Source organism: Paralichthys olivaceus, chromosome 13, assembly GCF_024713975.1.
Source record: "Paralichthys olivaceus isolate ysfri-2021 chromosome 13, ASM2471397v2, whole genome shotgun sequence".
Classification (NCBI taxonomy): domain Eukaryota; kingdom Metazoa; phylum Chordata; class Actinopteri; order Pleuronectiformes; family Paralichthyidae; genus Paralichthys; species Paralichthys olivaceus.
The window spans coordinates 3,029,967-3,275,164 of NC_091105.1; the positions used below are offsets into that span (position 1 = coordinate 3,029,967).

Here is a 245,198-nt window from a genome sequence, read left to right on the forward strand (position 1 = left end):
GTCAGCCAACATTCATACCGGAGACAAAGTGAGTGGCAGGTCGGCAGACGGGGGAGCGGCCCTGAGGCAGAGGGCGTCGCATGTTTTGTTCTCTGTCATCCTCCAGCGTTCCCCTCAGATCTGTCTGTCATCGTCCCGGAGACGATCCTGGAGCCTGACACATCGTCACATGTGTCACGATGTGTTTCCTCGTGACACATTTCATTACTGAGGCATTCTGGGACAATTTTCAACCTCATTTGGTCTTCAGATTTGCCATTCTTCACCCTACACATAGAAAATTTCATATTCCAACAACACGTCATGTAATTCCTGAATTTCTATTTCCTGGTGTTTACGATGTGATAATATGGAAGCATCATAAATTAAACCTCGTTCCACTGTTTTCTTTTCTTCTTTGTTTTCCGTCTCTGTCGTCCAGATCCTGAGGATTTGCACTCGCTACACCCCCGACCAGGACACCATGACCTTCTCTGACGGTTTGACCCTGACCCGCACTCAGATCCACAACGCTGGATTCGGACCGCTCACAGATCAGGTTTTCACTTTTGCTGGACAGCTGCTGCCGCTGGAGATGGACGACACAGAGAGCGGGCTCCTCAGCGCCATCTGCCTCGTCTCTGGAGGTATGGGAGCTCCAAAGGAACGTTAAACCATAAACCACTTAATAAATGTACACGCACCAGTTCTCTGTGCATATTTACCCCCGAAGCAAAACGCTGTGTATCTCCGTCTGTTCAGACCGACAAGACCTGGAAGAGCCGTCGAAGGTGGAGGTGCTGCAGGAGCCACTGCTGGAGGCGCTGAAGATCTACTCCCGCAAGCGGCGACCCAGCATGCCCCTCATGTTCCCCAAGGCCCTCATGAAGATCACCGACCTGCGCAGCATCAGTGCTAAAGGTCAGACACCTCTGACCGTTCTTCACATGATGTAACGGGGACAAGACGCTAACGTTAACGTGTTGTCTGTGTGCGTCTCCTCAGGGGCCGAGAGGGTGGTGACGCTAAAGATGGAGATCCCGGGCTCCATGCCGCCTCTGATAGAGGAGATGCTGGAGGATCTGCAGAACCTGGAGGAACACCAGAAGAATCGCTCGGAGGAGAGCTGAGCAGAACACACACACACACTCACACACACACACACACACACACACACACACACACACACACACACACACACACACACACACACTCTCTCTGGTTTCTCATTCCGAAGCTGCTCAGAGAACAATACGTCCGTCTTCCCTCCCAGAGAAGCCGCTCACGTTATAAGGTGACGATGCAGTTGAGAGTCTTACCTCAGTCTCTGGTCAGTGAACATTAACGGACTCCTCAGCGGACTTGATGTAAAACAACAGAGAACGATGCAGTAATGTTTTAATCAGTTACATTTTTAACACCTCATAACCAGAGAGTTCTGTATTTATATTTGCATGGATTCATTTTTATTTGATAAATAAATAACAATACTTTTAGCATTAGTCTAGTAAAGAGAGTGAACATATGGAATTTGAGCTTTTTACAAACGATGTGAATTTTTGTACCTGATGTGTTAAAGTTTTTCTTCACGTTTTTAAAAACAAAAAGGGAAATATAAGTTTTCTGAATGTTCATAAATGGCATCAACACAGTTCACAAGCAGGTGAAGCTGAGCTGTGGCCGGAAACTTCAAATTCAATTAGCAAAAAAAAAAAAAGAAGGAAAATACAGAGTTGTGCATTGTATTGGAAATCTGTGTCTGCAGTATGAGGGCCAAGGATTAGAAACAATTAAAAGAGGAATTTCCGTTATTTTACATTATGAGAATAAAGTTAAATTGTCGAGAAGAAACTTGAAATTTCAAGATTAAAGTTGAACTTTTAAGAATCTATCAAACACTAACTTTAACTTAGAAAACTGCCTCGACAAAACAACACGCGTAGATGACTTAGTTGAAATCGTTCTCGTAAAAAAAAAAAGGGAAAATCTTTTTTTAGCTCATGAACACGGCCTGAAATTCAGTGTGAAGACTCTGAAGAGATTCTGTCAAAGCTGCGTCTGTTCAGGAGGAGAAACCAAACACGTTCGTACAAACTGAAACTGCTGGAAATGGACAGATGCAAAGATGTTAATGCTGAAACCAAACGCTGCTCAAACTGGATTTAAGTCAATTATTCAGAAAATGCAAAAGAAAAATCTTATTTAGTTCGACTTCCTTTTCCACCACATCTCGACATCGAAATATCCCCGACCTTCATCCTCCTCCGTACGTCCACAACACTGGTCTGTAAAGTTTGAATCCAGTTTTCAACAGGGCTGCATATCATTATAAAATAATGTTTTCAACATAAACAATATTTCATTAAAGAAAATAAGCCAATTTCTTAAATCCATCAGCGTTTGATGCCTCGTCACAGGAGGCATCAGAAGTAACTCATCGCAGGAGCAGAGCAGGTGTAAAATAATGCCTGAAATAGGTTTTATGAAAAAGAATGATATGGAATTGTAGGAATTATTCATAAAAACTACAAAGTGAGAATCTTATGTACTGTAACACCTCATCCGTGCCTACTCTAAAAAAAACATATCTATGATTTTTACATATTTTGCAAATTTATCAACCTGGAAATGTGAATGCCTTCATTTTTCCACCCATGCCCGCTGTTGTATAGCATAACTACTGTGTGTACATATTATATCTATGATCATTTTCCATGGTGCGTCCATTTGTTATAATACTTAACAGATTTCATCACATTTTTTGTCGCTCTATTCATTAAAATCTTGTGTAGCAGTTCTGATTTCTGCAGAGTCGTGTTTCCTCCGATGCTCGAGGATTGTTTCTGTGGTGACGCAGCAGCTCGTGGTCTATGTCAGGTTGTTGCAGGTCATATCAGCTGCCCTGAGAAGGGCTCATACTGCCCCCTGTGGATCTGTGCGAGGCATTGCACTGTGGTACATTCTGTCCACTGAGTTTTATTCCACTGAATCTATGTAACTGCTTTTTTATAAATATATATTCAGCTGACTAAGATCTAAAAAAAAAAAAGTGTGAATAAACGTGACTTTATATATAGGCTCATTTCCAAACTCAGATAGTAAATGTTGCAAACAGATCTATAATGAAAATAATAATAATATGGATCCACACCAAATTTGAACAGGTTCATTTCTGACCCATAATGCATCCCTTCACCGGGTTTCATCACAATCTGCTCAGTTGTTTTTGTTTAATCTAACTCACTAACAAACAAACAAACCAAAAAACAAACAGGGTTGAAAACATAATATTTAATACATCATACAAGTCTCACACACACACACACACACACACACACACACACATGCGCGCACACACACACACAGAAACATAACTTGTAGTACAAGTACAAACGAGTACATGTTTTATGAATTCTATTGGTAAACATTTTATACATTCTGAATACATTTATAAATGTTATGATTTGACATGTAGTATTACTGTGAATCCACGCCAGAGCAAACGTTGCCTTGCTGAAATAATAGTTATGAGGAAGTATATGGACGATGGTCGTTTCTTTTCTCTCCGACCCTAAGATGGAAACAAAACACATGAACGAGTGTAAATATCTCAATCTGAGGAAATGCTTCTTTTTCATGTGAAAAGTTTAAATGTTTTGTGTTTTACCAGTTAATCACACTTCATGTCACATCCTAACTGCCTGTTATTAAAAAACAATACAAACAAAATATAAAAGTTGATTTGAGTTAAAACAAACTAATCTGCGAGAACCTGCAGTGACATCCTGGATGTTGTGATGGTCTCTATAGACATTCACTGAACTCTGGAGACTTTCTCTGCCTGACCTCCAACTGTTTTTATTCTTGCTTTACTTTTTGTAGACGTTCTTGAGCCACATTTGTGACAATGCACTCAAACAAATGGACCAGGATAGGGTCAGTAGTTATTTAGAGGTAGCATGTTTTGTGACCTTAATGTAAAATGTATGTGAGAAAATTCTCCCTCACCTGCTGTTTGGTGCTTCGTAGTAGCTGCTGTCCTCCAGCAGCTCCTCTATGATCCCCTGAGAAGAAACAGTTGCACAGAAATCATGACCTTGAGGTGGAAATTAAATGATGTCTACAGAATGATGAACATGGAACTGAAACAACCAGCATATTGTCTCAATGGCTTATTTAATCATTCTTGATTACATGACAGGAATATTTTAAATATTAATACTATTTAGATGGATGAATGAATGACATGAAAGTGACCTGCATCTGCTGATAGGTAACTCCCTCTTTGAGGTTCCCGTCACCTGTCAAAAGACACAAAAACATGATGCATACAAAAGTGTGTAGGCGTCTAAAAATGAATTTGCAATATTTGAGATATGGGGCCGCTCTCCTCTACACACTGCTTCTGCACTGGCTGCAGAACAGCCAGATGATAATCTAGTAAATTGCTGAAAGGCATTTAACAGATTACATTAACCATTTCCTTTGAGTTTATGAAAGAGCAGCTCTGTGGCACCGCTGTACTGTATATGGGGTGAAGCTGTTCTAACTTGAATGTAGCTCTACCTGCGCTGTCAGCAGTGACGGGGTCTCCTGTGCAGTGGTGGACCAGGGGCCACCAGTCTGAACTGGTTGAGCCTAACTCCATCAGCTCTGTGGAGGCCTGGAGGAGCTGCAGGGAACGCACAGGATGAAAATGGTGAGGAGTTGGGTACCCAGTCAAACACTGTCACATTTCTGTGATGCGATACCTGAACTAAATACTAATTTTTTCCATTGTTTGTTCAATTTGAGTGTATCAGCAGGCTCATATTTGCATTGTAAGAACAAAATATACTCCAGGGAATGTAATTTGCTCTGCCTTTTACCAAAGTACAGGAAATGCATTTCCTGATGAAACTACAGCTACAAGGATGCCGTGTCCATACTCAGAGGAGTTGATCATTGTCTCCATGCAAGGTGCATTGCCGCCATCTACTGTACTTTTGTGTATGTGAAGGGAAATATGTGGGAACTGTTAGAGAAGAAGTTTTTATTTATTTTCAATAAGTTCAAGACAACAAAGGAACAGTCCATTCCTCTTCTTTTTTGAATGTAGAACATCCAAGCACTCTGCTACTCTCCCCAAACCAAACAGAAAGTTTTATCAAAGCTAATTCAAGCATCAGCAGGTAACGTTTTTTTAAAAAGATAAAGAAATTGACAGTGATGGGGAACGGGGATGTTTTGGAAGGGGAACTGGAGGAGCTGGACTTTCTGCGTGTCCCAAAACAGGTTGAGGAGGAGATTGAGTGCTCAACCCCCCAGGAGATAGAGGAGATAGAGAACGAGATGCAGGAGGAGATACAGGAGGAGATCCAGGAAGAGATAGAGGGGAACATTGAGGAGGAAACAGAGAAGGAGACAGAGGAGGAGAGCTACACCCCCGATTTTGAGGAGGTAAGTGTGTATGTATATAAGTACACACCCCATACACAAAATAATAATTATAATTGAAACATCTAATATTTTAACTATTATTGACTCCCTTTAAGTAATTGACTGCATTTCAATAATTAAGAAATTATTATAAATTAATAATATATTTTGTTTGGCTGCACAAGAATATGAGTGAAAAACACAATAGCTTAAAAAATGAATGAGCAACAAACCAAAAAGTGTAATATGTTTCACAGTCTGAGGAATCAAGTTCTTATGATGGTCCGCACAGCGACCGACAGAAGGAAAAAGATGCCGAGGGATTTAAAAATAAGAAGAGAAACAACTGAAATGAGCAAAAAGCGAACAGAAAACCATGCGCATGTTGAAAAACATCAAATAGCTCATCGTAAGCAATCAGAGAAAGAACACCAGCATAGACATGCAAAGCTCCAAAAGCAAATGAGCGAAATGACAGCTGATCTCAAAGAGAAGGATGTGCTGATCGAGAAATTCAAAACTGAGCTGAAGGGGAATTGTGAGGTAATCTATCAAGGACAGCAATCGATTAAGGAACTCAAACAGATACACGAGGAACTTTTTAAGATGAACCTGAAATGTCTCGAAAAAGACAACGAAATCCAATCCCTTCAATTCAGCATTGAAACTCTTCAAAACAATACCGAAGCCAAGTGCAATATTATTTCCATGCTGCAAGTGAAAGTTGACCAGGGGGCCTCAGACCTCAAAGAGGAGCGAGCAAAAAACTACAAACTCCAGAGGGATTTTGAAGCTGCCCTCCCCCGACAGCAGAGGGAAAAAGAAGAACTGATCCATCTGACTTGTGAAAATCAGCAACTGGCTTTGGAGCAAAAGAGGCAACAAGGTGAACTTGAGGATGACCCCAAGAGAAAGCTTGCTCAAGATAACCAGTGGACCTCGAAACTCAAACAGGACCAAGCAAAAAAACGATAAACTCCAGAAGGATTATGAGGCTGCCATCACATCATCCTATCGTCATGGCTGGCGGGGGAGGAGGATTGTTGATCACCTGTTATGAATCTTTTCCTAAATAAAAAGGCCAGACATTGTTTTGTACTTTTATCCTCCCTTAAGTTAAGGAACATTATATATTTTCAGAAAGTGTGTGTGAAAGATGTGGGAGCTACAAGAGAGGTTTGAGAAAAACATTTGAATCATCGAAGGCTCACATAGATGCCTTTTATAAAATCCAAAAAGTTCAGAAAAAAAGCATAAAATTACTGCTTTCTCCCTTGAAAAGTTTTTTTTCTTCCATATTATTACTAAAGGTGTGTTATGAATTTTAAGTCAACAGTACAAACCTTGCTTAGCTCCACTTTTAGGTTGTATGGATCGCTTCCATAGTGGAACAGAGACTTTTTAAATCTTTCAATGAGTCGACGTCTGATGTTATGGTGCGGAGCTGGTGGAAGCTGGAGATGAGATGAGACCAAATTTAATACCAACACTATGAGTATTTCTACTGGACCAAAGAGTGAGCTAATCGTTTGGATCACAAGGATTTCTAGGATTTTCTGTGAGCAAAACTGCAAGTTACAATACTTGAGAGATGTAGACAATTTTGTGCAGCTGCACGAGGAGCCTCTGGCTGGGATCGACAATCTGTCGAAGCTTCTTCTGGGAGATGCAGATCCCTGCTGACACTGTGTTAAGATCCAAGAACAAACACACTGGCTGACAACGGCCAAATAAACAGGACAGACGTTGTTTATAAGAGACATTTACAACTTTCAAACTTTTAAAATGTTTGCCTGAACTTCCGCTGGGTTTTTTTGTGCAGTCTCCTCGTATTGTCAAGAGATTGAAAGAGAGGGTTGGGCTGAAACGCTACCTGGTCTTGCTCTCGTCCTTGCTGCAGCATAATCCCTACTGAGAAGAAAAGGCCAGTGAGGAAGGAGAGGTCAATGAACAGTGTTGGTGTGTGTCTTGATAACTGTGCATCAACAAGTGGCCATTATTTGGAAGACACATTTTAACGTGCATGGTTAAAGTAAAAATAATTTACTACTTAATTCCTCCTCAGTGACCACAAGTGCAGAAAAAGATAATGTGAGCTTTTTCACTTACCTACGCAGAACTTGGTCGGGTGTGACACGGGGACTGGACGTCACTGAATTAAGTCAAAAAATATAAAAATAAAAAATATCAAACAGGGAACAGAGTTGAGTATCATCGATGGCGAATGGTTGAATGTTTGTCTGTTCGGACATCATAACTTATTTTTTCAATACAAGTAACTAAGTGCTTTACAACAATAAATATAAAACTCTCAAACAATAATAAAGATAGAAATTGTTCCAAAGTAAAGGGTCAAACACACGCCACCCAACATTGTGATGATTTCTCTAGAGAACTGACCGTAGGGTTTTCCCTCAGAGGAAGTGGAGGTGTTTTTCATATCAGACGGTTCAGCATCATCATCTGAGGCGTGTTCTGAACACGCATACACAGAATTATTTGTAACATGGTATGATGATGAATTTAAAATGGTCCCAGTTGGTTTTTAAAACATCAGCAGAGTGAAACAGGAAACAGATTCACCTTGACAGATTATTTGCTCACTGTGGTCTGAATTGCAGGTGGCAGAGGAGCGGGGCCTCGGATATTCACTTGTCATTGAGGGTGTTTCCTGAAATCAGTGCAGCACAGTGTTAATTCACCTTCACCAAAATATCTAATAATATCAGAAAAGGATATGAAACTTTAAGGTACCATCCATTTTTGGACCAAGCCAAGTCGTCCTCATGGATATCCTTTCATTACCTGTGACGGATTCAAGAGGCAGCAGTTCCTCCTGCTTTTGTTCCGCTCCAGAAAATACTTTTGAGCTCGTTTCCTGTCTCTCTCAGCTCTTCTTTCCAGTGCATTCTGGGAAGTGTAGAGGCCGTCCATCAGCTTCATGATGAGGTCAGAGATCCTGGAGCTGATGGCCACAATGTCCGGCCGCTGGTCTGCACGTGGACTCAGACACCTGATAGGTCGCCCCATAATAAAACAGATATCAAATTTAAACAATGGAAATATAAGTGGGATCATATTAATGACAAAGACAATTATGATTAATCCGGCTAAGTAGAATTACTCTTTGAATTTAAATGGCACTCAGTATAGAGTATACCATGTACTGTATATGTCTGATTCCTTTACATCAGGATCCATTACTGAGAAACTGATGGAAATGCTGAAAAGTCCTTGGCAGAGGAAATAAGCTTGTAAATCCTCAGCCGATCAACTTGAGCGTCAATGAAATATAACATTTAAATTTAATGAGTCATGACAATTACATAACTTTGACTGAAGTCCTTCTTTTATGGATTCTATAAAACTTGTGTAAAACACCCTCGGCAGGTGCAGTCACAAGTCAGTATGAGTAATTTCAAAATAAAAGTCCCACCATCTGATCATGTCCGTCACTCTCTCAGAAAAAGAGCCTTCTTCAACCGGCTCATAGTCGGCCTCGACAATCTACAACGAGAGGACAGGAGGAAAAGATCAACAACGACAATAGACAAAAAATTTGAAGTAAATTGTCAAGCGTGCATGTGGAGTGTGTGTGTGTGTGTGTGTGTGTGTGTGTGTGTGTGTGTGTGTGCGTGTTGCCTTGCTGGCCAGCGACAGCATGTTACTGCTGTAGAACGGAGGATGTAAAGTGGCCATCTGGTAGAGGATACAGCCTAACGCCCAGATATCAGCCTTCTCTCCGTAAGGCTCATTCTTCACCACCTCTGGACTAACACACAAAACCAAAACATCAGTGAATTTGACATAACCATACCTAATGTTGGTGACCATTGTTATTTTGACCTGCAGAATATACTGTCATTTAAAGGAGACATATAATGCTCATATTCAGGTTGAATTTCCATTTATGCTCTAATGTTCAGAATACATTTCCTCACCAGGAGTAAAGGATGGTGCCGACCACTGACGTCAGCTTGCTGTTGTCCTGCTTCTGTTTAGCCAGACCGAAGTCAGCTTCAGACGGAGGAAAGACACGGGTCGTGATAAGATGAGACAGGAAGTGACGTGAATGGAGAACTGCAAACACACACTCACTGATGGTGACTTTGTCCTTCTCCCCCAGCATGATGTTGTTTGGCGTGAGGTCGCGATGGACTATTCTCTTCTCCTCGTGCAGGTACCTCAGTGCCAGGCACATCTGGCCGAGCAAGCAGATGTTATAGCAGTTAGTAATTAATAAGTGATGAGGAGGAGTGTGTGGTGAGACGTTTCCACTCAGCCTCTGCAACCACTGGGAATCAGTTACATTTATATTTTGGGCTTTTGTTAGAATCTTTTGAAAAGACTGCTGACTCCTTCTTCTTCGTTCAGTTGCATTACCATCATTCACTGTGTCTACAAGGGCTGAACATCATGGTGTCATAAGATGGGAAAGGATTATTATCATGGAAAGTGTGTTTTCAGACTCTTATGTCTTGACCGCTGACTGATCCCTCCAGAGCTTTGTGTCCTAAAGGTTGAGTTCAGCAGCTGTTACCTGTATGAATATATTCCAGATTCTGTCTTCGGTGAACTGCTGCTGCTTCTCCTTCAGAGAGGTCAAATGTTCAGCCAGAGGCACTCCCTCTATCAGCTCCATCACAATGTACAGCCGGTCACCTAAAATAACGTGATACCCACATTTTTTTAATCTTTATTTTGTTGTATTCCTTTTAACAATTTAGTAAAAGATAAATTATCCTCACCTTCCACAAATGTCTTGTAATATTTAACAACGTTTGGGTGTGTCATCTAAGGAGGAAGAACAAAGGTAATTTTTAATTATTTGCTCGTATTTGATTTCGCTAAATTGGCTTCCGGTGATTAAAGTTGAAAATGTGTGCCTGCTCTTTGACGATCGTTAGCTCAGAGATGATTTTCTCCACGTTACTGTCTCTGGACTTCTTGTCTTTGCCGAACACCGGGTTGTGCAGATTCACCTCCTTCAGAGCCAGGAGGTTCGGTCCACTCTGCTTTCGAACCTGTCATCAAGAACATTTACTGAAATCACGTGAGCCACTTGAAGAACGACCGCTTGAGGACATAGACAATATAAACTGTCCCGAGAAAGCTGCTGATTCAGATCAGTCGGTTTAGAGGACGTTCATCGTACCTTGAAGACGCTTCCAAACGCCCCGGTGCCAAGGTGGTCCAGTACAGAGTAACCGTTGATGACCTTGAGGGGAGGTCGATTCTGGTCCACAGCCTCGATGCTCTCTCTCAGACTGTCCAATTCCTCTTCCTGAAGTAGAGAAACACGACACCATTCGCTAAGGTAATGAGTCCGCCCCGATAATATTTCTTTTTATTTTATAGCCCAAAACCAGCTGGACAAACAGATGAATCAATTTCAAAGTTGTTTTCTTACAGTGTAGAGGGAAACCTTGGTCTGCAGTCCTTCATAGGCAGTGAGGTCCCGCACATAGTGGCCAACATCAATAAACATCTCAAAGAGGTCTGTGGGAAAGAGTCTGAAAAAGAAAAGATTACGTAACAGTGAAGGAGAACATTTGATGGCGCTTCTTTCCAAAGCAGACATCCAACAGAAGCTCATTTTGAAGTTCTTACATAGGACATGATATAAAGATTATATTGTTTTTACTCTGAAAGAATTATTTTCAATCATGTAACATCACCTCTTGAACAGATGCCTGTTTCTTTCCATGCGGAAAAGAAATCGAAGGGTCCGAAATGCATAGCACTGCCAAGAAGCCCAAAGGTTTGCAAATATGTTATTTAAAATGATAAAATATCTTGATTCAAATTCTAATGTAATCTAATCCACATACTGCGTAAAGCCATTTACCTGCAATGTGATCTTTGCTTGGGACTTTTGTGGTAAAATCAACTTTGCTATGATGTAGATGCCGTTTTCCTGAGAACAGAAAATGAATGAAATCAAATATTTCATAAATGGTAATTTGATATAAAAGTGGACTGTACACATATTAGGGACTTTCCTTTACCTGCACAATGTGGTGAGCAGATGTGTCATCCAGACTGAGCTCGGTCAAAGCTGTACAGCAGGCTGGAGTAGACACGATTTAACTTTATGAATTTATAGACACAGACACACAGACACAGCTGTGAACAATAACAACTCTCCCCAAACTGCTGAACAAGACAATGACTACAAAACACTGATGCCTCTTTTTTTTCTGTATGAAGAACTGCAGTAAATATGACAAAATATAACTAGTTTTATACATAAGCGTATTATTTTGGTATCTTTTGAAATCCAGAAACAGAGAATTTACAACCACTTCCTCCAAAATCATAAACAGGTCATGTTTCAGTGGATTCTAACTTCAGGAAAAACATGTTTACGCTCTCGGCTGCTGATAAGAGTCTTCTGGGGAAAGAATTTTTCTTGAATGTGCAATGTCTCTGTGCCTTTTCTCCATTTTAGAATGAGTAAAAGCACTTTTTTTTTTTTTTATTGGCTGAATTTGAACTCTAAAGAAACCTTTAAATAATTCAACAGTTTCTGTGCCAGTTTGTAGCTTTATCCTCTGACCTGACTGCAGGGCCTCGGTAGTGTCCACTTCCTGCTGTGGGCTGAGCTCCTCTCTGACCTGCTCGCTCTGGGTGCAACCGGCTGCAGTGGCGCTGGAGAGCGTCTCAATCGAGGAGCGATCGCAGACATACTCCCTGTCACTGTGATGAGAAAATGAAAACACAGCTCACTTGTTTATCTCTGGTGGTCGCTCTGTTGTGTTTGCAACCTCCATCTTGAGTTGAAATGTTAAGTGGAAATCTTTTGTTTCTGACACTGAGAATAAGCAATAAAGCTGGTTTTAAAGGCCAGAAATCTTATGGGCAACACCTGGCAGTTTTATTATTCCAAAGGCAGTAAAGGTTTAAAACCTTTTCACTTTAAAAACACTCTTTTTAGAAAGAGTTACTCCATCAACTTAAAATGGTTCATGCTCTAAAATCTCTGCATATTTTCCTTAGACGCTCACTGCTTGATAAACAGCCATGTTTTTCAAATTCCACACCCAGGTTTGTAATCCAGGATAACTTTAGCACCTAATGATAGAGAAGCTGCATTGTGGGAAATGTAGGACACTCTGTTTTCATAATTGACCCATATTAGGGAAGAAAAGTCAGCATATCTCGATCTCTGTCGGTTTGATTATAATAATTATCTTCAAACCAGTTTCCTGTGAGACGCCAACTTTGTGGAATAATAGAACCTCATCACTGGCACGACCTTTAAAGATCACATATCACTTCAATATGAACTGCACGGTTGATATTCCTAAAAGCGAAAGATTTTGGTTTAGGCACCTCCAGGCGATTGTAAAGCTGTTGATGTAACATAAAACTCAGAGACAAAGCTCCAGCTGAGTCTCAACAACCTGTTAAGCAGCCTGAGCAGCTGCTGCACCCCTCCCCAGCTCCGGATCTCCGTTCTGGCAGTTTGATCCTCGCAGAGCTGGACCAGGACCCAGGTGAGGCTCCACAGCAGCTTCAGGTTCTGCCCGTGCAGCAGGCTCAGCAGCACGGGCAGCCCCTCCAGCTCCCTCACCTGGTCCCTCACCTGCCGCACAGGGGACAGGAGCCTCAGCAGCTCTGCACTTGTCCTGGAGGGAATATCAGGATTAACTCAAGTATTTTGTATGATAAATGGTCATAAACCTAGGTCAGAATTATTTCTTAAATTCACCAATAAAACTTACACAAAACATTGTATCTGACAGACAACACTATGAACAAATAAGTGATTTCTAACCTCTTTGACAGTAGGTCGTATTCCTGCAGGATTACAAGTAGATTCTCCACTATGGGTGGCTCCCCAATTTCTTCTTTGCATTCTGGGCTGCAGAAAACAAAATGTTTATCAAAAGATTAAATCAGTGAGTGTGTTTAACGCAATAAATGAAATCTGTGTCTTTACCTTTCAGCCAGGGCGGTGAGTGCCAGCAGGGCTCCCAGCAGCACACTGCTGTCTGTTGTGGAGAGGAGCTTCACCAGGGTCTAAAGACAATTAACGCCATTAGAGTCTCGATTACACAAAGAGAAAATGTAGAAGAACTTGTGATGATACAAACTTAAAGTGCAGAGGCTTTGTCATGTTGTTAAAGCTGCAAGAGGGGCCCTTAATTTCTCTAAAGTTTATTCTATGAACTAGATGTGGTGGACGAACAGGCTGGCAGTACAATACAATATGTCCTGTAGTTTATCTCACTTATTAAAATGCTTTGAAGATAAACAGCACATTCAGACAGATAAACCATATCCCCAACTTATCGTTTACCTTGTGAGCGCCGCTCTTGATGACCCAGGCCCTTTGAGTTTCAATGGCAGACAGCTTCTTAAATATGTCTGTGGAGCAGAGCGCTGATAAGGATGAACACAATTTGCCCGTGTTGTTGTGTGATATTCTTCAGATTACTCACAGGTCATCGTGACCAGTGTCTGCGTGGAAAATGACTGTTCGCCACAAGATATGTAAACAGCGGTGACAGACTCCATGTACTTAAAGAGAGAGGAGGATAAGGAGGATGACATGTGGATAAATCACAAAGTACACTCTGTTAAGACATGCGGGGAAACTTTACCCTGGCAAGTAAACTGATTCCCTGGAGCTGATGGAGGATTTTCTAAAGAGAGAAGCATTTAAAAGAGACAGTGACTGCTTTGACTCTTTTGTTGCAGTAGTATAATACATGTGGAAGTGTTCACACAATACATAATAATGAATATTACAACAGCAGCAGTTCTACCTGGTGGTGTGGATCTCTGATTAATAATCTGAGGCAGATGAGGACCCTCAGGACTGATTCAGGTGCTGCATGGTCAAACCATTCACTGCAGAATGAGTAACTATTGTTAGTAACTTAAGCCCTGTGTGTTTCAACGGCAGACATTTTTATTTATTTATTTTACCTGCAGAGTCGGTTCTTGACCAGAGACACGAGGATGTCAGTGAAGAGATTATGCAGTGGGTGGCTACTGAAGCATCTCTGGTCTCTGTATGTTATACTGGAGAGTGAATATATCGAAGATAAGGTACAAATGACGAACAGATTGGACGTGAATCTGAACATTCAGTTTGATATTTTACAGTTTACCCATAAACTTTCTCATTAATAACTATAAATAAAAAATAAAACACAAATACAATCAAATATATAGAACTTGAATTAAGAAAACAATGTAATTCTATACGTACAATTTAAACATAAATGCTCATCGCACTTTTTAATGTGCAAAATAAAAGTAAAAATAAACACACATCCTGATATGTCTGATTTGTCATATTGGCCAATTTATATCGGTCATCCTATAAATCGGTCAGTGCTACTCTTAACTTCCAAATGCAAAAATAAATGTATTTTTCTTATTTTCTATGCTAAAGAACAGAGCATCAAAAACTTTCGTGAACAGAAACCTGGAATTAAATTTACATGAACCAGTGTGCTCGTATTAATAAACGTTTCCTTTTGGGCAATGGTTAAGTTGCTGTGGAGGTTTTGTATTTGTGTGCTTTGACTTTCAGCTGATATACATGTGGGTCTTAAGGTCTGAGAATTATAAATATACTTGGATGAAAAACCTGAATTTTTCCAGTTCAGAGGCTTCACTGTTGATGTCGCTCTCACTCCGTTGTCTGGTGGCGTCTCTTTGATGATGCGGGCCTTGTGATCTGCTGGCTCCACTGCTGCGTGCTTTACCCTGACTCAACGCTGCCACCTGCAACATGGTGAGTCTCATACTACAATATATAAACAAACCTGAAGAAATATGAGCCGATTTGTATCGTTATCAAAAGGTCTAGACACACACTGCCTCAGAATGGCGTCACTTGTTGTTCACCTCTTGTCTTGGGCTGGTTTTGGCAAGCAGGAACTGAAGCCTCCTGAGATCATGAGATGCCCTGAGATGAAACAGGCTGATCAGGTGATTTGTTATTTGTCATGAGAGGGAAACAAGCTTTAAATTGTGCTGAGTTACAAACTGGTAACTGGGTTTGAGGGGGAAATGAAGCAGCTTACTTGCTGTGGATTCCTGTGGATTTTAGGGGCGACTTTTGTCCCTGTCTCACTTTTTTAACTAAGTTGGACATTTTCTGCATTCCCCCTTTGTTTCCATTAGAAACCTGTTGTTCAAGTTGGTCAGCAGTGGAAGATGTAGACAGATCCTTGGTTAAAATAAAAAAAAATAATACTAAAAACAATGTAAAAATACTGCAGGATAAAGACTCCATTGAAAACTGAGTAAAGCGCACAAGTATTAGCACTGAACATGGCATTGAAATATACCAAAAATATTCATTATGCAGAAAGATGATTACCTGTTTATTTGTTTGTTTCTTTGTTACATCCATATATTATATATATATAAATAAATGAATACAATTATCAGATAGATGTAATGGGGTAAAAAGTATTGTCTTCAAAAGCACACAGTGAGTTCAATCACTTTTAATTGGGTAAATTTGACAAGTTAATTCGCCTTGGACATGTATTAGCCGTTTATAAAGACGCCAGTCATCTGATTTACCCGTTTAAAAACCAGTTCATCTGAGTTTCCAAACACGAAAGGACGAATGGCGTCTCTTACCCTTCCTCCAACATGTCAAACCAGCAACACGCGGCTGCTGTGGGTCGCGAAACACGAATATTTCTCCATTAAATTTCCTTATTCGACGAGATGGTGGACAGAACCTTGTTTGTGGCGCAGCGACGTCAGCGAATCAGAAAGACCTTTGCTCGGTTCTGAACCAATTAGGGCGAGCGGTGTTGAGAGTCCTGGTTGCCATGACTACAACAGACGCTGCTTTCATTCCGTCACACACAAACACAACTGGAAACTAAATTTTATAAAAATAATTCACGACGTATTTTAACAATGTTCTTATAGTTTTTTTTTTGTTATTTTACAGTAAAGTCTTCATGATTTAAAAAATAAATAAATAAACGTCTGGTTATCGCGAGAAGACGCCGAAACGCTGAAAGAAGTTGAGGCGTCATCGCGAGAGCTCCGCGTGCTATTCGCGTACGCTTTTACGCCAGACTTCCGCCGTAGCCGCGTTGGGCGCAGCGGGCGTTGCGCTCGTCGCGGTGCGTAAAGCTTAACCCAGAGTCAGCGACGACGACGAGGAGGAGAAAGGGGGGGGGAATGTCGGCTTGTGGGTGATCGGTACTCGAGGCGGCAGGGAGCGTCAGCGTCATGGGTGAGACCGACACACTTATTCCGAACACCGGCGTCGGTAACCGGCGCCCTGGTCGCTCGTGTCGACGGCAGATTAGCCCTTTGTGCTAAGTGGCTCCGCCGCGGCTGGAGCTTCTGCAGTTGTCCGAGCAACCAACGCCCAGTCGTCCGCCTCCACTCGGATGCGGTGCTAGCTAGTTAGCCGTTAGCTTGTGCGGTGTCATTTCCTGCCTTTAGCTCGATTCTTTTTGTGCAATGTGTGTGTGCTGCGACCGAACTCCGCGTTAACGCCGCGTCCGCCCTCGGCCCGGGCCGCGCTCACCGAGGGGTTTTAACGAACCGGGCGTCAATGCTAACTTGTTTGAGTCTGAGGGGGAGAAACGAGATGTGAAGTTTCTGCTGCACGAGCTTCTTTTTTTTTTTTTTTTTTTTCCATGTGTCTCCTGATAACATCACACAGTCCCACGTTAGAACAGATCACAGGCACTTTCTCTGCGTTAAAATCTGTCTTTCATCCACCACTCCATTGCTTCTCTCTCTCTGTGTGTGTGTGTGTGTGTGTGTGTGCCAGACAGCTGCCTCCGTGTGGGGTCGATAATTTGATTAAACTGCAATTAATGGAACATGTAGGTCAGATCAAAGCCAAACCAGGAAGCTGTCTCACGCTTCGATCTAAGGAGAACGAGGCTGCCATTTAATCTGGATTATACTCTCAGAGTTTTGACTTTTTAACTTCACTAGCTTCAGGCTGTGACCTGTCAGCTCTGATAAGGATTTTAAAAAAACAAAAAAAAAAACATCTGCAGCCCATTCCCCTCACCATCCACCACTTCCTTTAGCAGACATTTCCTGAAGCTGTTTTCCTCAGAAATCCACTATGTCGTTAAAAAAAAAAGAAGGCTGATAGTTGTATTCTAGTGAAGTGATTTGCAGTTTTACAGATATCGATGCACCGGGATGCTGCTGAGGTTAAACTCTTCATCCCGTAGGCGAGGCAGCAGAAGTCTCAGTGTCGCACCGAAGACGTGTGGGCTGCTGTTGGTTGGCAGGAGATGCTGCAGCTGAAGAGGCAGAAATCCTCTCCTCGCCACCGGGCATAAAGAGGAAAAGCTGCAGCGATGAATGGGCCTTACTTTATGGTGCCACTGACATTAAAGGAGCTAGTGAAGTGGAATATGCACCACTGTGGCCAATTGTCTGTGTTGTTACAGTAGTGAAGATCGTGAATCATTACGCCTCAGGCTTTGCATCTTGGGAAACTGATTCCGGAGACAGAGTGGTGTGTTTATCAGATGAACCGAGATTGATTCTCTGTTGCCTTTTTTGTGTTTCTGCTCTCTCCCGTGGCTTTGTGACCCTGGAATCGTTTGCTCCTCCTGCACATTGGAACTGCATCTCAATGATCCTCACAAAACAGCTGTAAGTATATCAATTATTCATATACTTTGAGTTTTGTATGCACTTTTGTTCAGTGTCCAGCTTTGCATAATCAAATTTAAGTCAAGATTCTGCATTATACTAATTGTGTCATGTCTCATTTCAGCTGAAAATATGTCAAGATTAATTCATTTATTTAATATGATTGTTACATCTTCAGTTTGAATGGGTCATTAAATTAAAATCTTCATTAAAAATCTTGGAGCGGAGTATACTTCAGTTATAATAGTGTGGGGAAAAGGGGGATGAAGACTTTTCTTTTGAGTTTTGCAGCCAAAGTTGGTTACACAATTAAATTTCTTATTGGTTTTAATGTTTATTTATTTACTGTCTTACAGCAGCAGAAGAATCTGGAAGGATATGTTGGCTTTGCAAGCCTCCCCAACCAAGTGTACAGGAAGTCTGTCAAGAGGGGCTTTGAGTTCACCCTGATGGTCGTGGGTAAGAACACACACTGCTCAGCTCTCTGGTGGCCTTTGTTTTATTTGAATCATTTCATTGTGTTCATTGCGGTACTATGGCATTTTTAAGTCGTCCGTTGTGGTTTCTTGTTGTTAGAGGGAGAGTGGTTGTCTGTGTGCATGTGTGCAGCCACATTTTAAGTGTTATAGTATTTATTGCTTAGTGAGAGACAGGTTTACCAGTGCTCTTATTTGAATTAATCTTGATGTTGTTATGATCCTGACATTGTCTCCCAGAACCAAAACATTTGGGTTGGATTTATCTAGAGCTGAACTCAGCGAATCAAAAATGCAGAAATTCTTTTAAAATGCTTGGATGTGGTGGTTGACACAGGGCCAAGATCCTCCCCGGCTGATTGGTCTCTGTTTGGAGGGAAATGTTTCTGTGGGTCAAAACCATTTCCTGTCGGGCACATCTCCAGTTGCATTCACACCAGTCCGTTTCTGGTGTGAATGCGTTTCTACATTTCTTTTACTTTCATTCGAACTTGCTCATAACAAGGAACTTGTATTTTGCTTGTTCCTGTCCTCTGAAGTGTTCTTAATAAAACCAGCTGGATGAAGTGGTTCTCTGGAGCCTGTGAATGCTTCAAAGTGTTTGCTTGCAGAAAAAAAAAATGGCATAGCATCCAGCGGCAGGAGAAGTAGAGACGTCCTGTGGGCTTTTTTGTAGATAAATGGTCGCCTTTGTTTTTATGGTGTCACCCTCCTGCATACACACGCACACACGCACACACACACACACACACACACACACACACATATTCAGTTTTTCTTGGCTCTGATTAGCTGTGTCCACATGTCCCCGTCGTGCTTTGCAATGCGTCACCGGTGTGGTGTGAGAAGAGGAAAAGAGGATGAAAGATGGAGGAAGTGAAGGGGAGCAGTGGGACTAGTTATACCACCAGTGACGGGCACGTCTGTCCTTGCCTCATGATGCACATGACCCAACAACATGTTGACTTCACACAATGCAGAGCAGCTCTTTTCTCTGGCCCGCCCTCACCTTGTATTGCTGTATGCCCAAGAGATTTACATGCCATGTTTAAAATGTTCAACAAATGCTGCAGCACAAGCTCCACACTTTACCCTTTGACTGTAGCTTTGGTGTAAATGTTGGCTCGTTAAATATTGACTTGGAGCCATCAGCCAAGGCAGGCAGTGCCAGTGGTCATTTCCACTAATGATCCTTTTCTTTGGGAAGTTGGAAACAGGGGCAGGCACACAAAGGCCAATTGTCCGTGTTGTTTCTTTAGCCTTTTAACTGTTACCCAAATGGATTTATGTCCTGGTCAAATGTCAGTCTCATCCCCGACTCGGCACATGCCCTTTGATTCTCTTAAAAATGTCAGCGTTGATCTATGTATGGCTTCAATGCAACGGGTGGGGTTTTTGTTGAATACTGCAGATTTTCAGTGCGTTATTCCAATTAACAAATTCTCTGTTTTCCTGATTTGTCGTCTTGTGTTCCTCTGTTTCAGGTGAATCGGGGCTTGGAAAATCCACGTTGATCAACTCTCTGTTCTTAACAGACCTGTATTCAGCAGAATATCCTGGACCCTCACATCGAATTAAAAAGACTGTACAGGTACGTTTTTATTTTGGCAAATAAACGTCTTTAAACAGATGCTCATGCAGTGCTAAAACCAATCAAACACGCCTGCATTGCTTGCATGAGCTGGAGCAAAAACAAACACGCAAGGTCTTTTTTTTTTACACACAGTAGTATGTGTAGACCAATGTGGCCACAGAAATAACAAATACACATTCTACTCTGGGTCGTAGGACATGTGACGCATGTGACACACATACCAAAGTAATTATCTGGTTGTTTTCTATGTTTTCTCAAGTATGTTGCTCCCACGTAGATTAAATGACCTTTGAGTCAACTAAGATGAATGCAGACACATTACATTCTTGGCTTGTTAACACTTACAACAGCATTAAGAAGCATAATGTATTATGATGAATGCAGTGAATCCTCAGTTTCCCCCCATGGCCTAAATAAGTCAGACTTACTTTCAGCTTCTGTCATAAATGTTTTTAATCTTCATCCTTTCTAAGTAGACAGGGTTTTTCTGAATCTGGAGTCCCTCAGGTCCTGTACTTTATCTGTCTGGCTCCTGACTAACACCATTGCTATCTCCAGGTGCTTATGTGCTTTTCTGGTTTTCCAGCATAGTTAGCTAATGGCCTAGTGTGGGATGGCGTGTTGCGACATGCTGCTAGCTTCAAGTGTTTTCTATGTGAAATATATGATCTGTGATGCTATCAGCTGACAGCACTAATGATTTAGACCCCACCTTTCATAACAGTTTTTATTTTTAATTAAACGTTTTTCTCTCAAAGACAGAAGTAAACACAATGTACTCTTCGTTCTTCATCCTGTGTCAGGTGGAGCAGTCCAAAGTTTTAATAAAGGAAGGCGGTGTCCAGCTGCTGCTCACAATAGTTGACACCCCAGGGTTCGGAGATGCTGTCGACAACAGCAACTGGTAAGAATCACCACGACCACAGCTTGGATCATATTCCTTCATTTGTAATCTCTAAAATGTCCTTCTGGGTCTTTGTGGAAATGTGTTTCTTACTGGAAGCTGTCATTTGTATTATGTAGCTGGCAGCCAATCATCGATCACATAGACAGCAAGTTCGAAGACTACCTGAACTCAGAATCACGGGTGAATAGAAGACAGATGCCTGACAGCCGAATCCACTGCTGCCTGTATTTCATCGCACCCTCGGGACACGGGTAAGTCTGGACAACTTCACAAGACAATGTTAACACAATTCTAATGTTAAACAAACTCTTAAACGTCACAGGCCTGATCAATGCAAAGGAAGTGGATGGCAGAGAGGTCTAGATAGGACTCAAGAAAGGAAAAGGTTGGAAGGGAAAGGGTGAACAGTGGGAGGAAATGCCCCAGAGGTCAGAGACTGACTTCAAGCAAAGTTGGCTGGTTCAGATTCCTGCACTGTCTGAAAAATCCAGGAATGGTTGGTCACTAAAGCACTTCCTTCCTCTTTTGATTTGGATTTATTAGGATCCTCATTCCCACTCTTTTCCTGGGGTCCACACGAAACATGGCGTTGCTTCCTTCCATAACATTTTCAGTGAGGTGCTCAAACCTCAGCTGACTCTGGAACAGCTCAGTGAACAACGGTATAAAGTAGGTGTGGACAGTATGAACGATGTAGAAAGTACTCAGGTGTCAGTGTGAGATTGATTTGAAATGAAGAATTGGACAACAATGAGTAGGAGTTATTAAGAAAAACCACATCCCATGATATGTACTGTTACCGTCCGGCTTCCAATTATACCATGATATAACTTGGTATCAGATATTGTATGTGCAGCAGTTCAAGGGTTATCTCACTCCTTCACCTACAGCTGCTGACTCTGGCCGTTGCTGTAAATGTGCGACTGAGCTTCTCTTGCAAAATTACAGCTAAATATTGAGGCTTGTACGTCTGGGGCCAATCCAGGCGAAGTTACTGGTGAAATGCCTAGCACATCATGCTGATTGCCAAATGACTGTGTGGAATTTGAATGTCTGTTTATTATTCAGAAGGCATCAGATATTCTATTGTGTAGTTAGTGGACAGCTCAGTTCTTATCCTGTCTTCACTTCAAGTGCACAATTCAGTCAAAGAGCAGAAAAAGAGTAGTGAAATTGAAAAATGAGGCTTGAAGCAGTTATTTCCTGTCACGAATGAAGCTTTAGTTTGTTATTCAGTTGATGACTAATTCGAATAAATGCATGGCTGAGAAATTGTGTTGATGTGAAAATTTGCTCCGAGTCACAACTCGTGACCTTAAAAGATTTGAACCTTGCTGTCTGCCCCTGAAGGCCTGGAACATGTTGTTTATGTCTCTGACTTGTTGAGCTGCCCCATTTGTGTATACGCAGATATGCAGCATGTGCTCACATGCCCTCATAACTGTTGACCGTGACTTGTAATGAAGAAGCCTCTGTCCTCAAGTCTTGTTTTTTCTATTCATCTTATGTCTGTCTGTCTTCTCTGAGACATTCTGTATGTACAAGCTTGTCCTCTGTACGCACACGAGTAGAGCTTTAGCCTTGAGGATGTGCAGCATATGTTCCCACAAAGACACAGAGCATCCCCTCATGACACCAGCTGACTGCTCTCACACTGCAGCACAATGAACGCCGCTGCTGAGAGACACTCTGAATATTTAACTGTTGGCTGTTTTTTTATGTTTTGAGGATAATGACTAATAAAACAATCGCCCACGTTTGTCTCCGTTAGGCCATAAAATGTGGCGTCCCACAGACTGTGGTTAAGCTCAGCGATGAGTATGTTTAATTTGTGTGAAAACCAACACTTGGCCTCTTTACACTTAATCTAGAAAGGAAACAGCTGCAGAAAGAGAAAGTAAAAATGAAGCTATCAATCATTGTTTCCTGTATGTATGTATTATTTAAGATAAGGTTTAGAATAAAATCAGTATCACTGCAGCATTTTGAGGTCTGATTGTGGTTATTTTATAAATATATATTTTAATAATATTAATTTTGTAGAAGATTTGCCAACTAGTTTAATAATTGATTTAATCATTTTGAGTCATTTATCAAACAGGAGTGTTAACCATTGTCTGTTTTCTATGTTGAGATTTTAAACTTTTCAAATATATTTTCATTCTTCAATCTTCTGTTACCTCTGTTAATATGTTGCCGTGTTTGTGTCAGACACTTTGGTTTGATCATTTCCGAATAAAGACAGAGTCAGGGACATGTTGAGCTGCCACTGATGGTTGATGAATCACAGGTTCACATTGTGGTTCCTCTTTGCGGTGACGTCAACAGCACATTCTTCTGGTGACTTTGTCTATGGTCAGGGCTTGTTTTAGCTTGTTCATTTATACGTCATTTATAAGTTTACTGTTGATTATTTGTTGTTGATTTCTATGTCTTGTACATTTACAATATCAACACCAAGAACTGAATCTACAATAACTCTATGACCGATCTCTCTCTGCAGACTGAAGCCTCTGGACATTGAGTTCATGAAGCGGTTGCATGAGAAAGTCAATGTTATCCCACTGATCGCTAAAGCAGACACCCTCACCCCAGAGGAATGCCAACAGTTCAAAAAGCAGGTCAGTGGTTTCCACAGCTGCAGAAAAAAGAACTATCGCAAAGGGTTTCTTTTACTTTTCTACATGGGTATGATGACAGTACCGTGCATCTTGAAGCAAAGTCAAGACGCACAACCTCTGTGATGTTGTCTGCAACTTGATTAGATACATTCTTTAAATTGTGGAAAAAGACGCCTGAATAAGAATACAAACATATATATACAGCTTTTAACTAGATATAAAAGATGATAAAACACAAAAATGCATCAAGTATGGATGTGGCCACAGATTTGAGTCATTTTGAGTATTTTAGGCACGTACAAATTCATACACTGTAAAATGTTGAGTACAGAAGCTTGTGCAAAGATTCTACATCAGATAATTTGTTATTTCTTGATTAAAATGATGCTCAGGCCACACTTGTGTTGTTCATTTCCAGTCAGCTCAGACATCTTCTCTTCTCCCGTTGTGCCCTAGATCATGCGAGAAATCCAAGAGCACAAAATTAAGATCTACGAGTTCCCCGAGACAGACGACGAAGAGGAGAACAGACTTGTGAAGAAGATCAAGGTTTGTCACCTCCCATATCCACGTGTACATGCACCAGTTAGTTACAAACCCAGACTCACACACTTGTTGTTCTGTAACTAGGACAAGTTGCCGCTGGCTGTAGTAGGAAGCAACACCATCATTGAGGTGAACAGCAAGAGGGTCAGAGGGAGGCAGTACCCCTGGGGGGTTGCAGAAGGTATGAGTGTTTTCTTAGTATAATAATACCACATTAAAAATACTTGATTAAATGCTTTCTTGGTATCTGAGGTAAAAACAGGGTCTCTTGTTTTTACCTGATACTTGACTTAACTTTTTTTTTTTTCCCTTCTAGTTGAAAATAGTGACCACTGCGACTTCACCATCCTCAGGGATATGCTCATCAGGTACTGAAAAATACATAGAGACGCAAGTATCATTTACACCTAACACTGTATTCCACCAGGTAGTGATAGACGAAGCTGAATCATCAGTTTAAACGTTTCTCAGGGAGAATATTTAGAAATTCTTTCTCTGCCATTGCCAGAACACACATGCAGGACCTGAAGGACGTGACAAACAACGTCCACTATGAGAACTACCGCAGCAGGAAGCTGGCCGCTGTCACCTACAACGGAGTCGACAACAACAGGGCTAAAGGACAACTGTCCACCAAGTAAGTCCTGCACAGAATACGTTAGAGACGCTAACATCTGAATTACTGACAAGTAAACAAGTTATTGACATTAATTTCACCTGCAACTTAAGTTGTATAGAATAGAACAGAGTCTCTGAACTGTCGTAAGTGTTATGGGCTTAAAGCTGACCATGTTTTTGGTCAGTTGCATCTGTTCAACTGAGGTGAATATATTTGTGAAAGCAACATGGCCGTCGTTCTGCTTGTTTGAAGTTATGGCGGAAAACTAATTTGCCGTACAAATAATTTATTAATATTTTACTTTAAGCATTTAGGTTCCAGGTAACAGGACAGACAAAGTTGGGAGTTCATCCATCCACCATTTGTCCTCCGTTTGTGATGTTTGACAAACAGTCTTTAGTTTTAGTTCACTCATCACTTAACTACTGTACTTTGCATAAAATCATGCCACTCTACAGCTGAACAGAGGCCTCACGCTGCTGATGCTAACACACAGCTGAACATTAAACAACTCTGCTAATATATTTCACACCCAGCTCACAAAGCCCACATTGTTATTTTTCCACACTTTCAGTTTTTTCCACTTGCAGTGAAAAAGCAGTTTGAGTCACAGACACGACTAATAGACTGCAGTTTTATTTTAGCGCATGACCTCATCATCGCATGCCCTGTGTGTGTGTGTCTGTGTATGTGTGTGTTTTTGTGTGCGTGTGTGTGTGTGTGTGTGTGTGTTTGGTTGTATGTGTTTTTGTTTTTTTAGAGTTGACACGGTTGAAGGAATGTAAGTGGTCATTTTTTCACTTTTTTTTGTCGGACCCTTGTTTAAGATCTTCATTTCTCTCTCATCTTCTTCTCTTCTCCCTCGTTGACTGCATTTGGGTGTTTTCTCTCTTCCCTGTTGACTTGGTTCAGCAGCTTCCCTCATCTTCCCTCTGTCAGTAGATGTTTCCAGGAGCAGTGAGGGCGGGGAAACTGAATTGCCACACCCATATATCTTATAAATCTAGTTTGACGGTTATGAAGGGGATGCTTTAATATTTTTTTCCTTAAATTCTTTCCACTGGTGAACGTATTGCTGCCTCCGCCTGCTGCTGTTTGGACTAATAACAGAGTCCTGTGCATGAGGTGTTTAGTGTTACCTGTGTTTGTGACATGCAGGACAACAATGTTGTAATTACAAAACCTGCAGTGTTTCCACATACGACAAAAACGTGTTTGCATGGTGGCTGTGCTGCTGCTGCTGCTGCTGCAGTGCACCTTGAGTCATTGAAAGGACTCGCTGCCTGAAAATGGGAATAGAGCAGCTTGTATTTCCTCTGATGGTTTCCCTCTGTTTTACTATAACTTGGGAAACCTGTCGCTGCACAGAGGTTGGACTTCAGATCACGATCAGATGAATGATACTTTAAAAACATGGCTTTTGTTGTCACTGCTCTTAAGAATCACAGGTAACCTCTGAACATGTTTCATGACGGGTCTCTGAACACTCACACTGCAACAAACTGTCCTGTTGAGCTTCACTAACATTTACCCCACCACCCACACTAACAATCAGTGTTTCAGGATCCCTGCATTAGCTCCTCTGGTTTCCAGAAATGGTTTGGTTTCCTGCTCCTTTTACAGCCTTGTTGGATCCTAAAACTTCAAACCTCTTCCTCTGTTTTTCCTCCTGTGCTCCAACAGTTTGTATTTCTTTGGGGATTTGGGGGGTAATGTTAAATGTCTTAAAACTATTCGAGGTTTTTACAAAGCTGTAGAAATTCTACTACTGCACAGATTTCAGTTTTTTTCTGGCTGCTGTGTAAAGAGGAAAGGTTGTAAATGTTATTTTCAGCAGTTCAGTGGACCAGTCCAAACGAGTTGGGATCCAGTTGGCACATTTTCAGGTGTATGACCCCTGCTGCTGTGTTCCACTGTTAGAAGCCAGAGAGAAGCAGCTTTTCCTCCTGCTTGTTTCTTCTTATTCTGTAAAGTACGCAAACGCCTACAAGAGGAGTTGCTGTGAAATTCAATGAGAGCCCGACAAATATCCTTTTTGGGGCTGAGCTATTAAAAACATAATATAGCAATGATTCCTGAAGATGTCATTATCAAATCCTCAGGACGAAGAAATCTAACTGAAGATTTATATTTTACAATAAACATATTTCTATTTGTGTGAAATGTAAACTTAATTTGCATATATTTTCTTCATTGTTTATCCTCTAATACAAACATTTTCATATCGGTGAATATTGGGCTGTATTAAAGATCCGTCTGCAGAACGGAGTGAGGGTACGTCTGTGGTGCTGGTCTAAATCTGTGTGTGTGTTTTTGCTCACGTCTTCCCTGTGCAGGAGTCCTCTGGCCCAGATGGAGGAGGAGAGGCGAGAGCACGTAGCTAAGATGAAGAAGATGGAGATGGAGATGGAACAAGTTTTCGAGATGAAAGTCAAAGAAAAAGTGCAGAAGCTCAAGGACTCTGAAGCAGAGGTGAAGTAACGCCTCTATCTGAACATCTTCCTTCGTCATGTGCTGACGTGTTTAAGTGGTTAATTGCGTTAGTTGTTGATCTGTGTGAATGGATGTTCTGTTGGTTGCTTCCCCCTGAAAGCAGATCTTAGATAAAGGCTGTTTGCATGTAAATGTACACACACAGACTTTCTTTTCAATCAGCTTTTCATTTCTCTCCCAGGAACAGTGACACCCACCACTGTGATTGTTGCTAATCTTGGAAATACTATTGCAGGATAAAGTTTGAGGGCATTTCCTTGTTTAGAAGCTGTATACTTCACTTTTGCTTTGTGTTTTTACTGATTTCCCCGACTTCCCTGTGTCTCTTTAGCTTCAGAGGCGTCATGAACAGATGAAGAAGAACTTGGAGGCGCAGCACAAAGAGCTGGAGGAGAAGAGACGTGTGTTTGAGGAGGAGAGAGCGAACTGGGAGGCCCATCAGCGCCTGGAGCAGCAGAAACTCGAGGCCTCCAGGTACAATTCACTCACACCTTCCACAGTCAGGTGTCTGCACTCCTGTATCATGCACCATTAAACACTCTTTGTTTAGATCTTATCCTCCAGGCACCAAAACTAAAATGAGGATTCATTAAAATATATTTATGTACCAATTAGCTTCATACAAACTTTAGATAATAGTTTTCCTCAGAGCACTTGCACAGTTTTTCAAGGTACTTGGCCTCGATTTTTCCGTAGATTGTCTCTGTGTCTTCTGTCTCCTCATGTGATGCCAGATCCACGTTGAGATCAAGGCTCTGCAGGGTTCACACCATCTGTTGCTAGACTCCTTGTCCTTTTTGACTCCAGCTTATGCTTGTTGTCCTGTTGCAGAATGATTTGGGGGCTGATCAGATCCCTCCCTGAAGTTATTCTGTGATGGATAAGACAGTTCCTAAAACAGTTCTGAGCATAAAGCCGTTAGCGCTCAGGATTGTCAACATGTATTCTGTAAGAGTGGCAGATAAAGAGATACACAAAATAACAGGTTTACCGTCTTAAATAATATTTCAAAATATATATATGCGCAGAAAAAAATGAACCAGGTCTGATGGACAAGCCAAAATATAAGGAGTCGCTGCTATAGATGACATTTACTTGAGCTGAAATATGAATTTACATGTGACTGGTTATTTTTCCTCCTCTCTCAGGACTCTGGAGAAGAACAAAAAGAAAGGCAAGATCTTTTAAAGTCGGCAGGTCCACCCCAACTCGAGTTGTTTTTGTTTGCCAACGTTGCCGGTCAGGACACCAGTGTGTGGTGCTGACTTTACCCTCCTCCTCTTCCTCCTCTTCCTCCCGCTCTGTCTGCCAGCACAGCTGTGCTCCTGCTCCCACCCACTAGAGGGGGTAACTGGGAGTATTTGTGGGTATGTGTGGGGGTGGGCGGTGGAGACGGTCTGCATGTACAGTCAGAATCGCCATCACAGAAGCCCCTCCCCCCTCACTGCCTCGGGACTCATCATCATCATCATCATCGAAGAATGTGTTTACCTTAACAGCCAATTAAAATAACCCGTTAGAAAGGCCAAACCCATATTATTTTAATTATTATTATTATTATTATTATTATTGATGTTATTATTGTTGTTGTTATAACTGAATAATGTCCCCGCCCCCACTTGCTGCTCTTCTTTCCCCTCCCAAGGTTGCTTTAAAACGACTGATGTGTAGTTTTATGGAGGTAAGAAAATAAACCATGAGTTACGTCTGACTGTTGTACAATCAAGTTCTGGTGAATTCTATTTGTTTACAGGAAAAAGTGACAGTAACATTCAGTGAATATTAACCTGATCGTCGACCGTGTATTAAACTAAGAGGACAAGGCATTAATGAATCCTTTTTTTTCTCTTTGAGTGTACCTGGTAACCCGTTAACCTCCTCCCGTGAGGGGGACTGCCGATCATGACATAGTGTCAACTGAAAAACATGAATTTAAGAAAAACAAGGAAAAAATGCACCTTGGGCCTTTTTTTTTTTGATAGATTTTTTTTTTAATGGCTAAAGCTTCTTTTTTTTCTGACATGTAACGCTTTCTTTATCCTGTGTTTCGCTATCTCCACTAGCCTTGGACCACCATTTATAATGTCATAAGTGTTATACTTCACTTTAGTTTATTTTTATATATACCGAGCCAGCTGAAGTCATAACTTCTTTTGTATGTTTAGAAAATTCTCAGAGACTTGACAGCAGCGTCCGCCCCTCTGGATGAACAAAGTAACACACACATTCATACACACTTTTACAAATAACATCCTGGATGTGTTGGAATGAGAAAACCAATATTTCAGTCGCTCTGCGGAAAATGAAAAGTGGGTTTTGAAGAGTCGACACCAGATTTGCTTTGGCTATGTACTCCATCTGTATTTTTAATTTTATTTTTCATTTGTATTGTACAAAGTCACTTAATAAACCTGTGATGATAATGAGGAGTGAGGTGGTTTTATTGTAAAGTGATTCTACGTCACATTAATTATGCACCATTGAAGTATCACTGTTGTTTAATATCCAGTGTTTGTCACCACATTATTCTGCCACTAGATGTCACTGGTTGCTCACAGTGTCACACTCAACTATTCAACGAGACATTTTCATGAAACAAACTCAAAACACAAACTTCACGTTGTTGATCTGAGATGAACAAGTAGAGAAACAGATGTTTTCTCCTCAGTAATCCTCGCTCCTCTGTGCAGCTCCCATGAATCCTGCAGGGATGAAGTCAGCTGTTACCAGGCAGACTTCCACTGACATGACACCTGTTTTTTTTCTGAGGCAGTTGAATAAAATCATACCTTCATCCTCGAAGCTCCTTTTCCCCATCAGACCCACGAAAGTTTGAAATTTGTGTCCTAGGAATGAAAACAAGCGACTTCGGTCAAATGTGCATCTCACTGAAAAATCTAAAAAGATGCAGAATGTTATATTGAATTGGCTGCTTACGTTTACGTGCTGGCTGAATTTTTCCTGTTTATATGAAGGGAATACATCAATGATCTGTCTCATTATACCTGAACATAAATAGTTTATACATTTATATGGAATTAAATATTACCTGAGTCTTTCTTCCCCATGAGCCCGAGATACTGACGTGGTCCTGGTTTTCTGATCAGTCTCACAAACACATCTTGAATGACTTCAGAGTTTGGCCATTTGTTCTTCAATGACACAAACGATGCAGAACAGAAACTGATTATTACAAATATTGTTTTATTCAAAGCAAAGAGTAAAGTAAATCATCTGTCCAAGAGGCTTTAAACCAAAAAGACAATGGACAATTGTTGTGTCTCTACCAGACTTTACCATCCTGAAATCTTTGAGGAACAGCTCATAGCATGAATAACAATATTCTTATCGGTTGTGAATTCTAATAAACGCACAGATGTTGGAGTCTCACCTCTTCTCTGCCTCCTCTCCAGTTGTCCACATCTTGACAGACAACATTTGTCAGCAGCAGCAGCACGAGTATCAGAACAAGTTTCACCATCTCCATCACTGCAAAACGTGCGTAAAATCACTCTGCATGAAAAATATCAAACGCTGAATCCGTTTAGCCTGAGCAAGATAAATAGATGTGCAGGTGGTTTCCACGTTGGGACCTTTCTTCAATGTCGAGAGAGAGAACGAGGAGAACAGCGCGTCTTCTCTGAGGGTGCGCCACAGGGACGCTCATTGTGCGCTTTTACGCACAGCTGGAGTGGATGATGTGGATCGGTGATCGTCTCGGGCAATTATCCAGTGACTCACAGGACTTCATGTATGAAGATGTGTTATAATGAGTTTAAGGACCGCGGAAGATTATCCAGGAGTTTCTGAAGCAGCTGCGGGGGAACAATGTGACGTTTTACCATTTGTGCCCAGTGTCAACCCTTTGGACGAGTAATTCCAGAATCAGATCCCTCAGTAAAATATTTAATTACAAGTAAAACTACAGCTTCAAATCACCAGGATCAAACATTACACTTATACAGATATTCATTTTATTTCTGTTCTTAAATCTTTGAGTTATTTTCAGTCACTTCTTTTAGTAATTCATCTTATTTGCTCTTTTTTAATTGTTCATCATTGAGTCAAATGTGTTATTATTAACACATATCATCATTATTGTTATAATTATTCTTACATAATATCTGAGTTTATTCATTAGGATAAAGATAAATAAACTTAATAACCAGTATAATGGCAGCTGGGGGCCAGTAGGGGCCCAACAACATCATTTGCATCCGCTCTGTGGACGGTTTGCGCTTTTTTATTTGAAGCTGCATGTCCCACCGCGGCCGCCGTAGTTAGCAGTAGTAGATAGTTCCCCTTGCTCGGCTGAGCGAGACGAGGATTCAGGAAGTTGTTGAAAAGCTGCTGAAGCATTTGAGATGAAGATATTTTAAAAAGAATCAAACTTTAAAACAAATGCTGCGACTTTTCTGAGCGTGGTGAGTTCACGGCCCCGCGCTGTGCACAGGATCATGTCTGCGGTGCGTTCAGGCTCCGCTCTGCTGTGCCTGTTTGTTGTGGTGACAGCTCATGTGACTGGAGTTCATGTGGGGAGACCGAGGCAGAGGATGAGCCTGGCCGAGGATGAGCACCAGCCCCCGGACTCCACAGACCACACGGAGTCGCTGAGGTCCAGAAAACCCTCCGGTCCGCGGGTCTCCGACGGGCCCGAGCCGGGGGACCTCGCTGCCGCGTTCAGGGTCCCGACTCTGGCCGGAGAGTTTTCCTACGAGCCCGGAGCAGTGGGGGGGAGCGTGGTGATCCACGCCTTCACCAACAGGTCCGGGTTTCTGGAGAGTCTCTGGGCCTCCGAATCGTCCCTGCTCAGCCTGGTGGGGGAGCTGCCGGCCCGGGCTCAGGTCCTGTTCCTGTCCCTGGATGACTCCGCCGTGTCCGATGCTCTGTGGATGAGGGAGCAGCTGCAGCGGGCCGCCGGCCACAGGTGACCCGGGGGAGGAGACCCAGGGCTGGGGGCCAAACAAGCTGCTGCTTCTCCTCTCTGTGGACCACATGAAGTATTTAAGATAGTATTATAAAGTATACTCTATCAGGATACATCTCTGTGGACCACATGAAGTATTTAAGATAGTATTATAAAGTATACTCTATCAGGATACATCTCTGTGGACCACATGAAGTATTTAAGACAGTATTATAAAGTATACTCTATCAGGATACATCTCTGTGGACCACATGAAGTATTTAAGATAGTATTATAAAGTATACTCTATCAGGATACATCTCTGTGGACCACATGAAGTATTTAAGATAGTATTATAAAGTATACTCTATCAGGATACATCTCTGTGGACCACATGAAGTATTTAAGATAGTATTATAAAGTATACTCTATCAGGATACATCTCTGTGGACCACATGAAGTATTTAAGATAGTTTTATAAAGTATACTGTATCAGGATACATCTCTGTGGACCACATGAAGTATTTAAGATAGTTTTATAAAGTATATTTTAAACTACAATCTTTAAATACTATATTAGGCTACAGCTGATTCCAAAATAATCATCAATAACATCATCTCTATTGACCGGCGGAAGTATCTGAAGTATTTAAGATAAAATTCTACAGTACTTTTTTATTTCTTTCTAACTATTGTGGACATAAAACATGAGCAGAATCCTGTCCTCTGGCGTCTCACCCCTCGTGTCTCTCCTGCTCGTGTCCGCAGTAAGAAGGAGGTTCTGTCCAGACTTCACTTTTCTCCGGTGCCGGTCTTCGCTCTGGGAAACTGGATCCCTAAAGTGCTCTACTACTGGAGCTGCACGGGACGCAACTGTGGCCTCTCACAGGCCGTCTTCACCTCCGAGGGTAAGAACTCAACATGGACAGAAGCGAGTCTGTGGCTTCCTGTTGTCTGACTCTCTTGTTGAGACAAAGACGGTCGGGCAGATATATATATATATAACTGCTTTGTGCACAAATGTGAAATCATTCTTTTTCCGTCCTCACAGGATGGAACATGCCAATAATCATCAAGCGCCTGGATGCCAGGTACGACTGGCTCATGGGACATTGGGATCAGAGGTCGTATCGACTGACTGATGCAGGAAACGGATGTGATCCCTCCTCGTCTGTGGCCGGCGCTGTGGCCTGGGTGTCTGAGGGCGGCTGCTCCTTCTTCACTAAGGTCTGTGATGTGAAGGTTCAGCCAAATAATATCGAGCAACCACCGTTCACCATGGTTCTTTATTTTTCCTCATTTATTGAAAACTTCTATATTTTTATATTATTTTATCATCAATTTCATGTACAAAGAGTTTTTATAAAAGATTTTATTTTGCAAATTACACATTCAGGTTTTTTTTTAGGCAGCAACAAATAATCTTTTTTCCATTATTGATGAATCTACATTTTTTTTAATCAATTGTTTTGTCAATAAAATGTTAAAATATCAAGTTAACGATGACGTAAAAATGATCAGAAGCTGAAACCAACGAACATTTGACATTTTTGCTTAAATAAATGACTTAAACTGTGAAATGATGTCACCCCCCCCCGATGACTCTCATGTTTTTAAAACACTGAAACATGAATTCTTCACCATCAGACCCGTGTTGCTGTTTCTCCTTCCAGGTGCAGTCCATGGCCAAATCCAACGCCTCTGGTGTGCTCGTCTACGCCCTCCCTGGAAACCCGATCCAGGACATGAACTGTGTTGAGGATGAATGTTATTCGCCTCTGAACATCCCAGCTGCCATGGTGCACCTGGAGCTTTCGGTGGCTCAGGCGCTCCGGTAAGAGCGGCTCACTGTCGGGATTAAACCCCCCCAGATGTTGATGCTTAACTCCCCTCTTCATAGATTAACTGTTCTTTTTAAAAGGTTAAAGTAGAGATTCTCTCAAGCCTGAGTGAAAGCTATCATCTCTACAGACTGAAAGTCTCTCGAGACATTTTATTGGTTATTTGATTTTAACTTAATTGTACTTTTCAAGTTGAATCATGTGCTTTTGTTTTGTTTATAACGCTTCATTTGTTTTGTAGGTTTGGACAGAAGGTCGTTGTGTCCTTCCAGAACACTCCATCTCCAAACTTCTTCATCGGTATCAACCAACAGGGGGCGCTGGCTGAGATGGGCTGGTTTCTTTACCCCACGTTCAGCTTCATCAACTGGCAGGCGCAGTGGTGAGAGTCTGACGGAAGATTTATCTGTCGAAGAGGGAAATAACCTGAGCTGTGATGCAGGGCTGTTCACTGTGTCACTAATATTTAAATAAAATGAACTGCAGATGAACAAAATCCTATTTCTTTATTCGGAAAATATTTCTCATTTATTAAAAAAATAGAATAATTTATATCAAAACTAAATATTTTGTTGTGCAGTATAGTAGCTTTTAATCATTTGGGTCATGGTAGATTGTGAAAGACCAAATGATAAAGACGAATACAAAAGATATTTGCAGGATTGTCCAAATGTATTAAATGCAGTTTTTTTACACATAAAAACGGACAAAAATAGTAAAAATAATCCTTAATAATGATTCAGATTATTTGAATTATGCACATTACCGTCATAAAAACTTCTCCTCCGACTGAATTAGTTTTAAAAGTTTACCTACATGTATGTGAAATGTATTTTTTACATGTCTTCCCTCCGCAGGTTTGATTTCTATGCAGATCTTCAGAACAAACTTCAAACTCCTGCCAAGGTTGTTTCTGTCTTCGACAAAGTCCAGATGCAGGGAGACAAAGGAGCGGTGGCGGCAGTCGACTTGCCGTTAGGTGATTTAAAAGTAAAATGTAAAAAACAACTTGGTGACACGTGGACGGATTTTGAACGTTGTGTTTTGCTGCAGGCTCGTTGGACTTTAACAAACTGGAGCTGGATGCGTCTCTGTCGTGTCCCGGCAGGAGAGACTCGTCCTGCGCTCAGTGGGATCACACGGTGCAGCTGTTCGTCTGCTGCGATCACCTCAGTCCGTACTGCAACATGGAGCTGAGCCGATGGATCACTGCCTTCCGCAGGTTCGATGCCGACATAGATGTTGCACTTTGCGATTCAGTAAAGTTTGACTTCACCCCGCTCTTATTCCACACAGGATTAAAAATTACTGTGAATGTGTCTTTCTGGGTAACTGAGCCGGATCCGGTGGTTTTATCTGATACACGTGATATGGTTGTGTTGTTTCGACAGAGGTATCGGTCGCTGGCTCACAGATGTGTCTCCCCTCATCCCACTGCTGGACAGCAACAGATGCACCTTCACCATGAAGACGGTGCCGTGGGCGATGCCTTGGATCGTTTCCCTCAATCTGAGATTCAGCATCAGCAATCAGACAGGTTGGAATCCTGAGAGTTTGTCATGACAAAGTTAAATTAATTCAAATTCTTTAATCACAGAACATTTAAAACATATTCAACACTGAGTTCAGGCTCTTGTACTGAACAATATGATGTAACAGAGTTAGAAGATGAGCATGTTAAGCTAAAACTGTGCATCTCTGTAATGCTTGTAACTCACTGTGGACACCAACAGTGGATGAAGTCTCCCTCTGTGAGGACAGAGACATTTTACTGAAATAACGACACCTCACAACATTTTCTGTTACTGGGGGATTTTCCGTAAAAGCAGGAATTTCCCTGAAAGAGGGAACAGAGTGTAAATATTTCCTGGAACTCGTCTGGAACAAGGACACTCAGAAACAAATACATAAAAAAAATCAAACACATATTCTATGACTTCAAATGAGTCCGTTTTTGTGAGTTTGATGCTTAAACTGGACTATTAAAGTCAAAATGTAAGAAATAATTATTTGTGTTTGTGTAAAACTATTTTATAACTAATGATTATTTTCATTATTGATTAAAAGGGAGATTATTCCTATTATTAATCAATCAATTAATTTACCTCATGTTGCAATATTTTGTCAAAATAAAATGATTTGAATTAGAAATTAAATTAAAATTAAATCTCAGTATTGTTGTTTCTGGTTAATTAACAAACTCATTTCTTCACCTTTGTCTCTTTGGCGACACAGGTAACCACACAGAGAAGCTCCGCCCCTTCAGAGTGATGTCACTGTACAGCGGCGGGACCTTCGACAAAGACTACAACAAGAGATTCCAGCCAATCAAATTCCCCGTCCCTCCCTCGGCCATGAAGGTAACAGATCCGTCAGTGACTGTCGAGCGGTGCCTCTCCTCTGCGCAGCGTCTCAGCAGCCGTGTGTCTGTTCTCAGGTGGAGCTCTACGCCGTCATCACGGGTCATGGCAGCGACGAGAACGGCTGCGGAGAATTCTGCGTCACCTCCCACCACTTCTTAATAAACGCCGTGTTCAACAACACTCGCATATTTGACTCTGCAGGTGAGGACACGTCTGATCTCAGCCGCTGTTGTGTAGCTGTCCGTCTCGTCATCTTCGTCCGAGACGTAACTGTCATTAATCTCTCGTTTACTTTTTCATTTCATCTTTGAGTCTCTTGAAGTCAGAAAATAGAGACTTAGAGTTCTTAGAGTTGATGTTTTAAAATTCTTTGTTTTTTAAAGCCAACGGTCTAAAAACATTTATTTTCTATTTACAAAACTGTAAAAGAGACATTTCATCGTTTGGCATCTTTTTTTTTTATTTCTGTCGTGGATCCACCAGGAACAGCTCTGGGCTGCGCCATGCGAGTGAGAGAGGGGGCGGTACCAAACGAACATGGGACGTGGCTGTACGGGCGAGCAGGCTGGTGTGACGGACTCCAGGTCAACCCCTGGAGGACAGATATCACCAAACAGGTCGGTCGTCCCAACACGAGTCCGACTCACCAGGAAGTCATAACTCAAAGTCCGACTGAAGTCTGTGAAGGAAGCTCGTTAGAATAATTCGGACCAGAGAGATTCTTGATGTTATCACAACGTGTTTCTCTTCTGGTCTCAGCTGACATGTGCAGCTCAGGTTGACTGTCTTGAGAGACATTCTCTGGAGTTTGTCTTTCACATGTAAAGAGGCAGCAGGAGATCGTCCAGGTTGGACATTTGCGTTCCCACATGCAGCCCCTCTGGAACCTTTCAGGAAAATGTCCAGACTTCGGTGCATGTTTTAAATAATTATCAGGAGCATTTCTTTACTACACTGTAGTAAATCCTGTCTCTGTCTCTGTCCTCTTTCAGTTGGACTTGAGCGGATCTGAATCCAACACAGTCGTCTACTTCGGTTTGTTCGACGGGCAGGATCCTCATCCCTCTCAGCAACCAGGATACATCATCATGTCGTCTTTTCTCGTCTTCTACAAATGACGCCGCTTCTTACACGTTGTTCTGCTCTAATGATTCTGATCATCATACTGAATGTACAATCGAGTCGAAGATTAAATTTCTATTTTCCTACCGCTTCACCGTTGTCTGGTTCATGAACTTACACAGGAGGCAGCGCTGGTGCAAAGTATCTCCCGCCACGCTCGCCCAGCACCACCGGCCATTTGCATTTTGCTCAAGATGTCGCGAGCCGAGGTCAACAAGAAGACGCCTCGCGGCCGAACAGACGCTCTGTGCTGAAGATGCTTTGTTCTGAGAGCAGCCTCTCGTCACTAATTACACGTAATCAAGTCCAACTTGAAACTTTGAGGTGAAGGAAGCGTTTCTCGGTGACTCATCAGTCTGTTGTGCTAAATTCGACAGCATGAGCTCTGCCTCTTTCAGGCCTTTTCTTCTTTTCTTATATACGACCCTGTTTTTGTGAGATCGGGGGAACTGCGGAAATAGAAAATGATCAGGAAGTTCAAACTGCTGCAAAACAAAACTACAAAACCTATATTTGCTTTATTTAATTTTCCTTTAATGACATTACACATTATCAAAAAATTAAGACATTAAGTAAAAAAAAAATACATTATTGAATTATACAAAATGGTTACTCTTCTGAATAGAAATGTTAGTGGTTAAAAAGTTTAGTTTTATTTTACACAACTGCTCAACACATTAACTTTTTCACACTATTAATACAAAAAAACCTAAAGATTTATCTTTGGCTAATTTTATTGAAAGGAGACGTTCTGCCCATAATTAGGTTCATGATCGTAATCAGTGTTATCACTTGAAAAGGTTTAAATTCTCTAATGTTCAGAAAACATCACTTTCCTTATACTCATCGCTGCAGCTCCTCTCATCAGCCTCTGTCTCGAACACTTGGTTCGAGCTCCTGTCTCTTTAAAGCCAAACTACTCACGAGGTTTTTGTCCCTTTACCATTTAACACTTGGGCCTTTTTAACTTTACAGATATTTTACATACACAGAAAAAAAGCTTTACAACACACTAGTGGAGAGAAAACTGAAATGCATTTGTACCGTTCACTATCACTGATCACTATCTTTGTCGGAGGAGCTGCGGTGAACTTGGTTAAAGTTCGTTAGTGAACGTGTCGTCGTGTTAGACCTTGACGCAGGTTTCTTTGCAGCTCTTCTCGCTCTCAAACTTGTTGTTGTTTCCCCGACAACCTCCGAACCAGAACTGAGCGCAGGAATTGGCGTTGGCGTCGTAGTACCACCTCACCACGTAGTCTCGGCACGGGCCCGGGTCCAGGACCTGGCTGCACCGCTCCGCTGGAGACGAAGGGAAAAGCGTCAAACTTCAATATAAGAGTGAGCGGCTGATTTATTTTTTCCACATTTCATTCAAATACTTTGACCTTTTGTCTGAACATGCTCACGTCGGAAAATCTTTTTGAGAATGTTCATATCTAGATTATTGATGTTTATATATATATATATATATATATATATATATATCAACTATTATTTACCTGATACGCCTGTGTCGGAGGTCACCAGCGGGGGAGTCTGTGGTGACGGCAGTGGTATCTTCTCCTCGGGCTTCAGAGTGGGACCGGCGGGCCCGACGGCTCCGTTCGTCTCCACTCGGATTGAGGGGTCCTTCACCTCAAACCGAGGGAGGAGCTCTGTCACTGGTCTGAAAGGCTCCCAGTCGAAGAACGGAAACCTCTGGGCTTCTGTGGGGGTCCTGGCGTCCGGCTTGGGTCTCTGCGGAGAGACGGACTCTCTGTCGAGCTGAGAGCCTGGAGGGCCGGGCTGTAACAGAGGAGAGGGGCTTTTCATCTACTGAACATGAGACAGGAGTTTATCTCCACATGTGGCTGTAGAGGGCGCTGTTCTCCAGTAGAAGTTACGCAGTGTTACTTTAAGGTTTAAAAAGTTGCACAGTGTTTTTTCTCCTCACCGCTATCTGAACTCTCCTGGGGTCTCCTGTGAAGGTGGGCGTGTCCGTGTCCGTCCTGTGCGGGGGCTGGCGGACGTTCCCAGATGTCTCAGGGACTCCTGGAGGATGTCCCGAGCTCGGGATGGAGCTGAACAAATGGCTCTCTCTGTCTTCACAGATACGACTCAGCAGTTTCTTTTCAAGAGCTGAAACACCAAGAGAACGTGATGGTAAATGTACAGATGATGGTAAAATATAAGAGTGAACCAACCCCTGAATCTGTAGAATCATACTGTGTGATCACTGGACTTGTCACCTGTCAGAGTCTTGAATTCATCGATCAGGTACACGTGTTCGCTGTCGGGGTCGGAGGCCATGAGGCTGAGCTCCTTCTTGAACTCCTGGTACAGGGGGTCGCTCTGGTTCACCACCCCGACCACAAACGTCTCGATGTTACTCCCCTGAGCTTCTGCCACGGCCCTCTCCAGCGGGACCGAGTCCCTCTTATCAGCCTGACCGTCTGTGATGACGATGGCCACCTTCCTCACGCCTGCCCGCGCCCCCCTGAACACCTGGTTGGCCTGCTGGATGGCGCTGCCGGTGAAAGTGCCCTCGCCCATGTAGGTCATTGAGCGCACCGCAGACTTGATCTGGTCAGGGGTGGCCACCTGCTCCAGGCTGACCACCACCGTGTTGATGTGGCTGTAGAGGACCACGCCGACTCGCGTGGTGTCTCGGCCGACCGAGGCCCGGTCGATCAGGGCGTTCACAAAGTCTTTGATCACGTTGAAGTTGTCGGGGCCGACGCTCTCTGAGCTGTCAATCACAAAGACCAGCTCCAAGGGGGTTTGACGGCAGGTCACTCCACAACCTGCGGACACAGACAGACGCAGTTTATTATCACTTTAAATAACTGAGAATCATTTGAATGTGAGGAAATTCAATGATTGATGACTTACTGCATATGGATCTCACGATTCTGATGATTTCTTCCCTCTGTGAAAGACATTTTTAGAGCTGGTTCATTACTGATCCATGACTTTTATTATAAGGCTGCAACATATATGAACATTCTCCCAACGGATGAATGAATCCACAATCCCAGAGACTAATGTAAGAGCTTCAAATCTTTTTTCTCCAAAGAAGAGTCCAAATTCAACTAATATAAAACCGTCTAAATAAGTACATTCTAATATTTCACTTTAGTGAGCGATGTCTGTCACTCACTGTAAGTCCAGGCTCTCCCTTCTGTCCCGCTCTGCCCTGTGATGTGAAAGAACCAGTTATTTATGACATATTTTCTGTATATTTCCCAAAATAATAGCAATTTTTTAAAAGTCCAGTACCAAAGGTCCGACGGATCCTGGTTTTCCAGCTTCCCCTCTGTCTCCCCCTTTGCCCTTCTCACCTCGGAGGCCTCGGTCCCCCTGAGGGAGGAAGAGAACAGAAATCATGTCGGCCTAACTTTTAAAAGTCCTCTCAATCAGAATCCCTGTGGATACACACATACTTGTAAAATTTTATTTTTCAAATGCTGAAAATCACTTTTCAATTTTGTTTCAAGCAACTAGTGAACTTATGGTTAGAGTCTAAAATAATAATAATATTTATCACTTATTAATATTTTCGTAAAAACTGTTGTTACCTTGCTCCCCTGCAGACCCTGTCCAGGAGGACCCTTGGGGCCGGGGACCCCCTGAAATCCAGGCTCCCCCTGGAAACATCGAGCAGAGAGAACTTATAAAACAAGATGAAACTAATAGAAGGTACATGTCACCTCATCCGTCTCGTAGCACACATGTCTGGGTTTTTCAGCCCATACGCTGAAAGCAGAGGACAGGTGACCGCGGTACCTTTTGTCCTTGGATTCCCTCTCCAGTTAACCCCTGTGGACCTGCTTGTCCCATCTGACCAGCTGAACCCTGCAGGACAGAAAACAACTGTTTCTGAAGAAACGTACGATTTCTTTACAGTGTTACATGCATGTCGTTGTTTTAGAGGACTTGTTACCTTAGGACCAATCAGACCGATTCCTGGAGGCCCTGCAGGCCCAGAGGGTCCCGGCAATCCTCTGTCCCCCTGTGCATAAGTTGTTATATGTTTATGATGTTTGTTAATATCTGAAGAATGATCATATCAGAACAGATCGGACAGACGGAACAATCCTGCATACAAGTGTCGAGTTGTTATTATCGAAATATAAAAGAAAAAAGGAAGTGGTCTGACATAGTTTAACTTCCCTATAGACTGTCAAATAAACACTTCCATGATCATCTCATTACAAAGATGACACATTTAATTATTCTGGTTTTCTTACCTTTGGTCCTGGTAAACCGACGCCCTCTGCTCCGGTCTCTCCCATCAACCCAGGAGGCCCCGGAAGTCCCTGAGACACAGTTTTAAAAAAATGACACGGTGTTGATAATAAGATAGAAAGTGATGACGGAGGCTGTACTGTGGGTTGAGACTCACTGGAAGACCGGGGAAGCCGTCACTGTTTAGTCCAGGGGAACCAGCCGGTCCTGGTGTTCCTCTGTCACCCTGCAGATCAAAACACAGCTCTTATTTATTCACTGTCAGGGAATCTGAGGCCCTGTTCACTGAACGAGGTCGGAGACTCACCTTGGGTCCAGTTAAACCGATCCCTGGTTCTCCCACGGCTCCAGCTGGACCCTGTGGACCCGGTTCTCCCTGACAAATCAAATAAAGTCAATGAATTAACCAAACCTTGTTGCTGTCTGTCAGTTGAAGCTGTTTTTGTTTCTGCTCCCCTCACCTTGGCTCCAGGTATCCCTCTCCCTGGAGGTCCAGTTGAACCCGCTCTCCCAGTAAAACCTGGTTCCCCCTGGAAAAGAAGAAGATGAGTGTTTGATTGTCAATTTATTTGTTACATGCATTCAAATATTCCAATGAAAACATTTTCTGTGATGGATAGTGATAATCATCTTTAGTTTTGGGACTGAACTTCTGCAAATCCATTTAAATATTTTTCATCAGCGTCAAGAACAGATTCTCTCCATCTTCTTGATGATTTGCAGTTTTGGTAAATGAAAGAACATGTGGAGCAAATTCATATTGTACGTCTTAAATACTGTATGAAAATTTGCAAACCTTTGGCCCCATCGGTCCCACAGGACCAACTGCACCTGACAGACCTCTGCTCCCCCGCTCCCCTCTGTCTCCCTGCGAAACAAAATCCAAATCATCCTCTGAAATAATAATAATGACTTTCAGATGATTATTATGTGAAAAGTCAGGTATTACAAAAATTGGTTTAAAATGTCGGTCACCTTGTCTCCAGGAGCACCTTTACCTGGAGCCCCGTCAGGTCCCCTGGGGCCCGGTAACCCGAGGTCCCCCTGCCATCATTGGAGAATAAGTCAGTGGAGCATCGGACTTGTAAGAATTTTATACATATGCATTTATTTTTGTATTTAAGAGAGAGAAACAGGTTTAATACGGTGACGTTACCTTTTGTCCCGAGGTTCCATCCTCTCCTGGTTGACCTGGTATACCTGCTAACCCCTCAGCCCCCGGGTCGCCCTGAGATGATGAAGAGCGAAATAATGCTCTGGATGAAAGTTCTCAAAAAGTCGCTCTTATTGAGGGTTGTAGGGGACTTTGAGTGTTTGGGTATTTCCCATAATGACCAACTATTCATTTAAAGTGATGTCCTCTGCAGATAAGTGAACATTGGTGTTCTGATCGCTTACCTTCGGTCCTGGTTGTCCCACTCCTCTCTCGCCCGGCATACCAGGTTCACCCGTGAGTCCCTGAATCCCCTGAAGACAACGTTCACACAGACATGTTCATCCAGTCTTTCTTTTTTTCACTGTGACTGAGACTCTGATTTAAACTCCCTGGTGTTTGATTGACAGACCAGCTGCGTTTCACCCGCGTGTTTATGCGATAAAATATTCAGAGCAATTTGGAGGCAATCAGACATCGAATCATCTGAACGTCAATCACAGTATCTGCTCTCAGATAATAAAATCACCAGTTAATAGACACCACCCTCCTCGCGCATTACCTTAGGTCCTGTTATTCCGATACCTAGAGCTCCTCTGGGTCCTGTGGGTCCAACTGGGCCTTGATCCCCCTGAGAGAAGAAAGATGAAGGTGAAGTTGGATCATTTTGTTCTTTTCTAACTGAGGAGTCTGACGTGTGTTCATCCTCTTGTCACCTTTTCTCCTTGAGGTCCTGAACCAGGAGCACCGAGTGCACCCGGAATCCCAGGAGGTCCCAGGCTGCCCTGAAAACAGATTTTTATTATTTCATAAAAGTATAAAAACAAATACAAATAAACATGAACATGTTGCAGCATCAGAAGATAAAGGCTCCCAAGAGTAAAGCCAAGTCATCTTGATTGCCTCCTGGTGGCTGACTGCAGAACAGGTAAAAAAAAAACCCTGCCTCCTCCATGTTAGTGGATAGGACATTGAACAAACTAAACAGCAAAGTGCACATAAGTTTTTTTTTCACACTGATGCATGTTCATGTTTGCAGTAAGTTTGGTTTCAATGAGTTATTTTAAAAATAAAAATGAGGTGAAACGTCATGACAGCGGAGACTGACTCGTGATTGGTCGATCACTTTATTAGAAACACCACAATAATACTGGTAGAACCTCCGTTTGCGCTCTAAACAGCCAGAATCCCGTTGTTTTCTGATATTTGAAGATCATCTGAAGCTGCTGAGCTGTGGCTGCAGGATTGTATGCATCACATTACTACCACATGATTGGCTCACTGGATGATTACATGAGTTAGCAGGTGTACAAATACTTAATACTTGAGAATATTTACCTTGTCACCTTTGACCCCAACTCCAGGAAGCCCACGAACGCCTCTGGGACCCTGATGTCCTCGATCCCCCTGAAACAAAGACAGTGAACACACGTCTCTGTTCTCAGATCAGTTTCAAGCAGATTTCAAATGTCTCATTTAGACCAGTTATTTGAATTTCTCACTGTTTTGCAGTGAAAACATTATGTGGTTTGATTTTATTTGAATCAGTCAGCTCTGATTTTCACCTGAAATAAACAAATCCAAATTTACAAAATCCTTTCACCAGCACTTAGGATAAAGGCGTTAAAGGTTGTTGTGTCGTATATTACATCATATCGTATGTCACATAAATGCTTATTTGAGACGTGACATCACAACGTCCGACTCACCTTTGGTCCTGCGAACCCCTCTCCAGGTGGTCCAGGGTTTCCTTGTGCTCCAGATTGTCCTAGAGGACCCTGGGACAAACAGACAACTGTTTTATATCTGCATTTACAGGGTTTTATTTCAAAACACTTCAAGTTGAGTTGAGCTGAGTGAACTTGTTCATGTCTGACAGCCTGACGCCGCCTTTAAATAACCGGTCACACTCACTGGTAGTCCTGGTTCTCCGATCCCGACAGGACCTGTAGGACCCGGTCTTCCATCGTTACCTTTTTCACCCTGTGAGCATCAAATATAATTTATCCACATTAACACTTGAAAGTAATTTGGTAATAATCAATTGTATTTATTCAAAGCACCTTGTAGCATTTTTTATCATCTTACTTTCAGAGAAATTACATCAACGTCAAAACATATTCTGTAAAGCTTCAAACGAGCCAATGAGGAAAGATCATGAGTCGTTTTGATTGAAAATATTAGACAGCTGACAAATAATTTGATTTGAGGAAGATAATTTGACTCCAGTGATAATAAAAAATAACAATTGTAATAGTCAAATAAAAGCATCACCTTGGCTCCTGGGAATCCAATACCACGTTCCCCTTGGGCTCCGGGAACTCCCATGAATCCTCTGTCTCCCTGTGACAGATAAACATGTCAAGTATAAAACAGAAAACAAATATGATATTCTTCAGTCATATCTAATCCTCAAAGGGGATAAGAGTCATCAGCAAACTAGAGTTGACAGGAACATAAATATTTTGAACCACACGCCACGCTCCTGTTCGTCAGATCTGAGCCACGAGTGAGTCATAGCAATGCCACAAGTCAACCAATGGTGGCTGAGTTTGTATCGTGTTATTTGGACCATATTCACCATCACATGGGCGAGTTTAGGTTCTCATCCAGTTTACACCCATGTTTGCCAAAAAAAGGCCAAACATTTGTTTTGGGACATTTGGGCCACATTAGATATTTCACATGTGAGCCTCCTCCTACATCCACTTTGTGTGGAGGTGTCACATCTGCATCTGCTGATGACTCTGCCCTCAGAGTGTCTCGATGCAGGCGCATGATATAGAAAATTACACTTTACAGCCACAGTCCCATCCAGCCACATGGTAACACCAGAATCTACAATAAATGTTGACGGCAACATCCAGATTTTAAAATGATAAACTGCCGTCAAACCAACCTTTTAATGTGCAGACAAAGTAAATTTGAAAACTCAGACTTAATGAAACATTCTGTCGATTTAATCAATGAAGCCAAATGGCAGTTTAGCCTTGTGTCAACCTTTTATGCCATTTGAGAGACAAAGATTGGTGCTTTGTTCTTTATTTAAACTCGCACTTGATTAATGCGCGAACTTTTCCTGACTGTGATATAAATCACATTACATTTCCTCAGCATAAAGGCATCTTTGTTAAGAAGCAGCAGGGCCGCTCTGTGGTGGCAGACACATCTTATTAACCATCTGCACATTTTAAAGGTCGTTTTTATGTTTTGTTAAATTCACAGATGGTTGTGTGGAAAAGGGTTTTAGAATTGGGGGCAACACTGTCTACCCCAGAAACTCCTCCATCGGCACAGTGGTGAGTCGATGATGGGTGAATCTTCATTTGTGGGTGTCATGGTCATAACTGTCCAAAGTGTTAAATGTATGTTGACTTCATCTCAGTGTGATGAGGTTTTGGGCGAGCTACAATTTATGCAGCCAATCCAACTCAATGACATAAAACAGACGTGAAGATCATTAGCATCTGATATTTAAATGCTTGTGGGGCTTTTGAGGAAACTTACTTTAGGTCCCTCTGGTCCCTCAGGACCCGAGTCTCCTGCTGGTCCCACCGAACCCTGCAAAACAAATTTAAACACACGACCAGAGCAGTTCTGAATCTGTTTGATATCTAGGGCCAAAATTTGGTGTTGTATGACTTTGATCAAAACCAACCCACCACAACTGAATGAAAACTACAACATCAACATTCACGTCTTTCATGTTCTTTGATTCTCAGGCTGCGCTCGCACAATATTGAGGTTAAACTGACACTGTGCCAGTGACACAGAGGAGGAAGAGTTGGGCGGCCCAGGTCGCTGCGCTAATCCCACCACACAAAGTCTGTTCCTGCAAAAGAATAATATCCTGCAAGCCTGGATTCACTGCTTCCAATAGCCACATTAGTATCAGGATTACCCATAATCCAATATTCACATTCCATTAGTGCACAGCTGAATAAGAGACAAATTCCACTTCCATTTTTCATATTGGTCCATGAACGGACTTCTCTGATGTGCACATATGTCGTATCGTTGTGAACAGCAGCAGGCTACACGTTCATGAATGTGAGGGAAGAGGGCTGGAAGTGACCGAAAATAATAACATGAATCAAGTATCTATGGCAGTTAAGCCATAAAATGATCATAACAGACGATAACAATCTTAATTTCTTCTGTTCAATATAAGAAAACGACACACAGCCACTCTACCTGTTCTCCCTGTGAGCCTTGTGGGCCTGGAAGTCCCTCGGGTCCCTGGAAGATGAAGCTTATTTTATCAAGAGGTTAAACTCTGTGAACTTTATATATAAATATTTTAGTTATCATACAGTTTCCCCCTTCTCCCCCGGAGTGCCACAGTCTCCTCTCTCGCCCTGAAAGACAACGATAAAACACGATGAAAGACGCAGCAGGTTATTTTCTACGCTTTTTTAATCAAATTGCTTTATTCGAACGTGTTGTCGGAGCGATTCTCACCTTATTGCCCTTGTAACCTGGAAGACCCTGCGGAGGAGGAAAGAGTTTTGAAAAGATCTGCTGTAACGTGGAGGCTGCGTCATCATATTCGTGTGAAAGAGAAAAAAAAAGAGTTTCACCTCTGGACCGTCACTTCCAGGTCGGCCGTTCGTTCCAGACTCCCCCTTATTAAAAGACACCAGTTTACAATGAGCTGCAAAAGAATCCAACTCAAAGCATTTTTCTCTTTTTCTGTTTGTTTGCACGATGACTCACCCTCGCTCCTTTTACACCCGGTGGCCCTCTGAGGCCTGGGTCTCCTTTTCTACCCTGGAATTAGAAACTCAAGTTCATGTCCATTCTCGGCTGGAAGCTTTAAGACACGATAGTCTCTGTGTGTGTTCGTTATAAATAAAAACAGCCCAGACGGAATAAGTATCTTCTAATTTGGGAAATGATTATAGTTTTTACCCTTTGTTTTGTGGATTTCTTAAAAACTCACCAGACTTCCAGGAGGACCCCTCTCTCCTCTCTCACACAAACACACATGGGGTTGTGGACACTGACGCAGAGAAATACAAAGTCAGCTCAACAATTCACACTCATGAATCAGCGTTAAAGTAAATGTTGAATTGAATGGACAGACTTACTTCTTCTGATGCGACTGCAGCCTGGAAAAACAAAGAAAAGTCATTAACAGACAGGAGAGATCAATGTCCTTTTTTCAAAAATTGGTATTTGTGTTGTCTTTTGACGCAGACACTTCTTCTTTTTTTTTCAAGTGTGAAAGTGCAACGTCACACATTTCTGGAAAGCAGAATTCTGGAAAGGAATTCCAGTCGCACTGACCCTCTGCAGACATTTGACATTTCAGAGATTGTGGAAAATGCAAAGGAGGCAGGAAATCCCCCCAAACCCCGAATCTTGGGCCAGATTGTTTGTGAGTTTTTCAACATTTTCATTGATTCCTCATTTAATAATTAATGGGTCTTGATGAAAAAAAGGCTTATTTAAGAGACTGATAAGTAATTGAGTGCAGGTCCAAATAAAAAACTGGATCTAGTGAATTTAAATGTGGTTTAAAGGGGACTGCACAGTGGCTTGTGTTCTACTGAGTGACATTCTAGCAGGGTTATGAGCTTTCCATCAGATTGGATGAAAGTCGGGACATCGACCAAGAAAGAAACCATTGAATCAGTGGGTGGAGGAAAATAATTTGTTGCTGACTTTAGAGAAAAGTAAAAAAGAAGAAATAATGATAATACAGTAAAACAAAAACATCCTGTCCCTCAAATCAAAGAACAGCCATCTTCACTCGAGGCCTTTGCTCACCATCTCCTTCAGCAGCGTCTCCTCCAGCTGAGCATCAAGAAGACTCTGGACAAACTGCTGAGCCGGTGAGCTGGCAACGGCCCGGAGCTTGGCGTTGTTCTGACTCTGCTGGCCGATGTCCGATAACCCCACAGCGAAGATCTTTAGGTCGTGACCTTTGGCCTCTGCCGCAGCTGCGATCACGTCAGGGTTGCGGGGATGGTCGACCCCGTCCGTCATCAGCACGGCGACCCTGACGCTGTGTGCCGGCGTCTCCTGCACCAGCAGCTGCGAGGCGTTGGTGATGGCGTAGGTGGTGTAGGTGCCGTGGCCGATGTAGTTCATGGCGCTGACCTGACCGTGGAAAGAATCCAGGTCTTTCCAGGCGGAGAACGGCTGCTCGATGGACACGGAGCTGCTGTACTGGAGCACGGCCATTCGCACCTTCAGCGTCCAGCCTGCCACCTGCAGCATGGAGAGCCGGGTGCTGAAGCCCAGGACGAAGGCCTTCTGCTTCTCGAACAGGAGGGTTTTTGCGCTCTCAGAACTGTCCAGGATGAAGGCCACCTCCAGGGAACATGGACCTGAGGGAGGAGGACACCGGCAGATCTCCAGTCAGACTCTCAGAGTCACAATTCTGTGAAGAAAGACACGAGTATCTGGAGAAACGTCTTCTACTGAGTTTCTACCAACGTTTTTTGTCTTTCATTTCCTGATTTACAGAAAGTCGAACGACCATGACTATTGAATATATTTGAGTTTTGTTGTTACCTTGAACTCTAGAGAGAGTGTTGGACATTTTGTACTAATATGTGTTCGTTGACGTGAATAATCATCATTTCATATTGTGATAATAACACTGGAGGTGGCCAACAGTTTTCCAAATCCCAAATGCAAACAAACTTTAATTGAACTCATTCTTTTCACTCTGATGGCCACAAAATAACTTTAATTATTCCAGAAAACAGTTGTTTCCCGCTTTAATTTCACTGTGAACTTTCATCTGAACCATTCCAGGCAACAGATCCGTACCTGAGCTTTTCACTGTGAGGTTTCTTCTCCCTCTAAAGTTCTGAGAAGAAGCCAGAACGTATAAGAAACACAAACAAGTCCAACTTGTACAACTTCTGGTTGTATGGTGAGCGTCTGATCCTCCCACCTGGAGTCAGTTACACCCACAGGATCCAATGACTAACCCCCCCCCCACCAACACATTTATAAAGAATCACCGTCTCCTCCGCCATCATCGTGCAGCCTGTAGTTGCTCCTGCGTCCTGACTTTTGTCTCTGGCTCGTGGCCTCGTGTACGAGAGACAGCAGCAGGAGGCAAAGCCCCGCTCCTCTCCTCAGGTTTCCCCTCAGCAACATTTCCAGTTCTAGCAAACGAAGATTTAACAGTTTTACTTCATGTGCTGCTCTCACATCCTATGAACCACACCCAGACTGCACTTTCATAATGACAGCACTTTAATTTACTCAAATAATGGTAATGCTCCTGAGTTATAATGTATTTGATTAAAAAAAACAAACTGTAATATTTGGCTGGCAGGATAAAATAACCCACTGAAATACTAATGAGCAAGTTTTTAAAAACCTGCAAACTTTGTGTACAAGCATCTGTAGATGTAAAGAACATTCGTAATGACTTGTCTAAGCTGTTGTGCACAGATCACAGTTGTTATTCGAGCACCACAGATGAATAAATGAAGAGTACACACTGTACAGAGAATGCAAAAGTCTTTCACCTCATTTAGCTGAAGTCAGTGTCTGTGGTCCGGTCGGCTGCTGCTCTGTTGGAGACATTTCCCCCAGAATCAGGTCCCTTTGCTCCGGACTCAGATGAAGTGAGGACCCTCAGACGAGCTGATGTGCTGTGTGTGTGCAGCCGGAGGCTCTGGGGCCGCTCCAAAATTTCTGCGCTGCTCCAGCTCAGAGCTTGATGAATGGCCGAAAGGATTTTATTGTCTCTCTGCTGTTCACAGACAGTGCACAGATCCTGAGGGGAGATCACTGGCCTGGTGTCAGTAAATCACAGCAGCTAAAAGCTGAAATATAAAAAAAATCATAAAATAAAGGAATATGAAAGGAGCATCAAAGTCTCATGAGCAGATGACCTGTCTCCCTTTGTGCACAGGTTTAAGGGTTAACACAGTTTTCACTCCACCTCCCTGTTGGTGTGTTTTGTGCTGCGGCTCATGGAAACAGTTCTGGATCTTGAGCGTAAAAGTCCCAAATGAGACTATTTTAATGTTCCACTCTCGCCCACTAATGTGAAAACCAGATGAGCTGTAGAGGGATTCCCACGTAAAGTACACACATGTACTGCACACACACACACACACACGCACACACTGACCTTATTTCAAGTTGTAGTAACAGCAGCGTGAGTAGTGAATAGAAGCTCAGATTCACAGAGTCAGTGACGTCTTCTAAAACAAGTCCTTCTTATAAACCTCTCATATTAAACCCAGCACGCCGTTTTTACTATCTATACACAAACTGTTTTATTATTTTTACTTTTATTTTTTAAATGATGTATTTTAACATTTTATTTCTTTATTCCCGGGTCTTATTTTTTCCATAGTCCTGAAATGTTTTGATCCTATTTTGGTGTAACATTTTTTATGCAACATGGTTTAAGTGAAGTGTAAAGACATGTCAATTCAATATATATATATATATATATATATATATATATATATATATATATATATATATATACATAAACACTTGAGATATTAAATACCATATAGAATAAAAACCTACATATATATATATATTCTATACTATTCTATTTTACTGATATAATGTAAAGTAATATAATACAATATAATATAATATAATATAATATAATATAATATAATATAATATAATATAATATAATATAATATAATATAATATAATACAATATAATATAATATAATATAATATTATATCGTCTGTGGTTAGTGGCGCCATCTGGTGGTAAACTGCCTGCAAAGCACCACCGGAACTTTGAGCAGCGGACTCCTGCGACCGCCCGGACGTGTTTTGGTGTAACACACAACAGCAGCCTGTCTGTAAGTTGTCGGACATGTGTGAGTCAGGTGGAAACTCGTCTGTGTCTCAGTGTGTGTGTGTGTGTGAGTAACAAACCGCCTCCATGTTGTGAAGAACCGTGGACCCTCGCAGCTGCTAGCTTAGCCACAGTTAGCTAAACTCTCCCGTTCTGTCCCGTCCTCTGATGTTTAGCATTAGCTTCGGTGAGCTAGCATGTCAACAAACTTTCACCTGCACTTTGACTTTGCGGATTAACGGAAACGACTCGTCTCTGGATCGACGCGATTGTTTATTTAATCCCGTTCCTGCTCCTTCATCCACAGAAACGTCCAGATTTGATCTCGACAGTTTGAGAAGCTTCTTCACTTTGACCTGTTTATATCATTTCTGAGGCTGTGTCATGTCCACCCTGCTGCTGTTGCTGTAAAGTGACCACACAGGTAAACGCTCTTCTCCTTCAAGAGTTAATACAGATGTTATATGTACACATGGAGCTCGTTCACAGCCTGAGTGGGTAAGAAGATAAAACAGACAGAAGACTCCAACTGTTTAATGTGTTTTAAAATACTTTGACATCAGGGTGTAAAACCTAAATGGAGATAAATCATTCACGTGCTTTTAGAATAACTGGAAATGTGTGAGTCTCCTACTGGGAAAGATAATATCAATAATTATTTCAATATGATTGTCATCGATAATACATCGTGTGTTAGCACAGTGAGTAGGTAAAATACTTAGATTTAACACTTTAGATTTCTAAAAGTGTTTAAAGAAGAGTTTAAGACCACGACCTTCACTCAGGAGTAAATAAAAAAAATCATTTTTAAATTTAAGTGAAATGATAATGTGAGATTTATCATGAAATTTATCGATACCGCCCAGCGACGTGTCGTGAACGTCATCTCAACTCAGAAAACAATCGGGTCAAAATATCAGCTTCTGATGTTAAACTTTTGTCATTTGCAAACTTTAAATTATCTCTCACTTTTTAGCAAATACAGGTGAATTTGTATGTTTAAAATTATTTTAAAAATGTGTCAAGGTATTTTTTCTAAACACATAAATACAACACACATTTTGTTTTCAGTGTCTTTGTTCATTTCACATTCTGACTTCAAGGCACGTGAAAACACTCAAATCAGAACAACAACTTCACAACTCTGGAGATCGGACCTTCTGAGGAGCACGTGAATGCACAGAGAATCCAAAAATCTAATTCAGAAGTAGTTTAAGCCATTTATATACTTAAATATAGACGTTATGAATGAAAACTAGTCAAAAAACAGCAGTTTACATATCTATATATCACATTTCTTTGGTGTTAATCAGTGTGTTTAAGTGTCAATCTGCTCTAATTCCAGGTTGCAGAAGTCAGATTCCTGTGAGATCCTTCTAGCTGCTTCTGAACCATGAGCGGCTCAAAGCCCGACATCCTGTGGTCTCCTCACCACCCTGACCGCTATGTCATCTGTGACTCCGAGCTGGGACTCTATCGTATTGGACCTGTGGGCAGCGCAGAAACCAAGGCGGGCACGCTCCCTCTTTCCCAGGAAACTGCTGCTACTTTACTTGCCATTAACTCTGACACCCCGTACATGAAATGTGTGGCCTGGTACCCGAAACATGAGCCAGAGTGTTTACTCGCTGTCGGCCAAGCCAACGGCAGAGTGGTGCTCACCAGCTTGGGCCAGAGCCACAACTCCACATGTAAAGAGCTTGTGGGGAAAGAGTTTGTTCCCAAGCACGCCCGCCAGTGTAACACGTTAGCCTGGAACCCTGTGGACAGCAACTTGCTGGCTGCTGGTCTGGACAAGCACAGAGCAGACTTCTCTGTTCTCATATGGGACATCAGCAGTAAGTTTTCCCCGGAGGCCAGTGTAGCAGCTGAGAAGATCCGTCTCTCGTCTGTGGATTTGGACTCAAGCTCAGTCGTGACCAAACCCCTCTATGAGCTGGGCCAGAACGATGCTTGCCTCTCCCTCTGCTGGCTGCTCCGTGACCCCAAGCTGCTGTTGGCTGGCATGCATCGAAACCTTGCAATATTTGACCTGAGGAACACCAGCCAGAAAACTTTTGTCAATACCAAGGCCATCCAGGGGGTGACGGTGGATCCTCACTTCCATGATCGCGTGGCCTCCTTCTTTGAGGGCCAGGTGGCGATCTGGGATCTGAGGAAGTTTGAGAAGCCCGTGCTCACGCTCACTGAGCAGCCGAAACCGCTCACTAAGGTAAAATATATTTGTGTTTTGAATCTATTTTGGATAATATACTGGTAAATTACATTTTGTTGACAGAAAGCTGGTCGTTAATTCCATTCTGACATTTTCAGGTGGCTTGGTGTCCAACTCGAACCGGCCTCCTGGCCACGCTCACACGTGACAGCAACATCATCCGCCTGTACGACATGCAACACACTCCCACCCCCATCGGCGATGAGACGGAGCCCACCATCATCGAGCGAAGCGTGCAGCCTTGTGAAAGCCAGATCGGCAGCTTCGCTTGGCACCCGTCCTCCCAGAACCGCATGGTGGTGGTGTCGGCAGCCAACCGGGTCATGACCGACTTCACCGTGTTTGAGCGCATCTCACTGGCTTGGAGCTCCACCACCTCGCTCATGTGGGCGTGCGGCAGACACCTGTACGACTGTGTCGAGGATGGAGTTGACGGAGTGGAGAGCGTGATTGAGAAAGACATTGCCACCAAGATGAGGCAGAGGGCTCAGTCCAGGTACGGACACGATACGGTGCAGGTGTGGAGGAATCACCTGATGGCCGGAGGGAACGACCCCCAGCTGAAGTCTTTGTGGTACGACCTGTTCTATATCCTTCACGACCATGAAGTGGTGGAAAAGACTGCTTAGCAAAGCAGTAACTCAATGAATGATACAAACTTATACTAATTACCAGACACTCGTTTTTTTTTAATACAAGATGATAAATTATTCTAAATCACTCTCATAAATCTTTATTTATCCTGGAAAAGAAATGTTGAAATCTTCTATAAACAGCACCAGATATTATTTAAAAACTCTCATACTCAAACTCTCGTGCTTGATCCGCCGCCATTATTCCTTAATTCATAAGCATCACATATGAAGCAGTGTGCAGAGGACATGGAGCTGAAACTGCAGGGGAACAAACAGTCGGTTGTTTACTCTGGTATCAAGAACATCGTCAAGACCAGCTCAGGTAAGAAAGTGACGCACTGAGAGTTGGAGAAAACTGTATTTGTGAAGAAGAACCAGATCTTGTTTGAATAACATTTGAAAACTTTATGTGTTGTCCTGCATTAACGTTCAAGGCAAAGTTTCATGTGCTGTTTGTGTTTCCAGGCACAACAGAGAGCCGCAAGTGCTGGAGCGGCTCGGACCGTCAGACGGACGTGCCGCGCTACCACAGCGAGGAGCGCTGCCTGGCCCTGCGGCTCTGCGGGTGGATCAGCCGCGGCCCCGAAATCGACGTGGAGACCTTCCTGAGAACGCTGGAGCAGGAACGTGAGTGGGAGCGAGCAGCAGCCGTCGCTCTGTTCAACCTGGACATCCGCCGCGCCATCCAGATCCTCAACAAGGGAGCCACCGCTGAGAGGGGTGAGTGAGCAGGCAGACAGGAAGCAGGTGTGTCTTTGAAGCCAAGTGTTGACAGGAAAGAGGATTCATGAATAACATGAATTTCAATATTTCTGACCAACTGTCCAAAACTTCAAAATATGCAATGTAAAATAAATATATATATATAAATATCTGCTTCGTCTCACATGTTCTGCTTTATTTTCCTAAATCAAATTGCTTTGTGGTGGAAAATTAAACAGAAGCAGAAAAAATTCCAACCGATTAAATAATCACAAACTTTGAAATCGTCTATTTTCCTCTGTGGCTGACTCCCCCATTGTTCTACAACGTCACAGTGATCTGCCTCCCTGTTGGTGTGGTTTATGATTTCACGCTGCTTCAAGGGGAAATTAAATAGGAAATATTTATAGCTCATGTCAATTCACGGTTCCTGCAGACGTCTGTGGAAATGTATGAAAGACCATTCTCATCATTTTAGGTCATCAAGTTCATTAGACGCTCAGAAATATGTAAAATAATTTCATTTTCTTGATTTCTTACTAATATTTTAACATTTGTTGCTGTGAATAAAAACATTTGTCGAGGGATTCTGTGTGTAACAAGATTAGTCGGCGTAAATTGAGTTTATTATCAAACTAAATCAAATGAAATTAGGGAATTTAAAAAATGTTTTTCACAAAAGAGTTTTCCAGTCTGAGCTTTATTGAAGACGGAGAGTGAAGGCTCCTGTTTACACACGTCTGGTCTCAGAAAAATTCGACCAATGTAGGTCAAACATTTTTCAGCTGTGTGTGCTAGTGACGGCTTCCTGAGCATGACTGATGGGCGGATTCATTAGATGTGCTGTGTCAATAAACCTGTCTCAGCAATCACTGTTTCCCCTTTAACAATAGTCTCAGAAGCTCAATCCTCTTGCTCCATACTTTCGTTAAAAGTCCCTGCAGATAGTAAATAAACCCGTCTTCTGATTCCCAGGTGACCTGAACCTGAACGTGGTTGCCATGGCTCTGTCAGGCTACACCGACGAGAAGTCGTCCCTGTGGAGGGAGATGTGCAGCTCGCTGAGGCTGCAGCTGAAGAACCCCTACCTCTGCGTCATGTTTGCCTTTCTCACCAGCGAGCCTGGGGCCTACGACGGCGTGCTGGTACTGCAACTCTAAATGTCATGAACCTGTAAAGCCAATCATTGAAACTCTTTCCTCACTGTGGCCGATTTGGTTTCACTTCAAACAACAACCTCCACGTGTTCTCAACACAGTGATGAATAGGTAGGTGATGCTCCATTGGTCTTAAATCCTCAGGTGCTCAGGAAGAGATGTGTTTTACATTTCCGCCATCAGCACTGTAAGTCATAAAACACTTCACCGAACATGAGCCGCTGCCCAGAGCAGAGCGAGCGTTTCTGCTTCTTCCTCCCTCGGTTGCATCAGATTCTGGCCACCAGCTGCTGTCACAGATGTTTATCTCGAAAGACCTTTTCCTGGCCAAAGCGATGACTCCACAATGAGAACATTTAGTCGCTTTGCTTTCATGTCTCGCCTGCTTGGCGTTTATAGACCTTAAGAGGTGATTGGTTTCCTGTTGAAGTGTGTCACAGAGCAGATAAACCTTAAATTAGGAGCTTCACATTCTTTGTACTGAATATTAGAAGCACATTGTAAATTTAAGTGTTTTTAATTTAAGTTTAATAAAAAATAATAATTCTCTGTCTCTGTTTCAGCATGAGAGCAGTGTCGCTGTCCGGGACCGAGTCGCCTTCGCCTGCATGTTTCTCAGCGACACGCAGGTAACAAACTCCACCTCTAACTTCAGCAGCTCGACTCCCGACGTCAGATTATATCCTGTTACTTTAACGTTGAAATTCTACATGTGCCACACCCTGTCAAACCATTTCCTGAAACTGAAGATTCTTGGAATCATCTGACGAGTTTGAATCTCTCTGGGGAATTTGATTGCAGCTGCCTCGATACATCGACAAACTAACCAATGAGATGAAGGAAGCGGGCAACCTGGAGGGCATCCTGCTGACGGGGCTGAGTAAAGATGGCGTGGATCTTATGGAGAGCTACGTGGACCACACAGGAGATGTCCAGACCGCCAGCTTCTGCATGTTGAAGGTTCAAAAACACAAAAGACTTATTACTTTCTTCACACCGTGAATTCTGGGTGTCACAAAAGCGGACGTTTCACCAATAAATCATTAATCAGTGTCCCCACATGAAAAGACGAATGCAAACAGAGGCTGCTGTTAGTCATTCTAGTCATCCAGCACGTGACGGGGGACAGGAGCTAAAACCGTGTGTTTAAGACAGAGGCTGATAAGAGGAGCTGCAGCAATGGACAGTCTGAGGAAAGTTATGTGTTTTCTCTATTTCTCTTTTAAAATGAAGTAGTTCCGTGAATTCAAACAGTTTTTATTCAGTAGCTGTAGCCGATTTGGAAATATCAGGTTTGGGCCTCATAAGCACAGAAAGGAAATGGATGTTATTTATATTATTTATGTTTAAGAAACTACTACTTATTGTGTGTGGGGATAATCTATCAATTAAACCTGAGCTAATTTAAGTGAAATTATTAATTAGCGAACGCAAATGAATGGGACAGGTGATAATTCACCTCAGATGCCGTTCTAAATCTGTTTTCTAATTATTTATTATCTCAAGATAATTAAAATAATTTCCCTCACCCCTCTGCTGACAATACAAGAAACAAAGTGCCCCATGAGAGCGGTGCAGAGTGAGAACTTAGAATTCACGAGTCACCAGTCTGACTGAGCTGCAGGAAGTGACTCAGAACACAAGGTGGATTGAGTAACGTAAAGGAACTTACTCGAAACCCTCTCGGTTCGCAACCCGTGAGAAATCAGTGCTCAGGCTAAAACATGTCTCTTCATTTCTAAAAGGTCACAGCTGCTCATACTTTCCGTCTCTTTTTACAAATCAAAGCAAACCTCATTGGAGTTTGCTCTCATGCACGCGTTCCTCTAAAGAAATAAAGAATTAAAAAATCGTGGAACAGGTCTGCACGTTTTCAACATGATTTTAACAATCTTGGTTCGCTTGTTTTTTTTTTTCTTCTCTAACCTGCTCCTGAACATAGTACTGCTGTACACAAGGCATCCAAGCAGTTATGTTGTAAAGACATATACTTTACATTCATATACGCATTCCACCAGAGGGTGCAGGAAGAGGCTGGAAGGATGAGTTTTATGGGAGCAGGTTACAGTTCAGTGTTTTCAGGCTTGGCCACAGGTCCCTGAACATGTCTTAAAATGTCTTCAGCTCCGTTTTACAAATAAAAATGGCATTTAGATTCGATAGATTCGATTCTAACTTTTACGCACCGAAGGTCAAATACTGAAACTGTCTCTACTGTGCCAGACTGGAGACAAGTGATCATTATTTGTGGTATGCGCTGCATCTTTGGTCTGTGTCTGGTTTAGTTTGTGCGCTAAACTAGACTGTGAACATTCCAGGAAATTCCAGTTTGAGGATAAGTGGCTTGAAAAGAATGAATATTTAAGCTTTAAGTTTCTATAAAGCAACCGGCACTGTGTGAAACGTCTTTCAAACTTTGGACAATGGGTGTAACAAGAATATTTTAACTTTTGATGTGTGTATCTTCATTGCAAGTTTGTTCTTAAATTTAAATTTAAGTGGTATTCAGGTATTAATATATATATATATACTGTATATATATAGTGTCTGGGCTTTTACTATCTGTAATTACTTGAAGGGCCTCAGTAGGTACCTTCAAAGTATTAAAACAGTCATTCCGTGGATTTTTTCACCCAGTGCATTCCAAGAATATGTCTTTGTAACGGCTCGTTTCAAACTCCTGCACTCTTCTCTCAGCCCAACCCAGCCGCTACCAGTCCAGCCTCCGAACCCGCCCATCTTTACAGCTGTAGAAATTTGTTGAAGTATAAGTTGACCGATTTGTTTCTGTGACTTGATAGATTGAAAACATTTAATCGTCCTGCACATAAAAACCAATCTTTTTCCTGACAGGGTTCCACAGGTGAAGTGTTGAAGGACCCTCGAGTCCAATGCTGGATAGAAAACTACCGCAACCTGCTGGATGCCTGGAGATTCTGGCACAAACGGGCGGAGTTCGACATCCACAGAGGCAAACTGGACCCCAGCTCCAAACCGTTAGCCCAGGTACAGAATGTCAGAGGAAGGTTTTTAATGTCTGGAGTGTTAAAACAATTAATTAACAATCACTTTCTTTGACATTGTGAAATAGAGCATGTTTTGACATTTGACCAGTTTCCCAGGGAATCATTCATGGATCTTGATGAGGAACAAATCGGCTAAATTTCGAGGACTGACGTTTATGACTGTGTGTAATTTGGCGCGGATCCAAATAAAAATCTGGATCTTGTTGATTTAAATGTGGTTTCATAAGGAGACTGTTGGGCCTTGGCGGAGGTGTGCCCCATTCTAGTTTGTTATATTTTGAAAATAAGTTGCAGCCATAAATACTTTGATAAACTCAGTCATCATAAATTACTGGTTAGGTTTTGTAAAACCGTTTTCCAAATATTCCTCTGATGCGATACAGCGTTGACTGTTGTCTGACATTACTGCCCTTTGAGCAAAGTAGGGAATTTGTGCTGTTTATTATAGCCAATGTTTATCTCTATCAATCTGAAGAGCAAGCAACCAGCCAAACACATAACACCCATAAGCCCTGATTTGTAATTCTTATCATAAAGCAAGCACTTCATCTTCTTATTTTCTGCTTCAGAATCACAAACTTATCCTCAATATACTTTTATTATAAAGCCGAATGTTACAAATGTACTTCGTGGGTGATTATGAGTACCCTGGCACTGCAAACAAATCTTGGCACTGCCTCACATTCCAATAACTACAGCTTAGTACGCTGGGATTATTGCTGTATTATCTTATACTTATCTCTCGCTCCCTTAAAAAATGAAATCCTGACAGCTGGTGGGTATGTGCTTGTTGGTTTTACCTTCATATCCGCCGGCTCTTATCAACCGACCTTTGTGTTTGACCAGGTGTTCGTGAGCTGCAACTTCTGTGGGAAGTCCATCTCCTACAGCTGCTCGGCGATGCCTCACCAGGGCCGCGGGTTCAGCCAATACGGCGTCAGCGGCTCGCCCACGAAATCAAAAGTGACAAGCTGCCCTGGCTGCCGGAAGCCGCTGCCACGCTGTGCCCTCTGCCTCATGAACATGGGAACACCTGTGTCCAATTGCCCAGGTAAAGTGCCCAGTGTGTCAACAGATGCTCAGCTGACGTTTCCACCAACAGGGAACATCTTTGAGCAGCTTAAGTGGTCATTATACCTAACTAAACATATGCAGGGGAGAATATATGGACTTTGATCAACGTTTACCTGAGAGTGTCAGTGCAGCAGCCAATCCAGTTTCCTCGTCGCTCTGATGTCACTGATGACTTGTGGATGAATATTTATTTTGCTGGCAGGAACAGGGAAGTCGGACGAGAAGGTGGACTTGACGAGGGAGAACAAACTTGCTCAGTTCAACAACTGGTTCACCTGGTGTCACAACTGTCGACACGGCGGCCACGCGGGTCACATGCTCAGCTGGTTCAGGTGGGACTCTCACTGGAGGCCGCACATGTGTGGACGTGTGGTCTGATTCTGAAACCAAAAAAAAAAAACAAAACTGAAACCTGTAGAATCTAAAAGTAGATACATTTATTCTCTATCAGTAAAAATGTAAGATCTGAATATTAAGGGATTTCTGAAAATGATCGTCAACAGATATTCCTGTATTACTGAGAGATCTGTTTATAAACTCAAAAGTAAACAAAACTGTGAAGGGCAAAGTGATTCTGTTGATCTGTAAAACATCTACTGCTCTAGATTGTCTGTCTTTATAAGACTTAAATAACTCTTCATCAATGAAATGTCTAAAAACAATTAGACCCATGTTATATATATTTTGTTGACTTACATTTTCCACAATGTGTCCAACAATGTTCAAACCCAGAGAAATCAGTTTTATTCAAGGTAACGACGTTTGCGTCCTGTAGAATTTCCTCGGGAAAGGTGAAGACTCAACTCCCAGGATCCATCTTTAGTTATTGTTTTGATTGAGTGTTTAAATGTTAAAGTAAAATGACTTTTGTCTATGACAGACAGAGGCAGTGTCAGGTGGGGGAAATATCCCAGCAGCAAAACCCTCTTAGGTTTATTTTGTGGTTTGTTTAACTTTGTGGGCTATTAAATAGAAAAATACAGAAATGTGAGCCATGTTCCTACAAACCAACAAAGGCAGCTTTTAACAACAGGTTTCTTAATTAGTTCTTTGGATTCACACCAACGTGCTGTGACCTCCTATAATCTTGTGGCCAAAGCCCTGTTTCATCGGTAGTTTACAAGTTGCTTCTTGTCTACGTGTGCTTCCCCTCTAAACTGACCTCCGTGTGTCTTTCAACAGAGACCACACAGAGTGCCCAGTGTCAGCTTGTACATGTAAATGCATGCAGCTGGACACCACGGGGAACCTGGTGCCTTCAGACAGCAGCTAAAACAGGAGGAGCCTGTCGGACTCTGAAGCCAAACACCAGCCCAAGGCCAACCAGCGCGGGTTCACTGCTGCACCCGCCACACCGACAACTGGGCAAGGGACAAAGGGTGACGGCAGCGTCCCTCTTCCAATGCGGCTGCTGCAATAGAATTAAATACCGTTAAGTATAGTCTAGTGAATGTAACGTGGTAACATAGGCCTGCGTGAAGAAGGGAGGCGGTGTGTGTTACCGATCCGACTAACTGACACAATCACATAAAGGGAGCAAATGAAAACTCACTGCTTTGCTAATCAAAGTCCCACTCAGGAGAAATACACTTTAACCTGAATCAGGCTTGTGATTTTATTATGATCCATTTGAAAAATATGATGAAAAATCCACTCACACATCAGGTTGTAAAGATGTGAACACAGGTGCCAATATGTTTGAGCTACATTTTTGTTTTAATGCGCTATTTAACGTCTGCGTTTGTCGTATGAAAGGATCTTCACATACCTCATGAAAGCATTGTTCGGGGTGAAGGATGGTACCCCGGGTGACCAGGCGGAGGGTAGCGCACAATAACAAAACTCTCTTGCTCTCTTCATGTTCCCCTGTGCCACTGTTCATCTGGCATTGTGCGGGAGGGCTTCCAGTGCGAGGGGTAGTTTTTCAGGGAAGGGGGGAGAGGATGCGGAATCGGAGAAGGTCGGGGTGGCGGGTGAGGAGGAGGCTGTGAGGGAGGAGGAGGCGGGAGGGTGCTTCTGTATTCAGCAGCCCACTCCAGGCCTGTGGCTCATGAAAGAAACTCCCCAGAAAACAGCAGCTGCTCGGCACTCTGACAAGACCCTCCAGATTGTTCCCCTCATAAAGAACCTCAGCTGCCGGAACACTATTGACTCAAAGAGAGGGCGAGAGAACAGACAGCCTGAGCCCCGTAAGCCCCCCCCCTCCGCCTCTTACACCCTGTGACATACACAGACTTGCCCTCTCTTTCTTTCTCCATCCCTCTGGTGCCCAAATTGCACCCAAAAACTATGCATACCACACATCAATCCAGGGATGGGCGCCGTCTGTGGGGGGGACCGCCGTGTGTAAGCCGCATTGTAAATGGGGTTTCTCTCTTTCTCTGCCACCCTCCCCGCTCTGTCACTTACCCAGGGAGGCATTGTAAGTGAGAGGCGGCCTGCACCAGAGCTGGCTAAATCACTTAGTCATGGAGTAGGGAGGAGGGTGCTGGACGGGGGGGCGCACAAGAGCTACTGTATGCTGCTTTCACCAAGATCTCTCCCCGGTGTGGGAGGTTTTATAGGCCTGCGTGCCCTTTTGTGAACTATTTTGGAGTGGAGCTGACAAATTGGCGAGCCGTGTAGCGTCCTGAAAAACAGAGTGGCTGGAATTTCATCCTTTTCAGTGTTTTCTTGTGTTTGCCTTTTAAATAAATTCCGACTGACTAATTGGAGCACTGCTGAATGGGGTGTTTTCCATACGTTTGCATGGTTTATTTTTACATTATCATGTTTCATAGACACAGATGGCGTGGGGTTTTTCTACCATGTCCGTACTCGATCTTTGCATAAACGCATTGAGTGACACGTTATTCTCCCATGGGAACTCCCATATTATCACAGACCATCAACTGTGGCTGGGAGGTGACACGAAAACAGCAACATGTCGGTTTCAGAGGTTCTAGATGACCAAAAAAAAAAACTACACATGGGCCAAATCTTAGATCTTCAATCTAAATTCCAGTTATAGCAACTGTGGAGCTTTCAGACATATCACGATTGTTCTCGGCAGATTCTGCTTTCCCAATTATCGTGTAATTGTACTTTTTCTGATTTCACATTTTTTTTAAAGAATCCTGGTTCAAGTTGGCAAAAAAAATTGACACTGAAATTCAGTTTTTATCGTGGAAAACACCAGCGTACCAAATGTTCTGAATCGAAATCAACTTAATTGGCATACAAGGAATTTGACTTCTGTGTGTTGAAGAAAAACACAAATACACAGCAGAAGTGAAACAGGACAACAAGGTTTAACAACAAAACCTGAGACTGCAAATCACCATTACATGATGAAGACTAAAATCCCAAAAATTCTGCAGTTTACAATGATATAAAACAAAAGAAGAAAACCCTTCAAACTGCTGTTTAGTTTAAAGGGTTGATAAGAGCCTGGTTATGAAGGAAAGTACTCGTAGTAGTATGAATAATATCAGATGACGTAACCCTCCCCAAACAGGTGTTGCAATTTTAATAGAGAGTGAAGCAGTCAGTAAAAAAATACTTTCAATCGATGAGTCACTGTTATTCATTATTATTTATTTGTATAGCACCTTTCAGAAAGGTTAGTGCAGCTCAAAGTCCTGACTAGATGATTGATCTGCTCAAAACACAACAGAAAAATGCTGGTAATGAAATAGGCTACTAGTAGTAGTATTTGTTAAAGCTATAATAGAATATAAAAGAAAAAGACCTTAGAAGGGGATAAAGACACTAACATTTACATTTGTCTCATTGGGCTTAACAGTGTTAACATCCTCTGTCTTATGTGTGTGTGTTTGTGCTCTGTCTTTGTTTGCAGAAGAAAATAATCCAACTCCGGTACATTTATATTAATGTACACTGCACCTTACAAATAAATAAAAGTTAAAAGGTTTTTAAAAAGTTGAAAATAGTTTTAACTGCACCACAAGCTGAGATCATATAATTTCCTTATTATCTTTAAACTGTAATATGGATTTTTTTTTTCTTCCCCCCACCACATTTTATTTTAATCAAACAGTTTGTGTGAGTGAGTGAGTAAAAACTTTTCCTCTAAAACTTTACCCGTGTTGACACACCGCGGACGTGATTGGCTGAAAGTACAAGTCCCCGGTAGACACATTCGGGCCAATCAGCGACGCTCGTGTGGGACGCCGCTGTCCAATCGGCAGCGGAGGAGCGCGCGGCGTGTCACGCCCACACGCATCAACCAGTAGTGAGGCGGCAGCAACTGTCATTCAGAGTGAGGACGTGATGGAGGAGAGGCAGCGGCGGCTGGGAAGCACCAAGTAAAACGTTTCGAAAAGTGAAGAAAACTTGTGTCAAACTTTGCCCCGCGATGCTCACAGCTGCTGCCGGGATGTGTTAGAGTCCGAACGGTGAGTGTGCGGAGGAACACCGCCCGGAGGAGCTTTTCCTCCGCCGCCGCAGGAGTTAGAGTTTGTTAAAAAAAAAAAGGAAGCTAACGTTTTTTGTTTTTTTGCTAACAAGCTAATGTTTATTTTACCCTCCTCACCTCCTCCTCCTCCTCCTCCACCTCCTCCTCCTCCAGAGAAGCAGTGACTCCGGCAGCTCGTCTCTCTTCCTGCTCCAGGGAATTACAGCCAGTTTCGGAGGATGTCAGCCCCCAGCAACTCGCTCCAGCAGGCGAGGGTGAGACGCAGCAATGCGGGCTCTCCCGGCGGCGGTGGTGGTGGTGGTGGCGGCGGCGGCGGAGGCAGCAGCTGCCGTCTGCACCCCCTCCGTGCCACCGTGCCCTACCAGCTCCTGCGTGCGGGTCAGAGCAGCCCGACGCGGGCGCAGACCCTCCACGGAGGAGCCACGAACAGCCGGGGCTCCAGCACCCCCTCCAGCCCGACACTCAGTTCAGGAAGCGCAAAGCCAAGACTGTCCCCCGAAAACAGGGACTCCTCCTGTCCCCCCGACTCTCCTGTTTCCAGAGGTAAAAACACTCCCGATTGTTGTAGGCCAAGAAATGCAGTGTCACCACGTGTATTGTTCACTCACACCACAGTTAGCCATTTACATTTGATTATTGCTGTGGTGCAGGAATAGGTCAGATATCACATTCAAGGTGGTAACCCTGTGAGTCTGGAACACTTTATTTGCAGTAGGTTGCTGCATTAACTATTAAGCCTATCATCCATTTACACAATGAGACACTCATAAAGAGAATAGAGTGCACTGTTGGCTCTGTTACTTCCTATGGACTTTTGACAGGAGAGAGGGGAGGAGATAATTGGCAGAAAAACATGCTTTCGGTTGTAAAAGGGGCCACGTCAGTCCCAGCAGAAGCTGTGCTGAGCCTGAGCGAATGGTCAGGTGTTGTCGACTCCACACATGCAGCATACTTGACACATTCAGACCATATGCTGACTCTCACAGTGTCGCTCTTCTTGTGGAGACAAGAGCTGCAGCGGTTCATGTCATGCTCAGCTGCTCCCTGGGAGTGATTAGGAGACAAACAGAAGGAGGACATGAGAGTCCAGGCAGCCTTAAGTCTGCATTTCCTGAAGCGTCACTAAATCTCATTTATGTGGCAGCGTCTCCCACCATATATCCACGCTATGGCTGAGTTTTTCTGACCTGTAGCTGAAGGCCAGAACTGCATTATTTGCTCGAAGAATACTACTTTAATTTCTGTAAACCCTGTGTTTTCTACACAGAACACAGGCACAACCACACAATGACAAGATGTTGTGATGTGCAAGTGTGTGAACACAACAAGCTTTTCCCGAAGTCTGGAGACAAAGAGTCTCATTCTAGTTCTGTAAAACCTCACAGGGAGTTTCTGAGTTTTAGTAATGATGTGCGATAATGTTCTGTATTAAAAAAGATTAGATCACAAATTGCCACAAGCTGGACATCAACCACATTCCTCCATCAGCCTTGTCTAATAGCATCTCCCCCATACTTTGTTCCCAAGTGGCAGCCCTCATGTCTCTGCAGACTGTCGGATATCGTAGAGCTGTGTGTGGAATTTTATGTTTGTGCCGTGCTTCACATTCCACGGTTCTTTGAATGAGATGACCTCCAACCTTGACCAGTGTACCATGCAAGGCAGGAAACAAAGTCTTTTCTACAACAACCGAGTATGCAGCCTTACCAGGCATGATGAATTTCACCAGTGTTTGGCTAACGGTCCGTATTGATTTCCCACCCCTGCGGCATGCCACGCATACCTCGGTCCTCTGAAAGAGAAGACCTCTTACCCAGGCCAGTGTCCCATGTCAGTGGTGATGATGGAGGCTTGACCCTCCATCATGGCTGTGACCTCACAGTCCAAACATACATCAGAGGCCTCATATGACGACACTCCTAATACCATTGAAGGGTTGGTTACTACTCGCAGTCAGACATGCAAATTATTTCTGTCAATAAGTAGTGGGCTACATTTACACCACCATGTTTTGCGACTGGTATGTTTACGCCTGCCGTCCTTACTACTCTGGAGTTTTCAATGCTGCTGGCCCTGTTTTAGTTTGAAAACTGCAGGGGACGTTTTGGCGTGGATGTGTTCAAACTGAGAGTTGGGAAACAATGACGCAGTCTCCACCATTGTTCATAGTATTTTTTATGTAACTAATCAACCAACTACGACTTGACAACCTGTTTCCTGTTTACTGCATGTTAAGATGGATGACATCAGAAGCTACCTAAAAGTGAAGGCGAAGCATCTCAATCACCACCTGGTGGCTGGCTGCAGAATAGGCTATAATTCCCGCTTCCTACATGTTGATTGACCTAACTACATAATGTTCATGTTTCTTTTAGGTATTTGATTGCGGCTTGTCTTACTCTGCCTCCAAGATGGTGGCGTACGTATCTGGGATATTTTAGTTTCATTTCTCGATTGTGGGAGGAAGTGAAGACGCGTCGTCCATCTTGATATACACTCTGGTTGACACTGGAACGTCACGTGTTATTCATTTCCATGTGTGTCAGAGGGTTTTTTCTGAAATGGATCTTAAACGCCCAAGTGGACGGAGATTGAACGTATTAGCATGGATGTAGCCTTAGTGTGAGCATAATTTAGCCTTGTTCATCTGTCATCACAGCAGCCAACCTCGACTAGACTGAAGCAGTGGGCTTTGCACTTTGTAATTTCTCATTCACTGTAGTACTTTGAACCCACTCACCGACATAATGCTTGCCATTCGGTGGGAGATCCAGTCCAAAGTGCCCTAAAGTACCATGAGTGTTAGTGCCAGACAATGTGCTTGTGGTAATGGACCAGTGTTCACTTCTTGGCCTGACGATCAAGGACAGAGTAAAGAGCATTTTATTCCACATTATGACCTTTCAGATCCACAATAATGACATCATTCTCTTACCATACCGTCCCAACAATGAAAGTCCCACACTGTGTCAAAGTGCCAGCTGTGCTGAAACAGCACTGCTTCATTGTCACCCATTCAAACTGCAGAGTAGGACCAAATCTGAAAATGAACCTGTTGTCCAAATCACTTGACTCTGGAACTGTACTGTGTCTCCTGTAGTTTTATCACAGCTTGGCATTGTGACGCGTCTGGGAGGTGAAGGGTAATGTGATGTGGAGATTGTTCCGTCACAAAAGGTGCCATTGTTAGCACTGTTAGCATACCTTTCTATCTCATCTAGATATTCCCAAACCAGTCCACGCTGGCATGCTGTGGGAGGTACCTACTGGACTCGGTGAGAGATAATTTTAATAGTAACAAGCCATTTCCTGACCAGCTGAGGGACAGATGCTGAAACTCATAACTTTAAACCTCCCTGCTTTAGATAAATACCATCTTACATATTGCATGAAAGACGATTCCACTTGAAATTACTTCCCACATTCAACACACATAACTAAAATAACTGATGTATAATATTGTTGAACTATGAACTGCAGGGTGGCTGAGTGTATGACTAATGTTTGACAGATTACTATAGGGATTGTTTCATTATTATCCACCATCTAGGTGCTGTGAGCAATTGAAAGTCCAGTTGAACTGTATTAAATACATTTAATTCAGGACTTAAGCATCAACTAAAATGTCTTGTCATCTAGCTGAGCAGTTCTGGGATAGCAAAAGTCCTGTGATTTTTCTTTTTCTTTTTTTTTCCCTGATCACAAGATGAAGCTAAATATTTAGATTTTTCCTCTCGACCGGTTTCATGCGGCCTTGAGAAAACCTAAAGGAAACCGTTCTGCTATGGTTTACTGATTTGGACCACATGTTTGCTTTCATATTTGCTTCTGCCCCTTCAGTTAATAAACCACCCATTTATCCCTGGAAATGTGGAGATTTCGCTCCTTCCCCCACAGCTTGTCAAATGACCAGTTCTTATTTAAATTCAGTCTGAAAAATACTTCTTTAATATCACAGACACCACTTACTTATCCCCGAAATCCGCAGATGGACCGCTTTGATGTCTTGGCTTCTTTCACACTCTTTTCTCATCAGGAGATTATTCTAGTCTGGCAAGTCGAGGGGGAGACGATGGAAAATATCCACAATCCCGGTTCTGAGAGCGCTGGCTTGGCCTGTATCAATATTGATGGAAATTTAGCCTGCTTCCTTTGTCTACAATGCTTCAGGGAATTTTATTGTAGTCCAGTAAGCTTACTTAGGCAATACCTTTGGCTGGGTAGGCCTGTGTATTCTATGAACAAAGAACAACAGTAAATGGCTGTGTAGTTTTGCTAGGAGAGGGGTGCCTCATGTAGATGGTTTAGTCTGTGTGTGTGATGTTGGAAAGGCCTCAGCTTTAGCCAACGTAGACGAGGAACAGAGTAAATGTCCTGATCATCATTATATTCCTTTGGTCCGACAGAAACAAAGCTTTCTTCAACTTGAGTTAATCAACCAAATGAACCTAATGAATTGAATCCACTTCTCGCTGCAGCCTCACACTGATCTCATACTAATGTCTTTGTGTTTGTGTGTTTTGTTTTTCCTGTCTCTCTTACTGCGTGTCACTGCAGGAATGTTGAGTGGATGCAGGCAGTATTGATGTGCATTGTGGTGTGGTTGTTTATGAGTTCTTATGTGGGTGGTGTGTGCTTAACTGCTCTGGCTCACCACGGCCTGCTCTCATAACATCAGATACTCCTGCTCGGCCATTTACATTTGCTTCAGGCCTCGGATCTCGGACCCACTCGGCTCTGCGCTCGTCCTTATTTTTTTACACATTGTGAGGGAATATTTTTTTGTCGGAATGAAACACTGCTGCAGTGGTTGACAGATGTGAGGGTGAAAGTGTTGATTTTGGTGTTTTTGTTTTTTGGAGATGTTGTCTTAACTTTTTTTCTGACTGGGACCTCAGTAAATATTTTCATTCTTTCAATATGTGATTATCACGCTACAATATTTATTGTGCTTTAAACAACAAACACAGTTAACAAACCTGTCTAAACTTTGTTTTACTTTGATTAGGTATTTGTTTTTTTCGTCCTGGTTTGCCAAAAATTTAAATCATGAAGAGTCGATTTGCTGCTCAGAATATGGCTCCTAGTCTTGGGCTACACATTTGCACTGAGAGATTTATTACACTGTGACATTTTAGCACTGTATGTTGAACTTATTCTTATTGACACAACCAGGAAATTTGGCACATAGAATGTCTAAGATGCCTCAGGGTGGCTGGGATTACTGCTCACTAAGCATTGGTGCCTGCATGTGTTTGTCTGTCTGTCTGTGTGTGTGTGCCTCATCCTGTTTCTTTATTTTTTCTCCAATTCACAGCAGAAAGATCCAAGTTGCAGGTTCGGACTTCCAGTAGCATCCGGCGGACGTCTTCCCTGGATGCCATCACAGGTCCTTACCTCACAGGCCAATGGCCTCGGGACTCACATGGACCGTACGCCTCCTGTATGAAAGACAAAGCCACACAGGTACAAACATTCAGAGAATCTTGGGAAGGGTTGTGCTCTCATGTTTTTCATTATCAACTGTGAAGTGGTAGAAGTGCATTCTGTATAACAACTTCAACATTGTCAACTTGAGGTGATACCAGCATTGCTAAATAATCTCAAGGATTTCTCTGATTCAGCTCAACCAGTGGCAGTGATTGATCATCACATCATATTCACGTTTTAGGTATCAATCAGAAAAGCACATTGCAAGGGTTTAATGAAAGTTTGGAAAAGTTAAGTCATTTACCCATTATATTCTACATTGAGTAGAGGTTAGTCTTAAGTTTGACATTAAATATTTCAATGCCATATGCCCGCCCTTAGGTCAGCGTGTCTGGTAAATCCCTACATTTACCACTCACTTCCACCTCTCTCTGTTCGCTAGGACTTCCAAATAACTATTGGTTTGTGTCATAGTGCCTGTGAAGGAAACACTTACAAACCCCGGCCAAAGATTTCGTTATAGTGATGCGGTGGCTGTGGACTCTGCTGCCAATTCAGGCCTATTAGACGTTAGAGTAAATAGTCTAAAACACCCTCACAGCACCACAGTTTAAAACATTATTACACTTAATAAGGCCCGTGGATGCTTTTCACATTGACCCGGACCAGACCACACTATTCCTGGAGAGCAGCCCCACTACTGGTCACCCACAAATCTCACCATGTGACCCATGGCTAAATGCTGGTTTTCTCAAAGGGCTTGATTTTCCTCCTGTTTTTTTGGAGGGGGGGGTGTTATGAAAGAATATTGAATATGTATGATCATGACGAGGGCAGCTCCCTCTCTGCTAACAGAAGCCTTTCATGTGTCTGAATGAGGACAGCCAAGCCTCATTTACATGGGCTTCATTTCTTTGTGTGTAGGCTGAGGAAGTTCTGAGAGGGCTGAGCAGGGTTTCTTGAAGTGGCTGTATGCTGAATAAACACCTCTAATTACAGGGTTCCTGTTCAGCCCTGGAAAGACTGGACAAGTATGGAAAATCAGTTTGATAATTATCTTGTCTTGAAAAATGCACAGAAACGTCAGTGCACAATTACACAGTGTTTTTACATACTTAACTTCTGTTTCTTTGGCATATTGTGACATTTGCCTGTGTGATATGGGGACATACAAAATCCAGCTAAGAGATGTGTCTGTGGAAATTTTAGATGGAAAACATTTGTCTATGTTGTTGTGATGTGGGAGAGTGAACACACTTGACAATCCCTCGGCGATTAAATGCACAAACTCTCCCAAGGATTGTCCGATTTCCTGTTAACAAGCTATGCCTGGGCCCAGCTCTTTTTAAAAGACAACAACAGCAGAAAGCAGCAGACAAAAGGTCCTCGGGTTCTTTTGTTGTGCATTGCTCAAGTTCAAGACAGCCTCTCCTTTGAGCTGTAATGTAGCCCTGCATGGAGGTGAAGTTGTTTGCACCTGTCCCCCCGGCTATGGCTTAGGCAGGGAGAAATCCCACTGCTTACCACCTGGCCCTTGTGGCTGCATGGCCCGCCTGCCTTTTGTGTGGGAGTCGAGGAGCAGAGGGCCCATACATATGCTAATCACTGTTCCGGGATAGTCCTGTGTGCCATGGGCCTTGTGGTTACAGAACGTAGAATGCCTGTATGAAAATTAGGGCCCCAACACACCAAGCAAACCTCAAAGAACTTACACCGACAAAGACAGACTGATCAAACAGCGTGCGTCACCTCACATCTTCTGTTTAAAAGTTGCACTTGAATGCAACACAAAGGCTCCGGCCGACAGCCAGCTGACCACCAACGTGTGTTCTGCTGCATGAGCTGAAATAGCTTATCAGTAGTTTGTATCTCTAATATGAAATGATGGAAAAACAGAATAAACAAACCTGATGCTTTTCAGGCCACTGAATCTGTTCAAACCATTTCCTTATTGGCTCACAAACTAGGCCTGGTAAAATGCTGCTTTGCTTTGCTGACAGCTGCTGAACCACTGGTGCCAAACACGTGGCACACAAATGCATAATGAAACTGCCATTGAGAGACATCAGACTTTTGCAGTGTAACACAATTAATCCTCCTTGAGCGCTGTATATTATGAATATTATCGCTGTTCATCCAATACCATTTACCTCAATATTTGCCTCATATGATCCTACTGTAAACGTGGGTGTGTGTTGTAGATTATTGGTTCATCTGTATGAAGATTAATGTTGGACAAACAACAAAACTGATCTTTTAATGGTATCGCTCCACTTCTCTGGAACGCTTCAACAGTTTCAGACATGCTCAAGATAACAGGTTTACTAATTCTACAATCAAAATGTACATCCTTACACTGCATCTTAACCCTCACCAAATAATAGCAAAGACACTTCGCCCACACGTCTCAACGTGCAATCTAAACAAGCCAGCTCAAATTCCTCTGAAATGCTATTGAAGCTCAGTCATTGTTTCCTGCTTTGGAACAGAGCTGGATTCTTGAGGATGTTGCCAGCATGTAACCCCTTGGGTGGGAATCATAATGAGGAGAAAGCTGCAGGCTATGCTAAAAGGTTTTTTTTATCTGTACAGCAGTACATTATCAGACAAAACACCTGGCGTACAAGTCCACAAAACACACAACTTGGGCTGGAAGTTCAAGAGCTAGCATGATAAAACGGCCTCTGAGGTAAATAAAGGTGGGTGTTCTTGTTGACAGACAATTTGTTTTGGGGGAACAGTCAATATAGCCTGCAGTATTTTTAACTGTCTTGTCGTACTATTGATAACCGGAGGAACATGCTCACCTTGATTCCAAACTGAGATGAAAAGAATAACATGACCCCTACCAGGATAGGTGTGGTCTGCTGATAAGAAATTTGCATTCTTGAGATTTAAAACAAACTGATGTGGAAAGTCCCCTTTGTATTTGAAAGATTAAATGTTTGGAAAATAAATACCCCAAAGACCACAGTTGTTTAAGTGTTAAACATAAAATGCAAACTACTAGGCTATTAGCCTTGGGCTAAATCAGCACATCAAGTGTCAACATACTGTATTTTGCTTTTGAACTATTTTTCTTCATACTGTCAGAAAGGCACAGTCATTGTCACCTCCACTCTCGCTACTTCTGGTTTGTACAGTGGGAGCTCACATATAGTCCAGAATTAATGACTGTCTGTGGAGCTGCAGCCTGGAAATGTTTTCTATGTAATATATATTTTCTATGCAGAAACAATCAATAAAGTAACATTAGAATAGATTCCCACCTTTTAGATCATAGTTCTAAATCTGTCTGTAAATACTTTTGATGTTGCACACCACGAGACTCTTCATGGCATTAACCATTTAGGTTTCACTGGAGCCGGTTTTTGTGTGAGCGTGTAATGTAGCAAATTCCTCCATGACCAGTTAGCAGCTGCTACTTTAGCCAGATTTACATTTGACTGTCATACACAGTCATCCGATTGGTCCTTCTTTAGACGGCCGTTCAACTTAATTTTCTTCTCTCCGAGTGTCATGAGGAACTGTGTCACACTCGGATGCAAATTATTAACTGACCAATTAGCGTGCGTTAGCAGAATGCTGGCATGGTATAGGCAAAATCGCCCTCCCTATAAAAAAATTATGGGGCATTTGAAGAGGAAGGTGTAAAATTTTTGCAGTGTAACTCCGTTCGCTCGTGACTGCTCTCGAGGTGAATTACAGCCAATTTTGGTACAACAGCAATAATAGGAAGTTGGAACTAGATGAGCTCTGTTAATGATCCTGAATATAATACCAACAACACCACTTTGTCCCGTATAAGAAAATGACCCCCCCCCCCCCCTTTCAATTTGCTCTTTTGGTTTTCAAGCAAGCGCAGCTCAATGGAAATTACAAGCGTTTCACAATGAGATACAAGTATTGAGAGTAGCATGCCTACTTGACGTCATAGAACATCTGTGAGAACTTAGTTTTTCCTCAACAGCTAAGTTCATGGCTCCATAAAGGCCGTCCGCCCTTTTTAACAGTACTCTGTATTCTGCATGAGCGGATCGGGCTGCAGCTTCAAGTCACTGAGTCTTTGGCTGAAGCATCAAACAGCACAAGCCATTCCATAGGCCATGCACAAAATGTTAATGCTAAAGGCTAGCAACACATCTGCCGTCCAGTGTGGCCAAGCATAGTGGTCTCTTTATGAGAGCACAAGCAGCCATTTAACTCGCTGTCCTTTTCTAGGGGGAACCAGAGCCAGCAAGCCAACGCAAACGGCTTCACGGGTGTTCCTCATTATTCGGTGTGATATTCCAAATCATAGGGCAGGGCTTGTGTGTCCGCTGCAGAGTCATAGAGGTTTTGCTGTTTGTGCGGGGTCAGACGTAAGGCAGTGCAAAGACACTGACATTTAAGCTGTTTGGTACTTCTGTGCTGACCAGAGAAACGTCAGATGTTTAAGGATTTGTTTGGGGACTAGAGGCCCTGTTGATATGCATAACCAGGGGGAAAGTGTGTGGTTTCTAACAACCCTATGAGACATCCTCAGTCTTTCTGCTTGTGCATATATTTACATAACTTAACCATTTCCTTGTTTATACAGCAGAGGGCTAAAAGACATGTTCAGTTAGACAGAACTACGTCTATGCTCAAATGTTTTGTATATTATGTTTTCATACTGGTTTTACAACATCATCAAATGTCTCTGTAGACTCACATTGTGCTGCTCGTATTCTGTAAATCACATTGGGATATACAAGCTGAAAAGTTACTAGTTATTTGTAGACTTGCGCTACGGAAGGTGAAACTAAAACCAGCTGCGAATAACATCCTTGTAAATGTCACCTCTTACTGACAATGATGCCTCCATGTGGGAGAAACCTATTTATTATTAGATACTCCTGTAATTATATTCTCCAACTATGTTGGGCTCGTTAAATGATGATGAAGGATGGTGGATTTTGAAATGTACAAAACAGTTTAGCCTAAAGACAAAAATAGTTTTATGCCCTGTCACAGATGTATTTATCTTAACCTGGCTCACTAATGGAAACAGTCAGACTTGCTGTGACTTTTCTGTTTTTCCTCTTGAACGTAGTTCTTTCCTCAGGGACGGTATCTCATGACTGTTTTTCCTCATCTTCATTGATTCCAGATTTTCAGCTTCACTTTTGAACACATTGCACTCATTTACTGCTCTCACCCACATCGTTCTCAAACTGCTTATACAAACATTTAGCATTTTGGATATTTACTTGATGCCCACATCTTGAGTGACTTCACTGAGAGATTGCGGAAGCTATTTAGCTTTTTTAATCAGAGACATCTCTTGAGTTTGTTGTAAAGATCTTAAAATATCCCAGGACCTCCCTTGCACACACTGGATATTTGAATATATGTAGGTGAACCTGTATTTATATAAAGTTTGTTTGTTTAAGTGAATTGTTTGTGTAACTATGTAGTTATTTACAACAGGGACACAAACACTGTGTCTTACAGTCACTGCATCAGGCTCTGACACAAACCAGAATGCTTGGTGGATTCGGGTTGTGCTAGGTTAGGTTTCTTGTGGGTTTGGACAGAAAAATGCGGCCTCAGTTACGCATTAGCAAGGACCATTCTTGTGACCTTTCAGTTATTTGATAGCTAACAATAAGCCACCCTACAACTCCCACAAATCTTAGAACCTGCATGTCTTTTACTTCTAGGTTTTAAAGTTGATGTAATATCTTTACACATATTTGCATCCCCAGGCAATTGAAACCTGTGAAAGGAAGTGATGTGAAGTTGTGTAACACATGGTTATGTGTCAACTTTTATGTGTCTGTGTTTCAGACTCCAGGTCTCTGGAATGATGAAGGAGCAGAACAGGGAAGTCCTCACCAGCGGTCAGCCTCCTGGGGCAGCGCAGACCACCTCAAAGAGGTACATTCACCTCTGTTAACCCCGGCTCAGCCGAGTCACAGCTGCGTCTGACAACAGACGTATCAGACAGTTGGATTACCACAGTGTAGTGGTGTCAGCAATCCGTCTACAAGCTCTAAACACTCATGCAGCCAAATCAAAGAGCATGTTTTTGCCATTTTGAGGTTCATTGCATTTACTCAAAATGTGTTTTATTTGTCAGGGCCTGAGGTCAGCGTAAATAGCATGTTCCTTAAGATTGGTTTCCACTCCTGTCTATCTGCTGGGCTTGGTGGCCAACCAGCTGACCACATGGAGCTATTAGGGCTCCAGCTTTCCAGACCACAGTCTAATTTTAACTTCCTTCTCCCCTCTGTTTTCCACTCAAGTGCACTTTCGCATCTCATTATGGCCTGTTGTTTTTGAGAGACAGTACAGGAGCTCCTCTCAAAGGGTGAAACATATTGTTCCCTCCTTAGTGGACTGACTCAGCCTAACTCGTGTTACTAAAAAAACCTCAGATGCTGCAACACAACAGCCACTCACACATTTTTCTACTATACACTTAAGAAGTAGTTCCAAAACATTAATAACACATATGTCTTGGGTTTTTGTGTTTGACCACGAAAAAGCCAACATGTCAAGAACTATAAAATTAATTTTGTAATGACTTCATAACGCACAGATATCTATGGTCGGCCAATACCCAAATGTTCCCTGGATCAAACAGACTTTGACTTTACTTTTTTCGATCACTCGATTACACTTCTCTGGACATACTGGGTACATGAAGTGACATATATGGGTTCAGAGTTATTCACATTGCTGTTTAAATGAAGACGGCATATGGAAGTGTTCAGGTTTTTATTATGGCGTCACACTGGCAACAACCATGGGTGAAGTTTATTCATCTGTCTGCCCCATTCTGGTGAATTTAATATCTCGTGAACATCTTGAAGGTATTTCTTCAAATTTGGCACAAACATTCACTTGGATCAGATCAGATTTTTGTGGCCAAGGTCACTGTGACCTCACAAACACATTATTGCTTTAACTCAAGAATTCATGTGCTAATTTTGACAAGATTTCATGTCTTATATAATAAAATGATGACATCAATGTAATTTTATGTCCAAAAGGTCAATTTATTTGTGACATCATAATGTTCTGCAATAACACCTCTCTGGCCTTTATTCAAAACCATAACTCAAGATAAGGGGGAGAGATTGTGACCATATTTCAGATACCAATCTTTAAACTGCGATTGTACAGATCTTCCACTGCTGTCGAGTTGATTGTAGTCTCCATGTCTTAGTTAAAAGTGTGTGAAGGATTTCATTAAAGCCTCAAAGAAAACCTGTACAAAGCAGATTTCACATGCCACAGCTGCACATCACTGCAGTATGAACCTGAAAGTAATTTACGACCCACCAGTAAACCGAGAGAAGAAGAGGAAGGGTGGCTCCAACAGGTTTTCTCTTTAGGTTCATACCACAGTTATGATGTGTCACATGAAATCAGCTTTACACAGTTTGCATCAAACAGTCTCTGAAGGCTTTAATGTAAAATGTTCCCACACTTTTGACGACTTGTCTCTGATATATCGTTAGCGGTGTTTGTCTTCGCCATTTTCCAAATGTTTAATCCAGAGAGGAGACGGCAGCGTCACGTGAGCTACACAAGCCCCCCCCCCCATGAGACATTGTGTGTACATGACTTTATAACAGACCCGACTAATCGATAACTAAATTAGTAGACAGCTATTTTAATAATCAATTCTAATTGATTAAATTGATTTAACTTTTGCAGCCCTCGTTATCTGATTTTCTAAAATAAACATTCATGTGTAAATGTAGTCATACACTCTAAGAAGTTTTCAGCTTTCTGAAAACAATCCCAGGACCTTGGCTGCACAATCACCAGCACAGCGCAGCCAGGAAAACCTCTTTCTCATCCTCTTGAGATTATATCGGGATTGTCTGGACTTGTCATTATCAACTGCTGCGGTCACTCGATGAATGTAGTGAACTGCATTCTTGCTCTGTAACCTCTGATTCCGTGTGTGGGAGGACATCTATGAAAAGAGCGAGTCTCTTTGTTGACTGTGTTGCCAGGATTACAAGATCAGCACTGAAGACCACACCTTTGTCTGCATAGTACAACTGCGTCTGTTAGGCTCACAAAGGGTATCCTGTTTTTAAGCTGATACTGGGCCACATGCAGAAACACCCAGTGACCTGACTTGTTTCATCATCAGACAAATTCGACACACAGTAGTTCACGTTAAATGAAAAAGCCAAACAGTGTCAAATTATATTTGTCAGTCAAATAACAGACTATTATTGTTCTCCCATCAGTTGCAAAAAGGAACAAGTTAAATCAATAAGAAAATATATTCAAATCCAATAACTCTGATAATAAAATCTATTTAAATTGTAATTTACACTTGGTATTTTCAGTTTTTCAACTAATGCCTACCACATTATTATAGTAAATAGATTTTCAACCATGTTGCCAGTCAGACAAGATATTTGAAGACATCTGCTTAGCGTCTTGGAAGTCATCTGTCATTTTTCACTGTTTAAATACACTTTTAAAACAGGTAGATTAAATGTCCTTCATGGAAGCAAATCTTGCCTACAGTCTGCTGTCTTCATGCATTTCAATGATGGTAAAATTTATAAATGCTTTGCTGACTGAAAAATGTACTTGATTGTGAGCCATTAGCTGAAGTCATGTCATGTGTCTCTTCCTCCAGCAGATTGCTAAACTACGACTGCAGCTGCAGCGCAGCAAACAGGTCAGCCGGCAGAGTAAAGACAGGGAGCAGAGCTCGCTGCAGCTGCCGCAACAGGCACTGCACAACACTGCATGCCAACCTCAGGTGAGTTACTCCAGCTCTGCCAAATGAAATCCTGGCATGCTCCCTTCAGCCACAGACACTAACGAACTCATGATTTTAATCTGGCAGTAGTGATGTGATAAGGTAGCTTAGCAGCCAAGCAAAGAAACACATACAACTGAAACAGATGGTAACCAAACCATATCACAGCTGTTAAAGATAAGAAAACTGAAAGTGAGCAAACCTGGGTTAAGCAAGGTGACTTTCTACATTACCCAGTTAATAAACGTGAATGAATGAATAAATCACGAGGTAAATTTGTTATAGTGCTTTCAGTTTATGAATCTAAAGTGTATCATTATTTTATAATTATAAAGCAAATAGATAGACCTTAGATTCATGCCTTATTTTTTTGTGTTTGTTATTATTAGTTTTAAACAGACATTTGTTGATTCTATCCATTGTCTCTTACATCAACTTGTTAGAAGTTGTTATTGCGCTGCATGTTTTCTGTTTTAATGTCTGTGATGCCCCTTGTACCCCTTTTTAATTATTGTGATGAATGACTTTATAACAAAATGAATTTAAATTATATATATTTGATATTTATACATATAGACAATCCATAAATGCATATACATACACACATGGCTATGGAGGAATCTCCGGGTAAAATAATTAACAAGTGACAGTATTTTATAGTCTTGTGTGTAGTGTTGGTCATATTTGGTCTTTGAGTTTTTGCTGTTGTATGTTGCACTGACAAGTTCTAGCTAATGAGTCCCTGCTCTAACCAGCGGTGTCACAAGGGGAGAGGGGGGATAAGTCTGGGCATGTCCAGTCGTCCTCTGCTTGTTTGGAGTTCATTCATTAACAGATGCCAAGCAACAGCACACATGAACCACTGTGGGAAAATGAACAGAGACAGTGACATGCTATACCCTCTCGATGACAGTCATTTCTTTGTTTGTGTTCTCTGTGACATCTAATCCCACTATAGTAACATGTATTTACACTGAACATCTCCACCCATTAAATATCATGAAACTGGATCAGCCACAATTCAGGACTGCCAGCAGATCTTGGTGTCGGTCTCAAACACATGCGCTATTATGTATTTTATTATGTAACTGATATGAATGGGTTGTGGTGCGTCATATTTATAGTATATGTTGTTTTTTTGTCTGTCTCTCCTTCCAGTACAAGGGACCTTCGTCAGCCTTGTCGATGATCCCTGTGCCAAAATCCTTCATATGCCGAGTTCCGAGCAGCGTGGAGGGCATCAACCACGAGCTAGAAAATGTATTTATCAGAGACGACTGGGAGCAGGGGATCCAGGTATCTGAGTGTTCATACAAGCAGCCAAGTTGTAGTTATCCTCGTAAATTATGATTATAATTGAGTTATACATTAAATTCCCAAATCTATAATATCTTCATGTTAGATGTGAAGTCACTTACATACAATCAACTACTCCACAAATGGTGGTTATGTTTTTGACCCTCTCCATTAGTTGGTCTTTCAGCAGGATTAGGTACAAAACTACCGAATGGTTTTCCACTAGATCTGGATTTTTATTTGAACCTGCACCACATTATTAACCCTCAGAAATATTACTCCCATGAACCTGCCTGATCTGTGAGTTATCCTCTGAGCAATGTTAAAGAGAGTGGGGGAAAGAAATCCTGAATCTGATCTTGATTTGCACCAAAATGTTACCCATAATGCAGTGTTCCACAAACCTTTGAGGTAATTGTCCAGCAGTGTTTGCATAATCCTGCTGACTAACAATCAAAACCCTGTTGATAGAGGTAATTAAAACCAAGATGATCGTAAAATTAACACTTGAACAAAGATCAGTGTGATTAAAAAAAACACCTAAAATGACAGAAACCATGTCTGAGAAACATTTATTAGATTTCAATTTTGACTTTTTAGTTTGTTCCATGACCCATCTGCTAACATGGAGAAGGCAGGATTTACACCTATTTGGCAGCTTTTGAGGCCGTGCTTAATATTTATTGCATGCATGCAAGCAACACTCCTGTAAAGTCACAACACAGTGCACTGTACCGTCGGTCAACAGGACACATATATTCTCACTCACACTGAATTAAATGTCTACGAGACAAGTAGACCAGTAAATCTTGTCTGATGTGGGGTAGTAAACCTTGGCAGGTCTGTAAAGCTTCCCTCTTAGAAAGCCACACACACACACACGCACAGTTTAAACACGCATACAAACATCACACAACTACAGATTTACTGCCCACTGTGCACGAAGCTTTTCCCCCTGCCCTCCTGTTGGAATCAGCCGTGCCAAAGCAGAACACTCTGCATATCACACTGATCATTGGCTGTCAAGTATTACCATCTGTGTTTGCTTCTCCAGTTGCCCTTTAAACAGACAACAAACACACCAGTGGCCTTTCACTCCCAGTCATGGATTCATATTATTTTTTTTAGTTGACGCTCTTAACCCAGACTGTCATCCAGTGGGTGAGCGGAGAGCCGTTTATATGTCCCGGACAGGAACTCTAAATCAGGTCACATGTTTTTCGAGGACAAACTGGAGGATTGAATGTGACCTTTTGAGTCATGATTCTCTTGAAACGCTCTGCATCACCTTTCTGCCCTTTTCCAAAACATGTATGTTAACACCACCTCCTATGCGCTCTGACCTAACAGTCCATGGACGCAGTGGATGGCCGTCGCCCCCCTTTCCCTCCGCACCGCTACAGCAACGGCGGGGACACACGTGACACAGACACACAGGCGCCTTCAAGCGGCGACTCCAGCCCGTCGCCCCGCCCCTGCAGCTCTGACCACCTCCACTCCCCCGATGGAAGTCCCTGTTCTGCAGAGGAAATTGACAAAGGTACGCCTGCGCTGTTTGACAGATGCAGCTTTAGTGTTCAGCAAATTAAAAAGGAAACTCCATCTAATTTTAACATCAGGGTGCATTCACAGGTCTTGGTGAGTAAAAATGCTTAAAGATATAATACATGGAGGCCTGTGTGTAAAACATGTAACAGATATTATAACAGATAAATGAACAACAGTTTGCCAGTTTATTGTTAAATAAAAGGAAAAGGGTTTGTAGCACTGTCTGTCGCATCACAACTGAAAAACAACCCAAGTAAATATGTCTTATTCTTTCCTGTGTTTTTCAGACAGTGTGTGCAGTTCTCCTCTCCCCAAGTTTGCCACCTCTCCCAAACCTAACAACAGCTACATGTTTAAACGTGAACCTCCAGAGGGCTGTGAGAAGGTCAAAGTGTTTGACGAGTTGGTGTAAGTCTTCTTTCTTTTCTTGTCGATTTGAGATCTGTGTCGTTTTTCAAATGCCTGCTCATTTCTGACACTTATGCAGTTTTCCACTGTCCGAGCGCAGATAGTTAAAAGACACACCAGAGTTTATGTAGTATTTCACAGCCTCTCAGTAGTACATTAAAGTAACATGGAAAATGGTTTTATAGGATAAACAACTCGCCTTAAATCCAAACAGTCATATTAACTGAGTTAAACCTGTGTCGTCTTTAGGTCTGGCAAATCAAAAGGCTTCCCTCTCTTCTCATGCCCGGACAAAAACAAGGTGAACTTCATTCCCAGGGGCTCGGCCTTCTGCCCCGTCAAACTCCTCTGCTCCTCCCTCTTCTCCCCGGTTTCTCCCTTATCCTGCTCCTCGGCCAACCCCGGCCTCCATGGCAGTGAGAACGCCGGACCTCTGGTGACCCCGACTCTGCCCACTGCACCACTACCTATCTTTCCGGCCTCCGCTGACCGGAGCATCGACAAAAGCACAGGCGTAAACACAGACAACAGCACAGACAGCCCGAGCCCCGACGCAGATGTGGGGAAAGACGGCTCAGCACAAGTTCTGCTCACCAGCTAGTCCTCAGGTATTCATGACCAAACCACCTACAGAGAAAACATTTCAACTAGTCGGGTGGTATGGTTTAAAAAAATAATAAAAATTTAAAAAAGAAATGAAAAAGAAGAAAACAAACAAAAAAATCCTTGCACTCCGTTAATCCTAACATTAGCCAGCAGGGAGTGCCCAAGGTCTAGAAAAGAGAAAATCTTATGGCTAACGGTACCAACATCCCGCTGCACAAGCATTTCTGCTCGGTTTCAACTTGTCCCGCCGTCTGTGACGTTTTATCGAGAACACATGACTTGGTCATCGTCTCTCAGAGTTTAGAGTGTGTTGACCTTGGGCACAGCCTCCTTTTACCCATCACTAACCTAGCCTTCTCCTCTTTACCCTGATACCACCCGTAACAAATATAGCTTCGCTTTCTTTTTCAAATTATTGTTACATAGCACTGGCAGTTTTATCGAGTTGAAATAAAAAAAAAGGAAAAAAAATCCAAAACTTTGACAAGAGACAACGATGGGATATCACAAACACAGTCTACTCATTGTTATGTAATCAGCTTACTAGCTGTCAAGTGTTCAGCGAGCTTAAGTACACATATATAAGCTTTTTGACAGGATGGGATGGTTTTTGTTTCATATACAGTATTTAACATATCGGGACGTCTTGCAGTCCGAATACTCTCTCCCACATTAACCACAGTGTTTGCACTTGTTAAGAGCTGGCTCAGAAAGAAACAGGCCACGGCCTATTTTTTCATTTGTTTATTTTGAAGTCTTCGCAGCACAGTGTCAGTGTGAGGCTCCAGACAACAAGAGCCGAGACTTTGATCCACGTTAGTCTGATCACTCGGTTCAACACGACTTCAAGTTTTTCAGAGACCAAATAACCAGTCACAAAGCACACAACTCCCCCCCGTTGCCTTGTTGTATTGCCCCACTCTACCCCGAACAATAACTCAGGTCATGTGGAATGTACTTGCTTGGACTAAGTTGCCTTTTCCAAGTGTTTATGACTTTCTCTGACAGAAATATTTTATTTTTTTCTCCCCGGAGAAAGACGTTATTACAGACTGAATCCGATTGTTGATGTCACAGTTTGTGACTCGTGGCTTTTGCATGAACCTGTTCAGGAGTTTCAGGTGCTATGACACATTCCAGAGATCGCTGTTGCATCGGTCAACAGTCAGTCCTCGTGTAAATGGAACTAGCTAAATAAGCTACACCCTTCCAAATTGAGAAGTCAACAATTCCATTGTCTGTTTTGCCCCTTTGTTAGAAATGTACCAAAGTTAATTTGAAAACAATGAAAGGCCTGTCGTGTATTTGGGACACACAAGGCACCGTTTTGTGCAAGAAACCGAATGTTAGTGTGTTTTTGTTTTGTTTTCCACACACTTCAACATATAAACACTGGTTGATGTTGTTTGAAACACAGGCGTTAATAGTTCAACAAGCCTAAGCACTTACTTTTTGAGTGAGATGATAATCACTACTTTTTATTTTGGACCAATTTGTTAAAACAATCAGAACTTGAGTGTGCAATTGATTTTGTTTTTGAAGTACTGTAAACGTACACTAACATATATTTTGTGTAACACAGTTTGGCTCAAGATACACGTCGTAGCAGATGTTCCCTGATGTTCCCTGCACATGTTGTATCACTAGAACATATTTAAGATTTACAGCAGGTTAACCTTCAACGGGAGGATTTAACAAGGAAACGTTCCATTCCAAAACGCTGGTCTGTCTACACACTCGCACACAGAATCAAATATGAACAACATATGCAAAACATTCCTCACAGATTAAGTTGAAATTCTCTGTTCTGCTCTCGGCTCCGTGAGTTTCAATCGTACTAAAACTAATTCTATCCGCAAGCTCATTGTGCAGCGCAGTTGAGAGATGGTTGCCATGTTCGGCGACGGTAATTCAGTTTTCCTGTGTATTACGCATTTTTATGTAGAACTTGTGTGTTTTTCAATAAAGAAAACAGAAAAGTCACAGATTTTGGTTTGTAATCCTTTTAAAAGAGTCAAAAGGAGTCAGGGTAAGGCAATCAATGCATTTGGTTATGATTTAAAAATGACACACGTCAATCACAATAAAATAAAGTCACTCTCGGTTATAATATACTGCAGAAGGAATCCAATAATGATTATAATGAGGTTCAATACTGTTGAGTAGTGAGTAGATTAAGGCATTTACTGAAACATCAATCTATGCAGCATTGTCGTCAAAGTCAGTATGTTTGATTGTATTTCCATGATTAACAAACCTTTAGAAAACAAAACACTGAAAACTGCAGGAGTTAAATAAATACATGTACAAAATGATCGAATGTGTATTTATACTGGTGAACAAAAACAATTCATGCAACATGCAACAGTAAATGTATATTTATGAAATGTGGAATTCTGTGGTGACACATGGAATATATTTAAAAGCTGGATCACATCTACAGCACAACTGCAGCAAGCAGATTTAAAGAGCATTAATCTCAGAGAGGAAACATTTTTTCAACAACTTCTTGCTTCATCCAGTTCACTCACATGTGACGAGAAGTATAATTTCAGTGACAGTTTAATCCATCAATGGCAGAAAAATATACTTTTGGATATTTCATTAACTTTCCTTCACCCAGCATCATGAACTATTTTGCAAACATGAACTATTGCACTGTGATCTTTGCTTTTCCACGGCCCTCCCCCCCCGACTGTTGTTTCTCATTAAGTCAAAGAAGTCTTGTCTGTTTGCGATCTGCAGTAACGAGAATCAGAAATAAAGCGTGAATGCTACGAGAGACTAAAGATCTCCAAGGCAGCGAACGTCAAAGGCTTATTGTTCCAAACTCTCTCTGAGGTATCCATGCTCAACGTTTAGTGCTTAACCAAGGTAAATAGCAAACAGGCTTCATAAGGTCGTGTTGTAAAAGTTTGTTTTCTTTCACAACGGAAAGGACACGAGAGCTGGTGGTGATTAGTGTGGACTCATACTGCAGAATGTTTCTGCCACTATGAGGAGAAAATCTGAAAATGTACCTTGTTAGAGTCATTCGTATTATTATTCTCAATATTTTAAATTAAGATATTAAAACACCTGTTTGTTTTTACTAAATGTTCTGGTTACAAGAGCGTGAGGAGGAGCCTTGTGCCCGAAACACAATTTTTGAGCCCATCGGCTGCTGTGAGACAAACGTGGCGGCAACCGACAATATTTTGGGGGTTCCGGTGTCGTGTGGTTTAGACAGCAGGGCCGAGACGATCCTCCGTTCACCGAGTTGAGAGACGAAATCTACAGAGATGCTTTTTGTAGGTGTTTGAGCTGCAGACTACAGTTCAGCTAATCTCTTGTTAACCGCCATCCGCATACAAATGCAGGTAAATTAAAAATGATAGCCGAAGCATTAGGATGGACGTGTTCTGACTCTCTTACTCTCCAAACAGACAGTTTACCTGCGGGCAAACTGAACCTGCTCAAACATCGTTCGAGAAATAGAAAACAAAAGCTTCCGGCCTGTCCCTTGCCAACAGATTCTGTTTATTCAGAAGCTGTGTAGAGATTACTCGAAACGTCGCTAAGGCAAATAAATCCTTTAGTGGAAGCTTCAAAATATGTTTTTCAAACCTTCTGAAATGTTGTTAATCCAGCATCCATGGAAAAAATTGCAGCTGGAAGTATGTGTTGTTCCCATTTGTTTTAGCAACGGGTCAAAAGCCAAACATATGATGAGAAGCATCAAATCTTCTGAAACTACTTTTCCTTAAAAACGACTGAAATCATTTACATCATAGCTGCTGATTAATAAATTGGCTTCTAACAGATATTTCTCCGAACTCAGTGGAAGCAATACGCTGCTGTTCCCACTAACGAAGGCTTCGGTTTGAGAAGAGATCACCGTCACTCGGGGGGGGCGAACTATGCCGTGTGAAGTTCATGTGCTGAGTCAGTTTTGCCGACAGCATCGGGATTGGAGAGCGGGTCCAAGTCGGCGAACAGGTTGAACCACGCCGATAGGTCTTTGGACGTCGCCACTTTCCCTGAGAAATGAGATAAGGGATAAGAATATAAAATGATGTTGCAAAAATGATGAATCGATAACAACCCACGAGTTCTTAGAAAGTTCCTTTTCTCCTCATGCCAAGTTTCACTTTTTTTCTTTCGAATCTCACACGTTTGACACGTTTCGATCCGTCCTACCTTTCACGGCTGGCTTAGGAGCGTTCTGATTGGCACCAGATGAGGGCTCCGTTGTCTGGGCGACGGGCGCCGGAGCGGTGTCGGCCCAGTCTGAAAAGGAGATGCAGATTTGGATTAATCAACAGCAGACACACAAATCGTGATCCTACATACAAATCTCAATCTCTCTCGCACCGATATTGTGTAACAGTCTCACACAAACAGATCAGAAACAATTACTGCAGCAAAATCAAATCAGCCGTTATCGCCGGGTCATTAAATACAAGCTAAGATTTGCAGTTACATTCCTGAACTCTTTTTTGAGAAAGTTTATCTTGAGTTTGTCCGTTTGTATCTCGATGATAAAACATGCAGGAACAGATATCACCCGGGAGGACGTTGGAATGTGCTTTCGATGTTGTACTTGCGGATAATTGGGTGAAACGAATAATAAAGTAAAACTCCAAATAATAAAGTAACACCAAAAGTAGCAGTTTGATGTTGTATAAAGACGAAGGTAGGAGATGTCCGAGTTCTCTGTGTTTTAATCCCCTTGTCGACATTTTCAGAACTTCCCTTGTAGAAGAAGAAATGGAATAGAGTAAACTAGAAGCACACCAGGAATCTCGTAATTTAAACTAAAGTGAAAAATGGAATCTGCTCCAAGAGCTCATGGGTTCTTCAGGCTCAATTTCCACCGTTCAACCAAGATTCAATACAATCGGTTTAGTAGTTTTTGTGTAATTCAAACTTAACGTAGGCTCTGAGGTAATAAAACACTTTTCAGATACGTGTCCCGTGATGTTGATCTGCTGATAAATCTTCTTTTTTTTATTTTAAGGCGGTGAAATCTTAGAGTTTAGATTGAGGTGTAACTGGAGCGTGTTTGTGTGTGTTTGTGTGTGTTTTTGGCTGAAATTTGGGAATTTCTTGCTTAATGATTTGTCAGCTTTGTTTCACATTCTTGATCTTTTGCCCTTTTTGCTTTTGCTTTGGTTTCTCATGCTGTGTGATCAGGATTGTTGTTTGACTCCATGGACCAGGCTCTCTCTCTCTCTCTCGTCTGTTGTGGGCTCCGATCTTTCAGTTGACAAACCGTCACGAGCTTCGGTTTCTGCCGTCGTGTGCAGTGGTGACTTCTTTGGCTCCCAGCGAAGATTGATGCTATCAAATGTTTTATAAGTCGGCATCTGCACAATTTCCTACCTGCACCAACAGGCCGAGTGCAGCCTCGTGCGCTTTGAGAAGTTTAAAATCATTCTTCTGGTTCTGACTGAATCCTGTTGAGAGTTAATTATATTAAATACTGCAGGTTTTTCTACCTTGTTGTCTTTTAATTTGGAATTCGAGTTGTTGGAAAACCTCAAGCAGCTCCAACGTGTAACAGCTTTTTTTAAAAAGGAGACTGATCAGACCCGGGTGTGCTTCACTCAGCAGCTGGACTCATCAGAACCCACAGAACAGATGTTTTCTCCTGAACCCACGTTTCTCTTTTCATAAACGTTTTATTTTATTATTACTCTCTGCCACAGAGAGTTAGTGTCTTACCACATAATGTTAATCAACTAATTTCTCTTTTTTTTTCTATTTTAATTTCATCCATGACGAAAAATCCCCAGAATATAGTTTTTACATTTCTTAATGACTTTTTAATAGTGCTGCCACTCGTAACCGTCCACGCTGGAAATAGACAAAACCGATTCAAACAAAACCAGACGAGGTGCTCGCAGCCAGCGCCCGGATGAATGGAAAGTAGTTGGCCATTACCTATAGGTCGGCAAATCTAATTGCCATGTTGTAATAGCTTCCTTCTATTACTCTGACAGACGGGGGTTTGATAAATCATTATACAGCCACTTTTCTCCCTGTGTGGAAACGGTGAGCTACTTATTTTAATCTTGTTTTTTTAATTCTTAATGGTCAATTTCATGGAAATTTCATGTACAATGCAGGTTATTTTTTCGTTTTTCGGTGCCTAATGACATTGCGGCTAGTTCTGATGTTTCAGCTGAGAGAGTAGTTCTCCCTAATGGTCGAAACCTCAGCTAATGTCTTTTTGATAGAAAACATGTAGGATACTTTTAAAATCGCTTGCTACTCACCATATAGTGATTTTTCCATTTTGTAGAGCTGAATCTCTAGTGAGGATATTTAGACCATGTATAGGGAACTCCTTCTATCCCACAATGCATTGTAAAAAGTAGTGCACAATTGATGAATGGCAATATAAATATTTTCTATTGAAAGTACGCTGAACGTGTCCTGACCTGAGAGGGAAGAGTGCAGGTTGTTCAAGCTTTGGTCGAGAAGATGAGACGGTAGAAAAAAGGAGTTTTCCTTTTGCTGTGCGTCTGCCGGTCGACCGGACGCCGCTGCGCTCGTCCCGTCCTCGGTGTCTCCAAACACTTCCGTCCACTCTCGAGAGAAGTCGCCCTCGTCCACAGACAAACTGCCCAGGATCTCGTTGAGTAAGGCCATGCTGTCCTCCTCACCCTCCAACTCTGGACAGGATGAGAGAGGTGGGGGGCGGGGACAGGAGCTCTCCGGCTCTGCGGGTCGATGATAGTGACACATCGTGTTATTCACCAGTTTTGTGCGTTTTAATTGGCTGATTGATTAATTAAGAAAATGATCAGATTAGCCCCAAATCCAAGTATTTCCACAGAAGATTAAAAATACTGGAGGAACCTCCTGCAGTTACATAAATGTTAAACTTTGTACGTGTTTACCTTCGTCCATCCTGTCGCTGGTGGTTTCACTCTCTAGTGAGATGAGTCTATGAATATAAAAAACAGAACTTTGTAAAACTTCATGTAAACATAAGACGACAGGTGTAGACAGACTGGTTCAGTGTTCGGTCTGCCTCCATGAGCAAACATCACGATGAGACTTGTTAGAACTCACTGGTTGTCTGTGGTCTCACTTTTCTTCCCGTCCTCAGTCTCTACTCTACTTTTCTTCTTCCCTTTCTTTCTCACCAGCTTGTCCACAGGGTCTTTTAAAGTCTGCAGGAAAAACAAAGTTAATTCTAATTCTCCAGGTTTAAATCTACTGATATTAACATTATCAAGAGAATAGTCTGAATAAGACGCTGTCATGAAAACAGCATTTTCTAACGACCTAAAACCTGAATAACGTCATATTTCGAATGAGGATTAAATGAAGACGAAGTACTTTAACCATATTTACACTATGATAACCCATATGTCTTAATCGCAGTGTAACGTCCTATTGGAGTGTATGGCAGTTGCCTAATGCTTGACAGTGGTCGGCTGTAAGATGCTCAGAGCAGAATCAGACGGGAAGATGAATAGAATCTCTTAGTAACTCATGTAAACATCTTAGTAGTAATATTCAGAGTAAAGTCAATAGTCGTATTTTAGTGTCCATGTAAACGTCACTGTTTGAACTCGGATCAGTTCGGGTGGAGGTGACCTCTGACCTTCAGTGTGGAGAACTCATAATGCTGACTGCCCTTGAAGCTCTCGTGAATGGCTGCCATCGTGTGGGATGTCTTCTCCCAGAAGTGCAAGAGTGTCGTCTGAAACCGCAGAACAAGAGCAACACATTCAGCTGAAAACGGTTAGAAGAAGAGCGAAGAGCACAGCGAAGCGTCGCCGCCGCCGTCTCTGCCGTGATGGTTAAACCTCTGCAGTGAATTCCTTTGTTCCCTTTGTGTTTGTCTTCCTTCCTGTCGTCGCTGGATGTGGTTGAGCCACCGACAACAGCCTGTTCAGGATCAATGGAGTGTGTGCAAACTGCCCAGATGTGTTGCGTGTACCTGGTACGTGGTTAGAACGTGAGAGAGGAGGTTGCAGCGACTGGCTCCCAGCAGGTCCACCTTCTGACAGACGTCGTTCTTCAGTTTGTCAAAGCTGGTTTTGGTTGAGCGCACCTGAGCCTGAACCTGAGAGATAATAGATATGGAAATGTCCCAACTGAACATCGGCAGCCAGTGTCACGTGTCATGCAGGTGTGAGCAGTGGAAACACTCGAGTTCATGTTTGTGCAAGTGAAGCAGAGGAGAGCATGCTGGGTCCTCGTAGCATTGTGGTCTGAACAATTTGAGGGTGTGTTGCACCATCTAGTGGCATTTCTCAACGTTTGTCCTCCGTCATGCCCTCTCTGTGGTTTTGGGGTATTTCAGCAGATTGAGGATGAAATGATGAGTCATTATATTTCATTGCTGAAGTCCGTTTGTTTGTTTGTCTGCAGGATTACACACAATTACTGGAACAGATTCCATGAAACTTGGTGAAAAGGAAGAATTCAAGGAGCTTGATAAAACAAACAAATTCAGGAGACTGAAAGAATGAGTAGTTTTGTGTGGATCCAAATTAAAATCTGGATCTAGTGGATTTAAATGTGTTTTCTGGGCCTTGGAGGAGGATATTGATATTTGATATTTGACTTTCCCGTTAAAGGGAATTGTCGAGCTTTCACAGTCGACATTCTTGACTTGGTATGGCGAAAGGTCATGGTCATCAGAACCACATGAAATACAGCCGTTACTTATTTTAACTGTCATCGTGTGTTGAGCTGTCTGCGGCAAACCTTGCGGAATTTCTCCATCTGCTTGTGCGTGTCTGGATCCAGCTCCTGAGACACGTCCTTCATCCACAGCAGCGCCCCGCGGTACTCGGTCCTCGACTGCTCCATGCGATTCACCGTCAGCCACGTGTCTGAGATGGCTCGATAGCGGAAAGTCTCCACCTCCTGGTACAACCGGCACAGAGGGTTCCTCAGAGCCACTCTGTAGGACGCGAACGTTAAAGCCACTGTTAGGGTGCTGTTACTGGTGAACAGTACTTAGATAGTATATAATACACTCTACTGAATAATCATTCCCCATTATTAACAGGACAATAACAGAGGTATTAAATTAGTGTAGAGGACCACTTTGTATTATCAGTAATTATGTGTGGTTGCTTTGTCCTGTTTTTCTTTTTAGCCAACAGAGATACAGAACCAATTATTCAGCTATCAGAGTTGAACCTACAGCTGCTGTTTAGGAAACTTGTCGTCTGTCCTGTAACTGTGATCATTTGCTTCCTTTGGGTTCAAATTTCCTGGACGTGTCCACACTCAAACAAACAAGACTGTCTTCCCCGCTTCCTTTGTGGGATTTGAGTGTCATTGAGTTTACGGTTTTTTTTCTAGTGCAGCTGCAAGTTTTATGTGAATTATCTGGAGACAACGGTTACAGACACAGTGATGATACTTTTGTGTGCTGCCTACCTCTGCTGGGAGGAGAAGCAGAGTGCTTTCCCTGTGGCCTGCATGATCTTTCCAGCCCTGGTTTTATCCTGCGAGCCCTGGGAGCGCAGGAAGCGACCCAGTTCATTCTCTTCCTGGGAAAGAACTGCGCAGGAGAGACGAAGAATGCAGCCTTCAGATTCAATCAGTACAAACCTTGAAAGAATGGATGTGCAGTTTTATCAGATGACATTATTAATTAGTTCATGTACTGAACACGGCAACACAGGCGAGATGATGAGCTCAGACATCCAAAGGGATTCTGAACCACTGATGGATGGATATATATATGTATTATTGTTTATAGTCTTAAATTAATAATGCTCTCGTAAATGAGGTCTCATATTTAAATGCTGTACAGCTTGTAGAACATTTAAAAGAGGAAGGATCATCTCTGGAATACAAACTTCCATGTGCACGTGATAGGGTTGTTAATTGGGTAGTTTTACTCAGAGGGTGTCGCACCTCGTTAAAACCCTGTGAGACCAATTGTAAATAAATGATAAATGTGAACGTACAACAGATCCTCCTCTGGTACTGCTCTATGACCTTCAGCAGCTCCATGCACGTTCTCTGGATGGAGTGAAAGACCTGCAGGGCACAAGAACAACCAGCATAAAGGCAAAGAAGCAGCTGAAGTGATTCTCTTTGAGTGAAGCTCGTGTGTAGTCAACTCGCGGAATAAACTGAGAGTTTCTGTTGTTTTCAAGAAACCTGGATCCACCCAAGATACTTGATTGGTTTCAAGAAGTGATATTAAACACTGGAGTTTTTAAAATGTCACATCTACGCTTTAAAAAAATGATCCATTATGTAGATATCAAGTTTTGAGCGGTTTATCTCCTTTTTTATCGAGGGCCTCGTCTAAATTACGGTTGGATGTCCAAGCTTTTATGAAGTATCGATTTCAGCCATTAAATTCCCCTCACCCCTGGAACAGAGGCGCCGATGATGGAGGGTGGAGAGGCGGCCTAATGTAAGATCTAGGCCTCAGGCTAATGCTGGCATCGTGTGAATCAAAAAGCCATTTTAGTCAATTGAAGAATCCACCTGAGGCGGAAGGATCTTCCGTGCTTCTTAATGACTCTGTGATGTGACTAAAGGCTCCTGGAAGCAAACATGGCAGTCAGTGAGGACGCTGTAAAACTCCCCCGACACGCACAGTCTCTTATTTCCTCCTCACCTCCAGCTTGCCGTCCAGATCGGCGTCCGATGCCACCACATGCTCGTCCTCTTTCTTCCCGGTGACCTTGATGAGCGTCTGCTTGGTTTTCCAGTACTTCTGCTGGAACTTGTTCACCACGGACGAGTCCTGGCTTTGGATGAAGCGGTCGAGATAGTCGCGGGAGTAGCCACTGCAACCAAATGTGCAGTTAGATTTAAAAAAAAAAATCTGTTAAATCTGTCCACTGCACTTTAAATAAACGAGAAGAACCTGTTCAATGTGGCAGAACTGAGCGTTAAACAGAGATGTGGTGTATACTCACAAATTTCCTCCCTCCATTTTCACGATTATCTGTGGAGAAAGTAGAAGAACTTAGAGTCAATGGAGCAGAACTTTCAGCAAATGACAGTCAGCAGATCACCTCTATTTTTACAGGACATGCATTTCCTAGATACATTGTGATACAAACTCGTATTCTAGATATTTTCTGAGCTGTAGCGTGAAATGTGGAGAGAGCGAGCGAGGATTACATGCAGCAAAGGGTGATGTCGGAATCGAACCTACGGCCGCTGCAGCAGCACACGAGCCTCTGTGTTTGCTCAGCTGCAGGTTTTAACCAGAACAAAGAAACTGGATCATGTTTCACTGATCCTGTCATCACGTTGCTTTTTAAACTCATTCTAACAAAAGTTGACAGCGTCTTCTTCCGTGTCAAACGGTTTCATCAAGTTTATAATTCTATGGTTTATGTTGGAATGTTCCATTGGTACATTTTATTATAATAATTCAATCATCACTGCTTCGGACTCAAATCTTCAAATGTGTAAAACAAAAAGCTTGAATCACAGTTTTTGTCCATTTCTTTTCTACTTGCACGGAGTCATTCGCAGTTTTGTGAGACAGTAAATAGTACTACTGGTATAATACTGTGAAGTACGTGGTCACTGTACAACATTACAGCTCCAGTAAAACAAAGAAAACTCCTCTTGACCCTGGTCTGTAAAAGCCTGACGCATGAGTCACAAGGTGCGACTGAGGCGGAGCTGGTACTGAGCAGAGAACAAATATCTACTACAGTTTTCATGTACCTGTACTTAAGTTTGTTGTATTTCCATTTCTGTTCTTCTTAGAGGCAAATACTCAAACACAGTTATTTGACAGCAGTAGATTCAGATTAAGAGTTTTCATTTTAAAAAAACTATTTAGTTGTAGGGTATAGTTATATATATATATATATATATATATATATATATAATACTAATATACTACTATATAGTACTATATTTACTGAAAGGACCTGAACACTTCATCCACTAGTAGATTCAAGTTTCAGGAGATTTAAAACTAATGAGAGCAAATTTCATAGAGATCATCTAAAACAGGCTTGATTAGCAGTTACAGTCATATTAGGAAACACAAGTTGCTTTTATTTATTTAATCTCTTCACACAAAAAAAAGTGAATGAACTGGACTGAAAAATATCTGTATTTACATTTATATTCAGGATCACTGATCTTATCCCTGATGTTAATCTGGACGAACTGAGGTTTGTTCATTCCGTGTGTTTTTGCTCATAGAGAAATAATTAGAATAGAATAATCATCCAAACACAGAAACCACCAGCAGCTGTTTTCCAGATGTGCATCAGCTGCTGTCCATCAACAAACCATCACATTGATCGTGAATCACTGGATTCTACTCGGAACTCGCGCGTCACGACGCAGTGAAATATCCTCATCGGTGATGTGGAGCGAGACACGATACACGAGGAGGACACAGCGACTCTGATTCAACGATTCAACGATTCAACGATTCAACGATTCTGAATTCAAATGTGAACGTTTGTGAACGTGAGTGAATCAAACAGCAGCAGAACAGAAACAAAGCCTGAGTCACTGAGCGGAAACAGCGTTTCCTGCATCGTCCTTCTCCTCTGACATGAAACCACAGCGATACTCACACAGTGATACTCACACAGTAATACTCACAGTAATACTCACAGTAATACGTGGATATATCAGAGTACAGGAGAAGATCCCGTGTGAATAAAAACACAAATACCTCAGAGTGATGATGTCAAAGCAGGAAACATCTCGTTATTCTGCGCTCATCGCTGCACGAGGCTGCGTCTGGATGACAGGCCACACACGCACACACGCACGCACACACACACACACACACACGCACACACAGCTGCATATTCAACTCCGCTGCATCATCCGCCCGCTGACGTCACTGTCCTCCGCAGCTAATTGGCCGGATCTGCCGCGCGCATCACGTTCAAAGCTTTGTCTCGTGCACGAGTGTGGTGCTCGTGCAATGTGCCTTGAAGGACAATAATGGAGGAGTGGCCAATAATATGATGCTATCATTATTATTATTGTTATTATTGTTATTATCGTTGTGGACTCTATAATGATCTATATAATCTATAGTCTGGACTGGATGAAGCTTTATGGACCCAGAGGCTAAAAGTTTCCCCTCAGCAAAATGTTTTAATTACCTTTCGATCAAATAACAGCAGTGAAACTCGGAATGAAGATATCAGTGATTTATTGCTCGACTCCCCTCAGCTCTCAAATGCTCCTGTGTCTTTCAGCTCATCGTTTCCGTTTTAAGGTCCTCGAATTGTTCGTAATTATTATTATTATCATCAATATTATTATTATCATTGTATCAGACAAGGAGGTTATGCTTTGGCCCCTGTCCGTTTGTTTATACACAAAAACAAATTTATGGAACTGATATCTATCGTGAAATTTGATGCGGAGGTTTGCTCTCTTATTGTCATTATAATTATAATGACTGTGATTAGCAATGTGCATTGTTATTATTATTTGTATCTGCATTAAATGCTGCCACTATCATTAGTAACATCGTTACATCTTTAACCATCACTCCTGAGTTTTAATTCTAATAATCGGTCTGATGAGGAAAGAGGAAAACACAAATACAACATCTTAGTCTAAAACAATAATTCAAGTATCCGTATGTACCCACTCATGAAACATTCACCATCAGTTCTGTGTTTGTCCAAACGAGGGCAGTGTAACATAAAGGACGGGGCCGTCTCTAATCGTCTCCTCTGCTGTTTGGGGCCCCGAGCTTTCGTCTGCTGGCTCCAGTTTATTTCATCACATGCTGCAGCTGATCTAATGGCATGTACATTTTGATGTCACCTTAAGGGAATTTCTTGTCATGCACCAAATTGATGAACCTGCTTGTTGCCCTGGACAGTATCTGGGAGAGTCTCACACAGCTCAGGCAGCTTCGCTGCACAAACCCACTGAGCTGCACTGAGATTATGGATTTATATCTGAGGAGCGGGTTTTTTTTAAACGTAGATCTCCATTTGATTAGCATCAAGAGAACGTTGAACCTTTTGATCCTTGAACACCCTGAGGTCAGTTTCGGTTTTCATCCTTGACTCGATGTGGGAGCGAGCTTGTTGTTGCTTGTTGGGTTATTTTGCATCTTTATTATCGTAATACCTTCTGATTTCCCCTGAGGTAGTTCTCCAGCGCCTCTCGGCGTCCTTCCAAACCCTGACCCCTGACATCATTCCAGGGCCTCTGATGGGAGCAGATAGACAGACGCGTCTCTCTTAAAGGAGGATATGATCTCCATAAATGCCGGTGTCCTTCACCCCCATCTGATCCTCCCCCTGCTCTTACCCTCCTTATCTTCAGCTCCGTGATGGCATCAAGTTAAATTCACTTAAATAAGAAAAGAAAACAATCAGAGCCTTAATTTAAGTGATGCTGTCGGGGATTTAATTCAATCAGGACGGACTCCTGAATTCCTCTCTGATATCGACCATAGATCCGTGTCACCATTGATTTCCTCTGACATTTCCAGCTCGTTCCATTCATGAGATTTTCTTTCTACATAGGAGCCTATGCTTCTTTAATACTCCACGATCGTCATCTCACCAGAATACCTAACGCATCGAGAACCATTTTCTGGGACGCAGTCTAAACCAGACTTGAGCGTCGCCCTCGTCGCGAGGGTTTTGCAACCCCTCCGACCTGACCCCAAAAATTGCTCAATTGACTTTTTCCATCTGCAGTTATGTTTGGTGATGGGGAACCATGACATTTACATTCGCACCACTCCAATATGATCCCTTGCTGGGTGCGAGTTTTCGACACAGACTATAGCTCAAAACAGGTCACAGGATCAGAAGTGTCTCTTGCCTGAAGGAGCCACTGAGTCGATCCTTTCCATTTTTTTTTTCTTTTGCACCAAATGGTGTTTTCTCTCTTTCTCGTTTTTGGTCTCTCTCCCTCTCTCTCTCTCTCTCTTTCTCTCTCTCTCTCTCTCTCTCTCTCACACACACCAGTAACTTGCCGGAACACATTTAGATCCTGAGTAGAACTCCTCAGTGCCCACTCATCACTCTGCGTGGTGTTTGAAGATTACTACGCTCAGAGACATCCTCGCTGGGCATCCAGGCAGCTTAGAGGCCAAAATCCATAATCCCTTACCCTTCATGGGAATTCTCCATGCACTTCAACATGCTGAAATACAGCCCCGCTGCAGCAGCCTCTCACGGCCGAGGAACTAGTGCAGCCGCGGGCCGAGATAGATGGATGACATGTCTCAAAGAATGTGGGAGAAGTGGAGGAAGTTAGATTTAAAAATAAGTTATATACCGCGGATAGTTTCTGCCCGGAAATCCAAACCAAGGAGATGTTTCTTGCACGGTATTTTTTTATTCGTAACGTACGGTTTCCTCGGCCGGTCTGCACGCACCGCTAACTGTTTTATGTACGCCGTATACCATAACAGCCCAGAAGACATTATTTACTGAAGATGTGGGTCTCAGCAGCTGTGCAGCCTCTCCACCAGTCGTCTCAATAAAGAATTTCCTCTGAGGCTTTACTGCCTTATTAAAACGCATAAATAAGTGCAGTTCCTTGATTTAGTAATCTGAATGAACAAGTTATATGTAAAGTTCAGCCGTTGTAGCTGAAGGGCCAGTGGGGCTTAATTTTTTCCTCCTCCAGGCTATACTCTAATGCTTTGTTCATCTGCTGTGCTAAAACCCATGTAATAGCTTTGGGGGTTGTACTGCACCAAACAAGGAATAATAAAAGAAATCTCATATTCACATTAATGTGTTTTCTCATTATGAAGGTGTCACATGACCCTAAACCTTTTCCTTTTTCCCCCCAACTCTTGAAATAAAATCAAAATTACGAGGACGACAGAGAGAAAAGGTCAGAGCAGGTTTCAGTCAAATGTCAGGTAACAGGATCACTTGCACTGAACTAGACTCAATAAATCAATCACATTTTATTTGTAAAGCCCATATTTACTATTCGCCTCGTAGGGTTGAGAAAGGTGCGTCATCCTCCGGCGTTACTAAAGAAAAAGTCTCGATTATATTGAACATCTAAGCAATCAAGTTGTAAGATAAGATAAAACTTTATCAATCCCAAAACAGCCTGAATGAGTTGGACAAGAGAATAAAAATAAAACAAATTAAACAGAATTAACACAGAATGTGAAATATACACCTTTCACACAGACACATATTGTAAAGTATTTCAGTGCAGTGGTACAGGACGATTGCATGAGAATACAAAACTGTATTTGTGTGATGTTAAGATAAGAATAATGTAATATGAGATGATGCTACACAGATAATGTGCAAAAATACATTTCTATTTTCAAAATAGCACAAGATCATAATCCACTATCACGATCCACCATGTGGCCGCAGCCATGATGCGGGAAAACGATAAAGTACAACAACGACTCAGGTGAGCAACAATACTGAGAGAGACAGGAGAGAGAATATCTGCCAGGGCCCAACACGCCTGCTTCACATTCCACACAATCAAACATCCTGAATGTGCCTCTCAGGTTTTTCTCATCGTGATCCGTGATTCACTTCCTGGGAAAATGGTGAAAATGTCAAAAGTCTAACTTCCTGGATCTGCACCGAAACCGAATGAAGTCTTTCCTGGCTGATAAAACATCCTTCAACCAAGTTCGCTGGAAATCCGTTCAGTAGTTTTTGTGTAATCTCACTTATAGAAACAATCCAGTTTCCTTTTCCCTGAACCATCTGTTCGCTTGTTTATTTGATTTGCACTAAATCAAAGTGGTCGGCAGGATCATTTTTTATTGTGTGTGTCAACTTTCCCAAGGACGTCTCGGCTCCTCTGCCTCCACGTGTTCTGTCCTGTTACATGTTGAGCTGTGACTTGGACAAAATGTCGGCGGGAGCGCCCTTGGTCGTGCGAGGAGCCGGAGCGTTACCCGATGCTAACCTGCACTGGGAGCGCTGCAGAGCTCCCTCCCTGCTGTTTGGCATGCTCCGTGGCACCGAGGGCAGAGCGTGTCACCGGGCTGGCACCGGCCTGAACCCGTTCAAGGTTACTCTTTGATTTAATGGTGATGCATTTTTTAAAACCGCATCATCGCTCTCTCTCTCTGCCACCGCGCCTAGTCCATCTCTGTCACAGACACTGGCCGTGCGTCTCACCTTTAGCAGCGGAAGCACCAGGAGAGGTTGTTAAAGAGATAAATCAGCGGCAGATGAAGCTCCTGTGCAGCTCCTGCGTTGGTTGATTGTTTTAGCTGCTGCCTTATTTTAAATCCAGGCTTTAAATCCAGGCCGGTGAAGGAAGTGAGTTCTGTATGTTTTGACCATGACATAGAAAACTCTACTCATCACCTCGTCAGGCACCGACAATTAACTCTGACTGCCTTGGTGTTTTGATGTATAGCCGTGTGCAACACGTCACTGACTTCCTCCGGCCTTCTGAAGTTGTAGACGATGGAGGAAAGTACGAGCTTGTTGCTTATCGCGTCCTCGTCTCACACAAACATTCACCTCGCTCTGTTCTCACTCTGACAAGGTGAAATTTGCTAATCGTCACCTCAGTTAACTGACGGTGTTTGTGTATCACAGAAACAGATCATCAACCAGTCGCTCTTCTTCTCTCCGAGCTGCAGCTGCTGATGAGCGAGCCCAGTCTCACACTCTTTTTCTCTTTTCGGTGGCACTTAAAAGCCGAACCTAATATCAGATTAGATATTAGCTCGGCTAACTAGAAATAATATGTAAATAATAAATAACGTTCTTCATCAGACGATAAACAATCACAGTTAAATCCTGATTTTTACAAAATAAAGTCCAATCTATCTTCTACTTCCTCTCTCTTTCACATTACAACATAACTGCACTTCAAAATAAAGTTGAATCCAGCCGTTATTTCACTGCTTCACTTCATTAGAATGACGTCAGTGTTTTCCTGGAATCAGAGGATAGAAATCCTCTCACACCTTGAAACACAAACACATCTTCACCTTCGGTTTGATGAAGCTGCTTCTCACACAAACTGGAAAACTGCGTACGAGAAACTTAATGAGCAGAAATGAAACGCAACTTTGTGCAGAGGGACGATTCATTCACTTCATCATCGCCCCAGTTTTTTAATTCCATCATTACAGGGCTGGGACTAATTGTTTTGTGTTTTATCAGCAATTAATCACTTAATTAGTTTTGATTATTATTTCCTTCATAATCAAAATTGCCAGAAGATATTTGAACGACGTCCATCACAGTTTTTAATAGTGTCTGGTGACATGTTTAACGTGAAGCTGAGACAAGAACAGATTTTTACATTTGAGACATTGCTGCTTTGCGTACATTTGTGAATTTATATCACACGTGTAGTACTGAAGTATTGAAATACTAAACAGTTTGTATAGATATTTGATAGAAATCAGTTAATTTAATTTAATTCACTTTCCTGACTCACAGGTATTGTTTTATTCCCCAATGTGAGAAATCTGTACTTTAATTTGTTGAATATAAATTAGATATATTTGCATTGTGAACAGTTCGTTGGACAGAAAAAGAGTCTGAAGTTATCAGATAAATAATTTATTGATTGATAAAAAAAATAAATATATTTTGGTAATGAAAGAAGCTGCAGTCTAATATCCTCCGTTATTGATATTCTTTCAATAACAGAGGATTGATTGGTGTATTTTCCTTTCCATCTACGTTCTTCATACACAAACACTCTTTCAATATATAGACTATATGTTACAGACTATACATAGACTATCTATCTACTTGTAATATAGAGTACGTCTTGCAGTATTCAGCTTCTGTAACAGCAGCAATCTCAGCATTTAACCTCAGAGTTTAAAAATTATGTTTTGAGTGAATTACAGAAACATTAAATTACATCTTGGCTCAATGTCTCTAACTCTTGAAATGTAGACTATCTATAGAGTATCTATAGACTATTTATCAAGTTGGTATTTGGTTTATGTCTTGAAATGTCCGGCTTCATGAGCATTTAACTTAAAATAAATGAATTTTAGATTAATGTCAGTCCGACTCCTCCTACATCTTCTGTCTGTAGATATCTGTGTGATGCTCACACTTAAAGAACCATTGTTGGCAGGCTGATGACACAGCTCCTGTGTTGGTGTGATGAGGTAACGGGTGGGAGACTTGGTGCTGAAAGTAGCGGAGACGTCCAACTGACAGAAATTCAAGAGCGGCCTAATTTCTTTCAGATTCATGTTGAGCTGAGTAGCATTAGATCATAGATGAGCAAACAGCAGAATGGGAGAATGAGACAGTCGCTGCTGTCAGCCATTATCCAGCCTGGTGGGAACTGACAGCGTCATGATGCTAACATCCATTAGAGCAATTAGCCGCGGCACACAGGTGCCCCGCATTTCAGACCTTTTATTAAAAGCCTCGAAAATATTCTTAATTTTCTCCACCTTCCAAAGGAAAACCTGTTTACCAAATGTAATATAAGCAGCGGGACAGAATTAAATAGAGCGTAAACTTAATTTCATGTTGCCACAATTCATTCGATTCATATGGGCTTAATAGTATTGTTCATTTTCCTGCATATTTAGGGGTGAACTGCTCGTACCTGGTTATGTCTGGGGGGCATTAAGTCTGACTAATGAAATGACTCTATCCTCTGTGGCGTTTTAATCTATTCATTGGGAAAGTAATTGACAAGCCCACAGTTTGTGCATTAGGATACCAAAGGACAGCTGTCACTAAAGCAATTAAAATGACAAAGGTTAATTAATTCTCTCCAGTTTTTACCTGATATGAGACGTTCACAATGAGTGAGTTTTCATTTCCAGAGGAGCAGTGTTTTCAGGAGAGTAATTTATTTGTGATTTTTTGGAGGGAGAGGAAAAAAAAAAAAAAAAATCCAGCAGCCATTGTCTGATAGAGCCTTTAATATGTCAATAGCTCACACCACACTGCGCCTCAGGACAACTTCAACCCACACTTGAAATGAGTTCTGCAGCAGGACATGAGCCGAGATGACAACTGGTCGTTTGTTGCTTTTTTTTTAAACGTGTCTTTAGCAGTAGCTCAAATAAAATGTGAGCGGTGTATAAACGAGGGCCGTGAGGACGTCTTACACTTTAATATGAACAAATGTGTGTGTGAGTGGAAAACCCATTTCTCCACATCTCTTCCCTGCAATTGTGTGTGTGTGTGTGGGGGGGAGAGAGGGGGTGGGGGGTGTCACGCGAGAGAAACCCAAGATGCAAATAATTACTATGCCAACCACCTCTGACACCACGAGAGCAGAACCCAAGAACTTTCTAATCCACCTAAATGTCAGAGCAGCGTTCGCAGCCCTCCCTCCGTGTGAATCTCCACAGGCTGCCAAAAGGCCAGTGGTTAGTCATCTGTTTACTCTTGCAGCTGCTGGGTGTCATTGGGACTCTGAAGGAGAAATCCCATGATTCTCTTTGCCATTTCTGACAGCTCCCGCCCAGACCACATTAATCAGGGATCGGGGGCGAGGTGGGGGATAGACGGCAGGCATGGATGGCTCCGGCCCAGGACAACTGAAGCGAGGGAGGAGATCTGATATTTTAGACGCCCAAACGCTGCTGGGTTGTAAACGCTGCCGGTTTCATTCACACACAGACGAGAACAAAAACGTCTATTTTGTCTTGTTGCTGGGTGAAACGATTCCTCGGGATCTACATCATTTCAGAGACGTTTGCTTTAGAGACGAGTTAAACGAACCCATCATCTCCCTGTTGTGCAAATGATTCTCCCAGAAAGAGATTTGCAGGATTGAGGTTATTATATATTCGAAATGAGTTTGAATGAAGTTTTTTTTTGTGGAAAGCTTCCTCTGTTTTAATTATAAAGCTCCACTTTCTGCAGCCTCTCGGTTTTAATAATTTCACAGAGTTCTGCTGGAGGTACGATCAGTGATCCAAGGGGTTGACAAAAGATTAGCTGCGGAGCTAAAAGCCAAACGTTCACGAAAATGAATGAAAATTCACTGATTTGTTTCGGCAGCAAAGTTTTGAAAGTGACGAACCTAAGATTCTGTTTCGACTTGTGTTTCTGGACACCAGGTGATTTAATGTCAACTAACATATTTGGATATTCAGCTACTAAATGATTTTGAGTCGTAGTTTCTTTCTCAACAATCATACAATGATAACACCTCGTTCAGAGCTGAGCTCAGTTCACTCTGCTTGTTTGTGGGAAACACTGTGGATACTTACAGTCTGTAGTTTGTTCTCTACTTCACCTCATCCTCAGTTCACAGGGAAGTGACTCTGATGTTCCTTCATATCTGACTTCGAGTTTGAAACCTGCGGGAAACCCTGATAAAAACAAAACAACGAGCTGAAAGACGCTAAAACACCGTCGAGCTGAATCCACTCTCACATCACAGACGTCATTTGATTCATTGATGATGTGTTTTGAGCGGCTTTAAGTCAGAAAACGTCCGTGTCATTATTGTCACGATCCGAACACGACGTGAGACTCAGCGTTTCCCCTCGGACGACACCAGTCAGGGAACAGATCCAGCTCCCAGCAGCGCTCACACCAAACACTTCAGTGCCACACTGTTTACGCTCGTGAGATGATGTGCATAATGAGGCTGCATTGTCTTCGGCAAAGTGCTGCTTTAATTCTCCGAGGCTGAACAAACTGTCCCTGGCACATTTGAGCAGGAGAGAGATTTCAAAGTCCCTTCATAGAGATGAAAGAAGTTTGCCCGAACGGCGTCTGACACATTAGTCACCTCTTCTTCTCTGTGACAGAAACATGCTCTCAATTTACGAGTCAGGTGCTTCCAGTAATTTCTGCCAGCCATGTTCCTCCACATCATAAATTCCTCTTCATGCTCCCTCATCCCACGGGCAGACCCCTGTTCTCCGGCCCGCCCTGTCAGGAATACGCCCCACGCTGGCAGGTTGGATGTGGTCCAGGCCGCTCGGTCCTCCACGCACACGATGAAAGAGCCCTGAATTTAAATAGACGGCAGTGATTGTGCCCCCAGGTGCACATTTGTACTTTTTACAGGTTTTCTATCGGCAGTTAATTCATTCTTTGGATGGTGTTGACTCTGCGGAGCTCCCACTTACACTGTGTTCATTTCCACTAAATGCTTCACACGGAGCCACTGGCTCCCAATTTATGTAATGAAGGTTTAATAGCCAATTGGAACATCCAATATCATTAAAAGCCGGTGTTTGCCTCATCCTGGATTTTCTTCCTCTGATAACCAGAGGTGCAAACGTTGGGTCGGTGGAACGTGTGATTAGCACCTGCTGTTAGAAGTATGTCCTGACTCCTCTGGAGCGAGACACCACATTTCACCACCTCCAACATTTCAGCACTTTGTTCGCTCCTTTTCAACCTTTTGTCAAATTAACATCAGGGAATCGGCATCTCAATGTTTTCTCGCTTCACCTCCTGAAACGTCTAAACACTTTTGACCTTGTTCTTTTCCTCGTCATCTCAAAAGACCAGATGAGAATCACGTCCACCGAGGACGTTGTTGTTGTGTTTTTTGTGTGTTTGTCTGATTGTTGGCAGGATTACACAAAAACTACTGGACAGATTATCTTTGCTTCAGTTTCTTTAACATTGCCAGATGTTTTTCAAGTGTGTCCTTGTTGTAAATTCACAACATTAAGAGTCTAAATGTCTAAAATAAAAAAGCAGAGCTGAGAAAACAGCAGAATTAGATCATATTCATGTTTGATTTACTTTCTCTGACATTAACTCTGCCTTCGTGTGCGTCTTCTACATCTTTTATTTTTTTTAATCTGAGTTAGTTTGCACAACAGGTGTTGACGGAACATGTGTGAACTTCGTGTTGGAATATTCGAGCACGGTATCAATGTGCAAAACCTTCAAACTCGAGTATTTCAGTATGATCATCAGTCATTTCAGCAAAAGACTAAAAACCAACATTTTTACGTTCAACTGACCAAACCTACTATTAGTTGAGTCGAGCGCAGACCTCAGGACAGTGACTGTGATCAAGCTGCGTCACATTATCTGGGACTTACTGTAATTTCACTAAACGTCTAAACAGAACTAGAGATTCTTTAAATGAGTGCAGAGAAATGATCTGTATTTCTGTCATCGTGTGTCGTCTGCATCTTTTATTTCTTTATTCACTTGCTCGTGTTTGATGCGACCCGAGCCCTCCGCTGGTGTCGCTCACTCTGCTCCACCCACGTTGACACAAAACACAGAATTAAAACAGAAATCTTTTTTTTTTTTTTTTTTGTGCTGGTTCTCCGGTGACGACTGAGACTTGATGAAGATTATTTGTGACAGATGGACGTTTTTCAGTTGTTTACCACGTTCGGTTCATGCATGGACATGGACGATTCCAACAACAACACCAGAGAGGTATATTCACTCTAACAATCACACGGCAGAAAACAACACCACTCGGAAAAATGTTTGCCTTTTTCCATTACGCCCTCTAATGCATACTGACAGTTTCTTCGTATTTGCATTGACATTTACGTGTTTGCAGTGATTACCAGAGACTGATTGGAAAAGACGGAAAGCATGATTGAGACGGGAAATACACCATCAACATAATAAACAATGAAAACAGCCGAAGAAAACATTAATAAAATTGTTCTCAGGTCTTTGTGTGGAATCCACAATATTTACATAAATACAATCAGCATATTTTTACGGTTGGCTTGAGAATTTCCTTTCGATGAAAGCAGCTTTGTATATAGTATGAGTGTTGCAAGCCTATAAAGTCTCTCACAATGACCCCGGGGCAGGTGTGTTCATTGGAGCTGTATCAGTCTCGCGGCGAGGACGTGTTAGCTGTAATAATGCCTGTCAACGTTTCAACTTTGAAGTTTCTCGTCTCCATTTTTATTCAAATAATCTGACATCGCTCAGGACCCGACAGCCTGTCTCTAGGTTTTTTTTTTTTTTTTCTTCCCCCTCCGCTCCCGCGATCACCCGGTGGGGAGGTAGGGGGTGTCACTGTGGTAGTTGTAGTCCGGACACACCTTCTGCACCAGCTTGTAGTCGGTGCTGTAGAAGGTGATGAAGATGCAGATGACCTTGAAGGGCTTGGAGCACAGCCAGGACACGTGGCTCTGGGTCTGCTCCTGCGGGCAGCTCTGCGAGGGGTCATGGGCGCACAGCGAGTTCCTGGTGCCCTTCTCCACCTTCTCGTACTCCACCCTGCAGTTGAACAGCTTGGTGTCCTTGGTCTCCAGGGCCGTCTGCTGCTGCTGCTGCTGCTGCTGCTGGTTGTGGTGGTGCTGGTACTGCTGATGCTGTTGGACCCGGAACTCCACAGCTTTGGTCGGAGGCACGAGTCCCACGGACACGTTGCCCTGGCCGGTCGAGTTGTGGCGGAAGTAGACGCTGAACGTCCCGTTACCGTGATCTACGATTTTACCCGTGATGAGGAGGTTGAGCTTCACCGTCTTGATGTTGGAATGAAAGTCGCCCCAACCGAACATCTTCTTGAACTTGCCGGTCTTGACGATGGGTCTCCTTTTCGTCCTGGATCGCGGGTCGCGGGGGTTCGAGGCGTTGTAGAGCCAGTTCCACTGCTCCTGTTTAGAGAAGGAGTCGGCCTCTCCGTAGTTCAGATCCAGGGAGGTGAAGTTCTCTTTGTCGTAGAGCGTCTGGGAGAGCAGGCGGCTGATGGAGAAGGCCTTGCTGCTGCTCTCGCTCCAGTACGTCTTCACTTTGGATTTCGAGCTCCCTCTCAAGTCGGAGCTTCCTGAACTCTGTGACCCGGCGCCGGTGACCTGCAGGAGCGAAGAAACAAAGAACCCAGTGAAAATTTGGGAAACAATCACAGACAATCACGCAGATTGGAAATCATTTCTACATTTTGGAATATTAGAGCATGAGGAGGAAATGTAGAATATCTCTTTGAATTGGACTGTTCGCTTAAAAATGACCCAAAACAACAACGTTTACATTCGAGTGACAAACCGTCTGTGGCAGGAGTGAGAGAAGAACTACGATGGCTCTCAGACCAGACCAGAATCAGGAACAACAATAATTCTACATCTCACAAAAACATCCAGTTCCAATGAGAGAGAGAGACATGTACCTGCTTTAAACCAGAATTAAAACCGGCTAAAAACAACGAGTAACTTCTTTCTAATTACCAGTGAAGGAGTTCGCACACTGTTAAATGGAGGCTGTGGTGCCAAAGTGGCGCGGTCACCTCGATGTCTCTTTCCGTCACTGTCGTTAAAAACCTGATTGTTCAATCCCACAGCAAACAAAAGACCAGATGTTAGCAGGTTTTACACCAGTGATGAAGGGACGTGTGGACAGCTGGGTTACGCTGGATGAGACTGGATCAGGTGAAACTTTCATGCCGGAGATGAGATATCGTTTTGTCCCGGTCAAACTGTCGGTATTGGCTGTTTTGGTACTTTAGTCGAGAAAATGAACAAAACTTTTCACTGAACATAAGTTGTGTTTTTACAGAATTGGACAAAGTCAGTGCAGGTGGACGTCCTCGTCTCTTGTATCCTCTGTTGTCGTCCTTCTGACTAATAAACTCCACCGTCTCCTTGGTGGCAAGGAGACAATGCCAACGGTTGCAGATGATTTATCCGTCCTCCAGCGTGTCAGCGCCTGTAAAGAACGGTGCTAATGCTGTGACTAAGTCTCACAGTGTGTGAAACGTCTTGTGCCTAATCAAGATTAAAGGTATTCCTGCCATACGTCCCGACGAATGAGGCGCCGCTCGGGCGTAGACGTGATACAACAGCAGACTATTACCTGCCGAATGCGCCCTGAATGGATGATTGATGATTCATTCAGCGTCTCTCCTCTAACAATCACACAGATGAGGGAGCGAGGACTCGCCGTGCACCCCCACAGAGGCCCGTGACAGTGATGTCCGAACCCCGGCCGCGTAACGTGACAGCAGATCTATCTGGTCGAAGCGTTTATATTTTCTACCTTCGCCCGGCGATCAATACTCTGAAAATAAGGTCTTCTCTCATTCAGAAAGTTCACTGGATGACATTGTAATACAGCTCAGAGTGAACTGTTGCAGGAGCTGTGATCTTCCTCCGAAGCGCACGTTCGAGCTGTGCACTTCACAGAGGAGGGGGGGAAAAAAAAAAAACGGCCTCCAGCTGTTTTGAAGAGGCCTCGATGATGAACGACCTGATGGGAACGAGCCGTTAGTGGCTTTGTGGAGACTTTGGCTCCGGAGCTGTTAGATCTGTCCTCCTCTCTGAACAGAGGAGAATCAGCCGAGCCTTTAAACACACACACACACATTGAAGAAGTTTTGAACACAACTGAATCTTTTACAGAAGAAAAAGGAAACTGCAGGACCTTCACAGAGAAACGTCTGTCGTGACAAGGTGAAGAGAAATGTGAATTTCCCCGTGCAGTCGTTGTGCTGTATTAATGAACACCTCCTTTTGTCTCCGCGGCTGGAAACAAAAGCCTGTCGTGTCGCCTGTGTTGGTGATGTATTGTAAAAAGATAAAGTGGGCGTGAGGATGAGGGAGGCTTCCTGTTCACGATTTATCGTCTCCATTACCGTCAAACATAAAGCTGAGGATGTAAAATCTGTGAAATGGTTTCCTATAGGCCGTCAGCCAATGAGCTACAAGGCTGATAACGACATTACGGTTCACTCTTTACTTTTGGGTTCAGGAATATTTCACGTTTGATCGTGTTTCACTTGGATTCTGTTCATTTTACAAATGATAATAGGAAAAAAAAATACTGGATCTTTGTAGAGAAATACAGGAGCTGAGCTCACACACGTCTACAAACACGTTTATATATATTTTATATGGTTGCAGATATTTTGCTCATGTGAAAACTTTTACTAAACAATGAAGAAAAACATCTGCATTCTACACAAACGAGATTTTTATTGATATTTCAAAATTATATTTGATGTATTTTATAATTATAGTATTTTGTATATATTTAGTTGTTTATCATCGAGTTTATGGTGAAATGGTAAAATATCAATTAGCCACAGTGACATTTCTTTGTCTTTAGGGATTAGCAGATATATCTGTATCACCAAATCCATATCTATATAATTATCAATAAAATCTGATAAACGCTGTGCAGTGATAAGAAGTTTATTTAGAGCCACACTATGAAGTATTTGTACTTTCATACATATACTAACGAGACTTTCTGATGAAGCATTAACATTTTTATACACTTGTTCTGTCTCAAGGTTAAAAATGTGTGAAAGAAAAAGTAGAGGATTTGATTTAATGGATCCTTTGAGTGACTTTAAATGTGAATTCAGTTTCTGATGTTTTCAGTTTTTATCAAAGAACAAATTGTCCTTAAATGACCTTTGACCGATGAAACAAACTATAAGCGCCCATTTATTTTTCATGATTTGTTTCCAGTCTCGGTCGTTAAAAGTCGTCTCCAGCGACCAAATGAAACATCATTCTGGTGCTGCAGTAATTACTGATGTTTCTCAGTAACTGAGTTTCAGTCTCAACGGAGTCCTGAAACCAGATGAAGGGGTTTTAGGAAACTGCTCTGAGCCGGTTTCAGTGTGTGTGTGTGAGAGTGTGTGTGTGTGTGTGTGAGTGTGTGTAAAGGTGAAGAATGTTGTTTCATCAAACTGAGCAGGTTCAGGACTCAGTTGGGTCCATTTTCTTTTCATTTTGTCAACCGGTAAATTAGGAAAAACGCTGAGTTTTGAAAAAAGTTTTCTGCAACTTTTAAGTGATGAATAATTTCGTGTCACTAGGATCCGATTTTTTTTTCGAGGGGATTTCTTTATTATTTCCCACCGAGATGATCGAAATTACGCGGCACATGTGACGCACGTGCCCGGTCGTCGTCAAACTAATTCCTTGTTGTGAGAACCTCTGTTGTCACCGGCGTTTGTGTTTGGTCCCCAAACTGTGACACGCAATTAGCTTTCATCCAAAGCACCTGACAGTCCCTGGATTAGAGACTCGCATTCGCAGAGACCCCACTTCACGAATTAGAACCCAACCTGTAATCCAGCCCGGAGAGATTAGGCAGATCAGAGGCAGTCCTGACTAAAGCGGCGTTCAGAACTGACTGCACCAACACTCGGAGGGCCAAGATTTACCTCGCTCGCTTCAATAACATGCGAGCGAGGCACAAACAGAGCGAGAGCGTCGGATGCACGAATGTGACTGAAGGAGATTCCGAAGAGGAGAGAGAGAGGAGAACGAGCCGCTGGGTGAAGAACAAACATGGCGGCGTAAAGGTCAACAGTCACACTCCGATAACGTTGAGCTTAGCAGATATTAGTCTCTCAGCGGAGGATCGTATTAGATGAGGGAAAACTATGTTGTCGACGGCTAAAGGTGAAATTTAATTCGCACTTAATTGGATTTATCTGATCATCATGTGAAGTTTGATTTGATTTCACGAGTTGTTGTTAAAGAAACTTTATTGGTTCGGAAAAAAAAGCGTCAACTTCTTTCGACCATTAATCACAGGATCTGGAGCGTGTATGTGAATTCACCATCTAAACTTCGTCAATTATACTTTAATTAAAATACTTTGTAAGAAAGAGAATCCTGAACTAATGTATCAGCTCGTTCACGATCAATTATCAATAATTGGTTATATTATATTAATGATAATTGATCAGTTATGTAAAATAAAGTCTTATATTTTGATCTGATGCTTTATTTAGTTAGGATGATTCGTCACGCATCTCTTCTTCTTCATCATCTTCCTTTTCTTCCTCACTTTCTTCTTCTTGTTCTTCATCATCTTCTTCATCTCCATCTTCTCTGTCACCTTCTTTTCCTTCGTCTTCTTTTTCCTCCTCTTCTGGGTCATATTCTGCTCCTTCACCTGCATAATCTCCTTCACCTTCGTCTTGTACGTCATCTTCATCATCATCACACACACACACACACAGCTAGCACAGTGAGGAGATTGTCACTGACTTTGACTGAAAGTGTGTTTGATTAGAGTCGCTGTCTAAACCTGGAACTAAATATTAGTCTTCAGCAGGTTAGTGATGGAGAGAACAACAGTTAACAACAGATAGAGATTAGCATCAGCGTGATCCCTCATGAATCTAATGTTCAGTGGAATAGTTTCACTCATCTGCCGGTAGATTTTCCTTTGCAGCAGAAATAAAAGAGATTAAAAACGTCTAAAACTTTTGAGAATTGTAGCTAAACTATCAAATTCTTATTTGAGGAGCTAAAACATGAACAAAGAAGCAGCTGATCTTTGTGTAATTTCATCAGTTTGACCTTGAAAGTTTATTTTCTAAATCTAAATCTTTCATTTTCTGTTTCAGTCACATCGCATGTTTGATTCCTCCGTCGATTCTCTCTCTGTGAAGCAGATTAGATGAGTTTTCACTCGTTTATCTACAAGGAAAGATTTTTATTTCCTGAGCTTTAGCTTTGATTGTTGCATATTTAGCGATGAATATTTAATGAAATACTTTAAATTTAAAACCACGTTTTAGTAGCTTTAAAGATACAACATTAAAGTAAAAGACATATTAGTCATCAGCAGCTTTTAATGAGGACTCCAGTGATTCAGTATCACACTTAAGTTTAGGGTCTCGTGAAGCAGCAGAAGCAGAGAGATCCTAATTTTGAATCCTTGGATTTAATGAAATTCATATATTTTCCCCAAAAACTAAACAAAAATCACGTTTTCGTTCGACCTGTTCATGTTTTTCTAGTTTGTGAAATCGGTCAAAACCTTAAGTTTGAAACTCAGTTTATTAATTTTAAGATACTTAAAGTCTTCCACCTGCAGTTTGTTATGCAGGAGTCTCCCACTCCCCTCAAACTTCATGTAACTGTGTGTTAATATTGTTCCCAGGTTCGGTTCATGAGGCACCATCCCCTCAGCGAGATAACACAAACACATCGCTCTGCACGAGTCCTTTAGGAAACGACTCTCAGATTGCCAGATGCAGCAAACACAGGCAGGCAGTCGAACAAACCTAAATGCTATCTGCTCGTTGGCGAGACTGTGATAAGGCGCAGGCGTCCGCTCTTTGAAACAGGAAGATAAACAACCCGGCTTCCCTCGGGAGCTCGGAGGATATTCTATGGGCCTGGACCTGCCAACAGCCAACAAATTCCACCTTTAATAGAACCACCGGAGGAGCCGGGTGACTCTTCGGTGGGCCACACACAAAACCCAGCGAGGAAGAATGAAAGTGTGTGTCACTTTTCATTCGGCTGGATGCTGCGGCGGCTGTGACTGCCGTGTGGGCAGGATTTGTGAATGCGACACTTGTAGTACAACTGAGCGAGGATAGAAAGGGACCGGGCTGATAGCAGGTCTGAGGCGGCCACTTTGCTGCCTTGATTGAAAGCTTCAGCTGCAGCGTCGAGGAATTAACAATGCAGACGTTTTTAAAAAGGTTCTGTGGATTTATTTAGTTTTTAAATATGAGGTATTAAACTGAAGCTCTTACCCAGAGAGGCTCACAGCCTGAGGAGCTTGGGTCCAGAGCATGTGGCCGATGTGGGATCAAACCTGTGACCTTTGGGCCACGACACAGAGGCTCCAAGCTTATTTTTTTTTAATCTAATTTGTGATTTCCGATGGGTTAATGAAATATCGTCTTCAGTGTGACAGACAGAAAGTTGAAACGTCCTCAGTGTGGACGGCGTCTCTTAGAGTCTGAGCTCTGGGGAGATGATTGTCGTCATAGTCATTTACTGTGAATTTATCTTGTCTCGCCTCGTGAGGTCCCAGTCGCTGAGCTGATGGATCAACTAAGGGCATTTGACACCCACTAAGAGTTCGGGTCTGTATTCTCGCAGTGATATCAAAGTGGCACCTGAGGGGGGTCAGAGATGATGACAAATCAAAAAGTGTGTCAAGACATCACAGGAAGCTGCGGCTGGAGCCGAGTTCTATCACCGCTGCAGCGCTTTGAGCGGCCGGGGCACGATTATTCCCGTGACTTCTGAGGAGGATAAATAGTGAGCGTGGACAGACTGCGGGATATTAGAGAGTGGGGCAGTTTGAAGACGAAGAAGAAGAAGAAGAAGAAGGAGGAGGAGGAGGAGGAGAGGGAGAAAAAAAAAAAAAACCTTGGCCACCAGTTCTTACCCAGAGGAAAAACGCATAATCATATTATTTCACACACGACTTGGTTCAAAGACGGCCAAAATAAGTTTGTGAGGTTCCCATGGGTCTGTCAATCTGTTGAAGAGCTGCAGGCGAAAGCTTAGGATGCACCGAGTACGAAACAATTATGATCATCCCATTAAAGCATAGCGAAGCAATTTGGCAGCCCGGTCTGGAAAAACACACACACACACACACACACACACACACTCCCATCAAGTGATGCTGTGAGATCCGCTCGCTCCGCCATGATGCTTTCATACAACTCACATACAGGATGTAATGATCGTCTCTGTGCTGTGACAAGAGGAGAATCCATGTTTGTTAATGTTATTGGTTGTGCAATCGAAGAATCCTTGTTTCCCTTCAGAAGAGGCTTCGTTAAGAAAAATAAATAAAGAAGGAAAAGGTGGTTGGGGGGGGGGGGTGAAATGATTAGTGTGCTTAGTCAGCTGTGAAATTGAGTTTATGGTTTTCAAGACATTGAATTCAATTCGATAATGGGTATTAAGTTGTAGAGAATAATTAATAGTAATTGACTTCTTTCCATCACTATGCAAATTAAACACAGATAACGCCACAGGAGCTTTTTAAGGGCAGTCAAGTTTGTGGGGATTAAGTTTATGGAATTTTCGTCGGGCAGAGGAGTGGCTCCTGTTCGCCTTTGATTGCTTTGTTGACAGATTTATCTGCGGGTGAGGGGTTACTGTCTCTGCCAGGATTAAAGGAATTGGGTTGTCACAAACTGTCGAGGCGTTGAGTTCGGAGCATTCTGCTGTGTTTGTCATAATGAGCTCGGGCTGCTCCGTCAAAGACGCTGTGTTTGAGACGCAGGACGCAGGGGGGAGGGGTGAGACAATGTCCGGTCTGAGTGACGGAGGGTTTGATTTGTGTTGCACAGAGAGAGAGAAAGGTCAGGTGACAGGTTTGAGATGGACGCTGTGACACAACACACTCTACTGTCACAGGTGAGTCTACCTGGAGAGTGGGGGGGGGGGCAGCAAAAAGGACATTACACTTGTGTTTTAGATTTTCACATCATCAAACTAAAACTCTGTGGACGCTCCTGCTTCTAGACGAGAGCAAACATCATTCACCCAAATCTGAAGACACGAGAACAAGAAGAAGAAGAAGAAGAAGAAGCAGAAGAAGCAGAAGAAGAAGAAGAAGAAGAAGAAGAAGAAGAAGGTCAAATCAAAATGACATTTAACTCACCAGAGAGATGATTGACAGCAGCACAGCGGCCGTCCACAGACATGTGGGGCTCATGCCTCTTTGTGGAGAATGTCCCCTCATGTCAAACTGTCCTCGATCGTCTCAGCTGCAAAATCAAACAAGAAGAAAAAAAAAAAAGAAAGAAGGGAAATCTCCTCCTGACTGAGCAGAGAGACGACAACAACTTGAGGGGAGGTGAAGAGTGAGAGAGGGAGTCCTGGGGGGAGGGAGCTCCTATCAGGGGGGTCAGGTGTTTGGAGACGCAGCGACGAGGACGGAGGAGTTTGTAGATGTGAGAGTCAGTGAGGAGAGGGGGGATGCTTTATATGAGGGAGGGAGAGAAGGGGGGGAGTTAGAGAGAGAGAGAAGGGGGAGAGTTAGAGACAGAGAAGGGGGAGGGATGGAGAGAGGGAGAGATGGAGGGATGAAGAGAGATGGAGTGAGGCAGATGTGGGAAAAGGATGGAGGGATGAAGGTAGAGAGAGACAGGGGAGAAAGAGGGAGGGATGAAGGGAGAGATGGAGTGAGGGAGAGAAGGAGGTAGGGTTGAAGAGAAGGAGTGAGGGATAAAGAGAGAGATGGAGAGAGGGAGAGAAGGAAGGAGGGATGAAGAGAGAGGGGTAAAGAGAAGGAGGGAGGGATGGAGAGAGCGAGAGAAGGAAGGAGGGATGAAGGGAGAGGGAGAGGAGTGAGGGAGGAAGAGAGAGATGGAGAGAGGGAGAGAAGGAGAGAGGGAGGGATAGATAGAGGGATGAAGAGAGAGATGGATAGAGGGATGAAGAGAGAGATGGATAGAGGGATGAAGAGAGAGCAAGAGAAGCAGCTTCACGTTATAGACTTTTTCGATGCAACTTTTCTTTAAGAGTCGTCGGAGGGTGACATCTAGTGGTCGTCAGCTGCACTGACTCTTAACACCACAGCCTGTAAAAGAACTGATCATTATTATTATAATTATAATTATTTAATGTCTCATAACAGAAGAATATATTTATTCTTTCTTGAAAATCATCTTAAAGTGTAAATTCTTACCAAACAAACTAAATGTAATAATCTCCAAGATCATATTTGTTAAAGGTCAAAGGTCACAGAGGCCTCATGAAACATCTTTCTGGACGAGTAATTAAATTAATTATTTTAGATGTGAATCCAAAATCAAACTGATTTGCTCTTTTCGTAGAATTTGATTACAAAACTAAAACTATACTCAAACACCTTGATGTTGTGTTCACTTGTCAACATATGAAAAACGTGACTTCAGACTTAATAACTTTACAACCGGGTCCTCTTTTATTTTAATTCTTCCCGAACATATAAACAACCTGTACAAAACGAGCCGTCTTTTTCATCATGGTCTCTTTTTTTTTCACAACATACAACTTGCATCATGATAACGACAATCAGCAAATATCATACACCCACTTTGCAATAGTCAAACTAAACGTTTTCTGTGTGATACAAAATAAATGTACACTTACTCAGATTTTCTCCCCCCCGACAAAAAAAAATAAAAAAACTGCTGTTATTTACAAAATCCCACAACAAAAAAAAGTAAACATTCTTCACACCAGTTTTTTTTTACTCAGCAGAAGCTGCTGTCTTATTGTTCATATATTGTATATTTTCTATTTGTACAGATATTTTTTAATTCTTTTCACCTCATGTAGTACGGCTGAAACATAATAGAGGAACTATGATACAGCTACTACATGAAAAAGTTTTAAAAATCATACTTTTCCTTAAAAAGAAAAGCACATTTTTCCTTTAATATATCTATATGCTGCAGTGTACGATGTTTGAGCCCCATTCAAGTATTAAAAACTCTATTACAGGACGGTTAGTATTCAGTTATTGTCAGTAAGGCAGAAATGACATTTGCATGAATGGTTTTAAATATTTATTTATAATTTATTGGTGTTTCTTTTTCTTTAATCACGTTAAAACTTTTCCACGACGCACTCCTGCGGGTAAAAAAAAAAAAGGAATTTGAATTGAATCTTACATGTAAAAAGAACTTTTAAAGCAGGTGGTTAAAACAAGTCGCCTGCTGACGTCGTAGTTTAAATCTTTAATTGCATCTGGGCAGAAAAACAGTGATAACACCGGACGAAACCTACAAACCACAAAAGGTACTTTACAACAACCAAAAATAATCCGTGGTGAGAAATAAAATCTATACATATATTTACTTGAGATTCACACCTGTTCTGTAGAATGTGACACGTCTAAACTTCTTCCCCTGCTGCCGCGGTTTTTTTCTCTGAATGTTCTGGTGTCGCTGTTCCTCTGTCTGTGGTTCTGTCTGAGAGAGAGGCAGTGTTTTATGGCAATAAACGGTAGAAGTCACATGTGCATATCATGCTGCACTAATATAGTGCAATGTAAGTGCCTGAAACAAAGCAAAGGGTGGAGGCAGGCAGGCAGGAGTGTCCACCAACAACTGATCGCAGTTCTTCTCCTCCATCAGCATCGAGCAGATCAGTTTATCCCACGAACACAGGCCTGTGTGCCTCGGAATCAAGCAGAAAGAAAAAGGACGAAATGCCTCCCTTTTGTTCAAGACTGCAAAAGAGATTTGAGTGAAACCCCAGTTGAGGATTGCAAAAAAGGAATCCAAACCTATTCATGGAGATTTTCCTCCTCCTCCTCCTCCTCCACCTCCTCCCTGCGGTGACTTTTGGCAACGTACGAACCGTCAGCGCATCCTAAGCCTCCAGCGACTCAGCATTTTAAGGGACAAGCAGAAAAGCACGGGGGAGGGGGGGGGAGCTGGAGGTTGTGCTGCTGCTGCCGCGTTCAGAGACGGCAGCAGAAAGCCGGGTCCGTCTCCTGCACCTGGCCAATCCGTTTTATTACCGAGACGTGGACGTGGACGCGCACGGGGGCAGAAAAAGGCATTTCGTTGAACTCGTGGAGGTCGTGAAGGCTCATGGGAAAGAAAATAAAGTCAAGAAAACACACAGAAAAAGGGGGGAGGGGGGCTGATTGCTGCTCTATTTGAAATGGTTAAACTCACTAGTGTCTCTGTTAAGAGGATTTGTGTAAGATCTCCGCTCTGTGACATGTCCATTCCAGCTGCAAACATCCATGTCCCTCACTGTGGTGGCGTGATGAAGTTCTATGACGGGGGAAGCGTCTCCTGGGGGGTGGGGGGGAGGGGGCTACATGTCCGTATCCCCGTCGTAGGCGAGAGTCAGAGGTTTTAGTCGGTTGTTTTGTTGCCTCTGTCTCTGAGGCCTCTTTGGCTTTTTGCTGCGAGAACAGATCACAACAGAGTCAGACATGAAATATTCTCATTAATAAACTGAGAATGATCACAGGCAGGATGATGTCATGAACATGAGGGTGAGATAATGAAAAAAAACAAGGTTCACGTCACAGGCGACTGAGCTGCAGCTCTGGAGAAGATACTGGCTCCTGAATCAAATGTGTGACCTCAAGTGCAACAAACTGTTTTTAAAATCCATTTCTTCTCCCTCTCTTTGTGACGAATCACAAAAATATCTGCTTCTCTATTAAATATTAGGCACTTTATATATTTGTTAAATATCATAATCTATTATTAATCTCTAAAAGTATGACACTGTGTAGAGTTTAGACCACGATCGCTACAGAGAGGGTTGAAAAGATGAAAGTGCATATTAATCTATGAATCTATGTTAATTATTGAACTACAGGTCGATGGGTTTCACACAAACAAAGACACGTCTACATCTAAAAGCATAAAAAGGTTTTCGTGAGTTCATTTCCATGCACACACACTTGGTTCTTTGTCTCCAGGAGAAACAAACTTTTCCACGTCTGTGATTCATGTCACATCATCATAAGGTGAATAACGTATATGTAGAATTTGATATCCTCTAGAAAGTAAAGCTGATATTTAGCTGTTTCAGAGTTTTTTCGGCAGCCGAGCCAACAGACTCAGTCTAATTAGTTCTTCCGAACATGAGAAACTTTCCCCCAAACTTCCTCCCAAAGCCCGAGAACAGAGACGTGTGACGCACCTCTCTCCGGAGAACTGAGGCGTCTAAACAAGAATATTCTGGAGAGTTGGTAAAGACTATCAGAGGATCCTCGGGGGAGTTTTCTCTGGATAGTTTGTGTGATGAGCTGCTGACAGAATCTCAACAGAATCACATGAAACGTGAGCAAACGCTCGAAAAAAGAAAAATCCGCTGCCACAGAAATTGTCTTTCATCTGTGGTTTGGCAAAGTTATTCATGTTCCCAAAGACTGAGGGGAATATCACTCAGGCTTCATTAGGAAGACATCTGCTGATTCATCTCTGGAGTAATCGATTCCTTGTTTAGTCTGTAAAGTTTCACAGAGCTGAGGTGACATTTTGTATTAAACTCATTGTTTTGCCCATTAAACAATAAAAAACTACAAATCAGAAGTTTAATATCGTAAAAGTCAAAACAGCAAATGTTTCCTGTTGTTTGCTTTAAAAAGCTTTTTCACTTCTAACTTGTGAAGCAGCTGGTAACTGTGGTTTTAAAGGTGCAATATAAATAAAGTTTATACTAATTAATAAAAAAGAATCAATTAAAATAGTAGCTGATTAATGTTCATCAGCTATTTGTCTAAAACCTCCAGTGCACATCTCAGTCCAATTAATTTTTTAAACAGGTACAATATTTGTTCTAATGGCTGAAAACAGATAAATAAGATGAATGTGTGAAAAGAATAATGAGCTTAATGAAAGGGGGGAGATATGGGGGGGAGGGGGAGGACTATGCATCACTTCCTCTTTTGGCCACAAGAGGACAGTGTGAGATCATGAAGCACCAGAGTCTTCACGTTTAAATTTGTGGAACAGAATCAAACCCATCAGGTTTCTATTGAACCAACACGACGTAGAGCGAATATATAAACTAACACACTTCACATTATTTACGTTCTGTGTTAGTTGTTCTACAGACTGATGCACCAAGGGATACTATGCTACGCTAATATGCTAATTCACTGTTTACACCTCCTTGTGAAAGGGACCCATCACTGACCATCACAAACAAACTGAGAAATATTAACGTTTTCTTGCATCTAATCATTATGTTCACGATTGATTCATTTCTATTCTATTACTTTGCTCTATTACTTTATTATTATTATTATTACAAGTAATGTTAAGAAAAAGTTGAGCTGAACGTCTGTGAAGATTTTCATACATTTTTGTTTATCGAAACATTTTTGCCGATCAATGAGAGAAACTTTGTCTGATTGGATTCTGATCTGAAAGATAAACTAAATATTGTAAAAATATTTAAATGAATTAAGTTGCTACCCAGCAACAAAGTTATGAATCAGTGTCAGAAAGAGAAAACATGTAAATGTGTTGAGCAGTGGTGGAAACTAACTAATTATATGAACTTAGTATAAAGATAACTTAATGATAATGTAACTTAACTTGACTATTTACATTTTATTTTACAATAAACAACATTTCTACTTTTTACTTATAGTTATTTCTTTTCATATTAAGATTTAAGTATTATCTCACTGCTTCATATTGACGTATACTTTGCCATTGTAGTTTTTTGTTTGAGGAAATAAATACTCTGCCAAGAGTTAAATTAGAAAAAAACAGTAATGGCAGTTACCTCGAAACACTCAAATCATGTGACGTGTGAAGCAGTGAACTTGTTGAGGTGTTGATTGTCACTGTCTCTCTCTGTGTGTGTCTCCTGAGCTCAGCTTCATATTTAACACATTCACACTAGAAAGATGTTTCTCTGACTCTTGGCAAAAAAAGATAAAAAGCTAATAAACATTTCTCTAAAACGCGGATTTTCTTTGAGTTGTGTGTTTGTGTGTCCTCCTTCAATGCTGGGTAGAAAGTACAGTTCAGATCGGAATGTGAACCTGAATGTAATAATTAGATATTTAGGCATGATGATGATTTGTGTGTTACTGTCTTTGTCGTTTTATTAAACTCGTATCAAACTGTTGTGTTGTGAGCGTAAGAATCAGACCTGGGTCACTTTTGAAAGACGGTATAAACAGGAAATGAAAAATCCGTACTCCCGGCTGGTTTGTCCTCACCTGCACCTTCGCTCAGCTAGTCAGGCAGGACATGTGACACTTTTCAGAGAGGTCACAGGGAAAGTTCAGGGGCTGCAGGATGTGGAGGGACTGCAGGGACCCTCCACATCCTCATTAGCTGCTGCTGCTCTGAGCCAGCTCTTGGCAATCGGGACAGGTGTAAATCATCTCATGTGCATTCTGGCCCACCCAGACCGCCGTCCCGTTGGCGTCAGACTCTTGGGCCTTAAGAGAGCGATGCACCGTGGCACAGTAGCTGCTGCTCTCACACGGGGACGGAAGCAGAAGAGAAATAAATGAAGACAAGACAAATAACTGGGGCGTGAGGCAGGGGAGGAAGGGGCCGCTCGACTCGGAGCGGGTGGGGAACATGAGGAGGGTTTCATGAATGATGCCGATGATGATGATGCTGATGATGGTGATAAATAAGGGAGATTGAACTGGTCGACTCACCAAGCTAGGTATATCATAGACACTATGAATATGAGGAGCACAAACGCTCCAGCTGCTACACCGTACACCCACATCTTCAGCTTCCCATCTGTGGAGGAGGAGGCTCGTCAGTTTCTCTCTTTACTCGTCAACATGGAACCAACAACCAGGAAAAACTCAAACAATCATTTCTGTGAGAACATCAACAAACTCCGACTGAAAACCTTCTCGAGGAAAACCTCCGCCATCGGGAGCAGAGAGCAGTAAATGGACATTTTTTTAAGAAGGTACCTAGTATTTATTTATTTACTGTAAATACTTTTACACATTAAATTGTCAAGTTTTTCCACGACGTAAGTTTTGTTTCCCAGAACAATCGGTACTTAAGATATAATTTATTTCTCCTGTCCACTTGATTCTCTCTTGTTTTCCACTTTCTTTGTTTTCTTCCAGAACCAATAACAATCAATGTTTTACACAAAATACATTTCACTGTAAATCATAAGCTGTGTTATAAACTATCACCTTATCCTCTCAAAAGGCAACAACACGATTTAAATCCTCCTATAATTTCATCTCTAGCATCAAACGTGCTGCAAAAAAACAGAAATGACAAGAGATAAACGATGCGAGTGTTTGTGGAAGTGTTTGTTCCTGACAGACGTTAACTCAATCTGTTCTGCCCTCTCGCATCCTAACTGCTCATTTTGCTGCCACGCACCATCAGTCACAACTCGCAGCTCTCACATGTTAATGCAGCAGCAGTTCAGAGGAGGCGGCGACGTTTCTTCATACATGCGTTTGTGAAAACATGCCTGATGCACAAACGCACAATTTTTATTTCGAGAGAACAGGACAGTTAAACCTGAAGTTAATTAAACTCCTGTCAACACTAATTCTGCCTGAAAGCATATAAACCACATTCTGCTGTTGACACGTAGAAACCTCAGGGGTTTATGTCTTAATGTCACTTGGAGGATTACATGCCGCTGTGCAGGTTGAGAAAATTCTACAAACTCTGGGTTTTTCTAAAACCTTTTCATTTTAGATAAACTTTAACAAGACAGACTGGACACTCAAATAATACAGAGGCTGTTTTTCTTATCCACAAGTTCAAGTGGGAATATTTGGAATAAAGTTCAAACTTTAAACTTGTACAGAAACCTGATTTAACTTTAGAAAGTGTGTGTGATGGTTTATTGACCAAAGCACTCGTTGTTGTTAAGACTATTTCCCAAAGAAGTAATTCTTACTAACTTTTAGTTTGTTTATTTCTTCTTTTTCTCTTAATTCGGACTTTACAACTGTAAAATAGCTCCTGACGAGGATATTGAAGCAGGGTTAGTTAAAATATAAGAGTTAAGAGACTTAAGTTGACTGCAACAAAACATCAACAACAACTCTTTACATTTGGAAACCAGTGTGGATTTGAACTAATGGTCTCACCTGGTCCGTAGGGCTGCAGGTACCAGGTCCGTCCCGTGCGTCCGGGCTGGGTGGCGCTGGGCAGGGTGGGGTTAATGGCACGGCTGGTCTTCACATCGCCCTTCTTGTCCCCCGCTGTGGGGATCTCCAGGACTGGGATGGGGGCGCACTGGTCCAGCTGCCCGGTGGACGACAGCACCTCTGTGAAGCCCTCCTCGCACATACAGATGCCAGCCTGCAGGGGGAAGCACAGAACCATGTGTGACTTGAAGTGCAGAAGTGCAGGGCAGGGCCTGGATGAAAGGGGGGGGGGGGCTGTTAGGAGAAGTTGTGGATGTTTGTACAGGAGGGTGGCGTCCTGTTAATGTTTGGTCACACGTTCCACCTCAGGTCCGTCCTCAGCGGCCGTGTGTTCTGTTGACACGTCTCTTATCTCATCCTGTTGGCCTCTTTCCCACAAACTACCTCAAATATTTGTTCCCAAATTCAGCGACAAAAACACAATGAACCTTTGCTTATTTGTCTTTATTACTTGGTGCTGAACAGTCACTTGAAATCTCTCCGGGAACAACTCTCATAAATCGAATCTGCAGCTCCAGCTGGGAGGATCCAATGCCTTGCTCAAGAGCATGCTAACAGTAATGAGGCAAAGGTTGCTCGTGGACTTATCTACCTCACAGTTAACAGTTTACTGGGTACAATAAACTGGCAACTGAGAGGGCTGCTGTATTACACTGCATTACTTGTAGCCAGGTGTACCTAATAAACTGCCAGCCGAGCGTGGATTCATCCTCAGATTTAACAGTGACGTCAAAGGTCTGAAAGTCGCTTCTCATCAGATCATCCCGACCGGCTTATTCTGTGTTTACCTCGTGTGTCATTGCAAAAGTCCCACGCGGCCGATAACCAGCCGCTGCTGCTGCTGCTGAATCCAAATTTACTTTGAAAAAACCAAAATGCTTTATTTACAATTGATAAACCTTGAGATGTGCCACCTGCTGCGTGTACTGGCCCAAAAAATAAGTATTTACCCGGTGTTGATGCAGGACATTTGAGTGACACTGCAGAGAAACAGGTTTCACATCTCCGAGCTGCCGTCATTTCATTCAAATTCAATTCTGGCAACTGTGTGTCACAGTGAGTCCGGAGGCTGCCACTCATCCAGGGGACCTGCGCTCTCAGGCTTATGTTTTTTTTATTGTCCTTTTCTGTTTATTGAGTTTTCATGATGTGTTTTCGTTCCCCAATTCTGATTTCTCTCTGCAGTATTTTCTTTTTTTTGTTCTTTTAAATGGGTGATATGAGAACAAAGAGACGCTTACCTCGCTGCAGAAAGACTTGGGCATGAGACAGAGAGGGTCACAGGAGCTGTTGGTCATCGGAGGGTTCATGGGAGGACAACCTCCTGCGGGGGAAAAGACAATAAAGCCAGATTGGTCTCATGTTTTTTAAAGGAGCACAATGAACATTATCATCTGTGTGTCTCTGCAGACCCACTGCTCTCACAGTGCTGCTGTTACTTTAAAATGAGACAACCAACATTTTCATATTTAATCGTCCGTCATTATTTTACATTTGCGTTTCTTTCTCTTTCTTTTGATCTATTCTGGTCCTGTTTTTTAATGTGCTATATAAATACATCTGACTGATTAACACACAGTACTGTATTCCTCTGTTCTTGCATTAACACCTGTACCTATGAGTCCATGTGGCTGAGGTTTATTTTTAAAACACGTGTTCATGTTTAATGCAGTGATTATTCACTGAACAGGCTCCTGTCGCCCACAACCTTTGCTTCTCGTTGCGACAAGTCTCTTGTTTTTCAGAGTAGTGTGTTATATTTCTATTTTATATTATGTGTAAATAATACCACCTACATAAAACTACAGAAATGGTTTAGACTTTCTGTCGAGCTGCAGAAACCTCTCACTTTCTCACTGTAAATATAAATGAAGCAACACTGTGAATTATCAAAAGATCGTAACACTGTTTATTTTATCAGCTTGTCCCCAGTTTTGCAGCTTGTCGAGAGGATTTGATTCAGTCTTGAAGGCTGGTTAGAGCTGAAATTATTAGTTCTGTAATAGATTGAACATTAATCTACAATTATAATGATAAATTATAATATATGTAACTATAATAGTCATTTAAGCCACTTCTCTTTTGTCTTCTATAGTATTAAACATAATTTGTGTCTGTGTCATTGGTCAGACAAGAATGTTAATGTGTAAACTTGGGCTTTGGAAAGATTGAACGGTCGTTTCTTAAATTTACTTCAAAGAAATAACACAATATATAATGAATATGATCGTCCTGTTGATCGTTTTAACATAATATTGTGTAGATTTCTTTTCTCCACATTGATCACCTTTCGTCCTACCAGATTTATTTCATGAACCAAACCAAAGTTTGTGAAGCTCTGACAGAAAAGCCCCGCGAGTGTAAAATGCAAACTCCATCACAAGAGTTCCTCACCGGTGACGCTGAGTCCGTCGGAGCGCTGACACCAGATAAGCGGGCGGGTGGAGTTTGGACGAATGCTGCTGAACCACTTGTACTCGTAACATTCGCCCCCTGAAAGCAAAATGATAAAACAATCAACACCTATCGAGACTGTAGAGCGGGAATCTGCAGTAATGACCATTAATCACATGAATGGTGGATTAATAAAGCAGCTGCTTATTTATGGTTTTATAATAGGCCGCTGTCACATAACATCACTATCAGTGTGTCTTCACAGACGGGTCCACTTCTATGTTTTAATCTTCGGTAAGAGCTTCGCTCAATGACTTTCTATCAATGCTATTATGACTTTATCAATATTTCCATCAGCGCAGTAAATGACCATATTTCCCTGTGGAGTCCTGTGTAACCAATCATCAGTCCAGCCCATTCTCCGAGCGTAAATTAACAATTTAACCTTGAACAAAGGACGGCTCTCTTCTCCACAGGCCTGGGTACTGTATCGCTGCTCCACTTGATGGCACAGCTCTATCTGCAGCTTTCACGGGACGATTTGTCTGCGGCTGAGACAACTTCTCCCTTTATGTTCTCATTTCTTACCCTTTCCTCTCTGAGATACAGCTGAGGTCGTTTTTCAGACGTGTTATCATTGAATCACTCACTTCGGCCTGGACTTCCCACCATCTTTTACCAGCAGATTGGAGTTTTACTGCTGTAGATACACTTCCACTACCGTGGAAAAGCAGAAATAATGTAAAAAAGAATCACAGGTTTTTATCCCCTGGCATATGATGCAGAGATGAGCGCGTCCATCCATCCTCCCCGTCTGTGATCTCATTTCCAGAGCAGAACCCATAAAACCATTTTGAGTATTTTAGTTTTGTTTATCGAAGCGGTGCTTTCTTGATATTTTGGGTTTGCCGGGGGACATGTCTCTCCTGATGACTCATGTTAAACATAACAGACGGTCTCTGTAAAAGCTAAAAGAGGAAAAGTAGATTTTTTTTCTTGCCTGTTAACTGAGAAAATGTCATTATACAGCACTTCTACAACAAAATGGTTTACACTGAGTCTGTCACGCACACTAACACAGCAGAGGTCTGCACATCATCAATGTCTGGATCAACTAGACACGGACAAGCCAGGGATCAGATGACCCCTTCTACAACTTAGGCTCGCTAGTTAGCGGAGCTTCAAACAACATGAGTCCGTCTTTTTCTCCGCTCATCCCAACCGGTCGAGGCAGACGTCGCTCTCACTGAGTCTGGTTCGAGAGGTTTCTTCTTCCAGTAATGACGTTGTTCACCTTTTATTTTTGTTCATTTGTTTTTACGATCACATTTTCTATGAAGCACGTTTTAACCTTGTTTAGATAAGAGCTCTGCAAACAAAGTTCTCATAATTATGTCAGCAAACGTTAAATGTCAATGTACTAAGTTGTTGAACATGGTAAAGTTTATAGCTACTTGTTTCATTGTCTTTGTGTCCGCCTGCTTCCACACAGAGATGGTGAACATTGTCTTCCCCGTTTTACATTTACGAATACATTTCTTATTTAATAAATCTCTTCAAGTAAAACTTAATGAAAGTTAAATACATCCCCTGGTCCAGTCCCTCGTATTATGTTAATTTAGTAATTTGTGTTTAAAGAAACTAGCAGCATTACATCTCTGTTTGAAAAATCATATTAATTAACTTGGGTCCCCATTCTATAAGATATACTAGTACTTCATATGATGTACCTCTACATGTGATCTGTGTACCACTGTTGACAATACTGCATTTTGCTGGTTAGTTATGATAAAGGAGCATATCAAGACATTAAACCTGCATTAGTTGATTTTGTTTTGTCTCATTGGCAGCAGTTTTATTTTACGTGTGACTGGGTGAACCTGCTCCTCCAGCTCAGCTGTGGTCTCATCACATTCTGATTATAGTGCAGCTTGAAAACCTCTGGCAGTTTCAAACGTCCACAGCTTTTACATTTCTTTCAGAAGTCAGTCAGTTCTGTGTGCAGAACAAATTCTAGTGATATCAGTCTGTGTGCTGCTGTTTTTAATTCTCTCATTCTGTGAGTGTACTGTAGATTCAAAGCACGGTAAGAATCATTATACAGTAAAGTGTGCAACTGGGACACAGATTTGGTTTTGTTTTTCTCAAGCGAGCCTCACATCAAACCGTTCCCTCCCTCCGTCCCCCATCTCTTTTTCTCCGTCGCCGCCCTCCCCCTTCCCCTGCCTCCGCTCTCTCGTCTTCCTCCTCCTTTGCTGGTCTTGGCCGGGCCGCTCCTCCCCCCTGTGCCTTGAGTGATGCTGTGGAACCAGGTCAGGCTGGTGGAGACGGCTCTGAGGCTGTGTACAGTACAGTAGAGCCAGGGAGGGAGGAGAGGAGGAGTGGGAGGCGAGGGAGCGAGGAGGGGATGGGAGGGGGCGGCTGCTCCACAGACTCAGCCTATGGCTACGATGTGTGTTGAGCTTTGGTGGTGGTGGTGGTGATTCACAACCCACACTGCACCTAATGGGTGATTAGCTCGCCTTGGGAGCTGCAGAGATCACAACAGTAAATGAGCGCGTGGGATTCTTCCATTTGGAGACTTCAATCGAGAAATCCCATCAGGGGAAGCACCAATTGACCCGGAGAGAAACACGGAGTGATGGCAGCACTTCACTTCCTCTCAGTCATGTTGTGGTCTGGGTACCAAGGTGGCTCAGTTGTTTGTGCTGTCACCTCGAAGCAAGAAAAATCTTTATCTGATTCCTGTCGCCAATCCCTCTCCCTCTACAATCTCAGCACGTCTTTTTCTCTGTGGGTTCCAGTTTGCTCTGACAGTCCTAATGTGCCAGCTCAGATGGATAGAAGGCTAAACAGCCTGCAGGTACAACCCTGAATGTGAGTGTCCGTCTGTGTTAGTGCTCTGACGCACTGACGAGCGGTCCGTCGTGTTTCCCCGTCCAGAACAAACCGAGACTGACCTCACTTCTCCATCATGGAGCTGATTAACAATTCTTAGGGAATAAAATTCAAATCAATCAAAGTTTAGAGCCGCCATCTCATTTGCATGTAATTTTCTCAGGAAGTTTTCATTCTGTTAACTCGTCAAACTCTCCGACTGTGAGGAAGTTGAGGTTGTCACTCACCGCTGCAGGGCTGAGACTCCCACGCCTGGTCCGGACACAGCTGCAGGTTCTCAGGCTCCTGGGCCAAAACGGCTCGAGAGCGAACCTGAACCGAGCCAAAGTCCACTCCTGCATCTTTGACGCAGATGCTCACACATGAGCTCCAGTCTGACCACTCCATCAGGTAACATTCACCTGCAGCAGAGAGGAGACAGATTGTGAATGTGGGGAGTTTTACACCGGAGAGCCCTTTACTGAATATCTGTGGCTCTGGAAACGTCTCAACAGAAAGACATTACATTCATTATACTTGTCACAGAACGGTAAGGAACGTCTTCACAAGTCAAAGGTTCAGCGTGAGACTGAAATGATTCGTCAAACCACCGCTGATCGTCAAAAGAAAAACACGCTCGAAATTAATTTCATAATTGATGAATTGTTTCCATTACTTTTTCAACCAGCTAATTAAAATTGTAATTGGAAGACTAATGAATATTTAAATAACTGTTAGTTGCAGTTCTGTTTAACAGAAATCCTATTATGGAGAAGTTATTTTATACAAATCTTAATTCAAATTAATATTTTACATCCTACAAAACAAAACAACATATTTAACAATAACACATTCTTTTCTCTGTGAAAATCAATTTTAAAAAGGTGATTACATAATTGAAAAGGTTGCAAAAGAAGAGTCCGTTGATAAAATTAAAAACTTTCACTCTGCGACTGTTACACACAGAGTTTTTACTCCCAACCACCGGATCAGTATCACCAGGCAGACGATTGATTAACAGGAGAATTTATTTAGCATCGTCTAAATAAAGAAGGTAGGGATCAAAACAGCAGAAGCATTACACAGTAAACTTCACTCTGTCATCTTTTCAGTGCTCAGTCTGGAATATCTTTAAAAAACTGGCCAATGACCTGTAAAACAAAACAGCTACATCAGTCCCCGAGTCATTTCACAAATCTTTTATTTCCTCTAAGTCGGGGTGCAGCCTCAGAGCCCCAGGCAGGGCAGCACTTCTGGCTCTGGAGTCTAAAGACTAAAAGGTGTCCAGCTTTTTGCCGCCAGGTTCCCTTCTGCTGTGCAAAGACCTGCCTGAGAAGCTCTGGCTGATGGGAATAGTTTTATCTCTGATTTCACATCTAGATCTACTAGCTTGGATGTATTTTATTTCATTTTCACTGATATTTTATTTCATCCTCCATCTCTTGTTCTTCCTACTTGTTTGTTTTTTTGCAGTTCAATGCAGATGGGGCTGAGCCGGAAGCAGAGATTTCGAGTTTTTATTTTAATTGGTTTTTATTTTATGTTTGATTTATCAGTCGATCTTCGTTCAGACCCTCATGTTCGATCAAGAGTTCTGTGTCGTGACCGAAAGAATGAGATCACAGATACAAGCAGCTGAAATTAGTTTCCTCTAAGGTGTCGGGGCTCAGTCCAAGTGAAGGGCACGGTTAGCCGGAGAGAGTTTGGAGGAGCCGATTGAGGTGGTTCAGGTGTTAGGATGCCAACTTCATTGGTAAACCCAGAATTCCCTTGATGCATTAGGCCTATATCCGACCTGCAGGGACGTCTGGAACACCCTCCTTAGCTTGATGCCACCGCAACCCAAGCTCAAGTACGTGGAAGAAAATCGATGCATGGATGGATAGATTAAACAAGCGTATATATGCTATGCAAAGAGATATCTATAGAGCAGCTGCAGTGGGGGTGTCCCTGGTGGAAATCAGATTTTTAACTCTGGCAGTTTAATCTGGGCGAGAGGCTGGGGGTAGGCAACAGAGATGCATACTGAATATGCATTTACATATCGCATCATGTGACGGCTGAGATGCTTTGAAGAGTTTCAGGAGGAGGAAGGTGTTGCAGGGTGTGTTGGTTTTGATCACAGCTGACAACTGCAGCTCATCAAACAGCAGGGGAAATAGCACACAGGTCAAGGGTGGCAGTGCATGAAAGTGTGTGTGTGTGTGTGTGTGGATGCAACCTGCCAAAACTCCCAAGCTGTCCCCTCCCTGCACAAACAGCCCTTGAATTTCCTCCCAAATCACACTACGCTACCTCCTAGCAGAGAAAACAGTCTGTGCTTTTGATTGCTGTTTGATACTTCAGTGCTCCTGCAGTTTGGCAAAAGGGGTTTGGTCTGACTTGTTATCTAGGGCAACGTTTCTCAGTGTTTTCCATCTCAGGGACCAGCAGACTTCTGATGAGATTTTTTTTCTCTCTCTCCAAAATGAGAAATCTGCCAGTGGATAGACGGGCCACACACTCGTAAAATATAAAATGAGTTCAAGCTGTGTAACTTTTTAAAAATCGAGCCGTGGGTTGAAGAATGAATAACGTTCTTCCTCTTCTACATTTTAGCGTCACTGAATGATGAACCACATGAGCGATGAACCAAAATAGATATATGGGATTTTAGAAATGAACTCCACATTTGTATTTTGTCTTTTGGCAGAAGTGAGGAACAATAATCCCCCCCTCAGGGACCGCTAACGCTGAAAATAACAGATTTAAATTTAAGTGGCACAGTGTGAAAACACACTCTCACTATCGGGCTTAATCACAGAGTAAACTGGAGCCTCAACCTCTCGTTTCTTCTTATTGAAATGTTGTAGATATTTAACCTTATTTAGTCCAACAGCTGTTGACCAGAGCTCTGCACTGAAATCTACTTAAAACAAGCAGCTGACGAGCCTCCGCCACAAACTCATCTGTGACGGGAGCTGAATGTGAAGGACTCGTCCAGGAGTCGAATCCAGGACCTCACACACTTTAAGCAAGAATAAAAATCACAGAACAACAATCCACATAGGGGTCCGTAGGCTTTGTCTTCCATCTGCATGAAAAGATGGACGACGATGTCTCCACTTCCTCCCACTGTCCAGTGGGAAATGAAGCCAAAATATCCTGGATACAAACGCTGCCATCCAAGAAGTAGAGTCTGCACGGGAGCGATGGTGGAGCGTAGCCACAGTATCGAGGTTTCGACACACGTGCTCAACCAATCTCAAGTTAGTTTCAGTTGTCAACCCTGACATCATTCAATTTTTTATAGCATCAAACAACTAAATGAAACCAAACTTGGCATATTGGGTGAAGACGGCAGGATTCGTATCTGGGATATTTTGGCTTCATTTCTGAGCAGAGGCAGGAAGTTCATGTTCTTTATTTGTGGTCTGTTAACTTTTTTCTGTTAAAGAGAGAAACTACAATATTAACACAAAAAGTGTTATCGCAGCTGTTTGGATAAATAATGAATTTAAATTGAGCTGAGCGACTGCTCTGTTCTATTAATCAATGGTACCGAGCAGAAAAACTGTGAATTCATATGAAATTGAAATGGATTGTGACTTTAAAGCCAGGACGCCGTCCACAGCAGAGCGCTCACTGGTCTCCTGGGTCTGAGGAGCGACGTGTTTGAAGGTGGATGGAGATGACGCCTGTCTGTCAACTGAAGGAAAAATCTGATATGCTCCCGATTTTAAAATTCTTTTTGTTTTATGAGGAGAGAGTAGAAGTATGACTGTTTTTCTTTTTTACTTTGTTAATCCAAAAAATCTATCTCTGTTTAGGAAAGTGAAATAAAAATTCCTTAATCAAGCTCTTCCTCAAAGTGTCAATAAATAATCGGTTTGGTGATTTTTGTGTAATCCGTCTAACAGACAGCAATTAAATCATAACCCACAGCTTCGAGAGTTTGAAATCATTCGGTCTTCAGACGAAGTCAAGCACATTGTGAGGTGCGGATAGATTTCACTTTATTGATCCCTAACCAGCAAATCCCCGGATCGTCCTGTCAATCAAAACAAGACGTCTAGCGGCTTCATCTTCACTTTGAAAATTAAGATGGATGACGTGTCTCTACTTCCTCCCACGAGAAAGGAAACCAAAATATCCAGGATGCAAGCGCTGCCGTCTCTGAGGCAGAGTCTGTGCTGACACACTGATTAACATCAATGTGAAGTGCATCATGTGCATCACAGCAGATGTCCAGCTCAGCACAGAGACAGTGTGGAGACTGAATCACTCATCCTGTGCAGGTCACTGGTGAACTAACGCTGCCAGGTTTGAGGGTTTGTTACCCACTGGGGTTGCCCGTGCTGAAAATGTGTACACACGTGATTCACTAACAAGCTTTGGGTGGCAGCAACATCGACAACATGGCACATATCACAGAGGCTTAAGAAAATAATATTTAAAAATACACACACACCTAATTATGATTTGGAATTACAATCAATTAAATGTTCTCTAAAATAGTAACTGTCCAATAACCTTTTTTACAATCAACCCCTTCAAGCTTCTGGATTTCTCACAGTGAGACGTGTACTTTGCATCTCATGAGCCTTAAGAATACAAGGAATGTAATCAAACACTCTATTAAATAATGCCAGCACAGGTTTATTTCCGCAGCCGTGGCTGTAATTTGCTGATATGATATTTTTCTGGGGTTACAGGTTCATGTTGGAAAAAGATCTGAGGGAATGGATGAGTTGAGGCAAACGTCAGCAGCTCTGTCCCGCTCTCTAAGTCAAGCGGACTAACTTTTGCAATGTCTGAAAGTAGGAACAAGAAGCTAAACAGATTAATGTTAAATGAAATAACAGTCTGATCCTATGTTAACGAACTCTTCACTCAAATATAAGAACAAAATGACTCATTCTGATTTTATTTGATTGGATTCTGCGCTGTTGAAACGCAGTTCCATTGGCTGGTGTCTGCGCTGCTGCCTGAAAAGATAAGCTTTTCTAAACTCCTACCGCATAGCGAAGAAAATGACCCACAATGCACTTTGGCAACACATAACCACATTCAAAGGGAATAAGCAGCGTTTCTGTTGTATGTGTGTGTGCTACAGATTCTACAGAATCCAGAGCTGCACGTAGTTTTACAGGAGCCGTGCTGAGTATTAATAATATATTTCCATTCGTACGAGCGGTGAGAGGCTGCATGAAACCTCCACGTTACTTTCATTTACACACATAGATTGTTATTCAGCGAGGTTGTGTCTCAGTTTACTGTCCTGTCTGTCTTAAAAACCCCTCGGTGTTTTTGTTATCTCACCCAAACATACTATTGATTGTGCCCCTTTTTCTCTGCTGGGTTGTCTCAGTCTGTGTGCGTGTGCGTGTTCACGTGCGTGTGTTTAAATCACTCTGCTCCTGTGTTTCTTCACTGTACAAGTGGAATAAATTGAATTGTAGGGGTCAGAGCTTTCATATGTTTTCACCTCTCTCAGTCTATTTCACTGAAAGAGCATGTGGTCCAAATTGTCCGCGGGTTCCACATGAAACAGGAAAATGGTTCCTGACAGTGGCGCCTCTGACTCGTTCAGGAGCTTCAACAAACACAGCTAACAGTGTTCGCCGGTGGGAGCCCTGTGAGGGATCATCTTTTAACCTCGGTGTTACTGTCTTTGTGAAAAGAAGCTGTAGACTTTTTTTTTTTTTTTTACCTGTTTTATCTCAGCTGATGTGATGTGAGACAGCCATGGAGGCACACGTGCACAGAGGACGCTCGGACAACCCCGTTTAACTCCAACGTGTGGGAGCCTCAGATCAAACTCTCTCCAACAGAAACACTGATTGCTGCAGTTTGAAATCCCACTCCACTCAGAAATGTGTTTTTTGTTCAGTTGAATGTTTGAGCTTAACTTCAGGATTATCTAACCACCAGCAGCAGTTTAACTTCTGAAATGAAATATTTACATATTAATGGATTCTGGAAAGATTTGAACAAAGGTGAAGAAGGTATAATTCAAAAGGATTTGTAACACAGCCGAACTGCTTCTGTGAAAAACTAAAGGTAAATTATATTTTTCATCTCATCTGTGTTTTGTGTATTTTCTTCATCAGAAAGAAAAGTCTGCACATGGAGGCTTGAGTCCTGCAGCGGCCGTGACCACTTTATGATATAAATCAAACTGAACTACAAGTGTTGACTGCGTTACGCTCTGCACATAATCCAGTGTGTTTCCCTGGATGAACCTGGAAGCTGCTCTGCAAAGCAAAATAAACTTATATTGGGTCTTTATGCCCAAACCTTTGTTAAATTCAGGAGGACGCAGCAGCTGAGGTAAACAACACACAGTCAGCAGCACCTCGGTGAATTAGTCTCTGTCCTTGCGGACTAGTTGAGAACATATTCGGTGTACCGCTGCCTTTATTTACAACTGTTTGTGTGACTGAAGATTTATTTGTCTGGGAATTTCTCATTGAGTGAAACTGAGAAATTAAATGTGAGTGATTCACGGCCCTGGAGACAGACACCTACTATATGAGAATGATGGACAGTTTGTGAAAACTTCTTTACTGTAACGATACTGAGATTTCACATCACTTTCCAAGGCTGCTCTAGCAGCACAAGACGCTCACAGTTTCCCCCCGTGTTGAACAGAATCAGTACCTGGGCAGGGAAGGGTGCAGGCTTCTTTCAGGATGATCTGCTTGTCTCCGTCGACGGCGAGCTCCAGGCTGCTGCACAGCTCCTCGTCCACCAGGCTGCCCTCGCCCTCGCTGTCGATGGAGCCGTCCGACACGAAGCAGGACAGGTTTCTGTAGCGTGTGCCGTGTCCGCACACCACACTCTGACAGGACGGGAACACCAGGGAGAGAGGTTATATGAATCTACAGCCACATGGAGACAGATATATTCTGGGTTACTAGAGACGTGGCTGTAAATTTAGCCTCATGATTGTGTCTCTCATGTCTTGAAAGACGGCCTGATAAGAGTTTACTGATAGAAACAGATGATATAGATGAATGAATTCAGGATGACATGTCACACTGTCTTTACATAAACTACAACCGTGCTCTCACAGTTTAGTTTCATCCCATTTATCACAGAGTCTAGAACTTCTCCACCAATCAAGTACAAGAGCAGTAAAATGTGTTGCAGAAGTAAATGTATCAGCATTAAAGGTGCATTAGATTCATTTTTAATGTCCGTCTCTGCTGAATATGGATCCAAAGAGGTTGTTCATCAATACTTAAGAGTTACTCCATTATTTTTCTGCCAGATGCTGCGTTTTCTGTCCCAAATCCACCTTTTTGGCTCAAACTCTCGTGTGCATTGATCTCAGAGCTGTCAAAGTTGCATTTCTCATATCTGACGGAGGTCGATAGAGTTATTAATATTTTATCTCCCTGGACTTCAGGATAACGTTGTGACTTATTGACCTACCTCCACCCGACACTCAGACCAGGGGCTGTACTGCCAGCGGTAGCAGGGCCGCACTGGGCAGGGCTTCCACTGCTCCATCTGAGAAGGACAGGGCCGACCGTCGCCCTGAGACGCCTGAACCACCGAGCGCTGCCGCCACATCTTACCTGCAGGAGACACACAACAGGAGACATTGTCAAGGTGCCACATTATTATTATTATTATTCATTTCCCCCTTGATACGTGAGGAATCAAGATGTTTATTATCACACCTCTTATACAAATGGTTCATGGATGGTCGATGGTTCTGTCAGACACCATCAGGGGCATTTAAGAGTTTAGTGTCTCTGCCCAAGGACAGCCGGGGATCAAACCACCGACCTTGGGGTTAGTGGACGACTGGCTCTGAGTCACGGACGCCCATTAAAGTTAAGTACATCATGTGAAAAACTCCATTAAAAGTAAGTACACTGTATATACTCATATATAATAAAGTATTTAATAAGAGATCAATATGAGATTTTCATTTCAAACATTCGATACAAAAACAAAGAGATGTGGAATAAGTATTTATTGTGTTTTGTGTAGAAGAATTTTTTTTTTATCTCTATATTCACGCGATTTGTCAAGGATTTGTGTTACCATGGTTACACAGCATAATGATTTGAAAATGCTATTGTTCTAGAAAACAAAGCTCATTTAAATGAATAAATTTAAGAACTTATCAAGCTACAAAAACAACAACAACAACAGCAACGACGACAACAGGGTCGTCTCTGATCCCTCATCTGAAACTCTGGTCCTGTGCTGCAGCAGCGTGATATAATATAAATGTTATGTGGTTTGCATTTCTGTCCGAAATAATACGATTAAACTGAGAATAAAGTGGTTGTGTTTTCCCCACAATGAACTTAATGGGAACATATCTGACACACACTGTGGCCACTGTGGTTTACCACACAGCAGTCATCCATTACCTCAGTAAACAACTCATTTTAAATGCAGGTTTTGTTTTGAATGCTCTAAATTAATTTTACTGTGCACACAAAAGCACTTAACTCGGCCGACCGGGGTTTTTTTGCAGCACGGTTTCTCTTCCGTCTTGATTGGTTCTTGGTCCTCTTGACTAAAATGGCTTTTTCATCCACATCAATCAGCAGACTCTCTTTAAATATTGTGAATCCAATACATCACAGCAGCAAACACCGCGGAGAAAGTTGGATTTAAATGCAGAATTGCTACGAATTAACCGAAAAAACGAAACACAAATGCGCTGCACACAAAGACAGATTTGAGAAGGAACCTTCCTGCCTACCTGTTGTAAATCGCCCACTCTCAAATCTCACAAGCTTTCATTTATTGCGTATCCCTTTCATGTTCACGCTGCCTCGCCAAAATTCCGCTCACCTCAGAATGCACCTTTTCCAACCTACGACATCTTCCAGCACAAACCAGCCTTCCCACTCACAGACTGTACAAACTAATATCCAGCTCCAACGAGGGAACGTCCCCCACATACACACAAAACACATCAAATGAGATCCCCATTGCTCCTTCAGCCATTTTTAAAACTTTCATCTTATTCCTTGTGATTTACCAACGATCGCTGTGGCGTCTCTTCTTCAAAGCGCTCCCCGCAGCCCCGAGGAGCAGGAAGATGTAATGGTGCGACATCAACTTTTGTGAACTGCCCCGAACAACAGCCAGGAACACAGGACAACAAATTTTCACCAGTCATTTGGCAAGACTGTAAGGCAATCACTCTCACTTAAATAACGCTTCCTCTCTTTTGCTTCTGTGAATTTTTCCTCCAGAGGGAAAAGGGAGAGTCGGATTTCTTTGTTTTGCTGAGCATGCATGTTTTTGTCACATTGTGGTACTTTGGTGCGGAGATACACACATGCACAGAAAACTGTTGATGCAATATTCTCCTCATGAACACACCTGGGGGACAAAGGGTAGGTTTAGTCCCCTCCAGGTTCTTCTTCCTGTTAAACACATGTACTGATGGATTACAGAACAACATGCTCCTGGATACGCACGTTCATGTAAAAGCCCCTCAACCAACATCGGACCAAGAACAACAGACCAGAAAAGATGGACGACGTTAATGAGACGCAACATTTTAGTAATTTTACGTTTCTCAGAGCTCTTCGGTGCTAATGTTAGCTCCACACGGATTTCCGTATTGAGTTCCCGCTGCAGATGAAGACAGGTCTGACCCGCTGACACGACAAAACATTCTGTAAAATATTAGAGGAAACATCAAAGAAAGCCTGGAATGCAGGTTTCTGCTGTTCTGCATTAAATTGTTTCACTCACTCGTCTGTACTTAATTAAAAGTTACAGCAGCCTCCGTATGCTTCTGTAATAACAATAAGCTGCATTCGATTTGGTTTGCAGATATTCAATTTTTATTTTTCTCTGATAAGAATCAGGAACAAAGGGAGTAATCAGGACATCTCTCCCTTTAACTGTGTTTGTCTGTGATTGTCCAACACAAAATACAAACTGTGACTCCGAGGCCCACTGTGCCCCTCGTCCTCTGCCCTCAAGAACCTTCAGATCCACCCACGCAAACAATAACAACTGGGAGCTGCCAAGTAAAGCTGCTCTATTCTGGTGCTGAGCATCATGAAGTCGACTGTGCTGCAGAAACACTGTCGATCAAAGTCAGAAAGCTTGATTTAGGTTGGAGGTTTGTTTCGGTTCTCGGTTGAACACTAATGCATTTTATGCTGTGAGAAGTGCTGTATGCATGAAGAGTGTTATTATTGTAAGTATACCTTATTGTAAGATTTAACACTTTATGAGTTCGGACATTTTTTATCAAGAATATGAAGTGGCCGAGGTCATATAGCTCGATTTATAGAATAGCTCTATGAATTTGGCATCATATTCAACACATATAAACTATTTTTAAGATGAAGATGTACTTTTGCTTTTCCCTGAGGTGCTAATCTTTCCATTCAGAACAATTACATTTCAAATTACTCATCATGCTCAACAACATCTTCTACATCATGGCTCTTACCCTCCAGTCCGCAGGTCTGTGAACACTCTGACCAGGTCGACCACTCTGACAGCTGACAGTTGACGGGACACTCGACCACGCAGGAGATGTTCATCTGCCACTTCTTCTCCAGATTCAACTGCAGCACATTTAGGGAATTGAAGGGGGGGTGGGGTGGGGGGTGGTAATTGACGAGTCCTTCACAACACAGACAAACGGTCACGGCAGAACTCAATCTGTTACAGCCAGGGAGCAGCTTGACCTCTCAGCACGATCGCTTATTCCCAGAAGCCTTTGTTCTGGCAAGGGGAAAGACTGGACCGAGCAGCATCAGGCCGGCAATAGGTGGGATAAGGAAGCTGCTCTGAAAGCCATCCTGACACAATGTGTTTTTGTGAATGAGCCAGATGATGAAGAGGGCCAAGGGTTAAATAGCTGTGGGGACGGCTCTGCCACAGCCCGCCGGCTACAATTACAGGGAGCTGAGACACATTATGAATGAATAAAACAGTCAGCCTGGAGCCACGGTAACAATCTCTGCCTGGAAATACTTCTGAATATTTCATGTTGCTATGGGACTAGTACCGGACGGATACAATAATAATGTAATGAGCGATGCGATTAAGTCATTAAGGAAAAACTGAATTACGAACTCACAGTCGTTCGCCTCCACCAACCAGGCAAGCTGCAGTTTATATCATATAAAACATACAGTGAAGACTTTAAAAAAAAAAAGGGTTTTCATATCTTTCGTCATAATTGTGGCCATAAATATGTTTTGTGAGGCCAAAATGACCTTTTACCCCCTAAATTTTAAGAAATTCTCTCACGTCCACGACTGTGTCGAACAGTAAAACTGTGACTGTAAAAATTAAACTACCCATGAAACAAAAGAGAAAGTACAAAGGCCTCACCTCTTCACAGAATTTTATATCCACCGATTTGCCGTCGCTCCGAACACAGTCGAGCATCCGGGTCTTGATGCCGCTTCCACACACGGCGTTCTGACTCAGCTGACACGTGCTCCAGTCTGAGAAGAAACAAAATACATCAGTTTGACTCTGAAGCAGCAAAAACACTGGTGCTGGAAAACTTCTACGTCACAGATAAATATGAAGTGAACCTCCATCACTGATGTAATCTACTTTCTGCACAAAATAAATGTTGCTGGGAATGTTCTTTAGGTTCAGAATTTATATTCTGATAAACAACGTGAAATATCAATTAATTTATAGATTTTTGATAAAGGTGTATACACTATCAATTTAATCCTAGGTGACTTTGCAGACATAACTTTCATTCCTTCGCTGCTCTTGTCTCCGAATAGATCTTTTAGGAAAGACGTGTCACGCATGCAAATGAACCACCGAGATGACGCAGCAGAAAGACGAGCGTGCCCTGTACTGTAAGTGTGACTCAGGTCGTTACCTTAGTCGAATGACTCCCACTGTAAAATGTTTGTGCTTTTTGTTTTTCTGTTTGGAGTCAGACTCTGAACAGCCTCTGGCTTGCACAGATCGCTGTCAATAAAAGATGATTACTTCGTCTGCAAAGAGGTCATTTCAGGTTTAAAAGCACTCACTTTAAATCCAATAAATCCAGCTGCCATCAGTGGCCTTTTATGCTGACATCACAAGCGAGCTGTGTGGACAGGCGTTCCTTCCTCTGAGAAGTAACCAGGATTTAAAACAAGTTTTCCTCAGTAAACACCTGAAAGGCTCAGTAACTTAGATTTCTGTTCCAGACATACAGAAGGCAACGTGTGTGGTAATTCATCTTACTAATCAGTTCACCATTAAGCAACTAACAAAGGGACAGGGGTGAAAACACAGGCTTCCACAGGAAAGTGCAGTGTGCATGTTGTCAAAACGAAACAAAAGCGAGGCTCTCTCATGAAGTGTGGCCTTGGCCGACAACGATGACGCAATGTGTTGACGTTTGCGAGCTCAATTCGGGGGGAATTTGTGGCCCCTCTGGGGAGCGGAAATATGGAGATTGTAACAAGAAAGAGCGACAGCAGAGACACAGAGAGAGGAAGCTGTAAAAGGAGAGGAACAGCGAAGGAATGGTTTCTGCATCAACAATGAAAACAACAAGAAAGAGTGTTTTACCCAATAATAATCTCAGCTTGTATATTACGTACAAATACCCTAGGAAGCCTGTATGCCACTGTGAACCCAGCAGCAGGGATTGAATGTCTCATCTCCTGACACAAAGGGAAGACAGGAGAGTGGGCTGCTGGAGAATGTAGGGCAGCAGAAACGAAGGGAACACAATACAAATTTCAAGAACTGAAAAATAGGAACACTGCCAACCTTTTCTTTCCTATTATCTTTATTGAAATCTTTTCTTTTTTTTTAACAGTTTTGGGAATGAAATGTGAAAGGCTGGCCTCTGTGGCACGTGATATTGAGTTGTGATTTGCTGCAGAGTCAAGGGGAGAGCTTGAGGAAGCCGCCAGCTCAAATCCACAAGGAGTTTCAGAGTCTTTTCTGTATCAAAGTAAATCAAAAATACATTTTCTGTTTAGAAATCACCACAGAGGTGCCACCGAGCATCAAACCCACAGCGGTCAGCAGCCAAACATTTGAGGAGATCTGTAGAAAAATGTAAATCGAGCTCATTTAACCTTTCCAAGTGGAGCTCAACTGAAAAACAAAACCTGCCTGTGATTGAGAGCAGCTGTGAGCGAGAATCAGAAGAGCCTCGTTAACGAAACATCACCATTAAACAAAGCGAGGTTTAATAGAACACTGCAAGGTTTGCGCTTGGTAAGGCTCCAAAGAACGGATGAGTCACTTATTGATTTGTCTTGCTCTGACATGGAGGCTGTGTCTGCAAACTTTTAAAGCCCAGATTTTAAAATCGTGTTTTCGTATGAGTGTTTTGGTTTGAGCGGAGAAACGATAAAAGCCCCAAAACCTGGAGTTTGGCATTTCGTCCAACAACACTGCACTCCCACCTACATCTGCCCCACCCATTGGATGATACTAGCTGTCAATCACATGGTATCCACGCCCCAATGCATACGTTCTTTATCGTCTAATGAACTCAAAATGATCATCATGCTGCACTGAAGACTTGAAACTAGAGATGAAGACCATTAACTCCTCAGGAAAATGTTTGCTGACGTAATAAATCAAGGGAGGAGTAGAATAATTTTCTCATATAGACTTCTAGAGAGAGTCGCCCTCTGCTGGTCATGAGAATACAGGTTTCAGTCACTTCTGCATCGGCTTCACTTTCCTGACCCGGAGTAAACGTCCATTTTGTACACACAGTCTAAGGTTGCACACAGAAACAAAGCTGGTGTTCTGGACCATGAGTCCTGATGTGTAACAGTGTCGACCTCTGTCCCGTCAAAGCTCTTTACGCATATGTTGACTCAGCTCCGTGACTAACGTCAACATTGTCCCTCCATGATGGCTCATACTTTTGATACAGAATGCTGAGGGGGGGGAATAAAAGCACCATATTCCCACGTTGCACAGGCTGAAGTAAGAAACTCAGCTCAGGCGCTCTTTACCACCTTACCAGTGATGTTGTAGAAGTAGTTGAAGCAGTTGAGGTTCAGTCCGCAGGGCTCCTTGTCAGTCGTGTCTGGACACTGCCTCCCCACACTGGGAGACCGGAGTGGGTACGCCGTCCGAATTCGGCTGTTGGTTCTAGTGCACGGCTGAAACAAAGACAGACCATCAAACTTGTGTGAATGAGTCAGTGGTATAACGTTCATGTTCTGCAGTAATAAGAACCTCATACAGACATATAGTACACACACAAGTCCCTGAGCGATCAGCCACACTGATGTCCGTATTTATTCAACATTAAAGCAGACATCTGTGAACGTTCCTGATTCTTGATTATTTTCATTCAAGATTTCTTGTTAGGACATTATCTAAGCCCCTTCACGGTCCTGGTCTCTAGGGATCCCCAGTCTGTGGATTTTTCCAGTAGTAAATAACGGGAAAGCTGAAACTGATATTCTACAGGAACAGTAAACCACCAGATTCTTCACAGTCATTGCTCGCACTAAGGAGAGTTGAGGGGGGGAATGACAGCTTTCTGAATAACTCCATCACTGGTGTGATGAATAAAACATGTGAGAGGCCCCACTGGTGCCACTGCAGCCTCCATATTGAAATTGGAAGTGTGGGAAGTCTGTGTCAAGCACTTTCAGAAAGAATGGGGTGTGATTAACAATGGCCAGGGTGCTGCTGTGAGAACAGCAGGTGTAACCGGAGCAGTTAAAATGGCTTTTTACCACGAATCTGAGGCGTCAGGGGCAGAGGAAGAGCTGAACAGGATGTTCTGACACCTAACACATTCACATCACACACGTGCCGCAGCCTGTGGGCGAGCGCCTTACTGCTGTGATCACATCAGGTCTCTTGACAAATTGAGATCTGTAAAGTCTTCATATTTCACACTGAGCCTGAACAGGTCTCTCACATATATCATCATCTTCTGCTCATTTTATCATCATCTCTGGGGCTGAAGTTGACATTTATGAACTAAAGTCGTGGCAGCATTGTGTCTCTTATAATAAATCAATATTACTATGAAAAGTAACTCAGTATTTTCCTGTGTTTGCCAAATGATCATCACAAACGAGGGGTGATAATTTAGCCAGCTGTATGCTTTGTGTGTGTGTCACTGAATGTAAATTAGGAAACCTGCTCAGGAGGAGTTCTGAGTCTTTATCATAAATTACCGTCCCTCCCTGCTGAATGCACAGAGAGTAAAGCATAATATAGGTGATATATAAACCTGCCTCCCAGTTTATATATCTCCTTTATTCCTTCTTGGACAAGAAAAAAAACCTGTTGACAACGATTCACACACTGCTCAGAAAAATACTGTGCCGCTACCATTTGAGTTCCTGGAGCTTCAGAGAACGTATTTATGACAAGAAAAAGATATCAAGATAAATCTCAGTTGGCTTCACAGAAATCTGACACTCCCATATCTCCTCTGTGCCAGACAGCTGAGCCGCTGCCTTCTGATCCGGGTTCAGCTCTCACCAGGCTGCAGCGGCTCCAGGGCCCCCAGTCGTTGAGAACGCAGTCCTCGGGGCAGGGCAGCCGGCTCTCCCTGGCCCCCAGGGGCATCTCCTCTGGGTCACAGAGGTAGTCCTCCACCGACTCCGATGGGCCGTCTATGGTGTTCAGCATGCACCTGTGGGATCGGTCCACGCAGACTCGTTTAGAAAAGCTGATGCTGCGCCTCAATGAGCAAGAGTCTTTGCGTTGACAGGAAAGTGACAGAACTACCGGCTGTGATTCTCACTCAGTGGAGCGAGATCGTCAGAGCAACAGAGGTCAATTTCATAAAAATAAATACATAAAAAAACATGGCTATGGAGAGTCAACGTAAACACAGCCTGCATTTTTAATTTGACTTACTTAAATGATTAATTGATGAGAGTTAATTTATTACCTGTCAATAATCTAATATATGAATACATGGAATGACTGAAAAAAAGATCTGTGAAAGATACCTGACTTTTCTGGTCTGGACGCCCTCGCCGCAGTTCTCCTTTAAGTCCACGTTGCTGACTTTCCACACGCTCCACGGCTCGGCCAGCCACACATACTGATTACAGTCGCTCTGACATGGAACCACCTCGTAAACCTGAGAGGAGACGATGACCTCAGTCATTTGCTTTCAAATCGATGAACAGACAAATGTTTTAAATGTTCTTACTGTGGGGCTAAGTGACAATAAAAAAAAAATGTGGCCTCTAAAAATGTTATTTATATAAAGATTTGTATTAAATATTGTGTCTTCGCTGTGCAACTTAGTTCATTAAGTTCTAATATGTAGTGATTCAGCTCTCAACGGTTTAACTCCGTCAACAAGATTATTTCTGCCCTCGGAGCAGCTCCTCCTCCTCCTCTGTATAAATCTGCCGTTTCCCTGTTGTTTACTTACAGCGAGGATATTGTGACTGTGTTCATCTATCAGTCAGTGACACACTGACATCGGTGACACTTAACATCTGCGGCTACGTTAGAAATAGCTGAGAGAAGCAGCTCTTACCTGGGCCTGTGGCAATGAGTCACATCCAGCGAGCGTTGATGTGGATTAAAAAGAGACAGACAGATTAATGAGCACATGCCAACTGTCCATAAAGTGAACAACCTATAATCAATGCAACGTTTGAGAGGATATAATCAGAAAAGCCTCTGGCATTAACACCTGTGTAAACAAACACACACACACACTTGTGTTTTGTTGATGTGTGTTGGCCGCGCTAGTTCCTGTGTCTTTACCTGGTTGAGGTGGTCGAGTTTGGGACAAGGCCGTCCGCCGTTGTAGGGTTTCTCTCGGAGCCACTTGGAGCGGACTTTGACTCCGCTGCCGCAGGACTTGCTGCAGCGCGACCAGTTGGACCATTCGCTGAGTTTACAGTCTGAAGGACAGGGGATGATGCACGCCTCCTCAATATAACCTGGAAGGACGACAGGAAACATTTTGAGGATGGTGAGTCTGGTTTTCAGCTGGTGACGGCGAACTGAAAGAAGATGGTGGTTTGTTCCCGCACTCACCAGAGGAAACACAAAATGATGACACTTTTCAGGCAATATGAAATAATTAGACAGAACATTGTCGTCTGTTATTAATTATCTCAGAACAAAAAGAGCATTCACCAGAAAATTGATTTAGAGGAAATTAGCTCTGCAAGAAAAAAGCTTTGTTCTCTCTGACACCAAACTACCAGGACCTCCGCCTCAGAGAAAAACAGCCTCAGCTGGAAAGAAGAATCTTGTTTTCGTTATCGTTTCTGCAACAACATTCGTCTCTAACTCCCAAAGCCCAGTTTTTCTTCTCAATCAGACAAACAGACATTTAACTTCTCTTTAAAGGCCAAACGTTGCAAGAGCACAGAAGACTATTAACTGATACTTCACAAACTAATACAAATGCACTTATTGATTTCAAACCCGGTGGAATGAAAACACGGCCAACACTCAGAGGCTCAATTTTATGGTGTGTTATATGAAATTGAAAAGAAATCTAGCAGAGCAGTGGTTAAATCTGGAGGCTAGCTTCATTATTTCAATCTATTTTGTCACGGCAGTCAACAGGGATGTTTTTAACCATCGCACTCTGCTTGTTACGCCTCTTTTATCTTTCTCCATCTCCGAGCTGTGGTTTCCTCAGTTTGCTTCTGTACACACAGGTCAAATGTGTTGATAGGGAGATTATTCTTCTGAACCTTTTGCTTTGTTTGTTTGTTTTTTTTGCCCACTTGCGCAAAGAGAAAGCAAAATATATATTTAGAGAGAGAGAGATCACAACTAGATACTTATTGTAGGCTTGTGTAACAGCACTGGCCTGTAAATCAGTTTATCCTTTTATTAAGAAAATCGATGCGGTGAATGAGGCGGGAAAGTGGAGTGTCACACTTAGTGCCTAACCGCTTCCTCTTCCTGATGAGGGCTCTTTCAGTCGGCTCGGCCTTTTAACAGTGAGACATGCGGTGCGATGCTGACTGACTACTTCCCACCAAGTGGAGAGAAAGCTGGTTCGTCAGACCTCACAAATCAATCTCGTCAGTCAGTGTGTACGCGACGCTTTCTTCTCACTTCATTTTTTGAACCTCCAGCTGAGCACGGACAGCGTGTTCCTCTGCTGCTCCGTCAGGCTTCACCCTGACGCAATCATGCTGCATTCCACTCAATTCAGAAAGCAAGATGTTCCCGGTTGAAATTTCTGATTTCCCACTGTGTGCTTGAAGACAAACACGGCTGACAAGCTGGCATATTTGTCTTTGGCTGGTAATTACACCAGTGAACAAAGCGGGTGAAGCGTCTTGAACCTGGTGACTGACGGCAGCCATAGGTATGCATAAACCCTGTCTCCTCCATGTTAAGGGATGGGGCAAAGACAAAGTAAACGTGAAATACATTTTTCTCACAGATACTTTCTCTTATTTTAGGTTCTCCCTCGTGCAAGTTCAAGTGTTTCTGATCAGTTTGGTTTTAATGAGTTATTTGATAAGATAAAAATGGGGCAAAGCGTCATGATTGACAGCTGAGGCTGACTAATGATTGACCGAATGTATTGATTCACATTTCATGAATATTAAAGAAAGAAAACCAGGTTCAAGATTTATCCCAACGTTCAGTTTAAGGCTCCAGTACCACTGACATGGATATAACTGTACAGGAAGAAAAAAGGTTTTATTATATGAAAGTATGCGTTGGTCTAATCAAATAGTGGCAAATCTATTTCACTTTGCCCTTCAGTTGATGCTTGATGATTTACAGTGCATGCCTCTGTGGGTGCCGCCAAGGTTGCATGACGTCGGGGAGGTATGGATCCGCCCTGAGCTCACGAGGAGAAGGTCTTTGACTTTGAGTGGCGTTCCATTGTACTCTTTCTAGCAGGAGGTTGGAAAATCTCGACTTCAGAGTTATCTGGAACTCAGCATGAGCTGCCAGGCACAGCGACAGGTGTCCTGCACTGACCGCTGAGCTCGGCTAGAGCAAATGGAGGAAAACTAGAGGGGAGAGTGGTAGTCATTTGTTTTTCTTTGTGCAGAATGTCAGTCTGTTCTATTACTGATGTTGACTGATTTGACAACTGATGTCCCAGTCTCGAAGCCATGTCAGGTCACATCCAGACCCAAAAATAGCACAGCAATGAAATTAATAAATAAACCTTGAAGCTGTTTTGCTGTGGTCGAGTTGCTCGAGGAACAATTGAGACGGGGAAGCTGCAAAGTCTTGTCTGATTAATAAATACAGACATATTTTTATGTGTAGCAGGAGCTGAAGACCTTTCATAACAGCTAATAAAACAAAAAGACAGGATTTGGAAAGACAATCACTTTACCCTTGATGAGTGCAACAGTAGAAATATGTCACAAAATAAAGCATCCAGTATAAAGTTGGTGACAGATTAGATCTAGATTTTTGTACGGAGAATGTTGCCTTGAAGTTAATATAATTAGAAAATAAATCATCTGTCAATCCAGCCATGACCAGAATCCTGGCAACACTTTGGCATCAACTAAATACACAGTGACATCCATAGAGATGCACACACACAGACCCACTTTTGGGGACATAAACCACAGCTACTACTTGTCTCTAACCCCAACCTCTAACACTAAGCCAAAAGAAGCCCCAATTTAACAGGTCGTCCCAAATAAATTGCCCTTAAGTCTCCCTGAATGAGGCCGACAGGAACATACATACACAAACACACACACTGTCCTCTACACTCTAGTGTCTCTATGTCCAGATCAACAGCATAAGCTCTGAAGTAAGCTCCACCCCCTCTGACCTCCAACCGTAGGTCGTGCAGTTAACTCCCGTCAGTCTGGATCACTGAACCTGTCTCTTATCTGTCACTCAGAGGACACGTTACACCTCAGTAGCAGTTCACTCGTAGTTCACCAGATATTAACTTGTTGGGTTTCATGCCAAGTGCCCAGGAGGCTTTTGGGCGGAGTCCAGGAGGGAGATCACTGAGAGATCATTCCTGTTGTCTTTAGAGGTCAACTCGCAACCTGGCACGAGCTCCCGCTGAACTTCTGTGGTGATGTGGTTCCCCCGAAATATTCACAGTTTCACTCCTGAACCTCCCAGTGATGCAGACGACTTTTAAGATCCACATCACTTTCAGTAATGACACGATAACGACAGCTTCTGCGTGTGTTTCCTTCTTTTCTCTTTGCACACACAAGAACTCACTGTTATTTCTGTACGTGGGCACAATGTTTACACTTGAAGAGCAAAGATTGATGCAGAAATTGAAGACAACCACTTTATGTGGCAAATACAAAATGTGCAAAAGATTGATCACTTGCACAGTGATCCATTTGCTAAATTCCCTGACGCTCCATAAATTCTAGCAATCCTTGGCGTTCCTCCCAGAAACGTTCTAAACTCGTCGAACAATATCCTGGATTCTTCAGATTCGTAGAGGTTGTTTTGACAAGTAAGGATTTCGTGTTGTTTTAAGCACAGTTGCTTTAAGAACTGGATGGGACCCAACATGAGGGAGTGCAGTTTATTACAATATTCTGCTTCTTCGCTGATTATTTTTAGGATTTCATTACAGGATAAAAAATGTGCCTTTTTTTTTTTTTTTGGTCAAAGGAAGGAACACGAGAACTCATTGAATTTGGATCAAGGGTAGAACCAGCTATTTAATCTAGTGCAGCTTGATTGAATTTAAGGGAAGTGTTCGCCTTGGTGGAGGTTTGCGTTTTTCTGAATGCTTCTATTTAACCCATCATTTTGCAGATGGAAGGGTTTCGGACGTATCAGTTGTATATTGCAGTCTATTTTCCCAGGATAACCAACACTAGCTTTAACCACTGGAATGATGTTTATACCAGCAGCAGGTAATAATGTGTAATATCCAAAATAAGACGGACTCAGAAAGAGGGTGTGTCCCTGGGTGACCCAAAGATCTCAAATCTCCATATTATCGGCCCCTGACACAGAATTTCCTCCATTCATCAGGTGGTTGTTTTAAGAATCTGAATCAAACATAACGTTCTAAATTTTCAACCTGCACAATCGTCTTCATGGTGATAGGAGCAACCTCTGGGACTCAGTGTTCAGTTTGGAGCCTTAAGGAAAAGAGAGAATCCTTTCATGAACATGACTAATCTTATCAGACACTGACCCCGTTCCTCAATCCTTGACATCACATCATCAACGTGTGGTAACAGAGTAACTCAATTATACAGCACTGCCTCTCTGTGTGTTGCTCTTCTTTTCACCGTCACGCACCGACAAATCTGTTCACTCCCGGTTCTTCCCGGGTTCACAGGTCATCAGCAAGATGTTGGGCTACAAGCTTCAACCTTCACGGTTTCTCACAGTGACTGCGTTCCCTCCTTCTTTACCACTTCCTGCTGAGACAAGGCTAAACCCCCTGAGCCGTCCAGTAATATTGAGTCATGGTAAAGGTAAAAGTGTAATTACAGTCTGAAATATCAGAAATGTTAAATATATATATGACATAGACAGGGACTCACAAGACTTTTCATCTTTGACACAGTCATACATTTGATATTTCAATGCATACTGACATTTTGTTAAGCAGTTACATCATCACCTCCACCAAGGAGGTTCTGTTTTCACCCCTGTACATTTGTTTTTCAGCTGGATTACACAAAAACTTGGTGTATCAAGTTTAGGTTCGAACAGACGCCAAGAAATAACGTATCTCATATCTTTTTCCCACATTGCTTTCTTTAATACCAGTTTCCCAGAGAATAATTAATGGATCTTGTGCAGATCCACAAATAAAAATCCTCTTTTTGTACGGAGCAGTCATTCGTTTTGACTCTTCTACTTTCATTATCTTAATTGTGCATTTTCCTGTTGATCAGTTTTAGTAGAAACTTTATTCTTTCTTCGAGTCCAGTTCGTTGCTCTGCATGAATGCATATGTGCAGTTATGCTCTTCTTTCCTCATTAGATATTTTTGCAGGATGAGTTTGAAAACTCCTCTGCAACAACAGTGTGAATTTAGCTTCACATCAAGTCAGCATGACAAACACAGTTTCACTCAGTCTTGAGTTGGTGCTGTGAGTCTGTTGATTAGTCTCAGGTCCCGACCCCCTCCGTCTCAGCTCTTCCTTTGCCTTGATTATATTCAACATGACAACACACTAATTAGATCTTCTTCTGGCTGCAGTTATTGCTGGGAACTAATAGAATCAGGAATTTGTCATTTGGCTGTTATTCGCTTCTTGTGCTGCTGATTATTAAATCCCTGCTGTTAAGATTATCTTTGACCGTTTAGATGGTTAAGAAATACCTGAATTTACAAATCAAATTAAAATCTTCTAAATGAATTATACTCTGACGTTTTTAAATTGTTTCTCACTACAACTGTGTTAACTCACAATGGCTCTCGAGACCATTCGGTGTTATCTTCCCTTGAAATATCCACTCGCTCACATAGAAATAGTGAGCAATACCTCAAACCTGGGATCGGCTTGCACTTTTAATGATAATCCCCTTTTAATCTGTGGATGTCGGTGGAGTACAGAGATAAGAGTGGCACGGTTCGCCTGATCAACATCATAGCTGAGGGCACTGAGTCAGCTGGAGGAACCGTGTCTCCTCCTCTATCAAGATTAAAAGTGACAATGGCTGCGATGGAGAAAACGGCAGAGAAAATGAAGGAGGGAGTGGCAGAGAGAACGAGGACAGAGCGACTGAATGAGGGGAGAAAATAAAGATTTTAATGATATCTTCGAGATTCACATGTACTTACACCAAGACTCCAGAATGTGTTTTTGTTTGTGAGCGTGCACCTCAAGAAATATCTCTCTTCTGTTTTCAAGCTCAGTAATGCTTGAAGATGAATGCACACAAACATTCACATGGAAAGATACACACAGCCTGACATACACACACAGAAACCCACAACCCCATCTTTACAATGTGCACTTCTCACACCCACACTCAGATTAACTAACGCATCCAAATCTGTGACTCACACTCGGAGACTAAAACCATGTTCATATGTGCACAACAACTGATGTATTTATTTGAACATCTCCCGCATTCTATTTCACAGCAATTTCACAACGAGTTTCTGAGCTCGGATTTTTTTTTCTTGAAGTATTTTGGATCTAAGATAAGACCTTACGACGAGGAGACAAATGATCCCGACATCAATGTGGCAGAAAAAGGAGCCTGCGCACCTGAAATCCAGAATTTAAAATGAGTCGCTGTAGCCTGTGTGTGGGAGAGGCTCTCGCCTGTGCAGAAACAAAATCTTTCAAATCACATGAATATTTAACAGAACCAACAAAATCTGTTTCTGCGTTTTCAAGCTGATTTCTGTCGACTTCTAGTTACAGGTCGATTTTAAAGGGTCAGATCACGCAAACTATAAAAAAACGTATTTTGACCTCATATCTGTTTTATGAAGCCAAACAGATCCAGGTCAGTTAGATAACTGACGTGAGGAACAACAGAGCAGAGTAATTCATTAGAGTCGTGTTGCCGAAGTTCAAACTACCTTGAAATCTGTAGTAAAATATCATCAAACAGGACAAAGTCATTTCTGCAGCAGTGGTTTGACACACCCAGTGAAGACCCTAACCTCTGACCTTAAGCAATGATTTAAACCATATAACAGATGTCGTATTAACAGAAGACTGTGTATGATTGTTTTTATCTGTTTTTATTTTTGTATTTAAGTTTCCACTGCTGTGAACACCGAAAACAAAAGTCCATTCACCCCCATGGTACTGAAGTAAATGGATTCCGCATGGATGGACATTTCTAGATGTATGTTTTGTTTTTTTTTTCCTGTTGGTCGACTGTGGCTCAGGATGTAGAGCGGGTTGTCCACTAACTGAAAGGTCAGCAGTTTGATCCTGTGCTGCAAATAGAGGCACTGGATGAATCTGTGAATGGAGAAACTGAACCACCAGACAGGAAAAATTATAAAACACTGAAGCTCCTGAAACACCTCGTCACTGGTTCGTTCCCTCAACCTCAGGGAACAACACAACTCTAACTATGAATCTAAATACATGATACTAAAAGCAACAAACCCCTGCGGTGACAAACATACACTTGACACAGACACACTCACCATGACTGTTGCAGCGCAAGGTCTCCACCAGCCTGTTGTCCTGGTCGTAACACACCATGGCCTGGTAGCGGTAGCCCTGTCCGCACTCCTTGATGTCTCCCTGGACCTTCATTCCCAGGACGCTCTCCACTCTGCCCCCCTCAGGCAGGATGCAGTCTGACCAGTTCCCCACCGGCTGAGCGTTGTACTTGTCGCAGGGACAGTACTGGGTCTCACTCAACGGATACATTTGCGTGTTCTTGCACTTGTCTTTCTTCTTGCTCCTCCCTGAGGAAGTGGAGGGGAAATAAAGATGAGCCAAACTGCCAGAGGAGAGGTGACTCTGGTGACTCTGGTGTTGGTGGATTTCTGTCTCTGAGGTTCTGAGGCTACAGTCGTGGTCTTGTTTCGTGTAGTGTACTCACTGACAGCAACAGCAACCTCCGAGGATAGATTACGCTGGAAAAATGGCTCCAAGCGAAGTGATCTTTCACTGAAGCATCTCGACATTTTTTATCCTCAGACATGTCAACCATCATTGATTGATGCAAGGAAACATTTTCCTTCTAGCAGTTTATCATTAGACGATGTCTCCCATACAAATAAGGAGATGTGGCATCTTTGCTTTCTGGTTCCAGTGTCTTCATCAAGCTGGTTTCCCTGCCTTGTTATTTTGCAGCCTCAAAATAATACCACCTAAATGTATCTTAAATCAAAACCATGCCTCTAAGCTGTATACTGCTGTGTAGCATTTAGTGTTTGTAGCTGTAATTTCTCTGCAAAGGTCACATTGATCAACAGGCAGCAGCAGAATATGTTATATTCCCAACTTTTACAATCCTATTTAAGGAAAGTGAATTCGTGCCACTTGTTTCTTTATTGTTATTGAGCAAAGAATTCTGACCTTAATAAGAGGTAGAGCCTTGTTTATTTCATGAATAAAAGGATCTGAGAGGGAGAAGCCAACATCTCATATATTCCCCAAATACAACTGGGATTTAGGATAAATCTATAAAATCCACAACCTCTCCTTTACGCTTCAAACCAACAGTTTCATCTCCAAAAACACTGTCAGTGTGCGTCCTGCTCTTTAACACTGAGTTGAAAGGGTCAAAAGACACTCCACTCTCACATTCGGTGAAAATAAAAGCTGTTCAAATCCACTTTCTCACAGTTTAGAGTTGACTTCTCAGCGCCCTCAGGAACACCTTGTGGAGGTGCATTAATGCATTGCACCACTTTCATCATTTGCTTTTATGGCTGTGATGCACGAGGCAACTCTCAGAGGACAATCTGATGGATAACAAAGGCTGTGGAGTTATTTCAGATTTGTTGCTTTAATCCCACCGGAGCATTTAGCTGGCAAGAGCTATCTGAACAGATTTACACCTTCGTGTTTCACTTTACAGCGAGTCTCTTGGAGAGTTGCCCGCCAACGTTATGCCCCAAACTACCTTGTACCTCATCAACTAAAACTGCCGTGCAAATAAGCTCGTCTGAAAAAGAGATTACGGCGACATCGTCCGTGCTGCGCCGCTTTCTGTTTCTTTCTCACCTATCAACGCCCTCTTTCTGGTGCGGACGCCGACACAGTCAGCTGTGCAGGAGGAGAACTTGGACCAGTTGGTCAGCTGGCAGTCATCCTGGCAGGGGAGCTGGCAGTGCTGAGTGATGACTGGCATGGCCTTGGCGAATTTCAGACACTCGCTGATGTCAGCCTGCGTTCCGTCCAGCTGGCGACAGGACACAGCTGGGACAAGTCGAGGAAGTTGTAAAAAAAAAAAAAAAAGGCTCCATTACAATGTGTAGGACATTACATCATTTAATGTCTGTTTGTTGCAGCAGACCTCACGTCAGACCTGTAAATACAACTCTGAGGTACTTATAGTAAACTCCATCTATTCATAGGAAGATATCATACTTTTTACTCCACTACAACTTTAAGCATTATCTTTTTGTCCTTGAGATCTATCATCTGGTTTTCGAAGGGAATCCCAAATGGGAAACAGAACAGTCCAATAACATGGAACACAACCGTTACAAAACAAACAATGGAAAACACAGTAGGGGCAGAAAGACCAAAGTTACAATCCAAGACCTGAAACAATAACACGCACAAAAGTGAAAGAAAGGATTAATCTGTAAATAAATTAGCAATGAAATAAGAATGCAATAAGAAATAATAGAAAAATCATTACTTAGACATGAGCAATTTTATACGATGAGAATACTGAACATTTTTTGATTTATCTAAATTAAGAGAGAAAACAGATTCCAATCAGAAAATGTATAAAATACACAACCAGCTAAGATTTCAAATTTAATTTAATAAATGTGCTTTTATAAACAGTTAGGTGATTAGATTAAGACCAAGCTCAGTCTCATGTGGTATAAATCTGCAGCAGCAGCCGCTGATCTGAGGTTAGAAGGTCTAATTTTATAGTCCAGCACATTCCACCTCATTAAACCACAAATTGCAGGATATAGTAGATCATGTTAATTGGTTTAAAGTGCTGCTGGTAGGTGGATTTTGACACCTTGGCACCTTCAGACAGAGCCACGCTCGCCGTGTCTCCATGTTTCTAATCTTTATATCAGTAAATATAATCGTCCGTTGGCTATATCTTCATTTTAATCGACAGATATGAGAGTGGACTCAGCGAGAAAGCAAATATTAAGTGATGGCACTTCGTGGATGAATCTCCGTCAGAGCTGCCGGCTGAGACGTGCTTCCTGTGACTTACAAAATCAGTGCTGCTGTTGCGCTACATAACATCGATGTTAGATCTAGAGGGTAACTAAGTCACTGAAAAATGCTGAAATCAGAACTCTTCAGATCAAATCTCACAAGGGGCTAAATAACAAATATGAGAATAACAGACACAAATGCATTTGGTTTGAAGCCCACGAGTCGGTTTGTCTTGAGTTTCATCATCCCATTCTTTGTTCTTCAATAAAGGGTATTACTCGTGTTGCTGCGATATTTCATTTTCGTGTGATGCGGACGTTCTGCAGGGCTGTACCTTCATAGAAAAATCAATCTTTAAGCACATTTTTGCTGAACCCCCGTGGGCACCGCTATTGGTTTTGAAAGCCTCTGTCAGATGGCGTGTGAGGTCAGATCTTACCTTGCACGAGTGTGTGAGAAAGAGAGAGAATTGTACATGTACCCAATTGTTTTTAATCTAAGTGCCACTGAAGTGTTGTTTTTTCTTTAAGGAAAGTTTCTGTCCAGCCACACGACAGATTTTCATAAAACACAAAGCAGAGGAGACAGACAGTCTCATTTGTTTTAAGTCAGCGACCAAAAAAAGGTCATTTTAAAAGTGTGAGAGGTGTGAAAACATGAGCAGGAGACGTCGAGCGTCTCATGGTATCACATCAGGGAGAAGCTTCATAGGATTTGTAACTGTGAGTAAGGTTAAAATGGACCTTAGAGCCTTTTCATAAATGGACTCACTCTTCCATCCATTAATGTAAGTTAGCGAAGAAAGACAGATATATAAGCACTAATAATGGTCTTCTATAGGAGCTGGAGCATAATGAAATTGATCATTCTGCGTGACCCACTGAAATTGGATTTTTCTGAAAGCCTCCCAGGACTACATGGAACATCCATCCTCTTTTAAAAAAGCAAGAGGAAATCATTTTATTTTATTTTTTTAGAGGGACAACCGCAGCTTCTTTAAAGCGCTTGTCACTTATGCATGAAGCCCATATGAACAGGAAGTTGTGCTGCCGCATGCTAGAGCAGCATCTTCTCCCAAATTCCAACAAGAGACGTTCCATTAAAATTTCATGGCAAGAGCCTGAGGTGCTAAAAAAAATAAATAAAATAAAAACTGTCAAACAAGTCTCCAGAGATGCGGTGATGAGACACATTTCCTTCCCAAACTTAGGAGGATTACAAAAAATAAAAATAAGTCTCTTGTTGATGTTTTTAACGGAGGTGTCAGCCCCAGTTTGTGTGGCTTCATGTCAGTGGGAGGACTTGATGTGTGACTGAGTAAATTGGCCCTTTCTCTAAACCTTGGCACGTCCATCTGCTGCCTGGTGGCTGCGATCCAGATGCAGCGCAATGAGCAAAGATTTAATTTACGCTGATGGGGGACGGTTCAGTGACGGATGCAAAAAGGGAAATGGGAGACGGAGAGATTGGACGTGTACCTCTTGTTTGAAGTCCGGGTCCACAGGTCTCCTGCGCTGTGGGACTGTCCTGTCTGAGAAACCACGGCACCAGCTGGCACTTCCTCCATTTATGTGTTTTCCACCTGGTACAAATCAGGACAGTTGATTCATATCAATGCACTGTTTGCTATGACTGCAGCATAAAGCACCTATACATATTTAACTGCGACTTTTCATACAATATTACCAATATCTTAAATGAATTCAAATACACGTCTGTTTTTATGATTTGTATTAAACATGACAACTGTGCCAAGAATTATCATAGAAACATTATCATTATTCTGGAAAATAAAACTTTTCATATCAGCAAACATAAATGCGGAGACCACTGTGTCTGTGAAAGACTCATATCGGCTGATAAATCTGCTCTTGAACAGAAATAACGCAGCTGTGATAATCATTATAGTTCCAAATCATACTTCAGGGCCTTCACCTGAAACCTGGACAGACTTTGGGGACCTCACAGTCCTTCTCCTCCTCCAGCAGCTCTGGACACTCCTGTCCTCCGTTAGACGGCAGCTGGATGATAAGACGCTTCCTCGATTGCTTTCTCTTCACAGGGTTACCAGCTGTACACACACAGATAATTACTGAATTAAAATAAGAAATATGTCTCGAGTGATGAGTGAGGCAGCACTTCCAATCTATCCTCGAAGAATGCTCTCAGAGACTGACATTGCCGAATCCAATGGACAGCTATCACACACACAACATGCACGTATGATTACTCGGGATATCAAGCCAACGGTGATGATGATGGAGAAAAATTCCATTAGAGTTTAGAATTGACTCCGATTAAATTTATGGTATTTACACGTGTGGAGATGCCCTCGAGTCATTCATTAAGACGAAATGAGCCTCTGGGTAATCCCGAACTCTGCTTTAAACCTCTGTATGTGGGCGGTGTGTAATTCTCTGCACAAGGTGAAGGTATCAACAGCATCACATTAAAATGCACAGCCAGTGGCTCAGCATGCTCAGACTGTAGAGATTTATGCCCCAGTGTCAAATGAAGAGGTCATCAAAATATGGACGATAATGATTTTCGGTCGTAAATCGATGTAATACGTTTGCCAGCGTCTGAACGCTCCGGCAGTGGCTGCCTGACAAAGGTGACCTCATTTTTTTCACAGTGTGAAAACAACAACGCCGCGCGGACGCTGACACTTGTAGCCACGGGCGAGTCAGTTCGCTAGGTGTAATAAAAGAGGTCAGAGCAGAGATGGTCGTACATGTCAATCTGTCAAACTTATCGTGTGTAACAAGACGTGAGTGCGTGTGTTTGTGTGGCAGTTAATGTGCTTGTCTCTGTGCAGAGGGTCACGCCTCTGTAGTTTCTCTACACAGCTGCTTCTGTGTAATAGTCGTGACCATAAGCTGAAAATAAAGACGCCCAGCACCCAGAAGGTGACGCCAAATCATCTTGGGACATGGACCAAACTTAAAAAAGTCGAATTAAATGTTCTCAAAGACGGTGTCTTCTCTCTTTGAGTTCTTAGCACTCTGATGTTTGTTCAATTGTTCGTGTTTCTGATGAGTTCGGTTTGAATTAGTTATTTAAGTCTTTTGGTCGAGTGCTGGAGCGTTTCAAAGGACTTTCAAGGCTCAAGGGACTGTGGGGGAGTCGAACAGAAGAAACATACACACCACATCATTCAAGTTCTCAAACCATTCCCTGTGTGTCGAACTTCTAAATAAAATTCAGACTGTGCAGACACAGGAACAATAGTAAAGTAGAAAAGTGCAAATTTGATTTGATTATTTTGGTTTTGAGTCATATTGCAGTTCACCATCGTGACCTGAAGCTATGACAGTAATCACAGTAAGAATGAGAAAGCCCTTGTTAAACCCTTTCTTCTAAATCAAGCAATTAGATAACCATGACTCATTTCCCACTGATCTGTGTGAGGAAGTAAGACTCCACAACAGCTGGGTCATCCCTCCCTGCTGGTGATTACAATTTATTTCACTGTACCTTCGTCGCAGGTGACAGGACACGGCGTCCAGTCGCTGAACGGGGTCACGATGCAATCCTTCTTGCAGGGCAGCTGACACGGTCGCACTGTGCTGGGGCGAGGGCCGTCTGGACACCTGAGCAAACGAAACACACACAAACACAGCAGGGCTGCAGAGTGACACTGCTGGGGACTTGTGATGAGGTCTGAGGCCAAAATACTGGATGAATGATTCTTGCTTAGAGGATTTAAACCCCTCCCCCCTCTTTGGCCTCAGAATCTGAAAGACCGAATTTCAGCTCTTTTTAAAACTGGGGTAGGAACTTTATTTTCAACATCATTAGGCACGAAGACCCTGTAAAATCCCGTCTTATACACAAATGAAATCCCAAGTGTTTCATATGCATATATTTTTATTCATCACTCACAGGAAGCAACAATTTAACAAGGGGGGGGGGGGGAGGCTTTGAACACGACTGCCAGTTGAACCTGAGTCATAAAAATAAACCTTACGTTTCTGTAACACAGTAAATATAGAACATTATATAGTTTAATTTGCCTTTTGACATTAAAAAATCACTGACCATACAGTAAGTGCTCATCTAGACGTTCTATTTCCCACCGTGTTAAGTGATTCGTTGATGTGTTTGTGCGAGAACTATTTGAAATGATTACTAGCAGGAATATAAACTGTTTGCTTATGTATGAATGAGTATCACTGTGCACTGTCCATCACTGCATTGCTTGAATACAGAATGTATTTATTCCAGGCACAATCTGGGGCAATAACAACGATGAAAACCTCTGTAATCACATCCAGTTGATGACTGATGTGTGCCATCTGGCTGACAGCAATATATAAAGAAGAGATGGTCACATCCCCCAGCCGAGCCCTGTAAAACCTCCAGGAAATGTTCAGCAGGTCTGTATGAGGATGATTTCATTAATTTATCTCTGCTGAGGAAACTGTAATACGCAGAGCTTCTTAAGGATAAACCAGCAGACTCACAGATCACCCTCGGGATAGACACTCCCTTGTTTTAGCTGGATTCGGGTATCAGCAAATGATAATCCTTCTGATAGAACAGAATACGGGGTCAGGCCGAGGTTTTGTGAACAAGGGTTACGGTTAATCTTCAGTCATTTAAGCACCTAAGGTCCCCTACATACAACTGGACCACGATAAATAGGTCGAGATAGACCTGCTGGAAGACATCTTGTAATCTGATCTCCGCGATGCTGCGTTGCTGGTTCTCGCAGCCAGATGTTGCCGCTCTGTTTCCTCATGTATGACACTGACACTACGATCATCTGGGTCAGATTTAATGTTGCTAAGAATGAGCCTTCTCCTCTGGGTGTTCCATGCTCGTTAGCACGGTGTTATCAGGGAGCCTCACAGGCAAAATGTAATAATGCAACAGTGACACAAGGAGAGATTTATTTTTAATACCAATAGACAGAGATAAATCCCTCTCGAGCGGAACAAATCCTCTGGTGTCTTCATACAACTGAATGGTCCCCAGGAAAAACGAAACAGCTGCCGATTGCAGCAGTGGGAGGATACATTTACATTTTCTGTTTCAGCTGATGCTCACGTCTGTAGAGAGGAGAATGAACAGGTGTCTCGCTCGAGGACACTTCAACAGGAAGTAAAGCTGCTGAAAACCAACCTGTGAACTGAGACTGGAGAACTGTTTCTACACTGGAACCCGATGCTAACCAGGGTGTATAATCCTTTTTTTAGCTCTAGTGTCTGTTGAGATCAAGGATCTTCTTATCAAGGCAAAGCTGGCAGAGAATATGAAGACAGAAACAAACAGCGCAAAGAAAAATACAAGATGTAAATACAAAGTTCACGTGTAGTAGAAGCTTCATGTATTTAAAAGATGAGAAGTCCAATAAGCAAGACGCAAACATGCACAGTCATTCTCCAAACTTAATTTTGTCAGCCATTAATCATCTAATAGATTGTAATTATATACTAATTTCCATTCAGGTAAAACACTGAACCTTAAAAATACAGCTTGACTTTGGCCTTTGTTTAAAGCAGCACAGGCTCTGAATATCAAACAAAATCTTCAGATTGCCGAAGTTTTAGATTTCACCTTCTCTGTATTCCTTCCCCCCCGTGTTTGTGAGTTTGTGCAAATCATTTACACACAAACACAAGTAAATGTTTTGGCAAGACTGTCCTCACTAGAAAAACCACAACACACACTTGGTGCAGGTGGAGACCGGGTGGAGGGAATGCAAAGTGTGTGAGACCTCTGATCACATCTTTTCTCCGGGCATGACGAAGATCTGTCTCTTCCTTCTTGTCTGTCTCAGTTTCCACAAAGATCTCTACGTTTCTCTCATTACTCAATTAAATACATAAATAACGTTAGCTGGAGAATCTAAATCCTCCATAGGTGTTGATTTCGGTTTGGCTGTTTTGTTTTCTAGTAACCGATCTGTGTGTTTTACATGTTTTACATAAAGGGCAGTGAGTCAAAACAGGTTGGAGAGCTTCCACTTTTCTTGCAGAACACAATCCCAGCCTGAGTACTTACAGCACAATGCTTGGCTGACGACCGTCCATGGGGGTGTGAAAGCTAGTTGTAATACTGTGTTGTCATTTATGCATTTTTTATTATGTATAAATTTGTTGTTCCACCACGTCTCCTCCTTTATTTCTCCTGTTGTCATTTCTGTCTGTGACATTAAATTATTTTATCTTTGCTTGTCACAATGGTTTTATTGTTTGTTCGAAGGGAAAACAAAGTTTATTTACAAGGCGCTTGGGGTATTTTAGCTTAACGGCACAATTTTATATGAAAAATTCTCCTCCTTCTGTGTCTCACCAGTTCACGTGTGTGTGTGTGTGTCGCTGTGGAATGAATGAAGACGTCCACTAATGGAATCTGTTTTTAACCGACTGGCTGGCTGCTTCCAGTCAGTGTCACCATCTCATAATGATCTTTAAATGTCATGATTTGTTTGGAGTCAGAGACTCACACAACATGGCACCGGGAGCGTGTCCCAAAGCACAACATTAAGACAGGCAGCCCGATTGATGCTCATGATCTCTTTGCTGCTATTAGCATCAGTGAGTAGCATCAGTGAGTAGCAGTTTTTATAAGAATGAGCAGATGGTTGAGCAGGATCGTCTGTAGTTTTAAAGGAGTGTACAGACGCACAGAAAACAAGGTCTGCTGGGAAAAGATAAGACCTGATAAATGTAATAATCAAAATTACAGACTAAAAAACAAGTACATCATTTGTTTAATTTAGCATAAAACTGTTGCAGCCTCGAGGCCCTTCAGCGATCTATCAAAAACAAACAGTCTCCATTAGAAATCACGGCGGGGAGATGATTGACTGGGCTTAACTCAGCTCCTGTCGAACATCATAACCACCAAATCATTTCTTTTTCACAAATTCCACAGCATCAATGTGATTATACAAACACACATTCAGCACACAGACTGTCAGAATCAATAAGCAGACGCTGTTGTTCTTTTCCCCTCACACCACAACAGCTTTCTCGATAGGATGATAGCAGCCCGAGCCTGAGGCACTGACATATTTGTCTCTGTTGTGTCTCTGGTTTCTATTGGGCTCTGACAGTCAGTGTTTATGTGTGTGTGTGTGTGTGTGTGTGTGTGTGTGTGTGTGTGTGTGTGTGTGTGTGTGTGTGTGTGTGTGTGTGTGTGTGTGTGTGTATGTGTGTGTGTGTGTGTGTGAGTGTGTGTGTGTGTGTGTGTGTGTGTGTGTGTATGTGACATGCACTCTGTGAGGTTCACTGCCTGAGGCTGTGGGATGAAGACAGCTCAGATCCATCTGTGAATGAGATGGGGCACATCTGCATAAACAGGGTGCACACAGCCACGTCTGTAAGTTCTGCTGGGATCCCATGGGTGCACTGATCAAGAATACCTGCCAGTGTCGGATGTAGCCAGATGAAGATATGCAGGGTGAGAAAAATAAAAATAAATAAAACAATAACCATATCAAGTCACTCCTGAGTGCAGGCGAGGAAATGATGCCTGGGAGCAACAGATGGCCAGGAGACCAGAGCTGCTGCATCTTTATACGTTTGCTTTGGTAGAAAAATTAACAAACTCACACCTTCGGTTTGTTTAATGTTGACACATCCCATTAAGGTCTGTCAAATCTACTGGGGAAATACAAGGCATAAAAAAAGCGGCCACGACAGAAGGGCCATAACCTTTACACAACGACAGGCAGGTGTCAGATTAAAAGAAGCTGAATAAATGAGAGGAGCAGGATAATGAATGCAGGTGCTTTAACACAGGGCACAGGGGATCACAGACTGGTCTGATGAGTATGAAAATGACAGTGGTTCTTCAGCTGAACACCTACGGGAATATTCAGCGCAAAAATAATAGACATTGAATTCCACTGCTGTCATCAAAATCAGCGAATGAGGAGATATTTTCTGACAAGGCGTGTGAGGTGCTCACAGAAAAAAGCATTAGCATCATTCGCGGATTGAGCATAATGTTAGTTCAGGCAGGTCAAGCTCAGCCTCGATCCAGTACGTCAGCTGACAGCAGCAGATCTTTGTTCCAGTTATAGCTCAGCTGATCCTCTCCTATTTATTTATTTGGTATAAATAAATAAATATAAATAAATATTACTTTTTAAGCTGCTTTAGATGCCTACTCCTTTTTTTTTTCTGCACTCTATTCTTGTAGGTTTGTTTTGACTTTTCACTCACGTATGTTGAATGCAGATAATTTGACCTCCTCCAGCTCTGTTAAATATCTCATGTTGCTTTGGAAACCTGCTCATGACTGTGTTGATTGGCAGAACTCTTTTATGGCTGAAAAACACAGCTAATTGTCAATCAACCTAATAAGACCCATTTGGGGAGGGGGAGCATTTGCCACTGTGAGTTAAAGAGTCAAAGTCATTTCATTATGTGTGTGTGTGTGTGTGTGTGGTTGTGTGTGTGTTCACAGCTTCAACACAAGAGAAATGTTCTACACCCAGAGAGCTTCTGTCTGTTGTGGTGCAGTGAAAGTCTACATGCTGGCTTCTGACTGGAACCCTGCAGGTGGACAGTGGCCTGACAAAAATCCACCTCAACACTTTGACCAGAAACGTCTTTGAAGGGTTCCAACAGTGAGAGCAGCACAACGAATGATGAACTGTTCAAAAAAAAAAAAAAAAAAACCAGACTCCGAGGTGAGGTTGAAAACAAGAAGAGTCCGACCGAGAGAAGCTTCTTCAGCACCATGGACAGCGACACTGCTCCAAAAATAAACCTCAGTCGTTGGAGAGACTCTCGACGACGCTCACAATATGTGTCACTCTCTGCTTTTACCTCCAGACACACTGGAACTGAGGCTCTGATATATATATATATATATATACACACTGTATTTCCTGTGGCCCAAAATCCCAGTGGATCATTTGACTTCATGTTCTGTCTATTAAGCTCACAGAGAACAGACAGGCGTTCGTAAACTTTCATCAAGAGCTTGAGATTGTCCCCAGTGTTACAAGTGAAAGTCCAAGAACAACAACGTGCACAAATTACTGCATGCAATAGATGTTTTTCTCTGCCACAGCAGAGTACAAGACACATTTTTTCCTTCCATATCTCTGTGAATGGCTTAAACCTGGTTATGTCAAGAGGATATACGGAAAGACTGACTTCTGAACAGTTAGCTGTGTGTTTTAAGGTCCTGCACACAACAAGCTTTTCAACTCTCGACCGATCATCAGAGTGCACATACTGCAACAACAAAAATTAATAAAAAATACAAGATGATGGAGGCAAATGGACTGAAACCTTTCTGCCATTACACTTGACACCTACAAGACTGCGACTCTGCAATCTGCTGAACCCGTGTTTGTCTCTTTGCTCCAGTTTTGCCATTTAAAAAAGTAAAATACAAGACATGCTGGACTTCGACCTTTCTGCTGAGGCCTGATAACTGCAAATGATGCGTCTGGGTCGTCAGCTGAACGAGCCACCGCTGAGCTGGACATTAATCTTCATTTTATCTTGTGTTCTCTGCGAATCACATTTCCCGTGTACACACCGCACCCCGACCCTTTAAATAATTTATGATTCCATCCACTCCTGCTAACTACGCTTGGGAGGTAAAATACAAGAGGATTTTCTGTGATTAAAGAAAATTAGCGGTGAGAGAACATGCGTGAGGAAACCTTTCGTTTGTTCTCAGTCTTTACAAGCAGATCAACCCCTTCATCTTGTCTTGTGGAGTGACTCCGTCAAACATAATTGACAAATTAGAGCTGAACCTCGTGGCGAATGTTAAAGTAGACTCACCAGTATATTGTGTATCCACCTCATGCAGGGTGGTCTTCAGAGTTAACCACAAACCTCTTGTCTCTCATCTGCCTGATGATTAAATTGCCTTAAAGTATCAATCCCACTTAATTACTGTCATTATCATCAATGAGAAATTGCCAGCGCCCAAAATGGCAGGGTTAATTAGGCTTTAAGGGACGGAAAGATTATTTATTTATCTGGTTGGCTGCGAGGGGAAGATATGAATTGGGAGTTAACTTCACGTAAAGTCTGCTCATCTCTCTTAACCAGCTCTGTCAGCGTCTCTTTGTTTCGCTCTTTGACTCTTTTACTCTCCTGCTCTCGCTTTACTTCGAACCTGCGCTGCTTCTCTCATCTGTCTCTCACTTCTTGCTCGCAATCAGTGCATTTAAATGCAAACTCATACAACAGCCTATTCTGAATATGGCGATTTTTGAATGTCGATATGTATCAAGTAAACAGTAGATTCTTCTTAGAGATTCCAGATTTATTCTGAATATATACGTGTGGCATAGGTCGGCTTTATTCAGCTTTATTATGAGTATTCTTTGGACACGTGTAGTATTCATTATTACCAGTGGATGCTATGCTAAAGAACACATGGATGTATTTGGGCAATTTGCTGATTTAAAACAATTTTAAACATCACAGAGGACATTAATATCATCGGGTACTAGGGTGTAATCATTGGTCGTACCTTATGAGTGTGTTTGAATATTTTACAAATGTCCCACAAACCTTTCAGCCTTTCAAAATCAAAAGCTTTAGAGCACTAACTATTCCTTACAGATGCTCACAGATCACAGTTTGACCCGAGAATGTAAGAAAGGCTTGTAGAATGTCTCACCCCGTTGATCTGTGTTAAAGTTCAAGGGTCTTAAATTAATTATTTCACACATCAAGAGGCGAGTGAAGTGCTCCTCTGGCTCCATTCGTCCATTCACACCTCTAGATTTCTTCCACTTTCAGTAAAAGTGTCAAAATCAGCCAAATCTGCTGTGGTAGAGATTTGTTTGAAATGAAAACGTGCCTGCACTCAGATCTTGATGACGCATCATTGAGAGCAAATAGAGTTTACCTCAGAGAAGTGAGCGATTTCCACTCTGACACAGTATTCCAGGAGCTTATTTCACACTTATATACACCTACGAATCAGAGAGGCTAGAAATAACCACTAATTCTAAACAGGACTGCCGGGGGAAAAATAATCTGCACACACATTTAAGACGAAGGCAGAGACACGGCTGGTTACAACCAAGCATAAACAAGTGCGAGAAAGATAAATCAGACGAAATAAAAGGAGAAAAGCAGCTTACTTCTTAGGAGGCACCTGTCCCACATTGACACGCACACACATGACCTTGCGAGTCTGCATTCCCGTGGAGCAGGGAGCCTGACTGTTGCTGGCAGCGCGGCCGCCCGCGGAGGTGTTGAGGGACGTGGATGAGGGGTCGTCAGAACAAAGTCCCCATGGTCCGGTCTGCCAGTGGTAAACTGTGCAGGCGTGTTCGTTACAGTTACGCACCTCCTGAAGGGCGCTGCTGTTGGGACACAGGGCACCGCCTGAAAAGAACAAAATCAGGTTCATTGATAATCATAACTGAGATATATTATTACTAAAGACCCGAGTCTAAACTTCTCTGCTGCTAAGACTCAAGGCACATTTTTCTCTATGTGGTGCACACTCCAGTAAAGAGCTCTATAAATTATTCTTAACCTATTTTTCTTCCTGAAACTCCAGGATCTGTGAAACCTATTGAATATAACAGTCTCACACATAAAAGCTCCTTTATAGTAAGAGTGTCCTGGAGTTCCATTATTTAAGAAATGCCTTCACCAGCCTTCCGACCTTATATGTAACTTGACAGTAGAGAACAAAATGATAAAAGCTGCGTTTGCAGAAGCTCACCAGGATTTTATTTACCTCCGTGGAAACGAGACAAATATTGTTTCCGCCCTGAGCACTTACATTCAGTGGGTTAGAAAACGGTAGCCATATTTTAATGCTCTGCCTGAAATTCATGAGGAGTTTAAGTGAAGAAACTAATATTCTAATGCACAATGAGATGGAAATTGTTGATAAACAACTTTGAAAAGAAACGGAAAGAGCTAGTTCTAACTTTCCAGAGCTTCTTTCCCTGAGGCTACACACCGAGGCTCAAGTTGATTGATTTGAATACGGCTGCTAGATTGAATGTGCTTAAGTGTGATAAAGGCTCAGGTGCTCTCGCTGCAGTCTCCTTTTTTGCTTCATCATCGTCATTATAAGTGTGTTTTTTGTATTTCTCTCACAGCATCATCAGTTCTTTGTCGGTCCTCTGAGATTACAGGCTCGTCCTTGGGTTGAAGGGCAAATCAGAAACTATGATTCCCAGAAACCTCAACTCAGATTAATCCTAGAAATTTTGCAGGTGTGAGCTGGAAATGTAGGATTAAAATATCTTCAAGGTGCCGACATGAAACTATAAATCTGCATACTGATAACTTTCACATCTGTCAACATGAATATGGGTAGACTATGACTACTTTAATATTATTTATTTTAGGTATTGGTAAACTGTACAACCGAGATTCTTTTTCTTGTGATTATTTACGCTCATGAGAGGTGTTGTTGACCTACATCTCATTTTTTATTCCCGTTCCCCTTGACTCGCCCACTGCTTCTCCTCCTCTCATTTCTCTTCTGAGTCATTCAGTCACTCAGTCGGTTGTGGTGTGGATTGACTGAGAGAGGCCCTCTCCGGTTTAGAGTAATGGCAACCACTTTGGGATTTCAGCAAAGATTGAGAGAGAGCTGCTGTACACCTGTATTTCGCTGCTAGAGTTGACAGAGAGCCGTGTCCGTAATTAGCGGCAGTAGACGCAGTTGGGCCTGAATCACAGACTGCCAACTCCAACAAATGTCAACCTAATAGTTACCGAGGCTGACTTCCGTCCTTCCATCTTAGCTGACTAACATGATGGTGATCCTAGTCCTAACGCGAGCATTACATGATGCCTCAGATGAACTGATGCTGAACATAAAAAAAAGGCAGACGGTAAAATGAGAAGCTGCCGAAGAGACAAGACACTAAAAACAACACGTTGGGGAAATAAATGAGTCTAATTTTTAAATTCCAAACAGGTTGTTTTGTTTTGTGAGGCAGGATTTGTGGTTAATACATTTAAAAAATCAAGGGAAACATTATTTAGGCCACATCCATACGACTATGTTTTCATTTTTGAATGAAAAACGGAAATGTTTGAAAACTCAGGGGCTGTGTTTCAGTCTGGAACTGAAGCGTTTAGAAACAATAACGAGACTCACAACCACTTGCTGATTTTTTTTTTTTTTGTTGTTGACATAATCTTCACTGATTATTATTTTTAAAATCCCATCAGCCTGAGTCATTTTAATACATTAATGTTCTCTGGATTTACTGGTTTATTCACAAAGAGCTGAAGCAAGTGCCACTTTAGCATGTCATTTAAAAGATGAGTGTCATATAGTTAGATGTAATGTCATCATAATCAACATCACAGTTGCAAAAGAGGTCATTAATTAGGCTTATTATCATGTAATTAGCATGAGTTTCTACGCAAACATGTTGGTGGTTGCATATTAATGTGAAGCCTGTGTATCTTAAAGCTTTGACTACTTCTTTTCTCATTAATATGCAGCACAGGAGCTACAGAGAAGCTCGTAATCTAATCAGATTATATACTCTGCAGGGGGACGTGAGACAGAGAGACAACACCTCTTTTCAGGTATTGTTGTTGAGTTTGTGTGTGTTCATACAAACGTGACCCAAAAGACAGAGTTAGATACCTGGATATCATTTTTATTCGTATTTTATTAACTATTCTAAAGCTACTTCACGTACAACTACTACTACTAAGATTTACCAAAGAGTTCAGGAAACTTCGGCACCCGTGAAAGACCTTTAATAAATACAGATGTTAGATATGTTAACGTGAAAAGTGAGATACGCAGGACATGAACTAACATGACTGCAGAACAACAGAGAACAGCACAACACAATCTAAAGCTAATTTCACACATGGCCAACAAGCCCTGACTATAACAGATCTGCTTGAGTGAGTTCTAAATCATTTATAAGTTACCCTAAAGCTGTTATGATAATGCATAATAGTGTTTACAACTGAAAACAAGCTAACAATTCTCATTTTGCTACGTGTAGACACATAGCTAGAGGTTTAAAACAGCTACCGGCAAAGTTTAATTACAAATGTTACCCTCCATCACCGTGATCCATGCTACAACCATCGCAGTGACTGAAGAGAGGAAAACACACCCAGATAAAACGTTCGGTGACATGACAAAAAGACACACAGACGAGCACACACACACACACACACACACACACACACACGCAGATTTAAACCAGAGAGAACAAGCGTAAGCGCAGAAATGATCTTAGAAAGAGATAGAAAAGTGAGTGTCAGGCACGGAGACAGACCGACAGAAATAATCACCAGGACTGATAAGCAGACTGTTTGAGATAAGGACAAATGCACATGCAGACGAGTGTGAAATCCAGACATTCGGTGAGTGACAGCAAAGGACGACTTGAAAGGCCATGACTAAGCCAATATCCGAGCCTCATCTGCATAGATTTCCATACTCAATGGTGCGGAAGACTGTCGGCAGGTGGAGACTCACCTTCGCCGGCGTTGTACGCCAGGATGGAGCGGATCCTCATCTGCTTCCCCTCAATGGTCTTACTGGAGCAGGTCTGAGAGCAGGTGGACCAGGGCGTCCATTCACTGAGCACACAGTCCCTGGAGCAAGGCACCACACAGGGTACGGGTTCAGGAGCCGGGGATGACGAGCAGAGGTTTCTGTCCCCCACCTCCCCTGGAGACAACAGAAAATACAACACTGATTGAAGTCGGGAGGTGAAACAGGCAGAAGCTGCATTTTGAATTTAAAGGTACAGTGTGTAGAATCTTTAGATATCTAGTGTTGAAGTTTCATGTTGCAGCTGAACACCCCTCACCTCACCCTCTCCTTCCAAACATGAAAAAGAACCTGTGGTAGCTTCAGTTGTCATTAAAACTCAGAAGGTGTTTAGTTTGTTCAGTCTGGACTGATGTAAAAAACATGGCGGCCTCCGTAGAGAGGGTCCCCTCGATGTAAAGATAAACTATTTAAATACAAAGGGTCTTTTCTGGGGTAAAGAAAACTACAATTCATACAATTTAGATGAAATGAACTAATGAAAACATCATGAGGATTATTCTACATTAAATATCTGCCCATAGTTCCCTTTCACCATCCATCACTCTGTAGCAGCTGTGGCTGAGACTCATCCACCTAAGTGACGTTGTCGATCACAACAACGTCAATGAAAACTGATTCTCTTGTTCGGGGGTTCGAGAGTCGAGAGTGGTCCAACTCTGAATAAACAGGTGACCAACTCTTCAGGGTTCTGCAGACTGAGTCCAGCAGCAGGTCGTTAATTGCCACACCTCAATTAATGCAGGTCACTCAAACAGTTTCAGAAAGAAAAGCTTGGAGCAGCATCAGCAGGACTGGGCCAAACAAACAGCCCAGTCCACACAGGCGGGGTTTGAACTATGCAGCCATCTGTTATTCCAAGGTAGAAGATTGAGGGTGTTTAAAAAGAAGGATAAATAAACGAGCCTGATGAATCGCAATATCTAACAGGCTGCTTTCGTCAGTTTCAATAAAGGATCCTTGATTATGTTTTTGAGCGAGGGTTTATTTTTTGCTGATTAAGTGATCTAAGATCTTTTTATTTTTATTTTGGATGCACTGGGTAGAAACTTAAGAAATGAGAATAAATTTAAAGGCTTCACTGCAAGAATCAAATCATCAGCTCCAAACTACACTTCACTACAGACGCAGCTCGAGCAGCTGCGTGTCTTAATTGATCGCACAATGTCAAGCACACAGCCCATTTCAAATTGCGGAGACGTGCTTGTTTTGTCAAGAAGTCTGTTGTCTGTCGTCCCTAAGACCACTTGGGAGGGAGATTCTCCAAACTGGCACCAGTATGAGCTTGGCAGTGTTTGCCCGCCTCGTGCCTGGTGTAGGAACGAGAAGGAAATCTGCAGACGAGCGCTGAAGATTTGAAACGAATACAATGAAAGCTTCATTCCCACCTGCAGCTCGTGGGCTTTCTGTGCAGGGGACGCTGGATTTGTCCTCCCAGTGATTCACGTGTATAATACTCTAAACATTTCACTCCATTACATGAAGTTGAAGAATGTTACTTCTTATTTTTGCTTCATGCTTTTCCTAATAATCATCTAATGGCTGCTCAGATTAACTTGTTAGCCAATGAAGGGGCTCGACCACCAGATCTGCAACTACAGGATTATAACTATAATTTTAACTTTGTAAAAATGATTCATAAGGGGCTGAAATTGAACAGTAATACGTACTCTCACTTTTAATACATTGCAAATGATCTGTGGAGATTACTGGCATCTCACTTTTCAAGATATTTTCTTTTCACAGAAAATAATTCAGGGCTCTTGATCATGACAGATTGAATCCATGAATCCATTCAGCATAAAAAACACATCTGAATGAACCACAGCGTTTTACCGACAGCAGTCGTACCAGTGACGCGTCTGACGTTCCTGGATTTACCTGAAGCTTCACCACAGGAATAATTTCAAACATTTCACTGGTGTTTTTCATATTGACCTGACGGCTGATTATAATTCTTCATTGATTACCTGCAGAATATTCATATGGACACATTCTTGACTCTGGCCATCTTAAAGTGGCATTCAACATGCAGAGAGCCAAATTCTCGTGGGATTCCCACATTTTTGCACCATCGTTCATGTTTTATTAAAAAGACCTCCTGGAATGAGCCTTAAGTGGATTATATTAACCCACATATACCTCGATGTTGCTTCATGTGCTGCCATGAACCAAGCAGAGAATATTTTCCTCTGCGAATGATGCGTACACCCAGGAAAATGTAAATCTCTCTTTGGCTAAAATGAAATTTCCAGCGGTGGGGTATCGCTTGAGCTTCAATAAGCAGACCGGGCCTGACTTTGCATTAAGATGTCACTTTGATAGTTGCGCTGCACCAATCACGACTGAGCAGAGAAGGCATGAAAATAAGAAGTGACAAGGAAACCTCACAGTTTTTAGGCTCGCACAGAGAAATCATGAATGAACAGAACACCCATGATGAGAGGAAAAGCTCAGCGTGCAGAGAAGAAACTGTTCTCTGCCTTAACGGGCAGTCAGTCAGCACGGGGGAATATCAATAGCTACTTTCAATAACATTTGTATCGACCTTGGTCTGTTGTCTGGGGCCCGGCTGTGTGGCCTTCTCCTTTATGACCAGGACACACTGGCAGAAAATATACTGCCGACATTGCGGTTAAAAATCTCTGAGGCGAAAAAGCAGAGCGAAAAAAATCCAAACAGAACAAATCAATTTTCATCAGATGAGGGAGTGAACGTGGGAGGGATCAATCAAGCGAAGTCAGGGGGAGAAAGACAGGTGCAGAGTTTCTGTTTCTCCTGCAGCACGGGGGGGGTGGAGGGGGTTAAGTATTCAACTTCATCTAATACCTGCAGCTGATGCACGGACTGTGATTTGTGGCAGACGTTAGGCGGACAAATCATGTTCTCCGGTGGGGAAAACATGAACAAAGTCAATGTGCTGGATCTTAAAATGAAGATTTACCGAGTGCATTTGGAAGTGAATGAGATTCTTAATGCTGCGGCTGCACTCTAACTTTACATATCGAGTCAATAAACATGGTATCTGGTCCACATCAAACCAGCAAAAAGAAGCTTAATTAAAATCAATAATGTCTTCTGGCTTCTTTTGTGTGACATTCGTGCAAGTCCAGAATGCATCTCTGCTCTGCTGGCCCTTATGGCGAAGATTTACAGTAACAAAGGGAAGCAGTAAAAACCCAGAGCAGCAAAGGGCACGAGATACTCCAAGACTCAGGGCTGCAGAGGATCGGTTTGATTTAGTGCGACTGAGGTTTAATTGTGCGTGCAAAGTGGAAGACTGTAATGAGAGCGACAGCGTGAGAGAGGTGGCGTCGCCGAACCAAGCAAGCGTTAAAGTAGGAGAGGTTTAAGAGGGAGAGAGGAGGGGGAGGAGGAGGAGGGAGAGGAGTCTGGAGAGAACTCTTCACAAAGTTGATGAATGGGAACCAGGAGTCCAGTCATGGAAAGCTCCTCACGTACAAACTGTGCTGCGAGAGTGGAAGGGTCAGTCGGGAGGCGACTTTGAAAATATAGGATTTTTCTCAAAAGGTCAAACCTGCATTTTCTTTATTGGGAATAAAGGTTAGCCAAAAATAAAACACACAACGCAAGAGTAAATAAAAAGTAGGAGTTGTTCGATAATGCCAAATGCCATCGAGCAGGAAATTAATGATGAGAATGAATTCACTGATCTCACCGTTGCTGTTGATGCACTGGACCTGTGCGAGCTGAGAGCCGGGGCCACACGTCTTCTCATCGTCAGGGACACACTGATCCAGGCCGAGCAGCTTCCAGTCGTAACAACTGGGCTCGTCACACGGCACCGCCTCCACCAGGTGTGGGCAGTTTCCTGGTCCGCCCGTTGGCTCATTGGTGATTCGTCGCTTCCTCAGTTTAAAACCTGCAGGACGGCGAAGACAATAAAGTCAACAGCTTTTAGGATTACAACAAGGCTATTAACAATATCGTATATTTACTTAAATGTTCATACACTTTGTCTGTTTTGTGGTAATATTTGTCTACATGTATTTTTTACTTCATTATTCTTCTGCTAATTGCTAAGATTTTTTGACATTTTACACATAAACTCGATTCTCTAAACATTTTTATTCAAGCATTTCTGATAATAGATGGTTCTGCTGAGCTTGGGTTGGTTCCAATGAAACAGATTTAATTCTGAATATTTAGTCTTTCCCTGTAAAAACACTGGAGGGAAAACATGGGAATTGTATTTTTAATTTCATGGGACCTTTAATAAAACTAACACTAATGGGAATATGTGAAAAAAAAAAACTGACAATTTCCCCACATGGACCTTTATCCATCGAGTTGGTCTGAACATACATAATGCACGTGTGTCCACTGCAGAAGGAAGCTTGTGACATTATCACTAAGCTTCAGTGAACATGACGTTGATCACTTAAATGCTCCTCCACATACACTAAAGTGAATTAGATTCGTCTACCTCTGAATGAACATTGCACTTTACCCAATCTATGAATGTCTTCTCTGAACAGCTGCCAAATGCTGTTATAGCAAATGAAAATGTTATTCTAACGTGGCTGCACTGAAACTGTGTTTCCTATGTATTTTTAATAAGATGACCTGCTATGACTAGAAACCCTCAATCATCAGATATTCATGGGGCTATATGGTCGGTTATAGCTCGAATAAAAATGTTAATATTAAGTAGTAAAAATCATGATGAAGATGGCAGTTTCATTGATGCTTTCAGATTCAGTAATAGTGTTTATACAGTACTGTATGCCAATTATATGGCTCTCTTTAAAAAAACATCATTTAAAGTGTTGAATGGAGCATGGGCAGCATTTACTGCCACTGTAAAAACACATTTGTTTTGTTTATGTGAGAGGCAGTTACTGAAATGATATAAATAACAATATACTATATAATTTCCACGTTAAATTTAACACATTGGTGTAATTAGAGGAAACAAGAACAAGGTGATAATAGCAGGGCATTGATTTTTCATCACCAAGTAAGAATTTAGCTCAAAGCCTGAAGGACGAGGAGAGATGACAAATAATGAACGGAAGATTCAAACATGTTAAAATATCAAACATCACAGTCAGATGACAAGAGACATTACTCGTATTATAATGTTTAAATGAGTTATATTCCTGTTTGCATGTTCAAACATCACATCCACGTCAAATGTACAACCAAAAAGTTTAATGTGCGACGCAGGCGGTCAAACTTCTGAATGTTTTCTTTGTAATTCAGCAAAAAGTTTCGATCCTTGTAGTTTACAGCTCAACCCGTTAAGACTTATACATTTGATTACAGCTCAGTCCAGGTATGACCTTATTCAGGTTGAGGTTTTAGTGGCGGTGGCACTGGAAGCCTGTGAACCACTGTGTGTTCTTTTTAAATCCTGTCTTTGTACCTTTCTTTCCAGCCTGATCGTCACAGTTTTCGAAGGTGCACGGCCCCCAGGCGCCCCATGGTGACACCTCACAGTCGATGGGACAGGGGATTTGGCAAAGCTGCGACCGGTTGGGGATCGGCCCCTCGCACAGTCTGTTTTCCACCGGGCGAGAGGCTGAGCAGATGAAGAAAGGGGAACACAAAATGAGCAGCAGATAAAATGAACCTGTGTTACTTTGACTCTGGCTCACTATGACTCACTATTCTGGTTCAGGAACCAGGGACACTTATTTTATTCATGGCATTCAAATCCATATAGAGATCAGATAAAACCCACAGAGAAGAAAGCACAAAGCAGATCTGTGAAAGAGACACTATTATCCCTTTTGTTTTGTTTATCGTCTCCCAGTGTCCAATGTCAGAATGATAAATTAGCAGTGATTATCTCGTGCAGCAGCATGCTAGCAACATAATACATTGTGGAGTCCTGCCCAACGACTCTCCACAGAGACAGGAGACAGTATTCAACAGCACTAACAGCGGCGGTGTATTGGCTCAAAGTGTAATTTGGCATTCACTTTCCCCCTATGTACCGTGAGGGTTGAGAGAAAACCTTTCTGCGATGCAACTGGTAAGTGCACGCCTGTCTGAACTCCCTCTGAGGAACTTTGTTAGAAAATAAAAAAAGGGGAGAAGCCATCGCCATGCAAGGCACGGATCTGTGACAACTGTGCAGATCACATTTCTCTGCTGAACCGTGGCACGATAAATACATTTGATGTGTGGAGTGTCTGAAGATATCGAGTTTATGCATTTATGCATTCACATTTTGTATGTGTGTCGGTGTCAGTGTCATTTCAAAGAGGTGCTACTGTATCTCTCAGCGGTGAGTCCAGGTTTTTCTTCTTTTCGCCCCTTTTTTGGCATTTATTTGAGACTAGAAAGTAAAGATTTACAGAAAATATGAGGACAGCAAAGGAGAAAGAGGACGAACGTCTCGTCAGACTGAATCCCAAACTGTGTTTGGCAGTAAGGTAACGGCCTTGACGGTGTAGTTTGACATTTAAGCTTAGCTTATTCTGGAAAAAGAAGGAAACAGCCTGGTTCTGTCATGAGGTAATAACCCACCAGAACCTTAAAGGAGACATATGATGCTTTTTCATTATTTCTTTAGTCTAGTGTGTTGTGTACATTTTTGTGGATGTAAAAGTTCTGCATAGTTAAGGAGAAAGTGTTTCAGACAGAAACTGAGAGGAGCAGCTGCAGTGGACAACAGAGTAGAGCACATCAACCTTTTCCAGTCACAAGACAAATTAAAATGATCAACCTGAACACGAGCAGAATGGGTCTCATTTATTTATGTTTTATCTTATTGGTCAAAAATAAATTGTTAAAATTAAAAGTCATGTTCTAACAGGGTCTAGACTGGGAGCGGCAGAGTCTATTAAAGTGGGATTTTTGGAGATTTTATGAAGGTTATTCTAGAGCCTGACTATCTGTTTCTTCCTGTTTCCAGTCTTACACTAATCTCAGCTGACTGGCTGCTGCTGCATAATTAGTCAAGAGATATGAGAACGCCATCGATCTGCTCATCCAACCCTTATCGCAGAAAGAAAATATTTCCCAGAATGTTCAATTACTCCGTAACCACCTGGACAACAGTTCACCACCTCCCTGCTTCCAGGTCGTCACTGGTGATAAGAGTGAGTCACTCAGCAGACGGGTTCAACCCCCCTCCTGCAGCTCCACACTGACTGACACAGGAGGCTTGTTTCCTTTACAGCTCCACACGTACAGAGCAAACATGTCCAGCTGTGCATTTGAATTATATTCCACACAGCGGCTGTAAGACTTTAATGAAACGTAAAGAAATTCAAATGTTTTATTGTTAAATAAGTATCTGCATTCAAATTTCCAAAAACAATCAGATCTGTAAAACATTTTTTGGTGAGTTGTGTTCTCCCATTAACTGTTTCCATTTTCAAAAGATGATATATTATTCAGTGGTACTGTGCGTGACATTTGGTCACATGTGTCAATAGCTTCATATACAGATGTTCGTCTGCAAGAAGCGTTAAATCATTTTACACTTTCAGATTTTGTTTGTTTTGTCTACAGTTTTTACAGAACGACAGACTTCGTGAATGATAAGTTAGCAGAGAAACAACCTGTGTAAACATTAACGTCATCACAGAGTCGTCAGGACGTCAGGATTTCAGCAGTGACATGGAAGTTAAAGAAATAAACGTGTAAGACTTTTCTCTGCAAAGTATGAGGATGGTTTGATCTCCACTTTTCAAGTGTTAAGAGATACATTTCAAATAGGTATTTATTTTAAAGTGGATACTTAGTCATTCACATGCCTGAACCTGAGGCACTTTACTTCCAGTACTCCAACTGTTCCTACCAGACATCTAAGAGCTTACAGTCTCACAAAGTCAGGAGAGCTGAATCATAATTCCCTCAGAACTGTACAGGGAAACGCAAGTGGAGCTTTTGAAATGCAAAATGGCTAATTCCTCTTACAAATACACTGAAAGTTGAATCGTGAGTTTGCTGAGCCAGTGTTAATCCACATCTTATTGAGGAACTACACTGACTTCAATCTCCCAACATCAATCCATATGGGAATACAAAATAGAGGACCAACAGAACGTCTGATAAAGAAAGAAATAAAATCTCTCGTCATCCTGCTTCTCTATTAGTCAGTTTTATAGTGTTTCCTCCAGTGAGTTCAGTTTTCTATTGTGCTGAAATGACAACGGTGGAAAAAAAAAAATCTCTCGTGCACGTGCGGATTACTGTCAGCAGCCGTGGAGAACGTCTCACGTCTCACTTTCCACATATTCTGTTTGCGAGGGAACAAAGTTTTTCTTACAGTCTCACACTTTCAACCCATCCGCCTGTTTCATATATATAAAACTAATACCTATAATAATACTAAACAATGGTTTTGTACATTTGGTCACAAGAATCATATGTAGACTTAATGTCATCATAAATCCAAAGCATCACAACAGAGGGGAGAACCTTAAAAGTGTTGGTAAAATCAATATTTGAATTAGTTTCCCTGTAGAGAAGAGAAGAGAGGAGATGAGAGGAGAGGAGAGGAGAGGAGAGGAGAGGAGAGGAGAGGAGAGGAAAAGAAAGTTAAAGAAGTAGGATAAAGGAAGGGGTAAAATGAATCAATGATAGAATAGAGGACAGAGAGGAAACAAGAGCAGAGCAATAGGAAACAAGTTCGGATGGAGGTGAGAACCAAGGAGAAAGGAACAAGAGAAGAGGAGGACAGGATTGGATAAAACTACGAAACTAGGAAGACATGGAGGAGGAGGGATAGAGGATAGGACCAGAAGGGAATAGAGGAGATGCGGAAAGGGGTTAAGAAAAAAGATGAGAAGAAACAAGGAGTAGAGGTAGGTGATCAAAAAGGAGAGAGGAGAGGAAATGACTGAAATATAAGATGAAGAGGAAACAAGAAAAAAGGAATAGGGAACAAGATGAAATAAAAATGGGGGTAAGGAAAAAAAGGGACAGAGGAAGAAGAGGACAGAAGGACAGAGGTTAGAAGAGAAGAGGCAATGGCAAAGGAGGAGAGGGAACAAGTGGAGAGGAATAGAGGACAAGAAGAAACAATGAGAGAGGAGGACAGGGAACAAGGGGAGAAATAAGGAAAGAAGAGAAGAGGGAACAAGGCTAAAGGACATTAGGCAAAGGAAAGGAGAGGATATTGAGGGAAGGGACAGGAAAGAAAGGAGAGGGGAGGAAAGAAGGAATAGAGGATTTACAATCAGCGTGCCTAAAAACACCTACCTGTAATCTGGAAGGTGATGGAGAGGAGAGGGGGGACACTAGGCTTCTGCTGTCTTTGGGTCTGACCCGCTGCAATTACAGGGGGAGATAGTGCTATTAGCTACACACACATCGGGGCTACAGAGGCATCATCAAACAAACCCAGGGAGCGAGAGGAAACAGCACAATGGAGACAAGCAGAGACTAATGCTACAGCAGCAGGAGACACAGAGAGATGAGCATCACAACCTGAGCTTGTTTAAAACAAAAAGCTTTGAATGTTTGCAGACATTTGGTGACCGTGTCGCCTCATCAGGCTGGAGATGCTGGTGTTGGATGATCAGAAGAAATCAGATTACTGACAGACCTCACATGGTTGTTGGCACGTTTTTGGTTCTTTGTTTCACGGCAGCTAATTAACTCCTGATTGTCCTGATTTTACCTTTACAGTCTTTCCAAGCAACCGACCGAGATGGATGAAAAGATCGGCTGCAGTCGAGTTTTATCAAACCTATAGCTTGAATACTGGTGGCAGAATAAACAGGTGGCCTGGGTCTGTCCAGCATACACTTACTGACTCAGCTGGAATTAATGACCGGTTCACATTACACAATGTTTGGTGTGATTATCCTCTCGCTGACAAAGTTTGTAACTTGCCAAGAAAAGCCAGATATCGGAGCCAAGTCAGTATTTAATCGGCAGTCAGAAATATCTATGACACAATAACATTCACATTTCTAGGCTAATTCTAGACAAGTTAGCAACAGCTAAAGCTAATCAAAGCAAAGGAGGTGGTATAATGTTTGGAGACCAGATACAGTCGGGGTTTCTGATGGTGAAAGATGGCGAAGTCTCCAGTCAGTCGTGTAGTACGAACTCACAACATCTGGAAGAATCTCAATCACAGAGCAGGAAGTCTTGTAGTGTGAACTGCACAGTCATCCTGTTAGCAATGCTTTGTATGCATAGCTGGTATAGTCATGAGTCATGGGAACCATTCAGGACACGAATAGCATCAGTTTCTGAAAGTTTCCGACCATCCAAAATACAACACGGTTCTGTCGGGTTAATATTTCAAGCATCCGTGTTTCCAAAAGTCTTAAATGTTTAAAAACTTCAGAGTCGTCTGGACATGGGGTGCAAACATAGCAGACGTTGTGTTTTGAAAGAAAAATGTATTTGTGTTGTCGCAGCCACAGTCTAAACAGCTTTTTCTGGAATTGTAACTCAAACTCTTTGCTCTGTAATTTAATGAATTAACCCCGACTACAGCTGGTGACAGAGGCAGAGCTGAAATATGAACTGTTTTCTCTTATCAGGAGCCGTAGCCATGTGTTTTTCTTTACATTTGGAGAAAATGTTTTCAGCGTTGAGCTTGAATTCCTTCGATTCAAGTTGTTTATGACATGTGCTTCTTCTCTTTACTGGCTCTCTGTACTACTCTTTAAAATGTTGTAAATAACAAAATAAGGAAAAATAAAGTTTTGAAGAAAACCTTCAAAGATCTTTGCAGTCACATATTTTAACTTTATCGGAGCCAGAGTGGCTGTTTCTCTTTGTTTCCAGTATTAATGCTGAGCTGGTCTGACCATGGCAAGACTGCAGCTCTTTATCTAAATGCACAGATGAGATTAGTATTGATTCTCTTGTCTCGTTCTCTCTCTAGGAAAAAAAAAAAAAAAAAGAGAAGCAAATAATTTCTCAAAGTGTAGAATTTATTTTATGGCTTCTGTCAGTTCAGTCGCCCTCACTTCTTTTGAGTGACTGTGATTTTTGTTACTGCCAACTTTTCAAAAGATATTTCTCGAACGTGCATTTACACCCTAACCCTATATCTTCTGAATCCTGATGCACGCTGTGTTAATGCAGCGTCACAGAACTTTTCAGTCAATCTTCTGGTGAAACTCTGGGAACAGTAAAGAAATGTCAGCTCCCCCAGGGTTGGAAATGATGCTTTATGGATCCATACACTGCAACGGCTGAGCACACAAAAAACCCTGAGTTACACAGCCTCAGCTGGGGAAACGAAGACACATATCCGGGGTCAGATCCGTGCGACTCCCCCATAAAGATTAAGGTTAAGATTTAGGAGGTGGTAAACCGATTCCAGATCTCGGCCCCAGGGTATCTGGTGCCCTTTTGCATGGTGATATTTATGCATTAGGCAGAGGGGGAAGAGAGCACTGGCTGCAGTGAACTCCACTGAGCCGCTGCCTGCCCCTCTGTCTCAGCGGTACGCTGGGAGATTACCCCCCAATGGCAGGAAAAGAAATCCTGTGCCAAGAAGATAAGAACTTTGCGCTTGAGTGTGTGTTTGTGTGTGTGTGTTAAAGCAAACTCTCACACGCAGGTCACGCACAACTCTGCACATCCAGCCCTCGCAACACCACTCTCAACATGCCTGTATATATGAATCTTTAACTGCATCTTAACAGAGGTTATGGGCAACCTCGACATGTATGATTGATCCAGCTTTTTGCAGGCACATGTTCAGTCTTATACATTATACATCCCTCCATATATAATACAAGATGCTTTGTCTGTCCATGGAATTAATATTTGCTACCAGACTCATTATTCTTTAATTTAGGCAGATACCAGGAAAACCAAAGGGCCGCGGTTTGATTGAAGGTAGCTGTTGCACCCAGCTCTTCACTTATGAGTCATTTATCACAGATTTATGCAACATCACACAAGATAATTTGAATAAAATCAGAACCCAGAAATATAAAGAAGTAAATTGTACAAATCTACATCATGTTTCCATCATGACCAGCCTATAGAGATTTCATTAAAGCTTTCGAGCTGCAGGTTTTAACACTGAGTTGCATCAGATATTGTTAAACCCGTTCTCCAAGTGTTGTTTGAATCCTCAGTTCCACAGTGATCTTCTGAAGACATTTGAACTCAATCTCAAAGGCCTCATATTAAACTTACCTCAGAATAGTTATTATGCATGACATGTAGATATTGTTCTGGAGAAATGTGTTTTTCAGAGTTAGTAAAGATTATTTATTGTAGCACCTACCACAGAGCTACAGGTCATAAAGTGCTTCACAATAATAAAACATTTAAATAACAGCATAAACAAAGGAACAAAAATGAAAATATGTGCAATAAAAGAAGATGAAATATGTGGAACAGAAAGACAATAAAAACAAAGTTACAAACATTAAAGCACAAGAGATGAAATAAGGCCAGTTTGAATAAGTATAAGAAGATACAGCAGAATCAATGAGAGGTCACTGCTCAGAGTTGAAGTGGTGGAATCACTCATTCACATCTGGTTAGTGGACGACTCGTTCTGCCTCCCTACACAATCTCAGCCTCCCTTGAGTAAGATAAAGAACTGTGACGTCTGCTTCAGGTGCCAGATGCAGGAAAATGGCGACAAACAAAAGCGGAAAAAAGCCTCCGCGCAGCGATGTCAACAGGCGACTGTCAGTTGACCTACAAAGATATCGTCAACTCTTCATCGGCACGTTTCATGACTCAACTTGACATGAAGTCAGTTGCTCTGTGTAGCTGCTACCTGAGCTTCTGTAATGTTTATTTTACCTGTAGATTATAGTTGTAAAGGATGCCACTGATAGAATTATCGTCTTCCATCAATTTTTGTAATTTTATTTTCTTCTTTGTTTCTTGTTTTCCTCTGTAAAACACTTTGTCACGTGTTTTTTCCAATGAGGTCATCATTGTTATCGCTGTTTTCTTTCTACCAGGAGACATTTGTTCGGGCAAAGTTACGAGGAGCTTCTTTCTGTACGAGGCACAAGTGTCAAATAAACTCTCACCTCCTCTCAGACTTTGTAACTCTCTCCCTCACGCGATCAGCACGATTGGTCTCCACCAGCTTAGTCTCAACTAATGTCTTTAACACCCTCTTTAAGAGGGCAGCTTTGACTCTAAGCTGGCTTGACAAGTGTCAGAAATGGAGGCCTTTACACTTGTGAACACTGACAAGTCACAGCAGGACACACGAGCACGAGCAGACAAATCCTTGTTTTAAATGACGCCTGATTTGGTCTAAAGCGAGACAATGGCAAAGAATGGCAGCGGCTCAAAAGCCTTTTAAATGTTCTGAACTGAAAACTTGAAGCTGACGTTGAAAGCCACGGTGACGATGAACATAAAAAAATACAATAGTGACTATTATTGCAGACGCAATATTGCATGTCATTGTATATTTGTACATGGATCACAGTATGGAACAAAGATGGTCGACGGCCTCCTGAGATCAAGACTAAAATAAAATGTGCAATTTACTTTAAAGGGGAAAATAAAAGGGGGTGTAGAGAATAAAAACACCTGAACCGATGGCAGACAGGTTTACTGGAGTGAGTCTGGTTTTTCACTGGTTATAATAAAGTGAAGTTACATTAAGAATCTCAGTCTCTGATCTTCCATGCGTATGTTTTCTTTAGATATGGCAGAAGTTTAAATTACCTCAAGACCCATTCTAAACTATTCTGAAAATCTTGATCACCCGCAGCAACAAGCAGCTGGTCTTCATGATAAAGCTTCAATTAAAATGAATAATATATATAAAAAGTATGTTGTTGGTATGATCCCAGGATGCTGTCACAACCTTAAGGTTTTGCTTTCAACCACAAGCGATAAAATTAATTGCAAAAGATTGGACCCCAGGTTTTCAAGAGTTCTGACACTGTTCATATGCTGCAAACTAATAATGAATCTAAATATACTAAACGCTTAAAATGTAAGATGTTTTAAGACCATAATAAATAATCCCTTCTTTTCAAACAGCATTTTAAAACGGAAACAATCTCTTTCAAAATTAGCATTTCAGCACGAAATCTGAAGTAATCTTTTATTTTAGCTTAACTAAAGTCGATTTCAGAGATTTCAAATTAAAATGGGAAAAGCTGTGTTTCCAAATGTCTCAGTTTTAGGTGTTTGAAACATCAATGTTGATGCAGCATCAGAGTGGTGTGATTGCATATTAACTAAACGTAGGATGTTGAACGCAAAGAGTAAATGCAGATGCATCATCTTCAGGTTATATACTCTATATTACAATTCTGCCTGGTTTTCACGTTTCTTTTACCTTTGTCTTTTTCTCTGAGGTCGTTGAGATATTTCAGAAGCTCAGCATTGGCCTCGACACAGTAAACTTCTCTGGTCTGCAGGCCCCCTCCACAGAGCTCCGTCACGTTGTTACGTCGACGGTCCTGTTGGCTTAGCAACACATCAACCCGGCAGTCGCTCCACTCAGTGGTTCTCCAGGTGTAACTACAGAAAAAGAGAAAATGGAACGGCAGGGATCGATTAGAGAGTGACATGGGTTCTGTGTGTGGGAGTAAAGTATAAGTGCAGCACATTTCCAATTACTTTAGAAGACACAAATGTGTTTGGTCCTGTTTTCTCATTAACATTATCTTCACTATGGAGGTACTCTCAGTTTAAAAGTAGAGCCAGGAGAAGGGTATTAGCACAACTTAACATACTATTGTATCTCAAGGCCATGATGCCCCAAACTACCACTTCACTCAAATTTAAACAGACACTCACGTGGCGCAGGGCGGCACACCGTCCCCTTGAGGTTCACAAGACTCCGACTCCTCCACCTGTGGGCACTCCACCCCCTCGCCCACAGGGAACTGGAGCACCTGTCTGCTCCGGGTGCGATTTCCTCTGGGAAACATGGGGTCTACGCAGGTTTTGGAGCAAGGGCCCCAGTCAGTCCAGCCGGTCAGCTGGCAGTCTTTAGGGAGGACACAAGACTGGACCGTCAGCGGCAGGTCCCTCATCGTACAGAGGCTGGGACAGGATAAACGAGGAAGAGGAGGTGTGGTTATGACGTTGAAGAAAGAGGATGTTTATGTAAAGATACACAACAACACAACAAGTCTATTTGCGCTGTGATTTTAGTTCAGATTAAACAAACAATATAAAACATTTACATTTGTGAGATTTGGAGGCTGCATGATTAACTTTAGTTTCCCCCTTCTTACTGTATTTATGCTAGGCTAAATGGCTGTAGCATCACGTACGGCAAATGGACATGAGGGGGAGAGTTCGGGGGAGGCCAAGCAGGAAAGAGTGAAGTCGGAGCCAAACCTGTGGCCACTGCAGGAGGAATCAAACCTTCACACGGGGTGCCCGCCAACCAGGTGAGCTATTGAGCGCCCCCACGTCTCTATTTTTTCCAGTCGAGTTTTCAAACTTCTCCTTTTAAGTTGCTCGGAAACTCTGGAATAATTTGGACGCAAATTGATGTGTTTTATAACTAATACGTAATAACCCCTGAATGAAATACAATCAGGACACAAATAAGCCTCACAACTCTCCAGGGCTGATCCATTTATCCCTTTGTTATCCTCAAGCATCGAGCGGTCACAGACCATATTTATGGTAAACAGAGGCGTGCAGCTTACTGACGCCTCATTACAGTGAAGTTAAATCTTTCAGTTACATCTCACTGCTGTCTTATTGTTAATGTGCCCAGATGCCTTAAAGCCACAGTTTATTGTCTGTGAACATGTCAGAGCCACAGATATATGACACTATAACTGTTGTGCACTGCTTCACTTTAAACGCTCTGCCCCTCACTGGTGCTACATTCGGTCTTTAGCTGCTGAGAGTAAAAGTATTAAGAGTAAAAACATGCGGTGCCGTGGCAGGGTGTGTGTATCTCCAGGCTTATGCGTTCAGACAACCAAAACAAGCTCTGATCAATTGTTCACACACATCTTTTGATCATGTAAATTGCATTTAGATGTAATGAACAACCCGTCCTCTTTGGGCCCCTTTAGAATCATTAGAAATTTGTTCTAACTAAAGCCGCCTGCTTTCTGCTGCTGAGTCTAGATGTCTTTCCCCTTGAGGCGATGCAGCTGACAAGCTATTAGTGCTAATTACAGCTCTGCTTCATTTAGAAACCTCTCATTTAGGCGTTGCCGCCACACTTCACCTCCAGCAACTTAGACCTTTGGTATAAATGCATGAGCGGAGTATGAGCCGTGTGTCTTTTTCTTCTTCTTTAACTCCTGTGTCTTTGCAGATTAAAACACCTCTGCAGTCTTTGAAGTGGCACTGAAGCGAGGCTTTGGAAAATCTCGGTTTTGTTTTTCTGCCAAACGCGCTCAGTGTGTCGGCTCATTTTATATCTGAGGCAAACAATGAGGAATATAAACAGTGAACGCGATGCACAGAGGGTCATGGCTCGATTTCCTGTCTCAGATGGAACTACTTGTGTTTTTAAAAAAGCCCCTAATGCAGCCAATGACCTATTTTCACTGCAACCAGATCCTTTGAGTCTCTGCCGTTTGTTGTGCGTGTGCCTGAGCATTTTTGTGGAGATTTCAAAGTTGCAAGAAGAAGTCATTATTTCTTCATCTCAGTCATTCAGACAGAATGGGGACACAATCGTCCTCTATTTAAATAAGTAAGATAATGTCTGATAATGTCATTTTCAAACCTTTAGCTTTTACAGAGGTTGAAACAATGGTGTGCAAATGCCTTCAGACCAAACACATGCAGTCAGACAGTTTTTTCAAATCACAACAACAGTATGCTGATTACTTGAAAAGCATTCATCAAGCCGCTGCAGCTGAAATGATCCAAACCACACTTCAATGTGGGTCAAGTGATTAAAGAAACATTTTACAACTGCAGAAAAGAGAAACTTCGCAATTGAAATTGTGGCACCGTGCAATTATGTAATATTACACCCACACAATTTTAAGAAGGTCATGATAGAAGCCTGATTACCAAGACACACTGAGTAATGGTGAGATGGTGACCTGTTTGGAATGAGAGTAAAAGCCCAGTGGCAGATGTTCATCAAACGAAATTGGAAATGAAGTGAGCAAGATGTTCAGAGAGCGTCTGGCTACGATACGACGGGATCATCGCTTCGCTCGGAAGTTTGTTCCATTTTTTCCGAAAGTGGCAAAAACAACTATGAATATTTCAGAACAAGAAATAAACAAGTCAAGGATTAATATTTATGCTCCTAAGGGCATGTGAGTTGTTTTCACGCTTCCTTTGAAATATTTGATCCCGGTTACGGCTGAGAGCTCAGCGCCAACAAAGCATTAATGAATAGATTTAGTACATAATTGATCAAATCTCGGAGTACAGTGGTATGTGACAGTTATATGATGTGAATCGAGCCTCGCTCTGCTGACACCGTCACTGATTGTTTCCTGGAGATCAGAGACCTCATGAAAGCTCCAAACTCTACAAAGCAGCTGTGACATTTTAGGTTTCAGTCAGTTGAGAAAACATGAATCAACTGAAACATTTCTTTAGAAGAATTGCTGACAATAGCATTCAGACCTATTTTCAGATTTGTCATGTTGCAGCGTAATTATTACATTATTACATTTAATTAAGTATTGAGACCCTTTACGATGATTTTAGCTCAGATTTACTGATTGTAATCTGGTCGTGTACAATCTTAAAATGATTCACATAAGTTATGGATTTATCTGCGTTTTGTGGACGCTAAAAATATAAATTGTACCAGACGATATAAATATAATATACACAGAGGTCATACACCTGAGCTGTAATCAGCTGACACACACACACACCAATCACCATTCCCACATCAAGGCAGTCCATTTAAATATGACGCCCTCCTCATTGATCCCTGCGTCACACTGCAGACTGGCACGTTTTCTGTCCACCACCCGAGCCTCCACCCTAACCAGGCTCAAAGGTTTAAAGTATAACTCCATGTCTTGCTTTGGACTCACTCTTGTATAGAAGGTTTTCTGCATTGCGCTCCCTGTTTAGCTTGGCAGGCTGCTCGGCTAATCCAGGGAGGCATCACCATCGGGCTTGACTGTATTTTGTTATGATGAGAGTGTTGCTGACTGTAAGTGGGTTAAAGATGAAATTGTTTGACAATCGGTTAGAAATGTTCTAATTGCCAGTAAATGTTCGCAATTGCAAATTCTTCCACTATCACACTAAAGTCAATATAACTTTAAAAGGGAGCTGGTTTCTTTCCAGTTGAGGAAACCTGCTAATGTTGACGTCTTCTTCACATCACTTCAGCTGCAATCATCACGTGGAGCACAAAAGAATGACTGCATCATTAAATGTGTTGGACAAAAACATTTGGTCTTGACATGAGATGAGCAGGAACATTTTCAACATTTTCAGTTCTGGATTTCTCTACCACTTCTTGGCTGAACCCACACTTGGCTCTCTGACGTTGGGTAATTATCTCATGCCACAAGTCACAATGTAAATGCGGTTATTAAGTATAATAAATGCAGAAAATCAGTTGGGCCTGACACTTGCAGTGGAACAATTAGACTGCTGTGTATGCACCTCATAAAAAGTTCAGGGCAGAATATATTCAGCTCAACTCAAACTCATTTAAACGTGTACTGTAAGACTCTTAATGGTGCTTTCCTCTCTGCAGGCTGATGGCACACTCATTTCTTGGGAGTAAATGTTTGATGTGCATTTTTTTTGCTGTGAGATAAGTGGGAATTTAGAGGCATTTGATCCCACTCATTATCAGACTGACTGCGTAGCTCACAGCAGTAATAATGTCAGGGTGAGAAGTTAGATCCCTCTTTGGTTTACCAGCTCTATACAGAAGCACTTCTACAGTTAGAGCTTGTATTCTGGATAGTGATGCTCACTTGTTCACTGACCTATTCAAGAGATTATTTGTGTGATGGAGTTCGAACTTCGTTTTTCATGATACTGCTCAAAGCTGCTGACTTGTTTTATACCTCAATGTCAAACGATGGCTCTTACAAGCTCTGAGAAACAAACATGAAAATATTTGTATAGTTTTAGTTCAGAAATATCCATCACTTCTATTTTAAATTGTTGGCAGCTTAGAAGACGCCTCACGAGAGACAATATGTGATTCGATATGAGGGTGAAGTTTTTAATGTCCCAGCAGTTTTAACTTTTACATTTCAGTTTGATGGCCTATTGAGCGACACTTGATTTGTTCCCTTATTCATATAAAACCAGAGGACAAAACCCAGAATATTGTCAAATAAAGTTAAGGGCCGTGGTTAAGATTGATAACATCATAAAAAAAGAGTTTCTTTGCCACTTCCTTCCTCGGAAGTTCTCATCGTCATAGTTCGTGCTTCATTGCTCTGACAGCATGGCAGTGACAAAGACGCAGCAGATAAACATCCTTCCCTACATGTCACCTCCTGACAGGGGGAAGAAAAACTTTGAAGAGGACAAATTTGGCATCTTGTTTAGCTGTTAGAAACCCAGTGAGGTAAGTACTCTACACCTCAACATCACAGCTACACAGAAACATGACACTGAAAATATATAAATGGACAGGAATACAGATGAGCAACAGGTAGTAGTGAGTAAATACTTAAATTAAAAGAATACACTGTATGAATACATGGCCTCTGTTTAAGGCCTGTACGGCAGAAGGTGATTGTCTACAAATGAAACAGTTTTTAAGATATTTAAATGGATCTCTCGTCCATTCATGTCCTTGTCAGATAATTAAATACACAGTAAAATAGTGCTGTAGAAAAAAAAAAGCCAAAAGATATTAACTTTAATGTCACATTAACATAAAAATGTTGCCACTCACTTGCGTCCCACAGCACTCCCGTTCCTATGTATGCAGATCACGTCCCGTGTCTGGTAGCCCACCTGGATGTCCCAGAATGGACTCTCTTGGCGGTTCAGTCGGTTCCTGGTCCGTTTCTTCTGGATAAGCTCCCTGGTCTCTGGATCTTTGACTCCCGGTCGGTCCCTGAGCCCCTGGCCTTTACCTTTCCTGCGCTTGGCTTGTCGTGCTGTCCGAGTCTGAGGGAGGGAACAAGGGCTCCACGCTCCGATCCTTAGGCTGTACATGCCCTCTGGACCCGTGCAAGGCCCCGGTTTACAGGACTGGAACTCAGTTAGGTTCGGGCAGACGGTGCCTCCAAAAACTGGAGGGACCAGGACGCTGCGGACCCTGTTTCTGAGGCCTGTTCCACACGTTTTGGAGCAAGACGTCCATGGTGAATACTCAGAAACCACACAATCCTGGGGACAAGGGATCAAACACGCCTGCTCCAGGCGAGGCATGGGCTCAAAGTACTCACAGATGGAATCCTCAGCTGGAGTGCTGTCTGATTTGAGTAAACAGTTCACCTCCCGTGTCTGAATGCCCTCTTCACCCCCACTGCACATGAACGGCCGAGCGGCCCCAAAGGTCCTTGCCGACACTGGCGCACACTCATTCCAGGCACCTAGTTTCCAGTCATAAAGGTCCTTGTGCCAGTCGCACACACGGAAACAGTTCCTCTGGTTGGAGGGACGCTCGCCCTGGTCACAGTTGGTGTGAAGCGTCGTCCAGCCATCCACATGGGCACACCAGACTGCCCGGCTTTGGCTGCCACCAGGGCCACAGTCACTGCCCATGCACCTTCCCCATGGACCTGAGTAACACATGAAAAGGTAGAAGGTAACATATGAAAACATGAAACCTTTTGGTTTCAGATCAAATTCCAAGAGAGACAACGTCCCTCTCCATAAAGAGACATCAAGACATGTTGGTTAGTTGTCGATCATTTCAAAACTAAACAAGATATAATTGTGAATTGACTGGAAGTGTATAATTAACAATTATCCTGTAGTTAGAGTAATTATTATATCACTGAAGATCAATGACGGAATTTAAAAGAATTATTTTGCCTTTAAACAAAAGTCAATAATATACAAGCATATTAGTCCCACACTTCAAATGTCTGATACTGAAGAAAAACAGAGACAGTTCAGCTTTTTGTTAACTGAGAAAAAGCACAAAATGCTTTTTCAAGGAGGACACAATCAATTCACAGACTCTTCTAATGTGGTCCTTGAAAAGCTGTTGGCAGGAAGTGCAGAGAATGTGACACAGCCAATAAAAATAACCCGTCACCTTGCTTTGCGCTACACTCGGGTCAGACTCCACAATTCCGAGTGCACGGTGAAAACTGCCTGACTGCTACAGTGTGCGTGGGGTGGGGAGGGATGATAAGGAAATTGCAAATGCAACTTGCAGCAGTGGATGAGCAGAGAAAATTGTCTGGAAGCCGATTTAAAGAGGCAATGAGCAATCTGCGGCATTTACCAAACTTTATTGGCAACAATAGGAATTATCAATGAAACGTATTCGTCTGTAAGACGGCGTGTCCTCTTTTTTTATACAACATATAAAAAAAACATTAAACCTAATTAGACGTAAAACATAAATGAAACAAGGATGATAAGTGTGTTTTAAATCATTAATAACCACATTTATTCAGTTTATTTGTTTAAGGTTAGAATGAAACTTTTTAAAGGGTCCGTCATTATTCATTATTTCTTTTTAATGTCAGCAAATCCCATGAAATGACCAAAACAATGAAGTGTTCCTTCACTTTGATTGAACATGGACACTTGTTCATTTTAGATCAATCCCACATACAACACTGTTAAAAAGTCATGTGTGCACCACACCTGTTTTAATCTGTCACTGCAGAGTCTCCAACAATTAACTCTTGTGTAACACTGCAAATATTTACACACCCTCTCAGTTCTTCAAATGAATTTTCATTGATTTGCGTTAGACCGACACCAGGTGAGCAAGTACAGCAGTCGCGTTGCACAGCCTGTACTGAATAAAGAAAAGAAGGCTCAGTTTTGTGTTTTTCCACAAATGATACTTAGCTGGCACCAGGAAAACTGTCTCAACACAGTCAATAGGTTGAAAAACACTAATTAAGGGAGGGTGGCTGCTCTCACACTGTGTTATCCAAAGGCTATTGATGCTACAGCAGAATAGAAATCCAACTAATTGGGCTGCTTCACATTTCACCTCCCATTAACCTCTTGATTGATTATAGGATGTGGCCTGGGGCTGACTGGAACTTTAACAAGGAGTGGACAGTGAGGACGATGGTGCCTCATGTTGACCCACGTTCAGTTAAAACCACACAGGTAAACAATTAGAGGCACACTTCTGGCTACGACTGCCTCTCATGAGGAATGCTTGTAACCCTGTTGCTGATCTCAGCTGGCGATAGTGCTGACAGGATCTATGGGCAGTCAACCTTCTCAATTATCAATCCACCGGATCAATGTCCAATCATCAACCGGTTTTCTGTGCATCAATAGCTCCAGATCACATCGCGCTGCTATATATGCTTACTGCTGTTTTCACAAACAAGATTCAGAGGGCAAAACAAATTCAGCATTCCCCTGACAAATAGCTCAGTTGTTTACCTGAGACTCTGTTTATTTTTTATCCAATAATGGAAAAAAAACATCCTGGAAGTTTTGCCTTCAAAATAAAAACTCAAGAAGACATAGGATGCTGAGGAATCAGACAATTTTATGGCACCAAAATAAACCCTCCGAAATCTCATCCAAGAAGTTCATTCAACACACCTCTAGTCCTCTAACTATCCTAAACTATCATTCCACCAAATTTTGTTGTAAACCTGTGAGTAGTTTTTGCGAAATCCTGCTAACTAACAGACAACCGCTTGATAAAACGCAGACGAGAACATTACCTCCAGGATGTCCTTCCGTTCTTTACACAAAATATTTATACTTTTTTATCCAAGTTCAAATCAGAATGAGACCCTGAAAGAAATTAACAAACAAATCCACAAACATGCCACCTTGGTAAAACTCATTTCAAGCATGTGCATGTTCCTGCAGGAGCAAGTTGAGGATTGAATGTACAGAGCTCAGACCTGTGCAATCTAAATGTAAATTCAGTTTTATCATTCAGCAACAACAATACCTTTTATCTGTGTGTTCATTATTATAGCTGATGAATTTACTGATAACTTCTGAAGACTTTGCTTTCTTGTGAGATTTCATGTTAAACGGGAAACAGTGCTGCGTGTCACTCAATCAAAAGTTGGTGGGGTGAGCAAGCATCACTTTGCCATAGAACTACTGAGAGAGAGAGAGAGAGAGAGAGAGAGAGAGAGAGAGAGAGAGAGAGAGAGAGAGAGAGAGAGAGAGAGAGAGAGAGAGAGAGAGAGTAAAAAAACTGTGGTGTGTAGACAAACAATGCAATCCTGGATAATCACGGAATTTGTGATTATTGAAAATGCAGTACAGCCTGCAAATTAATTGATTGCAACTTCTCTCCTGATTAAACGCCTTCGAAAACCATTAGAAATAAATGTTAAAAAAAAAAAAAAAAAAACGGTTTTATGTTTTTACAATGCTGAGGTTCAGTTAAGTTTAAGCACAGACAACAACTCGTTTATGGCTGATGAAAGTACTCTCATTAAAATCACGTCTTTGTTAATGTTTGAGGTCCTTTATCATAGTTGAGCTTTGAAAGCGGACTATAGATTGTTGGTTGGCTTTGGGAAACAAAAGAACCTTATTCAGACTTTCGAGCTATCTGATAAACTTACTTCTGACTTCCTACCGTGTGGCAACCCACTGTGACGCCACCTCCTGGTTTGTGAAGCGACGTTTTGCAGCACTGAGTTTGGCATTTCCTCCAGTGTCTGCTCAACTGGTTCTTATAATGTTACGCTCAGGAGAGAAATCAAAAATCCGTGCATGTCTAGGGCAGTGACCTCTGTCAACGTGTTTGTGTTGTATTTCCTGGAAATACAGGATTTTGGTCAGTGTAAAGGAGATAAAGGAGTTAGTCAGACGGCTGTTCTGATGGCAAAGGTATGAAATCTTAAAACCCAACTGTCAAACCACAGTGGATCATACTGGCATTATATTTTCACCCAGACTTTCCTCTTTCTTGACATGAAAGCTGTGTCCTCTGATTCAGCAGCCACATCCTTCAGAGGACTTGATCGACATTTACCAAGTAGTCTGCGATGGTTGAGTCAAAATGAAATGATAAAGTCTACAGAATGTTTCCTATTAGTGTCACCGCTCTTCATCTTAAGCTACTTTGAGCAGCTGCACTTCACTGCTCATTCACTCGCGTAGCTACTTTTTTTTTTAGCTTTGTCACTGGCTCGCCATGATTCCTTTGAGGGGTTGGCCCAGGACGGATCCAGCCATTGGATCCTTAGTTGCTCATTACTGAAAGGACGCATTTGAAGGAGCCTTCAAAAGGAGTAGGGCTCGTCGTGCTGCTGTGATGGAAAAAATTATTTCTTTTCAAGCTAGTGCAGAATTCAAGTGCTCCGTCACTTTCGCACCTTAAGGTCCTTAGAAAAAAAGGGAAAACGTCTGCAGCCACTTCCAGCTAACGTAACTTCAATCACAATAAAACTATCCTTTGTTTTACTCTGGGCCCCATGGAGCCCTCAACAGGCCCCCTGGTATTCCCCTGGCCCCATACTGAGGACCTCTGCTTTGAACAATATATGTGGAGTGTAATATCCTCACTGTTGGGGTGAGAGTCTGATCTCTGACTGGGCCTTGAGTGTCTTTTTAATGAACAGCTTCGTTGTCCCTGAAGGGTCAGCTTCACTAATGAATGGGTCACAGTGTAGCTCCCCCTCACCCTCTCTCTCCTTCTGCTTGTGCTTGTTTGTCATTTCTCTAATCTGCAGCATCTAGCACGCAGAAACAGGACCTCTCTCTCTCTCTCTCTCCACAGGTCAGGGTTCGTCTCCGCTGTCGGTATGGCACTTCGCTGCGATCCTGCAGCCGGTTGACGTGTGTTGACTTCAAATCAGTCAGTCAAAATGAAGTTTTCCTAAAGCAGTGCACAGATGGCCACGGTAAGTAAAGTGTATATATCCTACCAGCTTTATTGGAAACTTGGCTGCAGCAGAACACTGTCAACCCTCCCATGGTATATTGTCAGTGTATATCTCCATGCTGTACAGTAATAGGAAGGAGCAGTCTGACGGGTTTGAGTTAATGTATAAATTGTGTAAGCCTGCAGTCTCCGAGGATTGGCTCTCCCACACAGTTCCAGCAAATGAGAATGAGTTCAGTCAACTTGTCAGATTAAATCCCAGCTTAGAAAGATGATTTTACCGAGGTCTGATTTTATGCTTGACTATATTCATTTTATGGATACGGCTGCTTACAGACAAACCTCATTTAAGTGATTTTATTGTATTTTAAAGGTTCGTAAAAGCCTGAGCAAATCACACAGAGCGCTCTAGTGAAGCTTGTTTAATGAGAAAGAGAATGAGAATTGTGTCTTAAATGTCAAGCAAACACGCCTGGAAATTGATCCATCAGTTTCACAGTTAAACTGCAAGATGTCCGGTTTGATTACACAACCTTTTCTTGGTTTCACAGTGGGGGGGAGAGCACAGAAGGCTCTTGGTTCAACTCCTGGTTCAGCCAGGGTCACATGCTTATTGGGTTTAGGTTGATTGGAGACTCTTAATTGACAATAGGTGTGAATAGTTGTTTGTCTCCATTTACACTGGCGGATAAACTGGCAACCACTGGCTCCATCAACCCTTAAATCAAGATAAGCAGATAATAGATGAAGGGATGGTTTCGAAACCAGTCCACAGTGTTTCAAACGTCTGTGTTCGTGCTGTCCGGAAACAAACTGAGTTCCTGAATGTTAAGCTCTCTGTGTACAGTAACGTCACTGTTTAGACAGAATTAACCATCTGAACTACAATGTGATAATTGAGTGTTTTCATCCCCTTTCGGAGGAGTTAGTATTACCACATTGAACTTGCCATGTTGACTCACATTAAACTCAGCAGAGCATTTGTTGGCCAAGAGCTACAACACAAATCTGCTTTGCGTGAGGCTGCGACCAACTGTGCATTGTTATTGTGTTTATAGAAGACAGCCTGCCATAACTACTGTTCCCAGACAGATAATGCTGCCATTCACAACATCATATTCCTAATGGAGCAAAAAAAAAAATGTTAGCACAGACTGGACATCAGCCTTTTGGATTTAATGGGCAATAGTGTGCATCAGAGGTTAGCGTAGTAAAAAGCAAATTTTAAAGGAGAAAGGAAAAGGACCAGAGGCCAATACTTAGCATCTGAAGCAATACTTTGAGCAGCTTAGCATTCATGGATGATTGTGAACCCTGGCCTGCATTCAGTGTGATCGGTGCCATGGGCTGAGCGGCACTAAGCCACATTGACTGAGGCTCTCCACTCTCACTTGATCTAAATTTCATTAGCTGTAATACCACGATTGTGCTCGCATGGCTCGGAGGAGTTTCTTTGATCACCCTTTACTCATCACGTCCAGAACCAAACTGCGAGGCAGGCATTTCACAGAGGCACACAATGTTAAACAGTCTTCTCCATTTTTTATTTTCTACTCCTCCCTGCATACAGTATTCCGTATCACCACTTCATAATAGCAACTGTTTGCCACGGTCACAGAGTAATAGTCTTTGCTGAATCACATGAATCTTTTGAATAGAATTTGCTCATCTTTCAGCTTTGAAGTTCAGGTTTACATTTAAAACACTGATAGAGTTTGGCCACATTAAATGGGCTAGACTACTTGATTTGTTTTGTGCTGCAGGCTCTGTTGACCCTCACTCTGAAAAGATATCTTCACAATAATAGTGCAACGTCTCTTTGAAAAAAATGCCTCTACAAGGTTGATGTAGATCTACCAGATGTTGGAGGAGTAACGAGATAAATTACAGTCAACATTCTACAAGCAAAATCCACATGGTCAGTACTGACATTATAGCAGTTGGCAGCAGAGGAGAAATTTACCAAAGGGTCAGGACCAGGCATCCAGAACATTTTTAACACATGCAGCTTGTTACACTGCTTCTCCATTTGTCACCACAGTAACAGCAACAAGAAAGTGTCTAAGACTTCAAACTATCCTTTCTTGCTTCAAAATCCTAACTATCAGCGACCACATATCCCAACCTCCAGGGAAACAGTTTGTGCAAATGTCTGTCAGAAAAAAATGGCAAATGCTACAAATTAAGAAGCAACTCAATCCACTCTGTAATTTTCCATTTAGAAACTACTAAATTACTCACATGACAATGAAATCTACAAGCAAACAAACCATGGAAGCTAAAGTTTAACAAAACAACACGTCACTGCTCATCCGTGCTCTAAGTGATAAGCCGGTTTCCTTCCAAAACAAACAAAGCAGGTAACCTTGACATTTATGAGAACAAACATAATTATCTTGAAAACATCAGTCTTCTACCACATGGCTGAGTCCTCTACCTCACAGAGACCACAGCCACACATACACTGTGGTGCACAGTGTTGTTGGCAGCAGAGGCTGAGGTGGTAAAGCAACTGTCGTCTAACCAGAAGGTCGGTGGTTCGAACCCAGTCTTCCTCATTATGCACGACAAAGTGAAACTAGAATCTGGAAAAGCGCTGCATGAATACAGACCATTCACAATTTATTGGTATTATTAATATGAGTAACAGATTGTCCTGGCGTCCAGTCAGTTTAACCTTCACACCACTTTGCTGATGTACACAGTTCAAACACATCCTGTACATCAGTGGCTCCCAAGCTGCTGCAGTGCAGGTTGAATAACAAATGCTCTAGCACTACACTCCAGGAAAGTTTGGAGAAGTTACTTCACTGTGAAGTGAATGTGAAGCAGACAGTGAACCAGCTCTGCTCCGAATATAAAAAAAGGTATCTGGATATATCTCAATGCAGGAGATGGATCATCAAGACTGTAATGTGGTTTTCACCTGCAAACTCAAACTGTCTATTACTGTGAAATAAATTTACAAAGTACTGGCTCATACAATTAATAAATCACTTAATAGCATTTCATATCATGAGGGATCTTGTCTTTCTGTTGTTTTGACAGTGTTATAAACCTGCTTTGGCCTTCACTGTGTAAAAATGGAACATCAGAAGAAAATAATTATTGGTTATTTGGATAGCAGTAATTTGGGAACATTTAATCATGAATATTGAAATCACGTGTTTTATATATGGCATCTTCAGTGTGGTTAGTAGCATTGAAGTCTTGAAACTTCTGATGCTCTTGCAGTTTGTTCCTATTTAGTTCACATTTGTTGATGGTCCTGCTATAAACGATCATTAGTCATCATCATAGTCATTTAAATGTTAAATCTTTCAATTTGTTGGTATGGATTTTTCTCTTTATGTTACACAACTGCCTTATGAGCTGATAATGAAAAGAAACGACTGACTGTGTGAACCACAGGGAGCTTAGCGACCGCTAATGTGGATGCAAATAAACTGAACACTGGGTCTCCAGTAAAAGCAGGGGAGTTTCTCATGCTGTGTAATTGTACTCATCGTCTTCACCGCCTACAAGAGCAACGATGAAGATGAAGATCACAGTGTACAGTGTTTTTCTCCTGGTAGGACAAAAGTAATTATTGATGATATTTCGACAGTGGGGATGACTGGCAGGTATTTTCTTGTTCTTTTTGGAAACGATGTCTATGGAGTGGATAAAAAAAACAATTCTGCCATCACAATAAATTAATGTGATGCTTGAATGGGCAAATGAAATGATCTGAAATTCAGAGATTCTTCTTTACAAACATAAGGGACGATGTTTTTATTTATATTTTCTTAATTCGATTAAAACAGAGGCTAAACGTCAATGTGGGGAAAAAAGAAAGAGCAAGACACACGGGTAATAAAGTCCCCAGAACAGTCTTTAAGGCTGTGGCAGGGAGAAGTACCCTCAGAATTCTAAGTAGAGACACTGAGGACAAACACAATAAATAACAGACCTCACAGATCACTGTCAAGGTACAAATAAATACAAGTGTGCTCTGGTTTTATCTTTATTTACAAAGAATGGAAGCTCTTATTCTGCAGTGAAGTGATGCAAACATGTAAAAACACACAAGCTGTCCGGTCCGACCTGAATCCTCCACTGCTGGTTACAGAGAGGTTTCACGTTTGGTTTTGGTGACCGCCTGACTATAATGTGAGCTGACAGGGCCGTGGATGTCTTCCCTAAAGGGGTGTGATAGCTTGGCAAAGGGTGTGGGGGTGAGGGTGGATGGTGGTGAGGGAAGTTGCGGTGCCACACACAGAGTTTTCCGAGGCTCAGTGATTCTGCCCTGTGGATGAAAGCCTCTGGTCTGTGAGACGCTGCACTGGCAGGTTTCACAAGCACAGCAGTGACACAGACTGTTCAAGGCATTTTACTGCGAGCAAGAAAACTAAAGAAAGAATGAGCTGTACACACAGCAGGGATACTTGTTCTCCCAGTGGATGGTGTTCTGCTCGTCAGGGTGTGGTGTTTCATCTCCAGCTCAGCCCACAAACATACAATATGTATGCATCTGGTTGCAGCCATTCCAAGACAGATGCAACAACAAAGGCATGATGACATGTTGCAGTACTGAGCTCAAACTAGGTGTCAGACAGACAGCCTCCCCAAGCCAGACCACTCTCACATCCATTTTTAAGCAGTGTGTGTGATGTCTTGTCCACCTCTGATGTTAAGCACGTGGACACAATATCATGAGCTATACAACAATATCAAGAATCCAAAATATATCCCTAGAAATGGAATCAGGTGGCTTGAGGCTGATGGAAGACATTGCGTCGTGATATTTGACATTCTCCTCCCACAAACAAAAACTCAATTTCTTTACTCGAGTGCAGCTGCATGCAATTCTTGAGTCCAGCCACTTGGGACATCAGAACCATCTGAGTGTTCCCCCGCTGTGTTATGTCTTAGGTTCTGCTTCCCTGCCGAGTATGGAAATGGATATTTTGACGGTCCACCGTGCCACTGAAAATGACAAATTGGTTGATGTACTCTTGAGACAGAGAGGGTGAGATTAAGGGAGAAAGAGAGAGACGGATATACAATGACGCAATGGCACGGAAAACTTATTGTAACAAATAGAAGACTCTGAATATGCCTATGTGGGCGACGCACCTTCAACAGTCACAATCTGCCACAAGCCACAATCTTTACTAGCCTTGACCTAAATGCTTTTATTGCCTGAAACGACAAATGATACTGATATATATGCAAATGAAGTAGTGTGGTTAAAAGTACTTCACTGTGAAAGACCTGCATCCGCCCTGACCCCCTCCCATGACTCCAGTTATGTAGTGTTCTGTTCATTTAAAAAACACTTCTCTCAGCATATTTCAGGCAGTGAATACATAAGCTACCACAATATTACTGAGAAACCAATTTAGAAGCATACTTTCTAGGAGACATGGGTCGTATATGAGTAGCTTTACGTTACTCCTGATGCAAAACAAAGATTTCCTGCAGCTTTAAATTACAATTCTTCCACAGGCAAGCCAGTGGGAGGCTTTTAATGTGGAGCAGCTACAGGAAACGTTGTTCACAGCGTTATGGTTAAATGAAAACCGATCTAAACAGGATATGGAAGCATTCATTATCACCTTCACAGATAAGTATTGTACAGAGACAAAACAGCTGCAGTATAATTAAATGAGCAGCAGAGGATACTTTGCTTTTACCTTTCTTTCATCAAGGTAACACCTTTTATCTCACCGTGGAAAACTACTGACTATATTCAACTAAATAAACCATTTCTCTCTTTAGTCACGCTAACTTTTGTAAACCTTTTGTTTAACTTCATCCGTCTCTGTGATTTCTACTTTCACTACAATCCAACGAAGGTGCAGGCACTTTCTTAAAGCCTTGAAAAACTGTCTTTCCAGTCATCAACTCATTTCATTTGGCCTACTTTCAGAGTAGCCCCTAGAATTTCTGGTCTATTTTGACGCACTACATGAAATAAAACGATCGATTGCTGTGACCAATGCTCATTGATTCCATGTTCCTCCAATTCATTGGAGTAAAGGCAGAAATATCAGAGACACGTGTGGAATACTCCGGTTATATAGGTTACAGATCTACAATAGATTCCACTAGAGGTGAGAAAACCACTACAATACAAAATATTTAATATGAATTTAATATAGAGTGAATCCGGCTCCCTACAATGTGTATCTAATACATTATCTCATCTGCTGTTCCAAATCCCCTTTTGACAGTAATATCCAGCCATGTGCATGATAATCTTTTGTATTTTGTGGATTAAGCTCACACTGTGTGGATTTTCTTGATGGGGGGATGCAAAGGAAGTGACAAACTGAGAATGAATTTACACGAGAGGAAAGTGCAAGCAGCATGAAACGTGTCTGTGGGCTTTTACATTACCAATGTGAGATGCACACAAATCACAGGTAACAGGTGAGATGTGTGTTTTGTCCTGTGTGTGTGTGTATCTGTGCACATGAGCCTGAGTGTATCTGCATGTGTTGTTCTGTGCCACTGTTGCTCTAGGGGTTGGGGTTGGCTTGATGATGTAGCTGTCACTTTATTAAGATAAATTTTCCAATCACATGGTGAGATCTCCCACCCTCAGGAGCGCCAGCATCGGGGATTAGATTATCACCTCCCACAATGCATCACGCTTTACATCACAATCCAATAGGCAAGCAGTGCCGGAGTGGGGATACTGTGCAGCCTGCCTCTCCCAGAGTGAGAGGTTTAAAATTAGCTGCAGGTAAATGCAGTAAATCGCAGAAACAATAAGAATTAACATGATTCTTTTAGGAATTTAAAAACACTGAATGTCGGAGTATTTTGCAGTGAAATGATTGGTGTTCGTTAACTTGAATGCATCAGTGGAAATGAAAGCATTACCAATGATTGTTATATGCATCATGCTTTGATTTTGGCTCATTTTGGCAGACGGGAAGGATCACATAAAAAACCGAGGTTAGAAAATAATGAAATATGGCAATAACAATAAGCTCACATGGGATATGCAGCGGAACATGACACCGATGGTAATTATTACTGCTCACTCAAGACTGATATTGTTAGAGAAAAGCTTACACAAGCTGCTTTTAAAAAAAGTCAATTTCATTATTTCAGTGTCACGCTCAGCTACGGGGAGATTCAAGTATTCCCAAACAGGCACTTCATATCAAGCCAAGTGTTAGGACTGGAACATTTTCATTTTTCTGCTTCAGCAAAGCTTGGAATTAGACAACAATGCAATTACAATCATCTCATAATCCTGTAACAATTACCCCAGAAGACAGCTTGAGTAAATGGGAGAGATTCTAAAGAAGCATTCGCCAAATTCACAAATTGACACTTAAATTTAAAAAATGGAGGATAAAACAGAGCCCAAAATAAATTGTTTTAACACAAGACCTGGATCAGAGAATAAAATCTGTCTTGTTTAGCCAAGCTGGAGCTGAAAACCACCATCTTGAACATGCTGCTGGTGAGTAAGTGTTTGCACTCCATCAAAGACAGCTGAGCATCCTGCGCTGTGTTTTCAACAGTGTCTCATGTTCATTTTCTTGGGAGCTGAATGTCCTTGGAATGGAGTAGCAAAGATTTTGTGATTTGAAAAAGTAAAACCCCACTAATCTATGTTAATGTCACTTCAAGCTGAAAAGCTCTACAGATTATTTTTGTTGGTATTTGCTGGTGTTGGTCTACCCATGTGCAAATAGCCGATCAAAACCAAAACCAAACAAGCCCGACCATTTCTTCCATAGCAGAACATATGATGCTGACACCGACAGCAGACGTATAAATCCACCACAGTCTACAGCCAGGATGCATAGATCTGTGAGACTAAATGTACTGAGTGCTTTCATCTAAATGCTAATGACAGCATGCATGCGTACAGTGACGATGCTAACATGCTAATGTTACATGTTAATCTTTGTTCCTATACCTTTGATCTGGTTAATTTGGGTTTCGCATTAACGTTTAGGGATTTCAGGGAAAACTTAAGGTTTTTGAATAAAGTGCATAGAAAAAAAGAAGTTGTTTTTTGTGGACACAGGAAGACAGAAAGTTTTTCATTAACAGCAGCAAACATCGGTTTTTTCTTCAGATTGAACATATGAGCTTCACTTTTAAAGGAACAATAGGGAAATTGAATGTGGTATGGCATACTTGTTTTCCATTTTCTATTCTGTTTTCTAAAGCATCATTTTCTGGCCACAGAGGTAAATGTGATTGCTATCTTGTGAATATCCCCAAAAAGTTTATTTGTGTATTCTTAGTTTTATGAAATAAAGTTTGCTAAATTCGTCCGATTCAGCGAATTACAGAAGTGGTGATGCAACATCAACGGTGAATTACCCCGTCAGGTAATTAATTCAAGTAACAGCAGGGGGTCTTGTTTTACCAATGGGCTAAACAAACTGGATTTAAGGAGGTAACACTTCTAGGCCAGTTGCCGTCAACTCACTGAGGTGCAGGCCCACCTTAGGGCCTATGGGGGACTCGTTCTTGGATTCTGATTCTGCAGCAATATGGAAGTGGGAGTTATTGGACAGCGGACGTGGATTTCAGAGCCAAGCCTGACTTGCAGCGTGCACACATATGCACACATTCACATCCTGAAACATTCAAACACACATATATGCACGCACGCGCACATACACATGCACACAGCAGGCCAAAGTAGACAGACTGTGATCGTATCACCACATCGACCCACTGCCTTCTGTTACTTCTTTTCATGCTTGCCTTCATTTCATGTCACACTCAAGTGTATGATGAAAACAGAGAAGAAGGAGGTGAAATCAGAACGAAACCTTCGGATTTCATAATTAGGCTCCAAATTGCAATCAGAAACATTGCTTTGTTTCCTCTGTGTTGCATTTGATTGACTTTGTTTTCCATTTACTCTGGAAAAAAAGGGGAAAAAAACAGGAACACATTTTATTGCACTTGGCTTGAGTTCCTCATGAGTAAAGTGGGTCACATGTAGATGCTGCATCTAAACTGCTGCATTACAAAATGTTTAAAAGACGGCTCTGTAATCTGACAGACAATAAACACCTGTACATGTTATAAAACATGTAAAAACCAGAGGACAGATGCCTTTGCAAGCAGGAAGCATGTGCAGGGAAAGGAGTGAACCTTCCCTAACCCTCCTCATCTGTTCTTTCTGCCAAAATACACAGTGTAATTTATTCATTCTTGAGATTAAGGTTAGGTAGAGGTAGCTGCTGATCCCTTGGGTTACTCCTTTCTAATGACTTTTTTGGGGCAGAGTGGTTCACACAGAGTTAACTGAGCGTTGCTGGGAGGTGTTGCTGCTGCTGGTGCTCAGTAGAGTAATGAGACTTTTCCAGCCATCGTGGCGACCAAACTGACAGCGTCCCTGACTGCTAGTCCACGGGGAGGTCTTGTTAGGATGTTGAGCTATAATTGTGCGATATGTTGGCAGGGGGCACATAAAGAGAGAGGGCAGAGAGGATGCATCTTAGCATCTTGTGGTTACCAATATCTCTGGGATCTGCTGTGAGTGGTTAAACATGTGACTATTTATATTTTGTCACATTTGAGAGAGAGATTTCTTTCAATACTTTGAAGAAGCAAAACAAACTCTCTCCTTTGATACCTTCGAATAATAGGCTGCTGTTATTGCTCTTTGTCGTCGCTCATATCAGATTCTGAAACAGCCGTGGGACAAATGATTGATTACTATAAAACCTGTCAGGTTCCCTCACTCTCTCAGTTGTGAAGAATCCCACAGCCAGGAATAGATCTAAAGACTGACAGCTGCCTCTCCCACAGGACAAAGGCCTCTTGCTTGTGCTAATTTGTGCCAATGCCTACGCATGAGGAGGTGTGAGCATATAACACCAGAGAGGTTTGGGCATACTCGTCAGAATCAGTCAGTCTGCCTTGATTGAGTGTAGGTTTCTGGTGCAGCTGATATTTTATATACAGTTTCATGTTTACTATGCAGCACGTGTGCATGTAAACCATGTTTAATCTAGCATACAGTATAGAAGCCTCTGTACTTTTATCTTACAGACTCCAGCAGTGCATTCACCATGGGGGATCCCATATTTAAAGAAGCGACGCACAACTATCTTCGATTTCAACTCTGCAACTATAGGAACAAATGTTTGAATAATTCATTTGTGCTGCTGCATTCATCCTATGTGCAAAGGAAGAGTGGCGATAGCTCCGCCATGGCATCGCTGCGAGATTAAAGAAGCGCTGGGTATAGAGCTCTGATGTTGTTGTCAGCCTTTCACAGAAGTGGTGGATATCTGTCAAACGGTGGAGGCAGATGAAGGCCTTCTCCGAGATGGAGTGAATTTGATCCAGTGTGTACCAGATGCCAGACGATGCAACAATCCTACTGTGAACATAAGCGTTTAGCAGGAGGATCCACATTCAATTCACATTTAGTTCATTTAAGGGGACCGGGAGCTGTGCCCTTGCTCGGTGCATTGCAGGTGCATGCAGTGGTTAACCTTGCAAGTGAGGCTATTTCTGTTTTTGTGATGATGTTCAGCCGTTAAGACTGAAACAGCTTCTGCTGGCAGGTGGCCAGAGCTCAATGTCTGCTCCACGCGACACCGGACAGACAAGCGTCGTTGCACCTAATCAAATCAAGATGCAGAAATGAACACGGAGAGAAGGCTGCCACCTGGGCACTGCAGAAATAGCTGGGGTGTAGAGTGGAAGTGATGAAGCTGTGATCTCAGTCTCAAGCCTTTCCATCCGGAGTCTGAAGCCCAGATCCTCATCTCTACTTCTCTGATTCCCTCTCCCATCCTCCCCACTTGTTAATTGGCTAGATGGGGAGATTATAGAGCCCCTGGGAGATGGTTGCTAGGATATTGATGGCCAAAGGACAGACACGGAGCTGGACATTTGTTGTCTCTCTTTGGTGTAAAGGTCTCCCCATTGGATTTTCCAAAGGACACCGATTTTTTTTTTTCTTTTCATTTTCTAGGAGCTTTGACCTAATTGTCAGCAGATTATTAAATATCATGTTTATGTCAAAGAACAATAGTTTCAACTGAGTAATTACACATATCACAAATATCAGTTCATCTGATAAATAACTAATAATAAAGTGAATCCAACCTTAACAAGAAAGAAGAAATCAAGCGGAAACCTAAAGTGCATGGTGAATTATCATTTTCCTTTAAGAGGAGATCTCCTCTAAAAAGCTCCTGGAAGACATAATTTACTCTTGGTAAAGGATTGACCAGAGGGCAAATCAATAAGAGCAAGCGAGTATTTGTACACTTCAGCAGAAACATACATCTCTGTCCAACCACATGAAGTGCCAACGCACAGTCACACAGCGGCAGGTTTAGTGTGCCTTCAGAGCTACTCAACTGCATTAGTGGTGGGGGAGCTGCCATAATTTCCATATGGCAGCTCCAGCCATGTGCTTGTACACATATGCTTACTGTACGCCATGGCACAACGGTGCGGCTGTGAATAAGGCTGTAAAATGTTTACTGTAACAATAAAGGCCATAGGTTTATAAAGCTTGTCCTGCATTATTCTGTAATCTATGTGTTTGAATTGTGCAGTTGTGAATTTATGAGTATTTAAGCAACTTCAACCCTCTTACTGTTTTCAATAATCTCCCTGACACGGTTTTACAGGTGTTATAATTATGATTTTACGGTCTCATAAACTTGCAAACTGTAATATACTGTATGTTAAAACTTCTGCATGACATCTACTTCATCAGATTTAAGTCTTTTAAAAAATCACTTCCCTGACTTCACTCTGCAAGAACTTTTCATAAAAACTGGTTTCAAGCCACATTTAAACCTTTTTCCAGCTCATGCTGTCGACAGTTTGGTGCTGGAGGACAGTGTCATGAACAGGCTTCTGGCATTACAATACATTTCATTCTCAGGCAGACAGAGGAAGACTATTTTTGTTCCTGACTTTTGCCTGGTAACATTTTCTAGGATTTTTCTGTTTCTCCTCACTACTAAAAGAATTTAGGTTTATTATCAAGAGTCAGTTTCTGTTTGAGACCACTGAAAGGTAAAGGTTTGAAAAAGAATGTGACCTCACAGGGAGGCAGATAAGTTTTGTATGTGTGTAGATACAATCCAAAAACTGTGATTTCTCGATAATGCTATCTGCTCCCTTCAAAATTTGACCTTCATCATGACAAAAAAAGAACAATGTCCTGAAAAGAAATTGGCAAATGTATCGGGTAACGTTGAATCACACAAACTATACAAGAAAATGTATTATTTTACTTATGATGCAGCTGAAGCCTGACTAGTTAAGTACAAGCTAACATGGTTTATGTAGGCAATGATTAAATGTGTTCCAAAAACACTGAATATTCTGTAAAGTATATTGAACTTTTGCATCTGTGAGGTAATAAAGTAAAACATTACCAACCCAATCATCTTGTATTATGTTTAATTTGAGCAAATTAGCACTTTAACATTTTCTACAATATCTGTGAATGGTCTGGGTGAGATTAGGGAAAGACTGGGGTTGTTACAAATAAACTGTAATCTTGCATTAATCAAGCATCCAAAAACAATCAAGGTCAATAAAAAGTCAAATGTAAGTCAGGGACAAGTCCTAAACCTGCCAAGTGGACATGCCAATCCTTCATGCCAATATTCTGACAGATAACTTTACATCCAAGAAATGCAAGTTTTCACGTGTTTCTATAGAAATTGTTTGCATAACCATGGTTTCCACTTGACTTTGTGGTTTGGTGCGTCATCAGATCAGAGACACAGCCTGAAGTATCCCGACAGATTTATCTGTATTGTTTATTCTACTGTGTCCAATTTGTATCCTGTTGTCAGGTTTGTCTGTATATTTCAGTTGTGTGTGTTTTCATGTTCTCAATTTTTCACTCTGGTGGACAAAAAGAATTCTATCCCATCCTATTCTGTTCTAAAGGGAGCACTGCTTCCTGTCTTGGCACTGAATGCTGGAGTTGGATGCAAATCTTGAGGTGTGAAATCTTCTATTACAGATGTAATTCCTTGGGATACCGGCTTGAAAAATACATAAATATCACAGAGACGTGAACAAATGGGGGGAAAGGAAACAAATCTGAAAAGAAGGTAAAAGTAAATGATGGCGGTTCAGAAGATGATGCATTTGGAAACTGAGGCTGTTTAAATCACCGACAAAAAGGAGCATATGTCTAAAAATCCAATACAAATGATAACAGCAGACTTGGCTGGACTGAGACTTTCTGTCTGGCCACTAAAGATAAACATGGAAAAAAATCCAAAAAAGCAGATGAACTGGACGGATCGTTTCAGTTCAGCAGGATCATAGAAACTACTATCTACTGTAAAGTTTACAGGCTTGCTCTGGGAATTTCTGCACCTGTACAGTACATGCATTTCATCATGTAACACGCATCTGATCTTCCGTACTACGTCTTCTCAGTCAGCGAGATAACAAGAAGTGACATCACAAGGAATATCATTATGTATAAATGAGCCACCCACTGCCTCAGTTTCCTCCATAAATTATCAGGTGAGAAAAGAACAAAGCTTTCAAGGAACAGCAACATGATATTTAAATCCTTCCTGCTCGCTGCAGTGTGAGAGGGGCTAATGGACGCTTCATGGTGAGCTGCCTGAGGAATGTCACTGTCGGAAAGATTAGGTGAAGCAGGAGGTCCAAGGTACGGGAGAACACACACACTCACTCAAGTTATGAGGACATAATGCGTTACCTAGCAAGCCCTTGTGAGAACCGGACAAAATGTCCTTGTTTTGATCAAAAAGTCAAATGTGAAGCAAAAGCATCTTGATCGCTCCCTGGTGACTAGCTACTGCATCAGTCATGAACTCTGTCTCCTCAATCCAAAAATCAAGTACATGTCAAATAAACGTATTTGTCACATTGACGTATGTTTAAATTTGGTTTTAATTCAATATTTGATGCTAGAAAAATGTGAAACATCCTGATTGACAACTGAAACGCTGGTTACCATGGCTCCACCCACTGCCACTACTGCTCAGTCTCGGACTCCAAATTACAAAATTGCAAAAAGGCAACATGGCCGCACCCATATCCAGGATATTTTAGCTTTTTGCACAATGGGAGCATGTGGAGAGGCATTGTATAGAGTCTATGTTTTGAAACTAAATATTGTCCTCACAGCCACAGAAAGACAGGTACACACATCACATGCACACACATGCTCAGTGCTATGATCGCACCAGGGGGTGAGAGCTGTAAAAACGGCCACCCTCCGTCTAAAGGGTGGCCGTTTTTACAGCTCTCACCCTCATAAATGAGCACACAACTCTGTCTTTCTGCCCTTTGATTTTACTGCTGTGCCACTGCAGGTAAGCATGTGTGTGTGACAACAGACAAAGACAGAAAGTAGATGGGAGCTTTGAGCATATGCACCTTCACATGCAATGTACACATGCACGCAGACACTTCTCCAACATGTCCTCAAAGGCCAGTTAATTTGTGGGCCTCTCATATTCTGTTTCCTCACATGGATCCAAATCTGGAGAACACAGTCATGGAGAACACTTGAACCTGTTCTTTATTTTCAGCTTGACACACCATCATCAACAATAAAAACATGAATCTCGCTTCCTCCTTCCTCTTTGTTGTCAATTCTCAGTTGGCGACAGCAGAGAGATCAAACAGTTTTCTTCAGAGTCCGTGTAAGCGGAGACAACACAATCGGATTAAACACATGCCAGATAATAGCTTCCTCTGTAACTGTGATTGAACAAGCCGCCCTGGGAGCCAATCGATTCTCTCAACCCGAACCGGAAAAGTCAGTGCTTCGACTCATCTAACGTGAACACCTTTGCCTCTTCCTCAATCCAGTCCTAACATCAGGATTATAACACAGTGGAAGTTTAATCAGGGGCAGCCATCGGGAGTGGAGGAGAGAGAGAGAGAGCTGAATCCATTAAACATGGATTAGAGAGGTAATCGCCAGAGAGTGGGACAGGAGGGCAGAGGAGTGTAGGAGTGCAGTCAGGTAGGAAAGCCACTATGACATGAACCACAACGGGGGGTAAAAGAGACTAAGTCGGCATGGGTGTGGCAGCAGCACCCTAAACATGCAGACTTCGTGTTGGCAGGAGAGGGCTGCATGTTAACTCGTGGCTCCATCTGTTCAAGAGCAAACAAGGGCGCAAAGGAGCGGGCTCATGTGAACGAGTGCAGCATCTGAGCTCTGATAGCAGCAGGATGGAGTGGGTGTTTGGGATTTGTTTGTTTGTGTACATGTTGCCACGGAGGGCATTCGCTGTGACAACACCGTGCAATCTGGGAATAAATGTGGGTTAATGATGCTGCAAACCAGATGTGTCTCGCTTACATGTTGGACGCTCTGCAGATGCTTCTGAAAGGCGAATGGCTGCACCACCACCACATATTTTCACACTGACTGATCAATGCGGTATTAATGGAGAGTAAGTGGCTCAGTGATTACAGATCAGGCCGGTGTTGCTGACAAGAAAATTGTGCATCAAATGTTTGTTTTAAGTGAAACAAATGGTGCATTAACACAGCAGCGCGATGGGAGTCTTTGATGCAGATTGAAATGAGATTCCTACTGATTTGCAGTTTGCGTGTCAGTCAACAGAAAAGATGAAAACCTCGAAACACACTTGTGCATTACCAGACCGTAGTAAGGTTCCAGAGAATCTTCACAACAAGTTGAAATTGTGGCAAAGCCTCCAATCTGCATCAAATTGCCCCTGATGGGGGTATGTACAGAAGCACCGTATGAATGTGTGCGTGGGTGGGTAAATGCAACTTGTACTGTAAATCACTTGGAGCAGTTGATAAGACTGGAAAAGCACATGTAAATACTGTGCATTTACATTTTTATTGACAGGGACTGACAATAACCAGAACTGTTCCCATATATACTCAGCAGATTTATGTATGTTCCAGCCCTACTTTGAATGATACATCTATAAAGCTGACAAAGACAAATGTGGAAAACTATTACACCAGCATGGTTTTATCCTCTATCACAACAACTGCTATATTCAGAGAAGAATGATATTGTGCCTTTTACAAAATTACCCACCAGGTCAAACAACTTCTTATTGTGCAGAATCCAAGGAGGCTAACTCAAAATACAACCTCAGACATTAATCATCCTTCAAATCTATAAATCTAATAAAGACAGAGACTTAAATCACAGATGGTGGAATCAAGAAGCTAATTTCTTTTGAATTTTGCCCAACTTGAATTAAATCCTCTAGAAGCAAAAAAAAATAATTCAACATAAAAGAGAGTTCCTGTTGGATCTGGCAACAAGTGTTCTGGTTTGGCCACTGGCATATTTTGCCTCGAGCACAGTCCTCAGCAGAGTTGTATTTTGCAGATGAGACCCTTGACTCGAAAGACTCACTTTCAAAGCCGCCCCAGTGGTTGGAGGATCAAAGCAACTCAATAGCTGCCCTGGCCCGTCATCTTAAACGCCACTTTTTTTTTCTAAGAGCCAAACATTGCTCGGAAACACTCATACTACTCCATGCACTCAGTAATGAGACTGAGCAAAGAAACATAAAGAAACGATTGGTGACATGAGCATCTGCTTTTTTTTTTTCATAGGGTAAAGCTATGCTCTTCTGAAGTTACGAGGAAATGGCTCTTTGAAATATTATTACTCTTGTCCCTCAGCTGTGTTAACTCTATCTTGATAATCTACAGTGGAAACAGAAATCTAATTCTCAGCCTGAATTGACAGAGAAACGATCAAACTTGACAGTGTTGCCTCAAAGGCCAACATGGTGTCTTTGAAGGTTGTTTGATGGTGGCGGCTTAAAAGTCAGCTGATTCTTCTGACAAGCAGACGTTGACAGACATATCAGGGCTTACCGGCAATATCGTGGATAGACTGAACCCGACAGATGGAAATAAATTTCAGATGAAATTGAAGAGTGCTCTTGCCTTTCCACCTTGAAGCTGTGTAGGAAAACCCTGCTGCTGGCAATACATGATCAGCGTTAATAAAGAGAGGAGTCCTGACTTGATCAATCATAGCATTTGGCAGCAGGGTACACCAAGGGAAGTCTTATTATTTCCCTCCCTTGGGTTTGCTGCTAACATCCTGAGAGGCTGCATTCATTTTCACAGTGGGTCTCTGTTGTTGGTGCTTCTCTCCTTCTCTTTCACACCCATTCCATCATCTCTATTCTCTCAGGCTCCTTCTCTCTCTCGCCATTCTATCTTCATATTCCTATCACTTTCCCTTTATAAACAGAGGTATCTCCCACTGGGGTCAGCCCATACATAAGAGGCATTTGGATTCTACTCTGACAAGTGTCAAGAAACATAAGGTTAATACTGTCAATATCCCCTCTTAAGACCAAAGCGATTGGCGGCAGAGTTTGACTGCATCATATTCCACCACGAGTAGCTTGTCTAGTCTGAATCTTCCTCACTGGTATTGTGCTCGTCATCCTCATACTTTCTCGGTTTCAGTTTCTATCTGAGTGATTAGCTGAGGTATCCTGCAGGCGACCGCTGGAGAACAATGTGTGAAAAGCGTTAAAGGTCATTAGGGTGTTCAAATTATACAAAAGAGGAAAGTGAGTGTATCATGGTGGAGGTGAAAATGGTCTTTGAACCACTATAAAAACCTTCCACAAACATACTTCTTTCTTTCTTTTACCTTCTCTTCGATTTATTAACAGGACTGCACTTACATTTCTTCCCCTCTTCTTTTTCTCAGTTTTTTGTGTTTTGCTCTTAATTAGACTTCACCCATGTCAGTTAGAACAAAACCAGGCCAGTGTTAGTGCAGATTGAATTCTGCTTCAGAATGAAAAAAGTAAGAGGAAAATCATGAGAGAGGCGATGCGTTCCCTCCGGACATTCTGTGTATACCTCAGGAGAAAAATAATGAAAATGCAATTTTACAATGACATCAAAATATCAACATTTATGCGATATAATGAATAATGATTTGTGTTATTAGCCTTCTGAACCCGGACCTCATTATTTTTTACTGCTTCTGTTAACATCCATGTCATGTTTTTTGTGCCCCTAAATAATGCATGATGATTTAAGCGGGCAGTGCAATTCCACTATTAAGCTATGATAGCCTCCTCCATTTTGACCTTTGCAGCCTTCTGTTAACCCAGAGGTCAAGCACTGTCAAGAAGGCTCACTGTCGGCCAACAGCTCAAAATGTCATGTCAATGCTTCAATAAACAAAACAGTAAAATGAAGACACACTTATCCAAGTCAGAAAAACAAGCCACAAACTCAAAAGTATTTATCCTGAACTTTATGACATGGAGGTTTTAGTTTAAATGCCAACGCCTCTGGGTCACCATTACTCAAGTTTGTTATTAAACTGTGTTGTGAATGTTGGCATCCACAGCATCCTGTATGATACAACACAGTCCCCAATGAATACATGTGGTCATATCCTTCCTGTGATAATGCTGCTTACACTTCTCTTCTCAACAGTTTCATGTGCAGTAAAAGCCCATCAAGATGCTGCAACATAAAAATGTGATCAATCAGGAGAAGCCACTGTGGAAAAAGTCCTCGAACAACCTTCACTGACGATGAACCGAGCAATATGACATATTCATAGAGTGCAGTGAAACATAAAGATGTAGAGGTCAGGCTGGATGAGGAGTAGATGAGTTTGTCTTTCACATCAATGGCTTCAGTTTGTGTCACTTGTACTAGTACTCAGCATAGATATTACTACCATGAGTTACTGTGACCATTAATGTCTTCCAAACCGTAAAGGGTACTCACATTATTTCAAGTCTATCTTATAAAGTACTCGTCAATAAGTACATTGACAGAGTCATGGTCACTGTATTCATTCCTACTCGCCATGCAGGCACAACAGATAGACTGACTCCGATGTAAGAGATGGGAGATGAGATACACAGTGCTCCTACTGTGGAAAATGTATTCTTCAGTTTAGCTGAGGTTCATACGTGTACACTATATAAAAGATCATACACTAAAAAAAGATGGATGACACATGTCCGCTTCCTCCCAATATCCAACAATGAAGCTATAGTATTGCAGATATGAACACAGCGATCTTACGCTCAAGACGTCATTTAAAGCGACTGGAGGACAGAGACATGGACGTGTCACCCCAAATTTAATGATATCAATACCCAGGTCTTTCAATACAACAGCTCCATTCCCAATGACAACTGCACAGACTGGCTCCAAATGATGATGAGGAAGTGGAGAAACATTGTCCATGTTTCTATACATTCATTGGCTTCAGCACAGAAAGAGGACTATATATTGTGTTTTTCAAATCTTTCATTGTATAGTAGATATTCTAGGAAGAGAAGACTTTATGTCACGAACCAGATGGAATAACAAAGTGACCCACTCTTATACAGATAGTGTGTGTGTGTGTGTGTATGTGTGAGTGTGTGTGTGAGTGTGTGTGTGTGTCTTCAGAGAGTCAAAGTGCAGCAGGACTTTAATGAGCCTGCAGCAACAGGAGATGGACTTATAAAGGATCTATAAAGACAAATATTTAATAACCGTGGACCATCTTTGAGAAACTGAAGGAAAAAAATTATCTCCCTTCTCCCACATCTGTGGATCAAACCATCTCCCCCTCTCTCTTCCTCGTTGTCGCTTTCTGCTCATCTACTCCTCGTTAAATCTTTCTTCATGCGCGCTCCTTAATCACATAAACAACCAAGAAGCTGCAGGGTCTTCAGGCTACATTCACTGGTAACAGTAAACAAGAAAGGCCACAAGCACGGACGAGGAGGCGTTAATGATTTTAATCCTCTGGCAATTAACAGCGGACTAATTGAAGGTTTCATCAGAAGTGAGCCTCGCTTAAATAGTGCTCATCTAACATGTTCCTACTGCGATTCTAAAGTACGTATGGTGAAAAATAAAAAAAGCTGATGTGCATGGTGAATGGAAGGGTGGGTCTACATAAATCCACATGTCCATGTATGAGAGCACACATGCCATGTTCAGATTGTCAACAGTTTGACTGGAGGGTTCACTAGCAGGACTGACCTACATTTCACTCACACACACACACAGACACACAAAGACACATTTCCTCAACAGTTTTATTCTTGTCGGGACAGAAAATCCCCGGAAACAACAACGGGATCAACAAAGGATACTCAAATTCCCAGCTGTAACCCTGAGTGAGAAAATAATGTCAACACTTCCAAGCACAAGACTTCACCTGTTTAATGGACAACTGTTGGATAACCGCTTTCACACATGCACACTCCTAAAGGCTCAGCGAAGACACATCCAGGTACACAACTGAAAACAAACACACAGAGTAGAGGCAGGAGTTTTACTCAAGAAAATGGTGTTTTATTTGTACCATCTCTACTCCTCTACTGCAAACTTGATTCATCAACTTAAGTGGTGCAGCTCAAGTAGATCCATTGGTTGTGTATTGTGTCATCCTGGGTTTTGCAGATACTAACTTCCCCATTTCCCCTGTTGTACTGCTGCTCTAACTTCAGAATAAAACACTCATCTCACAGACACTGCAGCCAAATGTCAAATATTTACAAAAATTAGAAAAGTAATGAAAAAACTAGGTCTCGCAGCAAATAACTCCTTGTTCTCCAACAACATCTGGAAATTGATTTGATTAAAAACCCAGACTGCAAAACAACCTCATGATGAACTGCATGGCAGTTTAACATTTTCCCATTAAATAGACGTCAACTGAGAGAGACAGGTGCGGTCACAGGTAGCAGGGCAGAGGTTTCCACATATTCACAGTCATCATGTTATCTCTGTTGCTATGACTACAGCTGTCAGCGGCGCAGATTGCGGGGTGTGCGTTTGGAGGGGTGCGTGTGTGGGGTGGATGTATGGAGGTGGACGGGGCAGCTCGAGACTTGACTGACGGCATTGACAGCTATATAATCCTGTCCGTGGTGCTTTCAGAGACACACACGCACACACACATAATACTCAGTGAGGCAGGTGTGCCCGGCTGAATCAGGGCTGAGTTGGCCGGTTCGCTCACTGCTGTCAGCTGACGGGAACTTCTAATGATACACTACAGTGGACAGCTGAGGGTCCGTGTACAGAGGGATGTGGGTTGTGTTATTTCTTTACTCTTGTTTCACTCACTGCTGAGGAGCAAGACAAAAGCCTGATAAATGCATGATGTGCGAGCTAATAAATGGTGAGCGTGCCGCTGCTCGCTGAATTCCAACATGCTAAGTGATGGAGAACGCGGCTAATACACCAGGGAGATAAGACGTAAGCTGTAACAGTCCCACAGGGAATGTTTACCCTTACTTCTTCTTATTGCTCAATCACTGTAATCTACCCACTACAATGACATTGATGTATATTTGTCTTATCACTCTCGGCAGCACCAGACTACAAGAATAAATGATTCCTGGAGAGGTGACTGGAATGATATTCAGCTAATAGCTGTGCAATGTCATTCACCTTTAAACAGCAGTCGTACATAGAGAGAACCATCAAATAGGCAATGATATGATATTTACCAACCGACAGCAGCCACTGCAGAAAATACTAAATATCTGGGGTTTGGGCTCATGCCTTTTTTCCACCTTTAAGATTTTCTTCTTGCCCATTCTTATCTCTGGGGATTCATGAAAGTCGTTCTGCAAATTGGGAAATTAGAAAATGAAGTCCTAGCAAATGAAGCCAGTTAAAGGGAACGAATAATTCAGCAATGTAAATCGCAACACTCATCATAGGAAATTAAATTAAATGTGTCATTCCCCCAGTGTCCAGGCCCCGATGTATACAGTGCTTTTTCACAATGAATGGGACCACAATGTACAATTAACATCATGCAGTATTGAAGAAGACTTGAAACTACATATTAAGACCATTAACTCCTTAGGAAAATGTTTACTGACATCACAAATCTCTTTCCAACCAGTGGGGTCGCCCTCTGATATGTCATTGGACAAAATAAAGGCTTTGCTTCACATTCTGGACCCGGAGACTATACGTTCAATTTTAAAGTTTATTCATTTAAACCAAAGTCTGGAGCACACAGCAACAAAGCCTCCAATATCTTCTAGAACAAAACATCCCATCCCGAGAGCAGGAGAGTGCCGGAAAATGGGCTAATGTTTGTACCAAACAGGCAATTTTTCACTGCTTCTAGGAGGAGGCAACCCTGTTCTCCCCCTAACTCTGTGTGACCACTGGATTTTCAATAAGAGCCCTTTCAGAAAAATGAACTGAGGTGAATGTTAAAAACAAGGAGGTGATGGATGACATTTTCCGAAGCTTTGTCTTGCAATTAGTTGCGGTTCAAAAGCTCCGAGGCCCTTCAACATCTTTCGGACATTTTTTCTTTGATGACAAAGATTTCCTGCTGTGGAGGTTCCGGATTAGTTTCTTCCAGCTACACCGTGGTAAAAGTATCCACAAATTATATGAGCAGCTCCCATTCTTCACCGAGATCAAAGTGCCAAAAAAAAACAAACATGTTTTATTACTCACGATTCTGCTGAAAGCAAACATCACTGGCTGGTTTATCAGTGACAGCTTTGAAAAAGTTACTCACGAGAAGTAAGCACAGGAGTCGAGGTTGCAATAATAATCACGCTCTCACTAAGCACATGCCAAATTAAACATACATGACAGTGGCGTGCAGAAACAGCAGGAAGCTCCTGGGTGCCTGCAGTGAAGGCAGGGGTCAACATAAACATGTGCCACTTCTGATCATACATGTCTCTTTTGACAGTGACATCATTATTGCAGTGACTGGTTTGCTTGCAGCCATGAGTCATGTGTGATGTATGGAAAGAGCAGCAGCTGAACCACGTCTGTTATTGAGCAGTTAGGAGACAGTGATTATTTTTGTCAGCGTTGTTTAAAGAAAAGAGAAGAAGAGATAGAAAAATAAAAGACGAGAAGAGATGGAAAATTAAAATGTCATGCATAAAGCAAATTCTTCTTTTATTTATTGTGGTTATTCAGATCAACTGTGATAGAAGGAGAAGGGGTGGGACTGCTTGTGTATTTGCATTTCTTCCTTTGAACAATATATTGTACATTTTAATGAATCGAGTCGTGTTGTATTTCTTTTAGCTATTGCGCTTGTACATTAAGTTCCTGTCTTCATCTTTCTCTTTGTACTGACAGTGCTTGCCTTCTAATTGCTATACTCTCCCCATGTTGTTCTACCTACAATGTTTGTTATGCACCAGACACCAAGGGTTAGGGGTTGAGTCTCATTTAGCTTCAGCACACAGGAAAACATATGGGATACAGGGCAACGTTGGACTAAAAATGTTAGTTTGTCTGAAGTAAAAATAAATCCACCAAATGAAGGCGACAGAATCAGCGACTGAAGTCTTGAGTCAAGAAGCAGAGCACAGTTTAAAAGAAGAGAAAAAAAACAGACCACCAAGAAACGCTGAGAGAATCTAAACATTATCAGCCACAGTGAACATGTGCTACAGGGTTTCAGCATCCAGCACAGTCCTGTGTTTATGGCAGATGAAGAAGGGCCCAGTGTGAGCAGCCAGCGGTGGAGAGGTCACACGTGCCGTGATGAATTGCAGTAGCTGGGGTTGTCTTGACTGCTTGTTCATTAATGAGTGCTCTTAGGGGAGTGGGCTGCGGCAACAGGAAAGGACACATCAACGCTGCATCGCTCCTCTGCTCTTCACAGGGCGTCTGTGGTGTGATGTTTCTATCGGATCCAACTGTGGGCTCTTATAATCCTCTAATCTTAAAATTCTACATATTTTAAGCAATTTACGGTCGTAGTCTAATTTGTTTTACTCCACAAATATTATTAGCATTTTCAAAGACTGCATTATTTAAGATGTTTACACAATTACACAAATTTGTGCCATAACATATGAAATACTTGATTTCCCCTAGACAACAATTATGTTGGATATATTCATGAAATGACATTTTGACTATGCTAAGATGGACAATGCATCTCCACGTCCTCCAAAGATTCTGCTAAAATATCTTGGATACAATACGAGCACTCGACCAGTCGAGATTCAGTCTCAGTTGACGTTTCACCCCATTTTCTAAATTGTGAAAATAACTAATAAAAACACTATCTGGCTCTATGCTCTATGGGCCTCATATAGTTCATTTGAACCAGCTTTAAGAGCAAACTCATTGAATACCCCTGGACTGTGGACTTAATTAATTAACGGACACTTCCAGTCTGTGTGGACAAACATTGAGGTACACATATTCAGCACTGCCAAACACATTTTTCTAATAAAAGATAAATGGACACTGAGTTCTGCAGATATGGTGAAGGGCAATTGACTTCAAACTAATTCTATATCACAAATATAAAATAATAAAAAAAGGTCTCAGGACATCATTCTTATATTGCTGCTGTTCTCCCTTTATGAGTATGGGTCTGGACTCTATTGGAATTGAGTCTGAATGTGTTAAGTTCCCCATTGGATCAGGTCTGTAGTAAAGAAACCCGGCAGGTTTCTAATGCTCTGTTTACAGTTCAAATGTGTTGGGCCTGTAAAAGCCACTAAGATAGAGTGAGTATGCGAGGACAAGGTTGAGAGTGGTGATACTTTAGATTCAGTCAATGGCAGTGGAGTAAATAAATATTTTTAACTGGGTTTCAAAGAAGGTTTTTCAATGTCAGGGCAACTTTCATGTCTTCTGGGAGTTTGCTCTCTCGAGCTGAAGCATTACAACTAAGTGTACTGCTCCACCTCCTAAATATCTTGAAGCAGCATTTGAAACTATATTTTATAACATATATCATTGGAGAGACATAGAGACCTGAGTATCGATCTGAGTTTTAGATGGATTCTAGAAAAATTACATAAACTAAGCTCAAATTGTCAGGTGGATTTTTTTTTTTAATGATACCCAATAAACAATTATTCAAATTGTTAAAGCTGCTGAAAATAAAAGCATGGACATGGATCTTTTGATGTTTTCAGAGATAGTTGAAAGCAGACTTTGAAATTCACATCTGAGTCCATGATTACACAAACATTTGAGTGATAATATAGGTATAATGATAATAATAATCATTTTACTTTTCTGCATAATTGAACCCTCATAAAAATATGTGAGGTACAACTTGCTTGACCATCTTCCTTCAGGAAACCATTACATAAGAAGTGCCAAACATAATCTCTAATTACACATTTGGACTCATTAAAAATGTTTTTTTAAAACTTGTGATGAAATTATATGTAGCATGTCCAGTAATGACTTCCAAGTTTAAATATGACCATTATACTATCATTATTAAACTGTAAATACCTTATTACCCTATAATTTGAGGATATATAATCAGAATCTGAAATAACTGTTATGGAACATTTGTAGCATTTATTGTAGCATAAAACAGGTGTAAATTTGAAAGATATATAGATAGATTTAGATAAATATGATTCTGATTTCATATGGATAATGTTTTAGTGCTTGAAATAAACCACATCCCCTTAATGACACTGACTGATTCCTCACAGAGATGACAGGAGTTAAGAGAGGATGAGAAACGGCCTCCCCCACAATCTGTCACACACTCGCACTGAGCTATATATAAAACTAGAGGTGTGACCACTAAAGACTTCTCTTCCCTGGCTGTAACTGCTAAAACACAGAAAAAGCTGCTTTGTTATCGACATTGTGTTACAGAGAAATGCCAACATTCTCTCTATGGATTTTAAGTGTGGTCTCACTGCTACTCACTATGTGTGTTTGTGTGTGTGTGTGTGTGTGTGTGTGTGTGTGTGTGTGTGTGTGTCTGCATTTGCCAAAGACCCAGTGTGTGAAGTGACACCCATGAGTGCAGGCCCACGCTATCCACCCACAGCACAATGGGTAGCGAGAGGAAAAACGCTAATGGATGAAAGGATAAATAGACATTTGAATCAATGGATGGATGAGGAGCTGGATGGAATTCAAGACTGGAGTTTTAGTTATGCAACTATTTAAAAGCAACAGAAATAACCTCACTGGTTAAGCAACAGAGGACACAGCCAAAGCACCACAATCTCTTGGAATAAAGCTAATGTCTGACCACGCATTGAGAGAACATTTCATATTTTACCTTTAGGACAAAACAGTGTGTTGGGATAAAGCTTCCCTTTAATATAATTTGAATGGAATGCAATCTATGTTCATAATGCAGGTTAAAACATAACCCTTCTGCAATGCACACGCCATGCTGAGCTGAATATTGTAATGAGAAAGAAGAACCGTCTGCAGAGCTTTGACAATCACTAGAGGCAAATTTATATCCCTTTGAAATACTCATTGGGTGGTTACCTGTACTACGGAAAAAAGTGTGTGTCTTTGGAAAATGCTGGTATATAGTGGATGTAATCTATATGTTTATAAAAGCAAAGTATGAAACTAGAGAGTAAAAACACAGGAAAGAAAAGGTGAATATTAGATTAAAATTTTCCGAATTGAAACCAACAGAACTGGAAAATATTAATAATGTTTTTCCATACCTCAAAAAATGGGATTTTGAGAACATTACGCTCTGAGCATGAACCACATTTGCTGATGTATACAAATATTTTGTGTATTCCTTTTTCCTAGTAATATACATAGTTCCCCGCACGTAAGAATTGTACATCAATCAAACAGTTTTCCAGGGAAAGTTTGTGCACTGTGAACGAGTGACAAAAGGATAAAAGTGAACATCCACCAAAGTAAAGTGCGACTGGATTCATAAATTATCAAAAACACTTCCTGGTGCAAAATACTAGCATATGACGAATCTACGTGGAGCTGTATGACCACATTGTCAATTTCTCTGAATTCCTGTAAAAATACACAACATGTCTTTGGAATTCTTTTTTGCGTAAACATACTTGATAGACATTCTCATGTCTGAGTAGAGACAGTTGTTTGTCTCTGTATGTTAGCCATGTGATAAACTGCCGACCTGACCAAGGGTGTGCCCCGCCTCTTACCCAAGGTCAGCCGTGATTGGCTCAAGCCCCCGGGCAACCCTCGAAGGATAAACAGCATAGATGGAGGGATGGATGGAGTTGTTGTAAAACAATAGCCATCGAAATTATAGCGCTTCATCGTCAATGGCTAGCCTGCAAGTGTGGACTGATCTCTTTAAGTCCGGCAACTAAGTGACAGAATACAATTTCTCTTTGATTCCATAGATGTTCTGCTCTGTAAGTTCTTAAATGGTACATGTGGGCAGTGACCACCCAAACATTGACAAGTACACACATTCCATGCTTGCTTGTCTGCTGTAGGCACAAGGAGTTAGTGAGCCTTATCAACCCACTGGGATATTCATATACGGTCAGCCCTGCCCTCCCTGAGGCCATCTGCTGCCCTCCCTCTAATCCAGGGGCTTGTCACTGGTGATTAGCCAGCCTCTCTATCACTCTCTCTCCCCTTCTACCATTACATATTTCTGGCTTATTATGTTGATACTAGTGATAAAGCATGCCATGGTGTGCTCTCTTACCCTAACCTCCTTTGTATGGATTTTTGATGCCTTTAAATCCTCTGTTTCCTCTCTCTCCCTCCCTCCCTGATTATTATTTCAGGCCTTTTATGGCTGCCGGGGCTTAAATGAACTGTGCTCTCCAAGACTTTTTTCTTTTTTTTAGTTGATAAATTAACTACCCTTTTCTTATTTCTGTTGGCATGTGCACTTTTAATAGGGCTAAGTGTTTCTTGGCACAAAAAAAACTTGAAATGCTGATAATGAATGATTTCAGCAGCAGTTTCACGAATAAAGCTCAGGCTGTTGTGTATAACAGCCTGAATGCAAAAGAGTCCATCATATTAATCAAATGTTTGACTGTGAGGTTTACTACAAGCTTGGCTAAGATAATATCTGCTTAAAATCCTTATCTGGCTACGTGTGTGAGTAATAAGTGCTATCTCTTATTGTGAAGTCTAACTCAGTGGGGATCGGTGGGTAATTTATATCGTAATAGGTTACAAAGACAAAACACTGTGTCATTTTGCACAATCAATAAATCTTGTGCTTACATGCACAGTATTTTCCTCTATGTTTATAATTCCACAAGCAGTGTGGCTCCATTTTGGTGCATATATTTCAATCTGAACAAGTGCTGGATAGATTGAAATGGAATGTTTTGCCCCGTGGATGAATCCTAATGACTTATGTGAGATCCACTGACTTTTCCTCCAGCAACACAGCGAGGGTGACATTTGTCGTTTTGTCTCAACAACTGTTGAATGGATTGTCATGAAATTTGATTCAGGCAGTTATGTTTATTATATCAAGGATGAACTGTAATGACTCTGGTAATTCCAACATTTTTCATGGAGCTTCATTTTCTCATCAAACTTTGTCCAATACAAATATCTGCAAAAGCTATTCCCATCCAACTCATTTTTATATCATGCTAATTAGCAAACATTAGCATGCTAATAGTTGATAGCTACGATGGTAAGCATTATGCCTTCTAAAAATCTACAAAGTAAACGCTGCTCATTCACTTTGAATGACGTCATTTGTTGCCAAACTACCTTTACAGCAGCCAATAAAATTGTGTTTAAACAAATACTCAAGCGCAGGCACTAGCCAATCAAATCAATTTGATGCACATAGTTCAAGTACTGGAGAGACAAGGCTGAAGCTGGTGAACCTGGTATTTGTACATCTGGTTGTTGATTTGATTGCTTGTGTACTTCTCTTTAGCATTGCATGGACAGCTAACATCGCGAGTTAGCATGAAAGCCAGCAATGCTGTGTGTCGACATGAATGTTGTTTTTATGACAATCCCACAAGCACCAAAAATCAAGAACTCCAGTCGTATTTATATTATTCAAGGCTTTGTTTTGAATGGGTAAACATCTTCTCTTTCAGGTTTCTCATATTTCATGTAAACACAATATTCAACAGTGTTTTTAAAACAGGAAACTGCATGTAAACACACTTACTGTGCCTTATTACATCCTCACAGAGCCGCTAGCACAACTCATTTCTTGCATCTGCAATTTGTCATTGTACAGTCAAACTAAACTAAAACCGAACCACAACGTGCACGAGTCAGAAAACAAAGGGGGTCAACGTTATCCCACAAACCAACTCGATCACATCAGGGACTAGTAAACACCGTCACGAACAATTACCTAAAGCCACTGTCTTGTCACTGTTGTTTAAGGCACTCTGAGGAATTACTGCACCATTTTCACTCAACAAGCCAAGAACACACGGTCCAAACACAAGCAGAAAATCATTCAGAAATGGGGTCAAACATGCAGCAGCACGATGGGACTTTCAATAACAAAAGCATTGTTGTTATATAAGAATCAAACCAGCATCAGCTCAATAATCTAATGTAATGTTCTCGTGATATTCAGGCAGATTTAAAAGGTTTGCTATGTGATTCTTTAGCTACACAGTGGATTAAAGCAGTCTGTGTTTACAGTTCATCACATGATCTAATGATGAATTAATCTTCTTGCCTCACAAGAGCGAGTGCTTTCGAGACCGTCTTGTACTCCATCAGCTTACCCACTCGACAGCAAAACCACGACACCCAAATGGCTACAGTGCAACAATGAGCTCTTGTGTACGGAAAACGCTATATAAATATGTCCCTGACTATCCCACAGCCGAGCGAAAACAATTGATGGCAAGTGGGAGAAATGAAGGATTAATGACAGGGCTGCAAGATGGATGGGGGGATATTTACTCCTGGGCCTCTTCCATCTCTTCAGCTTTATTAGAATAGCATCGGAGGAGGCTGAGCAGGCTCTGTTCAGGTAAATGTCACTGCTCTAGTCAATGATGCTGTGATTCCTCTCAGCTCACTGAAGCTGCATGTTGCCTCTCGTGGGAGTCGAGGACCTGTTTTTAATGCCACGCCCTTACCACGAAAGTGTTTGGTTTCTTTTATATGGACAAAAGATTTATGGGTTGAAAAGTGTGGCTGGGTGCAGATTTAAAGGGATAGTTCACCCAAAAATGAAAATCCATTCATTATCTGCACCACTATGCCGATGGAGGGGTGGGTGAAGTGTTTTGAGTCCAAAAACCACTTTCGGTGTTTAAGGGGTAAACGCTGTTGCAGCCAAATCCAATACAATTGAAGTAAACGTCGACCACCAAGCGTCTATATTCCTGTAACTATCCCTTCAACTCCTTGTTTGTGAAGAGACACAACAAGGACATGACCTCCGTGAAACACAAGAACACAAACCCCTTTCTTTATTTTGGAGGAGACTGAAGAGACATAATACATGAAAGTATGGGAATTAAGGAGCAGATGTTTTCCAGACTTTTTGAGGCATGATTTAGACAATCCAAGTGGAACATGAATGAAAATAGCAAAGCACCTAACCTTTACCTTTCAAGCAACTGAAGTAGATTAACAGGCATAGTGAACTCTGAACAGAGTCCAGGAAAATTCAGAAAAAAAAGAGAGGTTTTGTTGTTTCTGTCATGTACTAATCTTTTTAGAGCAGCACGTCTCACTCTGATATATCAGGTCAAGGCTGATAATCAGAGCAAAAACATGCCTAGATAACATAAATCTATCACTGATCTGCTTATTCACGTCATGGCTATCCACAGAGTACACTGGTAAGGTTGCAGAATGACAGAGTGCCCCATCCAAAGCACGTTATGAGCCATTTGAGTATGGCAAAATAAGTCAGTGGCAATCCTCTTAGGTCTCTCTAAATAAAGTTTTTTGGATGAAGTATAATCTCTAATCCAGCCATCCCTCCTATATCAGTAATAGCCAGGTTTTAGAGTAAGCTCCGCCATTTAGATTAAACAAACTCTGGCATCTCTTTGGCATCTTTCTCCGCTGAATGGATTGGCCATTTTCAAAACGCAGCAGTCTGGGGTGGAGAGTGGTGGGGTAATATCACTAAAGCCCCAGAACAGATCAATCTGGGTCAAATGTGACGCAAATTCTTTTAAAACGAAATGCAGCGTAATGGTACGCTGTAGTCTTGCTCTGTATCATTTGTGCAGCAGTGGCACTGAACTACCAACCCACCCGCCCCCTCATACTTGAGCCGCTCTGAAATCAAACAGTAAAACAATGTCTTCCTTCCTCTTCTCAACAGAGAGATGCTGAGGCCACCTGACTGCTGCTGTTTGTTGCATTTCCTGAGCAAGACTCCACAGGCTGCTGAGTGCTCACTTTCCAATGGTTGTAGGGCTAGACTCACACAACGCAATTACGCTCCATTCCCACTTCAACTAAACTAAGAATGAAAACAAAAACACATGCATACGGAATTAAAATAAAACCCACTGGCATGCTCTGTAATGAAAAATGAAAATCCCAAGGAAATTGTCTTAATTTATATGCATGGCCTAAATTTGTTGCCTGTTGCAAAGGACTTTAAACAGTGGCTTGCCAATTACCTACCAGACTCTAGTTTGCCCTCCGGTGGTATGCTAATTAGGGTCATAAGGGTCACGTTGTAATATAGTCGCTAAAATGAGGCAGGAATCTCTGAGGGATATTCTCATTTGGGATGATGCCAGTCACAATCCTGCTGCTATCAAAGCTACAGTGGCTCAGTCTGGTGTTTATTTCTGGCTCAATTCAAGACAACTGTCGAATGACTATAATGCAGGAACGCAACGCAGGTATTAGCACACAGCTATTTTAGGCCAAAGGATTTTCAGGGTGTGAAGAGACACGGAGTTCTACTTTAAGCCTGAGACAAGAAGTGAGGCTGGTGCCGAGGTCAGTTCAGGATATGAATCAATCAACTTGTAAGTAGACAAAAAAAACATATATAGAATGAGAGTCTCATAATGAGAAGATGAAGTAAAGCACATTACACATAAATATAGAAGATGAGGCAAATCTACCCAATCTTAGACTTCTCATCCGGGTCTTTCACAGAGAATAAGGCTTAAGAAGCAACTTAATTTGTATTCAGTCGAAGACATTCTTAAAAGATTTGGTGACCAGACGTCCCGGTTTGTCAGTGACGGTCCTGAGTGTTTTGAATCTCAAAATAATATCTACGAACCACTGAAATGTCCCAGTTTTCAACATTCACTACCAAATTGTCCTTGTTTTCACCATAATTAAAATAATAATTATAATATTATACTTTTTGTTAATCATGGTCTTTCCCACTTTGTTATTAATCAACCTAATATCAACAAAAACTGGGGACCATGTGTCTGAACACTGATTTATCTGTGTGTGTCAATATGTGGTTGCCAAGGCAGTTGCTAGCCTATGAGTCATAGAGAGGCATCATAGGCTGACAGTATGCTAACAGTTAAGATTCTTGCTATAGAGAAATTTGTCCTATTCAACAGATTCCGCATATGTGTCCTACAATTTAAAAAAAATACTGATTGGCATTTAGTAGCGCTGAATATGAGTCACAACCCCATGAAAGGTTGTGGGTATCTAGCAGCTCAACATGGAAAGTCAAACCAGCTGGTCATTATTGTTGAGGACTTTTCAACACCACCTATGCCTGTGGATTTAATGGATGAATCGGACAGTGTCACTTTGTGCCTGTCGATGAATGGCAGAATTCATAGTCACAGGGAGGGAGTTAAAAATTTCCAGAAAGCTTTATCTTCAGATGCAAAATTAATTAATGCCCCAAAGAGCAGGATGAATATTCAATGGATTTTACTGTTATGCGGGAAGAAGAAATATTGTGACTTAGAAAATGTGTGGCCATTTACATTATTTCCCATTTACTGACCCAAGGCTGTGCAGGAACACCAAGTATTTTTTCCAGTACGCACACAGAAGGGACAGCTGGTGGACCGTGAGGCGATATTCACTGAATTTGACAGTGTATTGGATTAGAATCGCTTACACTACCTATAATGACCTTGACTTGCTGTATTGAACTTGTGAACCGTCACACCCACTCTCCCTCAATTTCCTGGATGGCCTCTCCAGTGGGTCCCCTGTAATAGCAGGTGATTTTGAGAGAGACGCTAACAACGAGGGTGACATCCTTCACTGCTAGCGCCTCTGTGCAGTGAAGAATGTATTCGGCTAACAATGGGCTGTCAGAGCTAGTTGCCCTGTCCCCGTGCATTGAAAGGTGACATCAGTGGAACGTGGTGACACACAGCAGTGATTTCACAGCGCTGAGAGCTGTGTCGGACTAAGACTCTTGTTTCTGTGGAGTGCCAGGTCATTAGCGATGCACGTCTGAAAATGCAAAGTCTTATACATGCAAAACCACATACTTATCTGATAAAAACAAACAAAAGAAATATCTGCTAAGAGTATTCTTTACCAGACTTATTCATAAAGCCACTTAATAATGGATAGTGGATGAATAGGATGGAGTGTTCAAGTTTGTGATTCATGAATTAATGAATGTATAAATGCTACGGCTCTGTGTGCAACAAGTGGCTGATCGTGAGTCTCTTTGATGCATGGACATTGTTCCATTTCCATTGTCAACTCAAAAGGTCTCAAAATGTTCCTGTTACCAACATGGTGAATGAAACTTAATGATATAGCAACTCAACTCCAATGCAGCTCTGTGCTGAGAGTTGACATCAAGCAATGTATTTCACCTGAAGACAAGCAAGTGGAAGTTAGGCAAGTTGGTGCAATTAGTCGAATAGCCCGCGCATGACTCAGGAGACTTAACAGGACTCCAGCAGAGAGACACGTGCTGGGATGTTTGACTATGAGGCGAGACAGTAGGCAAAATGAGATTGGCTTGATCAGAGGCAAGAGGCGACTCCTGCGTAATCTAAATGATACTTTATCTGGATCTCAGGAGAGATTACGGGCCGCACTACAGGGAGGGGGTGAGTTGGTGAGAAATCAGGTTGTGAGATCGGACTGAGAAAAGATTTTGAGACATGTTGACGCACACAAGTGGCAATTTTAACGCTGATTTTCACACAGTTAAAGTCTCCCTTCACCTTTATATACTCCAAGAGTGACAACTCATAAAGCATGACCATCCACCTGCTTACACCTAGAGGGTACAGAGGAAGCCAAGATATGGAGATGTTGCAGAGTGTTTTCTTGAATACACCATCACCTACTCCACCATCAGTAATTGCTTTGTCCTCGGGCAGACATGTGAGGTCTTGACAGCTGAAACCTGGCAACCTTGTCGCTCCAACAACAGACTCTAATGAAGCCTGCTCACAGAACCAGAATGGAAAGATATGCCTGCTGTGTGTGTGTGTGTGTGTGTGTGTGTGTGTGTGTGTGTGTGTGTGTGTGTGTGCCACTTAGCAGATCTCTATTACACTTTTTTTATTTCATGAATTTACAAAAGACAGCAGCATTTGTTAGATGCATTGTCATCCTGGTGCTGACTGTAAAGGCTCTGAAATTTACTGCTGCAGTGATTGAAAAAAGCTGCAGATCCTAAAACAGCAATGCAAAATATAGTATGTGAGTGGTAGACAGGGAAACGGAGCAATAGAGACGCAAAGGAAGAAGAGCTCAGGGGGTGTACAGTTGACAGGATGCGACAGGGGGAAAAAATGGTGTGAATATAGAGTCTGAGAGGAAGACACGTCGCACGAAATCTCTCAGAGGTCCAGGAAAAACTGTGGCATGCCATTATCACCATCATCATCACCACCGTCGTTCTCATGGTGGCTATAATCACTCTTGTTTTTTCTCCAGTTATCCTCGCTGCCACCTTCAGAAATATCACTTGCAGTGTCAGGTGGAGCTTCTTGTCTCTATCTGCCTCATTTGAATAGTATTTCCAAAGCAAAAAAACAGAGCACTGAACTGTCTCACCTTCCAAAACAGATACATCATATTTTCAGAGAAGGCGGTACAAGCAACGCAGGCCCAATTCCCCACAGTTTCGAAGACAGGGGCCGTATTTCAGCTAGACTCATCAATATGCAAAACATCAGAGCATTGCTTGCCACAAGTATATTCCCTCCACTGCACACTCTGCAAATGTGCACAAACATCATCACATTTTGTGTTGTTTTTTTTTTTAAACAAGCTTCGATTGGCGAGAAAAAAAGTATGCAAATCTTGTGCAAAGATAATCACATTTTGATGAAAAGCCCTAAATTGCCCTATGTGATTTTTATACTCTTCCGGCAATTGTCAAACCAAAAAAGCACTGAGATTAAAAAAACTAACAATAAAAAAAGGAAGCCTTCAGAGCCGAAATCAATGTGCTACGTTTTATTTGGGAAGAAGTGAACAAACTCCCAACACTGGATTAAATTTCAAAGCAAAGAGCCTCGAGCTTTCCAGTTGAGGAGCATGTATAGTGTGGGAGAAAGGTGCTGTAGCGTGGGAGAGAAGCGTAATCACTATGACCTACAGTAGGGTAGATGTAGGTTAAGCTAGTCCCTCTCTCTGCCTGCAGTGCTCCCTCTGCCTTTCTGTTTCTCAAGTCTGTTCCCTGGGCTGTCTTTCCTGGGTTGTTAAATCCCTGCTCCTTTAATCTCCTTACGCTGCTACATCCTCTTTAAAGATGCAGAACCACAGGAGAGACGTGGAGATACGTCAACCAGGGACTGGTGCTGGGGAAGGCGGGGCGGGACAGGTGGAGTGGGGGGTGGGGGTATAAGAAGTTTTAGTCGTATTTGAAAGAATATAGTTTTTGGTAAAACCTGTCTCTGTAAGAGAAGAGGACACCATAAGCCCGAAGCTTTAATGTTCACCTGATGATTAAATCAAGACATTTAAATTATATCTTAAGGGACACTCCAGACTGCAGAGATAATCTTACTAATTTTCTAAGTGTCTATTAGCAATCATCATTCCAGTGATGATCAAGGCTCATTTTATCCTCGAACCTCAAAGTAGTGCTCAGCATTCATTATTGATAGTGTGCTTCCCATGCACGTCAACAGTGATAACGTTATTCAATGGATCCCACAGTGAACCTCCAATTGACTCCATGAGAGTCACTTTCTGTCAGTCAGTGCACAAAGCCAGCATGTGTGTCTTACAACATGCATACATTTCTCACACACACACACACACACACACACACACACACACACACACACACACACACACACACACACACACACACACAACCCCCCTCATCTCCATGATTCTGTATCAATACCATATCAATACCATCAAACATCTTTTCTCTCTGCCTCCTTCACTGAGCACCATTGTGCAGCAATACCTATCAATCATCCGCCTGCTGTAACACACGGCAGCAACATTTCAATAATGGTACATCGGCTGAGATACAGGAAGATGAAAGTAATCAATTTTAAAAAAAAACATGTCAGGGTTGTCCTGCGTGCCACATTCTATTTAGTGTGAGGAAGAAGCTCTTCTCCAGATTTCTGGGTCATTGTCAAGTGTATAGATCTGTGAAGTTCATCCAGGAGGAGTCATGTACCTATAAGTGTCTGTTGTGGAATCACAGACCTTTCCATTACTGTAAGCAGGTGAATGTTTCTCTCCTGGAACCACAAATATGATAACCTCTGACTGATTACTGCCTCGGAGTGTGTGAGTTCACATACCACAGCAGCAGCAGCCACAGCAAGCACCATAAATGCACAATATGTAAAAACAAGGGATCACATATAATCTGCAATTAGTCGTTTAGCTTTACCTGTTTCCCAGAAGTAGACAGACTTCCCATCATCTGTCTGTGTGCGAGCCTCCCAGAAACCACAGAGCAGCAGCAATGTCACCAAAAGGTACCTGCTCCCCTCTGTCCTTTTTCGGAGGGTCCCTGCTGCACCCCTCCACCCCAGCCCCATGGTCCGCCACAGGATAAAAGTAAATCCACTCAGCTGAGAAGGTCAGCAAGGCAGTAAAAAAGATTAAACAACAAGAAAAAACACACACTGGTCCAAAAAGGCAACGAGAAGTGAAGTGTGCTGTGAGAGAGGGTGTGAGTGAGCGTAAGAGAGGGAAGGATGTGTGTGTGTGTGTGTGCAGTGTGTGTTATCAGTCCTGCAGGAGTTGAGGTCCAGTGCTCGGTCTAGTGAAGGGCAGAGAAAGTTGTTTTCTCCTTTTTTTTTTCCGTTCTGCTCCCAACTTGGCAGGATGGTCCCAGAGGGCGGCTGTCAGTGTCGGGGGCTGAGCTGCAGATGGACGGTATGGTCTTCCTCCTCCATCGTTTCTGCTCCCACTGTTGCCGTTGCTGCCTCTGTCCTCTGGCTGTGGAGCAGTGACAGTGGGCGAGTGTCTGCAGTGTTGTTCCCCTCCCTCCCTCTCCCTCCCTCTCCCTTGCTCTCTCTCTCTCTCTCTCTCTCCGTCTCCTATTTGCTTGCTCGTTTGCTCTTCTCCCAGTGCCACCCTGCTCTTGCTCTCTTTCTCTACAGTTTTTTTCTTATGCCCTCATCTTCTCTTGTCTATCTTTCTTATTCCCCCCCTGCATCTCTCACAAGCGCACTTCTTACTTTCCCTCCCTCCATATACCCTTTCCTCTCCCCTGTTTCCTCTCTTTTGCCTAGGGCACAAGGACCGTTACTCCCCCCTCCGCCTCCTCCTACACTTGTCCTCCACTCTCAGTGGTGGGAAGACGACTGGAGACCAGCAGTGTTCACACTGGTCTGACGAGCTCCCATAAGCACTGCTCGCAGGATCAGAGAGGCAGAGAGACAAGAAGGGCTTAATGCAGAGCGAGAGAAAGTCGAGGGGGGTTGATGGGGGAAGCAAGGGAGGAGCAAAACACCAAAGCGGAGAGGGAGAGAGAGCAAGAAAGAGCTATGGGAGAGGGGGTGTTTATACTGGAGAGAGGGGTGTGACAGTGAAAATGATGGAATGGAAGTAATGACAATGATGGCTGACATTAACAGTATAATTTTATAGAAATAACAGCTTTTCTTTTCTACTTATCTCTAAAACAAAAATGTGGTTCTTGAGTCTTATTTGCTTTATATAAACTTCCCTTAACAGCAGAAGCAGATGACATTCAATTGTTTGTCTCCTTTACGCCTGAGGAAACTGACAAACTCACACAGATAAGACATATCTCCTGATCATTGCTCTAAATATTAAAGATCCCAGCATTAACCAGATATTCTGGTCGAATTAAGGATATAGAGGTGTAAGGGTGTTTTATCAAACTATGCATTTTGATGACCAGATTAAACTACTGACCCATACATGTTTTTGAAATGTCCCAAAGCTCTGGTTTTTTGTGTCACAGGTTGAGTTGGAAATGATAAATAGTTTTTTTTGGATCCTCCAGGCTGCACAACAGTAATTTCCTTTTTTCACTTATCTTAGCAAATCGTCTCTGAAACCATTTACAAACTGTCAAGAATGCCGCTGCTAGTTTTTTACCCAGACCCACCAGGGCGACACACATCACACCCATTTTACATTCACTGCTTTGGTTTCCCATTATGTCAAGGGGCCATTTCAAGGTACTTGTTTTCACGTTAAGAGCCCTCCATGGTCAGGTACCTGAGTACATCTGTATTGCCAGTGGGTCTCTCAGGTTTTCTGATCGGGGCCTTCTAACTATCCTGTGCACGACCCTGAAAACAAAAGATAATTGTCTCTTTGAAGTAGTTGCTCCAACACAATGGACGTCTCTTCCATTAGATATACAATCCACGGTCTCTGTTGAATCTTTTAAAAAGCAAGTGAAGGCCCATCAGTTGAAATTGGCCTTTGTCTCACCTTAAGATGTCAAGTGCATCTTTGGTGTGCTTCTTTATAGGTCCTCCATTGTCTGTGTATCTTTGCCTGTGTTTTTATTTTATTTGTATTGCTCTTTTCTTTCTCTTTTAACTTGAGGCTTATGTTATTATTTTTCGTATACTTTCATTGGCTTTGTTTTTATTGATTGTGTCTTTATGGGCTTATTTTGTGTGAAGCACTTTGGGAATTTTGTTTCTGTGTAAGGTGCTTTATGAAAAAAAATGGATTCACTGATTTAAAGGATAAGACTGCCACCATAATTATTTGACCACCCTAACTTCTCTGTGGTACTGAATTCAGAGCTCATTTGTTCCTAGTGAAAATGTAAATCTTTAAGAACTGGTTACACATATTTAATTTAACTTAGTTTTTTAGGCACTAGGGGTTTAGTAAACATAACTGAGATGCAAGTAAATAGTTAATTTGTTGGAGAGCATTATCCGTCACAGCTTCGATGTGATTAGAACAGCTCTATTACACAGTAAAATAAGCAAGATCAGGCTCTGTCTATATAAACACCACTTGTTAGAGGGATCAATTTGTCGCCAATTTGGTGTTTTTTGTATTTTACTTGACAGCACGTTGGATATAATTCATAACAGAAAAACGATTACAGCTAATGCCAACATAATAACAGCCAGTAGTTGAAAGTGACTCTAAATGGCACAGAATGTGGATGACATTGCTGGGAAGTCTTGAGCATGACCGCCATTCAACTTTTTTAATTAAGGAGGGGCATTGCAGGTGGAATTCATTTGCTTGCAATGTTCCTGTGCTGTCTCAGCTGTTCTGTCTGCACTTCAGCAGCCAGGCTAAGGTCATGTCAGGACACCTGACTGGCAGGATGTGAGGTTGGCGGAGTCAGCCTGTCATACCTAGTTTTAGTTTGGCTATACTTGGCCAAGTCAGGAGAGGGGATGCAAGAGACCGCGGCCAGCTCCATGAAAGACTTTAGGGAGACAAATTGTGTGTTCGTTTTTGCAAAAGTTCAAGGACAATCATTCAATTGGAGTTAGTTATCAAAAAAAAAACAATTAAAGCCAAAGGCTTCACTAAATCTGTATACTTGAGCAATCCCAAGACATTCTACTCAGGCAATTGCTCATAGCACAGAGTCGAGCAACCCAGCCAATACTGTACTTTATTTTTTGTAATTCATATTTTCATACTGTCACAAGCCTCATACAGGGAATCAGAGACCAACATTTGAAGGAGTTAAGGGTGAACTGTGTCTCACAAGTACACTACATGAGCCGTGAGAGTTTCCTTTGGGTTTCAGGCTCTGCCAAGTTTGTGCTTGGACATAGATTTCTTGATTTTCCCTGACAGGAGCTTCGAGCATAGCCAGGGATTGCAGAGTGATTGTTTTGGTGACCTAATTCTGTTGACTTCATCGGACTATTGCCTCAAAGACACTGAGGCCATGGTCACCTGCAAGAGATTGATTTGACTGGGGATGAGTTGCTGCCTCAATTTAAAGGAGTGTAAGGCTCATGTTATGCTCAATAAAAAAACTGTTTGCCAGAATCTCTTTCAGAAATTAAAATTTAGGGATGAAGGTTTCCAACAGACTCCTTCCTGCAAGACAATATCACTGCTATTGTCTTCTGAAAGGAGACAGCAATGTCCAAAATCAAATATCAGAGTAGAGAAAGAGAAGATCAAATCAATAATTTTGTGGAAGCAGTATGATTGTCACATCATTCGTTTCAGCAAGTTGAGAAAGGGTTGACTACAGCCTTTCCTAGTCCAATGTCAGAAAGGGGTGTAGCAAGGGGGTTTCTCACGTTATCCCAGCATCTAACAAGCACTTACGACATTCTGAGTCTTCACAAGTATTTGTAAGATTGCGTTGGCAGGTCGAGTATTTAGTGAAGAGATGCAAACATTGTAGAGGACTGTCATGGTGAAGAAAAAGCTGATAGATCCAAGCCCAGTTGTTTTCAAGCTCCCCTGAGGTTATTACTTATAGATAGTGAATGAAAGAATTAGTTAATGGAATGAAGTGTCTGAAATTACTTTAGAAGATGGTGTGAGGTCGTGGGACATTTTGAAGAAGCTTGGAATAGAGTGAATTTTGAATTTAAATTGGGGATAAGTCAAGTGACTTAACTGCTTTTGATCCTGTCGTGCAGTGACCTTCATTGTACTGCACTAAATTTAAAAACCAGAAAAGTCCTTCATCTTCCGTCCATATGACTCGACAGCTTAACAATAGCGTTAAAGTGTCAGCTAATGATGTAGTGCCTAAATGTCACTGTCTTTTCCATTAAATGTCAACTGTCACACTGGATTCAGTTGGACAGATGGGGAGAAACACGGGGAAGGTGTGGGTGGTACTGGCAGGATGAGAAGTCAACACCAGCCACCACTGAAATACTGTCTGATCTTTAGAAGTAGATGACAAATGAGTTTACTCTACAAATCAGCTTCGTCAGTTATCTAATCACCACCTGAACATTCCTGAATAGAAATAAATTGAATTTGTAAAATAGTGAAAGGAGCCGCCGCTATCTCCCTTAGAAAGGAGTCACATATAGAACAAAGCCAGCAGCCGAGTAATGTGACAATACCGATCCCTGATCTGTATCATAACACAATCAACACTTAACATTAGTAAGCAGGCAGGATCGGATGAAATGTGGATGAGATGTCAGACCATTGTCTGGCTGCCAACTTGAAGCGAGGCCTGTTTTTAAAATAAGAAATCTCTCCATTCTTCGAAATTGTTTGACCTTATGTGAGATCTTGATTTACATTGTTTGTCCGATGTTCATTTGCATATTTGGCTGATCAACAATAAGATATTTGTTTGATTCCTAAAAACGCAGATATCTGGATAATTTTCTCAGAGGTGTTAAAACCGACTTTGTTTGTCCATATATATTCTGACAATTATTATCTGCTGTGAAAAACTTACTTGGAGTAATTGTAATTGACATACAGTAATTCAAACTGACCAGAGCCACAGTTGTCTATGTTGGACATGAAACGTTCTCACAGCCCCCCAATAACCCTTCAGGGGTTAAAGTAGAATATCTGTTTAAAGGTTCAGTGTGTAGAATTTATTTTATTTTATTTTCACATCACGTACTCTGCTGCAAATCCACATCCCAGATGTTCTCATGGGTATGTACTGCATGTACAAGGCAGCTTTTATAGAGCTTACAGTATTTCCTACTGTGCATGTGTTGTATCATACTTTGGTTTGTGGCTTTTGGTTGGTTCTCCTGTGTTGTATTGTGCCACATTATATACACTTTCATCATGTCTCCAGATTGATTTGATTTTAGGCACGGTTCTTATGTTCCTGTGAGTCGTACTTTGAATAGAGGTTCTAATAAAATAATTGCTTTAAATCCAAGAAAGGAAATAATTTAAACTTTGCCAGACAAAAGAACATCCAGGTCAGACATTGTAAATGTTAATTAATATTTTTTCTGCAACAAACTACTTCTCCACTGGGATTCATTTCAATTCATCATTAGCCCTTAGATTTGTAGGCTTATGTTAATTATTCTAAAGTATTGCCCTGTGTTGCTATGTTCCTCTGAGTGGCTGCTTATCAGGGATTTGGGGTTTCTTGAATAATAATTAAAGGAAGAGCAGGGTAATCTACCAGCAGGCATGAAGCACTGAGGCCACATTACACTGCCTCTGCCTGTACGAGTCTGTAGGTGAATGATTGTGTATATGTGCTGCTGTTAAAATTCCCAAATATGAGTGTGATCACTTCATATAATATTTTGTATACATATTAAATGAAACAAATGGGGTGTAAAGCATGTTTATTAACGGGTAAAATAGCGATATTATGTCAAACATTTACATTTTTTAAGTTACTGAAACAAATTATTTTTCTTTTAGGTTAACTTGTCAATTTTACTGGGCTAAATTGGTGCAAGTTGTGGAATCTGCGTGTCTACACGACGAAGAAGATGATTGAGATAATGACAGAGGAAACAATCACATAACAAGAGAATTTAAAGATGTAGATTGATTAATTAAGCACAATCAACAATAAACATTATTGCCCTCCATGTGGTGGATTGTCACTGAAGCACTGATGGAGGCTGTGCAGCCTGTTATTTGGTAATCAGAGCAGAATATGAGGGTCATGTTTCTACGACCCCTACTGAATGGATTTCTATGAAACTTGGTGGAAGGATGGTACGTGGGCCAAAAAATAACCTATTCAATTTCGGTGTGGTGATTTCATTACAGGAATGTTCACCCTTGGCGCTCTACTTGCCATGTCTAATGCCATTCTAGTTTTGCAACCGTTTTAATTTTTTTAAGCAAGAGGAGCAATTCAAAAAATTTTTTAAATAAAGTCAACATTAGAATGAATCAAAACCTAATTTTGTGGTACTATTTGATTAACCTGACACCATCAGTAAAAAAAAAAAACAGGAACATGTATTTGACAATCAAAATAGTTTGCAATTAACAAATAAAAGCCCACATTTGTATTAAATCAAAACCTTATTTTGCGATTACCTTGTTTCTAAAATTAAAAGTCTACTGTTTGAGAAACCTGACACTCTCATGGCTTGAGAGTGATTGATGTTGAAGCATTATGAAACATTTCAGTCCTTTTGAAATGACAGCAGAAGAAAGGTGATGCACTGAAGTCTTTGTTTTCTTTGATGCACTGAATATCAAAAATATCCTGAGTTGATATTAAAGATATTTATATCACCTTGTGATATTTTTGTAAAACAAGTAAGCTTATTAGAACTTATGATTGGAGTTGATCGTCAGACTGGATTTCTTGAAGGTCACCTTAATACACTCTTGCAGTTGAGCAGATATTAGAATCCAATTGGGACAGACTGAGTTATTGACTGAAAATGCATTCAGGTTATGCAAATGATTCCTGATGCAGGGAATAGTTTACAGAACTGTAAATGTCAGTCAGCCACGTTTCATTCACAGACTCGACCACTTACAAGCAAACAGTGATCGAAACCAAAGACTTGATGTAAAGGTGGACAACATGACAGCTCTCCAAAAGTGAAGCCAGAACATCTTGATCGCCCCTTGGTGCCTGGCTGTAGGTCATAAATGTAAATGATATTTTATGATGATGATGATTGACGGATGAGACTGAGTGCGTGCATCAGCAGATATTCAGCTCCCAGCTCCAGACCACATACTGCACAGACACTAGCACCAAATAAAGTCAAAAGCAGAAGGTGTCAGCAGCTCTATTCAGGAAATTTCAGCTTCATGTTTTCACAATGGGAGTGAGTGGAGACACGTTGTCTATCTTTATATGCAGAGAATGACCGAAACCTTAAAGTGAAAGAAAATTATGTAATTTTTTTTCTTTTGAACAGCTTTTTTGTGCATCTGATAATAAACCACAAATATCAACAGATATTTCTCACTAAAAATGCGATGACATGGTCATTTAGCCAAAATCATCCAATTACCCAAATTACACCATCAACGTGTAGTGCTTCAGGTGTGAAGGACCGACAATGTCACACATAACAAACTTGTCATGCTCATGTCTGCTGCTTTGTACAAACAATATCAGACCTAATCACTAATTATTTGAGTTAATTAATTATCCAAATTAGTGTCACACATTCGATTGTACTGTCTCACAGCATCAGTCGGAATAAATGACAAACGGCGGCTGACAAACACCACACCATAGCAGCATTCTGCTCAATTGATTAAAGCTGTAGAGGAGGATTGAAGAGTGAAGTCATCACAGTAATCTCACAAGGAGCCAAACACCATTTCAAGGTAAACTGACCACCATCACTTTGTGAGAAAAAATGTAAACAACTTGTTTTTCGCACAGCAAATACAGGTAGTGTGTGCAAGCGTAAACATTCTGCTGCAGGAGACGCTGAAGTACACAAAATCTTATTTTGGGGAATTTGCAAAGCGTTCTTGAATGGCTGCAGTGTAATTAACATGTGGAAAGACAGATAACTTTTTTCAGACGATAAATGAGATAATTTACCTGCAATAGCTGAAAAATTAGCTTCTTGTGGGCAGTGAACACAACACAGACATATTAATTTGTCAGTTGATGTGGAGTAAATGCTCCACTACGTTAATCTCGTTTACAGTTTTTGAACAAAACAACACCATGAGTGCGGAGAGGAATTTCTCATTGCTGCTTTTATAATTGCAATGTATCAGATGGCAATTATAGCCACTTAGCACATATACATTTAAGTTAAAACTGTTCATACTCTCAGCAAATATTAAGCATTTACTTATTGTTTAATGGAAATGTAGAAAGATACATTATATTTTATTGGTAATATTATGTGTTCCAGTTCACAGTTGATTTCCTGTAGGTGACAGCATGACTCACAAAGAAAAGTACTATGACAATGACAATGACATCAATAGTTAAGTCAAACGGAGCGGCAAGCCCAGGATTCCCCTGAAACTAGGTCTCAGAGGATGACTCATGTGATGGTGTGGGGCTACATCCGCACATGGAGCACACAAGTCAAAACATACCCTTACACTGGGGCCTTATGGCGTTGGTGAGCATGCTCCAGTATAGGCTGCTGAGCATGAATGCACCTCTTGTGACACAATGAGATCAGTATGTGTTTCGGAACACAAAGAGCTTCCCCATGATTATTCCAAACTCAGCCTGTATGAGATGATTTACTTTGCACAGTGATTAGACATTGAAGTGAAGTGATACAAACACAACAATGAAACAGCATAACAAAAAGATCTATGAGAGTTTATATCACACCCCCCCCTCATAAAACTCAACTGCAATATGATTAACAGCTGAATCAGCTTGTCCCTCTTGGCAAGTTTAAACGAATAATACATTTTATGGCAGATGCAATAAATGTCTTTGCTTTGTTTAGTCAAGATTTAGTAGGTTTGTGAGTCTGCCGGTTTGATCCAAGACTAGTGCATATGTTTAATTGTCACAACATTGTGTTTATATAGGTGATCATCTCACTGAGCTACACTACACCTACACGTCTGATAGTTTGTTGGTTGGTTTATTTATTTATTAGCAGGATTATGCAAAAACTACTAAACCGATTTTCACCAACCTTGATGGAGCCTGAGTCTGGGCATATTCTTTATTTTCATTAATTACTAAGGGAATAACGCACAGATCTTGATTTTCCACGGTTTAGGAATGTGTGTTATGCCAAATAAATCAAAGAAGTAAACAATCATGCTTAAATAAGAGAATAATCTGAGCATTTCCTCACAGCAGTTAACTCAAATTAACATGTGGATGAATAATACTTTAGTTTTTCGGCAGGAAGGCTCTGATCTCGTCGCTCCCCACAAACATGCACAGCTACAGTGGAGTGATGAAAATGTCCCTGCAGGGGAACTATAACTCAGAAGCTGTGATTCAGGTGGGCTTTGTAAACAGATTGTAGACAAACAGCAGCCATGGTGGGGGCAGTACAAGGTGATTGCAGCAGTTACAGCAGTTTTACTTGAACTCTATGCATAACATGTCCAGCATTGTTAATGAGGAACACATTCATAGGCTATGTTGTTTTGAAAAACATGTGTGGCTGCAGGGGGCGCTGTGCAAAGTTGCACAGTGTTGCTTTAAGAAAAGATGTGATGCTTTAGTGACTGTGATGAGAATAACTCCTTCTACTTCTATCATAAGGCAGAATACTACTCACACAAAGCGTATTTAACAGAAAAACAATCCAGTTGTGAGACACTGAGATGAAGACATACTCCTTGTCTTTGGTTTGTTTACAAAAGCTCGTGCAGCTGCTCCACAGCTCAGACTCAGACCACTTAGAATGACAAAAAATAACTGAGCAGAGTTCTGCAACAATTATTTTCATAAGCCCTGTGATACTGACACTTTCTTTTTTAGGATTGTGGGAAGTGAGTGCTTCACAGCAACATCACTTGTAAGTCTTGCAGGTTGCCTGAAGCTCTGTTGTCAAAATGATCCTGACCTGGATAAGCAGCAGGAAAAGAGGATTGATGTAGAAAGTATGTAGCATGTGGAACCTGAACAACACAACAGAGCTCCTTACAGGAATGAATCTGGACATAAAATCTAAAGCTCAACATCAGACATTCTACATTTCAACACAGAGACTGCAGTTAATTTACAGTAACAGTATACGGCTGCATGTCCCTTCCAGTAACAGAAAAGAGATTCTGAGCTAAACAGATTCAAGTTACACACCAGTGGCCGACCAAATGGATCTGATACTGCAGCGGTCAGGGGGAGGGAGGAAGGCTGCGTTTGATTCATTGACCACAATGTGATGGAACTGATTAAAGGCTGTATTCTGTGAAATGGCTCTCAAACATCTTTGCTCAGACCAAGCTGCTGTACTGACTCCCTGGAGTAAAAGTAAGCAGCAAGTTAACAGTTTCACAGAAAACTATCCCACATTAAAATTAGCACATACTGCAGTATTATCCTGTGAGCCTGAGATGATTCAGCAGACCTGGGCTGAGTAGTAATTAGAATTATGTATAATTTTTTCTTGTGCTGGAGGAACCAAAGATGACGGATTAGTGACTTAACTGAAAGCAATAAATACCAGAAACTTAATTAAAGTACAAAAATCGGTTCAGTGTGTCTCTAAACTACAAGGAACAGAGTAGAGCACGACTAATATGGATTTTTGGGGGCAGATGCTGATACAACTATTAGGGAGTATAAGATTTCCAATACAGATACATCGACCATTTCATATATATATATATATATATATATATATATGAAATAAATGTGTATATATACACATTTATTGCAATTTATGTGAAAGGCTCATGTTGGCTGATTTTGACAGCCAACAGATTGATCAGGCTCTAGTACAGAGTTGTGTTGTCTTTCATACCGAGCAACTACAACTAAACAAAGAACATTAAAAGGTATTAAATGTTGTTAAGCTCCACTATGCCCCACATGCGTGCAAATTCTGACCAGATCTACCTTGTCTATATCTAGTATTCACTTCAAACAGGCAGAAAAGAATGGACTTGCTGCAAAAACACTCTCTTAGCTTATCAACTTTATCCATATTTGGTTGACTTAAGCTAAGATCTGATTAGCAAACATTCGGATGCCAAACTTTCCTTGCAAGCCTCATCAAAGTAACCCAGTCCCTGAGTATGTGACCTGTAATCCATCCTAAAGAATCTTCAGGGAAGCACAAGATGGGTAATGGCTTAATGAGATCAGCGCTGAGGTTGGACTACTTCTAAGTATTTACAGGAGCCTTCTGCAATGTGGATCACAGATCCTGGCATGTTGACAGGGAAACGAGCTGCAGACATTTCTCAAAATTTGACTAAAAGCCATATGGCAGGATAAATATTTACTCTGACTTCAAATACAAACACAAACCACCAGAAACGGCTGTAATGTTCATGCACAGAGAGCAGGATGATGTGAGCACCGATTCTCTCTCGCTCCAACTGAAATATGTTCGCATGCTATGGCAGATAATGTCAACACATCCTCCAATCTCTCTCTGACAAACACCATACACACATAGATTCATACACACACTCCACATCCTCAGACGAGTGTGAGCGTATGTGCAACCTTTCACCTCAAATGATTGAGTGAAACGCAGACTCACCAGCAACATTCATATCATATTGTAAGAGCAGCTGCGGTGAGTGCACTGTGTTACTTTGTGTCGTGACAGATTGGGTGCATTAGGAAGTGCTTTGAATGAAACTGATTTCTTATTGTACTCGGTTGAGGGTCTCACAAGAGAGTCTACAGCCACATTGAGCCATTGAGCCACTGAGCAATTGGATTTGTGACCTGATGATGTCGTAAGATGAAAAATCAGAAGTTCATGGCACTGCCACTGAAGCTCTGAGGAAGGAGAACATGCCTCTGAGGCAGATGGACCATTTAAAAGGCCGGCAGAGCCAACTTCACGAGATGAGCTCAAACGCAAGGAGGAGCAGGTTCAGACTGAGCAAATGTGCATCAGAGAGGTGGAACAGTTGGAGTTGTAAAAAGTGAATCTTAAAAAACCCTTTCCCCCTCGTTCTTTCTACCACCTCCCAGTCCGACCACTTTCTCTTTACTTACTCCCCAAAACGAACCCATCACCCCAATGCCCAACCCTGTGCATATTTAAATAATGGGATTTCTTTTAAATAAATATAATACATAACATAGGGACATGACCTGTGTGATTCAAAGACTGCAGTTTTACTTTAGCTCTCTATAAAACACAGTTACTCTCTTTGACTGATGAACTGACCTTAATTTCTTTAATCAATGGAGTCCCCCAATCAAAGAAATGCTTCAGATTGTGTCAGGGGTAGACATCATCTCGTATTTCACTCACAAGTCTTTTGAATAATAACAAAGTCGATCACATCCACATGTATAAAATGTCCACACAGGACGCTGTGTCCCCACTCCTACATGCTATTTATAACCATGTTTAGTCCATTCAGAATGGTAAAATGGAGTTCTTTAAAATACTGAAGAATTAAATCACTAAATGCTTGGAAACATATTTTACTTGCACAAACACTTACTTCCATGACATTTTGAAAATGGCTGCAGAGATCCAAGTTTTGGTTTCACATCCATTGCTTTAGTACAAAAGTGTGAAGTAGATTAATATCTGGTATACCAACTGGCCCATGGTTCTGCTTCTAACATTAGCCCACAGCGTGTACTTTAAAGTCTTGAAGTATAGGCCAGTATAAATAAAAGTGGGACATGGATCTAGACCCCTGTAGAAAGAAATCCATGAGATAAAGGGTTTACTTTACTAAACTGGCCACTCCCAGTTGACCTCATCAAGTGGTCACCAGCCAAAGCCAATTAGTCTTATGTCACACAGGAACATCATCCATTAGCATCACCCGCTTTCCTCTGGGAAAAGGGGCTTCTTCTTTATTTAGCTTAGAATTGATTAATTGTAGTGTTCCACTAAGACTTGACTTTCACTCTCCACTGCGGGATGCAGCAGATGAATCGATGAATGAACTCTTTGATTAATATGTTCAAATGTGTGTGAAAGCCTCGCTTGATATTAACGCAATAATTAATTAGGAGACATTTTGATGATACTCTTCTTTGTAAACAAAGTGCATTTTCTCTCATTTCAAAAAGTTGAAATAAAAGAAATGTCTGTGCCTGATACATACCCTGTAATCAATAGTGTTTGATTTTGATACAATAAACCTGCTTCAAGTGGGTGTAAAATAAACCCACATCACCAGCTATCCAGCCCACTGCTTGTCTCTGACAATCACAAAGCACATCTAATCAATTTCAACAGTCACCTGCCTTCTGAAATTACAGCCTGCAAGCGGTTACTCTTTCCCCATTTTACCAGTCAAATGATTCACCATACCTCGGCATCAATTTCCTTATTTTCAGCTCCTAACAAGCCGTTCTAAAAAGAACATGTGTATCAAACTAACTTTAAGGGAATTGCAAGTAGTTTTTTTCTTTGAGTGTGGAAAAAGTGCAATTAGAAATGCGCTGAGGCAAAAGTGGTAAAAGGAATAAATGGAAAGTAGAAGCAGATGCTGTCCACACACTGAAGTTTCCAATCTCCCTTTTTGTTATTGACATGTTTTGACCTGCGTCAGGCACAATGTGAGCAAGAGCTTCACTTTATAGAGATGAAAATGACAGCTCTGCAATCACATAATACTCTTTCCCTCTCTTTAAAGAAATGATAAATATGTTGGATCACAGTGTTGTTTACACAATGTTAAAATGATAGAAGATGTTTTATTACCTTCACCAGTGAGGCTTTGTTTCCATCTGCATTTGTTAGTCAGATAAAATCCCATAACTTTCTGTTTGGATCCCAGTAAGGTGGCAGAGACAGGATTCTTTTTCACATTGTGAGATTAGGCACATTTCAGCATTATCTCAGTAAATTGTGTATGAATCTTCATTTTAAAAAGTATCGATGAGTCTGTTAACATTTCATGCAGATCCAAATAAAAATCTGGATCTAGTTTAAATGCAGTTTCAAGCATTTTTACTGCTGTACGATACCAAATAGGGTTAAGAAACCTCACACTGCCTGAGAAACCATGGCCTCAGCTATAAGGCTGGTTTTAATTTGATGGATGAATGAATGACTGAGTAGAACTGTTATATCCACCAAGGATGGGAAATTCACCAGTACAACATAAAATCCGACAAACAGATGAAAGGACAATCTATTAAAATTAAAAATAGCAGTTCAGTTTCTGAGGGTTGAAGTGCAAAAGTCACTATAAAAATGATATAGCAGATAAAAGAGTTTACAGTGCAGTTGAGGGTAAAAGTGCAACAATCGCA

General features: G+C 41.9%; 11 protein-coding genes across 22 annotated transcripts in view; 5 read left to right on the plus strand and 6 right to left on the minus strand.

Annotated features, from left to right (window-relative positions):
* LOC109639786 (retinoic acid receptor beta) overlaps positions 1 to 1,239 on the plus strand; it is a 10,057-nt gene extending 8,818 nt beyond the window's left edge. Inside the window, exons 6-8 of the mRNA XM_020103428.2 lie at positions 422 to 626; positions 742 to 900; positions 985 to 1,239. Coding sequence (XP_019958987.2) covers positions 422 to 626; positions 742 to 900; positions 985 to 1,109 — 489 coding nt within the window. The 3' untranslated portion in view covers positions 1,110 to 1,239. The remainder of the gene's footprint in view (positions 1 to 421; positions 627 to 741; positions 901 to 984) is intronic.
* A 2,019-nt stretch (positions 1,240 to 3,258) lies between these two features.
* On the minus strand, positions 3,259 to 16,146 carry nek10 (NIMA-related kinase 10). 5 transcript variants are annotated; one of them, XM_069537687.1, is made up of 36 exons: positions 16,012 to 16,146; positions 15,444 to 15,547; positions 15,265 to 15,325; positions 15,005 to 15,141; positions 14,335 to 14,430; positions 14,172 to 14,256; positions 14,007 to 14,048; positions 13,845 to 13,923; positions 13,703 to 13,770; positions 13,343 to 13,422; positions 13,178 to 13,264; positions 12,804 to 13,028; positions 11,957 to 12,096; positions 11,406 to 11,467; positions 11,246 to 11,314; positions 11,076 to 11,140; positions 10,808 to 10,910; positions 10,553 to 10,681; positions 10,284 to 10,421; positions 10,146 to 10,191; positions 9,938 to 10,059; positions 9,496 to 9,598; positions 9,339 to 9,414; positions 9,040 to 9,169; positions 8,834 to 8,904; positions 8,203 to 8,410; positions 7,981 to 8,068; positions 7,798 to 7,872; positions 7,507 to 7,549; positions 7,271 to 7,308; positions 6,982 to 7,082; positions 6,741 to 6,851; positions 4,546 to 4,651; positions 4,237 to 4,280; positions 3,988 to 4,043; positions 3,259 to 3,550 (listed from the first exon to the last, which is right to left on the minus strand). In XM_069537687.1, exons 2-36 carry the CDS (start codon positions 15,521 to 15,523, stop codon positions 3,505 to 3,507), a joined length of 3,210 nt encoding a protein of 1,069 aa, XP_069393788.1. In that variant the 5' UTR covers positions 15,524 to 15,547; positions 16,012 to 16,146; the 3' UTR covers positions 3,259 to 3,504. The 5 variants fall into 5 exon arrangements, with proteins under 5 accessions (XP_069393788.1, XP_019958985.2, XP_069393789.1 ...); XM_020103426.2 differs by having other exon boundaries at positions 15,444 to 15,589; positions 16,012 to 16,141; XM_069537688.1 differs by having other exon boundaries at positions 3,355 to 3,550; positions 7,271 to 7,305; positions 15,444 to 15,589; positions 16,012 to 16,141.
* septin7b (septin 7b) lies at positions 6,402 to 29,700 on the plus strand. 5 transcript variants are annotated; one of them, XM_069537692.1, is made up of 14 exons: positions 6,402 to 6,422; positions 18,378 to 18,480; positions 19,982 to 20,088; positions 20,895 to 20,995; positions 21,115 to 21,249; positions 23,502 to 23,619; positions 24,076 to 24,168; positions 24,250 to 24,346; positions 24,482 to 24,533; positions 24,674 to 24,802; positions 25,545 to 25,565; positions 27,121 to 27,256; positions 27,609 to 27,751; positions 28,426 to 29,700. In XM_069537692.1, the coding sequence occupies exons 1-14, from the start codon at positions 6,417 to 6,419 to the stop codon at positions 28,463 to 28,465; spliced, it is 1,281 nt and encodes a 426-aa protein (XP_069393793.1). In that variant the 5' UTR covers positions 6,402 to 6,416; the 3' UTR covers positions 28,466 to 29,700. The 5 variants fall into 5 exon arrangements, with proteins under 5 accessions (XP_069393793.1, XP_069393794.1, XP_069393796.1 ...); XM_069537695.1 differs by lacking the exon at positions 6,402 to 6,422 and adding an exon at positions 16,545 to 16,624; XM_069537694.1 differs by lacking the exon at positions 6,402 to 6,422 and adding an exon at positions 16,667 to 18,021.
* A 107-nt stretch (positions 29,701 to 29,807) lies between these two features.
* Positions 29,808 to 30,904, minus strand: LOC109639788 (protachykinin). The gene is made up of 5 exons (XM_020103436.2): positions 30,669 to 30,904; positions 30,327 to 30,429; positions 30,215 to 30,238; positions 30,067 to 30,123; positions 29,808 to 29,979 (listed from the first exon to the last, which is right to left on the minus strand). The coding sequence occupies exons 1-5, from the start codon at positions 30,762 to 30,764 to the stop codon at positions 29,942 to 29,944; spliced, it is 318 nt and encodes a 105-aa protein (XP_019958995.1). The 5' UTR covers positions 30,765 to 30,904; the 3' UTR covers positions 29,808 to 29,941.
* A 630-nt stretch (positions 30,905 to 31,534) lies between these two features.
* Positions 31,535 to 37,603, plus strand: LOC109639771 (uncharacterized). The gene is made up of 12 exons (XM_069537691.1): positions 31,535 to 32,204; positions 32,952 to 33,091; positions 33,235 to 33,410; positions 33,857 to 34,017; positions 34,266 to 34,406; positions 34,882 to 35,003; positions 35,078 to 35,246; positions 35,416 to 35,561; positions 36,260 to 36,384; positions 36,462 to 36,588; positions 36,871 to 37,004; positions 37,380 to 37,603. The coding sequence occupies exons 1-12, from the start codon at positions 31,735 to 31,737 to the stop codon at positions 37,503 to 37,505; spliced, it is 2,037 nt and encodes a 678-aa protein (XP_069393792.1). The 5' UTR covers positions 31,535 to 31,734; the 3' UTR covers positions 37,506 to 37,603.
* A 405-nt stretch (positions 37,604 to 38,008) lies between these two features.
* On the minus strand, positions 38,009 to 50,824 carry col28a1b (collagen, type XXVIII, alpha 1b). The gene is made up of 35 exons (XM_020103411.2): positions 50,386 to 50,824; positions 49,870 to 50,016; positions 48,662 to 49,224; positions 47,980 to 48,000; positions 47,832 to 47,891; positions 47,606 to 47,659; positions 47,470 to 47,514; positions 47,351 to 47,377; positions 47,203 to 47,247; positions 47,084 to 47,128; positions 46,397 to 46,450; positions 45,164 to 45,232; positions 44,804 to 44,872; positions 44,599 to 44,667; positions 44,228 to 44,296; positions 43,606 to 43,674; positions 43,452 to 43,520; positions 43,135 to 43,203; positions 42,893 to 42,964; positions 42,712 to 42,780; positions 42,533 to 42,604; positions 42,198 to 42,266; positions 42,044 to 42,112; positions 41,894 to 41,962; positions 41,739 to 41,807; positions 41,432 to 41,500; positions 41,275 to 41,343; positions 41,067 to 41,135; positions 40,768 to 40,848; positions 40,649 to 40,684; positions 40,381 to 40,417; positions 39,738 to 40,292; positions 39,443 to 39,627; positions 39,009 to 39,294; positions 38,009 to 38,808 (listed from the first exon to the last, which is right to left on the minus strand). Exons 2-35 carry the CDS (start codon positions 50,006 to 50,008, stop codon positions 38,636 to 38,638), a joined length of 3,585 nt encoding a protein of 1,194 aa, XP_019958970.2. The 5' UTR covers positions 50,009 to 50,016; positions 50,386 to 50,824; the 3' UTR covers positions 38,009 to 38,635.
* An 837-nt stretch (positions 50,825 to 51,661) lies between these two features.
* On the plus strand, positions 51,662 to 63,218 carry mios (missing oocyte, meiosis regulator, homolog (Drosophila)). 2 transcript variants are annotated; one of them, XM_020103445.2, is made up of 13 exons: positions 51,662 to 51,882; positions 52,003 to 52,119; positions 53,041 to 53,907; positions 54,009 to 54,498; positions 54,769 to 54,867; positions 55,011 to 55,265; positions 56,223 to 56,392; positions 56,968 to 57,033; positions 57,206 to 57,364; positions 59,258 to 59,410; positions 60,277 to 60,481; positions 60,707 to 60,836; positions 61,687 to 63,218. In XM_020103445.2, exons 3-13 carry the CDS (start codon positions 53,089 to 53,091, stop codon positions 61,775 to 61,777), a joined length of 2,637 nt encoding a protein of 878 aa, XP_019959004.1. In that variant the 5' UTR covers positions 51,662 to 51,882; positions 52,003 to 52,119; positions 53,041 to 53,088; the 3' UTR covers positions 61,778 to 63,218. The 2 variants fall into 2 exon arrangements, with proteins under 2 accessions (XP_019959004.1, XP_019959005.1); XM_020103446.2 differs by having other exon boundaries at positions 51,671 to 51,699.
* Positions 63,219 to 64,741: 1,523 nt separating this feature from the next.
* LOC109639792 (glucocorticoid-induced transcript 1 protein) lies at positions 64,742 to 84,956 on the plus strand. 2 transcript variants are annotated; one of them, XM_020103440.2, is made up of 9 exons: positions 64,742 to 64,901; positions 65,075 to 65,464; positions 70,239 to 70,387; positions 76,163 to 76,252; positions 78,990 to 79,115; positions 80,274 to 80,411; positions 81,762 to 81,951; positions 82,247 to 82,367; positions 82,617 to 84,956. In XM_020103440.2, the coding sequence occupies exons 2-9, from the start codon at positions 65,140 to 65,142 to the stop codon at positions 82,966 to 82,968; spliced, it is 1,491 nt and encodes a 496-aa protein (XP_019958999.2). In that variant the 5' UTR covers positions 64,742 to 64,901; positions 65,075 to 65,139; the 3' UTR covers positions 82,969 to 84,956. The 2 variants fall into 2 exon arrangements, with proteins under 2 accessions (XP_019958999.2, XP_019959000.2); XM_020103441.2 differs by having other exon boundaries at positions 78,993 to 79,115.
* Positions 84,957 to 84,960: 4 nt separating this feature from the next.
* ica1 (islet cell autoantigen 1) lies at positions 84,961 to 95,813 on the minus strand. 2 transcript variants are annotated; one of them, XM_069537984.1, is made up of 13 exons: positions 95,553 to 95,813; positions 93,875 to 93,903; positions 93,571 to 93,742; positions 92,906 to 92,978; positions 92,370 to 92,493; positions 91,686 to 91,884; positions 90,913 to 91,038; positions 90,574 to 90,672; positions 90,036 to 90,136; positions 89,861 to 89,907; positions 89,399 to 89,680; positions 87,153 to 87,242; positions 84,961 to 86,992 (listed from the first exon to the last, which is right to left on the minus strand). In XM_069537984.1, the coding sequence occupies exons 2-13, from the start codon at positions 93,889 to 93,891 to the stop codon at positions 86,871 to 86,873; spliced, it is 1,452 nt and encodes a 483-aa protein (XP_069394085.1). In that variant the 5' UTR covers positions 93,892 to 93,903; positions 95,553 to 95,813; the 3' UTR covers positions 84,961 to 86,870. The 2 variants fall into 2 exon arrangements, with proteins under 2 accessions (XP_069394085.1, XP_019959001.2); XM_020103442.2 differs by having other exon boundaries at positions 95,614 to 95,807.
* A 10,168-nt stretch (positions 95,814 to 105,981) lies between these two features.
* Positions 105,982 to 115,500, minus strand: LOC109647415 (neurexophilin-1). Its single transcript, XM_069537985.1, has 2 exons — positions 115,169 to 115,500; positions 105,982 to 107,634 (listed from the first exon to the last, which is right to left on the minus strand). Exons 1-2 carry the CDS (start codon positions 115,247 to 115,249, stop codon positions 106,825 to 106,827), a joined length of 891 nt encoding a protein of 296 aa, XP_069394086.1. The 5' UTR covers positions 115,250 to 115,500; the 3' UTR covers positions 105,982 to 106,824.
* Positions 115,501 to 116,432: 932 nt separating this feature from the next.
* Positions 116,433 to 231,787, minus strand: thsd7ab (thrombospondin, type I, domain containing 7Ab). Its single transcript, XM_069537986.1, has 29 exons — positions 230,859 to 231,787; positions 189,320 to 190,154; positions 184,285 to 184,533; positions 183,821 to 184,005; positions 178,774 to 178,842; positions 174,980 to 175,135; positions 173,270 to 173,473; positions 169,513 to 169,707; positions 166,166 to 166,412; positions 158,560 to 158,675; positions 157,018 to 157,153; positions 156,561 to 156,664; positions 153,949 to 154,143; positions 152,415 to 152,681; positions 145,100 to 145,278; positions 144,867 to 144,872; positions 144,325 to 144,458; positions 143,849 to 144,002; positions 142,362 to 142,503; positions 139,742 to 139,857; positions 138,849 to 138,966; positions 135,836 to 135,981; positions 135,059 to 135,239; positions 128,665 to 128,838; positions 125,540 to 125,638; positions 124,387 to 124,469; positions 123,086 to 123,299; positions 121,661 to 121,748; positions 116,433 to 118,417 (listed from the first exon to the last, which is right to left on the minus strand). Exons 1-29 carry the CDS (start codon positions 231,007 to 231,009, stop codon positions 118,327 to 118,329), a joined length of 5,034 nt encoding a protein of 1,677 aa, XP_069394087.1. The 5' UTR covers positions 231,010 to 231,787; the 3' UTR covers positions 116,433 to 118,326.
* Positions 231,788 to 245,198: the final 13,411 nt, after the last annotated feature.

Excerpts from the sequence above, each read along its gene's own strand:
- nek10 (XM_069537687.1), bottom strand. The coding sequence starts at position 15,523 with ATGCAGAAAATGTCCAACTTAGTTAAAAAAGTGAGACAGGGACAAAAG. Across the intron at positions 9,170-9,338 it reads GGCACCATCCTTTACTCCTG|TCCAGAGGTGGTGAAGAATG; the intron begins GTGAGGAAATGT and ends TTTGTGTGTTAG. Across the intron at positions 3,551-3,987 it reads TACGAAGCACCAAACAGCAG|GGTCGGAGAGAAAAGAAACG; the intron begins GTGAGGGAGAAT and ends TTTCCATCTTAG.
- LOC109647415 (XM_069537985.1), bottom strand. The coding sequence starts at position 115,249 with ATGAGGGGACATTCTCCACAAAGAGGCATGAGCCCCACATGTCTGTGG. Across the intron at positions 107,635-115,168 it reads TGCTGTCAATCATCTCTCTG|GTCACCGGCGCCGGGTCACA; the intron begins GTGAGTTAAATG and ends TCGCTCCTGCAG.
- col28a1b (XM_020103411.2), bottom strand. The coding sequence starts at position 50,008 with ATGTTGCTGAGGGGAAACCTGAGGAGAGGAGCGGGGCTTTGCCTCCTG. Across the intron at positions 47,892-47,979 it reads CTGCAGTCGCATCAGAAGAA|TGTCCACAACCCCATGTGTG; the intron begins GTAAGTCTGTCC and ends TCTCTGCGTCAG. Across the intron at positions 43,204-43,451 it reads TCGGAATAACAGGACCTAAG|GGGATTCAGGGACTCACGGG; the intron begins GTAATGCGCGAG and ends CGTTGTCTTCAG.
- thsd7ab (XM_069537986.1), bottom strand. The coding sequence starts at position 231,009 with ATGGGGCTGGGGTGGAGGGGTGCAGCAGGGACCCTCCGAAAAAGGACA. Across the intron at positions 178,843-183,820 it reads CCTCAGAGAAAAAGACAAAG|CGGGTCAGACCCAAAGACAG; the intron begins GTAAAAGAAACG and ends CTGTAATTGCAG. Across the intron at positions 145,279-152,414 it reads CTTGCGCTGCAACAGTCATG|GTTATATTGAGGAGGCGTGC; the intron begins GTGAGTGTGTCT and ends TCGTCCTTCCAG.
- LOC109639792 (XM_020103440.2), top strand. The coding sequence starts at position 65,140 with ATGTCAGCCCCCAGCAACTCGCTCCAGCAGGCGAGGGTGAGACGCAGC. Across the intron at positions 65,465-70,238 it reads CGACTCTCCTGTTTCCAGAG|CAGAAAGATCCAAGTTGCAG; the intron begins GTAAAAACACTC and ends TCCAATTCACAG. Across the intron at positions 80,412-81,761 it reads ACTGGGAGCAGGGGATCCAG|TCCATGGACGCAGTGGATGG; the intron begins GTATCTGAGTGT and ends CTGACCTAACAG.
- ica1 (XM_069537984.1), bottom strand. Across the intron at positions 90,137-90,573 it reads ATGAGTTCTCCACACTGAAG|ACTTTAAAAGACCCTGTGGA; the intron begins GTCAGAGGTCAC and ends TTTTTCCTGCAG. Across the intron at positions 89,908-90,035 it reads AGTGAGACCACAGACAACCA|ACTCATCTCACTAGAGAGTG; the intron begins GTGAGTTCTAAC and ends TTATATTCATAG.
- LOC109639771 (XM_069537691.1), top strand. The coding sequence starts at position 31,735 with ATGTCTGCGGTGCGTTCAGGCTCCGCTCTGCTGTGCCTGTTTGTTGTG. Across the intron at positions 36,589-36,870 it reads TCGCATATTTGACTCTGCAG|GAACAGCTCTGGGCTGCGCC; the intron begins GTGAGGACACGT and ends TGGATCCACCAG. Across the intron at positions 37,005-37,379 it reads GGACAGATATCACCAAACAG|TTGGACTTGAGCGGATCTGA; the intron begins GTCGGTCGTCCC and ends GTCCTCTTTCAG.
- LOC109639788 (XM_020103436.2), bottom strand. The coding sequence starts at position 30,764 with ATGGAGATGGTGAAACTTGTTCTGATACTCGTGCTGCTGCTGCTGACA. Across the intron at positions 30,124-30,214 it reads AATTCAGCCAGCACGTAAAC|GACACAAATTTCAAACTTTC; the intron begins GTAAGCAGCCAA and ends TTTCATTCCTAG. Across the intron at positions 29,980-30,066 it reads AAGGAGCTTCGAGGATGAAG|GATTCATGGGAGCTGCACAG; the intron begins GTATGATTTTAT and ends TCATCCCTGCAG.
- septin7b (XM_069537692.1), top strand. Across the intron at positions 20,996-21,114 it reads GCTGTCGACAACAGCAACTG|CTGGCAGCCAATCATCGATC; the intron begins GTAAGAATCACC and ends TGTATTATGTAG. Across the intron at positions 23,620-24,075 it reads GCCAACAGTTCAAAAAGCAG|ATCATGCGAGAAATCCAAGA; the intron begins GTCAGTGGTTTC and ends GTTGTGCCCTAG.
- mios (XM_020103445.2), top strand. The coding sequence starts at position 53,089 with ATGAGCGGCTCAAAGCCCGACATCCTGTGGTCTCCTCACCACCCTGAC. Across the intron at positions 57,365-59,257 it reads CCAGCTTCTGCATGTTGAAG|GGTTCCACAGGTGAAGTGTT; the intron begins GTTCAAAAACAC and ends TTTTCCTGACAG. Across the intron at positions 60,482-60,706 it reads ACCTGTGTCCAATTGCCCAG|GAACAGGGAAGTCGGACGAG; the intron begins GTAAAGTGCCCA and ends TTTTGCTGGCAG.